The following is a 288358-nucleotide window of genomic DNA, read 5'->3' on the forward strand; positions in this document are numbered from 1 at the left end:
TGTGGATTAGCAGGGAAGCATATCTGACTGTACTCTACTTTATGGCGTTGCCAAAGCCTCCACTCGTGGGTCTCAGTCCTGGGGCGCTTTTTATAGAATTAGTTTAACCCCCTTTCCAGGTGTGAATCCACAGAGACTTGAAAGCAAATGCCATGACTTCCTGAGCCGTGTTCTCTGGAGGGAGGGTGAGCAGTACAAGGCTGTATCTTGGCTTTGGACAGGCCCTCCTCTGAGTCATTGTAGGCTGGAAGACAGAAGGAGCAGGGCTGTGCATCTGTCTGTTCCTGGGGAAATACGGAAACAATAGGAATACTGCTGCTTGTTTTGAGGACAGCCCACTGCCAACATCATTGCGTTCTAAGCTACCTTTTGAGTAACACTGATCTAATAATAGGAGAGGTTACAGTTGCCAACTGCTTCTTTGCCAGCTCTGTCTGTGAGGTCCCTTTCCCTTTAACTTGTTGAATATTAATACTCAGAATAGTGCAAACAGCCGCTTCTCCCTGACTGGACTTTCTGCTGTTAGGATTGAAGGCTGGGCTGAGAAACAAGCGTTTATTGGCAGTTCACTTGTTTGCTTTCTGGAGCAGCTCTAGTGGTTTGAATTGGAATTGGGGGAAATATCATGTCATGTGATTCCTTATATGTGTGATTAAGCCCAGGATACTTTTCCACATGCTCCCCTTTACAACAATGCCTGGGTTGGGCAAAAATCCCATTTTCGGGGCTGTGACAGCTACTTTATGAATAATTAAGCCTCCAGCCTATGGCTTCCCAATCTGGCTATCCAGGAGAATCACTTGGGACTTAAAAAGTACAAATACCCTGCATCATTCTCATTCTGCCTATTTTTAAAGCTCCCAGTGATTATACTATTCACCTAGGTTTAGGAACCAATGTTTAGTTTGTGAAGTGGGTAGGAATACCCCGCTGGCACAGTGGTTAAGTGCTCGGCTGCTAACCTAAAGGTCGGTGGTATGAACCCACCAGCTACTCCACGGGAGGGAGCTATGGCAGCCTGCCCCCATAAAGATTACAGCCTTCGTTGGTCCTTCAAGATCAGAACCCTCTGTGCCCGACAACTAATTTTTCAACTTTTTCCTATTCTGGCAGTTTATCAAATTGTGTTGTAATTACTTGTGTTCACTTAATAACTATGGCAGTACCTACCCTGGGCCAGGCTGTCTGCCTCAGAAGAAAGAACACACCCTGCAGACAGAGACCGTGTCCTTTTTGCATCTGCCCAGGCCCCATTCACTAGGCAATTGGAGCATGGGGTGAAGGACCAATGGGAAAGTCCAGGCTGAAAGCCATTTGTTTTCAGTAGTGAAGGAGCAAGAGCAGCTGGGGCAGGGGATTCGGGGGAAGGGGAGAACTGTGGCTGGCTGTACAGGATATGTGTAGGGAAAGAAGCTGGAAAGGTAGATTGAGACTTCATCTCAAAAAAGCTTTCATGTCATGGTTTGAACCTCACCTTTGGGCCATAGGGAACCACTGAAAGGTTTTCATATTCTGTAAAAGGTCATTGGCTATATCATGGGGAGAGAGGAGAGGCTGAAGGCAGGAGGACCGAATTTTTGGTTGGTTTCTGCAGTGCAGGTAGAAGGTAAGGGCAGATCTGAATCAAGGCAGTGAGATTGGAGAGGCGTCACAGGGAGAATTGCTGATACTTGATGAGGAAGAGGACGGCTTGTGCGCGGGAGCATCCGCTGGACATCAGGGAGCAATGTACGTGTCCCATAGAAATGGCTAGTTAAAATGCTATTCAAGGGTGGTGTTGGTGTAGCACATTGTAGATAATTGGGTGCTAGTGGACCAGCCTGGAGACCTAGCCACAATTTCTAACTGTTTCTGTGGAAAAATAAATCATGAGCTACAAACCCATCAACTTGGACTTTTAGAAGGTGATCTCTTCCTGAACTGGGGGCACTTTGCAGAAGGCACCAGTGAAGGAGAAGCAATTCTCTTGATTCCTGCTGCCCACCCTCACCACCCCTCAGGCCCCAGCTTAAACGTTTCATCAAGAAGGCCTATCCAGAGCGGTATGCTAGGTGAAATGTCTTCCCATATGGCCCAAGGGCGCCTGGTCTCTGCTGTGTGATACTCCTCACGTCTGCAATCATTTCCTTGATGTCTCTCCGATGCCTGTAAGCATCACGAGGGCAGGACTGCATCACACTAGCGCTTTGGTTCCCGTAGGTAGCATGGTGCCTGACACATATGGTACTTACGTGTTTGTTGCACTAAACTGAAATTTCGACTGGGTAATAGGTTGGGTAGGAATTTGGTCTGCTTAGGGAGAGGGTGGAAGGAGTCCTAATGTTTCAATGACTTGTTAAGTGCTCTGCCACTAACCGAAAGGTCAGCAGTGTGAACCCCCCAGCGGCTCTGGGAGAAAAGACCGGCAGTCTTCTCCTGTAAAGACTGTTGTTGTGTGCTGTCAAGTTGATTCCAACTCCTGGTGACCCCATAGGGCTTCCTAGGCTGTGATCTTTACAAGAGGAGTAGATCATCAGGTCTTTTCTCCCGTAGGGCCGCTGGTGGATTCAAAGTGCTGAGCTTTTGGTTAGCAGCTGAGCTCTTAACCATTATACCACCAGGGTTCCTTCCTGTAAAAATTACAGCTCTACTCTGTCATGTAGGGTGCTATGAGTTGGAACTGACTCCACGGCACACCACCACAACAAATGAAAGGGCTGAATCCCTGGGTGGTACAATACACACTCCACTACTAGCTGAAAGGTTGGCTGTTTGAATCCACCCAGAGGTGCCTCAGAAGAGAGGCTGGATGATCTATCTACTTCCAGAAAAATCAGCCATTGAAAACCATCTGGAGCACAGTTCTTTAACAGACACGGGGCCGCCTTGAGTTGGAACTGACTTGATGGCACCCTTGATGGCAACTTGTTTGGTTCATATAAGGGAATCATAGTTCCCTGAAACAGGATATTAGGAGAGATTAGGGGATATTGAGAAGAATGGACTCGAGATTAAAATATTTTTAAAAAGCAGCTAAGCAGCTTATGTCTACAAGGTGTAATTATCTGCTCATAGGTGTGAGTGCCTTGGGTGAGAAGGGCAAAACGAGACTATACGGCTGAAGGCAGGCAAGAACATTTGGAGAGATGAAGGGGTAAATTTAGTTTTCGCTCTCTGGGGGAATTCCTCTGTGGCCTATACAAATGCACACGTAATGTAGAAAGAAAAAGCCCTTGCCATGCCACGTAGGGAGAGAGACCCTGGGGGGTGTGGAATTGGATGTAGGTGCAAGGCTGAGGGCACACTTAGGAAACGTTCACTAAGCTCATGGCGTTCCTTGTCATTTGAAGTCTTAACCTGACTCAGATGGATGTGATCCCCTCCCTCTTCTCTGTCAGTGTGTTGGCCTTTTCCTGATGGCTGGTACCGATAACAGTGAGTGCACCTTGTTATTGAAGGGCAGTCACTATCAGAGACTGGATTTTGATTGCAACTGTCTTGATACAGAAGTAGTAAAACTGGCTCTTTGGATGTAAGATGCATCTATCCTGTGGCCAGACCCTCATCACCTCGAGACCAGAGAGTCCCCGGGGATGCCCAGACCCCTTATTGGAGAGGAGGGATTGGGACTTTTCATAATCACATTCATCAGTTAGGGTTCTTTGATAGCAGGTACCCAAAAAAGACTGGCTAACAACCAAAAAGGGAATTATTGGAAGGATCTAGAATAGCTCAGAGGTCCTGCTGAGAGACGTGACATGGGAAGGGTAGGAGCCTGACTAGCCTCAGAGATCTAGGTAGCAGGAACTGATCTCCTCAGATCTCTGACTGGGTTAAACGAGCTCATCTTTTTTTATTCTGGAGCCCTGGTGGCACAGTGGTTAAGAGCTACAGTGAGCTATGGCTGCGAACCAAAAGGCCAGCAGTACCAGTCCACCACTTGCTCTTTGGAAACCCTATGGGGCAGTTCTGCTGTGTACTGTAGGGTCACTATGAGTCAGAATCGACTCGACGGCAATGGTTTTGGTTTTTTTTTTTTTTTTTTTTTAATCCTACTCTTGTATCTGTCCCTTTTGGATTCCACTTCTGAGTTACATTGGTTTAGCTTGGATCTTGTGTCTTTCCTGTGGCTAGAGAGTTAGGAAAAAAAAGCCAAAACCTTTAACTGACAGTTCCATTAAGACTGCCCACAATAGGGGAGAGAGAATTTTCCAAAAGCAAATCAGGGTGCTCTTGCCAAAAGAAGGGGGAAGTGAACGTTGGAAGCCTAAAACATCTCAACTGCCATATTAGAACGAGTAACCCACCCCTGCCTGGCCTGTGAGAAGCCTCTGGCTTGGCCTTATTCCAGCCTAGGAAGAAAACCATATTTTCTCCCATCTCTGTCCTCAGGTTCACCTACAGAGTATTAGCAATCAATGTAGATTTTGCGGAAGATTTTGGGGGGAAATGGAGAGGGTTGACATTGTACATCCAGAAAAGATGAGTCCCCCTCACTTCTTGAAAGCAGGGGCCATGTTTGTTTTCCTCGCCATCACATCTCCAATGCCTAGCCCAAAGCTGGGCATGAGTAGGCCTTTTGAGACAAATATTTGTTGAAGGAACAAGTACATTTCACAACCTAAATTCTCTTTAGCTTTCAAATGGCTCCTCCCCTTTCTCCCCACTCTTCTCCCACGTGGCCTTTCTAATAATATCTTGGTCAATTTAACTCTGGCCTCAAATGTGTATGCTCAGCAGAACAAAAGCCTTGAAGTTAATGAGACCTACCCAACTTGTTAGATGCCATCAACCCCATGTGATAGAGTAGAACTGCCCCATAGGGTTTTCTTCTCTGTAATCTTTACGGGAGCAAATTGCCAGGTCTTTCTCCTGCAGAGCGGCTTAGTGGGTTTGAATTTTCAACCTTTCTATTGGCAGCTGAGTGCTTAACTATTTGCAGCACCAGGGCTCCTTAGAAAGGCTCATCAAAGTTATTCACCGGATACAAAACAAGACTGTAGGTCGGGAATTCTGCTGGTAAAAAAAATGTAAGGCTGTTTTATTATGCATACTCCCTAAGATTCTGATATGCCCTCTGTAGTGGGTTGATGGTGGCTCCCCAAAAGATATGTCCATGTCCTAATTCCTGGAACCTGTGAATGTGACCTTATTTGGAAAAGGGCTCTTTGCAGATAGAATTAAGTGTAGGATCTTGAGATGAAGAGAGGATCTTGGATTGTCAGGGTGTGCCCTACATCCAATACAATTTCCTTTTAAGAGACACCCAGGGGAGGCTTGACAGACAGAAGAGAGGAGGGGATTTGAAAATGGAGGCAGAGAGTGGGATGATGAGGTCACAAACCAAGCAAGCCAAGGAAGGCCTGGAGCCACCAGAAGCTGGAAGAGGCAAGAACAGAACCTTTCCGGGAGCTTTCAGAGGAAGTGCGGCCCTGCTGGCAGCTTGATTTCAGTTGGTTTTCTTTTATTTAACGTTATGTCTGCAAGAGTCATCTATGTTGTTGTGTATAATTGCAGTGCTTTCGTTCTTGTTGCTGTGTAGTGTTCACTGTGTGAATACATCATCATTTATCCATTCGGCTGTTGATGGGCATCTGGGTAGTTTTAGGAAATAATGGATAGTGCTGCTATGAACATTCTGGTACATATCTTCTGGTGAAAATATGCATGTATATCTGTTGGGTAGACAAACGGTTATACCAGTTTACCCTTTCCCTAGTAGCGTATGAAGGAGCCCTGGTGGTGCAGTGGTTAAGCCAGTCGAGTCCAACTCGTAGTAACCCTAGAGGACAGGGTAGAACTGCTCCACAGGGTTTCCAAGGCTGTAATCTTTACAGAAGCAGACCACCACATCTTCCTTCTGAGGGGTGGCTGGTGGGTTCGAATCTCCAGCCTTTCCGTTAGCAGTCGGGCAGTGGGCTTAGTGGTATATGAAAGTGTTAACACTTGGTTGTCTCCCGTCTCTCCCCTCCAGACCCCCATGGTGCGTCTTAAAATCTTCATCCTGCTTTGATCCAGTTGCCATTGAGTCAGTTCCGACCCACGGCAACCCCATGCGTGTCAGGGTTTTCAGTGGCAGATTTTTTGGGAATGGATCACCAAGCATTTCTTCTAAGGTGCCTCTGGGTGGATTCCAACTACCAACCTCTCAGTAGTTGAGTGCTTAACCATGTACAGCACCCACGGTCCTGTCTCCCCAGCGACTCTTAAAACTCTCATTCTGCCTTGATCCATTTTTCTCCCTCCCACCTGAGGCTTAGAACCTGTGACTTCCCACTTCCAAGAAAACTCCTCCCCAAACCCACATTTTTGAGTCTCTCAACATTTCTCCCCCTTCTTTTCCTTTCTCACCTCTGGCTTGGTCACTTTCAGCCCATCCTCCAGATTCTGTATCCCCCAAACTTATGAACTAGCCTGGCCAGAAGAGAACTCCCCTCAGAGGGAAGTGGAGGCCAGCGGTAGAGGGAGGTGGGGGAACTAAATATGCAAAGATAACATTTCCTTTAGCGATTGATAGCGGGAAAGCAAGCTGGGAACATTCTCTCATTGATAATTTTTGTATCTGTCACACAGAGAAAAGAGAATAGAGGAAAACCCTTAAAAATCATGAAGATGAAACGCCTGGAGGAGTGGGGGTCTTAATAACATTCCACTCCCCCTGGCACGTGATCAGAGGGGAGAGTGGAGCTGAAGTGAGGAACCAAGCTCCTGGGGCTCCCCACTCCCAGCCCCTCATGAAAGGGGAGGGTGGGGTAGGAGCAGGCCTGCTGAAGAGGGTGCTGAGTAAGGCAGCTTGGAACCTAGGAGCCCTGGAGTGCTCTGGTCCAAAGGTTACAACTTCAGCCACGGCGGCCCTGATTAATGTGCACCTCGGGAGGGTTCTGAGGCATGGGGCGAAGTTGAGCCTTTCCAGCTCTCTTGAGAAATGCATAATCATTAATCAACATTACTGTGCCCCTCTCAGACTAAGTGGCCTCTCGTGATTAGGGAATGGGCCCTCGAAAAAGGAAAACGCAATCTTTTAGCATTTTGAGTGTGTGCATTTGACAATGGCTTTCTTGGAAGCAGTGGGGGGTTGGGAGGGGAGCTCGCTGTGCTGGGCCCCTGATGTGTGTGGGGGGTGTGGGCCTGAGGAACAAAGACAACGCCAGAAGTTACGGGGTCCGGCCTTGCGGGCAGGCTGAGTGGACTTCTGTCCACTCTCCGGGTGAATTTGGACAGGGCGCCTTTCTCTGGGCGGGAACTGGAACCTCCAGGAGTGAGAGGGCAGCTGGGGGCTGGATTGCCTTTAAAGCTTCTGAGTTACACATTCGAGACACACTCCGAGTGCCAGCGCTAGAAGGAAATCACCTGATCCTCCTTTAAAATGGGAAGGCGGGCTCCCACCTCACCAGGTTATTGTGAGTGTTAAATCAGCTTACCGCTTACCGTTGAGTTGATCCGACTCATAGCGCTCTCTTATGTTGCAAAGTAGAACTGCTCTCCACAGGGTTTTCAACGGCTGTGACCTTTCTGAAGGAGATCACCAAGCTCTTTCTTCCTAGGTACCTCTGAACCTTTTGGTTAGTAGTCAAGCACTCGTTTTCAACACCCAGGATCTCCTCTTGTGAGAGTTAAATCAGCTAATATGTGTAAATCGTTTGACTCCTCAGTAAATGTTTGTTCCCTGCCTTCCTCCCCTCCCCCCCACAATCTTGAACTCATTTATTCCTTACAACTACCCTGTGAGGTTGGGTTGATAGCCCCCCTATTACAAATGAGGACACGGGCTCAGAGGCAGCCTAATGAGTTGGTTTGCAGAAGCCGAATCCATTCCTCTGTTTACGTTCATCACGGACTGGGGAGTTTGGCAGACCTAGGAGTAAATGGACTCTGCCCTGTACCAGCTGCATGACTTCAACGAGTTATTAAACCTCAGTGAGCCTCAGTTTCCTCATCTTTCTAAAGGGAAGGATGAGACCCGCTATGCGAGATGGTTGTGAAAACTCAGTGGGCTAATGTTTGTGAAGAGTTTGGTGCAAAGACTGTCCACAGCAAATGTTAGCTCCCCTGTCTCCCAGCCCTTTGTAACTAATTCTTTGTAATCACCACCCTCTTCCACCTGCTTTCCTGAAGGACACAGCCTGATACATAGGACAGCCTAAGAGCCATGGGTGGCAGATACTTGTGTGTGTTTGGGGTGGTGGGGGGGTGATGGTGGGGAGGGTGGGGGTGGGGTTGGGGGGGTGGGAGTGGTGGGGGTGCGGGTGGGGGTGGTGGGGGTGGTGGTGGGGTGGTGGTGGTGGTGGTGGTGGGGTGGTGGTGGTGGTGGTAGAGGAGGTACAGGATTGAGCCTCTCAACCCCCACTAAGGAGGTGGGCCAAGACACCTTCAAAGGGTCTCTTGTGGAGTGGTCCGAATAGCGACTGCTCACCTGGCTGTCAGGCTGGCTGGCTCAGCTGGCGATGCCAGAGGCCGGAGACATTGATGGAAGAGCGAAGGCCCTGGGGAAGCAGTGCTGGCCCCAGAGTCAGGGAGACCTGGGCTCCGGTCCTCTCTCTTTATCTCTTCATGTCCTCTTGGGGAACTCACCCAGCCACTCTGGGCCTCAGGTTCCCCACCTGTAAGAAGGACAGAATAATACCTACCTCAGAGGGCTGATGGGAAAACGAAATAGAAAGGTGCACATGAAAGCCCTTTGCAAATATAGTCCAATTGCTGTTGAGCTGAGTCCTACTCTGTTACCCCATGTGTGTCAGAGTAGAACAGTGCTCCAAAGGGTTTTCTTTTCTTCCTTCCTCCCTCTCTCTCTCAGTCGCAGTAAATACGTACACAACAAAACATTCTCCAATTCAAAAGTTTCTACATATATAATTCAATGACAACAGCTATGCTCTTTATGTTGTACAATCCTATCCTTATCTTTTTCCTAATTATCCCACCACCATTAAACTCAATGCTCCTCAAGCAAAAACTCCCCGTCTCTCCCCTGCTCCTACCCCTTGTAACCACTAATAAGCTTTGGTTTCTATATTCGTTTATTTCATATAAATGAGATCATACAGTATTTGTTCTTTTGTGGCTGACTTCAGCATAATGTATTCAAGGTTCATCGACATTATAGCGTGTATCAGGACTTCATTTCTCTTTATAGCTGAGTAATGTTTCATTGTATGTATGTTCCACATTTTGTTAATCCATTCATCTGTTGATGGACATGATAGGGTTTTCAATGGCTGATTTTTTGGAAGTAGATCACCAAGCCTTCTGAGATGCCTCTCAGTGGACTCGAACTTCCAACCTTTTGGTTAGCGGCCGAGTGTGTTAACTGTTTGTACTACTCATTGCAGATATAAGGAAGTGATTTTTTTTTTTTGCAAAGGGAACACTCTTGGCTCCCAAAGAAGGGCCCTTCTCTTGCGGAGCAACCTTGGCTTTCTCATCCTCCTGATCAGAATCAGCTCCTCATTGACTCCCACGAGAGGGCCAACGTTCTTTAATTCATTCGAGTGCCTTCCACAGGTCAGGCGCTGGCTGTGTGCTGGGGATGTTGTTGTTAGGTGCTGTCGAGTTGGCTCGGACTTATAGTGACCCTATGCATAACAGAATAAAACATTGCCTGGTCCAGCTCCATCTTCACAATAGTAGATATGTTTGAGCCCATTGCTGAAGCCACTGGGTCAGTCCATCTCTTCGAGGGTCTTCCTCTTTTTTGTTCACCCTTTACCTTACTAAGCATGATGTCCTTCTCCAGGGACTGGTCCCTCCTCATAATGTCCAAAGCAAGTGAGACTTCATCCTTGCTTCTAAGGAGCATTCTGACTGTACTTCTTCTAAGACAGATTTGTTTGCTCCTCTGGCAATTCATGGTATATTCTATATTCTATGCCAACACCACAATTCAAATGCATCAATTCTTCTTCGGTCTTCCAGCTTTTGCATGCATATGAGGTGATTGAAAATACCATGGCTTGGGTCAGGTGCACTTTAGTCCTCAAAGTGACATCTTTGCTTTCTAAGGTGTTGAGAATAGAGAGATGAAAAGACATGGTCTTTGCCCTCCAGGAGCTCTAGTGGGAGACGGGCAGAGAACCAGCAATTACAACCCAGCATGGTCTGTGCACTGACGGAGGAAGCATAGGATGCAATGGAAACTCAAAGGACAGTCAGCTCAGCTGGACATGGAGGTGGAATCGTGGAAACTTCTAGAAGCCCCTGCTTCTAAGCTGAGTCCTGAAAGAGGAGCAGGAGTTACCCAGGTAAAGGAGCAGGACTTGGAAGAATGTCTCAGGTAGTTGGAGAACATGTGCAACATCTGGAGGCAAGAGGAAAGGAGTGCTTGAGAACTGGAGGTGAGTGCAGAGAAAGGGGGAGGAGCTGGGAGAGGTGGGGTAGAGGGTAAGCAGAGGTTGGGCAAGTGGAGCAAAGGCTTTGTATTTATGCTGAACAGTAGGAAGGCACATTCCCTGCCCCAGGAGAGACTAGCTGGCCCCAGGCCCAGCTCCAGGATGATATACAAGCTCCAAGTGCCAAGAGTGGCCACGTCACCTATTCTGAAATTGGAGGCACGTTATGGTTCTGGGCAAACGCTCTCCATGCCTTTGTTAACCTGAGCCAGGTGGAGAGGCAGACTGTGAGGCCCTGGGCTCCAACACTGAGCTGCAGAAAATGCTCAGGAATGGAAGTTGCCCCTACCAGGACATTGTCTCCCCACTCTCTGGCCTCCTGGTCCCTGTTGCTGTCTGCATCTGATGTCTTCTCTCCTCGGCTTGTCAAGCCAGAGGGAATGCCCACTGTGATTTCCACCTGCCCTCCAGACAGGTGATTGTCACAAGGAGACCAGAACAGGCCTCACATTGAGGTGTCTGTGGGTTTGCTGAAGGTTGTTTTCCGTTGGAGAATAAAAACTCCATCAACCGTGCAGGGAGAAGCAGATGAAGTTAAGTAGAAGAGAAACTGAGGGGAGCGAAGAAGCTAAGCTTGTATCAGCTGGCTTCTGCTAAACCCTAGCTCCCTTCTTGTAGTTTCTTCTTCTTTGTCTCAGAACCCAGTTTAGATGCCACTTCCTCCAGGAAGCTGACCATGACACCCCATTTTACACTAGGTGTCCCTCCTCTGTCTCCCTCCATGTTCCCAGTATATGCCCAGATGCAGTTGATTGACTTGTGCGCCTCTCTCATTAGATTGAGCTCCTTCAGTGCAACAGAAGTGCACTGAGCACCTCCTGTGTGTGGTTCTGGGTGTGCAAGGATGAATTGGCCAAGGTTCTCGAGTGGCCTACAGACTACGAAGGGCTCAGACTAGTGGGGCCTATTGATGGCTTGCTGTCGTTAGTTGTGGTCAAGTCGATTCCAACTCACTGCGACCCCATGTGCACACAGTACAACTCCTCCATGGGTTTTCAAGGCTGTGATCTTTCAGAAGCAGATCACCAGCCCTTTCTTCCAAGGTGCCTCTGGGTAGGTTTGAACCACCAACCTTCTGGCTAGTAGTCGAGTTCTTAACCACTTGTGCTACCCAGGGACTGCTTCTATTGAGGGCAGGGTGAGCATTTACTCAGTTTTGTTTCCCCAGCAATTACAGTGTTTGACATAAAGGCGCTCAATAAGTGAATATTGAATGAATGACTTTGGCACTGTGGATGCATATCAATTTTCTAAGAAAGGAAATACAAGAGCAGTTGGGAAAGTAACTCAACAGTGAAGGCTTCACCAACCGCCTTTCTCCTATTCTCCTGTGTGCCTTTCCCAATAACCTCTCTGCCTTCCTTCACAACCATGAGCTGAGATCCCAGGCATATTGGCCATAGGCATGGGTGATCCTGAACTGAATCCTGGAATGAAGAAAGATGAGCAAGTACCTTGCCATAGTCTAGGGAACTGGGAATGTTGAGACCAGAGGGTCGGGGTCTAGGGTTGCAAAGCTTGATGGGATAAACTTTATGTTCCCACCTTATGGATACTGACCAGATGAGAGCTACCCATATCATACATCATCACCACCATCCTCATAATCATTGTTGCTTTTTGTGACAAAGCACTATCACGTAGATTAGTACATTATAGTGTTTGATCACCACAGTAACCACCAGATCTGTAGGGCAGTTTGGAACTGAACAGAGTGTGGGACACAGAGGTTAAGGATTTGTCCAAATGACATACAGGCACTAAGTGATAAAGTTGGAAGTACAACACAGGCCTTTTTATCCCAATTTTTTTTCACCGTACTGTATAGTTATTATTATAGTCTCTTATTTAGTATGGCACTATTTTCAGATGTAGGCAAGGTAGATATTATCCTAAGGTCATAAGTAAGATATTTTTAAAGTCATCTATCCATCTGCCAACCAGTCATCCATCTACCCATCCAGCCACCTGTCCATCCATCCGTCCATCCATCCATCCATCCATTTTATCGTTCCATTTTAACGATCCATCCATTCACCATTCAATTAATCAATAAACATATGTTAAGCACCTGCAATGTGGCAGGCATTGACTGAGCTATGACTCTTGCCCTTGAGAGCTATGCTGATGGAGACAGGGTGATACATGTTATAGCAGAGGTCTGTATCAAGGGCCATGGGAAGTCAGAGGAAGCAGTGATCGTTTCACTGCCATCGCAGGATTAAGAGGCACAGGCTCCTCTCTGCAGGTAACAACTCTAAAAATGCCTGAGTGTGATGTGAACACACACCAGTGATCATACTCTGAGACTGAGGAATGCTTGTCATCAAAAGAAAGATGTAAGCCCTTATTGGTGTGTATGTGTTGGGAGGGGGAGAATAGTGAAATAGGCAAATGCTTTGATTACAAGAATCTTAGTTATCTTGGTGTCCTCAGCATATAGTACAGTGATGGATATATAGTAGGTGCTTGATAAATGCTTATCCAGAAATCTTGCTGTGATCTCAAGTGAGAGAGAAATAAAATAGGTTATGAGTGACATCAACAAACAACCACCACCACCTTAAAGGATAATGTGCTTCATTTCTCCCCCACCAAGCTTAGGTTTGAACTTGGCTGTTAATTGGAATTTGGAGGATGTTTTGTCCTTCGTAATTCCTTGTGATGTGAAGATTGGTCATACCTCTTGCTTGATTGAGCCTATAAAGAGGAGGCTGCTCGTTTCTCATAGCGTATACTGGGCAAGGAAACCCTGGTGGTGTAGTGGTTAAGTGCTACGGCTGCTAACCAAGAGGTCAGCAGTTCAAATCCGCCAGGCGCTCCTTGGAAACTCTACGGGGCAGTTCTACTCTGTCCTATAGGGTAGCTATGAGTCGGGATCGACTCGACGGCAGTGGGGTTTGGTATACTGGGCAAAATTTACAAGGGACAGTCAACCTTTTATGGTTCAGCAACTTTAGGAATAAATGCGTTGATGGCTCTACCAAAGATACCTTGGATGCATGACTGCCATCATAATGTTTACAGCAAAACAAAACAAAAACGTGTTCTGCAGTCATGATATTTCAGTTCTGGTCCTGGATTTGCAACTAACTGGAAGATGATCTGGCCGTGAGTTGGAATCTACTTGAAGGCAATTGGTAACTGGTGGAAGATGCCTTCAGGCAAATGGGTTACTTGTGCTGGCCTCTCTTTTCTCATCTCTCAAGCAAGGAAGGCTTGGCTAGATGAATTCCAACACCTGTGCATTTTGGTGTCCTTGAATCGATGGCTTGTTTACCTGGCGTCCAGGCTAAAATCTTCTTGAGTTGGTCTGAGCTTTTGTCTTCCTCAGTGTCATGGATTGAATTGTGTCCCCCAAAATGTCTGTCAGCTGGGCCATGATTCCCAGTATTGTGTGATTGTCCACCATTTTGTCATCTGATGTGATTTTCCTGTGTGTTGTAAATCCTATCTCTATGATGTTGATGAGGTGGGATTAGCGGCAGTTATGTTAATGAGGCAGGACTCAATCTACAAGATTAGGTTGTGTCTTAGACCAATCTCTTTTGAGATATAAAAGAGAGAAGCAAGCAGACAGACAGGGGGACCTCATACCACCAAGAAAGTAGGGCCAGGAGCAGAGCGCTTCCTTTGGACCCAGGGTCTCTATGCTGAGACGCTCCTAGTACAGAGGAAGACTGATGATAAGGACCTTCCTCCAGAGCCAACAGAGAGAGAAAGACTTCCTCTGAAGATGGTGCCCTGAGTTTGGACTTCGAGCCTACTAGACTTTGAGAGAATAAACTTCTGTTTATTGAAGCCATCCACTTGTGGTATTTCTCTTATAGCAGAACTAGGTAATAAAGAAACTCAACCTGGACCTCCTCTGGTAACCTTGATACACCATGACCCTGCAGGACCATGCTCTCTGCTGGTTGTACTGCTAAAAGGTGTGTACTTGTTGCTGTGACAGTAGAGATAGGAACGTGAATGAGAGTGGGCGTGCATCACTCAGAGCCCCTTGTCAGTTGGCGGAGCCAGTTGGAGGCAGTGCCAAGAGACTGGAGGGCAGGAGGAGAGACAGAACTGGGCACTCCCTCTTCATTCCTCTCCACTTTGGTTATGTTTCATTGGCAGTAGGTACAACCACAGGTCCAGCTAGAACCCCTTCTCCCGGGTTCTAGCTCTCACTAAGTCTTCTGGGAACAGTATTTCCTCCACTTGTTCCTTCAGCCTTGTGGATGGTAATGGCTTCCCACTGATGCTAGTCTCTGGGTGCCTCGACACTCCTTGTTTGTTCCCTTAGCCCTGCCGATACCTAAGAAGTCCCTGCCGATTGAAGTCTCTTTGATGGAACCATCTGTGGCGAGAAATGTATCCTGTCGAGATGCTGAGTGTCCAGCACTACACCAGTGCTTCGCATTTGTTATCTAATTCACCCCTTACAAAGCTCCACGATGTAGGCTTTGTCTTCCCGTTTCACCCATGGGGAAGTCAAGGCTCAGGTTACGCGACTTACCCAAGGTGGCAAGATTTGACTCGTGTGGTTCATAGTCTGTGTTCGCCCTACCCACATGCTAATTGTCTGTGAGGTCTCTCTCTAGTTAGCTTCTAAGCTCTTGTCACGTTTTTCCTTTCAGGGACGGATTACCCACTAAATGAGGGCTTACTTGTGCTTACTTGCTAATCTGTAGTGCACAGTTTCACCTGTTTTTCACCACATCTTTGTGAAATCGTGCACTACAGATTAGTAAGTAAACACAATTAAGCCTGTGCATACCTTGCTTACTGGTTAATCCACCTCCATTCCTGGCATCTTGGGACAGGATATTAGTCAATCTAGGCTCTTTTACGTCTAGAAAATGTCATTGTGTCTACCTGGAGTCTTAAATCATCTGTGTTGGCAATAATGGGTGTGCGTCATTGGTTTAAACCTGGCTTGCACTCTCCATACACAGTCAGCTCAGGCCAGCGGGGAGGCAGCCTTTTTCCTGCTGCAGATTGAGGCTCGGGTAAGGAAAAGCAGCAGACATCCAGCCAGCCCTCTGCAGATGCTGTCTGTGACTCAGACAGGCCTTGAATCCCTCTGGTTTGGCTTTGAGCTTGGATCTTCCCCCCATGTATCCTAAGGAACTAATCAGATAAATGAGAGGAGACGTATAAACAAAGATTGTAGCAGCAAAAAAATTAGAAACAACTTGCCTGCCCATCAGTAAGGGATTGGTTAAATAAATCACGGCCTGTTCATGGGCATGACTCATTAAAAAACCCACTAAAATTCAGCTGCATTTGTTGAAATGGAAAAATGTCCAAAAAAACCAAACCAGTTGGTATCGAGTTGATTCTGACTCATGGTGACCCCACGTGGGTCAGAGTAGAACTGTGCTTAACAGGGTTTTCAGTGGTTGATTTTTTTTGCAAGTAGATTGGCAGGCCTTTCTTCTGAGGCATCTCTGGGTAGACTTAAACCTCCAACCTTTCAATTAGCAGCATGTCAACCATTTGAACCATGAATATATACAACAATTAATAAGAATTCCTTAATGTCATCTAATATCCTTCCATACTCAGATTTTCTCATTTGTCTCCAAGTGTCTCTTATAGTTGGTCTGATCAAAATGGGAGCGAATCACGACTATGCATTGCACTTGGTTGTTATGTAAGAAAAACTTTAAATTTATGTTCTACTCTCAGTGGCCTAATTTGTCCCGAGTTATACAGATTATTGTTTATTTCCTCCTAGTCAATTCATTCATTCATGCATTCAACAGTGTTTTCCCAGAGCCTATGCGTGTTAGGCATGGGGCAGGGGTTATAAAGATCAATAAGATAAGATGCTTGTTTCAGGCTCTTCCAGCTAAAAGAGGGAGGAACAACTACTTGAATAGATTATAAAGTCTGTGAGAGAGAGCCCGGCAGAGACGGATGGTATTCCACCATCTTTGCAACTTTCCACAGATGATGAGAAGATGAAAAAGAAAGAAAAATTGGCTTAGGGAAGCAGTAGGGATAGACAACCAAATAGAGCACAGTTTGATAGGTCATGATATGGATTTCACATTCCTTTAGTCTCCTGGCCCTTCCTTCTTCTGAGTAAACGGGAGTGGGTAGTCAAAGTCACTTGACACCCAAGTTGTTTAAAATCTGCATTTTTATTTCTCTTCACAGCTCCTTGAAAGGCTCTCCCCAAGCCCCACCCCCATCCCCAGTCAGCCTTCCGTGACCAGAAACATGAAAACCAGGCACCTATTGAGGAGGACTGTCCACCCCCCTGTGGCCTGGGAGTGGATGGAAAAACCCTCGGGGTTCTCAAAATTTCAGTCCATCTTGAATATGGTATGTGTCCATGTGCTGTGGCCAGTACTGCAATCAGTCCTGAGCCATGACAACCCCTTGATGGAGGGGCTGGAGCATTGTGGTTAAAGCGTGGGCTTTGACCTCAGGGAAACGTGGGTTCAAATCCTGGCCATGACAATTACTAGTTGTGTGGCCTTGGGCAGGTTCCTGAGCCCAGCCCTGAAAAAATACTGCTGAAGTCCAAACTTTACTCTTCTGATGTGGAAAATTATGCAGTTTCTCGATGCGGAAGATCAAAATTCTAATTTTCTATGAAAGCCCTTCCTTCTTGGAGCTCTGGCCGTTCTTTCATAACATGCTATATCATTGGCCACACTGGGGAGTCAGAAGCCCCATGTGAAATTTCTCTGGAACATTTTTTTGTTGATGTTTGTTAGCTGCCATCGATCTGGCCTCCAACTCTTAGCAACCCCATGCACAAGAGAACAAATGGTGCCGGTCCTGCGCCATCCCCATGATCACTTGGGGGTCAGACTGTTGTGACCCATAGGGTTTTCACTGGCTGATTTTTGGAAGTAGATTGCCAGGCCTTTCTTCCTAGTCTGTCTCAGTCTGGAAGCTCCACTGAGACATAACCAGCATCATAGCAATACGCAAGCCTGCACTCACAGATGGGTGATAGCCGCACACGAGATGCGTAGGCTGGGACTTGAACCCGGGTTTCCTGCATGGGAGGTGAGAATTCTACCACTGAACCACCAATGCACCCCTTCTCTGGAAGATACATGGATTTAAAATTCCATATAGAGAAATTCAAGGAGCTCTGGTGGCTCAGTGATTAAGTGCTCGGCTGCTCACCGAAAGGCTGGTAACTTGAACTCACTCAGCAGCTCTGCAGGAGAAAAGGCTGGAGATCCACCTCTGTAAAGATTACAGCCTAGAAAACCGTATGGGGAAGTTCTACTCTGTCACATGGGATCACTGTGAGTCTAAATCAACTCGATGGCACCTAACAACAAAAACAACATAGAGAAATTCATCATGCTAAGCCAGAAGAGTCCTCAGTCCTGTCCCAGGCTGGCTCCTGAAAGGTTTATGCACCTCTGCAGGGTGGATGGAGATGGGGGCTAGGAGACTGCATCCAAGCTCAGGGTAAGGGCAGCTGTCTTTGCAGAGCAGATGGTTAGATGACCTCGCACAAAGGTTCCCTGTTTCTTTAACAAACACTGTTGTGAATGTAGCTTGGCTGGGGCAAGATGTGAAGTGATATGTTCTGGGCTGGGAGTATTCCGGAACAGGCTCCTTTTCTGCTCTCCATCCTGCCGTTAGCTGCTCTTTAATTAGACACTGTTGATGGGCACGTAGGCTTCTTCAAGGTTCCTCAGGGGAGCTTGCTCATGATCTTTGCTAAAAAGCTTTAGAGCTATTGCTCAGAAGCTTGCTTTGCTCACCGCTGTTCTGAAAAATTCTCCCAAAGCCTGAGGTTGAGGGTGGGGACTGGGAGCTGGAGCCTGGAGCCTCCTAAAGAGGCATTGGTTCAGACTCCTATAATCACAGAATCTCAGAGTAGGAATGACAGTTAATGGTCACGTGGCCTAAACCCTCTCATTTTCAAATGAGAGAACTGAGGCTCAAAGGGGGAAGTGCCTTCCTCGTGGTCATACAACCGGTTAGTGGTAAAGCAGGGGCCAGAATCCAGGACTCCTGAACCCTGCTCACTCCATGAGGTCAGAGAAAGTCATTGTCCTTTCCTGTCTTAACTGTGTTTCTGTCCATTCCAGTGTTCAGCATGATTCCTTCTAGATAGGGAATAGTGTGAGCAAATGTGGACATGAGTGTGGTCCACGGAAACGGGTAATAAGGCTTGTCGTGTTAATAGCAGGAGTCCCTGGGTAGTGCAAATGGTTAACAGGTTCAACTGCTAACCAAAAGGTTGGAGGTTTGAGTCCACCGAGAGGCACCTCAGAACAAAGTCCTGGAGCTCTCTATCCGAAAAGTCAGCTGTTGAAAACCCTGTGGAGCGCAGTTCTACTCCGACACACATGGGGTCGCCATGAATCGGAATCCAACCCACAGCCACTGTTTTTTTTTTTTAAATCAATGGCAGGACATGTTTTCAGTTTCATCTCGCATTTGCTGAAACAACTTCCTCATGTAACCTTTTTTTTTTTTAATAATTTTTTGTTGTTGAGAATATACACAGCATAACATACACCAATTTAACAATTTCTACACGTACAGTTCAGTGACAGCTCATGTAACCTTACCGAAGCTGTAACCCACATGGTCCATTCCTAGAACCAGTTACAGAACGAAGCATAGTCCAGATAAACCAAAAAATGATTAAAAAGTATTTAAAAGAGATTTGATTGTTCCCTGATATTTCTGAAAGGACATTAAACATATATAACCCATGGCAGCATGTTTTATATGCTCTTAGGTCTCTTATCCAGTTTTCTCATATTCTACACTCTGTTGAAGCTGCTCACTGGCCAAAGCTTGGAAGAATTGGCTCCTCTTCCACCAGGTCTGGTGAGTTTTACTTCCTGAACATCCTCTTTTCTTGCTCCCTCCTTGGTCATGTAGATGGATTTGGCCTCTTTCCCCAGGTCATTCTACCTTTCCTTCCATCTCTGTACTATCCTTCTGTGCTCACCCTCAGATTCAGCATCAAAAAAGTCTAGGGATTGGCCTCTTGGGGACGTGGGAGAGAGCGGACGATTTGGCTGTCAATTAGAGGTTCTCTTGGGCTGGAGACTGATGTCAGGATCTGTGTTCCCTCCACTCCTTCCCTGCTGGGGCCACTGAAGTCCACGTAGTCTCCTGGCAGGGAGCACACTCTGCATTTGCCCTCTGCAGGTTCTAGGAACTGCCCATCCCGTGCTTCTTCAGACCAAGGGGTGGCTCACAGTGACCCTGTAGGACAGAGTAGAACTACCCCACAGGGTTTCCAAGGCTGTAATCTTTACGGAAGCAGACTGCCATGTCTTTTTCCTGCGGAGCAGCTGGTGGGTTTGAACCACGGACCTTTCGGTTAGCAGTTGAGCACTTAACCACTGTGCCACCAGGGCTCCTTCTAGAGCTGGCGAGCACATCCTATATCCTCCCTTGTTGGTTTCCCCAAGTCCTGCCCATAAAGACCAGTTGCCATCAAGGTGATTCTAACTCATAGAAACCTCATATGTGTCATAGTAGAACTGTGCTTCATAGGGTTTTCTATGGCTGATTTTTGGGAAGTAGATTGCCAGGTCTTTCTTCCAAGGCATCTCTGGGTGGACTCGGACCTCCAACCTTTAGGTTATATAGCTGAGCATGTTAATTGTTTGCATCACCCTGAACCAAAAAAACCAGTCACTATCGAGTTGCTTCTGACTCATGGAGACTCCACGTGTGTCATAGTAGAACTGTCCTCCATAGAGTTTTCGATGGCTGATTTTTTTGATTGCCAGGCCTTTCTTCCAAGGCACCTCTGGGTGGACTTGAACCCCCAAACTTTTGGTTAGCAGTTGAGCACGTTAACTATTAGTACCACCCAGGTACTCCAAAACCTTGTCCACACCTTTGTAAATGTCTTTATTAAACTTTGCCCAATGACTCAGTTTGAGCATTCCATCTCTTTCCTGTAAGGATCCAGACCGAGACAGCCCGGGACTCTTTGGGAACTTGTTCCAGATGAAGGCTTTAGAGTCACTGATGGACAAATCTTGTCTGCCCTTTAGATCTGAAGTTCTCAGAGTCAAGGGTAGCGTGCCTCCCACACTCTACAAGCTATCCCACTTGCAACATGTCATGGGATGTACTCAAAAAATATTTTAAATTCGTTTTTATTGATCATCCCCCCAGAGGCAATGATGGGGGCCCTGCTGCAGCTTATATGTAAGTCCAGCTGTGAGGCATTGCAGAGCCGGTGCTTTCAGGAGCCAGTAGGAGGGAGCTGACGCATCTCCAGCTTGTGTTGTGGCAGGAAATGAGAGCTGTCATTTCCGAGAGCTGGTGGTTGGAAGCGGCTGTGCACCTGCTGGCGGAGGTGCCTAGAAGGATGTCTCAGCTCCTACTGAATCACCTTCCTCCATCCTGTTCTCTCCTCAGCCTCCCTGCTCTGCAAGGCCTTGGGGGTCTCTACTCTGGAAGCAGGGTGGAGACCCCCGTGATTTATTATTAGATTTTGCCACTCACTCCCCTGGTGTTCTGGAGGAGGCAGGGGAGGAGTTGTTCAATGCGTTTAGAGCAGAGTTTAAGCTTTGGAGTCCCAGGCTGGTGCAGTTAATGCACTTGGCTGCTAACCTTAAAGGTTGGGGGTTTGAGTCCACCCGGAGGCACCTCTGAAGAAAGGCCTGGTGATCTACTTCTGAAATACCAGTCATTGAAAACCCTGTGAAGCACAGTTCTACCGGGGGTCACCATGAATTGGAGTTGACTCAATGGCTACTGTTTATTTCTTAAACTTTGAATGTGCAAATCACCTGGGGGATCTTGTCAAATTGCTGATTCTGATTCAGCGGGTCTGGGGTGGGGTGGAGAGTCTGCATTTCTGATGAGCTCCAGACGGTGCTGTGCTGCCTTTCCCAGGAAACACATTTGAGTAGCAAGGTCTTAGAGCTGTGCTATTCAGCACGGCAGCCATTAGCCACATGTGGCTATTTAAATTTGCCTTGATTTTTACCTCATAACCTCACCTACCCATCAGAAGTCTGAGTTCCTAGTGGCAGAAATCCAGCCTTAAAGTGTTTTAGTTTAAGCCAAAACGAGAAATATGTTGGTTTTTATGGAACTGGGGAAGACAGCTGGCTTTAGGAATGGCCAGGTCCAGGGACTCAAATCATGGCACCATCATTGTTGGTACCACAACCACCATCACCATCATCATCTCTTCCTCCTCTTGCTCCCCACCCCTTTTCTTGATCTTTTTTTCTTGCCTCGTTCTCTCTGCCCACAGACTCCTTCCTTTCCCTGGTGGGGGGTCTGACCACTGGATTCTTCAGGTTAATATCACACTCACCTGCCAAGTGGAGAAGGAAGCTCCTCTCCCAGCATCTGGTTGGTCCTGCCTGGGTGGTGCGCATCGCCCTGCACCCGTTCTCTGTGGAGGGGGGCTGGTGTGCCTCGTCTCACCCAGTGGGAAGGTGTGGGTCTCCATGCTGGGCAGCCCCCCATAATCACATGTGCGGAGGGAGAGAGGAAGGTACCTCAAGAAAGAGTAAACGGGCAGATGTCCACTCCACTGTGCTCTTCCACCTCACCGAGAAGCCTGTCCACTGAGTCCCCTGGTCCTCCTGGTGTGTTTTCTTTAATCAGCCCCAGTGGAGGAGAGAGAGCTCCACCAACACAAGCCTGTTTTGCTGAGTGGTTGAAGAAGCCCAGCCATCCTCCCTTTGTGTTTCCATCCCAACAAACTATCAGGGCTTTCTCTTTAATGCAGAAATTCAAATTAAACAACAAATGTCCTGGCTAGCTTTTCCCTTTGGTTTCATCAGATACCTGGTCTCACACTGCCTTCCGTGAGGAATTTATTTAAACTGCCTCAGAGTGGCCAGTGTGACTGTAAGGGGGGTGTCTTAGGTAGTGCTGGTACAACAGAAATAACACCAGTGGCTGGTGTCTTGGTTATCTAGTGGTGCTAGAGCAGAAGTGCCTCAAGAGGGTGGCTTTAACAAACAGAAATGTGTTTTCTCACAGTTGAGGAGGTTAAGTCTGAATTCTGAGTGCTGGGTCTAGGGGAACTCTTTCTGTCTGAGAGAGTAAGAGAGAGAGAAATCCTGGTGGTGCAGTGGTTAAGAGCATGGCTGCGAACCAAAAGGTTGGCAGTTTGAATCAGCCAGCTGCTCCTTGGAAACCCTATGGGACAGTTCTACTCTGTACCGTAGGGCCGCTGAGTCAGAATGAACTCGACGGCAACGGGTTTGGGTTTTTTTGGTTTTATAGAGACAGAGGCTTTCAAGGGAAAATAGCTGCAGTCAGTCCCAGGCCTACCTCTTCTTCTCTTTTCTTTATATTTTATTATGTTTTTGGTGAAAGTTTACACAACCAATTAGGTTCCCTTTTAACAATTTCTATTTTTTTATACATATTTCAGTGATATGAATTACGTTTTTATTACCTCTGTTCTGGTTGTCCCACTTCCATTAATCTAGTTTCTCTGGCCCCCCCTTTACTGTTTTGTCTTTGCTTTAGGGTAACTGTTGATTGTTGGTCTCACACTGATTTTTTTTTTTTAAAAGGAGCACAGTATTTACAGGTGATATTAATTATTTCATGAGCTAATCTGTGATGTAGCTGAAAGGTGACTTCTGGGAATGGTTTCAGTTAAAGTTTAATGAGTATCTCAGAGCTATAGTCATAGGGGTTCCTCCAGTCTTAGCTGGTCCAGTAAGTCTCCAGGCCTACATCTTAATTTAGCCACCCAAGCAGAAAGAGTGAGCTTGTTTCTCCCAGCATCCACCTCTCAAGAGGGGACTCAGTAGGCCCAGGTGGGCTCATGAGTCCATTCCTCAGGCCCATCACTGGGGCCAGGGGCTGGGAACTGTGATTGGTCAGGCTTGGGTTGCGTGCGGAGCAGGACCACTCAGTGGCATCCTCAGAACCTAATGGTATGTGGAGGGCAGTTCCCACAATAAAGTGGCTGCTTTTACCAGAAGTGGGGAAAGGATGCAAAATAGGCAAAATCAATAGACTACCACCATGTAGTGTCTGCATGACCTTGGGCACCTTATAAAACCTCACTAAGCCTCAGTTTCCACATCAGCAAAATGGGGACACCTGTCTCACGGGGTTGTGAAGGCAAAATAAGGAAATACATGGAAGGCACTCACCTCAAAGCCTGACTCGTGTAGTAAGCCCACAATTAAAAATGATAGCCATTATTTTTATTTTTGAAAAGGTAACTGTATCCAACTTTGCTTAATAGTAGAGAATTAGGGCAATCTTAGAGGTGACTGCATGGTAGAGGATTGATGGCCCCTGGCCTCAGTTTGAAGAAACTGACAAAGCTGACCAAATACATTCTTGAGCTGTGTGGTGACATGGTGCCATGGGAACCCAGAGAGGGAGTGAGGGCTTCTGAGAGGCAGACTCGGAATCTTCTAGAGAAAGCCAGCCTGGCCTGAATCCCTGATATTTCGAAGTGTTTCCTGTATTTTGGGAAGTGAGGGATGAGAGGAAGAGTCTTTTCTCTCACCTGAAGAATAAATACGTGTTGAGTTCAGTAAACTGGCAAAAAGTTTATAAAAAACAAAAAACCAAATCTGTTGCCATTGAGTTGATTCTGACTCATGGCAACCCCATGTGTTATAGAGCAGAACTGGGCTCCACAGGGTTTTTTTGGCTTTAATTTTTACGGAAGCAACTCACCAGGCCTTCTGCTGGGTAGGTTCAAACTTCCAACCTTTTGGTTAGTAGTCGAGCACAAACTGTTGCTTCTCAGAGCTTTACCTAGGAACTTGTGAGCAATGCACACGCCCAGGCTTTGCTCCAGCTCTCCAACTCCAAACCTTAACCAGCCCTCAGGTGACCCTAGAACCGTTGGTTTAGATGTATGTTGCTCATCAGCAAGGGAGTCTTCAAGCTCGCCTGGATGGGGACGTTTGAATGTCGGCCTTTTTGGAGAAATTGCAGTGTTCTAGTCACCGGGAGGCCAGGGAGGGGAAGTGACTCAACTGCAGGTCTTCTAATTCCCACCGTGACAATGCTCTTCTCTGCGGCAGTCTGTGAATCTATCTGTGAAGACCCTGGAGAAGGGGGCGCCTATGACCTACTTCTGTGTCAGAGAGAGAGGTACTCATACCTTGCTTCTGATCTTTTTTTTCATTGTTTTTATCTGTGGAATTAAAAAAAAAATTGTGGCACTCATTGGTTTTAAAGTCCTGCTTGCAAGACCTGACGTTACCAAGAAGGAAAACGAGACACGTGGCAGTAACAAATGGATTGGGAGGTGGCTAAATTGGAACCCCAGGGCTGTGCCCTGGGAGCAGACAGCAATGAAGACGGAGGAGCAGAGGGAAAAGTTATAAAAATGTTTAGTCTTTGCTTTATTGAGTTACAACAAATGAGTAACAAGTTAGAAAAACTGGTTTTATTCAAACTCCCTAGATTTTATTTTGTGCAGTGTACTCAAACAGGGTGGGGGGCAGGAAGGGACTGCAAACACAATTCATATTGCAACATTTACACCAGATATGTCTCTTGGCTTTTCTTTTTTAAAAGTTAGGACTAACTGGAAAAAAAAAAGTGCACTCAGGAATCTTAAATTGGCCCAAAAACAAACACACAAACAAAAAAATCAATTCATGGTGAGGCTTCAAGCTGAAATCTTGTCAACTACCACGCCAAGAAAAGGCAGTTAAGAATAGAAATAAAAGCCAATGCTGTTCATTGTTGTACCATCTAGATATGAAGATCTTTTTTTGTTTTAATTTCATAAAAGTAGTAATAATAACACTAACATAGAAGCCCTTTCTGCTGGTATTTAAGAAAGTGCTAAAAGAGGACAGCCGTTTGCTGCTACTCAGTTCTCTCAATGCTGGCTGGGCCCAAGGCCTAAGAGGCCAAAAAAATCCAAACCAGTTGCTGTTGACTCATGGTGACCCCATGTGTGCAGAGTAGAACTGTGCTCCATAAGGTTTTCAAGGCTGTGACTTCCTGGAAGCAGATCACCAGGCCTGTCTTCCGAGGCACATCTGGGTGGGTTAGAGCCGCCAACCTTGAGGTTATTAGTTGAGCGCTTAACCGTTTGCACCACCCAGGGCCTCCTCCTAAGAGGCCAAGTAGTTGAGAAATCAGACCTACCTCTTGGCAGTTCAGAAAACCTAGCGAGGGCCCCCAAAGGCGGCTGGGGGGAGAACTGAAAACGGATTTGATATGGAAGGTCAGCCATCCGTCAGCCCGCTCTCCAGGTGGAAACCGAGGCCCGAATCCCAGCCCTCCCACTGAGAAATCTCCAAATTTCAAGCTACCTCCTTTAAAAATGAATTCTCCTACCTAAAATCCAGAAGATATAATGGCACTAATGCTAACCTCCAAAAAAAAAAAAAAAATAAGAAAAACAAAAGGAGAAAAGAGAAAAGCACATGTGATCAGCCCTCCCTCCTGGAAGAAAACCTTACAATGGTAGTGCTGGAAAAGGAAGTTGCCCTCAGTTAAAAAGGTAACAAAATTCCCATTGTACAAATCGGTTCCAGTATAGCAAGAGGCAGGGGCCAGGACAGAGGAGCAAACTATTTACAGGGACCCATTGGAAACGCAGTAGTAGGACTTTGGCACTCTGAACAGTTCCCACCCACCCTCTGGGAGGCGCATGTGAAGCAGCCGGGCTCCTGCACCCTCCAGGCACACATGGGCTAAGTAGTTCCCCTGGGAGTCACTGGTAAGGGCTCCCCACAGCGGGCAGGAGAGGGAAGTTCTCTGCTTCCTTCCAAGACAGAGCGTCCTTCAACAGCACAGCAGTTCTGAGGGATGTCCCTGGAAGGAGAACACAGAAGCAGAGGTCAGGGCTCAGGGAGAGGACCTCATCATTCCTTAGGGGGAAAGGTGTCTGTGGTTGCTTCTTCCTGGCTCTCTTCTTTCCAAAGCCATCTGGCTTGGAGGAGAGACAAATGCCCTTCAAGTTTGGGGCTTGAGCACAGTCTGTCCTTAGGGGAAGTGCCTCCAGAACCTGGCCTTTAAAAACAGGATGACCTTCTGGGCAAGTTAAGGTGGTAGCCTGTGTTTTTCTTTCCCCATCATTACAAGACTTTTTCATTATTCCCAGAGAGGCAGCCAGCCACAGTGGGTCCAGACAGGCACTGGAGTCAGATAAACCTGGACTTGGGCCCTGGCTTTCTTACTTACTGGCTGTGGGGCCTTCTGTGCATGACTTACTCTCCGTAGGCCTCAGTTTTTGCTTCTGTAAAATGGGGAAGATAGCATGGCCTTGTTGTGAAAATTAAATGAATTGATCTATGTCAGCATTTGGGATGGTGCTGTAACACGCTTTGGTTATTTTTGTTAGATGGAGACTTTTCCAAGCATACTAGGACATACAATAGTAATAATAACAAGACATTTTAAGGAATTTTTTAGTTTAGTATTTATATCAACCCTCAGAGGTACAGAGATACTATTATCACCCCCATTTTACAGGTGAGGAAACTGAGGCACAGAGAGGCTAAATTACTTTCTCAAGAACACACAGCTAGTAAGAGGCAGAGGTAGGATTTGAACTCAGGCAGTCTAACTCCAGAGTCTGTGCTCTTAATGAACAAACAGTATTTATGAACAGCTAATGTGGAGAAATGCTTAACTCTGATCTACTTTAAAGTAATGAAAATAGTCCAAGGGCCTCCATTATTACCCGTGTGGGCTCCCAGGATCCAGAGATCCATGAAGTGCTAGAGGTTTATCAAATCTGTAGATTCCTGAGGCCACGGGCTTTCTCTCTGCCTCCCTCTGGCTGAGAAAGCCTGGAGCAGTGTTTTTTTTGCACAGGGGACCGAGAGCCAGAAGACTAGACTTCTCAGGCAAATGCATCGGCAGATCATCTACACTCTCATTGATTCCTAATGTCTGGATGTCAAACGTGCCCATATTCCCCAGAAACCCCTGGGAGTAACACCGAATACTGGAGTTAAGAAACCAACTTGTGAAAATATCTGGGGATGAAGCCAGACTTCAGGGGTTTCCTTGGGATCTGGTACCACCTGAAAACGAGCCGGCAAAAATCATAGAATCATAAGAGCTACAGGGATCCTAATAGGTGATGTTGCCAACATCACTCATTTCGTGAGGAAAAACATGGAAGCCCAGGGAGGAAAAGTGGTTTCCCCAGGTCAGCAGCACAGTCAAAAACAGCAATGGTCATGCTGGTAACAACGGTGATGATGGCTAATACTTGTTGTTGTTGGGTGCTGTCGATTTTTGAGTTGTAGTGACCCCATGTGACAGAGTAGAACTGCCCCATAGGGTTTCCTAGGCTGTAATCTTTATGGGAGCAGATCACCATGCCTTTTCTCCCATGGAGCCGCTGGTTGGGTTCAAACCACCAACCTTTCGGTTTGCATCCAAGTGCCTAACACTTGTGCCATCAGGAATCCTAGCTAACACTTATTTCACACCTAACATGAGCCAGGCCTGACGCTAAGGGATAACATGGATCATCTCATTTACTCCTTATAATAACCCGGGAGGTAGGTGACTGTTATGCCCATTTTACAGTAAAAAAACTGAGGCCGAGAGCAATCAAATAACATCAGGCAACTACTAAGTGTCAGAGCCTGGATTCCACCTTGGCCAATCCAGCTCTTAGTTGGGCTCTTACTTAACTACTCACCACACAACCTGACTCTGGGCCAGGCTCCTTGCCCTACATGCTAAGTCACTTGGTGACAGTAGGGAGCATGTCAGTTTCCAATGCCCCTGAGTTGGGCCGGGGGCTGGCGGTCCTGGGCACCCAGGGCAGACCACATGCCCTATTGCTGATCCCATGTAGAGCCACATTCACCCCCTCAGTGGGCACAGCAGATCACAACCAGCCTCCTCCTGACTCCCCAAGGACCAGGGCTTGCCCCGGCAAACTGGTCTTCACCACCTTTGGAAAGGAGACCGCCTCTGGTTGAATTTCCACCTGAATAGTTCTCAAGACCCCAGGAAAGAAGGCCTGAGGAAGCTAGCCAGCAACTGTTCCTCCTCCTCCCAACGACTCTGAGGAATGCCAGGTCATGGGGCAGGATGGGTGTGGTGGGGAGAGCTGTGTCTGTGGAGCTGGAGAAATCTGCAATCCCAGGTCTACTGCTTTCTCACTGTGTGCCAGGGCCAGTGACTTAGCCTCCCTGAGCGTCACCACGATCATCCTAGTGGACAGGGCTGCGGCTGCGGGGACGGCAACAGAGGAAGTACGCAAGGACGCAGGTCTGGGCCCATGCAGGCGCTTAATAAACAGCACTTCATTTTTCCTGGAGGGGCAGAAGTGACCCGGTGTAAAGAGAGGGCCTTGGGTGTAAGTGAGTGCACCTGCTTGTGTGTGAGCTTCCTTCTGTCTCTCTCTCTCATATTGTAAACCAAGCTAAAACCATTCTCTTCAGTGACTGGCAAAAACTCACTTTTTGGATAAACCTCCAAATGGATAAATGAAGGCGGTTCTCACTCTAGCAATGTGTTTTTTATGATTCTCTCTGTAATTTCTTAGGGACACAAACATGCATAAATCCTCCAGCCCTATGAGTTAATAAAGAAAAAATGTTGCATAGGGCCTTAAAAGGAAAAAAAAAGACAAAAGCCAATTATTATCATTATTTTCTGCCTTTGCAGAGATCAAAGCCCTGGTGGTACAACAGTTAAGCGCTCGGCTGTTAACTGAAAAGTTGGTGGGTCGAACCCCCCAGTGGCTCTGCAGGAGAAAAGGCCTGGTCATCTGCTCTTGTAAAGACTACAGCCTAGGAAACCCAGTGGAGCAGTTCTACTCTGTCGCATGGGGTTGCTATGGGTCAAAATCGACTTGAGGGCACCCAACAACAACAACAACAAACAGAGGTCTGTGGTGGCTCTGGGTCCTGGAAGCGCCCTTAGCACATGTGGACTTTAACTCACTGCCTTTTCCCAGGGTATGTAGGAGTGCGGGCAGGACTGGGTGGTGGGGGCAGAGTGAGGCCAGGAGGACGCTGGAAACAGGGCGCGCGCGGCCAAGGCCGGCTGGGGCCTCATGGGGAGAGAGCAGGGTAGATGGAAGAAAAGGGGATGCCTCTGGCAAGTCTGCTTCTTCCCCAATGAGAGTCACGTGGGGCACTGTGTGGGCCACAGCTGGGGTGATGAGCTGGGAGGGTGTCCCTAAGGACGCCACTCTGCTCACACTGGAGGAAGCAGCTGGCCCAGAGAAGACACGCCCCAAGCCCCAGGCTCTGATCGCCATCAGCGATGCATGTTCTTGCCTGAATGAGTAAGATGGCTCAGACCCAGGCAGGATATTAAACCCCAGCTGGGGCAGAGACCCTGGTACTCCTGGTCAGAGGCCCTCCTCAGTGTTGCCGAGCTCTATCTCATGTCACTCTGCTAAAAGCCTCTCACTGCCTTCTGCCTGCGGACATGGCCCCAGTCCTTCCTTTAGCCCTAGGCCCTGTGCGGTTCAGCTGTGGCCCTGTTTTGGCCACTCTCCCAGCAAGTCTACTTCATCATGGTGGACCCACTTGCTCACACATGAAAGACCCCTGGACATCCATCACGAGTGTGGTTTCCCTGTCACAGTGTGGCCAATCACCTTCCCCTTGGGCAGCAGGTCCCAGCTTCACACCACCTTCCCCAGAAGCCTTTGCTCCCAGACTCGGTCAGACCTCCTTGTACAAGTACCCACGCCTGCTTCCCCAACACAGATGTTATCCTGCTTTCTTGAAACTGCCTAGTTAATTGTCCTTTGAGTGTGATATGCGTGAGGACAGGAACTGTGTCCAAAGCCCCACATGGCGGCTGGCCCACACAGGAGACTCAGCAACGGTTTGTTAAAGAATGGTGGTGTCAGAGAGGTGACTGGTTACACGAGGTTGGTGGCAAAGTCCACATTTCAGTGAGGTTTTTTTTTTTAAAGATCAGAGTGACTCTGACGAATGGCCTCTCACAAATTTCCTAGGGCTTCTATCCAAAGTCCCATCACCTGGTCAGAAGCATTCACCATGGTAGAGAACCAACCACCTGAAGGGTTGTCTGATCATAGAGACCAAATCTCAGGTTCAGAAGGAAACTTCCAGATCATATGGCCCATTTCCTATGGCCAGTATTGGGACGCCTCTACCAAGTGGACGTCCAGCCTCTCCCTGAACACGTCCCAGGATGGGGACCCTTCTTTCCCACAGCAGTCTCTTTCCATCATGGGGACAACTTGGAATGTCACAAAGTACCATCTAATTCTGAATCAAAACCTGCTTCTCTATTACTCTACCCTTTGGGGATGCGTGAACAATTACAATTATTTTCCCACGTGAGAGCTTCTTAGCAGGCTTTCTCTTTCTCTTTAATCTTCCCCACAGAGCTTTCCCTAAGGCCCTAGGTACTTGGGAGAGAATAACACCGTGCTCCATGATAAAGAAAAAGAAACACCCTAATAGTGATTTATCATCTCAATAATATTTCTGAGTCAAATTTTCACTGTTTTCAGAGGAGACAGGGTCTGATTTTAATTAGAATTGAGAAAGGGAAAATGTGGCAGTATGGAGAAGGACAAAGCAATTTCCCAGTGGATGGGGAAACTCCCCTTTGAGTGAATCCAAGAATTTGCATCATCTAAAATCATCCCCATTCTGGACCTTGGTCAGCTCTGGTACATCTAGTCAAAGCTCTTGGTACTTGGGACTGGTCTAGGGAGCTTCTGGGTTGGGACATTTCTGAGACTTGTGTCGTCATTGTTGTTGTTAGCTGCCGCTGAGTTGCCCCTGACTCATGGTGACCCCATGCACAATGGAGCAAAATGCTGCCTGGTCTTGCTCCAGCCTCAGGATCAGCTGTGGTCATGATCCATCTTCATGCCTGTTGTGAAACACAGGGTGTTCACTGGCTGATTTTTGGAAGTAGAGTGAGACCTTTCATCCCAGTCCATTTTAGTCTAGAAACTCTGCAGAAATCTGTTCAGCATCATAGCAACACATTAGCGTCCACTCCCAGATGAGTGGTAGCTACACCGGAGGTGTGCTGGCTGGGAACGGAACCTGGGTCTCCCACACGGAAGGTGAGAATTCTAGCATGGAACCACCACTGCCCTCACTCGAGATTCACAGGCCAGCTAAATATCTCCAAGGCTGCTCACAGGAAAGCTTGCAGCAGCCATCTCCCAAAGAAAAAAACCCAGTCTCAGGGGGACATGAAGTCTCCCTGCCCTTTCTTGTCGATGCGTATTGTCCAGAGTAGCTCAAAAGAACTTGAGCAAATGGAATCGTATTTTAAACTCATAGTTACCCTCGTGAGTTCGACTTGGAACCCCAGCTCCACCACTTTCTAGCTGAATGACCTTGGACAAGTTACCTTTCTGTGTCTCATTCTCATCAGCCATAAAATGAGGGATGTTGTGAGGTTTAAGTGAGTTCTCACATGTGAAGTGCTGGAGCAGTGCCTGGTGCAGTAAAACCAACACTAAACCCAAACCAAACCCATTGCCGCCAAGTCAATTCCAACTCATAGTGACCCTATAGGACAGAACAGAACGGCCCCAGAGAGTTGCCAAGGAGCGCCTGGTGGATTTGAACTGCTGACCTTTTGGTTAGCAGCCACAGTACTTAATTACTACACCACCAGGGTCTCCGCTGGCACAGTAAGTGCTCAGCAAATGTTGCCCTTTGCTACCACCCAGGCCTACCTCCCACCCCTGAGATGCAATAAATACCCAAGGGCATAACACCCAATCAAAAAGGCCACCTTGGGAAGGCAGGAAGCACACCAAGTCCTTCCCCATAGCTGTTCAGAGAAGTGTGTGCAGCTTTAGATTCGGCACTTACTACACAGGGGCTGATGCGAATGGCAGGCCCCTGTTCTAGGGGCTTCCACGTATAGTATCTCATTTAATCCAGACAACAACAGACAACTCTATTAGCAAACATTAAGGTTATAGAAACTTAAGAAAAGAGAATAAAGTAAAATGTGTAGGCATGAGGGCTCTCTACAATTTTCCTCACTCATCCTCCATTTAAGGTTCCTGAGTGGTGCAAGGGGTTTGTGCTTGCAGTTTGAACCCACCTAGCAGCACTATGGGAGAAAGGCCCGGCGGTCTGCTTCTTTAAGATTGAAAAAAAGCCAAGAAAACCTTATGGAGCAGTTCTACTCTATAGCACGATTTACCATGAGTCGAAACTGACGACAACGGGTTTGGTTTTGTGGCACAGTGGTTAAGAGCTTAGCTACTAAACACCAGGTCAGCAGTTCAAATTCACCAGCCACTTCTTGCGAAGTCTATGGGGCAATTCTATCCTGCCCTATAAGGTCGCTATCAGTCAGAATCGACTCGACGGCAAGAGTATTTTTTTTTTTTTTGGTTTATCCTCCATTTACTACTAGGGCAGAGAGGTCTGGACACCCAGAATCTGCAAAATGACTTTCTCATTGCTCTTTCTTTGAAAACCTCAGCGGGTCTCAAACTTTCTCTACAGGGTTCAATATTCATAAAAACCACATAGAGACTTTATTGCTGATTGGGAGAACTTTCAGGGAAGGTTTTCATTATATGTGAGTCCACCTAATACTGTGACTTTTAACCCCTGCACTTCTGTGGAGGGTAAGTCTTGGCAGGTAAGCTCCACCATGGCCACCTTTCAGTTCTCCTAATGTGCCTTGTTCCCTCTGGCCGCAGCGCTTTTGCATATGTTGTTTCTTCTTCCTGAAACGGTCTTCCCCTCCTCTCTGCCCAACCATAAAACCAAAACCATTGCCGTGGAGTCAATTCTAACTCATAGTGACCCTATAGGACAGAATAGAACTGCCCTCTAGGGTTTCCAAGGAGCAGCTGGTGGATTCTAACTGCCAACTTTTTGGTTAGCAGCCTGACCTCTTAACTACTCTGCTACCAGGCCCCTCGCTTTGCCCAGCCAACATCTACTCACCCTGGATCTTAATTCATGCATCACCTCCTCCAGGAAGCCTCCCCCACCATAAATCAGGGCAAATCCCCTATTCTTTGCTTTCACAGCACCATGCAGCTTTCCTCCAAAGACTTGTCAGCATGGCCACTGATTAAAGACTGTTTGATGAAAGGTGCATTCCCCATTAGACAACGAGCTCCATGAGGGCAGGGACAAGCTCACCGCCACTGCCTTCCCTGAGTCAGACACAATATCTAGCACACTGCAGGTGTTCCACAAATACTTGACGGGTGAACGAAATGAGCCACTTATTATGAATGTCTCTTGGCTACTGACTTCACCTCCTTAGGGCCTGCATCCTTACTCTGAAAATGAAGGCCTTAGATTTCAGGGTTACTAAGCAGCTACTGAGGAGCCTTGGTGGTGCAGTGGTTAAACGTGCGGCTGATGACTGAAAGGTCAACTGTTTGAACCCACCAGCTGCTCTGTGGGAGAAGGATGTGGCAGTCTGCTTCTGTAAAGATTACAGCCTTGGAAACCCTATGGGGCAGTTCTCCTCAGTCCTATAGGGTCGCTATGAGTTGGAACCGACTTGATGGCAATGGGTTTTAAGCTGCTGTTACTGCCCATTTGCCAGTTTGTCATGCTGTGATGGTTTGTGTGTTGCCATGATGCTGGAAGCTATGTCACTAGTATTTCAAATACCAGAGTCCCTCAGGGTGGACAGGTTTCAGCAGAGCTTCCCGACGAATACAGACTAAGAAGGAAGGCCCGGTGATCTACTTCCCAAAATCAGCCAGTGAAAACTCTATGGATCACAACAGAATACTGTCTGATAAAAGTGCTGAAAGATGTACCTCCTAGGTTGGCAGGTACTCGAAATACACAGCGGCCACAACAGTGGAGTCCACCGTACCAACAATTGTGAAGACGGCGCAGGGCTGAGCAACGTTTCATTTCTTGTACATGGGTCGCCATGAGTTGGAGCCGAATGGATGGCAACTAACAGCAACAAAAAGCTGTCCAAAGGACAGTGAGAATTCCTAGGGCGGGAACTTCCAGAATTAGGTCAATGGAAGTGATAACAGGTAACTCTGCATTAAGTACCAGGGAAGCGAGGCTAACGGGCGCTCCCAGAGGAGCATCATCTGTTAAGTGACTGCTGATAGATTCTCCAACAGACCTTTCCCTCAAGCTGCTCACACATGTGAAAAGCAAACTGTACCCAAATCCTCTTCTCTGCCTGCCATCATCTAATGGGGCTAAGGAATGATAGAAAAAAATGGACTGAAATCCAGATGCCAGGTAACTGAAAACCAACTATCCTTGTTAATTCTCAGGTTGGTTCAATAAACAGCTATCGAGCATCTGCTCTAAGTTTGGCCCTTTGGATTCAGAGATTAATGGTGAGATAAAGTCCCTGCCTTCAAGGGGAGCCAGGGAAACAGATAATTACAATATAGGCACTCGCTCACTCACTCACTCACTCTCACACACTTACTCACAGAACTCACCTACCCACCCACCCACCTACCCACCCACGCACCTACCCATCCATCCACCCACCCACCCACACATGCACCCACCCATCCACTCACCCACCCATTTGTATATCAGCATCTGGACAGCTCATCTGAGCAGACTGTGGGAACATACATATTCTGGATCCTAAATTGTCGCCAGGATGCACCACTTAGCAGCCTTGAATATTTTAAGCAAGCTGAGCTATGGAGAGTATTTCTGAAATTTCACAAATTCTCCCTCTTCCCTGAAGCCATCCCTAATCGTTAGGAGTTGGAAATTGTTGTCAGAAATGGGGAGGCAGCGAGAGTAGTGGCTGGAGCTCTGGAGCCTAATTTAGATGCTGGTCAAGGAGCTCTGGCAAGTCACTGAGGGTTCCTGAGCTTCAGTTTTCTTTGTTTAAAATAACTGGGGTGATTTCTTGCACATGTGGGCTGGTGGGTGGGTTTTCAACAAGACAATGTACTGGAAAAGCCATGCCTCTTCCTCCAGCTCTTCCAGCATTCTTCTGGCACAGCTTTTATGGGGCAGTCCAGCTGGGCTTTCATGTGCCTTTGTGTACACGCCTCATCTTTACTAGACAGAGGTCCAGGCAGAGGCTGTGTCAGTCATTTGACAAATCTGCACAGACTAGCACAGTGCCTGGCACAGAGAGGGCATGCGAAAGTTCTCACTGACTGAACATGTCGTGTGTCGGTTTCCACTCCCAAGTAGAATTAAGAAATGACCACGTCCTGTTCATAGCTGGGGCCATAGTGGTGGTGCCACCATTGGGGATGCTGTGGGCTACAGTGGTTGGGGGCTGGCCTGGTAGATGAGAGGGGGCATCCAGGTTCCACCACCTGGTTGCTAAGGAAGCAAGTCACGTATTCTCTCTGAGCCTCAGTTTTGCCCTCTGTAAAATGGCAAAAATGACACCTCACTGGGGTGTCATGATGTTTCAGTGACTTAATAGACATGTTTAGAGCAATGTTGGGCACATGGCATGTGCCAATAAATGGAAACTCTTATTGTGGCAGTAAGGGGGTCTTCCATCTGGCCAAACATCAAGGCATATATCTGATAATGTCTTGCTCACGTACTCTGAGACATTCTTAGGAAAGGAGGAATTTATTTATCAGCTTCTTACTAGGACAGGTCTCTCAATGCATTGACTCCATAATCATTTGGACCCAGAGCCTGAATCAAGGCAACACAACCCAAAGGCCTGGAAAGATTCCTGGTCTTTGTATCTAACCTCAGGGCTGAGGTGAGCCTGGCCTCAGTCAAGGGCTGTCATGAGCCTTGCAAAGCTTGAAGCAGGGGGCCGGGCTGGGGGATGCGTCACTTCCACAGAAGAAGTCCAACCCTGGAGTCAGCTCTCAGCTGCCTACCCAAGTCTGTCTGTCTGTCTCTGTCTCTCTCATATATGCATCACATAGTACCTTTTATGAAGTCAAAACCATCAATTATTTTCAGGATTATTATATGTGCAACAATTGAACTCAACTGGCAGGTTTCTAAATAAATATATGTTTAAACAAGGACATCGTTGAATATCTATGAATTTCAAGGGATCCATGTGCTTGGCTCCTAAAAGCTGTGAAAACATCTGGAGAGAGTTTTTCCTTCTAAGCTGAACGGTTCAGTTAAGGGGTGCCCCTGTACAGGACTTGGGAGGTTTTGGCAGAAGGCAGACTTGCCCTTTCTCAGTATAGCGTGGTTGTGGTTGTTGTGTGCCAGTGAGTCAGGTCCAACTTGTAGAGACCCAGTGAGACAGAGCAGAACTGTCCCATAGGTTTTTGCAGGCTGTAATCTTTATGGGAGCAGATTGCCAGGTCTTTTCTCCTGTAGAGTTACTGGTAAGTTCTACTGCTGACCTTTTGGTTAGCAGCTGAGTGCTTAACCATTGCACCACCAGGGCTCCTTCTCAGTATAATGGCACCTCCAAAATGCCAGGGGTATATTAGGGATGATTTGAGAAGAACATCTGCTGGTCGTCAGGCATGGAGCAGATCTTAGAATCTTATTTATGGACCTTTCCGGCTCACACTTGTCATTTACCATAAATAAGCACAAAACAGGATTCCGGGGTGTTCCTAGTATTTTGGGGAAGAGCTAGCCGCTACATCTCTGCACTGCCTCATGGTAATTCAACACCCAACTCCAGAATTTCTGTCATCCCCACTGGGGAGGGGGTATCAACCAGAAACGGTAAATTTCTGTCAGAAGTAGAGGCAGAGGCAGCAGTAAGAACAATGAGACTCTGCAGACAAACCGAGGTGCTGGCCGGGGGAACGTGGCAAGCTCCTTGGTTTCTGAGCCTCAGTTATAGAAATATCAAGATGCTTACTTTTCAGGGTCGCTGGAAGAATTAGGTAAGACCATGTATGGCCAAAGCACCTGGCTCAGTGTCTGTTAGTCAGGAGGCCCCCGACCATCCTTCCATCCTTTCTCTCGAAAGGTTGTCTTTATGGTTTTAGCATTCACTTCCTTGTTTCTGTTTCTCTTGAGCCTTGGGAGGAGGCTGACTCAGATGGGCATTTCAACTCTTGATGGTAGTATAGTTTGGGAGAGGGGGTGGGGACAGGTGGCAACCAGGGCCTCTGGGGAATTGCCACCCCAGACAATCCCTCGCTCAGTGATGGGATCCAAAAGTGTCATCTGAGTTCACCCTGGGATACAGGGACACATAATATCCTCACACTCAAATTCAGCAAACACAACTGGCTCAGAATAGCTTTTGCTGCTGCAGAAAACTGTTAGGTTTTGTTTGAGTTTGCCTCTTATCATTTACTGAACCGCGAACACTTCTTTCTGGCTACACCAAACCTCTTTTGACGTCCTTCTTGTGTTTCTGGACTCTTGCCCATGCTGTTCCTTCCAACTGAACCACTCTTATCCTTAGCTCCCCACTTGGCAAATCCTTCCCATCAGCTAGGCCTTGAGGCAAATGTTCCTTCCTCCAGGAAGCCTCCCTGGATTCCCTGCCCTTCCTATGTGCTCCCATACTCAGCTGTGACATCTCCATCAGGGTGGTTAGTAAAGGAAAGTGCAGTTTCCTCTCTTTGGCCTGTGAGTGCCATGTGGACAGGGACTGTGTTATCTGTCTGGCTCATCACAAAATCTCGAGTGCCTACCACCTCAACTGGCACATACCAGTTGCTGTCAAGTTGAGTCTGACTCATGGCGACCCCATGTGTATCAGAGTAGACCCGTACTCCACAGGGTTTTCAACAGCTGATTTTTCAGAAGTGGATTGCCAGGCTTTTCTTCCGAGGTGCCTCTGAGTGGATTTGAACCACCAACCTTTAGGTTAGCTGCCAAGCACATTAAGTAGGTGCTCAATATATATTTATTGAACCAAACTCTATGTCTACACAGGCGCCCTGGTGGTGCAGTGGTTAAAGCACTTGGCTGCTAACTGAAAGGTTGGCAGTTCAAACCTACCAGCTGCTCGTGGAAGAAAGATGTGGCAGTCTGCTTTCTGTAAAGATTACAGCATTGGAAACCCTATGGGGAGTTCCACTCTGTCCTACGGGGTTGCTATGAGTTGGAATCGATGCCACGGCAGTAGCTATTTATTTATTTATTTATTTTGGTTTCTATGGTCTACTCTGGGGTGGGAGAAAAAGCAACCCTGTAGTTTTAGGCCATCAATCAGAAAAGCTCAAGGGTAGAAGAAAGGACAGTCTAGGAGCATTCTGATAACAGATTGGTTAAGAAAAATCACTCCAGGTTCAAAGAGAGAGATGTGGCTAGACTGTAGGGTCTTCTAAGAAAGCAGTTGGGAAAATGGCCAGAAAGAGGAAGAAATCGAGGTAGCCTGATGGAGGTGGGTAGTTGGCCCTATGGGTGACCTCTGTACACTCCAGCCCCCTCTGGTCTCCAGCTCGCCTCCAGGGCTGTATCCTCACTGGAGCCCATTAGCACGTCTCCCTGAGAAGTGAAAGGAGAAAGAAGACACAATGGCACTAAAACTTAGGTGTTTAGCTGCTCATTAAATTGTTCTTTTAACAGCTGACAGAACTGGCTAAAGCAAGGTTCCTAGAGAATTTTACTTCTTTTCCATGTGCCTCATTTTGTTACTGAATGAATGAGCAGCATAGCTAGCCAAAGTTGCCTGCGTTCATCAACAAAGGGGTACGATAATTTCCAGGGCTCCCTTTGGGCCCTTACATGTCATTCTGGAGGTTCTTACCTTTATTCTGTTATTTTTAAAGGGGACAGGGGAGACCTTTTAAGTGATGGCTAGAGAAGCCAGCCTGGGCAAACTGCACATCCCCCTCCTTGTTGCAAGCTGCCCTGGTAATAGTTTGGCTTTGGCAAAGATAGATCTCTCCCTCCCTCCTGCTCCCCTTCACTGCACCCCCTTCTAACATCACCCCCAAACAAGCTGTTGTGCTTTGGGCCCTTATTTGCGATCTGCACAGACCTCTCCTGAAGCACAAATGCCAGGGGCTTCAGTGGCAAGTCCCATTATGGGGATGACATGGCCATTAGTAACCATGGCAACCTCCCTTCCCCTGGCTCTCGTGGCTCCACAGGCTTCATAGGCACCAGTCTCTTCCAGATCGAAGGGGTCATGGGTAACCACCCCAGCGGCTTCTAGCATGGCTACTTAATGAGACACACCATGCACCCTCCACTGTGCAGATACTGGGTACTTTAAAAGCCTTTTGAGTTAGAAAAAACAATTCCAAATTATCTCTTTCCGTAAACTTGGATCTTACTCTTAAAAAAAAAAAGATTCCAAAAGAAAAGGAAAGGATGTACCTTTTCCACGTTTACGTCTTATGGCAGCCAACACAAAACACGTGGAGGATGTGTTGTTCTTGTAAGCAAACAGACTTTAGAATGAGCAGGCCCGAGAGGGTGGTGTCCAAACATGCCAGAGGCAGTAGCGGAATCATGCTTTATCGCAGCCTTGCAAATAGGGACAGAAAATCTACCAGCCTGTATGTTTCTTCCTTTTTACAATAACCTTTAAAAAGAAGCCATCATCAGTGTCAACATCCCTGTACCCTACAACCTATATTATTTACCCTGACAATAAAAAGAAACGAAACCAGGATTTCCTGGGTGGTGTACAAGGTTAAGCACTTGACTACTAGCTGAAAGGTTGGCAGTTGTAACCCACCCAGGGGTGTCTTAGAAGATGGACCTGGCAATCTGCTTCCAAAAGTTCACAGCCTTGAAAACCCTATGGAGCAGTTCTACTCTATGCACATAGGGTTGCTATGAGTTGGAATCGACTTGATGGCAACACCAAAGAATGAGATCATGGCACAAAAAGAAATGAACCAGCATTCTCCCCTTCTTGCCTGGAGTGAACATGCATTACCTGTCTAGGCCTGTCCAGCCTCGGCAGGGACACTGTCGGAGTCTGAGTCGGCTAGCTCTGCCGGGCCTTCGGGTGCAGTCTGACTCCAGCTATCCGACCGGTCTGAAATGGCATCCTCCTCTCCAACTGTGACCTCTACCCAGTCCACAACACCTGACTCCTCGTTCTCGTCGCTGCCCTGGCCGTCCCGGCTGTTGCCCTCTGACTTGTCCAAGGTGGCCTCCGAGGGTTTTGCTGGAAGACAGTCCTTCGCTTGCTCGCTGCCCACTTTCACCTTGGACCCCAACTTCTCCAAGTCCTCTTCGCAGAGCTTTTTGGGGTCCTTGTAATATTGCTGCACCCCCTTGCTCCCGTTCTTTGGGCTCTCAGTGGTGGGTTTTGTGGCTTTTCTTGAGACAGCATCGTAGCCGTGATCATCCACTATGTGCTGCTGCTGGTACTGCTCCATCCACTTCAGAGTTCCCGTTTTTAGCAGGCACCTGTTCTCCTTGAACCAACGCACAATTTCAGTTCGGACCAGGCCGGTCTTTGCCGCTAACTGGTCATACTCCTGGGGAGTGGGCCACTGGGTTCTTGCAAACGTGCTCCTCAGGAGATGAACCTGCTCCTGACTTTTTGTAATTGCTGGTGAAGGGCTGGGCAGAGAACTGGCTAGCTGGGTGCTGGAGAGCTGGTCAAGTCGAGAGAGAGCACCATTGGGGGTGACCACATCTGAGCCTTTTTTGCCAGACCCCATAGAATCCAGGACAGCTTGCTCCATGCTGTCCCGAAGTTTCCGCCTCTCCGAAAACCAAGAATCAATCTCTCTCCTGCTCAGCTTGGTCTCCACCCTGAGCCGGTCCAGTTCTGCTTGGGTTGGAAAAGAGCTTTTCAAAAAGCTGTCTTCCAGGACTTTAACCTGGCCCTGTGTCTTTTCTTTGAACTTCTGTGGGGCAAAGTCTGGGTATGCGTGGTACGTGCGACTGTGTCGGGTGGCTGCTAGGGCCATCTGGTCTTTGGCAATGGACTCGCTGGTGATGTGGACAATGCCTCTTTGACACCTATACCGGTGGTCGCTGAACCACTTCTTGATCTCACTGCGGGAGAGGCCGGTCACCTCGATGAGCCGGTAGACCTCGGCATTGTCGGGGAACTGGCTCTGGAGGAAGCTGGCCTTGAGATGTGCTATCTGCTCCTTTGTCTTCTTTCGGTCACTGGCTGGGGTCAGTGGTGGGTTGGCCACCTTGGGTGGGGGCTCTGGCACTTGAGCAACGTGTTGACGCTTGGGCTCAGGGGCAGCTTGGGGAGTCACCAAAGGTCTCTTCTGGCCGTGGTTGGTCACTCCGGCCACGGCAAGAGTAATGGGGGAACAAGAGACGGTAGTTGACCCACTGGTCACCTGAGTCAGCACCAAACTGGTCTGGCCAAGGATCTGGCACGGCAGAGCTGTCTGGAGGATGGGCTGGGACATCTTAGTGGGGGCCAGCTGGGCGGGCAGCACAGTGATGGTCGGAGGCACTGACTGGATGGTGCCGTTAAACATCTTCTTCCGGGCCTCCTCCACCTCTTCCGGGGACCAGCTGATGCCATGCTTTAAGCGCTGGGTGGCGAACCAGATCCGGATGTGTTCTTCTGGGTGTTTAGAGGCAGCTGTCAGCCAGGACAACTCAGCCTGAGTCGGGTAAGGGAACTTGTTGAAGGAGTTGATCATGGTGGCGTTGGTGTCCAGGGCAGAGTTGTATTTGGTAGTATTGAGTGGGACGGGGACCTTGGGGACAAGGTTGATATTTGGTGGGAGCTGTACAGAAGGCATGACATGCCCTAGCGAGTCCTGGAGAAGCTCCACGCCACCAAGTCTCGAGAGGATCTCAGCTGCGTCGGCCACCAGGCGGGCAGTCCCATCTACATGGTTCTCAGCAGGGGCCTCCTCAGGCTTCTTGGGCACCTTCTTGGCATCAGCTTTTGGTTTCCCGGACTTCATGATGGGGGTTTTGCTCACCGAGATCCCAGGATCACTGTCACCACATGTGGGGCCACCATGGGTGATGGAGATGACATGGTTGGTGGCTTCGATGGACTGCTCTAAGACAGTTTGATTATTGCGTTTGATTAGCTTAAGCTTGAAGTTCGTCTCACCGGGATGGAACTTGGAGTTGTGGTTGGATAAGGAGTCGTACTTTTTGGTCGTGAAGTTGCACTCGGCACACACGTAAAGGGGGTTGAGGATCACGTTGGGGTGCTGCATGTCAACGTGTTCCGTGAACTCAGTCAGGTGCTGCGTGGAGTAGGGGCAGTATTTGCATTCGTACCCACCTTGGAGCTTTTTGGACGGGGGTTCCCCCGTAGATTTCACCTCGATCACGTCATTTTCTTTGGAAGAGTTTTCAGGTTCTGCTGCCCAGCTGTCCTTGGCCACATCAGGCAGTGGCGTGGCCACTCCCTTTTCTTTGGCCCTGTCTCCCTCCTCGGGCATGTCTTGCTCCACTACTTGTGATGTCCGAACCATGCAGGGAGTTGTAGATTTCCGTTTGCTCGCCATGCCGCCTGCTTGGGTGCAATGGCTTATTTTTGGGGGTGGGGGTGGGGGTGGGGCAGTGAAATTCCTAGAACAAATAAGATGAAAGGTTTTTGGCTTTATTCACCCGCAAATGGCTTTGGCTTCCCTTGAATGCTGAAGTCTAGTGCTTTCAGTTTTCAGAATGGTTTCAGCACAGGAAATTGTAACTGCTCCAATCACTAAGCATGTCAGACAGCATCGTATCTGTGGAACATAAACAAAGACAGGTCAGCGTCTCTTCTTAAGGTCAAAGAAACAGCCTTTCTTTGGGAGTTGCTCCCACGACCCACCCCAATGAACACCCAAAGGGGCCGTGAGAGTGGGTGCAGGTAAAAATGAAAGATTTCCTTCTATGGGAAGACGGTGGAAACAGACCCAAAGCAAGCAGACAAGCATGTGGCCACCATTTCACATCCAGAGACAAAGGAATATGGGGAAGGGAACAAGGGAACTGAGATCTTCTCCTGTGGTGGGTGGGGTGCTGGTGGAGAAGGCTGCAGACAAAATGTTGCTGGTTTGCAAGCTGCTTTTGTTTAGGGTACGTCAGAAACAAGGAGCTTACCTGAGGCCAGCCAGTGCGATGGGTGTTAGAAAATGGATATGAAGGTTTTGTTTTTTAATCATAAAACAAAATTACCATAGAAAATTCAGAAAGTGCAGAAAAGTCTAAAGGATAAAAAATTCCAAATATTTTATATATTCCTTTTCAGACTTTTCTACGCGAGTATAGCTGGGTACATACACACACGCACAGAGGGCCATATTGTACTTTTGTAGTTCGTTCATTTCACTCGACCAGTTCCCCAGTTTTATCATTAATTTGCAGGAATTCTTTAACATATTAAGAATATTAATACTTTGCCAAATTCTTCCAGTGTATCATTTATCTATTAGTTTTGCATATGGTGTTTTTAAGCATATGCTGTTGTTAGCTGCTGTCCAGTTGGCCCCTGACTCCATGTTACAGAGTAGAACTAACTGCTCCACAGGACTTTCTGGGCTGTAATCTTTACAAAGCCGTTCGCTAGGCCTTTCTTCCACAGAGCTGCTGGGTGAGTTTGAACTGCCAACCTTTTAGCAGCTGACTGCACACAGCTTGCACCACCCAGGCTCCTATTTTTTAACATAGAAGTTTTAATTTTTAGGCAGCAACTTTATCACTTTTTTCTCTTGTGGCTTTATTCACTGCTTTTATAAAGTGATCCCCTGTCTTGACAGTTGAGACATATTAACCTAGGTTTTATTAGGGTATTTTATTTTTTACATTTAACCCACCTGGAGTTGAATTTATCTTGCGTGAAGCTGTAAGATACAATTCTAACCATTTTTCTTGACAGTTATCAACCATCTCAGTAGCAAGTATTGTGCTATCTTTTTTTTCATGAAATGTGTGAAACTACCTTTGACATACATACACCCACTTCTTAAATACACTAGGGTTGTTTCTGGGTTATCTAATCTGTGCCTCTGATCTATCTACTGAGACTTGCACTTAAAAAAAAAAAAAAAGTTGCCATTGAGTCGATTCCAACTCATGGCAACCCCATGTGTGTCAGAGTAGAACTGTGCTCCATACGGTTTTCAACAGCTGATATTTTGGAAGTAGATTGCTAGGCATTTCTTCCGAGGTGCCTCCAGAGATGGGATGGTGGCATTGGCAGGGTAGTGGCATTTCCCTACAAGTGACCTTTCCTGACCTTTCCCTACAAGTGGCTTGCAGCCCTTGGGGGAAGGAAAAATAGGTCAAACAGGCAGGTCAGCCTCTGGACATTCTCCTCATGGCACTGACGCGTGGACCAGCTGTCAGGATAAGGGAAATGTCTAGGCTCTTGACCTCCCTAGTGAGCCATAAGGGGCAGTGAGGAGTCAGATTTCAGGGGCCCTGTGCTCACAGAGACCAGAGGTCAGAGCTGCCCAGCCTGGTTCCCGCAGGTTCCGACCCTGGGAGCACATGTGTCTCTCTCCAGGAATCACACCTTTGGTCTTGGGCAGGACGCCACTTCTCATTTTGCTGGGGCTGTCAAGAGGAAATAACAGGGCTGTCTCTAGCTTTCAAAGGAAGCATCCTGTCGAGGGAGACATCAAAGCCAAAAAGGATGCTTTTAGCTTTGAGGGGTCTTCTGACAGAGCTGTTAACAGATTGCTCCGTAGTTCAACAGAGGTAGATTTTTGGGGCAGGGGGGTGGCGGAGGGGAGGGATATTTCCTTTGAGTTTTAAACATACGACATGACACCACAGAGAATAAGGAATTCTGATGGGGTGGGGTGGGGGAGGAGGCAGCGTCTTGGGTTTTGTTCTAAGCCCCCAGCTACCCAGCTCTTGTCTCGTCCTTGTGTCCGTTTCTTCCATCAGTTAACTGGGAAATGATTTAGAAATCCTCAGTGGTGACTAGGAATTAATCCCTGAGTTTTCTGATTTCTCCCCATCCCACCTTGAATCTGAACTTGAATTATGGAGGTGAGCATACAGTGTGGCTCCCAAGCCAGCAGACATCAGGAGAGGTGCTTTGTCAAATATTGATTCCTGAGTCCCAGTCGGAGCCCTGGTAATGCAGCGGTTAAGGGCTCAGCTGTTAACCAAAAGGCTGGCAGTTTGAATCCACCAGCAGTTCCCTGGAAACCCTGTGAAGAAGTTGTACTTTGTCCTATAGGGTCACTTTGAGTCAGAATCGACTCTACGGCTAATGACGCTGAGCACCTTTTCGTTGTGTTTGGTGGCCACCTGAACGTCCTCTTTGGTGAAACATCTATTCAAGTCCTTTGCCCATTTTATGATTGGGTCATCTTTTTGTTGTTTAAACTTTTTTTTAAAATTGTGGCTAAATATACGTGTAACAAATCGTTTGCCTTTTCAACATTCTTCACGTGTACAACTCAGTGACATTAAATGATGTTTATCATGTTATTCAACAATTACTATTATCCATTTCCAAAATTTCCCATCACTCGTAACAGAAGCTCAGTGTCCCCTAAGCAGTGAGCCCCCTTTTCCCTTCCTTCCCCGCCCACTCCTGCTAACCACTAATAAATTCTGATCTCTATATACTTGCCTAGCCTAGATATTTCACGTTAGTGGGGTCATACAGTATTCGTCCTCTTGCATAATATTTTCACTCAACGTAATGTTTTCAAGGTTCATCCATGTTGTAGCATGAAACAGGGCTTCATTTCTCTTTCTTTATGCCTGGGAATTACTCCATTGCATGTATATATCACATTTTATTTATCCATTCATCTGAGGAATCTGTATTTCTGGTGTGCAGCCAGGCTGGGGAGCCTTTGAAATAAGACAGCACGTGGCCTCTTGTCATTCACAACTGCCTGGGCCCAGGCCAGCTCTGTCCTATGCAGTCAGGGAGCTGTCCCTAGCTGCACACCCCCAGCGGGGTCACACAGTGAAATATTGCACTCTTAAGGACAATGACAGCTCAAAGGATGATGCAGAAATGGAAAGAACCACACAAAACAATGATCATGGAAAGGAATAGAACCCAGACGCTGGGTGCTCAACAAGCTCAGCATAAAACGTCTTCAGAAATGACAGGATCTACAGAAATTACAGCGGAATTCGTGGTTTGGGGGAGTTGAGCTTCAAGAAGCTATTTCCTGTTATCTGTATCTTTGTTTAACTTTTATTGCTTGCTTGCTCAAAAAGGCAATGTTTTAAAAAGAAAGGAAAGAGTTTGGTAATCTAGTTAAGCATAGGCAGGATAATGTAGTAGTAGGATGTCATTTACAATGCCTAATCTTTACTAGTCCTACAATATCAACAGAAAGCTGGGATCACCATTTTATGGATGAGGAAACTGAGGCTCAGGGAAGCCCAGCGGCTTGCTCAAGGTCAAACAGCTGAGGAGGGTGGAGCCTGGATGATCTTGTCTTCAGGACCCTGCTCAGTCCCTGAAACCACACAGTTGTTAATTGTTGACAATTCCACTTCCTGACAGAGAGGCCAAAGTTAGATTTCTCTCAAATTCTGAGTGGCCTTCTTCCTCTGGGTAGGTTCAAAGGACTAAGATTTTAACTGAATTGTGATTTTTTTTTCAACTTGCTGCTCTGAAGTGCTCTCTAGTTATGGCGAGGGAACCCTGCATGGTCCCTTCCAGCTGAAAAAGCTTCCTGAGTCACCAATGGGTAAAATGAAGAGTTTGTGGCAGCTCCCAAGAGGTCCACCACATTAGTGTTACTCTTGCATTTTGGTGACACATGCCTCTGAGAGGAGGATGAATATCCCGCTAGCGGTGGGGTCGGGGTGGTGACCTCAGACAGGGATGTCTGTACGCAGGGGCAGAGGAAGCCAGCTACCTCATAAGGTGGACCTGTGAACCTGGAACCCAAGTATTTACTCAGTAACAGTGAATTCCAAAGCTGGGACTCTTTCAGCCTTCGATAGGTGAGGACCTGGCCTCTGCCCCACTGGGCTCATCATTTGTGCTCACTGTCGGTGGAAGGGGCTGGAACTAGGCTGCCCTGGGTTGAACTCTGATTCTGCCACGTATTAGCAAAGGAATCCACCTGGCTCTGGCCACTGCCCACCCCACAGGTCCCGAACCCACACCCAATCTGCAGAAAACCAAATGCAGCACCATAATTCACTACTGTCAGCCTCAGTGCCTGCAGCTTTAAAAGGGGGGGGGGGTGAGTCTCCACCTGCAAGATGGGACTTTAATGCGGGCATATTCTGGTTCCCTGAAGGGGTGACTTTAATTAGTAAGCTGTGGTAGTGTTCAGATGAATGGTTCTACCCCTCCTCCTCCTTAGTCCATCTGCGAGCGTCCGAGGGTCCGACCTTTTCCTGCACAGCCCCAACCAGAGGCCAACCATGTGCTGTGTGACTACGCTCGCTCATCTCACCTGAGTCATGTTGCTTCGAGATCTCTTTACTCATCTGTTGTTTATCCCCAAAGAATTTTCTATGGCAACAGTGCCAATATTTTTAATTCTCCCAACTCTGCCATTCTGTTTTAGTAGAAGATTTTGCCTTGTATCTTTTTTTTTTAATTTTGTTATTGTTGAGCATATACACAGTAAAACAGACTAATTCAACCCTTTCTACATGTACAATTCAGTGACATTGATTACATTGTTCAGGTTGTGTAACCATTCTCACCCTTGTTTTCTAGGTGTGCCTCCCCCATTAACGTAAACTCACTGCCCCCTAAGAATCCTATTTAATCTTTTGAGTTGCTGTTGTCACTTTGATTCCATATAGACAGTTCTTCAAAGAGCATAATGCTCAAGGCAGACTAGTTAAGCTGAACTACTATTCGGTTTTAAGACTTCAGGGGATATTTTTGGTTTAAGGCTTAAAAATTATCTCAGGGCAATAGATTCAGGGGTTTATCTAATCTCCATGGCTCCAGAAAGTCTGGAGTCCATGAGCATTTGAACTTCTGTTCTACATTCCCCCCCTTTTGATCAGGAGTCTTCTATAGAATCTTTGATCAAAATATTCAGTAGTGAAGCTGGGCACCAACCAGTTCTTCTGGTCTCCTGGCAAAGGAGGCAGTTGTTCATGGAGGCAATTAGCCACACATTCCATATCCTCCTCCTGTTCCTGACTCTCCTTCTTCTTCTGTTGCTCCAGGCAAATGGAGACCAATTGTCATGCCTTGGGTAACCGCCTGCAAGCTTGTAAAATTTGCCTTCTATCTTGCTGAGAAGATCAAGGTCACCTCTTCCTCCTCTTATGCTCATTTCTCCTCTTTTACTTTGGAGGAGGAAGTGGCCCTCCTGTTAGACGACTCATCCTTGTACTTGCCTACCTGCTGCTCAGGGCTCTAGCCCTGTCCTCATATACTGTCTCAAATCACCCCCTTTTCCACCAGGGCCCCTTCCCTTTGGGTTACAAACATCTCAGGTTGCCTTTTTCCTAAAAAAGTAAACAAAGCAAAACAAAAATGAGAAGCAAAACCAAATCCCCCCAAACTACTTGACTTGGCCATCTTCTATTACTATTATGCCAGTATTTACATTATTGTACCAATTCTTGCTCTCTATGGCAGAGGTTAAGAGCTCTGGAGGGAACAGATTTGCCTTCTAGCCCAACTCCACCACTTCTTAGCATGTGATCTTGGACAAGTTACATCAATCTTTCTCAGCCTCAGCCTTCCCATTTATAAAATGGGGATGACAGTGGTACCCGTGTTACAGGGTTGCTGAGAGTAACGAGTGAGCTAATTTGAATACAATGTTTGACCCCACACCTGATACACAGCGAGCTTCCAACTCAGGGTGGGGTTGTTAAGTGCCGTTGATTCCGACTCATAGCGACCCCACGTGACAGAGTAGAACTGCCCCATAGGATTTTCTAGGCTGTAATCTTTAGGGAGGAGCCCTGTGAGTCCAACACACGCATGGACTTTTCCATGATGTCAGTTTGTTTAAGCCAGTTCGATGGGGTTTTCTGTTACTTGTAACTGGAACACCCTGACTGACACATTGCTCCAGGCCATCCTCCTCGCTGCCACTATTCTTCTCTGAAACAGCAATTCTCAGCCTTTTCCCGACACGACAGACAAGCTAGGTGGCACGCCCAATGGCAACACTCAGGGTTACCAGCCTGTCTTGGTGTGTTGGCTATAATTCCACACCGATCCCTTTCCCCTGAGGAAAGCATCTCAGAAAGCGAGTGGGAATGACGTTCTTTTAGGGATAACAGACTCCTCTCTACTCAAGAAAAACAAGTAATTCATAAACTTCAATCCTTTATTTTTAGCAACAGATTTTTGCCACATACCTCACAACTGACGCCATGATTGAGCAGCATGTCTCTAAACATGAATCTGACCAAGTCGTCCCCGTCTTCAAAACCTCTCCAGGAGCACCGGCGGCTCACTGTGAGAGGCCACCCAATTCTACCGTAATGCCCCATCACCCTGCTCAAACATCCTGGTGATTTAGAAAGGCATACGCAACAAAAGACCTATTTTTTTAGAAACTGAAACACAGACCTCAGAAAAGAGAACACAGCTGAGACTTCCATTCACTTGTTTGTTCATGACCGAGTGCCTGTGGCTGCTAAACGAGAAGGTGGCATTTTGAGTCCATCCAGACGTGCCCCAGAAGAAAGGTCTGGTGATCTACTTTGGAAAAATCAGCCACTGGAAACCCTACACGGCACAGTTGTATTCTGAGACGCGAGGAGTCGCGAGGAGTCGCAGCTGACTCAGTGCCAATTGGCAGTGGTGGTGGTGCTATGTGACAGACACTGCTTCAGGTATTCAGGGAATAAGACCTGATTCCAGCTCTCAAAGGAGCCTACTATCTAGTAAGGGGAGACAGAAAGCACATAAGAACAAAGAACTAGAAACAGTGGTAAGTGCTACGCAGAGAGTTTTTAAAAATGATGGGATGGAGGCTGGAGAGCTGCTTTCAGGGATGCAATCAGAGAAAGCCTCCTGGAGGAGGGGCTATCTAAGTTGAGATCTAGGCATGAAGAAAGAGGGTTCTCGACAAGATCACGAATATCAATGAAGGCCGAGGAGGAAACTCGCTGCATGGTCACTGCAAAATAATTTAGCTACTATTAAAAAACGCTATTGTCCCCAAGGACACTTTTTTGAAAGGTCTTAGAAAGCTTCATTGAAAAAAGTACAATCTTTCACTCATCAATATGAAAATAAAACTCTTCATTTATAATGGAAAACAGTTCTTTTCCCTACTTAGGACAATTCAGGGAGAGTTGAATTCAGTGATAGGATTGAGAGCTCTAAGCAGGTCCAAAATGGAGGGGGAAAAAGGCGTCTGTGAGTCCAGATGACACATTGGTAATTTTAATCCCAAAGTATAATATTTAATGTGGATAAACACCAAGACTACAGCATACAGTGGTTCGAAGAAGTCAAAATGAAGCACTGCCTTGACAAAGCTTATGAATACTGACTTTGCACACAAATGCCTCGCTCTATCTTTGATGGGAAAAACCAGTGGAGCAAAACCAGAACCAACAAGGTCCATGGACATGGGAGTGGAAGGCTCTCAGAGGCGACCCCTGTCTATCCAGGAGGCAAGGCCCGCCATGAGATTTGGGAAGGAACAGAACGCAACCATCATGGTAAGACTTCAGTGGCCCATCTGTGTGGGGCTAGTGGGTGGGATTACTCCCAGAGGCGATGTGTGTGGGTGATGAGTTCTGCTGGGTGGCTGTCTGAATTCAGTGTCACAGTGGAGTCCGGGTGTTTTAAGCTGAACCGGTCTTTTAGAAGCCAGTTAAGGAGAGTGGGTAAGTCCACAAGCTTTGGACTTAAAGACCTAGGTTTGAAGTGGGGCTTCATCCAACACTTACCAGTTGTGTGATCTTGACAAGATACTTTACCTCTCCTAGATATGGTGTCTTTAGCTATAAAACCGGGGCTAATGCCCACCTCACAGGATTATCAGGATTAAATGATATGATGAATGTAAAAACCCCATCATAACACCAGGCACCTGTACTAGTTGACACTGAGGACCCTACTGATGCAATGGTTCAGAGTTTGGCTGATAATCAAAAGGTTAGCAGTTTAAATCCACCAGCCACTCCTTGAAAACCCTATGGGGCAGTTCTACACTGTCCTACAGGGTCACTATGAGTCAGAATCGACTCGATGGCAAAGGGTTTTGGTTTTAGTTGCCATTGAGAGTCCTGACTAGGGTGGTTCGAACCCACCTAGAGGATTCTCAGAAGATAGGCCCAGTGATCTGCTTCTGAAAGGTCACAGGCTTGAAAACCCTATGGAACAGTTCTGCTCTGTGCACGTGGGGTCGCCATGAGTCAGAATCAACTTGATGGCAACTAACAACAACGACAACAAATTGCCATTGAGCTGATTCTGCCTCTTAGCAATCCTGTGTGTATCAGACAACTATGCTTCATAAACCATGGCTGATTTTTCAGAAGTAGATTACCAGGCTTTTCTTCCGAGGTGCCTCTGGGTAGACTTGAACCGCCAAGCTTTTGGTTAGTGGCTGAGTGCATTAACGGTTTGCACTACCCTGGGACTCAGATGCTCAATAAATGGTAGCAATGTTGAGGACGAGGTGTCAGCAGCGCCCTAAGATGTACTATAAAGCAGAAGTGAGCGTGTCAAAAGATTATGATAAAAGTTCAGTGAACTTGATCCCATGGAGAGGAGCGAGGTAGATCATGAATGCTAGCTTCAAGCCATGAGGATCAGGAAATTGTGTTTGTCGGCCTGGCTTTCAAACCACAAATCTATCACATTGTGCCATCTTTATTTACTCTCTGTCTTTTTCTGAGCAATAATCTTGTGGGGGAAAAAAAAAAAAGGCAAGGAGATTAAGACATATTTTGAAGAAAAGTGGCTTCATGATTTTGCATAATTCCTGATGCTATCATTTTCTCCAGGATGGTACAGTCTTTCTCTGTGTAGAAAGAATCACAACGGCCACTACCACATACAAGCACACACACCCACACATTCACAAACACGAGAAACCAGGGCCGGGAGAAGACTGATGTGTCTGCAAGAGGCAGGGTTGGGGAGAAGATCTTGCTGAGACAGAAAGAAAAAGGAATCAATTCTGGTTTTATATGTCACATACATAAATAAATAAGGCACTATCAAATGTTTAAGATGGGCCTACTCTGATTTACAACCCATCAAATTCTGCTATCAAAACATTTAGAGAGGCTGGGAGACTAAAGGAATTTATTGTATTGACAATTCCCCGTGTAACCTTTTCATTTCCCTCCTTGTGGGTGATTCTGTCACACTCCATCTTCCTGGAGCTGGGAGAGGCTCGAGATTTCTCTGTTCCCCAGGCACCGGCCAGGGCGAGATAGGGCTTTTCAGCAATCGCTTAGAATCTGTCTGTAAAGTCCGTTTCTCCAGCCCTGCCTCCACATCTCTCCAGCCTATCCTCTGTAACCCGAAACCCACAGCTTTCTCTTGAACCCCTTTCATTTCCACCTTGAAGGGACTGCCCTTCATCTCAAAACCTTGGATTAAGCCTGAAGGTTTATCCCTCCTCTGATAGAATGCCCTCCACAAAGCCATTCACCTAAGCCAGGTAAATCCCAGACAAAAATCACGTGGATTTAAACTGCATTCAGGGCTGTGTCCTGCATCTCCTCACACAGGACTCGGGGTGTGGTTGGCTAATCATGATCCCCAAAGATACCGGATCCTAACCCCTGAAACCTGTGAATCTTACCTATATGGCAAAAGGGACTTTGGAGATGTGATTAAATTAAGGATTTTCGGAGGGGAGATTATCCCAGATTATGAGGGTGCACCCAATATAATCACAGGAGTTCTTATAAGAGGGAGGCAGGAGAGTCAGAATGAGTAGTAGGAGATGTGATGATGGAAACAAGAGGCTAGAGTGATGTGAGGAAGTGGCCATGAGCCAAGGAATGTGGGCGGCCTCTAGTGCTGGAAAAGGCAAGGAAACAGACTCTCCTGTTGAGCCTCCAGAAGGAACCAGCCCTGCTGACACCTTGGTTTTGGCCCAGTTCCAGTTGCCGTCGAGTCAGCTCTGAGTCACGGCAATCCCATGTGTGTCAGGGTAGAACTGTGCTCCATATGGCTGTAGATCACCAGGCCTTTCTCCCCAGGTGCCTCTGGGTGGATGACTGAGTACTCTGTGCCACCCAGGGACTCCTGACCTCAGCCCGGTGAGACCCATTTCAGACTTCTCAACTCCAGGACTATAAGATAATACCTTTGCATTGTTTTCAGCCACTGAATGTGTGGTAATTTGTTACAGCAGAAACTAACACAGTGGTTAAGCTGAACTTGAAGCCTGTGAGGTTCCACTCACCGCAGGCCACCCCTTGGAGCGAGCCCTCCCACCTCCAGGCAGCAGCTGAAGGCCTGGCTTCCACCCACCCAGAAGCAGCTGAGCTACTGATGTTTCTCAGGAACGGGCCAGGAGCTGGAGCCCCAGCTCTGCTGCGTTTTGATCCAAAAGGCAAGGATCTGCTGCTTTCAGTTTCCACAAATTGCCACAGTTAGGAGGCTGATTACCTCTGCTCCACATTTTAAAATTATAGTCTTTAGAGTGACTCACACCTGTGCGCACACAAAACACCAGCAGGTCCTCTTAACTCAACCTCCAAAACTGATTCGCAATTCCTCTCCCTCATTTCCCACTGCTTCCACCCCATCTGAGTTGAGTTGTCATCTGGGCCGCTGCAGTTGCTTCCTGCCTCCTGTAAGGTCGCCCTGTTTCCCCTTTGCCTCCTCCCCTCCTCCAGTAATCCCCCAGAGAGATCTTTTAAAACGATAAATCACATCTTGATGCTCAGGGTACCCCCCAGTTCAGATAAATCAGAATCGCGGGCGGGGACCCAGGCATGCATAGGTTTTAAAGTTCCCCATGTGATGCCAGCAGGCAGCTGGGGATGGGAACCCTACGTGAAGGCCCCTATATAACAGCAAATAATGACAGGGTGCATATTGCCTTACGTCTGCAGCCATAGCCCCGTGCTCAGAGCACCTGCTCTGTGGGGGTGAAGGACTTACCTTGACCTTGCTAGAGTTAAACCTGTCTTTAAGCTGACCTCATAAATATTTTCCTTTTCATCTCCCAGGGTTGTGGTAAGGTGGTAGGTGCAAGGGCCCTTTCTTCTTTCCATCCTCCCTTCCTCCCTCCCCTCCTCCTCCCCACCCCCCTACTTCTTTGGAAGGCTATGTAAGGGATAGATGTCCTGTGGCAGGTCACTATACCTCAGCAGGTTCCTCTCTGGACCCAAAGCTAATACAGAGAAACACTGGGTCAAATGCACAAAATTCCACCCTTCCCACGCAGCCAGCAGCGCATATTTCTTGCATAAATAACCTTGGCTCCCCAAGGGTGCAGGCACAGAGCCTCCTTCACAGCCGCATCCCAATACAATTAAACAGCTTTAGCCCGGCAGGGAAAGAAGTTTCTGGAGAATTATGGGCCACAGACTGCAAACCCTCATCTGGTCTTGTCCAGCTCCACCCATTTCACAAGCGAGGATACTGAGGCCTGGAGAGGTGGCAAGGCCCACGCGAAGGCACACAGGCCCAGCAGGTTTTGGGTCTCTGGGAACCACTGGCAAGGTTTGCCCTACTCAGACTGAGAGCTGCCCTCAGGCCAGTGAGGGCTCCCAGATAACACCCCAAACCAGCTCTGGATTCTTCAAGACCCCCTGTAAGAGTGAAGGCTCTAGCTGACCTTGCTGGCATGATGTCTTGGTTAATGGGCCAGGACTGGGTATGCTGGTGAGCCAGCCACCCACACCTAGCATATGGGCCTGGCAATATTCCCAGACCCCATCTCTTAATCTAGTACTTTTTAATTCCTACAGGACATGATTATTATCATTATTTTTTAATCTTCAACTGTCTTTGTTACTGCTGGGGGCCGTGAAGTCAGTTCTGACTCATGGCGACCCCATGTGATGGAGTAGAACTGCCCCATGGGGTTTTCTTGGCTGTAATCTTTACAGAAGAAGATCACTGGGTGTTTCTCCCATGGAGTTGCCTGGAGGGCTCCAACCACCAACATTTCATTTAGTAGCCGGGCACTTAACCGTATGCCACCAGAGCTCTTTCCCAGCCCCCCATCTTTTAGGAGGGCTCTCGGCAATATATTTGGATGCTGATGGAAAGTGGGAAAGGAAGGTCCTTTTTGCGATCACTTGTATCAGGGGAAAGGAGCCTTGGTGGTGTAATAGTTAAGCACTTGACTGCTAACTGAAAGGTCAGTGGTTCGAACCCACCCAGTGCCTCTGTGGAAGAAAGACCTGGCAATCTGCTTTTGTAAAGATTTACAGCCTTGGAAACCCTGTGGGGCAGTTCTACTCTGTCCTGTAAGTTCACTACGATAGGTTTAATAGGCACCATGGGGTCAAATTTCTTATCAAGTCCATCTAATGTGGAAAGTTCTAGAAAAGTATGATTTTTTAATTTAAGCTTGGGAAAGAACCTGTAGGGGCTGCCCACTCTTCTAGTATTCCTCTTCCACATTTTCTAAGCAATTTTGTAAACTGCTGGTCTGTTGTAGAAAATTACCAGTCTGTTTGTGCCTTTCTGCCGACAGTCCTTCCTGCCTCCTCCACGTTAATAATAATAACTGTAATGATGGTGACAGTAATAAGCCTCTCTCAGTCCTGACTGTGCATTACAGTCTACAAGCCAATTTTATGTGCATCGTGTTGAAGGGGCTGCCTAACTCTGAGGAGGGAGGAAAGGAAGTACTATAACCTCTATTTTCCCATGAGGCCACTGAGGCTGAGAAGAGGTGTCTTCAGTGATCTGCCTCAGAGCCTTCCTCACACTGGCTGGCTGCTGCTATCTTCCTGTTGATACAAACAGGAGGTACAGAACCGAGCCACCTGCTGAAACGAAGCAGGAACTGAAGCCAGATCCTTCCGGCTTGGACCTGGTTTATAGATGGTTCTGCATGATATGTAGAAACCAAAACCAAACCAGTTGCCATCGAGCTGATTCCGATTCATGGGGTTGCCATGATGATATGTAGGGTTGGCCCTAAATGCACTTTGTCATTGTTGTTAGCTGCTGTTTGGTCACCCCGACTCCTGGCCGCCCCATGCACAACAAACAAAACGCTGCCTGGTCCTGCACCATCCCTGCGATTAGCTGTGAATCAGACTATTGTTTATCCACAGGGTTTTCAGTGGCTGATTTTTGGAAGCAGATGACCAGGACTTTCTTCCCAGTCCATCTCAGTCTGGAAGCCATCACTGAAACCTGTTCAGCACCATAGCAACTTGGAAGCCTCCACTGACAGACGGGTGGTGGCTGCGTATGAAGGACACTGGCAGGGAATTGAACCTGAGTCTCCTGCATAAAACCAAGCCAAACCTGTTGCCGTCAAGTCGATTCCAACTCATAGCGTCCCTGTAGGACAGAGCAGAACTGCCCCATCGAGTTTCCAGGGAGCGCCTGGTGGATGTGAGTCTCCTGCACAGAAGGCAAGAATTCTACCACTGAACCACCACTACCCTACAAATGCACCTACAGTGCCCTCATAAGAAGGAGGCAGAGGGAGATTCGAGATAGAAGAGAAGAAGGCCCCGTGTGGAAGCAGAGTCACAGAGAGAAGATGCTACGCTGCTGGCTTTGAAGGTGAGGAAGGGGCCATGAGCCAAGGAATGCAGCTCTAGATGTTGGAAAAGGCAAGGAAATGGATTCCCCCCTACAGTGTCCGGAGGGAACATGGCCTTGACCACACCCATGGCCTCATGTTCCCTCACCCACGTTCCCTATGACCAATTGACTGAGGATGAGACAACGTGGGCCTGGTTCACAGATGGTTCAGCACGACATGCAGGCGTCAAGTGAAAGTGCAGCGATGGGCCCATTTTTCTGGAATTCAGTGTTCTTACCATGCTACCCATCATCCTGAAGCAGCTGGCCTGGTGGGGCGATGGAATAGCCTTTTGAAGAGTGTTATGGCAGCCATCAGAAATGAACACAACTCCAGTTCTTATGGAGTTTACTATCTAGTGCAGGCCCCACGCTGTTAATCAAGAAACCACACAAATTAGTATCTAATGTCATACTGGCAGCAGCTGGCCAGGCTGACACTGGGAGGACAGAGGCATGTGTGCCTGGCCTCCCCATAAAGGAAAACATTTCTCCAGGCAGGGGCTCTCACCCTTGGCTCCACACTACAATCAACTGGGGAGTTTTAAAATTTTCATTGTAGCAAAAAATATGTAACAAAACATACACTGACTCAACAATTTCTACGTGTACAGTTTAGCAACATTGATTACATTCTTCAAGTTGTGCATTCATTCTTGCTATCCTTTTTCAAATCATTCCACCACTATTAACGTAAATTCAATGGTCTCTAAGCAAATGCTGAGGAACTTTTAAATACCCCAGTGCTCAGGTATTTAAATACCCCAAGCCATGGTGTTTTCCATCGTCTCATATGCATGTGAAAGATGGACAATGAATAAGAAAGACTGAAGAAAAATCCACCCCTTTGAATTGTGGTGTTGGTGAAGAACACTGAACACACCACAGACTGCCAGAAGAACAAACAAATCTGTCTTGGAAGAAGTACAGCCAGAACGCTCCTTAGGAGCAAGGATGGCGAGAATATGTGTCTCACATACTTTGGACAAGTAGAGGGTCAGTGAAAAAGAGGAAGACCCTCAATGAGATGGACTGACACAGTGGCTGCAACAATGGCTCAAACATAGCAACGATTGTGAGGATGGCGCAGGACCGGGCAGTGATTTGTTCTGTTGTACACAGGGTCACTATGAGTTGGAAATGACTCGACAGCACCTAACGACAACAACAGTGCTTAGGCTGCACCCCATACTAATCAAGTCAGACTCTCTAGGGTGGGGTCCAAGCATTCATATCTTTTTAAAGCCCCCAGATGGTTCCAGTGCGCCACCACGGTTGAGCGGCACTAGTCTCGGACCAGCTACCCCAAAATCTGAATGGGGGAGCAGGTGCTGTTGCTATGGAGGACGCACTCAAATAGGGGGCTATTCCATTCTTTCCCTCTGTTGGGTGGCTTCATGAATCTGGGCTGCCATTGCACTTGAGCAGTTGCTACAAAGTGCTGCCCATTCTGTTTGTCCTCCCCTCCACCCCACGCCCATTGCTCCAGGTCAGGCTGTCCTGTCACCTACACTGTCACGATGGCCTCCCAATGGACCTCCCCTCTCTGCCACTGGACATTTTCCAAATTGCTGCCCCATGATCTTCCTAAAATATGATAGCAGCGCACCACTCCCTCCTCTAAACCCTTTCCTGGCTCCCTAGTGTTCCCCAAATATTGTCCAAATTCCTCAGTATAATCTTCAAAGCCCAGTAGATGCTGACATAGCCTGGGCTTCTGACCCACCCTCAAACGTACTCGTTGTTTCTGAACTTGCTCTGCCTTCACCCACCTCCAGGCCTTGCTCGAGCTCCTCTCTTTGCCTGGTATGGCCCTCCTTCCAAAATTTTCCTATCAAAGGCCAACCTATCCTGTCTCTGAAAATGAGCTCAAATTCCTTCTCCCACAAGAATCTGCTCCAGATTCCCTCTGTCAGGTTGTTTATTTCCTCCTCTCTGCTCAAAGAACACAGTTTGAACCTTCCACAGAGATCTGTTGTTATATGCCATCAAGTCAATTCTGACTCATAGCAACCCTATAGGACACAGTAGAACTGCCCCATAGGGTTTTCTAGGCTGTAATCTTTAGGGAAAGAGATTGTCAGGTCTTTCTCCCTTGGAGCTTCTGGGTTAGCAGCTCAATATCATCAGTCAGAACAAGGCCAGGGGCTGACTGCAGAACAGGCCATCTTGCTCATATGCAAGTTCAAGTTGAAACTGAAGAAAATTACAACAAGTCCACAAGAGCCAAAGTATGACCTTGAGTATATCCCACCTAAATTTAGAGACCATCTCAAGAATAGATTTGACGAGTTAAACACTAATGACGGAAGACTAGATGAGTTGTGGAATGACATCAAAGACATCATACGTGCGGAAAGCAAGAGGTCACTAAAAAGACAGAAAAGAAAGAAAAGGCCGAAACGGATGTCAGAAGAGACTCTGAAACTTGCTCTTGAACGTGGAGTAGCTAAAGCAAAAGGAAGAAATGATGAAGTAAAAGAGCTGAACAGAAGATTTCGAAGGGCAGCTCGAGATGACAAAGTATTATAATGACATGTGCAAAGACCTGGAGATAGAAAACCAAAAGGGAAAAACAGACTCAGCACTTCTCTGAAAGAACTGAAGAAAAAATTCAAGCCTCGATTTGCAATATTGAAGGATTCTACGAGAAAAATATTAAATGATGCAGGAAGCAATAAAAGAAGATGGAAGGAATATACACAGTCGCTATAACTAAAAGAATTGGTCAACGTTCAGCCCTTTCAGGAGGTAGCATGATCAGGAGCTGACAGTGCTGAAGGAAGAGCTCCAAGCTGCACTGAATGCACTGGTGACAAACAAGGCTCCAGTAAATGATGGAACACCAGCTGAGGTGTTTCAACAAATGGATGCAGTGCTGGAGGTGCTCACTTATCTATGCCGAGAAAGTTGGAAGACAGCTCCCTGGCCAAGTGACTGTAAGAAATCCATATTTATGCCTACTCCCAAGAAAGGTGATCCAACCAAATGCAGAAATTATCGAACATTATCATTAATATCACACACATGTAAAATATTGCTGAAGATGACTGAAAAGCTGCTGCAGCAGTATATCGACAGAGAACTGCCAGAAATTCAAGCCAGATTCAGAAGAGGACGTGGAACCGGCGATATCATAGCTGATGTCAGATGGATCCTGGATGAAAGCAGAGGATATCAGAAAGACGTTTACCTGTGTTTTATTGACTATGCAAAGGCATTTGACTGTGTGGATCATAACAAATTATGGATAACATTGCAAAGAATGGGAATTACAGAACACTTAATTGTGCTCATGAGGAACGTGTACATAGACTGAACAGAACGAGGACATACTGCATGGTTTAAAATCAGGAAAGGTGTGCGTCAGGGTTGTATCTTTTCACCATGCCTATTCAATCTGTATGCTGAGCAAATAATCCAACAAGCTGGACTACATGAAGAAGAACAGGGCATCAGGACTGGTGGAAGACTCATTAACAACCTGCGATATGCAGATGACAAAACCTTGCTTGCTGAAAGTGAAGAGGACCTCTAGCACTTACTGATGAAGATCAAAGACCACAGCCTTCAGTATGGATTACACCTCAACATAAAACAAAAATCCTCACAACTGGACCAATAAGTAACATCATGACAAACGGAGAAAAGATTGAAGTTGTCAAGGATTTCATTTTACTTGGATCCACAATCAATAGCCACGGAAGCAGCAGTCAAGAAATCAAAAGCCTCATTGCATTGGGTAGACCTGCTGCAAAAGACCACTTTAAAGTGTTGAAGAGCAAAGATGTCACCTTGAAGACTAAGGTGTGCCTGCCCCAAGCCGTGGTGTTTTCAATTGCCTCATATGCTTGGGAAAGCTGGAAAATGAATAAGAAAGACTGAAGAAGAATTGATGCCTTTGAATTGTGGTGTTGACGAAGAATATTGAATATACCATGGGCTGCCAAAAGAACGAACAAATCTGTCTTAGAAGAAGTACAATCAGAATGCTCCTTAGAAGTAAGGATGGCAAGACTACATCTCACATACTTTGAACATGTTATTAGGAAGAATCAGTTCTTAGAGAAGGGCAACACGCTTGGTAGAGGGTCTGTGAAAAAGGGGAAGACCCTCAATGAGATGGACTGACACAGTGGCTGCAACAATGGGCTCAAGCATGACAACGATTGTGAGGATGGCGCAGGACTAGGCAGTGTTTTGTTCTGTTGTACAAAGGGTCGCTATGAGCTGGAACTGACTCCATGGCACCTAACAACAACAAGAAGCCGCTCCTTGGAAACCCTATGGGGCAGTTCTACTCTGTCGTATAGGATTGTTATGAGTTGGAATTGACTTGATGGCAGTGGGTTTGGTTTTCTGGTTTAATCTCTTTGGCAACGGGTCACCAGGTCCTCCTCCTGCAGAGCTGCTGAGTGGGTCTGAACCACCGACCTTCTGATTAGCAGCTGAGCATTTATCTATTGCACCATGAGGACCCCCTAGTGGCAGAAGTAAGGACAGCAGTAACAACTTAGCCTTAAGTACCCCAGCTGCTTAGGATCAGGGCCACTGGATACGGGGTATGCCCTCTCTGCCTGGCAATTGGCTGTTCGTTGACTGGTTAACTGATTGGTTCATTCATTCATTCAACTAAATATGTATTGAGGGACAGCACAGTTCTGGGCACTGGGAACACTTATCTTCTGGAGCTTACATTTTAGAGGGCCCCCTTGTTTTCACCCAGGCCTAGGGTATGACACCCACAGACAGAGATAGAGACTGGAAGTGAGATGGCGCGAGGCCAGTCCATCTCTGCTCACCACCCAAAGCAGGGTGTATTTCTCTCCAGGCAAACATGGCTTGGAGAACAAGCTGGAGAAGGCCAGTCTGGCTGATTCTGCCAGTTTTGAAAGGGAACAGCACAACGAAGTGATGTATGAACATTTCCATTTATACTCAGAGCAATGGAGAGGTGGTTGTGTTATCGATACGAACCTGTCACAGACAGCGTACCCATGGAGCACTTATAATTAGGGGCATTCCAAAATTCTAGATCAGGTACAGCTCTCCATCAAGCTGGTGACCCTGAAAGGTGCACTATCTGAACTCCATCGTCACCTGTGGTGAGTGTTTGAGAGACCTTGTCTAGACACCTTTGTTTCCTCAGGCACTTAGCATAATGCCTAGTACCGGGGAAGGGCTCAGAGAATGTTCACTGGCTGCATGTTGACTGACTAATCAAACAGATGGCTGACCTATGACTTAGGTCGGCTTGGAGCTGCAATACTTGCTAAGAAGGTCACAGAGTCCTGGACCAGAGGGAACCAGGAGAGAGGACAGCCAGTGAAGGAGGAGGGGAAAGGTAAAATGAACCAAAGGGCTGAGATGTAGGTCCTGCTTTTTGGTTGTGATCTCAGGTTCCACCATTAGCTTCTCAGACTTTCCTTTTGGGAAGAGTGGGCAGGGCAGTATGGTGAGTTTATGGCAGATACTGTGGTAGATTAAAGGAAGATGGCCAGAAAATTTTAAATACTTTTCCCATTGAATGGTAGGGTCCATGTTCTCCCCCTACCCTCTTGAAACTAAGCTGACCTGTAACTGCTCTGACCAGTAGGGTATGGTGGAAGTGATGCTATAACACTTCTGGACTCAGGCCTTTAAAAGGACACGAAGTTTCTGTTTCCTTCCAGATGGAGCCCTGGGCTGCCATGTAAGAAATCCAACTATCCTGAGGCCACCGTGCTGTAAGGAAGCCCAAGGTATCCACGTGGAGAGAAAGATGCCCAGCCAGCCCTCATCCTATGGAGTCATCTGAGCTGAGGCCCCATACAGCACAGGGTAGAGATGAGCCATAACTGCTATGCCCTGTCTGAATTTCTCACTCACAGAATTGTGAGGTATGATAATAATATATTGATGTTTTAAGCCCCTAGGGTTTGGTGTGGTTTGTTATGCAGCAATAATTAATCAGGGCAGAAGCAGACCCAAGATTATCAACCAAGACTATGAGAAGATGTCGTACATGTGGACTTCAAGACCAACAGGTAATTTTAAGAAGGCATGAATGATGCCGAGGTTGAAGTGGGGTCTACACCTGAAGGGCCACCTGGCTAGCTGTGTCAGCAGGATGACAGACAGGCTGAACGGGCCCCTTGTGGCCCTTGACAACCCACAGGCAGCTAGCAAAAGTGACCAATATACAATACTAATAATAGCAGAGACAATTTAAGTACCTACTCTGTGTTGGCCACTATGCTAGGTGTACCACGTGTTAGTTACTGCTAAATTTCACGAACCCTTGAAGGTAGGTGTTGAAGTTCACAGATGTTGAGTAACAGGCCCAAGGTCCGGAACTAGTAGCAGGCAGAGCTGGTTTTCAAACCCAGACTCCAAGGCTGGGCTTTCTGAAGGAATCCTAAGGGGGTCAAAATTGGGGTGACCAGACACAGGAAGGGAAACCCTGGTGGTGTAGTGGTTAAGAGCTATAGCTGCTAACCAAAAGGTCGGCAGTTCAAATCCACCATGCCCTCCTTGGAAACCCTATGGGGAAGTTCTACTCTGTCCTTTAGGGTCTCTATGAGTTGGAATCAACAGGTTAGATGCAGGAAATGAGGCAGAGAGAGTAGGAGGAAATCCTTTAAACAAAGTACACAAAATGCAGCCCAGTTATTCAAGGGTACCCCTCAAAACAGCCACCACTTGGCAAACATGGAAGGTTCTAGTCACCAATCCAGAGATCTCAAACAGCTTGTCTGAGGTCTGTGGTAGCAATGGTCACAAAAATGTCTGCACAGAGTGTTCTGCAGGACTGAAAGACTGACGCTGTGCAAGCCCTAACATCTGCTGATTTTGTAAGTGGATATATTTAGTGGTAGAACGCAGTTTTTTTTTTCTTCCCCCAGTTTCGTAACACTTAAAAAAAAAAATCCTGCTTGTCCTATTTTTTTTTTCCCCCTTTTTTTCATGAACTTATAAGTGATGTTGCCATTCTTCCCATAGCAACACACTAGGATACTGACTCTGCTTTGCCGGGAGGCCCCAAGCCTCAGAAGGACCTGAGGAAGGGAGAAGAAAATGTCTGGGGGTGGTGTGTGGAAGGCACTTCCAAAATCTCAGCGCTCAAAATGAATGCAGACAAGGCCTTGCGCCATTTTAATGCTCAGAGCTACCAGTGTTATCCCAGCTGCCGGCTCCCATCCTAAAGCAGGGGGATGCCTTCTGCATCAGCAGGGCAGGCTCTAGAAGCCTTGTGTATTTGTTCCCCAAGGATCATGATTCCGACAGCCGTACTCATTGTCTCCAAAACACCCCTTTCTTCAATTCTCTTTCAAGTCTTCTAATGACAGCAGGGAGGCAGCCTCAACTAAGTTATAATCTTGGCTTCGGCACATTAAAAGACTTCCACTTCTTCTCCCCACAGCACCTGGTAATCACTAATCAACTTTTATCTCTGTGCATTTGCCTCTTCCAGATATTTCAGAGAAGTGGGGTCATCTAATATCTGTCCTTTCGCATCTGACTTATTTCACTCAGCACCAGACTTCCGAAGTTCACCTGTGTCACAGCACGTATCAGAACTTCATTTCTCTTTACGGCCAAGTAATATTCCACCGCACGGATACACCCCATTTTGTTTATCCATTCATCTGTGGGTGGATGCAATTTCAGCGATTTCTATAATGACCGGTATTATTACTGGTCCCACCTTTTGGCCACTGGGAATAGCGCTGCAATGCTGTAACATTTTCTTTAACATCAACTCTTCTTTCATTTCTTAAGGAGGGTGGATCCAGCCATTCGGGGGAAAATGGCAAAGAAGGAAAACCAGCCCAAGTCCCCGGCCTGTGTTTGGCACTTTCACATACAACGTCTCCTTTAACCCTCACAATGGCCCTATGGGGTAAGCGTTCCTATATCCATTTCCTTGAGGAAATCTGAATCTGAAGCCAAGAATCCAGAGGTACTATGTATAAGCAAGGGCTTATAAATGTATAAGGTCCCTTGGGTGCTGCAGTTAACATGCTTAACTGTTAACTGAAAGGGTGGCGGGTCGAGTCCACCCCAGTGGTGTCTCAGAAGAAAGGCCTGATGATCTTCCCAAAAATCAGCCATTGAAAAACCCTATGGAGCACAGTTCTACTGTGACACACATGTGGTTGCCATGAGTTGGAGCTGACAACTGGTTTGGAGTCCCTGGGTGGTGGAAATGGCTTGGCTGCTAACCAAAAGGTTGATGGTAGTTCAAGTCCACTCAGAGGCACCTTGGAAGAAAAGCCTGGTGACCTACTGAAACATCAGCCATTGAAAACCCAATGGAGCACACTTCTACTCTGACACACATGGAGTTGCCATGAGTTAGAAGCAACTCGATGGCAGTTGGTTTGGTTTTCTTGGTTTACACATGTATAAGCAGCCTGAAACTGGATGTGAATGTCAGGTGTCCTTATATTGTGGCTTGGGCTTGTCCAGTTGCCTACATTAACCTCAGCCACCTTGGCCTGAAGGCAGAAAAGCTCGCACCTCCTATCAAGGATGACAAGCATTAATCATATCCATTCTGTTCTCGTTCTTTCCAACACGACCTTTTACCTCTCATTGCTATTATCTGAAAAGATGCTGCAGTGAACTGGAGAGCACATGGCATGGAGAGAGTCAGGTAGTCCGTAAAAAATAATACTTCTGAAAAATAAATAATAACATGTGGATATTCTCCTATAATCTTAAGTCACGAAAGAAGCTATGACATACTCTATGATTCCATTTATATGAAATTCTGGAAAAGGCAAATAAATCATAGAGACAAAAATCAGTGGTTGCCAGGGGCTGGGGCTGGGGGCTGACTACGAGGGAAAACAGGGAATATTCTGGGTGATAGAACTGTTCTATATCTTGATTTTGGTGGCAATTCCTCAACTACATGTGTTTGTCAAAACTCATAGGAATGTAAACTAAAAAGGGTGAATTTTATTGTATGTAAATTATGCCTTTTAAGTTAAACGAGACAAAAATAAATGCAGCTGCACACAGTGTATACCACATAATTCCAATTTTTGGAAAAACACATACAAACACTGGTGAATAACATGCAGATGATGTTAACATTGGCTATCAACGGGTGTACTCATGAATTAATTTTCTGCTTTATCTATTTTCAGCAATTTCTATAATGACCTGTAGTACTACCTTTAGAATCAGAAAAGCAGCTTTGTATTACTTTTAGAGAGAAAACATGGTTGCATGATTTACGAGTCAACCTCCATTTCTTAGAAGCTTTGTGATCTTGGTCAGGCCACCAACTTCTGGGCCCAGCTGACTCACTCATCTGTGAAATGAGATCTCATTCACCTCTTGGGCTGTCACCAGGAGTAAATGAGCGAATGGAGGCAAAAGTGTTTTAAAAATTTGAAGATGCAGCTCAACTAATAATTACTAACATCCTCCCATCTTTGGGAATTTCTTTCATTTCTTAATCCAGCAATTTATAAGCATGGTGCCATCACACATTTATGTTTGTAACAGTATGAAGCTAGCAAATGGTTTATTAAAAAAAGGGAGTACCTACAAGAATATTCACAGCCACTTTGTTCCTAATAGCCAAAAACTGGATAAGCAAAGTATGGTATATTCACAGAATAGAATACTACTCAGCAATAACAAGGAGCAAACTGCTGACACAACAACATAGATGAAGTTTACAAGCATTATGCTAAGTGAAAGATGCCTTACATAGGCTCACACAGTACAAAAAAATACACTGTATGGTTCCACTTATATAAAACTATTAATCTATAATGATCACAAAAGGACAAATACTGTATGAGACCACTATTATAAAAACTCAAAAAAAGCTTTATACACAGAAAGAAACAATCTTTGATGATGACGAGGAAGGGAAAGTAGGGGAGGCTAAGGAGGGGAAATTGTGAACTAGAGAGTAGGTAAGTGTTAACTTTGGTGAAAGGAAAGATAACCAACCCCCAAAGGAAAGACAGTACATAATATTGGGGAAGTCAGCACAACTTGACCAAGGCAAAGTCACAGAACTTTCACAGACACATCCAAACACTCTGAGGGACTGAGTTAGTGGGGCTGAGAGCTGGGGACCATGGTCACCGGGGCCATCTAGGTCAACTGGCATAACATAGTTCATGAAAAAAAGTTTCACATCCCATTTTGGTTCATAGCATCTGGGGTCTTAAAAGCTTGTGAGTGACCATCCAAGATACATCTACTGGTCCCATCCTGTCCAGAGCAAAGAAGAATGAAGAAAACCAAAGACACGAGGGAAATATTAGTCCAAAGGACTAATGGACCACAAGTACGACAACCTCCCCCCAGTCTGAGCACAAAACAACTAGATGGTACCCGGCTACTACCACTGGCCATTCTAACAGGGATCATAATAGAGGGTCCTGGACAGAGTGGGAGAAAAATGTAGAACAAAGTTCAAGTACACACACACACACACACACACACACACACACACACACACACACACACACACACACACACACACACACACACACACACACACACACACCAGACTTGCTGGTCTGACAGAAGCTGGAGGAACCCCCGAGACTATAGCCCCCTGACACTCTTTTAACTCAGATCTGAAGGTACTCCTGAAGTTCACTTTTCAGTCAAAGATTAGACAAGTCTATAAAACAAACAACAACACACTTGAGGAATGTGCTTCTTAGTTCAGTCACGTATAGGAGCTTGGGCAACATCTGCCCAAAAGCAAACATGAGAAAGCAGGAAGGGAGAGAAAAAATAGATGGATGGAAGGGACAGGAAAAATAGATGGATGGAAATGGAGAACCTAGAGTGGGGAAGGGGAGAGTGTTGACACATCATGGGGATTGCAACCAATGTCACAAAACAACTTGTGTATGAATTATTGAATGAGAAACTAATTTGTTCTGTAAGCTTCACCTAAAGCACAATAAAAAAAATTACACGAATATTCAGAAAACCAGTCTTTTATCCCTAGAGTCTGATGGCTTCAGCAAAACGTAACATAAATGTTTAAATAACTTACACTTAGTCCATTAAATAATGCCCACCCCCCAAAAAAAAATCTGTGGTGGAAAAAATCAAAATGTTGGCTGCCTGGGTGTGATAAGGCGACAGGAATTGACTGAAAAGATACACAAAGGAACACTCTGGACTGATGGTAATGGTCCATGTCTGCTTAGGGTTTTGGGACACAGGTGTAGGTATTTTTCAACAATTGATGAAAATACGCTTAAGGTTTGTGCATTTCACTACGTGTTAATTTTTCCTCAAAAGAAAAAAAAACTTCAAACAAATATTGAACTCTAGCTTATGATATGCATGCTGAAGTATTTAGAGAGAAGAGTGCTGGTATCTTAAATTTAATTTGATTTGTAACCAAGAAATAAGAAAGGTTGATGGATGAACTGAGAAATGGATAGACGGGTAAGTACGTAATAAAGTAAGAACTGTTGTTAGGTGCCGTCGAGTTGATTTCGACCCCATGTGACAAAGTAGAACTGCCCCATAGAATTTTCTAGGCCATAATCTTTACAGGAGAAGATTGCCAGGAGCTGCTGGGTGGGTTTGAACCACCAACCTCTTGGTTAGCAGTTGAGTGCTTAAGTGTTGCACCACCAGACTAGTAATAGTAAAATATTAATAGTGGCATATAACCGAGGAGTGTATAGGAAGTTCACTGTAAAATTCTTTCAACTCTTCTAAGTATTTGAAAAATTTTATAATACAATGTTGGGAAAAGAAATGAGTGCCTAGTATGCAGTGAGTACTCAATAAATGCATGTGTAATGAATAAATGGATGCTATCCTCAGGTGTTAAAGCAGAAAAAATCAACTGAGAGCCACTGCCTTATTCAGACATTGCAATCAAGTAAATCTTCAAAACTGTGATCAGATACTGTGAGCTGAGTATGAACTCAATCTGCTGCTACACCTAACATCATGTTTGAGGAATTTTAAGGTGCACACATCTAAGTGGGGAGAGATGAGTAACAGACGTGACATGGTAAGTGACAACCTCCACCAGTCTGAACCCAGAACAACTAGATAGTGCCCAGCTACTGCCACTGGCCGCAATGACAGGGATCATAATAAAGGGTCCTGGACAGAGCGGGAGAAAAATGTAGAACAAAATCCAAATTCACACCCACACAAAAAAGACCAGACTGACTGGTCTGACAGAGGCTGGAGGAACCCCTGAGACTAAGTGGGGAGAGATAAGTAATAGGTGTGAAACGAGAAGCGGAAGGAGAACGCAGAGGAGAGATTAGCAGTGTTGGTGGTGACTGAGGGTGGGAAGGCAGCAATTTCCTGACCAGGTGGGACTACAGCCAAGCCTCGAAGGATAGGGAGGAATAGATGTTACAAAATGAGGTGGCAGGATGTTCCAGGTGGCAGAACAGTTTAGGCTGGGGATTGGTGAACTCTGGCCTGCAGACTGTTTCTGTAAATAAAGTTTTATTGGAACACAACCATGCCCATGAATGCTTTTATGCTACAACAGCAGAGTTAAGTCATTGGGTCAAAGGCCTTCTGGTCCACACAGCCTAGAATATTTACTAACTGGCTCTTCACAGGAAAGGTATGCTGAGCCCTGGTCTGGGCCAACACGGAAAAGTCTAAACCAACTATGACTTCTGTGGAGAACCAGGAGAGAACTGGCTTAGGGGTATCAGAAGAAGCGGGAATGGGGGCAAGGAAAAGAAGAAGAGACAGGGAAGGTGCTGAGGGTGGTGGTGACAGTGATGAGGAGGTGGATGCTTAGGGCCCTGGAAGCCAGGATTGAAGCTCTTGCTTCCAGGCAGGTGAAGAAGCCCTTGCTGAATTTGCCCGAGAGGCAGAGGCTCTGTGACAGTCAATTCTGGCTGCTGGTGGCTGCAAGAGGGAGTCTCCTGTGGTGCTGTGACATCCGGCACAGGGCTGGGAGCAGTGAAGCCCAAGGGATGCGAAGGTATGGCCCTTCTTCCCCTCGCACCCACCCACGCCCCAGGTAGCTTTGTTCTCTCACCAATCCTGATGCTATCAGCTGACAGGGGAGTGCTGGGGAGGAGCGGTGAGACTCTACAAGAACAGTGAGGGCTGCCAGGCAATAAGGAACTTTAGTCAGACTCCAGCTTCAGTTTTCCTTCTCTCATTCATTTGAAACTTTGGAATGAGCTTCTTACCCCCTCAGCCTCCAATTCATCTTGGTACAAACAGCTAAAGTGCTAGCTGCAAACTGAAAGCTTGGAGGTTCGAGTCTACCCAGAGGCGCCTCAGAAGAAAGGTCTGGGGATCTACTTCTGAAAAATAAGCCACTGAAAACCCTGTGGAGCAGAGTTCTACTCTGACACACATGGGGGTGTCGTAAGTCAGAGCCGACTCGCAGCAACTTCAACCAAAGGGTCGGCAGTTTGAATCCGCCAGGCGCTCCTTGGAAACTCTATGGGGCAGTTCTACTCTGTACTATAGGGTCGCTGTGAGTCGGAATCGATTCGATGGCACTGGGCTTTTTTTCGGGTCTCCCATCTCTCCATGAAAACTGCCCTCAAAATAAATGATTTCTTAAGGGCTACACCCAAATTTACACCCAAATACTGAGCTAGGTTCTGCTTTTGTCCTCAAGGCTTACTGCAGCCCCTGGCACACACGGATGCCTAATAAAAAGGTCTGCTGAATGACTAAAATGACAAAGGTGAGTAGGACACAGTCTCTGACTTGAGAGCTCAGTTTTTGCATCTGTAAAATGGGGATGATAATGGCATGCACTTCCTATGGTTGTGAGGACTCCATGCATTTAATAAGTGTGGGTCAAGTTTGCTGTTGTTAGTACCGTCGAGTTGGTTCCGATTCATAGCAACCCTGTGTACCACAGAAGGAAACACTGCCCGATCCTGTGCCATCCTTACAATCGTTGTTATGCTTGAGCTCATTGTTGCAGCCACTGTGTCCATCCACCTCGTTGAGGGTCTTCCTCTTTTCTGCTGACCCTGTACTCTGCCAAGCATGATGTCCTTCTCCAGGGACTGAGCCCTCCTGACAACATGTCCAAAGTATGTAAGATGCAGTCTTGCCATCCTTGCCTCTAAGCAGCATTCTGGTTGTACTTCTTCTAAGACAGATTTGTTCGTTCTTTTGGCAGTCCACTGTATATCCAATATTCTTCGCCAACACCACAATTCAAAGACGTCAATTCTTCTTCGGTCTTCTTTATTCATTGTCCAGCTTTCACATGCATATCACGCAGTTGAAAATACCATGGCTTGGGTCATGTGCACCTTAGTCTTCAAGGTGACATCTTTGCTTTTCAACACTTTAAAGAGGTCCTTTGCAGCAGATTTGTCCAATGCAGTGCGTCTTTTGATTTCTTGACTGCTGCTTCCATGGGTGTTGATTGTGAATCCAAGTAAAATGAAATCCTTGACAACTTCAATTTTTTCTCCGTTTATCATGATGTGGCTTATTGGTCTAGTTGTGAGGAGATTTTTCTTTACGTTGAGGTGTAATCCATACTGAAGGCTGTGGTCTTTGATTTTCATCAGTAAGTGCTCCAAGTCCTCATCACTTTCAGGAAGCAAGACTGTGTCATCTGCATAATGCAGGTGGTTAATGAGTCTTCCTCCAATCCTGAACCCCCGTTTTTCTACATATAGTCCAGCTTCTTGGATTATTTGCTCAGCATACAGATTGAATAGGTATGGTGAAAGGATATAACCCTGACGTACACCTTTCCTGACTTTAAGCCACTCAGTATCCCCTTGTTCTGTCTGAACAGTTGGCATAGTGGTTAAGTGATTAAGTGCTATGGCTCTAACCAAAAGGTCAGGAGTTCAAATCCACCAGCTGCTCCTTGGAAACCTTTTGAGGCAGTTCTACTCTGTCCTTTAGGGTCACTATGAGTCGGAATGAACTCCATGGCAATGGGTGAGTCAAGGTAAGAGCTGAATAAACTTTAACTTGTAGTTTTATTACTACAGTCTGGAAAAGCCCAGTCAAGAGCAGCAGAGCCTAAGGGCTATGAAAGGTAAAAGGAAGGTGAGATCATTTCCAACCAAGGGAATTCAGAAAGCCTTTAGAGAAGAGGTGTGGCCTAAGGTGCCTTAAGGCGTGGTGTGTTGAGAAGGATCCTAATGCCTTTGCTAAGCAGAAACTGCTGTGATTGATTATAGATGTCTGTTCTGGGAAAGGAACCTGAACTGGTGGTGTATGTGCTATCTTTGCCTATGTTATGTTTGTTTTAGGATTCGGACATGTCAGGGCACATTTGGAATTCAGGCAGGATAGGCCTGCCAGTATTTTTTTAACTCTAAGGCCCAAGGGGAACCCTGGTGGCACAGTGGTTAAAGTGCTTGGCTGCTAACCAAAAGGTTGGCGGTTTGAACCCACCAGCTGCTCTGCAGGAGAAATATGTGGTAGTCTGCTTCCGTAAAGATTTACAGCCTTGGAAACTCTATGGGGCGGTTCTACTCTATCATGTGGGGTCGCTGTGAGTCAGAGTTAACTCAATGGCAGTAGGTTTGGCTTTTTTTGGTTTAAGGCCCAAAGAGTTGTTTGGGAATAATGTATCCTAGGAAGGCATATACCCTGACTCCAGAACACTGCCTTAGTCATCAGAAGGAAATGCAGTTCTGACTGAAGTCTGGTGCTTGATCTTCATCAGATCACCCTTTGGATCAGGTCCCAAGGATCTATGTCTGGTTCCAAGGTGGGGGCGGGGGGGCAAGTGGAGACTGACCGAGTTCTCTAAAAAAGAATCTCTGTGTGAAGGCAGCACAGCTGAGGGTCCCTGTGGGAGAATGTGGCACATGGTGGGGGAAGAGGTTCTCCCTAGGGAGGAGGATTCTCCTCACTGTAGCAGAGTCTCCTGTGGGCTTGAGGGTAGTGGGGGACACAGTGGCGGCTTGGGTGTTCTGGCAGTGTGGCTTAGACACTGTGTGACCTCAGAGAGGCAGGGGTAGGAAGCCAGCTGCGGCAGGGGCAGGAGGTAACACACAGTGGCTCCTTAGAGTGAAGAACACACACTACATTCCCTGAGGGCTCCCAGAGATAGTTAGGGTGTTGAGATAATCAGTGCCTGGAGGCCCCACAACAGGGGGCTATGCATAATGACCCAAATGTGTAGGCACATTTCTCAGGCTGGGAGCTCTGAGAAAAATAGGTTATAATTAAAATACCATGTGTTATGGATCAAGGAGCACTGGTCGTGCAGCGGTTAAGAGCTACAGCTGCTAACGAAAAGGTGGGGAGTTCAAATCCACCGGCTGCTCCTTGCCAACCCTATGGGGCAGTTCTATTCTGTCCCATAGGGTCACTATGAGTTGGAATCGACGGCAATGGGTTTGGTTATTTTTTGGTTATGGACTGAATTGTGTCCCCTAAAATATGTGCTGGAATCCTAACCCCTTTACCTGTGGATGTAATCCCATTTGGGAATAGGGTTTTCTTTGTTATGTCAATACGGCTGTATCAATGTAGGGTGTGTCTTAAACCTAAAAAGTTTTGAGATATAACAAGAACTGATTAGGCACAGGGACAAGCAGGCACAAACGGAGGAAAGATAGATGCCAGGTGGAGATCTCCAAGAAACTGAGGAATGCTGGGCTAGAGAAGCTGCAACAAGGATTTTCCCCCAGAGTGGATGGAGAGAGAGCCTTCCCCTAGAACCGGTGCCCTGAATTTGGACTTCTAGCCTCCTAAACTGTGAGAAAATAAATTTCTGTTCCTTAAAGCCACTGGCCTCTGGTGTTTCTGTTACAGCAGCACTAGGCTACTGAGGCACCGTGAGATGAATGTTCTAAGGGCACAGAGGAGGGAGCTTCTAGTCGCCTGGGGTTGAGCCAGGTGATACTGTGGACGTGCATCTGGAAAAGGAAGGTCATCCTGGACTTGGAGGACACATGAGCAGACGTACCCAGGCATCAGTGGGAATACTGGGTAGGGGAACGGCGCAGATTTGAGAGTAGACGGAGTTTAGGAGACAAATGGTGGGAGATAACGCTGGCTGAGGAGGGGCTGGGGAGGGCAGACAGGGCAGGAGCACGGATGCTGGGGCAAGGACTTTGTTTTGTTGTTACCACCTCCCCCCTCTGCCCACTTCCCTCCTCAGTTCCTAAGATGGTACTTGGACAGAGAGAATGCTCTAGAGGAAATGGTTCCCAGATAGGATGGAGACATGGAAGGAAGGAGTTAGCACGTAGGCAAGGGTCGAAGCTCCCTTGTCTTTCACTGAACGTGATCAGGGAAGGAAACCCTGCTTGGGTTTTTAAAGGAAAGGAAACCTGAAAAGCAAGATTACGAGCAAATACAGCCGACAAAGAATGAAGGGTGTGCGTGTCCATACACACAGAAAGCAAGAATGCAAGAGGTGCGTTATGTTCTCAGCCCCAGACTCAAAAAAGTACTTCTCTGTTAAAAATAAGAAAAAAGAAAGAAAAGAAAGGCCACTGAAGCGCCTCTCGGCCGGATTGAAGGCACAAAGCAAAGCCATGATCAGAGCGTTCCCAGGATGCACCGCGACTTCCTCGGCGGGCCCCTTCCAACCTGGGCCTCTGTGCTCGCTTCCACCTCTACGGCTCAAAGGCCCGCGGAGGGAAGGTGCGCTGCCGGGTCGCCCTGCTCAGTGGGGACCGGCCACCAGGGCGCCTCCTCTCCTTGTTCTCGCCTCCTCACCGTCTTTGGAGCCTTGCTGAGAAGGTGGAAAATGGGGCTAAAGCTGAGATGAAAAGACCTGTAATCTCATAAAAGAGCCAGGCGGATGCTCTGAAAGGCGCAGAGGAGCCAACACCTGCCATTTGCACTTCAAGGCAGGTGTTTGAAACTCACCGAGGCAAGAGGCCTGTCTGCCCTTCCCACTGCAGCGTGGACTGGGGCCAGCCATGGTCCGGGGCCAACTCTGTTGGGATTATGTCCCACGCGCTGAAGGAGGACCCAAGACGAGTGGAAGACCGACCCTAAAACTTCCGTCTGAAACCCTCATTTAGGAAGAGCTGGCGACATGAAAATCCATCGTCCCCTTTTCCTGCCTGGCACAGTATTGATCCTTTTGTTGGTCTGCAGACCACTTTGCCATGGGGGAAAAATACCCACCACTACAAGCCAACCCTTTTCCATCTGCCATCACGAGCTAAGACTCCATCGGAATTAAGAACCAGTTGGGTGAGACACTAATGGAGGTTTTTCTGCTTTTATTTGCTCTCCTGAGAAATTTTGCAACCCTGCTAGAACCCAAGGCCTGGACTGGTCCTATTAATCCCCCATAACTGGGAGAGGAAACATTTGCTCAAAGCATGATGCCAAGGAGGGAGAAGAAGAAAGGGATGGATGGCTTTTCAGCTGACATCGCCAAACGATCAGTACACGACTGCTAACGATTTCATGTAATTTACTTACTCTTTTCTACAAATGATCTAGGAGGAGTACTCAGGGAAATTTCTAGGTTTGAAGAGAACACACTGTCCTTTTGGGTTGTGAAGCACCAAGATGGCCAAGAGACACTGGACAGCAGGGTTAGTGGGCTGTTGAAACAGGCTAAATTAAGTGGGGCTCCCCCTCCTGGCATTACTCAGCCATGTTTCTAGGGTTCTTTATCTGCTGTAACTCTGGAAAGGCATCCCCATGGAAAGAGCCCTTGGCGGGAAGTGGGGAGACCTGCTGCTCCTGGCTGTTACTAACAGTTGCGTGGCCCGCAGGCCCTGTCCTGCTCTGGTCCAATCTGTACCGCACACGGATGGGATGAGATGGTCTCTCAGGTCTTTCCATCCCACCACTCGAGGAGTCTTGAGATGCGCACAGCTCTGCTGAGAAAGGTGGAGAGTCAGTAGGAAGGGTGGAGGACCACAAGAAGGAGGGCCAGAAGATGCTGCGTTATGGCTGTGTGGAACCATCTGGGACAGACCCAGCCCAGAGTTAGATTCTGGGAAGAGAAGGAAGGCAAGCAAGATGCTCCCCTTTGGGAGTGATATTAAAATATTAACACAGCAGGACTGGTCTTAAAGAGAGACCTGCCACCCCAAAGCAGTCTCTCGGTGAATGACTGAATCACAGATACTGACTTCAGAAAAACCCAAGACAGAGATGAAAAAGCTCAGATAACAAAGCAGCAGACAGAAAACCACCTCTCCGGGAGCTGACTGAAGTCTCTGAATTAACTGTAAGATTTATCAGTGGGTAGAGGTCCACTATTCTAAGGAAGGAAATCGTCTGCGAGTTTTAATTAGCTAGGGTTTTGATAAGTGGTCCACCTTGGAAGTGGTCACGTCAAGTGATGGGCCTGAAAGGACAGGGCTCGGGACCTGGGAACGGGGTGCGCGTTCTACCCCAGCAGCAGTGTGTAACAGGGCTGAAAGTAGGCCAGGGCCGAACCGGGGACTGGAGGCGTGGTTGACAAATAACTGAGGAGGCCCTTGTGCCTGCCAGCCCAAGGTAAATGCTATCTGCTCCAGCTACTGTCCACTTTGCCCCGCCCCTGCCTGCTTCACCATTGGTGACCCTGGCTTGTGGGACTCAAGTGCCTTTAGTGTTCTTCTCTTCCTTCTGCCTTAGTGTTTTTGTTGTGCCATTGAGTCGCTTCTGACTCATAGCACCCCATCTGATAGAGCAGAAGTGCCCCATAGGGTTTCCTAGGCTGTAATCTTTATGGGAGCAGATTGCCAGGTCTTTTTTCCTGCAGAGCAGCTGGTGGGTTGGAATTGCCCATCTCTCAGTTAGCAGCCAGCACTTAACCATTCTGCCACTAGGGCTCGTTTCTGGCTTTGTACACGCCACTGTCCCAGCCCAGGCAATCTGGCAGAGGACAGGCTGCCAGAACCGGGCAGCAGGATGACAGCAGCAGCTCCTAAGTGCTGCTTGCTGGTTTGCCGGCTTCCTTCCACAAGCCTTCTCTGAGCAACTCCAAGGTGCCATGGACTGTGCTAAGAGGACGCATTTTCAGAACCAGTCAGCTGCACGAGGGCCGAGGTTATGACCCCTGGGAGCCAGCCTCTATCCCTATGAGCCCATCGAGCAAGTATGTGAAAGAGAACTTTTTGGGCCACCAGAAACCTAGAGGCCCTGGCCTGCCTCTTTGTCCTTTTCATTCCGGGGTCCCTGAACCTTGGCCATGGGTCCCAGGGGGTGGTTCCTCAAGTGTATCCAATCCTTCCCATGTCTCAAGTCTTCAGTGGAGTTGTTCCATTCTAGAAGGCGGCTCACTGCCACCCTCCACACCACTGCAAAGCTTCACCTGTAGCTCGTCCCGTCTTTCAGAAATCAGCTGAACTGTAACTTCTTTAGGGCAGCCCTCCTCCACCTCTTTCAATGAGGTTACGTCCCCACCATATGGGCTCAGAGCTCCCTTCTTTTTCCTTCAGTCTGGATTGGCTTATTTATGATGGTTTGTCAAAGGTCTGTCTCCCCCACCATCCTGTGGGCTCCATGAGGGCAGGGCCTGTGTCCGTCTTGTTTATTGCTGTATGCCCAGGGCTTAGTATGGGGCCTGGCACACAGGCCAGTAACCAGTTGCTGTTGAATGGACTCAGACTTATGGCGACTGCATGGGTTTCAGAGTAGAACTGTAAGCCATTGAATTTTTAATGTCTGGTTTTTGGGAAGTAGATTGCCAGGCCTTTCTTCTGGGGCACCTCTGGGTGAACTCGAACCACCAACCTTTGGATTAGCAATAGAGTGTATTCACTCTTTGCACCACCCAGGGACTCCTGGCTCATGGTAGACCTCAATCAATATTTGTTCTGTGAAACAGTCCTGCCTATATTCTCTTTTCTCTCCCCCTCTCCACTGCTTCCCTCTCTGTCTCGGTAGTGTCCTTTTCCCTTCCTGGTCTCTGTATCCCATGAAACCAGAGGGAATGGGCTGGAGAAAACACATTGGTCTCTTATACTGCTGCCCCCTGGGCCTCATGTGGGAAGAGCAGGGGAAGAAAGAAGAGGGAGGGAGCAGGTATGCCACGCATGCCAGAGGAGATGAAGGACCACCTGGGGCAGGGCGGGGTCTAGGAGGTGGCAAGTCTGGCCTGCTGGTCCGCCCAGCTCCTTCCATTCACACCTTCATCCCCTTCCGCACACCCCACTTGGCAGAGCCCCCTTCCTCCTCTGGGAACCCCTGGGGAAGGTGAACACTCCCAAAGGTGGCAGAAATCCTACCAAGCAACCCAACAGTCAAATGGTAGGTGTTGATCCACTAGGTGAGTGGTGTTCAAACGTTTTTGACTGAGACCCTTAGTAAGAAATACATTTTATGTGGCAATCATGTGTATGTGTGTTGTCGGGTGTCATCAAGGCGATTCTGACTCAGTTATCCCATGTGACAGAGTAAAACTGCCCCATAGGGCTTCCTAGGCTGTAACCTTTATGGGAGTAGATAGTTAGGTCTGTCTCCTTCGGAGCCACTGGGTGGGTTCAAACCACAAACCTCTCAGTTAGCAGCCAAGTGCCTAACGGTTGCACGTATCTAATATCTTCTGTACTGACAACTTCTCGTCATGGCGTATTCACAGGTGAGGTTCCTGGGTCAGGGACGTATGTGGTTTACAAAGTCCTGATCTCACAACGGGCCCCAAGATTGAGGTTTAATGCTCTGTACTCATCATTGTGAAATTCTTAACTCAAAATTCTGTTGGTAGAGTCTCTGGGACAATACAGCATGCACAGGGGCCTGCAGCCTTGGCCCACTCGTGGTCCTGCCCCCCCCACATGGGTCCTCGGGCACCCATTCCTCTGCCCACCCAGTGACCACTGCTGCCCACAGTCCTCAGGAGAAGTGGCTTGGGGGACCCGGGTGCCTGTGAGGGTGTGCATTCACCCTCCAGTATCCCTGTGCCCTAGGGAGCATAACCTTAAATGACCACTAAAAACCACCATGATGGGCTGACAGAGACTTTGGAAGAAAGGAAAAGCTTTTCATTTTTCTTTTTTTCTGGCTTTTTGACCAAGAGGCCTTGTATTTTCGTTTTGGAATGGGACCTGCAAATTATGTAGCTAGCGTTGCCTACTGAACTGATTTCACAGCTCACTCACGAATTGTGACTGATGTTAGAAGAACACTGCCTAGACAGCAGTGTTGTAGCTGACAAAGAGGCAAGCTTCCAGCCTGAAGCTTAAATCTCAATTCTACAATGAACTGGCTGCAAGTCACTTAACCCTCAAGGTCTGTGTCCTCATCTGCAAAACCAGGATAAGGACAGAACCTATCTCTAGGTGTCTGTCAATTTGTCGTACTGTGGTGTCTTGTGTGCTGCTGAACAGTTTTCGGCGGAGCTTCCAGACCAGGATGGAGTAGAAGGAAAGGCCTGCTGTTGTACTTCTGAAAACCAACCAGTGAAAGCCCTATGGATCACAATGGCCTGACCTACAGCTGATATGGGGATGGCGAAGGACCGGGCAGCATTTTGTTCTGTTGTGCATGGGGTTGCCTTGAGTCAGAGCCTACTCCATAACAACTGACAACAACGACCTCTAGGGTGCTATGGGGACTGAATAAGATAAGGCAGTGTGCTAAGGACAATGCTCTGAATTTTAATGAGAAAATAGTAGTAGTTATTATTATTTTTTTTTATTATTAGATCTTTTCCTTGGTCCTGATTTTTCTCACTTTGATTTACTTCTCTGAGGAGGGGATTCCTGAGCTGGGTTTTGAGGTGCGTACAGAAGGTAGATAGGTAGACAAGAGAGCAAAAGAGGACATGTGGGCAGACGGACCTAAGGCAGAGGCACTGAGGTGCGGTGAGTTTAGGAAGCCGGACCAGTTTGGGGAGTGAGCAGTTCCTGGGGTGGGAGGGGAGCCTGGGAGGGCCAATCACCAGGGAGGGAGGCCCAGGGCAACCTGGACTCACACTTAGCCAGTGAAGGCAGGGAAAGGGCTTGAAGCAGGTGAGACACAAGGATCAGACCTGCATTTTCAAAGATCACCTTGGCCTTAGGGTAGAAGATGTTTTGGAGGCAGGGGGAAACCAAAGGCTTTTGGAAGGGACCAGGTGTGGGGTGAGAGGCCCCAAATCAGAGAGAGACAGTGAGGCTGGGGAGCAGGGTGGCGTCTCACTCATATCCAGCACCCCCCAGGTTTCTGCCTTGGGAACCAGGAGGAAGAATAGGTTTGGGGCGCAGGAGGAGGAGGATAACCATCCTGCCTGGCCCCTGAGGTGAGGGAGTAAGAATGGTGAGCGCTTCATCTTATTTTAGAAATCTCCAGGGATGCAAAGTCTATAAATTAAAGAGAAATGTGTATTCACAAAGCTGTCCCAGTTTTACCAAATCTAACTCCCTTTGGCTATTAAGCCCAAATCAGATTAACTTGATTCAAGCCACAACACCGGTGAGTTCTAACCACCAGCTCCACAGATTTCTGGAACCACGCAGAAGAAGTTTTAAATTATAGAACAAGTTAGAACTAAGTTGCCTTATGGGAGGGAGGAAATCACAAAGGAAACTTGAAAAGGGGATTAATCCACTAACCCCTGGGGCCAGGCAAGTTTCCAACTGCCGTGGAGTTCAGGTGGGCCCAGAAAACCTGCAGAGCAGGAGCCAGACAGCTGAAAACAACGCCAAAAACCACCTTCCTTTGTCCAAGGCACAACTTTTCCCTCTGCTTTCACACTTCTAGTTGTTACTCCATCCACAGTTGTTCACCAGCAAATGGTTTATAAATCCTCTGAAGAATTAATTTGGGAGCCAGAGTCTCTAATGCCTGAATGCTGGGAGGGTGTGGGGTGGGAAACAGAGACCTCCTACAGTTTTATGTTGGTGTTGTTGCCTGCTACTGAAAAATGAGTCGCCCCCAATTCATGGTGACACCCTGCACAACCGAATGAAACCCTGCCCGGTCTTGTACTTAGTCATCTAGTGCTGCTACAACAGAAATATCACAAGTGGATGGGTTTAACAAACAAATTTATTCTCTCACAGTTTAGTAGGCTCCAAAGAACGCGTTGCTGTCGAATCGATTCCGACTCATAGCGACCCTATAGGACAGAGTAGAACTGCCCCCACAGGGTTTCCAAGGAGCGCCTTGTGGATTTGAACGGCGGACCTTTTGGTTAGCAGCCATAGAGTCCGAACTCGTGTTGCCAGTTCCCTGATCCCCATGATCGGTTGAAGACTGCACTGCTGTGATCCGTAGGATTTTCATTGGCTGATTTTCGGAAGTAGATGCCCAGGCCTTTCTTCCTAGTCCATCTTAGTCTGGAAGCGCCACCGAAACCTGTTCAGTATCGTAGCAACATACAAGCCTCCATTGACAGATGGGTGGTGGGATGGGGCAGGACTGGGCAGTGTTTCTTTCCCTTGTATATGGGGTCACCATGAGTCGGGTCGACTTGATGGTGGCTAACAACAACAAATAATCTAGATGTATTATACATGTTTAATCTCATTTAATCCTCACAGCTCTCCTACAAAGGAGGTGTGATTAACTGTTTTATAGGCTGGAAAACATCCTCAGATGCTCACCTGACTCGGAGACTCTGTGTATCCAAGCAAAGGGACTGGGCAGACCGACTTCATGCTGACTGGGTACCTTCTACGTACCTTTACACGTTTCATTTTTCCAGCACTCCTGAGACAGCTCCCGTTTTGAGAAAACTAAGGTTCATGGGGGTGTAGGCAAATTGACAATCGACCACTGGGATGACACTGTTTTTCGTTGTCCTCTTTATTTTGAAACTACTTTTAATTTTTAATGACGGAATCAATTTAGGATTTTTATGAAAATCTAAATGATTCAGAAGAGTTTAAAGTAAAAGTATCTCCCCCCGCCTGGCTCTGCTGCTCTATTTTTACTCCCCAGCGGTAACTGCTTTTAACAGTTTGATGTACATCCTTCTCCCATGCGCAAACACACCCACCCACGGAGTTTAATTTTTACAAAAGGGATTGCACTAGATGTATCATTCAGCGACTTGCTTTCTTCACTCAACTATGTAACACAGTTACCATTTCCCATCAGCACACATAGAGTTCTTTATCCTCTTTATCAGATTTCATTGCCTGAATACCCCATAAACCCTTTTGATGGACTTAGGTTATCTCCAATTTGTTCATTAATTCTTCACCAAACATCCTTGCAAATGTAACAGATCCTTCAGACGTAAGCTCTCAATAAACTCTGGTTTTGTTTTTAATTTTAGCTTTATCATAAAAAAATAAAACAAAACAAAAAACCAGTGCCGTCGAGTCAATTCCGACTCATAGCGACCCTATATCATATAGCTTTTATTTAATTGCTGGCCTCAATTCAATTCCTATAGCAAGTACTCACAAGAGGAGTTGTTGCCGTTCACTGTATGCCACTCTCTTGACTATTCGGAAAATTGGTTAGTATTTTCATGGCCCCAGGTGTTGTATTTCGCTAAATTGGTACTGAAATGGGACCTCGATAGATACGTTTTGAACTGATACTATTTTCCAAAATTTCTGACTCATTTTCTAACTGCATCTTAGTTCTTGCAGGAAGCTGCATGGTATAAAATAATTAAAAGTTGTGTTTTAGGTTCCTAAGAGAAGCTGTGGGGGAAGTAGAACGGCCTAAAAATTTCTGTTCTGCTTCAAATCATCCTGCTGTTGACATGACAAGGAGCTGAGTGTATGGACTGCAGACTGTGTTCCTTTATTAAGTCCCCAAGGAGCCCTGGTAGCGCAGTGGTTAAAGCACTTGACTGCCAACTGAAAGGTTCAGTTCGAACAGTCTGCTTTCATAAAGATTACAGCCTTGAAAACCCTGTGGGGCAGTTACACTCTGTCCTATAGGGTCGCTATGAGTCAGAATTGACTCAATGGCAATGGGATTAGGTCCCCAGACCACTCCCTGCCCTGATGTTCCAAGATTCCTTCTTTGATTCTTCCCTTTGTGTTTAGATAATTTCCTTTGGCCATTTTTTTAGTGTACGTAGGTCTGTTGGCAACAAATTCTCTTCATTTTCCTTTTTCCATGGAGCAGTGGTTAAGCGTTTGTTAACCAAAAGGTCGGCACTTCGAATGCACCAGCTGCTCTTTGGGAACACCATGGGCAGTTCTACTCTGTCCTATAGGGTCACTATGAGTTGAAATTGATGGCAGTGGGTTTGGTTTGGTTTTAATTTCCTTCATCCAAGAATGTCTTGATTTCCCCTTCATTCCTGAAGGATATATTTTATTATGGGAAACCCTGGTGGGGTAGTGGTTAAGTGCTATGGCTGCTAACCAAAGGGTTGGCAGTTCAAATCCGCCCGGTGCTCCCTGGAAACTGTATGGGGCAGTTCTACTCTGTCCTATAGGGTTGCTATGAGTCGGAATTGACTTGACAGCACTGGGTTTGGTTTTTTTGGTATAGAATTATGGGTTGACAGTTCTTTAAAAAATTTTATACCACTTCCTTCTGGCCTCCAAGGTTTCTGATGAGAAATTCGCTGTCATTGGAATGTTTTTTCCTGTATAGCTAAGGTGTCATATTTTTCTTGGAGCTTTCAAGGTATTTTCTTTGTCTTTAGTTTACAGATATTTGAGAATGATGTGTCTCAGTGTGAATTTCTTTGAGTTTATCCTGCTTAGGGTTTATTCAGCTTCTTGAATCTGTAGGTTTATGTCTTTTGCCAAATTTGGGAAGTTTTCAGTCATTATTTCTTCAAGTACTTTTTCAGTCCTGCTGTCTTTCTCCTAGTGCTTCGAACCCATGATAACTGGAACGGGAAAAATAACAAGTGGAAGCCCTGATGGAAACTTAATCTCCCTCTTAGAACAGGGCCAGCATATGCATTGTATAGCAACAATTGTCTTGCTTTTTTTTTTTTGGATTTTGAGCAGAGTCAGAAACAACAGTGCCCCACTCAAAGATGGTGGCCGACCACGATACTTAGAATGTTTCTTACTCTCCCCAGTCCTGTGAGTACTCCAGTCTCACGCATCAGGCTCCTGAAAGGGCTCGCTACACCTCTTCCGAGGCTCCCAATCCAGGGCTTCAACCTGTAATTTTTCCCATTCTGGATCACCCGGTTGTAACAATTCGGGTCTGTTCTGGTTTCACTTCATTGGCCATGAATGAACCAGTTTGAAGCCCTGCTTTCTCTTCTCCATTCAGGATTCTAATGACACAAATGCTAGATCTTTTCTTATAATCCCATAGGTCCCTGAGGCTCTGTTCATTTTTTCCCCAGTCCATTCTTTGTTGTTCAGATTGGGTAATTTCTTTCCTTTTTTTTTTTTAATTGTCCTTTAGATGAACGTTTACAGAGCAAATTAGTTTCTCATTAAACAGTTAACAGACATATTGTTTTGCGACATTGGCTGCCAACCCCACAACATGTCAACACCCTCCCTTCTAGACCTTGGGTTCCCTGTTACTAGCTTCCTGTCCCCTCCTGCTTTCTCGTCCTTGCCCCTGGGCTCTTGTGCCCATTTAGTCTCGTTTTTGTTTTATGGGCCTGTCTAATCTTTGGCTGAAGGGTGACCCTCAGGAGTGACTTCAGTACTGAGTTAAAAGGGTGTCTGGAGCCATACTCTCGGGGTTTCTCCAGTCTTTGTCAGACCAGTAAGTCTGGTTTTTTTTTTTTCTTGAATTGTGGTTTAAATGAAAGTTTACAAATCAAGTCAGTCTCTCATACAAAAATTTATATTCACTTGCTATGTACTCCTACTTGCTCTCTCCCTAATGAGACAGCACACTCCTCCTCTCTACCCTGTATTCCCCGTGTCCATTCAGCCAGCTCCTGTCCCCCTCTTCCTTCTGATCTCCCCTCCAGACAGGAGCTGCCCACATAGTCTCATGTGTCTCCTTCAGCCAAGAAGCTCGCTCCTCAAGTCTGGTCTTTTTTTGCAGGTTAGAATTTTGTTCTACATTTTTCTCCAGCTCTGTCCAGGACCCTCTATTGTGATCCCTGTCAGAGCAGTTGGTCGTGGTAGCTGGGCACCATCTAGTTGTGTTGGACTCAGTCTGGTGGAGGCTGTCGTACTTGTGGTCCCTTAGTCCTCTGGACCAATCTTTCCCTTGTGTCTTTGGTTTTCTTCATTGTTTTTTGCTCCAGACAGGGTGGGACCAGTGGAGTGTCTTAGATGGCCACTCGCAAGCTTTTAAGACCCAGACACTACTTGCCAAAGTAGGATGTAGAACATTTTCTTTATAAACTATGTTATGCCAATTGAGCTAGATGTTCCCTGAGACTATGGTCCCCAGCCGTCAGCCCAGTAATTTGGTCCCTCGGGAGTCTGGATGTGTCTATGAAGCTTCCAGGACCTTACCGTGGTCAAGTTGTGCTGACTTCCCCAGTATTGTGTACTGTCTTACCCTTCACCAAAGTTACCACTTACCTATTGTCTAGTGTTTATCCCTCCCCACCCCTCCCCTCCCTAGTAACCATCAAAGATTGTTTCTTTCTGTGTGTAAACCTTTACATGAATTTTTTTAATAGTGGTCTCATACAGTATTTGTCCTTTTGTGATTGATTTATTTCACTCAGCATAATGCCCTCCAGATTAATCCATGTTGTGAGACGTTTGGCAGATTCATCATTGTTCTTCATTGTTGCATAGTACTCCATTGTGTGTATGTACCGTAGTTTATCCATTCATCTCTTGATGGGCACTTAGGTTGTTTCAAATTGGGTAATTTCTATTCTGTTTTCAAGTTCACTGATTCTTTCCTCTGCCCTTTCTATTCTGCTGTTGAGCTCATCCAGTGAGTTTTAAAATTTTGGTTATTGTATTTTTCAGTTCTAAAATTTCCATGAGGTTCTTTATATCTTCTCTCTGCTGCAACTTTGTTTTCTCATTTGTTTCAAGCATGTTCGTAGTTGCCTGCTGAAGCAATTAAACTGTTAAAAAAAATCTTTGTCAGATAATTCTAACATCTCTGTCATCTTCGTGTTGGCATCTATTGATTATCTTCCTTCATTCAGTTTGAGATCTTCCTGGTTCTTGGAATGACAAGTAATTTTAAAAATAGAAACCTGAACATTTGGGTATTATGTTAAAAGACTCTGGATCTTCTTTAAACCTTCTGTTTTGGCTAGCTTCTTCAGACACTGCTCTGATAAGGGGTAGTGCTATCTTTTGTTACTGCCAAGTGGGGGTCCATATTCCCTTCTTGGCCTCCACTGACACTCGTGGCGGGGGGGTCCTCATTACTGCAGGGGAGGGGTGGGAGTTCCAGCTTCGCACTAGGCATCAACTGATACCTTTCTGGCTGGGAATCCTGGTTACTGCTCCCATGTGGCCTCCACCAACTCCACGGGAGTGGGGGTGGCCACATCACTGCGGGGCAGTGGTAAGGGTCCTGACTCCCTACTTGGCCATCTTTTTTTTTCAGAAATGCCAATTTTAATCAAAACTTCTATTTCCAAAATAGAAAAACTTACATGAACTATACACAGCCTCTTCATTTTATTCACTTGACTGTTTTGAGAAAGCAATCTAAATAATTCAGAGAAATGATGAAGATGTCCCAGAAATGTTAATAAAATAGTGCAAACTCTTCCAAATTATGGTCATTTTTACTCTTAAGATGGGCACAATGGCTTCACTGGCATTGCTGTTTGTTGTTGTTGTTGTGTGCCATTGAGTCTGTTCCCACTTATAGCAACCCCAGTGCTGCAGTGGTTAAGCACCCGGCTGCTCACCGAAAGGTCAGCAATTGAAATACACCTGGTTGCTCCACAGAAGAAAGACCTGGGGAAACCTCGGGAGAAAGACCTCTTGATCTGCTCCCCTAAACATTAAAAAAAAAAAAAAGAAAGAAAAACCTTTTGCCAGTCAAGTCAAATTTCAACTCTTAGTAGAGTTGCCCTGTAGGTTTCCAAGGCTGTAATCTTCACAAAAGCAGACTGCCACATCTTTCTCCCACAGAGTGGCTGGTGGGTTTAAACCACCAGCCTTTCAGTTAGCAAGCAAATGTGCCCACTGTTCCTCCAGGGTTCCTGCCTGTAAAGGCCTAGAAAACTCTACAGGGCAGCTCTGCTGTGTTGCACGGGGTCACTCTGAGTCAGAAATTGACCCGATGCCTACTCGGCCATCTTTGACACCACCCTAGCAGAGTAAGTAGGGGAGGCTGGGGCTCTTTGCTACAGCTCGGAGAAGGTGGAAATCTAGGCTCTTTATTCAGCCTTTGCTGGCAGGGATGGGGGTAGGGCTGCAGTTTTTCTGTGTATGTCTAAAAGTTTTCTTAGCTGCCTCTTTCCTGGTCTTTTGGATAGAGAGAATAGGTTTTTGTTGGGGTTTTTTTTGGTCTATGCCCGTTGGTATTAATGGGCTGCCAGCTTCTTTAGCTCCAAATCTGGGATGTATGAGGCAAAAAGAAAACCCAGGGAACTCACCACAATGTTGTTCCTTGGGGCACAAGTCAATGTTTGTTTTATATCTACTGTCTAGCACTTTTAGTTGTACTTAGTGGGAGGAATAGAGAAAAGTGCATCTACTCCATCTTCCTGGAACTAGAGGTCCACCAGTGTTAGCCATTTTTATTCCCTTTGCTTCCCAGGCCTATTGAAACCTGTACCCATTCCTGTTTGGCACTCTAGCTTTCCATACACCCATCCACCCAATGTGGCAACATCAGCTTCATCTTTCTAGTGCTCTGTCTTCATGAAGATGAGGAGGAGAAGAGAGGGAAGAAAAATAACACCAGGAGACACCAGAACAACATGCCATTCTCCATTCCAAAGTCTTATCGGTCTCTGTAGGGTCACTGGAAACCTTGGTGGCGTAGTGATTAACAGGTACGGCTGCTAATCAAAAGTTTGGCTGCTAATCAAATCCACCAGGTGCTCCTTGGAAACCCTGTGGGGCAGTTCTACTCTGTCCTCACAGGGTAACTATGAGTTGGAGTTGACTCGATGGCAATGGGCTTGGTTTGGTTTTGGTTATTGTCTATGGAGGGGCACTGGCAGCTCAGCGGTAGGATTCTCACCTTCTGTGAGGGAGACCCGCGTTCAATCCCTAGCCAATGCACCTCATGCGCAGGCACCACCCATCTATCGGTGGAGGCTTGTGTGTTACTATGATGCTGAACAGGTTTCAGTGGAGCTTCCAGACTAAGGTGGACTAGCAAGAAAGGCCTGGCAATCGGTTAATGAAAACCCTATGGATCTAAGTCTGACTGGCATTCATGGGGATAGTGCAGGAACAGGCAGCATTTGTTCCATTATGCAGAGGCTGACTCGATGGCAGCTAACAACAACAACAATATTGTCTACACACCAAAGCCCAAACTCCTTAGCCTGGCAATGGACGCTTACTTTTCAAGTCTTGTAGGCCCCTCTGTGTACAGAAGGTCATCTTCTGCCCCTCTCACTCCGTCCCTGTACAGGACCCATTTCTCATTGCCATTTTCCCCCATAATACCTTCCAGCTGACACCAATGTCCTTCTTAGGATTACTGACAATTACTGAAGGTTGAGTGTTTTACTTCATCAACTGGATTTTAAATTCGTTAAAGAGCTGGTCACACTTTGTAGTTCTCCGTCTCATGTCACAAAATAAGCATATGGTAAATACTTTTTTGGAAAGGGTGATTCAAGGCCTTTGTCTGTCAATGTGAATCTGTTGCTGGAACTCAGAGTTGCCAGCAAGGCACTCTTCAAACTGAGAATTAAATAGAAATCCAGTGTCAAGTAGATCAGATTAGGTATAAAGTCACCTTAGAGGCAGATAAGAAAGAAGACAGTAAGGAGAGCCTGGAGAGAGTCTAACCAAAGTTAACACAGGCAATAAAGAATAAGTTTAGAAGACGGCTAGGAAGGTAGCCAAAATAGCTCAGTTGGGAGAGCTTGGAGAGAAGAACAGAGCTAGGAGAAGCACCAGAGTGTGTTGGTGTGGGAGAGGCCTTGGGGCCTGGAGGCTGGGACAGGCCATGGGGTGATGGATGCCTATGTGAATCCCAGAACCATCTCCCCTTGGTGGATTCTGTGGGTTCTTAGCAGGCCTTGGGAATCCAGCTTCCCGTTTTCACTTCTGTCAGAATATGGACTGAAACATGCAATTGTGTGGCCCTCAAACTGGCCTTTGGTCTCTTATGAGCTTGGCTGATAAAAATCCATTTATAATAGCAATTGTTGTTGTTAGGTGCCACTGAGTCAGTTCCAACTTGTAGTGATCCTATGTACAACAAAACGAAATACTGCCTGATCCTGCGCCATCCTCACAATTGTTGTTAGGCTCGATAGCTTGATAGCATAACAGCAATAGTTATTATAATATTAAAAGTAAAAACTAATGCACAATATGAAGAATGTAATCAATGCCACTGAATTGGTGAATGTTTTTGTGTGTATATTTTCACCACATATATACACACAAAACTATTAAACAGAACAAAAAAAGAACAAAATGTATTCAGTGCTTACTATGTGCCAAACTGGGCTGGGCACTTTCATGGATCACCTCATTTCATCTTTACCACCGTCCTGTTGGGTAAGTTCTATGATCGTCCCCATCTTTTGGATGAGGGATTTGAGGCCGAAAGAGATTACATTGCTTGCCCAAGCTCGGAAGAGTCAGAGCTCGGATTCAAACCTAAGTCTTCCTGAGTTCAAGGCCTATTCTTAATCCCCGGGCTTTCTTATATCGGTCTTTCTATGTGTTGGGCACTGTTCTAAGCTCCTTAATATATGAATTTGTTTAATCCTCCACACAACTCTTTGAGGTAAGGTACTATTCCTATCCCCAGTTTATAGCTGAGGAAGTAGAGGCTCAGAGAGGTTAGGAAACTTCCCCAAAGTCACACAGCTGGCATGGATGGAGCAGGATTTGAACCCAGGCAATGTGCCTAAAGTTAATTATGTCATGGTGCCTCTTTTGGGGCACTTACTTGGTTCCTTCTAATAGACCCAAGTTCCTTGAGGGAAAGAACTTGTTCTTACTCATTTTGGGCTCCTCATCAGCCTCTACAGTGCCCAGCACAGAGTAAGCACGTAACACAGGGTGGTTGAGTTGAATTCCCTTTGAAGGGCAACCCACTAGCCACTGACCTTTCCCAACTACACTCTGGTTCCTTGAATTTGCAACTGGTCTCTTAAGTAGGTTTACCCCAGGCTGCGGGCCATTGCTTCTGCTTTACTGACTCCATAAAATACTTTTTCCACCTAGCATGGGCCTGGGGGGCTCCTGAAAAATGGCAGAATAAAAATCCAAGGGCTGTGGAGCTATGAATAATTTCTACCAGAGCATGTATATCACACGTGAGACCTGAGGCTTCAAGTAACTCAGTCCCAGCAGTGGGAGTAAATCCCTCTTCCCACCGTCTTCTGAGTCCAGGTGAGACTCGAAAAGGTTTATCAAAATGGAAGAAAGTTATAACTTAGTTCCAGTAGTTCTCCACTATGGGTGATTTTGCTCCCTCTGGGGGACATTTGGCAATATTTGGAGACACTGGTTGTCACAACATGGGAGTGGGTTGTGCTACCTACCGGCACAGGCCAGGGACACTGCTAAACATCCTACAATGCACAGGACAGCTCCTTACAACAATGAATTATCCAGCCCAAAATGCCGACAGGGCCAGGGTTGAGAAATTCTGATTAGCCAAGCAGCCCCCAAATCTGCATGGACAAAGTGGTTTTAAAGAGGGGAAGCACTGCTCAACAACTAGATTAGGTTTTATGAGATTTTATTCCCAGAGAGCAGACTTAGGTCACTGGGGGAAAATGAACATGTTTGGAAGGCAGGGTCTTAGGACCTCCTACCACCAACCTGGGGGTCCCTAGGTGGTGCAAATGGTCAGCGCATTCAGTAGCTAACTGAAAGGCTAGACGTTCAAGTCCACCCAGAGGTGCCTTGGAAGAAAGGCCTGGTGATCTAGTTCTGAAAAACCAGACATTGAAAGCCCTGTGGAGTACAGTTCTACTCTGACACACAAAGAACTGACTCCACAGCAACTCTCCTTTTTTTTTAACCACGCTCCCAACTGAAAAGCTTCTTAAAATGCAGATTCCCAGGTCTCAGCGCAGGCCTGCTGAAGCAGATCCTCTTGGGGAGGGCATCAGGCATCTACATTTGTCCGCTGCCCCAAGGTGTTCTGGGTGCATGCTAACTTCTTCTTCCATTCTTCCTGACATAGGAGAGGTAATCTGGGGGAGGGGTATTGGACAGAGAGGGACAGATTACCTGACAAGCAAGGTGAGCATGTGCTTAGGATCAACAAAACAGGGGCACCAAGTGTCCAAAGCAAAGATCCACAGATGCCAAGCAGACAGGACACAAGAAAAAGTGAGTACCACAGTAGAAGGGAACAGGCAGGGCACTAAACGAAACTGATAGCAGCTCCAGTGTGTGAGAATGTGCCAGTCGAAATAAAGTTCATGCAGAGTCACAAGGGGCCCCACACGCAAGGTTGTTTAAGCTATGAGGCCCCTACCACTTCAACACCTTCATTGGCATCTGTCTCCTCTGGTCCCCTCCTGTGTAATTGAAACTCCTTATCTCGGTGGGTCTCTTGGGAGTATACTATTTCTTTCTAATAAACAAGAGGTAGGGGTGGGCTGTCAAGTCTAACTCTTGTTACATTCACCCACTATGCAACTGGATCCAACATGAGCTGTTACTGGGCAAGGATGGATTATATTAATAGATAACAGGTCTCTGCTCCATTTTGAGAGAGCAGTCTTGTACATCCAGCAACTCCTGCCAGAAGGGCCAGCAATGCTCTCTGCCGTGATACAAACACAAGGGTATGCTCCTGTGCACATCTTGGTAAACAACCAATGGGAATGCCAGTCCCAGGTGACAGGCAAGAGCGAGGGAACTCAAATACATTGACAATTGCAATGAATCCAATCAAGTTACCTTTTAACTGTATAGCATTTACTTACAGAGTTACATCCTATGTTTTATAAACGATAATATTTATAACTTTAAAATATGTTTGGCATGCTTGCAGATGCAATCTAGCATATATTTAATATAATACCAACATGGGTAAGAATTTAATACTAACATAGCAAACATCCAAAAATACCGGAAATATTAATATTTATCTAACTCAGAAAGTTTTCATTGCCCTTTCTAATGTGTAAGGAAGCAGAGGAGGGGACACCACAGATGATCAATGCTTAGGGCCCTCACATGCCTTAATCCGGCCCTGTGGACAGACCATATGCATGGGGGTTTTAAAGCAGTTAACTAAAAATTCTCACATTCTAACATGGTTTCTCCACCGTCAGTCATTTGTACCACGCTATCGTGAGCTGGGCCCTAGACAAACACCACTTGCACTACTCTTAATAATCTGTACAAAATCAAATTATTTTGTAATATCTAGTGTGGTACATGGTTAAGCACTCGGCTACTGAGAGGTTGGTGGTTCAAACCCACCCTGCAGCTCTGAGGGAGAAAAGACCTGGCGATTTCCTCCCATAAAGATGAAAGCCTAGGAAACCCTATGGGACAGTTCTACTATCTCACATAGGGTCGCTATGAGTCGGAGTCAACTCGACGGTACACAACAACGGCGTTATTCTCAGCAATAACCTATGAAATCACAGGTTGGATCAGCTAGTTTTATTTTTTCCTAATACTCCTGAGAATAAATACATAACTATTAACATTAAGAGTATTTGCCCATGCCCCTTAAACTCCACATGCAGCACATATAGGAAGCAGTGTGTATGGCAAAGCAATCATTGTTGGCCAGGCGAATGCTGATAATAGTAACTGCATGCTTTATAGGGTGGAGATAGTATGGCTTTCCTTTCAGAATCTCAGCGCTTCGTTTTCAGGGATGTAATCCCTGCTGCTTCCTGGAGGAGGAAGACTAATCAGCAAATGCTCACACATCTGCCCATGCTCAGTGGTACCTCCTGGCCTCATTGACAGCCGCCAAGTCTCATCATGAGCTTTTTTAAACAACCATGTAAACCGAGGAGTCCCTGGGTGGCACAAATAGTTAGCATGACACCTTGAAGAGAGGCCTGGCGATCTGCTTTTGAAAGATCGCAGCCACAAAAACCCTATGTACTCTGACATGCATAGGGCCACCATGAGTCAGAATCAATTCAATGGCAACTGGTAAACCCAGTACTGGGACAAAATGAAGGACCAAAGCATTTTGAATGTAACCGAGCTTCGGAAATCAGAACCCACATGTGTGAAGGACAGAAGCCATCCCGACTAAACTTGCTACCAGTATGAGCCTCCTATCTCCAGAACCAAAAAACCCATTGCCATCAAGTAGATTCTCACTCATAGTGACTCCACAGGACAGGTGTGAACTGCTGCGTAGGGTTTCCAAGGCTGTAAAACGTTGTGGAAGCAGACTGCCAGATCTTTCTCCAGTGGAGTGGCTGCTGGGTTCGAACCGCAGACATTTTGGTTGGTGGCCTAGTACTTTAACCACTGCACCACCAGGACTCCTTCCCCTGCCTCCCAGAGCCCCCTTTTTACATGGCAGGGGGTGGGCAGAGGGAGAAGCATGATACACTCAAGGTACAAAATATTCAACGTCTCTAACGAAAATCAGAAAAGCGAGCAGTTTGTTCTTCATTTATCTCCCTTTCAAAAAGGCTAAAGTCGTTTGTTTTAACCAGCCCACCTTGCAGCAAACTTGTGAATAAAGAAACCGCATGCGATTATGAGTTTGCATGTATTAGCTCACACCATTTTATTTTTGTCTTTTCCTCCAATTTGCATGAAGCTGCCTGCATAATTTCCACCTCAGGTGAAACCTCTCTGTCTTAGCCGCTTCCTACTTGAAATACACTGATTTTCCATGTAAGTCAGGGGACTGGGAAGTGGGGTGGGAGGTGAGACTGTGGAATTAGGTTGAGAGGAGGTTCAGACACAACACTCTCAGACTTAGGTAGACAAACAGCAGTGGCGGCCTTTCTCTTTGGGGTAAAGACCTGGGACTCCCAAGCGGTATTTCTGAACGAGCCCGTAAATGGACAGACCTCTTTCTATAGCTTCGAAGCCTTCTTATTTAGAAGTTTTCCTCTTTGTGCAACTGTGAACCATCCCTACTGAGCCCTAATTGAAAAGACAATCCAGAGTATGAGCTTCAACCATGAATAAGCATTTATTGAGCACCTACTGTGAGCTGAGCAGGTTCTATGTATTGAGGACAAAGTCTCTGCTCTCCTCAGCCAGGGTGGCCAAGAAAGGCAGTTAATCTACGTCAGGGAGTGGTAATACTCCCAGTGCTATGAGGAAAAATTCGGCGGGGAGAGGGTGGTGAGGGAATGCTAGTTCTCGGGAGGGAGATAAAGAAAAATGCAAGATGTGCTCTTGCCCTCAGGAAACAGAATTCCATGAATACACAGCTGAATACATGGAATCACAGTGTCCGACTCAACAGTCTGGACCCAGCAGGGAGTTTATATGAGGCATTGGTGAGTCAGTGGTAGAATTCTCACCTTCCACGTGGGAGACCCAGGTTCAGCTCCTGGCCAAGGCACCTCATGCGTGACCACCACCCATCTGTCAGGGGAGGCCTGTCTGTGGCTGTGATGCTGAGCAGCTGTTAGCAGAGCCTCCCGACCAGACAGAGTAGGAAGAAAGGCCTGGTGCTCTTCTACTGAAAATCAGCCAATGAAAACCCTACGGATCACAACAGTCGGATACACACTGATCATGGGGATGGTGCAGGACGGAACAGTGTTCCATTCTGTTGTGCGTGGGGTCACCATGAGTCGGGGGGGTAGACTCGACAGCAGCTGACAACAACGACATGGATTTAATGCTTGTTTGCTGAAAGGTTATTCTGGGAATGTTGAACTGAGCCCCTAGCCCTGAGTACTCATGATTGTTGTAAAGCTGTGGGAAGATCCAGTGAGAGAGGATTGGACAAGTTGGTGCAAAACGACTGCAGCAACTGGAAGAACAAGGCTGGGAGTGAGCTCTGCTGAGCTGGGGCAGGAGCCCAGGGGGTGAAGTCGGAAAGAGCGGGGCGGGGGGCCAGCTGCCTGGGCGCACGCCGTGCCACTGCTGCCACTTGCCAGCTGAGCGACCTAGCCTCTCTGGGCCTCAGTTTCCCTAGCTGTAAAACGACGATAATGGTATTTTTATCTCACAGGATAATTACGACGCTTTAAGGAGATAATACAGGTAAATGCTTAGGATCATGCCTGGCATGCAGAGAGCACTAAATAAGTACTAGCTCTGATTCTTTTTTGGTGGGCAGGGTCTATGCGGGCTAGAAGCAAATTCCACCTTGAGAAGCTTGTGACTGACTGGCGGGGAGAGGGAAAAAATCAGAAGCAGGAAGACTGGGCTTAGTTCTGCCTCTGACATGAGGCAGGAATTCATGCTCGCAAGCTTCTTTTGGCTTTTTCTTTTAAATACAGAATTGAATACGTATCTGTAGTTTTTCGACCCTTTCCTGAACGTGAATCCTACATAACATCATCACTATCGTGTTGAATGGCCGCAATTTGAACTGATGCTTCATATCACCACCACCGCCATCACAATCACCAACTTCTCCTGAGGCTTTTTCTACTGTGCCCCCCGCCCTGGCCCTGGGATTTATCAGAACAGTAAGAGCTTTGGAATAAAAAGTCCCTGCTTACTAGCTGTACTGTTGTTAATGGCTGTCAAGGTGACCCGGACTCATGGCGACCGCATGTGTGCAGAGTAGAAGTGCTTCCACAGGGTTTTCAAGGCTGTGATCTTTCCGAAGCAGGTCGCCAAGTCTGTCTTCCAAGGTGCCTCTGGATGGGGTCAAACTGCCAACTTTTTGGCTAGTAGCCGTCTGCTTACCCGTTTACACCAACCTGGGATTCTATCAACAGCTGTGTAACTTTGGGCAAGTCACTTCACCTCTATGAGTTTTTGTTTTCTCATCTGTAAGACGAGTTTCCTGGTAAAAACTAGCAATGACATTTATGAAGCAACTAAGAAAAGTCTGTCTCACACGTGGAAATGCTGAATCAATGCTAGTTTATTTTCACAGTGTGGACAATCAGCCAGTACCACCTTGCTGGCTTCCCTTTTCGGGTCTGGAAATGTTTCATTCGCTTGAGGAGGACGGACAGCCAGGATTTCGCCTCATGAATTTGGGTTTCCAGATTGGGCAATACTGCTTGAGGCCTCGACTAAGCCAAAATGTGACCTTCCAGTGATCCTGGCCATCACATCTGACAAGAAGAACAAAGCCGTCCTCGACACACTGGACAGGAATTTGTCCCTTCATTTCGACTGCTCACTATCTTGGCCTTCACCTCAGGCCGTTTAGTTCCACAGAGAGTCGACCCGGGTGTGAGGGCAGAGGCCTCACCACTGACCAGCTTAAAGGAAATACAAACCTTCAGTTTTTTGCTAGGGAAAAAAAAGAAAATGACTTCATGTGTGAGGCAATATCCTGGGACGCTAACCTAGAATTGAGTTTTCCTGTTCCTTTAACAATGTATTTCAGTAAATGGAAACTAAATTGGTCCGTTAAATTTCTAAACAACACATTAAAAAAAAAAACCAGACAAAACAAGAAACTTCCCGTCCAAAGGGGATAAATCCAAAACCAAATAGTGGGACACAATGTTTTTTGGAAACAATTAGACTTGATTTTCAGGCCAAGAAATGTAATCAGCTGCGACGTCTGAGAATCTCAGGGTCTTGTTGAGCTCTTTAAGGAAAGCACAAAGCTGTGGTGCTTGAAAGCGTTGGGTAATGGTGCTTACAGAACAAGAGTGTCTCAGATACCCGGGTAAGAGCTAACGACGCAAGAGAAGCAACCCAACAAAACAATACTTCCTACTAACATCCTTACTCCCAATCAAAGGAGGGGATTTGCCTGCAAACTGTAGGCACAATGACATGAATGTCACATTTGTGATACTACCCAGATGCTGTGAGGATACCCATTAACCAGTGGGAATGCAGCCCTTCAGGAGTGAGGCTGGGACTTTTCAGAAAGGTCAGTTACCACTGTCTTATCACTGCCATTCAAGGACCATCTCCTATACGTTCCTAATCTATAAGATACTTAACAACAACGAGAACGATGGCGATATCTATAATGTATTGAGGATAACTATGGACCAGGCATTGTTGTAGACTCTTTACATGGATTCTTTCATGCTCAATCTATGAAATAGGTTTCATTATTCCCATTTTATAGATGTAGTCATTGAAGAACAGAGAGGTTAGATAAACTACTTAAGGTCACACAGCTAATATGCAGAGAAAAAAGTATTCAAATCTGGGCAGCCAGACTCCAAGGGCTGTACTCCTGACATGGTGATCCCATGCCTAATTCATCATTGAGTCCACCAGTGCCTGGCTCACCAAAGAGGCTAAACGAATGTGTGTTGAATGAAGAAAAGAAGAGACCATGCTCGTTAACTTTAAAATTCTCAGCAGAGTGGAAATTTCAGCTTCTGGCTTTCCAATCTCGGCTGAGACGAGGTCTACCTGATAGCATTCATTTTCAAAGAGTCTTTATTTTTCCTTCTTAGCTCTCAACTGCCTACAACCTGCTACATAAAATTGGCAGGTAGTAGATGCTCACTGGACTACAACATGGAAGAATCTTGAAACGGCCTTTAAACAGCCTCTTTAAAGTATTAAGAAGCAAAGATGTCACTTTGAGGACTAAGGCATGCCTGACCCAAGCTGTGGTATTTTCAATTGCCTTCTATGCATGGGAGAGCTGGACAGTAAATAAGGAAGACTGAAGAAGAATTGATGCCTTTGAATTACGGTGTTGGTGAAGAATACTGAATATACTATGAACTGCCAGAAGTAACAAATCTGTTTTCGAAGAAGTACAGCCAGAGTGCTCCTTGGAGGTGAGGATGGCAAGACTTTGTCTCACGTACTTTGGACATGTTATCAGGAGGGACCAGTCCCTGGAGAAGGAGATCGTGCTTAGTAAGGTAGAGAGTCAGTGAAAAAGAGGACGACCACCCTTAACAAGATGAATTGACATAGTGGCTGCAACAGTGGGCTCAAACATAGCAACGACTGTGAGGATGGCACAGGACCAGGCAGTGCTTCATTCTGTTGTACACAGGGTCGTTACGAGTTGGAACCAACTCGACAGCACCTAACAACAACAGATGCTGAATAAATATTTTTTTAGAATAAATAAGTGATTGATTTATTTATCCTATCGTGTTTCTATGGGATGAAATGAGATACTGTATGCCTAGTGCATAACAGAACTGGTGTTCAAAAAATGGCAATTGCCTCCATCATTGTGTCGGAAGGCTTTATATTCATGATCTTGTTGCATCTTCACAAGAATCTCATGAAGCAGGTTTTGCTATGCCCATTTCATGCAAGAGGAAACTGGAGAAGAGGGCAGGAAGTAAAGTAACTATTAGAGGAGAACGTATCCCTTTTAATAGAAAACTATGCTGATACGTGCTACAGCATGGATGAATCTACAAAACATTACGTTGAGTGAATAAGTCAGTTACACGGGGACAAATATTGTATGATCCCACTTAGATGAAATAAGCAAATACATAGAGACCAAAGTTTATTAGTGGTTACCAGGGGCGGGGGGTGGGGGGAGGAGGAAAGGGGAGCCACTGCTTAGTGGGCACTGAGTTTCGGTTAATTGTGGTGGCATAATTTAAAACAGGATAGTGGTAAGGCTGTACAACATATGGAACATACCAATGTCACTGAATTGTACATGTAAAAACTTAAATTAGCAAAAGTTTTCTCATATATATACATATGCGTATGCGTATATATAAACACCACAATTAAGAAACCACAACAACAACTCTTTATAAAAGTTAAGTCACAGCAAGGAGCTGTGGGAAGTTCTAGAATCAGTCCAGGGAGAAGAGTAGGGCTGTGGGGCTTTGCTGGGCACTTCTTCCTCCCTCCTAAGTCTTCTACCCCCCAAGCGGCATCATGGGACGTGGCAGGATTGACTCTGCTGTTGTTGTGTGCCATTGAGTTGATGCCGACTCATAGAGACCCCACGTGATAGGGTAGAACTGCCCCATAGGGTTTCCTAGGCTGTAATCTTTACAGGAGCAGATCTCCAGGTTTTTCTCCTGTGGAGCTGCTGGTGGGTTCAAACTGCCAACCTTTTGGTTAGTAGCCGAGTGCTTAGCTATTGCGCCACCAGGGCTCCCTGGATTGACCACGAGCCTCTGCATTTGCCACTGGCAACTCCTGACTGAGGAGAGCACCCGGCCGAGACACTGAGTGCCCAGCTGTGCTGTTACCAACACTCACGGTAATCCTAATGAACTGCAGGCCGGTGAGCCGCTGATTGTAGGACAGGAAAAAAATAAAAAATGAGCTGCTTGAAGCTCTTAATAAAGCTTATTCTTTGGGAAGGGTATGGCTTAGTTGGTGAGAGGATGGGGGATCTTCCCAGGATCCAAATTGAAGTCCCTGGGTAGTGCAAACAGTTAAAGCGCTCAGCTGCTAACCAAAAGGTTGGAAGTTCAAGTCTACACAGAGGCACCTCAAAACAAAGTCCTAGTGATCTACTTCTGAAAAACCAGCCACTGAAAACCTTACGGAGCCCAGCTGTACTCTGACAGACGGGGGTCGCTACGAGTCGGAACTGTAACCATCCAATTGGTCGGATGATCAAATTCCAAATACTTCTCTTTTGGAGCCCTGGTGGCACAGTGGTTAAGAGCTCAGCTGCTAACCAAAAGGTCAGCAGTTCAAATCCACCAGCTCCTCCTTGGAAACCCTGTGGGGCAGCTCTACTCTGTCCTATAGGGTTGCTATGAGTCGGAATTGATTAGACGGCATTGGGCGTGGTTTTTTTTTTCCTTGGCCAGAGTGTTTTTTTCACCCAATATCAAAATTGCCTGGATCCTAGTCTATGGCTGCCTGAACGGCAGGTACAAGATCCGCCTCATTCCCTTGCTTTTAAAGACAACACCCAGAACATAGCAGGTGTGAAAATACCTGGTCCATGTCAATGACATTAAAAACGGAGAAAATATTGAAGTTGTCAAGAACATCATTTTACTTGGATCCACAATCAACACCCATGGAAGCAGCAGTCAAGAAACCAAACGACGTATTGCACTGGGCAAATCTGCCGCAAAGGACCTCTTTACAGTGTTAAAAAGCAAAGATATCACTTTGAAGATTAAAGTGCACCTGACTCAAGCCCTGGTATTTTCAATAGCCTCATATGCACGGGAGAGCTGAACAATGAATCAGGAAGACCAAAGAAGGACTGATGCCTTTGAATTACGGTGCTGGCAAAAAATACTGAATATACTACGGACTGCCAGAAGGACAAACAAATCTGTTTTGGAAGAAGTACAACCAGAATGCTCCTTAGAAGGGAGACTTTGTCTTAACTACTTTGGACGTTATCAGAACGGACCAGTCCCTGGCAAAGGACATCATGCTTGGTAAAGCACAGACGGTCAGAGAACAAGAGGAAAACCCTCAATGAGATGGATTGACACAGTGGCTGCAACAACGAACTGAAACATAGCAACGATTGTGAGGATGAGGCAGGACTGGGCAGTGTTTTCCTTCTGTTCTCTGTGGGGTTGCTATGAGGAGGAACCGACTTTACAGCACCTAACAACAATAACATCAACATCAATGACATAAGGATCCTAGATTCTAGCAAGAACAACAAAAAGAGCAGAATGAAAGCTGCAGGGTGAGAGTGCACTGGTTTGTTTGTGAATTTCAATTGTAAAAGGGCTTACAGACGTTGCTGCTAAAACTTGAGCTATGCAAATCCAATTATGCTGGAGAGAATGCCAGCGGTCACACCCTCTTCCTGTGTTCTGCAGCAGCTTCTCCGGAAGCTTGTTTGAAGTGAAGCCAGCTCTCCTCAAGCAGGCATCACCCCCTTGGTGTCCCCTTAGAAAGTGCAATTCTCCAGGCAAAAGCGTCACCTAATTTAATTGCAAAGGTTCTTGCCAACGCTCACAACGCCCTGTGATGTGATTACTATCTGCTCCTCAATTTGCTACCACCAGTGTGCCTCCTTCAAAGAAAGGCAGAGAGCAGGAGGGAAACAAACGTCAATATTAATTGCAACTTAATGTAGTTCACCCAAGCCTTACCCAAGCCATGGTATTTTCAATCGCATCATATGCATGGGAAAGCTGGACAATGAATAAGGACGACTGAAGAAGAATTCACCCCTTTGAATTGTGATGTTGGAGAAGAATATTGAATACACCATGGACTGCCAAAAGAACAAACAAATCTGTCTCAGAAGAAGTACAACCAGAATGCTCCTTAGAAGCAAGGATGGCGAGACTGCATCCTACATGCTTTGGACGTGTTGTCAGGAGGGATCAGTCCTGGACATCATGCTTAGCAAAGTACAGGGTCAGGGGAAAAGAGCAAGACCCTCAATGAGGTGGACTGACACAGTGGCTGCAACAATGGGCTCAAGCATAACAACGATTGTAAGGATGGCGCTGGACCGGACAGTGTTTCGTTCTGTTGTGCATAGGGTTGCTGTTAGTTGGAATCGACTTGAGGGCACCTAACAACAACAACAACAATACAGTTCACTGGGGCTGACCCTGGGAAAGGGGCAGGGGAAATCAATTCTGGTGATTGAAAAGTAATATGAGAAGGAAAAGGCCATTCCGAAGCCTGGAATGGGACAGAACAAGGCCTCTCTGATTTTTCTTTCTGTGGCTCAAGGCTGTCACCGATTCAACACAGTCCGGCTCAAACATTCCTTGAGAAGATATTCTGTGTCAGGCACTGTACTAGGCACAAAGGGGGAAAAAGGTGACCAAGACAAAATCCATGTCCTCACGTGGGTTTCTCTGTGAGTATGTGGAGGATGGGGGCTCAGACAGTAAGATGGATAAAAAATGACAAGATGGAATCAGGACAGTGACTAAAAAGAGATGAATAACTTCACCTGATACCCCAAAAATGGTTGCCTTCGAGTCGATTCTGACTCACGGTGATTCTATGGAAAAGAGTAGGACTGCCCCATAGGGTTTCCAAGGAGCAGCTGGTGATTTTGAAGGGCTGACCTTTTGGTTAGCAGCTGAGCTCTTAACCACTGTGCCACCAGGGCTCCCTTCACATGACAGAGGGTGTGAAAATGCCAGGCAAGGCAGCTGGATCTTCATTTCTTGGGCAGGCAAGAGGACCCATCAGAGGGTTTAGTTCAAATGATCTGATCAGAAGTTCTCAGGGAAACAAGTGGTGCAGGGCAATTTGTTCTAGAGCTTTCAGAGGGAGAAAAATGGCTGTTTGTGTGTCTCTGGACTCTGAATGAGGCAGGCTGTCTGTGAGACTAGAGGCAACCCTGGGATTATGGGTGGGTTGTCCTCATTTAAAGAGCCCTGGTAGCGCAGTGGTTAAGTTCTTGGCTACTAGCCGAAAGGTCAGTGGTCTGAACCCACCAGCTGCTGCGCAGGAGAAAGATGTGGCAGTTTGCTTCCGTACAGATTACAGCCTTGGAAATCCTATGGGGCAGTCCTACTCTGTCCTATAGGGTGGCTATGAGTCAGACTCAACTTGACGGCAATAGATTTTGGTCCTCATTTAAGAGGATCCTGCGTAATGCAAATGGTTAAGCACTCAGCTGCTAACTGAAAAGGTTGGTGGTTCGAACCTACCCAGAGGTATATTGAAAGAAAGGCCTGGCAATCTGCTTCTGAAAGGTCATAGCCATGAAAACCCTATGGAGCACAGTTCTACTGGGACACACATAGGATTGCCATGAGTTGGAATGGACTCCACGGCCACTTGTTTGATTTTTTTGAACCCCATTTAAGGATGGGATGACTGCTGCCTGGTCCTCATGTTCCCTTTTTAAAAGAGAACGCTCCTGGAGAAGTGTTTGTGGGGGGTCCTGCTGTGCTGGCTTGGAACCCTCCATACAACCTTGACTTTGTCCAAGACCACCCAGGGTTGTGGGCCGGCTTCAAACGCAGCTCTCAGGCTGGCTAGGGTCCAAGGGAAACACTGGTCAGCCGGGGTCACCACCCCACACTCTCCCGAGATGATCCCTGGCAGACAAGCAGGGCAGAGGATGGCAACGTCCACAGGAAGAGGCCCAGCCAGACACAGGGCAGGGAAGCGGGGAGAGGGTGTGCCTGGAGAAACCCCCTCAGACCAAGGCCCAGGCCACCAGTTCCAGGCAGCTCTAGGGGACATGGCTCCTTGCCTTTGGTCCCCTCCCACCATGTCCTTTTTTTCCCCCCATTTTCTTCTTTTCTCTCTCTTTCCTCCTTTATTTGCATTTTTTCCTGGCTTTCTTTCTCCTTCTACCCACTTACCAGTCTCTCTCTCTCTCTCTCTCACACACACACACACACACACACATACCCACATGCTCGCGGCAGCAGAACAGTGTTCCAGCGCAGGGGCCCGATAGCTGAGTAGGTTTAGTTCAAACTCTGCCCCTGACGCTCACTGTATCTAGTAGCTCTGTGGCTTTGGACACACGTCTTGAACTCTCTTCGTCTCTCCATTTCTCTAACCTACAAAATGAAAATAATAATAGGACCTACTTTCTAGGGTGGGGGTGAGAATTAAATATATAAAGTGCAAAAACTTACTTGCTTAGACCTGAGTAACACTCTTTAAACGAGAGCTACTCCCTCCTCTCAGCTCCCCCGTTAGTTCCTCTTCCAGCAATGAAAGCAGTAATGACTTCTTTTGTGTGTGTTTGCCTCTTTGGAAACACTCAATAAATGTTAACTATTATGATGACTATAATAATTTTGCTAATACTGTTGTATCATATTGCTTAACTTTTTACGGCATTTTCATGCATTTTTTCTTGAATTGGCAGCCTTTGGGAAACTCTGATCCAAATGTAAGTGTAATCAACTCTTTCTCGATGCCTCCCAAACAAACAGAGCAAGAAACTCCTGTATCAAGTGTAGACTTAACGCTTTTGCAATAGGGCTGAAGAGGATTAAGTGTTCCCCCAGTGTTGGATATTTTTGTTATTTTAAGCAGGACTTGAAACTGGTTTGAAATGGTTCAGTCATGGCCGTTGGAAACAAGGGCAGCGTATGCATTGCATAGCAACCTAATCTGTTGCCCATCGGATTTTGACCTGAGTAGGAAAAAAGCAGCAGTGCCCCGCTCAAAGATGGTGGCCGACTGCACCACTCTGAACACTTCAGGAGCCTAAGGTGGGAGGCTGGATTATTGGCAGGGCTGTGAAGAGTAACCATCTTCGAGCGAGGCAGTACTGTTTGTTTCCAGCACAGGTCCAAATCCAATGGGCAACAGATCTGGTTGCTATGCAACACATACACTGCCCTTGTTTACAACAGCCATGACTAAACCATTTTGAATCAGTCTGAAGTCCTGAATTTAAGTCAGGGGTTCTCAACCTCGATACAATTGACATTGGGGGATGAAAAGCTCTTTGTTGTAGGGGGCTGTCTCCTGTGCATTATAGGATGTTTAATACCATCCTTGGCCTCTACCCACCAGATGCCAGTAATGTTGTTGCTGTTGTTGGCTGAGTCAATTCCCCACATGTGTGCTGAGTTGAACTGCTCCATAGGGTTTTCAAGGGCGTGGCCTTTTGGAAGCAGAATGCCAGAACTATCTTCTGAGGTGCCTTTGGGTGGATTTGAATCACCAACCTTTCGGCTAGTAGTTGAGCGTTTAACCGTTTTCCAGTAGTACCCTCTCCCCCAAGTTGTGACAACCAAAAATGTTCCAGGTATTGCCAAGTGTCCTGGCGGTGGGGGGGGTGGGAATCATCCTTCTTCCCATTGAGAACCAGTATTTTAAATGCTTTGTTATTGTTGGTACTGTTACGATGAGAACTTTCAATGCCACCCTAAACCTCCAACAAAAAACACCCAGACTAGGACTAGGAGAGGGCTTTTTTCCATATAGGCAGTAAGGGGGTGCCCGCAGTCTCCCTGCGTCTCCCGCGTTACAGTCTCATTGGGTGTGTGTGCTTAGATCACAGCCAAATGCCATTACTATGCAGACTGGCCTCTGGAGGGTTCCTCTAGAGGTGACAAATTCAACATTTCGATAATTTTAAGCTTTCACTGACTTGCTAACTCACGTCAGGCCTATCTTCAGATCGCCAATCCTTCAGTTTTTCCATGAGCCACACACGTCTCATGAGTGGAGTCATCAGAGGCAATAAATCTGCTTTCCCCTCACTGCCCCGCCCAGTTTATCCATTAGCAACTCCTGTTGGGTTTTCTTCCTAAATACAGGCCAAATCTGACTGCTTTCTACCAGCTTCATTTTTCTAACCCTGGTCCAAACCACCATCGTCTGGGCGATGGAAACCCAAAAAACCAAACTCATTGCTGTTGAGTCGATTCCAACTCATGGTGACTCCATGTGTTACAGAGTAGAAGTGCGTTCCATAGGGTTTTACTGGCTGTAATTCTCACAGAAGCAGCTTGCCAGGTCTTTCTTCTGTGGCACCAACCTTTTGGTTAGCAGCTGAGAGCAACCCTTTGCACCACCCAGGGAACCTGCTGGATGATGGAATGGAACAGCCTCCTTACTGGTCTCCTGCTTTGACATTTGTTCTCCAACAACTTCCATTTTCTACACAGCCTTGGGGCAATATTTTAAAAAATCAAAATCAAGCCATGTCACTCTCCTGTTCTAATAACTTCCCCTTTTTATTTAATTCCAGAGCCAGCAGCTAAGCTTTGTGATGTTGTTACTGCTTTGGCTACGGTCCTTGCCTCCATCCTTGGAAGATGTGGCTTTGAGCTGAAATCTGAAGAACTAGAGGCTGACCTTTAAGGGTCAGGGCAAGAGCAGGTGCTGGGCCCAGTATGTGCGCCTTCCTCCGTTAGCTGGATTCACCTGGTCCCACCTGCCCCCTGGGCTTCTGTCCCTTGCTCCGGATCTGTCAGTTTTCCCAGTCCTCCCCCCCACCCCAATCCCATGAAGACCATGGTTCAGCAAGGCCAGCCTCACACCTGCCATATGAGAGTTGCAACACATCCTGGGCTCAGGGCCCACCTGACCAGACTCAAGGGCTCCAGCTTCTCCAGTGGCTTCCCAGAAAGGCCAGGTCACCCAGTGTGTAAACAGAGGAGAGTTAATACCTGCAGTAGGCTAAATCATGACCCCCAAAGAGATGTCCAAGTCCTAACCCTTGACACCTGTGAAAGTGACTGGATGTGAAAATAGGGTCTTTGCAGATGTCATTAATTGAAGGATCTTGAGACGGCTCCTAAATCCAGTGAGACATAGAACCATCAATTCTGCTGTAACACTTGTTTTGGAAATGCAAATTAGTTGCAACGTGATTAATATAAAAGGAACAAGTTGGGTGGACTGTGAATTTTGCATTTGCTTATATCCGATTTCATCCCCAGGAAACGCTACCTAACAGAAACCTGTATCCAGATGAACGGAGTCCCAGAGGTACCCACGAAACACACACGCAGACACCTTCAGCATCCGCTGGGTATTCCAGTCTACCTTGTGTTAGGAGCCACACACATCCACATCTGGTGCGACAACTTTCTCTCTGACTTTACCCTCCTTCTACTACTTTGAATATTGTCTGGCTGAACTCACAACATGCCCAAAATCGTGAAGATGGTGCCAAGGCTGGCAACATCTCCTTGCATTATATACGCGGTTGTCACGAGTCTGAGCTGACTTGATGGCAAGTGACTCTAAGTACCACCCCCACAACCACTTTCCAATAATTCACAAGCTGCAACCCTCCTGACACCTGCTTCCACTAGCAAACTCAGGTCTTTTTGCAAGGTGAAAGTGCCACGTTTATTGTAGTATTTCTGTATTTCTAAACCATTTAAGGTGTGTAAAACTGTGCTACTGTTTTGATTAGGTTCTTATCTTTTTTTTAACGTGTCACTGACGATGTTTTTGAGTCTTGTGTCTCAACCCCATTCTTCCATAAGCCCTGTGGCTTTTACTGGGCAATTTTGCACAGGGTGATGGTTTTTAGGAAAGCATACATTGTGTTATATTGCATACGTGTGGTCATATATTTCACTGTATTCCACATGGCCTCTCCAAAGAGATCCCATGTGTCTGAGCAACTAGTTAGAGTCTCGCGTGGGGTGACTGTCAGCTGAAAAATGCATTATGTAGCATTGGTTTTCCCTCCTCACTTCCCTTCCCTCTGCCTTGTTGCCGCCTGGGCTTGCACACCTCCCCCCACCCCACCCCATAAAGGCTTATCAGCTTTGCCTCAGCCTCTGTTTTTTAGGGAACCCAGACTAAGAGAGTAGATTCTACATGGAGGGAATGGCTAACGAAAAGCTGTAAGGTGGAACCAAGCTTGGTGTATTCGAGGAGGACAACTAGGGTGGCTGAAGCATGGTAACGAGACGGAGAGTGGTAAGAACTGAGGTCGACAGTGAGGCTGGAGAGGCGGGCAAGGGTGAGATCAGTCAGGGTTTGGACAGCCAGGGAGAGGCAAGGGAGGTCAGTCCAAGTGCAATGAGAAGCTATCAGATGGCTTTAATCCCTGGCAATGATGCAATCTGGCTTATATTCCACAAAGATAACTCTAGTGAACGGGCAAAGAATGGCCTGCAGGAAAGACTGTAACTGGGAGATGACTCACGTCTAGGTGGAAGCTGGTGGGATCTGTATCTGGTGGCAGAAGTGGTGATCAGGAAGTGGCGGACCTCACAGCTGACCTCGTGTGCCTGGGAGGAAAGGGAGAAGTCCCGGGGGACCCAAGGTCCAATTTTGTGTATTTCATTATTGTGCAATTTTGAGTTGAGTCTTTAGAGGAAGAAAGAACTTTAAAAAATTAATGAAGATTCTTTAGGGTGGAGGCAAAGGACCATAGTCACAGCAGCTGCAAAAAGTGCAAACCTCATCAGCTGGCTTTAGAATTTTAAATAAAAAGGATGTGTGTGTGTGTGTGTGTGTGTAGAGAATTATGCAAGTAAAGGCTATTGTTTCCATTCACTCCTTCCAGGAAACAAGAACCACAACAAGATAACTGCAGTGCAATGCTTGTCTGTGTCTGAAAAGTGGCCAGAGAAAGGAGAGATTAATCACAGAGGGAAGGCGCATATCTCAGGGGCAGATTATGACAACGAGCTAGCAATTTTGAGGCTGATGAGGGCCTGCTCAAATCAGAACTTCCAGTTAGGGGCTACTCTTTAAACAGCCCTCTTGCTCTAGGGGGACAGGCATGGGATCAAGGAGGAAGACTGATTTATTAGACCCAGTGCTTAATTAAGTGTCCTTGGATAAAAACTGGATCTTTGCATCAGGTTCATACCAAAACCAAAAACCAAACCCACTGCCGTCGAGTCGATTCCGACTCATAGCGACTCTATAGGACAGAGTAGAACTGCCCCGTAGAGTTTCCAAGGAGTGCCTGGCGGATTCGAACTGCTGGCCTTTTGGTTAGCAGCCATAGCACCTAACCACTATGCCACCAGGGTTTCCATCAGGTTCATAGCTTCGTTAAATTTGCTGACGGCTGGCAGTTTTAAAGGGATGGGGGGCTTCTGTTAGGTATGGGGATGCAGGCCCTTTTCTAATAGTGAGAGATGTGGAGTGGTAGAAGGGGCCTTTGGCGTGTAACAGAGCCCCTTCGCAGGAGACCCAGGCAGCCTGCAAAGGCAGAAAGGGATCTTGGGGTCAGGGAATCTGGCTTCTAGTTCCATGTGGCCTCACCCCAGCAGTGTGACCTTGGGCAAGTCCCCATGCCAGTGACTCCTATGTTTTCATCACACAAGGTCCCTTTTGTGATTCCATGCCCGTGGCACAGTAACAGAATCCAGGTTTTAAAGGATTTTGTCCACAAACTACATTTGTCAAGCTTTCCTTTGTTTTGATTTATGATTAATCAAAATGCACCCAATAATACCAATGCTGTTGCTGGGAGCCGTCAAGGTGATTCCGACTCACAGCGTTCCCATGTGACAGAGCAGAACTGCCCCATACAGTTTCCTAGGTGCAGTCTTTATCGGAGCAGGTCACCAGCTCTTTCTCCTGTGGAGCCACTGGGTGGGTTCGAACCACCAACCTTTCAGTTAGCGGTGGAGGGCTTAACTGTTGCGCCACCAGGGTTTCTTTAATAATACCGGTAGGTAATATTTAGCAAGTGTTTCCTGTGTTTGTTCCAGGCATTGTTCTGAGTATATGCCATGAATCTGCTCATTTAATTCTCATAACAATTCTAAGAGTAAACACTATTATCCCCATTTTATAGAGGAGAAAAATGGAAACACAGAGAAGTAAAGTAATTTGTCCAAAGTCACACGGTGGAACAGAAATTTGGACTCAGGATTCCGATCAAATGCAAAGAAACAGAGTTTTAGGTAGTGTCCACCTTTTCCTCCTTTGCAGACCCTAGGGGCTGGCAGACGTAATTGAACTGCTTCAGGCGTCAGTTTTCTTATCTGTAAAATACAGACACTCGTTGCTGCCATAACCTTCCAGCAGTAGTGAGAAGGCTCTGCTGTCAAGGTGCTTTGGAAAAGCTTTGTAGAGACAGGATGCATCAAGGGGGGCGGGGGCCTGAGCACTCAGGCTTGGATCCTTCCAGCAACGCTAGTGTGCCCAGCAAATGAACCGCTGGCGATATCGCCGCCAAGTCTGAGAAATTTGGTCGCATAGGTCATTTGGTATTAATCAAGTGTTAGGACTTTGAGAGATGATGCAACCACCTTCTGAGTCATTTGGGTTTGGTGCACTCAGGCTTTGGATGTGGGAGATTACTCCTGTTTCTCAGGGAATGAAGTGCAGGGTTTTCAAACGTGATTGTCCTATTGTCTGAGGGGTCAGATAATTGGGCAACATCTGTTTTAGATGCTTTCCAAGGTGGCGGTAGGGTTTTATCTTTGCTTCTGCTATGGTATGTTCTCCCCTTGCAGCTTCTGAATCTCAGGGTTCCAAAGGGTCAACAGTAGCTCATATTTACAGGATCCCGGCTGACCCGTTCCATGGGCGGCAGGAGTGGGGCTAAGTGCATAGACTCTGGAGTCAGACAGCCTGTGTCTGAGTCCCAGCCCACCACGGAGGGACCTTGGCTGAGTCAGTGTCACTAAGCCTCGGTTTCCTATCTGCAAAAAGGGAACTAATAATACCTCTCCCACAGTGGTGTTGTGAGGATGAAATGAGAGGGCTAGGTAGGTATGCTTCTACCCACAGCACAGCACTCAAGAAATCTCAGTCAACCCTATGAGGGAGGTAAAATTCTCTTCACTGTATGGGTATGGAAACAGCGGCTCAGAGAGGGCAAGAGCCATGTCCAAGACCACATGTCTGGGAGAGGCTGAATCGGGATTTGAAGGCAGCTGAGGGCAAAAAGAAAAAAAAAAAAATTTTTTTTTTTTTTTTTTTTTTTTTTTTAACGGCTGCGGTGGGAATTGGTGATGGTGCAGAGAGAGAGATAAGGCTGCCTGACATACCTGGCTTTGTACTCTGAGGAAGTCATGTAAGCTGTCTGGGCCTCAGTTTCATCACCTATGAAATGGGAATATTATCAGTCCTTACTATTACTGTTACGGACCAGGAGCCCTGGTGGCACAATGGTTAAGCGCTCAGCTGCTAACCATAACATCAGTGGTTTGAACCCACCAGTTGCTCTGCAGGAGAAAGGACCTGGCAATCTGTTCCCATAAAGATCTCAGCCTAGGAAACCCTACTCTGTCCTATAGAGTTGCTATGAGTCAAAATGAACTAGACAGTACACCGCGACAACACTGTTATGGTCACCCAGAGGTGCCTCAGAAGAAGGGCCTGGTGATCTGCTTCTGCAAATCAGGCCACTGAAAAGCCTACGAAGCACAGTTCTACTCTGTACACGTCAGGCTTCCAAGAGCCAGAACTGACTTGATGGCCACTGGGTTTTTTATTGTTATAAAAAGTATCAGGTACAAAATAAACTCAAGGTATTGGGATACTACGGAAAAAAATTAAAAAAAATGCAGAATTAAAAAAAATCCTTAAACAGGCCTTTCTTTCATTTGACCTACATTTCCAGGCAGACTGCCCTGAAGGCAAGCCTTGAGTTCCCAGGGCCGCGCTGTCCCTGCTCTGCAGGAAGCTGCTTAGGACGAGCAGTGCACTCCTAGAGCTACTGAGGTCCTCGGCTGTCTAGCCATGTGTTTGACTTGTCACTGCACGCCTTGTGTGATGTGGAAGACGCAGATGCTGACTTCTAATGCCACACATATTGAGGATCCGCTCTGAGACTGACTCCACTGTATGGCTCCTGAAGCAGAAGACGTCATATGAATATGCCAAGTTGTCTTTGAGGACTCCTTCTCCCCCACGGCTGGATGCTTTCATCAGGTGGATGCTGGGAAGCACATTACTGACTATAATTACAGTCCCAGTTCTTTCTCACTCTCTGTACTCATGCTCTTTGACATGGCACCCGGTGGAGCCTTCCCACTGTGACTTGCACCGCGTGTTTGTCTTGACCAGTGGATGTTAGCAGATGTGATAAGTTGAGGCTTGAAAAAGCACGTGCACCTTTCTGTGTGCACCCTCACTCCTGTACCACGGCAGGCGGAACACGTCCAGGTTAGATGCTGGAGGATGGAAGACGTCTGCTACTTAGTTTAGTCACCCTTGTCATCCCAGGTTAGGGCATTCCGGATCAGCCAGCATCCAGCCAGTCCTATATGTGTGAGCCCAGCAGAGCTGCTTAACTGACCCTTAGCTGATCTCAGGTGCCTGAGCAATCCCAACCCAGAGCAGCTGAAGCCTGTAGATTTGTGAGCTAAATAAATGATTATCATTGTCCACCACTGGGTTTGTTTGTTAGAAGCTCTACTGTGGCAATAAATAATGGATACACACATATATATTAAAAAAATGTTGTACACTATGGCTCTGACTCTATTTTGTTACACGATTCAAACCTTTTTCTCTGCTTTTGGAGGCAGTGGCAAGAAATGTTTTTATTTTTCATACAAATACACAGTCAATACAGACATTCTTATATTGTTTGTTGTTGTTGTTAGTTGTTCAGTCCATTCTGACTCACAGTGACTCTATGTGACAGAGTAGAACTGCCCCCATAGAGTTTTCCAGGCTGTAATCTTTATAGGGGAGCCCTGGTGGCACAGTGGTTAAGAGCCTGGCTGCTGACCAAAAAGGTCGACAGTTCCTATCCACCAGCTGCTCCTTGGAAACCCTATTGGGGCAGTTCTACTGTGTCCTACAGGGTCACTGTAAATCAGAATCGACTCAATGGCAACGGGTTTGGCTTTTTTTTTTTTTTTTTTAATCTTCACAGGAGCAGATTGTCAGGTCTTTTCTCGGGCAGAGCCACTCGGTAGGTTCGAACTGCCAGTCTTTCAGTTAGCAGCCGAGCGCTTAACAGCTGTATCACCAGGGCTCCATTCTCTTATTACTGCACCCAATTAAATCCTGACATGAATAAATGTAAAACTAAACTTTGATCTCCCTTAGGTCTCACTCTTCCTCTTCTAATCCACTTATTTTAAATAAAAATCCAATGTATATTTTATATAGAAATGTCATATTTGCTTAAGGTAAGCTTCCACCACTGCCGATGGCCTGCCTTTTGAATACAGGTAGTCCCCGATTTAGGAAGTATTCGACTTCCAACAGATGGTCTGTTTTTTGTTGTTGTTGTTGTTTGTACATCTTATCATAATTAGTATGTACTACATACAATGTTGCAGTGAGTAATTTGCTAATGTTATCATTCTCATACCAGCCCTCAAAGACAAGGATTGGATTTATAAAGATACTGATAGTAAAAGACAATAATAATTAAAACTAAAGAAAAAAAAATGAGGTGTTCGGCTTCCATCAGAAGTGATTTAAGACAAAGTTGTCAGAACGGAACCCCAACGTAAATCGGGGCTACTTGTAATCACACCAAACTGGGCTTCCTTCTCCAAAGGCAGCTGACGCTTTCCTCGCTCTAGGCTTAGCTTCTAGCGGAGTCCCCCTCCTCAGAATTGCTCCTCTCTTTTCAAATGCCGTTCTCTGTCCAGGAAAACCACGGCCTTCAAGGTATCTACAGCCACTTTCCCCAGGCAGCCCTCCCCAGAGCCGGCCAACACTGCAAGCCTGTGCTCCCATAGCAACGCATGCGTGCCCCCGGAGGGGCCGTACCACGTGTTCGCATAGCCTCAGGTGTGCGCCCAGAGGGGCCTTACCACGTGTTTGCATAGCATCACACGTGTGCGCCCGGAGGGGCCTTACCACGTGTTTGCACGGCCTCATGTGTGCGCCCAAAGGGGCCGTACCACGTGTTCCCATAGCATCACATGTGTGCGCCCGAAGAGGCCTTACCACGTGGAACGCATAGCATCACGTGTGCGCCTCAAGGGGCAGTACCGCGCGCTCGCATAGCACCACACATACGTGCCCCTAAGGGCCATGCCACGTGCTCATACAGTACCACACGTGTGCCATGAGGGGACGTACCAAGTGCTCACATAGTACCACACGTATGTGCCCCGAGGGGCCATGCCGCCTGCTCGCATAGCAGCACACGTGTGTGTCCTCAGGGGCCGGGCCGCGTGCTCGCATTGCACCGCACATGTGTGCCCCGAGGGCCTGTACCACGTGCTTGCAGAGCACCACATGTGTGTGCCGGGAAGGGCCTTGCAGAGTGCTTACATAGTGCACGTGTGCGCCCCGCGGAGCCCCACCAAATGCTCACATAGCACCCCAAGTGTCCACCCCGCGGGGCTGTACTGCGTGTTCCCATAGCACCACGTGTGCCCCCGAGGGGCCCTGCCACGTGCTCGTATAGGACACATGTGCGTCCTGCCAGGCTTACCGCCTGCTCCCATACTACCATACGTGTACCCCACTCAGGGCCATACTCCATTCTCACATAGCACACGTGTGTGCCCTGTGTACTGTGTCTTGTGATGACACAGAAGACTCAAAATGCTCCTCCTGGCCTCCTGACCTTGGGCAAGTTTTCCAACCTTTCTGAGCTTCCATTTCCTCCCCTGCAAGGTGAGAATAACATCTACTTCAAAAACAGCCCTAGTGGTGCAATGTTTAAGTGCTTAGCTGCTAACCAAAGGTTAACGGTTGGAACCCACCAGCGGTTCCTCGGAAGAAAGACCTGGCAATCTGCTTCTGTAAAGATTACTGTCAAGAAAACCCTATGGGGCAGTTCTGCTTTGTCACATGGGGTTGGCTAGGAGTTCAAATCGACTCGAGGGCACCCAAGAACATCATCTATCTCACAGGGTTGCTGTGAAGATAAATGAGATCATCTGATTCCAACACAGAGCACAGTGCCTGGAGTACAGTAAGCACTTACCAGATGTTAGCTATTATTTTAATTGTATGCACAGTACCTTGGGAATATGATAGCCTGGCTAGCATTTATTTATAATAAATAAATTATAAATTATTTATACTTACTATGGTGTCCCACAGTGCTTAAGAGCTCAGTTGCTAACCAAAAGGTCGGCAGTTTGAAGCCACTCGTCAAGCCTTGGAAACCCTATGGGGCAGTTCTACTCGTCCTAGGGTTGCTATGGGACAAAATCGACTCAATGGCAACAGATGTGTGTGGTGTGTGTAATGGGGTCCCTAGGTGATGCAAATGAGTTAATGTAATTGGGTGCTAACTCAAAGGTTGGAGGTTTGAGTTCACCCAGAGGCACACTGGAAGAAAGGCCTGGCAATCCACTTCAAAAAAATCAGCCATTGAAAGCCCTATGCCCCTGAAGTCTTCTTAAAACCAAACTTAACTAGTAAAGAATGTCTGCCTTGAGCATTATGCTCTTTTAACATCTATCCATATGGAATCAAACTGACAATAGCAACTTCGGGGACACTGAGTTTATGTTAATGCAGGAGGAATAACTCAGAAAAGGACGGTGAGAATGGTCACACAACTTGAATGTAATCAATGTCACTGAATTGAAAATGGAGAAACTTGAGTTGGTGTGTATTTTTGTTGTGCATATTCTCCCTAACAACAAAATAAAATAATTAAAAAAAAGAAAATCCTATGGAACACAGTTCTACTCTGACACACCTGGGGTTGCCATGGGTCTGAACTGACTCAACAGCAACTTTCTTTCTTTTTTTTTTTTTTTTAATATGCCCATTGTTTTAAGCATTTTAAGCACTGTTTTAGTATGGGTTTATCTCACTTTGAATGTCAGGATAACTGATAATGTAGTGCTATTATCCCCAGTTTATGGATGAGGAATCTGAGGCACACAGAGAGGTTAAGTAACTTAACCCATGTCACACAGTTAATAGGCTACCATTATAACACTCTCCCTGCTTTATTATATTTGCTCATCTTTCTCATTCAGGATCTAGAACGAATAACTGATCTTTGCACAGGCCTGGTACACATTTGATCATCACAGTGGTGGAGGCTGCCACAGAGTGGTCTGTGTGCCTGGGGTCTTTTCCCTCTTGGCATTCACCCCCTGGAAGGCAGAGGACTGGGTCCCCCAAACCCTGCACCTGCTTGTTAGTGAATAAGCTGGGCAGGACCAGATGGTGCCTTAAAGGATATGTGGCTCCTTCCCACGCTAGCACACACATGCTCTGGGCTCTCCACTCGCTGTCTTACAATCCTGCTTGATTCAAGACACAGGAAGCAAATAAGGCTTTCAGCAGTCTCAAGCAAGTAGGGGTGAAATTAGTGGATCACTGTACAAAGGAGTGTTTAATAATGCTATCACGCTACCCTGTCCTCACAGAGCCGTTGTGACATTCTGCATTAAAAAAGTGACAACCCTCAATTGCTGTGTGTAACTGAGGCCTCACGTAGGCTCCCAGCTTCAGAACACTGGCATTTTCTGGCCACTAATGGCACATGGGGCTAAGGGGAAACTGCTGGCTCCATGCACACATGTCCTCATAGGCTCCTCCAAGCCCTTTGTAGGGCTGCTGCTCTTCTACTCGCCTGTCAGGAACATAATTTTCATTAAATATTAAGGAGCTGTTTGTTAAAGTAATGTCGTCATGGTAACCGGGTGTAGGGGGGCAATGAAATAGTCTGGTGCTGTTGAATGGCAGCATATTAATCAAGTGCTCGCTACTATTTAATGAGCTTCCCTGTGAACCTCCTGGTAACAATGCATTTGGAGGATCCAGGGGCGTGGGGGCTGCCCTAGGTGTCAGTGTCAAAGATGTGGGCTCGTCCACGCTCCCGGTGCTGTGCTGTGCTTGCCGGACAGATGGCTATGGATGAAGGCCGGAACCAAATTGCAGATGTTTGCCTCAGAGCTGTTCCTGACAGCTATTCTTTTTTTTTTTTTTTGCCAGAACTGAGAAAAAGAGAGGCCAGGGAAGTTAAAGAGGGAAGGCCTGGCCAAAGATCTCTTGCCTGGAGAGAGCTAATGGCAACTGTAGGGAGGAAGTGTAGAAGAGTTTAGTCAGATTGCCTGGGTTCAAATCCCGGCTCCATCCCATCTCACTGTACCACTGTGGACGAGTGACCCTCAAGCAGTCTCTATTTCTCCACATGTAAAAGGGGGTTCATAACTGGGCTCACCTCAGAGGGTTGTTGAGAGGATTGAAGGGGATGAAGCTCTTACCACCGTGCTTGCCCAGAGTAAATACTCAGTCGATGGTGACACCACTACTACCGGCACCTGTTACTACTACCGGCCCTGCTGCTGCTACAACTGTCAGTAAAGCCACTGCTGAGGGAACGCCCCACGGTGCTTTCACAGTCTCACAGGCTAACTGGTCCCCACCACCCAACGCAGGACCCAAACCCACGTCTGGGTGACTCTACCTCTGTGTTCTTTCTGGGGTCCGCAGACTTTTTTTTGTAAACGGCCAGATGGTAAATATTTTTGGCTTTGTGAGCCACATGTGGTCTCTGTCATATATTCTTCTTTGTTTTTCTCTTTACAATCCTTTAAAAATTTAAAACCATTCTGAGTCATGGGCTGCACAGAAACAGACAGAGTTGGCTGGCTCCTGCCTTGCTGCCTCAGAGGGAAAGGAGGGAAAACAAAGTAAAAGGAGAGACAGCTAATGGGTTTTTCTCTCACTAAAAGAAGGGCAGGGGTTGAACACATACATTAAAAAACCAGGGTCTTGGGATTTGTGTTACTTTAAATATCAAAAAAGCTAGCCATGGTAGCGTAGTGGTTAAGAGCTTGGCTGCTAACCAAAAGGTCCAACAGACACTCCTTGGAAACCCTATGGGGCAGCTCTACTCTGTCCTATACGGTTGCTATGAGTCGAAATTGACTCGACGGCAACAGGTTTTTTTTATGGTGATCAATTAGAGCCTTGTGCCCTTTTTACAGTTGAGGAAAGAGACACAGAGAGGTGGGGTGGCCTGCAAAGGTCACACAACTAGTAAGGGACAGAGCCGGGACATATACACAGGCAGTCTGGCACTTGAGAACTCTCCTCTTACGCCATTCAACTTTACCACTGCAGAAAAGACTTTCCATCATTCTGAAGCCCTAGACACCCTCCAGCAGCTGACTCTGAGCATGGACTTCGGATGGGGTCTTAGAGATCTGTGATCCAGCCCTAACTTCACCGTTTCCTGGGTCTGTGACCTTGGAAATGTTTAACTTTTTGGTGTTCCAGGTTCCTCAACGGTAAAATGGTGATATTCACTGTCCCCCCACCCCCTTGGGTGGTTCTGATGATTAAGTGAGTTAATGCATGTAGAGGACTTAGCAGACTGCTCTCCACATGGCAAGTGCTGGATACACGTTAGAATGGATGATTATTACAACAGTGATTGGCAAAAGAATGGTCTCCCAAAGATGCCCAGGTCCGAATCTCCAGAACCTGTGAATATTACCGTTCATGGCAAAGGGATTAAAGACTGCAGATGAACTAAGGTTGTTAATCAGTTGACCTTTAAATAAGGAGAGGACCATGGATTATCCAGGTGGACCCAATGTAATCACCAGGCAAGAATCAGGGTCAGAAAGACTCCACAGGCCATTGCTGGCTTTGAAGTGGGAAGGGGGCCGTGAGCCAGGGAATTCGGATGGCCTCTAAAAGTTGGAAAAGGCAAGGAAACAGATTCTCCCCTAAAGACCCTAGAAAGGAACATAGCCCTGCTGACACTTTGGTTTTAGCCCGGTAAGACCCATGACTTCCAGAAGGTAAGATAATAAATTCGTGTTAACCAGAGCTGGGAGTGCCGCCTGAATTAAAAGTAGCATCCTTTCTCTGCACATCCATGCTGCTGCTGCTCGGTCATCAACTGTTTATGGAGTACTGGGCAGGTGCCAGGTAGGGGCAAGGGTGGATTAGCCAACAGGCAAGGTAAGCACAGTGCTTACCCTGCTTACCAGATCATCTGTAGTGAACAGTTTCACGATTTTCCACCACATCAAAGATTTTGCCTCTAGGTATGGCTGGCATCTGTCTCTCTCCCAAACCCACAGCACCTTTCTACAGAATCAAAGCCTCTTTTTCAAATTTACCTCCTGACAGGGACAGATTACCCAGTGAGCAAGTAAGCACCGGCTTACTTGTGCTTACTTCCTAATCTGCAGTGACAAATTTCACACAGGCTTCACGTGGTAATCCAACCCTGGGTAGGGGCTGCACTGGCTATCTGCAGGGGTGGGAGGAAGAGAAAGCACTCAAGGGGACATCGTCCAGTTCCCCTGGCAGAGATGACACACCTGCAGGTAATTACAAAAGGTGTGCTAAGTAAGCTAGAAAGGTGGGCCCACGTGTGGAATATCACTTCTGTGAAAATATTCACTACCTAGACGTCACTTTCACATTGTCCTTGAACGTAAGGGCCTGCCTCAGGTTCCATGCTCCTTGCTGGGTATCTTCTGAGAATTACAGTCACTCCTTTATCTTAACTACTAAGTACTTAAGGGTGGTTAGTGGTAGAATTCTTGCCTCCCATGCAGGAGACGCGGGTTCGATTTCTGGCCAATGCACTTCATGCACACCTACCACCCCTCGGGGGCCTGCATATTGCTATGATGGTTGAGCAGGTTTCATTACGGCTTCCAGACTAATTGACTAGGAAGAAAGGCGTGGCGATCTACTTCCGGAAATCAGCCAGTGAAAACCCTATGGATCACAACAGTCTGATCTGCAACTGATCATGGGGATGGTGCAGGACTGGGGAGCATTTTGCTCTGTTGTGCGTGGGGTCGCCATGAGTCGGGCAACTCGACAGCAGCAAACAACAACTAAGCAGTTACTGCTCTGCAAGACTCACATGTGGCACTTTGCTCTTGGTCGCTTTCCTTTGATCAGTTTTCCTTCATCTATCCTCAGCCCGTGTGGCCCCCCTGTCCCAGGCTTGGCCAACAGCACGGTCCACCCACTGGGCACAGCAGTTGGCTTAGGGATGGACATGTGACCCTAGTCTCTCAATTCCAGGGCATTTACTGGAACTGACGCTCATGGAAGCAAAGCCTGGTTTCTGCCGGGGTGCTGAGAGGAGAATGTACTGGCTATCGTGGCCACCCTGCCCCCACGCAGGGGCCGGGGGAGAGGATCTGTCTGGATGGAGCGCACACAGAAGCAAGCTGAGCTGAGAGATGACGCCTGCTGACATTGTTGAGATCCCGCTGGGCTCAGAGCCAACCCTGCTCAGACTTTTCAATTACAAGAACTGCCTTTTTGTTTTACACTTCTGTCAATTTGAATTGGATATCAATCTTGTAACCAAGAGTCTGACTAGTATAATCACATATTGACTTAAGTGTTGCTATCTAATAGTTGCAGGTGTTATAATTTCCTTGGCCAATAAACTCTGGGCTTGCAAATAACATGGGATGGGCGTAGGGTCAAGTTCTAGATGGCCAGCAGGGAAATAGTGGGATACACTTCTTGCTTCTCTCTTCATTTCTGTTTTAACTTAGCTACATGGAGTCCGTTCCTGCTACTGGAGGAAGGAGCAAAGAACCCCTCCCATACTACTGAATGGTGGGCCTGGCTTAAACTTGCACCCGAATCTGTGGAAGATCCAAATCCCTTATCATGGAATTATAACCATTAGGGTTGAGTGAATTTCATACTAGCAGCATTGGGTAGCATCTGGGGCGGCTGTAGCTGGTGTCCAGACTGAACTTCTTCTGCTCTTGCCTCTTCCATGTTGATGCTGTCCCAAGGTTCTGTCTTCAGCCTAGCTGGCTGGCTGGAAGCTGTCCCTGACAGAGCCCAGTCATCCCCCTGGCCTCACCTGCCTTCTCCAACAGCTGTCTATCTTCATTCTTTCCCAACAGGCCTGAGGGATGTGGCACGTGCCCTTTGGAAATGGTATTGCCCACCCACACTGATTTTCCATAGCACGAGGGTGTGTGGGGGGCTGTATCACAGGCAGGGAGGAAGATGCAATTAAAAAGAACCCAGGTGATGCTCATGTCTTCCTCCCCCAGGAACATGCCCACCAGGCTGATAATCACTGGCCGATATAATGATGACTCCCAACTCATCTAGCCTGTCCTGAGCTTGCTTCTGTGTTCCAGGCTCATGTTGGACATCTCCACCGGGATGATGATGATGCAAATAATAATATTAAAATCAATACTAATACAATGTAATCAGTGTAATAAACTCATATCTTTGAGAATGCACTCTGTGCCAGACATCATTCTTAACACATTTCATGTATTGATGCTAACAGTCCTATCGGTGAGGAAATAATAACAACTGCACAATCCCCATCATGCAGATGAAGAAACAGAGGCTCAGAGAGTTAAACAACACCTCCAAGGCCACACAGCTAGAAGGTGGCTGAGTCAGGATTTGAATTCAGGCCATTTGGACTCCCAAGCTACCTGCTTAATCCTGGTCTACACTGCCTCCCATGCCCCAGGTATTCTACAGGTGTGTCAAACTCAACATTTCTGGAGTGGAATGGACCATCTTCTGTATCATCCATGGCTTTTTCTGTATCTGTTCACTTCGGTGCTTAGCAGGATCCCTCTCTTTTCCGATTCCCAAGGCAGGAGCCTGGGACACACGCTTGACTTTTCTTTCCTCACTTCCCATGGTCAAGTATAGCCAATTCTTTCTCTATTGGTGATTCCTCCCACGCTGCTGTGACTGTCTCGGTTCAGATGGTCACTCCCTTTCTCCAGGCCATCCTAATGGCAGCCTCCTGATGGCTGTCCTGTCTTTAATCTCTCCTACCTGCAGCCCACCCTCTGCAGCATCGCCATCTTGCCTTTCTAAACCCAACATCGCCCCACATCACTCCCATAGTTTTGAACCTCTGAAAGCCGCTTACTGTGTCCTGCAAATAGTGCTTCCTGAGCAGGGTATTCAAGGACCTCTGCAGCTTCACTCACTAAACCTGCCCATCTCCACCGTCTCACTGGAGTGTTAATGTACTGATTCACGTAACAAAAGCATCTGCCCATGGGCATGTCAGGACCCTCGGAGCATCTGCTGCTGCCCGCACACGACAGAGAACAGAGAAACTCAAGCTGAAGAGTTAAATGGGCATTGGAGAAAGTGTCACTGACACTGTCAGGTATAAAATGGAAGAACTCTGAAAAACTTAACAGGGGTCATTTGCAAGGTATCCTATTTTAAAAAATCTATCTGTAGCATCATTTTCTAGAACATATTGCAAGAAGAAAGCTAGGCTTTCAGTGCTAATATGGATGGGAGGTGACACAAGGTGACAAGAAATAGCATTTATTGACCATCTTTTGTGAACAAGATGGCAGGCTGGGATGAAACTTCCGCATTTCATCCCTCAAATAACTCTGTGAGGTGTATTTTCTTCTCCATTTTACAGCTCGGGCAACTCAGGAGAAACCCAGTTCTGAACTATTTGTCTCATCTTCTGCACAGATCTCTGGGAAACAGCTCATTCGCAGCTAGTTCAGTGACGTCCCTCTAATTCAAATTCCCTGGAAATGTGAAATATAAAAAAACTACCCATTAAATCACTTTTTACTTTAAACAACACCCTGCTTTCATTACAGCATTGGCAGTGTCCATTTCTAAGTAAGTGCTCTAAAAGTACAGGCCAGGCGTGCTGCGTCATGCGATCAAGCCTTTTAAACCAGGGCTTCGAACCGGTTCAAACGGTTCAGTCATGCCCAGAAAGTGAAACCAGAAGAGACCCGAATTTTTAAAATTTGGGTGATCTGGAACCATAACCGGAACAGGGAAAGTTACTGGCTAAAGCCCTGGAATGCGAGACTCAGAAGAGGCATAGTGAGCATTTCAGGAGCCTGGTGTGTGAGACCGGAGTATCGGCAGGACTGTGGAAAGCGACATGCATTCAAAGTGGCACAGTCGGCCGCCATCTTTGAGCAGGGCACCGCTGTTTCCGACTCTGCGCAAAATCTGATAGGCGTGAGAGGATGCCCCTTGTTTTCTGACAGGGAGATTAAGTTTCCAGAAAGGATTCGACAGCAACTTTCCCTATTTCGGCTATGGTTCCTGTTCACCCAAATTTTAAAAATTTGGGTCTGTTCCGGTATCGCTTCCTTGGCCATGACTGCACCAGGAAGAGCTGGTTCGGAGAAAAAAAAAGAAGCCCTGTCTTAAACACACAACCCTGCGGCTCCTACATCAGCACCAGTCAACTAGTTGGGCTCGGCTCACTCTGGGTACTAAATGCTAAGAAAGCTTCCTGTGTGTACAGCAAACACCTAAAATTAAGATTTTTTTTACTCACTCAGGTTGGTCCTAAAGGAAGTCTAGATTAATGAGGCCTTCCTGTGCTTTGCTTCTCTGCTGTAAAACAAGGCTGCTGATAGAAAACCACGAAGTGTGAGAACAGGCAGGGGCCTCAGATAGTGCTTCGTCTAGGGACGGCAGAAAAAATTGCCCCATTTACTATAGTCTTCCTTCTTGCTCCCTTGGCAGATGTCACTAATTGTATGTAGCGTACCTTTTCCTGGATATGCCTCAGAATCCTTCTCAACACAATGTCCCCGGCAGCTAGGACCAATTGATCGGAGTAGGCAGATGAAATCTATTTGATACTCCCGATTTAGCCCAATCATCTCATTTTAACAGAGGTGGAACAGAGCTGAGTAGGCCCACATGACTGGTCCATTTAGCAGCAGAGCCAGGAATTTGAACCTCTTTCCTCTGACTGCTTTGCCTTTCAAGCTGCCCCACGACATACCCCTCATCCCAGCCTCCTTCCCACCAAAGGTGAAAGTGAGGTTGTAGGCACTTGGTGGGTATATGTATAACTTAGATATCATGGGGGTGTACAGGGAAAAGAGGGTGGGTATGAAGGGCACTTGTCAGACCCCCAGACCCGGGGGCCATGCTTGTGTCATACATGATTTACAACACGTTTAAATGGCTTACGCTATAACCCTGCTACCCAGCTAAGGTCAAGGTGGTGGGGCAGGGAGCCAAAAAGTGGGCCCCTGAGCAAGCTCATTCAATAGTCCCAGGTATAGTACTAATGTGAGGAATATGACCCTGACAAATATTTCAGCCAAATACAATTTTTATTTGACATATGCTACAAATCCTGGGATAGTGGGTGGTGGTGCCTTTTGCAAAGTGCAGTATCGTTCTAAGAATCCAGTGCCAAGTTTTTCATGTTTCAGCCGAGGAGACTGCTAGAACCCACTGGGGAAAGGATGGGGAACTGACATTGACTGTAAGGATGCCAGACTCAAGATCAGGCTACCCAAGCTCGAGTCTTAAATTATTTTCCATCTATATTAACAGAATCTTTTCCTTGGGCCAGAGATCCTGGGTGGTGTAAATGGTTAATGCGCTTGGGTACTAACTAAAAGGTTGGAGGTTTGAGTCTACCCAGAGGCACCTAGGAAGAAAGGCCTGGTGACCTACTTCTGAAAATCAGCCATTGTAAACCCTATGGAGCACAGTTTTACTCTGACACACATGGGGTCATCATGAGCTGGAATCAACTTGACAGCAACTGTTCTTTTTGTTGGGGCAGTGCTTCTCAGGTCACCAGACCACCTCCAGGAGGAAAGGTGGCAAACTTGGGTGTTCCCATTCACTGGGTGAAAAGGAGGTTATGAGAAATCAAACCATTCTCCATGACCCCCTACCCCCAACTAGTAATGAATGGTGGAGCTGGCTTAGAGGTCCTGTCTTCAGACCATAAACCAGGATCAACCATCAGAGGGAGAAAACAAACCAAAAAAAAAATGGTGCTACCCTTGACCGCTTTGTCAAGTATCTCAGTTGTAGAGAATGTGCTCAGGAGAGAGATTGCTTCCTTGGTTGCCTCCTTGTGGGTAGGCCTCAGCTTGTCTCCCAGCCCAGGGTTCTATGCTCTGACCCATGCTATTTCCTGTCCCAGCCCTGACCCTTAGCCCAGAGTCATGTCCCACAACTAAAATCAGAATAAGGGCTAATCTTTACTGAGCACTTACTGTGTACTGGCACAAGGGCGAAACTGCTTTAGCTGAATTAATTCACTGAATCCACACAGCCATCCTATGAGGCAGTTACTACCGCTATGCCCATTTTACGGATGAGACTGAAGCAAAGAGAGGTTGACAATTTCCCCAAGACCCCACAGCTACTGAAAGAGCCAGGCTTTGAGGCCAGGCAATGGGATTCTGGAATCCCTGAGTGGTGCAAATGGTTAACACACTCAGCTGCTGACTGAAAGGATAGAGATTTGAGTGTGCCCAGAGGTGCCTTGGAAGAAAGGCCTGGCAATCTACATCCCCAAAATCAGCCATTGAAAGCCCTATGGAGCACAATTCTACTCTAACACACATGGGGCCGCTCTGCTCTTAGCCAGAGACATCTCCTCGTACGGCCTCCCCATTGCTTTCCCTTTCGGTCATTCAACAGTCATCTGCTCTGCACCTACTATGTGCCGGGATTTATGGGTGTAAAGTCACAGCCTCTGTCCTCAGAGCCCAACTCCTGCTTGAGGACTTGGAAAGAAAGCGCCAAGTAATGGCTCAAATTCCCTGTGCAGCTCCCCCCCCGTCCCCTCCCCCTCGCCGCTGCACACCCTCCCCCACTGTGCCCCGCCCCAGTGTTCAGGGCTCCTGAACAGATGCCTATATGCGCTTTGGCTGTCAAACCTGATGCTCACCCAGCTGTCAGTTTCCCAGAGAGCACTGCCCTCAGGGGCCGTTAGTCAACATTTACTGACCCAGACCCAGGAAGAAGGCCCCTTATAAAGCACAAAGAAAACTGCTCATTAGCCAGACCCTCCCAAGTGAAATGAGTGTCCCTCCTGGGTAATTTTCCCATTTGTGTCGGGTCGGGTGGGGTCGGGGTGCAATTCTCATGGTCAGTGGGCCAGGTTTTGGTCACTCGTGTGTGGTACCACCAGCCCCGCTCCTGCCAAAGGGCCCCAGTTTCTTTGGGGAAGCCATGATTCTCCTGCAGACTGTCTGCCCAGGTCACACCCACTTCTGTCTTCTGCAGGTCCTGGGGGGTCTCCTGCCATAGCATCTGTGCCTCTTCTTCTGGATCTTGGGCCAAATCCTTTGATGGGCTGACTAGCTGATGGACTAGCTGGTGGCTCTTTAGGTGGTCCCGGTATGGAAGAGAGCTCCTAGACCCCCTGATCAAAACTCCGGGCATGCTTTGTGAACCTATCACATGCATTCAGGTATTTGGGGTCACACCTATGATGTGTGCTTCTGTCTGGGGTTAGCTCTGCTACAGCTGGCCAATGGGTGACATGTCATGGGAGAGACTGAGGGTCATCTCATCCACTGGCTTCCCAATGGCTTTATAGAGGAAGAAAAAGTATTAGAGTGTATAGCTGTGAGAGTGTGTCAGTGCATGGGCCAGAAAGTTCCATTTACTCACGCTGTCCCTGGCCTTGTCCCTCCTCCTATGGCCCCTTGGGGGTTCTAGATCACCACTGCAGTCTTCAAAACACTGCTTTAGTCAAAACTGCTCCCTTTTCAACCTTATTCACAAATGCTTAAATTCTACCAGCGATGAGCAACTCACTACTCAGTGACACCTATCTCACCTTTGCATAGATCTTTGGCTAGAATTTTTCCTCAGGTTGTGTCATGGATTGAATTATGTCCCCCTCAAAATATGTGTATCAACTTGGTTAGGCCATGCTTCCCAGTATTTGGCTGTCCTCCATTTTGTGATTGTAATTTTATGTTGAAAGGATTAGGGTGGGATAATAATACCACCCTTACTCAGGTCTCCTCCCTGATCCAAGGTAAAGGGAGTTTCCCTGGGGTGTGGCCTGCACCACCTTTATCTCTCAGGAGATAAAAGGAAAGGGAAGCAAGCTGAGAGTTGGGGACCTCACGCCACCAAGAAAGCAGCACCAGGAGCAGAGCGCGTCCTTTGGACACAAGGTCTCTGCGCCTGAGAAGCTCCTCGACCAGGGGAAGATTGAGGACAAGGACCTTCCTCCAGAGCCGACAGAAAGAGAAAGCCTTCCCCTGGCGCCGATGCCCTGAATTTGGACTTGTAACCTACTAGACTGTGAGAAAATAAATTTCTCTTTGTTAAAGCCATCCATCCACTTGTGGTATTTCTGTTATGGCAGCACTAGATGACTAAGACAGGCTGAGACAATAGCTGCCTACCTTCCTCTTGCCAGTGACAGTTTATCACATGTCCACAGAAAGCTTTCTCACTTTCTTTCAGTCATCTCTCCTCCTCAGGGCTATGGCTGACAGATTGGTGTGAGCCCCGTCCCCCTCCCCCACTCTGTTCCAAGAGTGAGTCCTCAGTGCTAGCCAGAAAAAAAAAAAAAAAAAAAAATAGAAGTTCCCTGAAAATCACTCCATGCATGCCCTGTGGTTGGTGAGGCTGAGCAAAGGAAGGACAGCCCAGCCGCCTGCAGGCTCCTTGGCTCCTAGGGAGGGACAGGCAGGAATCTAGCTCATCCTGTGGAATTCACACCTGGATTCTCTGCATCGTGCTGTTCCAGGTGGGTCTGGCTGGAGACAATCTCAGAGTCGCAAAGGCCCAGCGGCCCTCCTGGACAGGACTCGGGCCCAGCTGCCCCTGCCCCTCCCATTCACCTCCTTTCCCTCTTGAAATCCAACCCAGGCCCCCAACCGCCAAACAACATCACTCACCGGTCCCGTATTGCTTACATCCTGGGAATCTTTTTACTATCTGGCTCCGAGAGCAGTCACTGCATCAAGACCTACAAAGAAGAGAAACTCGATATTAAAAGCCGGGCCGAGCCACTGGGTGTCCAACTCCATTTTCTAGCAGGACCGAGCCACTGGGAGACTGGGATGCAGGTGGGAAGGAGAAAGGAAGCGGAAATAGTGGGACCTGAGCTGCTCATTACACTGACCTCGGAATCTGTGGGCCTTGTGGAGATTCTGAGGGACAGAAAAAAAAAAAAAAAAAAAAGACCCTAACCCTGGATGATTCAGCAGCGTGGTGAGAAGTAGGCTTTCAGAAGAGCGAAACTAAAGGCCACATCTGAGGAGGAGGTGGAGGGGCTTCTTCTTTTTTTTTTTAACCTCACTCTCATTCTCCTTGAGCCTTTGGTGTCTATTCGAGCAGTGTGCCCCTCATGATTCCATCTTGGTAAGGGCAAAGGGAGGAAGCTCGGTGTACAGGCTTCATGCAGGGAAGATACTGCAATCCTTAAAACAAAAGCCCCAAACTGTATTTATATCCTGGGAGACTCCTGCCAAGTGAACCCGGTGTCTTTGAAAATTCCTTGGGCGAGCTGTAGCCAGAAGGACCCTGCATGTGCCCGGCTCAGAGGATGCGTTTGCGGCGTGGCAAGTCGAGACCTGAGCCCCAAGGTTTGCAGCCCACCTGCGCACACGTGCATGCGTGGAGCTGCGAGCCCAGGAGCTGCTCAGAGGACACTTGGCTCCCTCCCCACACCCGGCCTGTCACTGCAAACTCGAAACCTGTTTTTTCTTGTTTCCCTAAGAATTCTGAAGTAAGCTGAGGTCTCCCTATTCATCCCTCCTGTTCTCAAAGGAGAACCCACTGGCTGGGGAAAAAAATAATCTTAATGGGAATAGCTTCCTTTTACCGAGTACTTACCTTGCGCCAAGTACTTTACACACCTGATCTATAATCTTGCTATTCAAAGGCGATATTGCATCACCGGGGAGCTTGCTGAAAAGGCAGATTCCCAGGCCCCAGCCAGACCTACGGAATCAGAATCTGCATTTTAACAAGACCCTCAGGTGATTCCTGTGTTAAAGTTTGCAAAGCCCTGATTTATAATCCTCTTAATTACGGGAAGAATCCTGGGTGGTGCCAATGGTCAATGCACTCAGCTGCTATGCTAAGTGAAAGGCTGGAGGTGCGAATCCACCCAGAGACGCCTCAGAAGAAAGGCCTGGGAATCTTCTGAAAAATTCCGCCATTAAAAATGCTATGGAGCGCAGACCTACTCTGATACACATGGCATCCCCATGAGTTGGGATGGGATGGACAGCAGCTGGCTTTTTTTTTTTTTAATCATGGAAGGTAGGACATAGTAGCCCACCCTCCAGGTGAGGAAGTGGGCTTCCAAAGTGAGCAGTTACAGAGCTGGTAGTGGCAGAGCTGATTCTAACCCATGTTCTTGTGATTGATTCGAAAAGCCTGTGCTCCTTCCCACGACACTCTTTTGGGGAAGCAAAATGAAAGGGAAAGGGGGCGGAGAGGCGGCTGTATGGAAAGGGCAAGCACGGGGTGGCCTCAGGCTCTGTAGAGGGGGCTCGCCTTGTACTGGACAGCCTCAGAGAGGGAGGTGTTGAATACTGGAGGTAGGTTTCCCGCCTCCTCGGGTTTGTCAAGAGCCAGCAAAATTCCCCAGTCAAAAGTTCTTGGCCTCCTTCCTACAGGGGAATTCAAGCTTCTGCATTTAATCCCAGTGACTAATTTATTTTGATTCCAGAGAGTTTACCTCTCTTGCCCACTGCCCTTAGAACTAACCATGCAGTGGGCCAGGAGGCCAGCTACCCTGAGTATCAGGCACTGACTTGTAGGAAGAACAATGATCTATAATGATAAGCCCCTTATAATTTAGAGAGAGCTTTTCACTCATGAGCTAATCTGCTCCTTAAAAGAACTTGGACAGTGTTACTAGCCCTATTTTACAGCTGAGACTGAGGTACAGAGAGGTTAAGTGATTTTCCTAGAGTCACACAGCTCTTGGACAGGCTGGGATTGAGGTCCTCTGACTCCAAACCCAGGCGTATGACCAGGGGAGAGCAGCTGCCCCCATGGGGAGGGGATGACATCACAGGTTTACGATGCTCTCGCTTAGTGTCACCCAACTCCATAAGGTTTTGCTCCACACTCATTAAGTACCCTCTGCTCCTAAGGTGAAGGAAACCTGGTGGCTCCAATAGTTAAACTCCTGGCTGCTAACGAAAGGTTGGCAGTTCAAACCCACCCAGCAACTCTGAGGGAGAAAAGACCTGCAGTTTTGCACTGTCATGGGGTCACTATGAATCTAAATCAACTTGACGGCGTCCAACAACAATAACAGCTGGTAAGGTGGGTTTATTGAATAGACTCATGGACCAAGAGGAAAATAGTCTACAACCCACATAAAATGCACAACGGATGTCTTTCTCAATATAAACTAGCCAGCTGGCTTTCTTGGTTTATTTATCAAGTAGTCTTATATTAAAGCTGGTTCTACTGAACTTGCTTCCATAGGCAGATTAGCTCACAGGAAGTATACAGGGGAATAATGTCAATAAACTGTGGACGTTGCACTGGTTCATAGGCACATGTTCCCAGCACATTGATGTTTTACACCATGAGGTAACGGCGGCTGAACACACAGTACCCTAGCATGGCTGAGTGTAGTAAGCCGGGGAGGACGCCACACTGTCCATGGTACCTTCTTCCTCTTAGCTCAGTGCGGCCACGGGTTCTGTCTTGAAGTGCTTGTTGCTCAGTTCTCCCTGATCTTTGTGCAAGGGCCATAAGCTAGACCATCCATCTCTGACAATGCTACATTTTGGCAAAGCCTGCAACTGCCTTTCCACCTGTAACTTCTGATAAAGGTAACTATCTGCTCCTGCCTCTATAACTCAGCAGTCTCAACCCTTCTTTATGCCTCCTTCTAAGGAGTTCCCCTTTTGTGTTTTAACATACAGCTCTGCAGTGACTGAGATCCTAAAGGTGCCTTTTTTTGTTTTTAAATTTAGCACGCCATTGTAATGTGCCAGTGTTATCACTAGGGTTGTGCTTTGTCACAGAGTTGACTGGGTTCTAAGTGGTCTGCTGCAACCCTACTGGTCCCCCAAACCCTATTATTTTTTAATTTTGCAGAAAGTGGGGTTTTATAGAAATGCATATATCATTTTATGGGGAAATGCCTATATAACGGAAGTTACAGCTACTAATCCGTACATAACTTAAATATATGTTTGTGAAATATATAATAAAAACCCATTGCTGTCAAGTCAATTCTGCCTCATAGCGACCGTATAGGACAGAGTAGAACTGCCCCATAGGGTTTCCAAGGAGCAGCTTGTGGATTCGAACTGCTGACCTACTGAATGGCAGCTGAGTTCATTACCACTGCACCACCAGGCTCCTAATATATATATATATATATATATATATATATATATATATATATATATATATATATATATAAAATATCTATCATTAAACATTAGATATATTATTAAATATATATTCGACGGCACTTGGGTGGTATATTATTAAATATTGAATATACTGAACACTCAATTTAACGATCATTGAAATCATTTGGAAACCCTGGTGGCTTAGTGGTTGAGAGCTAAGGCTGCTAACCAAAAGGTTGGCAGTTCAAATCCACCAGGTGCTCCTTGGAAACCCTATGTGGCAGTTCTACTCTGTCCTATAGGGTCGTTATGAGTCAGGATCGACTCAATGGCAGTGGGTTTTCTTTTTTTGGTTTTAAATGATGTATTGAGCCCTTGCACATAACTGAAAGGAGTCCTGATGATGCAGTGGTTAAAGCGCTCAGCTGATAATTGAAAGATCAGCAGTTTGAACCCACCAGCCACTCCATGGGAGAAAGATATGGCAGTCAGCTTCCATGAAGACTACAGCCTTGGAAACCCTATGGGGCAGTTATACTCCGTCCCACAGGGCCGCTATGAGTCGGAACTCAACTCGACGGTAACGGGGTTTTTTTTTGTATATACCTGGTTCTATGATAAGCATCAGAAATACATACGTATATAAATAAGACCTAGTCCCTACCTTCTAGGAGTTTGGAGACCTGAGTCTGGTCCTGGTTCTCTCAGAGACTCTCCTAGAGTCACTCCCTCTAAAGTAGCTACATATGAATAATCACTTCTGGGTCCGCTGGGTGTGTGTAGTGTGTGTGGGTCTAGTAAACCAGAGTTTATGTCCTGAGGTGAGAATACTATATTGAGGTGAAAGAGCGCCCCTGTGGTGTATGGGAGAGGGAGCAACAAGGTCTGGCTGGGGCCGGTCCAGACTGGAAACAAGAGAGGACGGTCGAGCTCAAACAAGTCGGAAGATTCCTTGCTATTTCTGTGGAGCCCAAGCTTGGCCATCATTCTGTAAGCTGGAAATGCAGCCTTAAGTTGCCTATCTTTACCCCAGAAAATATTTCACCTTGGTCACTAATAACAACCTTTCATTCAAAAGAGCAGGAAGAAGCATCACTAGCTAATAACTAACACAATAGCCACTTCCTGAGGGCTCACTCTGCTTCAGGCACTGGGCCGGACTCTCCCTCCACTGGCTTACCTCTCTTTCCCAAAGCAACTCTGAAGAGCATGTATTCATATACCATTCTGCATTTGAAAACCCGAATCTGAGAGAGATTGAGTAAACTGCCTGCAGCCACAGAAGTACAAAGTCCAGAGCTGGGGTCTGAACTCAGGCCTGACTGAAAATAATCTTTTCCCTTTTTCCCCCATAGTGCCTCTTAAACTTTGATTCCATGACTAGAGTTGCTGGCAAACTGAGCCATCTCTTCACCTCTTCAAGGAAGATCCCCAAGAGCACAGAGGTCTGTGGGCATAGCTCAATGTTTTGAATGTTCACAAAAATATTGAATTCTACTTTAGAATTGCTCTGTATTTGTTTCAAAATACTTTCCCATCAAAACTATCAAGTACCATCCATACTCCAGGAAGATGCCGGAAGGTGGTGTCTGCAGGGCCTGTGGAGGGAGGCGCATGGTGGGCAGCAGAGACTGGAAGCTGCTCACAGTGGCTGGAGCCGAGAAGGCCAGAGAGAGAGAGCAAGGGCCAGATCTTACAGGGACTTGAAGGCCTTGCAAGAAGTTGGGTCTTCAACATCATTTGTCATTAAAACCAAAACCAAACCACTGCCACTGAGTCGATTCCCTAGAGAGCAGAGTAGAACTGCCCCATAGGGTTTCCAAAGAGTGGCTGGTGGGTTTGAACTGCTGACATTTTGGTTAGCAGCCTTAGCTCCCATTAGTCATTAGAGAAGTGCAAATCAAAACCACAATGAGATACCACTTTTCACTAGAATGACTATTATAAAAGAACAACAACTAAAAAAGGGAAAATTAACCAGTGTTGGCGAGGGTGTGGAGAAATTAGAACCCTCGTGCATTGCTGGTGGGAATATAAAATGGTGCAGCTGCTGTGGAAAAGAGTTTTGCAGTTCCTCAAAAAGTTAAACAAAGAATTACCATATGATCCCCCAATTCTACTTCTAGATATATCTGTACCCCAAACACTTGAAAATAGCAGCTCCAACATCCTTGTACACCAACGTTCACTGCAGTATTACTCACAGTAGCCAAAAGGTGGAAACAACCTCAGTGTCCACCAACTGACGGATGGATGAACAAAGTGTGGTATATCCATACAATGGAGTATTATCCACCCATAAAGGGAAATGAAATTCTGATAAATGCTACAACATGGACAAGCCTTCAAAGCAGTATGCTATGTGAACTAAATCAGACACAAAAGGATAAATATTGTATGATCCTACTTATAAGAAATATCTAGAATAGGCAAATGCATTGAGACAAAAGTAAATTAGTGGTTATCAGGGGCTGTAGGAGAGGGAAATGTAGAGTTAAAAAAAAAAGGAAGTTGGGTCTTCACCTGTGAGTGATGGAAAATCACTGAGGAGTTGGATTCTCAGTGTTGGCAGTTGCAGGTACACAGTGGCTATTACGGGTTAAACTAAACGAAAATCAAACCTGTTGTCACAGGGTCAATCCTGACTCACAGCCACCCTGTAGGACAGAGCAGAACTGCCTCACAGAGTTTCCAAGGAACGCCTGGTAGATTCAGACTGCCGACCTTCTGGTTAGCAGCTGTAGTTCTTAACCACTACATCACCAGCGTTTCCCATGGGTTAAACTGCAGACCCTAAAAAGATATGTTGAAGTCCTAACACCCTCAGAACCTCAGCATGTGATCTTCTTTGCAAATGTAATTACTGTATTTTTATACAAATAACATGGCCTCTACTTTTTTTTGCCAACTGCACCCTTCCCTTCTAGGTATTTTGGTAACAGCATTATGACAATTTTTTTTTTTTTTTTTTACAGCAACATGTTTAAAAAAAAAAACAGCACAGTGAGCTTACAAAAATACCTGGGGGGAAGAGGGCTCAGCTGGAAAAAATGGTGGGTGTGCACGTTATTTGCGTAAAAACACAGTGTTAAGATACCGCAGTAGAGTGGAGTAGGGTGGACCCTAATCCGATATGCCCTGGTGCCCTTATAAGAAGAGACACAGACACAGAGAGGCACAGAGGGAGAATGGCTATGTGAAAATGGAGGCAGAGACTGCAGTGGTGTATCTCAAGCCAAGGAACACCAAGGATTGTTGGGAATCACCAGAAGCTAGAAGAGGGAAGGAAAGATCTTCCGCTAGAGCCTTCAGAGAGAGCATGGCCCTGCCAACACACTGACTGTGGACTTCTAGCCTCCAGAACTGTGAAACGGTAAATTTTTGCTATTTCAAGCCACTCAGTTTTGTGTGACTTTGTTATGGCAGTCACAGGGTATGAACACAGTGGCCTCGAAAGTGATTATTGGATGGACGGATGTACCTGACCTACCCTTGTCCCTTCCAAGTCCTGAGAAAGTCTGAGAAGCACTTCCTGGGATGCTGCCATCTTTATAAAGGGCAATCGCAGGGCAATCTGATTTGTGTAGGGAAAAATTCTGCCCGGGCACCTGGCCTAGGCCTGAGCTTTATTCTGTCAGGCCTCAGGGAAGCCTGGCTCCAGTGTGGCTCCTGGCAGATGTGAGGGGATGAATGCACCTTTGATTATAGCTCATGTTTCTGAGGAAAAGACACAGCTCCCTGGAGACTGGGAACCTATGAAAATGAACCTTTGCAAAAGAGATGTAAGTGAGCTGGAAACACAAGCCTTCTGTAGGCGGTGGTTTCTTTCTTTAAAATAAATAACAACAGCAAAGAGAGGATCAACCTGGGCAAAAGCTGGGCTCTTCATAATCCCTAACGGGCAGGAATCAAAGGGAAGTGGCAAAAGGTGACTGAGGAGACTCATCTGTGAGAAAGTTATACCTGGTTATGATATGCAGATGGAGGCAGGAGGATGAGAGCTGACGTTTATCACCGAGAGCAGGTATGTCTGCTCCCGCACCAGTGTGGAAACGCAGCTCCTAAGGACAATAACTTAACCCCCACCATCTGTCAGTCTGTCATACTGCGGTGGCTTGTGTGTTGCTGTGATGCTGGAAGCTATGCCAAAGGTATTTCAAATACCAGCAGGGTCACCCATGGAGCACAGGTTTCAGTGGAGCTTCCAGACCAGGACAGATAAGGAAGAAAGGCCCGGTGAGCTATTTCCAAAAATTAGCCAATGAAAGCCTTATACATCACAACAGAATATCGTTCGATATAGACATGTCATCAGGAAAGACCAATCGCTAGAAAAGGATATCATTTTTGGTAAAATAGAGGGCCAGTGAAAATGAGGGAAACCCTCACCGAGATGGATTGACACAATAGCCACATACTAACAATCATGAAGACGGTGCGGAACCGGGCAACGTTTCCTTCTGTTACACATAAAGTCGCCAGGAGTTGGAGCCGGCTGGATGGCAGCTAACAACAACAGGTCTTTGGCACAGGGAGACAACATGTTGGTTGGAGACTGAAAGATCCAGTTTCGAATTCGATTTCTGCCATATAAGAGCTTTGTGATCACAGACAGACTGTTTCATCTTCTCTGAGCCTTAGCTCTATCATCTGTAAAACGGGATTAGATAATATTATGACAGTAAGGTGCTGGGGTTTGAACCCCCACCTGTCTGAGTAGTTCCATTTTCCCCGTACTGCCTCCTAAACTTGGGACATTTCCCCCTCATGACCACCGGGCACATAAACCAAAACCAAAGCCACTGCCGTCGAGTTGATTCCTACTCATAGTGACCCTACAGGACAGAGCAGAGCTGCCCCGTTGGGTTTCCAAGGAGTGGCTGGTGGAGTCGAACTGCAGACCTCTTGGTTAGCAGCCACAGTCTTAACCACTGCTCCACCCGGGGGCTTAATAAATGCTGGGTCTGACTCCCTTCCTTTACACATCTCTTATCTCCCCAGCGTGCTTTGCAAAATTCTGGGTGTGCAGGAGGGGCTAAGGAAACACCTGTGCATTGGATCCTCCTACGTACAGCGACCGAGAATACAGAAGGAGAATGCAACTAGCTGAGTTATCTCACAACTGCATCCTGTTTCAAGCACATGATTAAATGTCTTAAGTATTGCTTGCCTTCAGGTCAAAACAAAATTTCTAGAGGTTTCCACTTTGCTCTAATAAATGATTCTTGCTAAACTCTTTTTTTTTTTTTTAATTTTTTTTTTCTGTGTGTGAGAGCATAAATGTACTGACTCATAGCTGGAAAAACTCTCTAACACATTCCAAATTTGTCGAGTCACATGAATTGAGCAAGAGCACACAATGTGGCTGCTAGCCCCAAGCTGGCAAGCAGTTAAGCCAGCAACTGGGGCTCCATCTCTCCCTTCTCCTGCCCGCTCTGAGCAAAAGTGTAGCTGGGGAGGGATCTGCACTCGGCAGGGTATATGCAATGCAGAGCCAGGGAAAGCAAAGATGGGAATGGATTTGGCAACGAGGTAAAGGCAATCTGGAATCGTGCAAGGTGGTATAATATATTTTTGAAAAATCAAATGAGAATCTGCATATGGGATCACTGAAATTTAATAACAACCTCACTTACTGAGTCAAGTTTATGCCAGGCACTCTATCAAGCACCTTACACGCACTGACTCATCTACTCCTCACAGTCACTCTGTTAGGTGGGCACTGTGATTATCCTCAACCACCCGTCTGTCAGTCTGCAGTACTGTGGTAGCTTTCATGTTGCTGTGATACTGGAAGCTACGCCACTTGTATTTCAAATACCAGTAGGGTCACCCATGGAGCACAGGTTTCAGCAGAGCTTCCAGACTAAGATAGACTAGTTAGAAAGGCCGGGTGATCTACTTCTGAAAATTAGCTAATGAAAATCCTATGGATCACAAGAGAACGTTATCCAAGTTGCTTGCTTTGGACACGTCATCAGGAGTGATCAATTGCTAGAGAAGGACATCATGTTTAGTGAAGTAGAGGGCTGGTGAGGGTGAGGGAGACCCTAGGTGAGAAGGATTGCTGCAATAGCTACGATGACAGACCGGAACACACTGGTGATCGTCAGGATGATGCAGGACCCGGCAATGTTTCATTCTATTGTACATAAAGTCACCTTGAGTTGGAGTCAACTTGACATCTATCTGTCTGTCCATCCACCTACCTACGTATGATTATCCTCATTGTACAGAAAAGGAAACTGAGGCATCAATGCGTTAAGTAACTTGTCCATGGTCCCACAGTATGCAGATAGTGAAGCTGAGATTCAGCTCAGTCTACAGCAGGTGCTCTTACACTCCTGGCTATAGTCATTCTGAAATGAAAGAATTCTTTTGCATAGAAGAAAAAAAGCTGCATCTACTTCACAAATATCTACTCAATATTTAGACTACAAACATTGTACCAGATGTTGCAAGGGAGGCGGATGGTGGGCATGAGAAAAGTGGGGGCAATTTGGTTATGGCTTTCCCTGAGTTAGAAATCGGGAGAGGAGCTATGGCATATACTCAAATATATATACACAAATAATTATACCAAATGTAAGTGAAAACGCCCAGGACAGGATTGTAAAGTGTCATAGACGGGTAATGGGGATGGCTCTGGCTCGGGTGATCTGTAAGGGCTTCCTGGTGGAGGTTTCATTTAAGCTGGATTGAAGGACGTATAGGGTCAGGCAAGTGGCAGCTAGAGGAGGTCTTGCCTGCTGAAAACACGTGAGTACACTCAGGTGGTTGATGCCCCTGGGAGCTCCTCTCTTAGTTGATTTGGGACAGCCTACTCTCAGGGGTGAAGGTCATCCTTGGGGTGCCCGAGCCTCAATGTCTGGCAGGTGGAAGGAGAAAAGGAGGCATCTGGGGACTAGAAGAAGATGGGAGTAGGGAGGCAGGACCTAGGAGCAGGAGTGGTAGACCTGCCTGGGGCCTGTTTTTCCTATATATAAACAAACAAACCAAACTGCTGCTGTCCAGTTGATTCCAACTCATAGTGACCCTATAAAGAGTAGAACTGCCCCATTAGGTTTCCTAGGCTGAAATCTTTACTGGAGCAGATCATAAGGACTTCTCTCCCATGGACCAGCTGGTGGGTTTGAACTGCCGACCTTTCGGTTAGCAGCCGAGCACTTAACCACTGTGCCACCAGGGCTCCTTCTCCTATCTACAGGGAGGGAAATACAGGAAGTGGTCCAGCTAGAAGGAACCTTGGAGAGCTCCCAATTTACTCCATCACTTTATAGATGAGGATACCAAAGGCCAGAGAAGCTGTGTTAATGGAAGTCCTTGGATTTGAATCCAAGTTTCTGGGACCGGAAGTCAGATGTCCCATCTCCTGACTCAGCTGCTTTCCTGCATACCCACACATCAAGGAGCATGCGGATCTTGGCTGGACATCCAGTAAGTGCTAGGCGCGTCGAGAAAGGAGGGGAGGCAGAGGCCCATCAACCAGGCCTCAGCTCCCACTCGCTGGGGGTCCCAGGAGGCTGGGCCTTGGACCCTGAAAGGTACGGGCCTTGGACCCTGAAAGGTACAGCCCGAAGACCCTGAGAGGCACAGCCCGGGGACCCTAACCTAGGCACACCCCTCCAGCCACTCTCCTCTCTCGCCCCGGCGGGCACCTGCCCTCCGACAGCCCCTCACCTTAATGCTCAGGATGTGTCTGGGAAACCGTGCCAGGTTTCCCGCGGCTGTAACTGTGAGTCAGGCAGTTGCATTTCCTCCCAGGGCCTTCCACCGTGAGTGGGGAGCACATACCCTGACCGACAACCAGACCCCCCCGCCCCCCGGTGTGACAGTGAGGCTGCTGTTGTGCTTGCTAGCCAGCGCTGAGCTCATCCATATGGCGCCTCGGCCTCCCCTTCCCCACTGGCCCCGAAACTGGCTCTGGCCGGGGCAGTCATTGAGGGTCTCTTAGATACCAGGCTCTCCCGGAATGCTCAGTCCCTCCACACGTCCTCCTCGTCCTCTCTCCACGACTCCTACCTGCTCCAGCAGGTGGTAAGACCACTCTAGCCTCACTGATTTCTCGGTTGAACTCCTGCTCCAATTATAGTTGGCATCCCAGTTCAGCTGAGCATTATACCTGGAGAGCAGCGGTTCTGTCCCCCCTGCCAGAGCGGCAGACTCATAGTACAAGGCCACGTGTCACAACAACCATAATGAATATTCTTAGCCAACAAGGGCCTTGGGAGCCCTGGTGGTGCAGTGGTTAAGAGTTTGGCTGCTAACCAAAAGGTCAGCAGTTCGAATCCAGCTGCTCCTTGGAAATCCTATAGGGCAGTTCTACTCTGTCCTACAGGGTCACTATGAGTCGGAATCAACTCAGTGGCAACGGGTTTGGTTCAGTCTTGATTTAGGGGCTTTGTGTGTGCCTGCCTCTGGTTCTTTGCACTGGCTGTTCCTCCTGCCTGGAATACTCTGCCCCCAAGTTTTCATCTGGCTGTCTACTTCTTGTCAAAGGCACCTTCCCAGAGGGGCCTTTACCCACCTCTCAACCTAACTTCCTCCCCTGCTGTCCTCTATTTCATTACCTGTTTTTTTCCTTAGGTCCCTGGGTATTGCAACCAGTTAAGCACTCAACTACTAACTTAAAGGCTGGCTGTTTGAACCCAACCAGAGGCGCCTTTGAAAAGAGGACGACCAGGATCTGCATCCTGCATCCAGCGACCGTGATCTGTATCTGAAAGATCACAGCCTTGAAAACCCTATAAAGCAGTTCTACTCTGCACACATGGAGTCACTATGAGTCAGAATCAACTTGCTGCAACTGGTGGTTTTGTTTACTTTTTCTTTCAGCACATGGCCCGTTCTCAAATTATTTACTTGTTTATTCCTTGTCTCCCCCAAGAATGAGATCAAGGGGTCCACTCTGTTCACCACCAGTACCCCAAAGAGCACCCAGCATACACTATGTGCTCAATCAGTGCCTGCTGAATGAAGTGATGATGCGTGTGTGCCTTATGGCAGGCTTCATGGTTGTGCATGATCTCATTAATCCTCACACAGACCCTGCGGCGCTGGTATCATCACCCCCAATTTATAGATGAGGAACCTGAGGCTCAGAGAACTCAATAGCTTATCTAAGGTCACTTGGCAAGTAAGTGGCAGCGCTGGAGCTCAAGGTTGAATTTGTGTGCTGTGAAAGTCCACGCTTTTAACCATCGAACTCTGCTGTTTCCCTTCAAGTGTTTTTGGAATTCCCATAGTACAGACACAGGAAATATTTGAGGATCAAATGGTCTGGAATGCCATGTTTTCCAGAAGCCAAACTGCCAAGTCTGAAAAGGTAAGTTCTGCCCCCCTCTTCCATCTAAGCACTGACAATGTAAAGAAGCACAAGGTTCTTTCGAGGAGCATCCAGGGGTTTCAAACTGGTGGCCCGTGGGTTGAATAAGTACCATAAAGTTGTTTTGTTTGACTGGCCCACTGTTTTAAAAAACCACTGGAATACGGTTAGGTGGGGCTCACATGTCCTGGTCCTTCCACACCACACGGCTCCCTGCTGTCTTATGTTCCTCGTACTGTGTCATGATGTGCCCTGCTGGTGATAAAATGTGATCTGGGTGACAAACAAGAGTGGTTCAGAGTGCCCTGGACAGAGAGACAGCGGGCATGGAGATACGTGGGAGGCGGTGGGTCAGAGCAGGCTGCAGGGAGAAGGTGGTGTTTGGTCTGGGCCTTGAAAGATGGGTGGGAAGTTCCCAGTCAGAAGAGGGGTTGGGGGTGTGCCTTGGAGGAGGGGAATGAGGAGGGGAATAGAGGGGCCTGAGCAGGGAGCAGCGAGTGGTTGAGCGTAGCTGAGAGTGAAGGGGGTGGAAGCAGTATGTGGGGTGGAGGGGCGGGGGCCTGCCCACCACGCCGAGGAGTTGGGACATTGTCCTGTATGACCAGGAGCCCAGGACGGACATGAGACAATCCACATTAACCCACGTGAATGCCGTGTGACTCTGTGCAAGTATGGATTTGGCCTGTGTGGCCTCAGGCACCCCATCTGTAAAATGAGCATCATAACGCTATATACCTCCAAGGAATATTGTGGGGATTAGTAGGAAATTAGGCTGGAAAAGCCCCTAGCACAGTTCCTAGCACAGAGAAGGCACGCAGTACATGGCAGCTATCATTATGACGAGTGTTTATCATTCATCTAGTGTGGTAACGAGTGTGGGTGGTGGATGGGTGCAATCAGAGGCTATGTTTGCTAAGGTTATGACTGTAAAGTGAGAAAACCCCCGGGAAAGGACCCAGGAGATACTCCTAGGAGGCAAGAGAAGGGACCTTAAGATGAGCTTTCTTAACTTCTCTCTGCCTCAGTTTCCTCATCTATAAAATGGGGATACCTTTGCCTGTCCACACAGGGTCTTTGTGTGAATTAAATGAGAAAAGAGGTGTGAGCTGCTTTGAAGTTAAACACCAGGCGACTGTAAGGGTTTCATTTTCTTTTTGTCACGTGCACATGCTGTCTGGAGGAAAGTATGCACCAGCCGGCTCTTATTTCTGCAAACCATTGAGGCAAGAAAAATAGCAAATGACAAGGCAGCAAGACGCAAGCAAGAACTTGATAAAAAAAGAAAAGAACCCCGTATCTTATACTCTTCAAACCTTAAACCAAAACTATTCCCTGAAGTCACCTTTAGAGGGGAAAAACAGTTTAGCTCCAAAAGTAAAGAACGTCACCCTTAAGTATTGTGCTCTTTCAAAAAATTATCTGTACGAGACCAAGTGGACAATGGTTAACTCTAAAGCATAGATGAGAAGTTTAGGGGGCAGTGAGCCTAAATTAACGGGGGTGAAACAACTAGAGCAGAAATAAGGAGAATGTTGACACAATGTGAAGAACGGAACCAATATCACTGAAGAGTATGTGCAGAAATTGTTAAATGGGAGTGTGCTTTGATGTGCATATTTTCACCAAATATGAAACTAAAAAAAAAAAAAAAAATTCTTATTACTCAGAAAAAAAAAAAAAAAAAAAAGACAAAAAAACCTTCTACCTTAGGCCTTTCCTTGTAACATCCTTGTAAAAGCCATCTAGGTCTCCTGTATCTTTTGCACTGACACCAATGTCTCAGAAAGACTGTCTGATTCTCAGCCTCCAGAGCATAGATTTTTCATAGAAAATACAATCGAGTGCCTTCCCCATACTTTACAGGCTAAAAGCTAGGTAGTCAGAATGGAGAATGGGCTAAAACTTGTCCTCAGGAGACAGACTGCTTGAGTTCACATGCTGGCTCTGATGATTATTGGCTGTGTGACTTAGACCAAGTCACTTAATGTCTCTGTGCCTCTGTGATAGTATTAAATGGGGTTAATAATAGTACTTACTCCCCAGAGTGGTTTGGGGAACTACATGAGTTAAAGGGCATAAAGTACTTGCAGTATGCCTGCAGGTGGTAACCTGTTGCCATTAAGTCAATTGCAACTCAGCGAACCTATAGGACAAAGTAGAACTCCCCCTTAAGATTTCTTAAGCTGGAATCTTTATGGGGAGCTCTGGTGGTGCAGTGGTTAGGAGCTCAGCTGCTAACCAAAAGGTCAGCAGTTCTAATCCACCAGCTGCTCCTTGGAAACCCTATAGGCAGTTCTACTCTGTCCTATAGGGTTGCTATGAGTCAGAATCCACTCGATGGCAATGGGTTTGGTTTTTTAGTTTAATCCTTACGGCACCAGACCACTACGTCTTTCTTCTGCGCAGTGGCTGGTCGGTTTGAACGGACAACCTTTCAGTCAGCAGTTGAGTGCTTAACCGCTGCGTGGCGTCACTAGGGCTCCTGGCACATGGTAAGATTCAGTAAATAAGAGTTATACTATTATTTAAGGTCACAGAGTATTTTAGTGGTAGAGTAGGTACCGAGTCTTTTGACTCAGTCTAAGGCTCTTTGCTCAGCTCTTTGCACACTGAAATATTTGATTCTAATCAACACGCCGTGTTTACTAAAAGCAGAGAAATGGACTGACCTGCTTTTAGAATAAAGGACATATTCATACAGCCTACGTGCCCCATTCTGGAGCATTCTGGGCCACCAAAGTCTGACAGCAACTGAATAGTGCCACAGAGCTTCACAGACACCTTTCTTACCACCTCGAGTTGCACCAACCAGGGAGGCAGCAAAAAGTTCTCAGAACTTAAAAACAACAGGAAAGAGACCCAAATCAACTCCGAGTGATTTGCTTGGATGTCATGTGCAGGCTTACTGCTGTTTGGGTACTTCCGTCCAGCGCATTTCCATTTCCAAAGGTCTTTCACCTACTGTCTTTCATTCCAGCCTCATCACAGATGGTGATTGAGAAAGTGGATTCTACAATCCAGTCAACTGGCATAGTACCCTTTTTTTTTTTTTTTTTGGTAATTTTTATTGTGCTTTAAGTGAAAGTTTACAAATCAAGTCAGTCTGTCACATATAAGCTTATATACACCTTACTCCATACTCCCACTTACTCTCCCCTTAATGAGTCAGCCTGCTCCCTCCTTTCAGTCTCTCCTTTCATGACAGTTTTGCCAGTTTCTAACCCTCTCTACCCTCCCATCTCCCCTCCAGACAGGAGATGCCAATACAGTCTCAAGTGTCCACCTGATACAAGTAGCTCACTCTTCATCAGCATCTCTCTCCAACCCATTGTCCAGTCCCTTCCATGTCTGATGAGTTGTCTTCGGGAATGGTTCCTGTGCTGGGCCAACAGAAGGTTTGGGGACCATGACCACTGGGATTCTTCTAGTCTCAGTCAGACCATTAAGTCTGGTCTTTTTATGAGAATTTGGGGTGTGCAGCCCACTGTTCTCCTGCTCCCTCAGGGGTTCTGTTGTGCTCCCTGTCAGGGCAGTCATCGGTTGTGGCAGGGCACCATCTAGTTCTTCTGGTCTCAGGATGATATAAGTCTCTAGTTCATGTGGCCCTTTCTGTCTCTTGGGCTCATAGTTATCGTGTGACCTTGGTGTTCTTCATTCTCCTTTGATCCAGGTGGGTTGAGACCAATTGATGCATCTTAGATGGCCGCTTGTTAGCATTTAAGACCCCAGACGCCACACTTCAAAGTGGGATGCAGAATGTTTTCATAATAGAATTATTTTGCCAATTGACTAAGAAGTCCCCTTAAGCCATAGTCCCCAAACCCCCGCCCTTGCTCCGCTGACCTTCGAAGCATTCATTTTATCCCGGAAACGTCTTTGCTTTTGGTCCAGTTCAGTTGAGCTGACCTTCGTGTATTGAGTATTGTCCTTCCCTTCACCTAAAGTAGTTCTTATCTACTAACTAATCAGTAAATAACCTTCTCCCACCCTCCCTCCTTCCCCGCCTCGTAACCACCAAAGTATGTGTTCTTCTCAGTTTATACTGTTTCTCAAGATCTTATAATAGTGGTCTTATACAATATTTGTCCTTTTGCCTTGACTAATTTCACTCAGCATAATGCCTTCCAGGTTCCTCCATCATAGTACCATTTTTAAAGGTTCTGCTCTACCTCCCAGTTCGGTGAGTAGTGTCTGGGGTCTTAAAAGCTTGTGAGTGGCCATCCAAAATACAACAACTGGTCTCTATTCGCCTGAGCTAGAAGGAAACCCAAGAATCAGAGAAGCAACTGAACCACAGGACTACTGGCTTCCATGAACTACTGCTTCTAACATGAGCCTAGAAGAATTGGATGGTGCCCGCTACGTTATTGAGTTTCGATCAGGGACACAATAGATAGATCCTGACAGAATGGGAAAAAATGTGGAACAGAATTTCAAATTCCAAAAGAATCCAGACTGACTGGATCCTCTGAGGCTGGAGGAATCCCCAAGACTATTGCCCTGGGGTACTCTTCAAACCTTAAACCAAAACTATCCCCTGAAGGCATCTTTAAAGGAAAAAACAGTTTAGCTCAAAAAGTGAAAAATGTTACCCTTAAGTATTGCGGTCTCTTAAAAAATTATAGGAGATGAAAATGACCATAGTAACTCTAAATCACAGATGAGAAGTTTAGGGGGCAGTGAGCCTAAATTAATGGACGTGAAATAACTAGAGCAGAAATAACGAGGATGTTGACACAATGTGAAGAATGGAACCAATGTCACTGAAGAGTATGTGCAGAAATTGTTAAATGGGCGTGTGTTTTACATGTATTGATATGTATATTTTCATATGAAAAAAAGAAAGTGGGGTTCTGGATTAAGACTAGTTGGTTCAGATCTTGCTGCCTCCACTCAGTAGCTGGGTAATTGGGGGACATTTATTCTCTCTGAGTCCCTAAGCCTCTGACAAATGAGGATATAAAAGTACTGACCTTGGAAGGTTATTGGATGAGATAATGCCTACAAAGCCAGACCCTGCCCATAGTAAGAGTTTAGTACGTTCTGTCACCCAGGTACTAGTTATTACGTCCTAATATGTGCCAGGTGCTGAGGGTCTGGCAGTGATTAAAACAAAGCCTTTCCCTTCATGGAGCCTGAGTCTCACAGGGGAAAGCAGACAATTAAGTAACACCAATAAACACAAAATACATAGCAATAGTGTTTTGAAGAAAAAACTACAGTAAGGCGATTGCTATGTGTCAAGGTAAGCAGCCCTGGTGCCACAGCGGTTAAGCATTGGGCTCTAACCAAAAGGTTGGCAGTTTGAATCCGCCAGCCACTCCTTGGAAAGCAGCTCTACTCTGTCCTATAGGGTCGCTATGAGTCAGAATTGACTTGATGGCAATGCGTTTGGTTTTTTGGTTTTTATCTTACCTATGGAATCCCTGAGTGATGCAAATAGTTAATGCACTCTGCTGCTAACTGAAAGGTTGGAGGTTTGAGTCTACCAAGAGGTACCTTGGAAGAAGGTCCTGGCAATTTGCTTCTGAAAAATCAGCCATTGAAAACCCTGTGGAGCACAGTTCTACTCTGACATACATGGGGTCACCGTGAATCTGAATCGATTCCATGGAAACTGGTTTTTTTATTTTAGCTATGACCCTACAGGAGCCCTGGTGGCACAACGGTTAAGTGCTCTGCTGCTAACCGAAAGCTGGCGGTTCAAACCCACCCAGTGGCTCCATGGGAGAAAGGTCTGGTGATCTGCTCCTGTAAAGATCACAGCACAGAAAACCCTACGGGGCAGTTCTACTGTCACACGGGGGCACTAGGAATCGGAAGCAACCTGACAGCACCCAAAAGCAACAACATGACCCTACGGTGTCAGCGAAGGTCTCGGACTTTTCAGCAGAGCCTGCACGAAGCGAGGGAGAAAACCACAAAGAGAGCTGGGGAAAGAGTGTTCTAGGTTGAGAAATCAGCAAGTGCAAGTGCACGCGTGTTGTTGTGCTCAAGGTCGAGCAAAAAGGCCAGGTGGCTGCAGCGGAGAGGGACAGGGAAGGTGACCACGAGGGGCCATGTGGGGTATCACAAGGACATTGCCTTTTGCTTGCAGTGAGATGGGGGAACCAGGGGAGGATCTGCAGGGGAGTGACAGAATCTGATCTAGGTTTTTAAAAACCAGCTCTGAGGACAGCAGACTGTCCTGGTGAGAGGGGTGTGGAAAGGGGAAGACATGAAGCTGAGGGGACAGTTATTGGCTACTGCAATGATCCATGTGAGTGGCGGTGGCTTGAATTGGGGGACAGCAGTAGAACTGGCAAGAAGCAGAGCCCCTGAATTTGGTCACTCAAGCTACATACTGCACAACTCCAGGGGGCGCCACTTTCACCCCCCAATCTGAAGGGCGCCCCCCTGGTGGGATGCAACATGGTGGTCCTGGAAGGCAGGGGTCAGCTCAGGGATATATATTTTGAAGGCAGAACGGCCAGAATTTATAGACGGAACGAAGTGCGGGAGCAAAAGAGGAAATAATATTATTTGAAGGATATTGGCCTCACACTGGAACAAATGGGGTAGTATTTACTGAGATGTTGGAGACTGAGAGAGAGTCAAATTAATGAATTTTAGACGTTAAGTTTGGGATGTCTCTGAATAAAAGTCAGCTACGATAAGCGTGATGACAGTCCTAACATCATGGCTCAGTGAGGCAGGCAATTGGGGTTATGATGGGAGAAAACACCAAGTCTTTGCTGCGTGCGGGGACTGGCCAAAGCACTTTAGACACATTTAGCCTCATTTAACCTCCATAAACAAGCACCGTTATCATCCTTATTTGAAGGTGAGGGGTTAGCGGGTTGAATTGTGGCTCCCCCAAAAGATATGCCTACGTCCTAACCCCCGGAACTGGAAAACGTGACCTTATTTGGAAAAAGTGTCTTTGTAGACGTAACGATGCCAGGGATTTAAAAAAAAAAAAAAAAAACCTCAAAACCAAACCCATTGCAATTGAGTCAATTCCGACCCTATAACACAGAGTAGAATTGCCCCATAGGGTTTCCAAGGAGCGGCTGGCAGATTCTGACTTGTAGGTTAGGAGCCGAGTTCTTAATCATTACCCCACCAGGACCTCAAGACAAAATCATTCTGGATTATCCAAACCAAAAACCAAACCCGCTGCTGTTGAGTTGATTCCAACTCTTAGTGACCCTATAGGACAGTGTAGAACTGTCCCACAGAGTTTCCAAGGAGCGCAGGGTGGATTTGAACTGTTACGCCACCAGGGTAGTGATCAGAGTCCTTGTGAGAGACAGAGAGGAGACCATGTGAAGATGGAGGCAGACATTGGGGTGATGCAGCCACAAGAAATGCCAACAGCCACCAGACGCTGGAAGAGGCAAGGAAAGTTTCTCCCCTCAAGCCTCCAGAGGGAGTGCCTCCTGCCAACGCCTCGATTTCAGAATCTGGCTTCCAGAACTGTGAGAGAACACATTTCTGTTTTAAGCCACCCAGTTTGTGGTAATTTGTCACGGCAGACCTAGGAGAATAATACGAGAAAAACTAGGCACAGAGAGGTGAAGCAACTTGCCCAAAGTCACACAGCAACCCTGTCACAGAGCCTGGACTATCTGGCTTCAGAGATGCTCACCCCTTAAGGGGGTATCATTAACCCCGTGTCTCCAGTAAGGAAACGGAGACTCAGAGCCTCACAGCTGCACCAAGAAACAGGACTGGTGAATCTGGCCTCTAGCAGGAAAGCTGAGCACCCTTCCCACGGTCCAGCCCCACCTCTCCACCTTGAAAAAGCCCCTGTCCAGCCATTTGAAAGCTCGTTGGCAGCCACTGCACTGATCCAGGGCTTTGCTGGGAATTCCATCCAATCTGGTGATTTTAGTTACAGCTGTCGAGTCCACCCACAAGTAGCCATGAAGAGGCCCTGGTGAGGCAGCAGCTTCAGTAAATGGATTTTAGCGGCGCCTCAAGACTCGTAACAATCACTCAGGAACTGTGTATGATCTGGATTTCCACACCACCTCCTCCGTCCATGATACCCACACTGAAGCTCTCTTGGCTCCCACCCCCCTGGCCTTGGGGGCTGGGGGCCGGGCGTGCTGGCCACCTACTGAACCTCTGCCACTGCCTAGAAATCAGTCTCTGAAGAAACAATTGTCCATTTCCTCTTCCTCTGATGCCCAGGAAAATATTTTACCAAACAAAAAACAAATATTGGGAATCCAGGGGAAACATCTCCCCCGCCAACCCTCCCCCTGTCAAATCTTCATCATTTTAACAGGAATCAACAGTGGGACCTGAGAACAAACAGGGCCTGTAAATGTGAACCCAAACCTCTTCCCACAGAAAACCACGTCCTTAGAACCCTTAGTGAGGAGGAGCCAGTTGACCCTGAGGGCGGGGGTAGGGCTGGGATGTGGGGACAGAAGCGGGGGGGCGTTTATTGATAGACAATATAATAATTAAATTCAGGTCATTAAAGGAATCCACTGGGCTGAAACAAATTTGGAGGCCAGTGGGGGAAGAGGAGGGAGCCCTGGTGGCACGGTGATTAAAGCATTTGGCTGCTAACCAAAAGGTCAGTGGTTTGAAGCCACCAGCCACTCTGTGAGAGAAAGATGTGGCAGTCTGCTTCCTCAACGATTTATAGCCTTGGAAACCCTACGCAGCAGCTCTACTCTGTCCTACAGAATCGATTTGACGGCAGTGGGTTTGGTTTTGGTCTTTGGGGGAAGGGGAAAAAGGCAGGAGTGACATGGCCTATCCCTGTGTCCCGCCCCTCTCCAATGACAATCTAAAAAGGCCCTACTTGCGTCAAATGGCTGCGTTTGGGGCCAGCAGTCCTCTCTCACTTTACCAGTTGCCGTGGCGTTGACTCCAACTCCTGGCGACCCCACGCGTGTCAGAGAGCTGTGCTCCACAGGGTTTGCAAAGACTAATTTTTCAGAAGTAGATCACCAGGCCTGTCTTCCGATTTGCGTCTGGGTGGACTCTAACTGCCAGCCTTTTGGTTAGCAGCCGAGTGCATTAACCATTTATACCACCCAGGGCTCCCTCTCTCTCACAGGCACATACATTCACAAATACACACAACTATACTTTTTTTTTTTTATACACACTTAGTCTCTCAAATACACACTTTGGCTAAGAGGTAATGCCGTTCACTTACAGGCACTCATTCGTTCCTCAAAATATATTTTGAGGGAAAATTTTGAATACACTTACCAGAACTGGTCCAGCCAAGAAGAACTAGCCTTTCAAAGAGGTCCCTGTAACAGAGCCTTTACATTTATTTCAGTGATGGGGCCCTTGCCCAAGACATATTTGAAGCTGTCTTTATCTGTAGCTGTCTTTCTATAATTACTCTATATTCTAACTGCCCAAGTCCAACTATATTTCTCAAGGGAAGTCACACTCCTGACTCCACAGATTTGATTGCTGAATCGCCTTCAAAGGGTGAGATCTGCCAAGACCTGGGATGATGCATAGAATGTGGCATGGCTGGGGTGGCCATGGCTCCACCTTTGGGATTAGGGAAGAGCTTCTGAGGACACTTGGAAGTGCACACCACCTGTTTGCCAAGATAGTTCTGGTGATTATTAAGTTTATTATTTTTTAATAAGTCAGTTGTATAACATCATGCCACGGCCCCTGCTCTGGGCCAGACACATGGATGACGGAGAGTGACAATGACCTCTGACTCCAGCTACCCAACGGGGGCGCCAAGACCCACACATGAGGAGTAAACTGGGATTGATGAATCCACGTGCTGGACTCTGGGGCTTGGAGTTGGCTCCACCCTACAGAAATACACTGAAGAAGGGGTTAGGAAAGGAGGTGGTGGAGGCAGTGGGCCTGATTCCTGCCCCAAAGAATGGAGGCTGATGGGCAGAGAGGGGGGCACCTGGAACAGGAAAGCAACAGAGGCAGAGAGGACAGGCTCAGAGCCTTCCTGGATGATGCGCTCAACCCACCCCAGGTGGAAGATAGATTTGCAAGGGAGAAGGTAGGGATGACTGGCTGGAGGAGGGTGGGGAAGCTCCCACAGGGTAAAGGAGCAGCCTTCCTGTCCAACTGAGTATCACGTTGTAACACAGATTCCTCCTGAGAGTGGCATGAGGGCGTACACAACTTGTAGCTGATTCCACGGCTGACCAGCTGGGTGAGTGTGTGTACATCACAGCCTCACTGCTCCTCAGTTTTTCTATCTGTAAACTAATCCTAATCACAACAGCAGCTGACATTCATGTGCCAGGCCCTGTTCCAAGTACCTCACCTAGCTCAACTCTTTTAATCCTCCCAACAACCCTGTGAACTTGTTGTTGTTGTTAGGTGCCGTCGAGTCAGTTCCAACTCATGGTGACCCTATGCACAACAGAACGAAACACTGCCCGGTCCTGAGCCATCCTTACAATCGTTGTTATGCTTGAGCTCATTGTTGCAGCCACCGCGTCAATCCACCTCGTTGAGGGTCTTCCTCTTTTCCACTGACCCTGTACTTTGCCAAGAATGATGTCCTTCTCCAGGGAATGATCCCTCCTGACAACATGTCCAAAGTATGTAAGACGCAGTCTCGCCATCCTTGCTTCTAAGGAGCATTCTGGCTGTACTTCTTCTAAGACAGATTTTTTCGTTCTTTTGGCAGTCCACGGTATATTCAATATTCTTTACCAACACCACAATTCAAAGGCGTCAACTCTTCTTCAGTTTTCCTTTTTCATTGTCCAGCTTTCACATGCATATGATGCAATTGAAAATACCATGGCTTGGCTCAGACGCACCTTAGTCTTCAAGGTGACATCTTCGCTCTTCAACACTTTCAAGAGGTCCTTTGCAGCAGATTTACCCAATGCAATGCGTCTTTTGATTTCTTGACTGCTGCTTCCATGGCTTCCATGGCTGTTGATTGTGGATCCAAGTAAAATGAAATCCTTGTGAGGTAGGTGGGGTTATTATCATAGTGTTACATGGTCTTGGCCACTACCTTCCTCTCAAAAAAGTAGAGCTAAATACTTACCTCAGAAATTTTTGTGAGGCTAAAATAAAATAAACATACGTAAAAGAGGCCTTTTAATGGAACAGCACTCTACAAGTGTTTATAACTGTCATTGCAGTTATTATTATTTTACGAGGTTTTATCTATTCAAAACCTACCACAGGGCAAAGGTCATTTAAGGCCTAATTACAATATTAAAAGAAAAAAATGAACCACTTTCAACATCAGCAGAGGAAAGATCCCATGGAGACTGGCAGAAGAAAAAGTTGCCTGAAACGTTAGAAGGCAGGGCATTGGGGTTTTTTGTTCGCTTCTTGTACCAGGCCCAGTATTCTGAGAAGGGGTCACTGATTGCTCCCCGGTTCCCTGGCGGCAGAAAGACTACAGCGTGTCGTGAAGCCAACAGCAGCATTCTTTACAGATGGGCTGACTGGAGATGGGGCCCAACCTCACCAGCTCACAGAAAGCGTTTATTAAATGCCCAGAAAGAAGTGCATATGACCTGTTCTCTGCTATCAGAAGGCTGAGTGTTTGGGGGACATATACCCTCTTACTAAAAAAAAATGTAAGTGCTAAAAACCCACCCACTGCTATTGAGTCAATTCTGACTCGTAGTGACTCTACAGGGCCGCGCAGAGCTGCCTCATAAGGTTTCCAAGGCTGTAATCTTTACGGAAGCAGACTGCCACATCTTCCTCCTGAAGACTGGCTGGTGGGTTTGAACCGCCGACCTTTCGGTTAGTAGCCAAGTGTTTAACCACTGCGCCACCAGGGCTCCTCATAAAGTAAGTGCTAGGTCGCTGTCACCTAACACGTTCAGATGGATCTCTAGATTCCATCCCACCTCACACCCCATCTTGGAATCCTGTCTCTCCTACAGATCTCCCCACCATCAACCACCCACAGACCCACTTGGAAGCTGAGTCATCCTTGGTTCTCCCCTGTCTGTCAACATCCATATCCAATCCACCAGGAAGGCTATCTTTTGACCTCCATATTTCTGAATCTAGCTAATTCTCTTTATCCCCACTGTCACTCCCTTGGCTCAAGCCACCGTCATCTCCTGCCGGAACTTCCTTAACAGCCTCCCTGGTTCCGCTTTTGCTCTTCTCACTCCAACCTGCGATCTCCTTGAAAGGCACATAGGATCTCAACACCCTTCTGCTTAAACGTTCTAGGAGCTTCCCACTGAGCTAAGAACAACATCCAAAGTTCTTTACCAAGTCCTACAAGGCCCTGTGTGATGTGGCTCCTGCCTGTCTTTCCAGCTTAGCATCGACCACTCTCCTTACACTGAGCAATGGAAGACCTGGGTTGGACTCCTGGCTATGGCACTTAGTTGAGCCTCTATTTCCTCACCTGTGGAATGGGCAGAATAATATCTACCTTCCAGGCTTGTTCTGAGGATAACAGAAGTCAGGTGTATGAAAGCACTTTGTAAACTGGAAGTGCAACACAAGTGCATCCTTGACCCCATTTATAATTGGGTTTTTGTGGTTTTACTCATTTTAATGGTTTCCAGTTTTACTGTACCTGTACTTTTCATTGTTTGCAATTTTATGTCCTTTTCAGATGTCCCAGTTGCCATCAAGTTGACTCTGACTCATGGCGACCCCAAGTATGTCACAGTAGAACTGTGTTCTATAGGGTTTTCGATGGCTGATTTTTTTTGAAGTAGATTGCTAAGACTTTCTTCCAAGGTGCCTCTGGGTTGACTTCAACCTCCAATCTTTTGGCTAGCAGTCAAGCACACTGACTGTTTGCACCCCCCAGGGACTCCTTTCAGATATTTATAAACACAAGGAGAAGCACTGGTGGCACAGTGGTTAAAAGGCTTGGCTGTTAACCAGAAGAAGGTTGGCAGTTTGAGCCCACCAGCTGTTCCATGGGAGAGAGATGTGGCAGTCTGTTTCTGTAAAGACTACGGCCTTGGAAACCCTATGCGGCAGTTCTTCTCTGTCCTAAAGGGTTGCTATGAGTCAAAATCAACCCAATGACAGTGGCTTTAGGTTTGGATAAACACAAGGTATGACTGAAAATCACTATGATGGTATCTCAGTATTCCAAAGGCAACAGTTCAGTTACGGTGTGCTTAAAACTTGGACAGTATTTTTTCTTCTCTGGGTAGAAAACCAGCTTTAATTATGCAATGAAGTTGCTGGAGGCCTAGTGAGATCTCATTTAAATTACAGACCTGTTAGTTCCCTTATGAAAATGATGACAAGGTGATCTTCAACGTCATCTCCAGTGTTTTCAGTAGTGGCAGATAAGATTTATAGAGCACCTACTATGTGCCACACTGTACTAAGCACGTTTTATGATTTACCTTGGTTAATCCTCACAACATTAAGAGGTATTTTTATTGCCCAGATGAGGAAGCTAAAGCTCAGAGGGGCTAAGCAACCTGCCTGAGGTCACACTGCTAGTGAGAAATAAGAGTTTCAATCTTACGTCCATCTGTCTTTACAACCTATGTTATTTGTTTCCACCCTATACGTATTTTGAGGCAGGGGAGTCAGGATTGTGTGTAGCTGTAGGAAGGAGACGGGGTAATGGGGAGCGATGCCTTAGGCAAGTGCAAAGCCAAACTCGATACATGCAAGGTAGTGTGAGCAGTAGCGTCTCAACTGTAAGCGTCACTCCTTCATGTGTTCCATTCCGACACTTATAGTTGGATAAAAGGTCCAGTAGGTTTCCCCACGATCAGGAGGAGAAGTGTGATTCTCTTCTGCAAAGAAGAGACATTTCTTTTCAGCTATTTCAACCAAGAGGGCTATTATAGAAATGTGCGTGTGTGTGCACGCACACGAAAGAGAGAGACAGACTATTCAGCAATAAAAAGTTCTGTTTTAGAAGCTGATGAAGGACCTCTGGCCAGAGAGATTCCTGGAGAAGCTTTCCTCCCACCGTGACCTTCCCCCACGTCCCCAGTCACCTCACTCACCATCTGCAAAACGACCACATGGAAGGAAACAGCAAGGATGTCAGCCATGACGATACACCAGTTACAGTTCTTTTCTTCTGCCCTCAACTTGCTGTGTGACCTCATGCAAGTTACCACATCTCTCAGGGCCCCAGTTTTCCCCTTAGCGAAACAAAACATCTGGATTCCTAGAGTCCCTTCCAGTTCTCATCCATGATCTCTTTTTCCTTCACGACACCCTTAGGAGGTAGGCAGGTCAGGTTCGCCACGTGAAGCTCAGAGAAGGTAGTATGGACAAGTGGCAGATCCTGGACTAGAACTGTTGACTTTCAATGCCAACCGATGCCACCAAGCTGTCTTCAAGTGTGTGCACAAAGTCTGATCTAAGCATGTGTGTCCTCTTAAAACAGAAAGATAACACTCTGAAGGTATTAGTAAGGATTCATGTCTGACTACAGTTCTTTCTTTCCCTCCTCCCTTTCCTTCCTTCCTTTTTTTTGCAGAGCGAAGAACACAGGTAGGAGAGCAGGAGACACACTAGCAAAGGTAGAGGTGGCTTGGATGGCTTCTGAGGTCCCTGCCAGATATAAAATTAAATGAAGGAAAATGCTAGCATCAATCATGATCTGAGTGTGTGTGTGTGTGTGTATTGGTGAATGGTGAGAATATAAAAAGCTAAGCGCAGAAAAAGCCCTCACTGCCCCTACGCTTTATACTTCTTTACCAATCAATGAGCATCCTATTAAACAAGGGGCAGATCTTCCCAGGTTGGGGGAGGAAAGTTCCAGATGAAGCCACCGGCTAGAAGAGTTAACACAAGCTCCTCCACTTCCACATGGTTAACGTCCCTTGGAATCCAGTACCAAGAGTTCTTTCCCAGGGCCCTGACAGGCAACCAGAACACCAGCCAGGCCAGAATGGGCTCCTCCACGCTGCTTCGGCAGCAGCCCATTGTTTTCATTCAAGTTGCTGAGTGTTATAAACGCAACAACCCTCCGTTCACAAGCAAAAAACCAAACCCGTTGCTGTCGAGTCGATTGTGACTCATAGCGACCCTACAGGACAGAGTAGAACCGTCCCATACCGTTTCCAAGGAGCGCCTGGTGTATTCGAACTGCTGACCTTTTGGTTTGCAGCCGTAGCTCTTAACTGCTATGCTACCAGGGTTTCCCCATTTACAAGAAGGGTCCCTTAAAAGCAGGCAAAACAGCAGCTCTGTCCCGAGGGTGTGGGCCAAAGGCCGCTACCAGCAGGGTACAATTTGTGGGGAAGTAATGAAAGGCTCCAGCAACCCTAAATACCACCCCCAACCCGCGCAGTGACCCCTCTCTGAACCTGATTTGAAATTTCCATAATTAAGAGTCACTCATGGTACATAGGTAAAGCATTCGCCTCCTAACCTAAAGGTCGATGGTTCGAACCCACCATCGGCCCTGTGGGAGGAAGACCTGGCCATCTGCTCCCTTAAAGATCACAGCCTAGGAAACCCTATGGGGCCGTTCTACTTCATCACAGGGGGCTGCTATGAGTCGGAATCAACTTGAGGGCACCTAACAACAACAACAACAACAACACAACAACGTGGCAGATAGCAAAGGGAGGCCTACTGGGATAAGGGAAATAGCCCACACTTTGTTCTAAGAAAGTCCTGCTCTCGCTTGGAATAAGTGTATTTGAGGCAGTTACTTAACCTCACTGATCCTCAGCTTTTAAATCTGCAAACCCTGGGTAACTGCTAGAAATATGGGTTCTAAGACATACGGCACAGGGCCTGGCATGTGGTATGTGTTGGAGTACGCAGTAACCGTTACTGTAATGATCTCAATAATATCGATGGCAGTAGCACTGCCTTCAGATGGTTCCTGTGAAAATATTCATGTACCTACCGATGGGCTGCTCCACCCAGCCACCCCCTCTCAACAAAGACTCCCTAGCTGGGTTGCTTTTTGGGCTCTCAGGGAATGAGCTGGGCTGCGGTTCTGAACATGTGGTCCCTACATCATCTGGGAACTTGTTAGAAATGCGAATTCGGGGACTTCACCCCTGACCAACTGAATCAGAAATTCTTGGGGTAGGGTCCAGCCATCTTACAAGCCCCCCAAGTGATTCTGATGCCTGTTAAAGTTTGGGAACCACTCAGCTTAGGCAGTGAATGCCAGAAGTAGGCTGATCGTCAGAATTTCCTGAGAGTGTTCAGGGGAGAAATGCAGGTTCCCAGGACCCCATCTCCCAGGGACTGGGATTCCTTAGGTTCCGGGAGGGGGCCTAGGATTCAGCATTTTAACAAGCTCCCAGGTGATTCCACTTAGCTGGAGACTGGGTCAGCTGGGGAGAGGTAAGTAAAGGGGCTAGAAGAGACCTGCATGATGGAGGTGGTGGGGAGGGGTCTGGGGAACACCGGCCTGCTGGGGCTGGGGGTGCTGAGAGAGAAGAAAGTGCTGAAGGGTAATGTTCTCAATTCCAGTTCTGCAGATTTACGACATGGAACCTCCCACCACCTCCTCAATTTCCAACCAGGGAAACTGAGTCCCAAAGACAAGTGACCATCCTAAGGCCATGCAGCTCATGCCTGGCAGAGCTGGAACTTGAGCCGGGGTCTTACTTCCAAAGCCAGCCCCCTTTGCACTGTGCCCACGAGCTCATGCTCCCGTGTCCCCTTCCTCTCAGTGTCTTTAAGAAGAGGGCTCTGCAGTTTAGCACCGAATCCACACACACGTCCCCGGTGTCGACCACAGGGTGAGAGCCAGGGTGGTGTTGGAGCCAGACCTCAGATCTGAGCGCATGTTTTAGCTCAGAAAAAAAAAAAAAAAACCTGAGGGCCAAAGTTTTCTCATCTATAAAATGGGGATAAAGACCAACCTCACAAAGCCACTGAGTGGGCCAAATAAAACCATGCATGTGAAGGTGCTTTCTACGGAGCTTCCAGACTAAGACAGACTAGGAAGAAAGGCCCGGTGATCTACTTCTGAAAATCAGCCAGTAAAAACCCATCGTGGGGATGACGCAAGACAAGGCAGCATTCCTTTCCGTTGTGCATGGGGTCACTGTGCCTGGGGGGCTGCACTGATGGCAGCTACCAACAACAAGAGGGGAAGAAAGAGGACTCATGATTCCTTGTCTGGAAGCCACTTAGAGTCTAGCTGGGGAGAAGAAACACACCCAGAGAAATCAGAGAACAATGAAGCTAAGTATGAGTTCACACCTCTGAGCCTTTGCTTGGGTCCCCCCTTTGTCAGGAATACCACCCCCCAACACTCTGCACATGTGAGCATCCCCCCGTTTTGGCTCACAGTGTGTGCCTGACTCTCCCGGGCTGAGCTCCTCGAAGGCAGGAGTGGGGTCTTGTTCAGCACTGTAGCCCCAGAAAGCCTGACACCTCATAGGTGTGCTCAGCAAGTGGTGGCTTCACGAAGGGAGAGTTCTGGGCAGAGGAGGCCTTTGAGACCTGGAAGGGACTTTTCAGGTGCCACATGCTTCAGGGAATTCCTGTGCCACCGGATGTATAAGGAGTATAGGGAGGACAAGGCTTCAAACCAGGAGATGTCACCAATTGGCTCCCCATTATTCTGCAGTCCCATGGTGTCTCCCGTCATCCCCCACCACTGGGAGTTGTGACAGCACAGTCAGGGGAAGTGGGGGTGGGGGAGATGGAACAGGGACCATCAGTACTACACCAAGCAGTAGCACCCAAAGCTACTAAGGAAAGGAAGAGCCTAGCTAAGCGGCAGGCCCAAGGTCAATGCTCAGTGATCAATACAGGGGTTACCACGAATCTGGCTATTTCTGTCCCTCGGTTCTCCTTATTTTCGTGGGTGGAGAATCAAAGGAGGCATCCAGAGGGAACTACAGAGAGAACAGCTCTGGAATAAAGGACAGTGGACTCAGGCTCTTCCTCCTACACTGCCCCTGCTAAGTTGTGGGACCGAGCAAGACCTGTGGGTTCTCAGGGCCTTGCTTTCCTCCCCTTTAAAGTGGGCACGGGCTGAGCGTGACGGCTAATTTATGTGTCTGCTTGGCTAGGCTGTCACTCTCAGTAGTCTGGCAGATACTGAACTGGTTGCTGTCCCATAGTGTAATATAATGTAATCACTTTCCATGATGTGACCTGGCTGTCAGTTGAAAGCGGAATGTCCTTGGGAGTGTGGAGTCTGCCTCCAGTATATAAATGAATCTTCTGGTAAAGCTTGTTCTCTCTGTGGACTCTGCACTCTTCTCGTCACCTGACCTCTGGTTCTAGCTGCTGCCTGACTCAAAGATTTGGGAGTTGCCAGCTCCCACAATTACATGAGCCATTTCTCTGAAGTAAATCTCTCAGTCTCTCTCTATTGTGTGTGTGCGTTTATTTATATATATACTTTTTATTATATGTACATGTGTGTATACACACACACGCACACATGTTTCACTGGTTTTGCTCCTCTAGATAACCCAGACTAAGACAGTGAGTGAAGAGCTCTTTGATGGTTTTCCCCTAAAGGATAAAGCAAACAACACAGCCAATGAGGAAATGAGGTTCAAAGCTGACACTGTCCTGGCCATGGTCCTTCCATGGAAAACCACCAGGAACAACAGTGACGACGACTCATATTTATTGTCCTGGGCACAAAACACTGGACCAGCACTTTTCCTTCATTATGTTGTTTAATTCCCTCAATAGCCCTTTAAGGCAGCTATTATTAGTATTACGCCCATTTTACAGCAGGGAAAACTGATGCTCAGAGAAGTTAAACCACTCATTCAGGATCATGGATTGGTGACTGGGGAATCAGCATTTAGACCCAGGCTGTCAGATTCCAGAGCCCACCCTGCTGCCTACCACATCCTGCTGAACCTGGAGGTCTGCGTGTCCACAGGTGTGGGAAGATTAAAGGATCTAGAAAGGCAACTAAAACAATCAAGGGCCATTAAAGGAATTGTTTCCTAAACCAAAGACTCAGTCTGGAAACAAAGACCTCAGTTGGAGGATGTACAAATCCTAAGTCTACTAAATAATTCCAAGGTCAGGAAATATATTTCAGGCTTTGGTTTAAACAGGGAGGCAGGTTAGGTGCCCTGGAAAGAGCCCAGGCCTTAGAGTTGGGCAGCCTGGATCCTCTCCAATGCCCCCATGCTCTCAGAGTCCATTTTCTCATCTGTCAGGTGGGGTGGACTATTCCTTCCCTCTCCCCTCACAGGCCTGGCCCGGATTAGCAAACTCCCATCAGTGCCGCCTTCTACAGACCCCAAAGTTTAAAAGATTCTGCCTCTCATACATTAATTTCTCCACTGACCAAATAACCAAACGTATGTATCACTGCTAGAATTTCTGATGGAAACAAGGTGTAACCAGTGTTACCCAATTCCAGCAAAAGAAAACCTCCCAGAACCCCAGTGCCTCCCTATCCTGGGTACTGTATGATTTCTGGAAAACTGACTCCCATTGTGTGGAATGCCGTATTGTGGACTCTTTTTTTTTTTTTAGGAAAACACTAGCATCCTCCAACACAGACGTTCTACAAGTCTACACAATCCACGATGTCGCTCTGCTAAGGGGAATGTGCAACTGGTGTTGTTTGGTGCCCCCGATGCTAGAAGGGCACAAACTGGGAGGACCCTGGGAGTCGGCAGGCAGTCATCTGAGGACAGGAGTCAGGCAGGCCTCTGCCACTTCCCACAGAGGGTGGAAAACACACAGAACTCGAAAGCCTGAGAGGCTGTACCAGCTAAACACATGAACAAGTGCAAGAAGGGTTTAGATGAACTCATGGATCCGTGAAGGGACGAGTTAGAGGAACTGGAAACGTTTAAGTTTAGTCGTATCCTTCCGTGGTGTGCTATCACCTCTGAGCAATCGAATGCTCTGCCTGGTGGAACGTGGATGGTTCCGGAAAGAGCAGCGTTCATGTTCCCAGACAGAGAGAGAAAAACGAGGAGAGAAGGAGTGGGGGGAAGAAAAGAAATGAGAGTATATGATCTTTTCCCACTTTGATATATAATCCTTTTTGACTCAGAAAAAAATATGTATCTATTGTAGGAAATTTAAAGATAAAAGAAGGAAAATTATCATCTGATTTGATGTCTAGGGATTAACTGTGTTAACATTTTAGTCTGTTTCCACCTGTGCACGCGTATTGTGTGTGCATTTTTCTTTTTAACTAAAACCTCTATGTATAGTATATAGTCTTCCTTATTCATTTAACACTTTCTTTTTTCCTTATCATGTTCCTAAACAGACCTACTGCATGACTTAAGGTTTCTACCACTTATTTACCTAACCATTCATTTATTTAATCATTGATTTATTTAACCATTTGCCTCTGGTTGGACATTGTTTTTCTTTCCCCAATTTTCCGCTGTATAAACAATGCCGGGAAGGACACGCCTGGATAATCTCTTCTCAGAGAAACAGCAATAAATCTCAAAATATCAGACTGTAACACTGAGTAAGTTTTTCTCACAGAGACAAAGGCGTCTCTGGGTGGTACAACTGGTTACTAACCACAAGGTTGGAGGTTTGAGTCCACTCAGAGGCGCCTCGACAGAAAGGCCTGGGGAAGCCACTTCTGAAAAAGCGGCCACTTAAAACCCTATGCAGTGCAGTGCTACTCTGCCGCGCACGGGACGGGGTTGCCGTGAGTCGGAAGTGACCGGACAGCAACTGGTTTTACAGAGACAAAGGGCAAGTGAGGGCTGAGGAGGGTTAGCGGAGCGCTCACAACCGGCTACACCACCACTCTAAAGGCTCCCACCAGGAAGCACCCCTAAACCCCGCTATCCTGTGCCTTTCCTTCTCTTCCCACAGCTATTTGTTTATGCTGAAGACATCCCGTTGTTCCCTGAAACTGAGCCGTTGGAGAATTGAGAGACGCGCGGCCACTGGGCTGAAGCACACCCTGCGTGGCCTTCATTAGAAATGCAAATCTCCTCTCTGCTGAAAAATCCCAAACACAAAGCTTGACATTAGTCTCTTCCACCGGGCCCTGAGTCCGGTGGCCTCTGTCTTGCACTTTACCTGAACAGGCTGAAAGGGAGTTGGCTGGGCTGCCGGTAATCTGAGAGGGAAGAGGTCTGTCTGGAATGGAATTGTCTCCACTGTGTTTCAATTTCACCAGTATAAGGAGGTCAGTTCCCTTCTTCCCAGCCTTAATTCCACTAAAAGCCATTAAGCACCGGCAGAGACAGGAGACATTTATCTGTTGGCAAGTGTGGAAGCTGCATTCAGTGCCTCCAGCAGGGATGGAAACGAAGCTGTTTACTTGGTGGCCAACCCAAGGGACTGAAATGAAGCCCTAATGTGGTATCATTTCTGAAATGCGTTTTTAAATCCCAAATTCTCAACCTCATTCCCCACATGTATAAAAAACAAAACAAACTAAACCATTGCCATGGAGTCAGTTCCTACTCACAGCGATCCTATAGGACGAGTAGAACTGCCCCATAGGGTTTCCAAGGCTGTCAGTCTTTATGGAAGCAGATTATGACATCTCTTCCCCAAGGAGCAGTTGGCGGGTTCCAACCGCAGACCCTAGGGTTGGCAGCTGAGCGCTTTAACCACTGCGCCACCAGAGCTCCTCCCACATGTACACCTGCTAGAAATTTGCAAAATTAATTTAGCTGAATTGTACCCTGGTCAGCTCTGACCACCAAAGGCAAACTGGGCGACCAGCAGGTGACCGTACTAAACTGGTTCTTGTTTTGGAAAATAGGGTAGGTGTTTGGAAGCTGTTGGGGTTGCAGCGGGATTAGCTTATTAAAGAACTGTCCACGCCTCAGATGACTTCCAGGATGGGGCTAAAGATCAGAGCAGAGTCTGGTACCAGCTGCTCAGGTGGGCCTTCCTTTGGACGTTCAGTCATCCCCAAAGCTCAACACGCTAAAGTCCCCCATGTGCAGATCCTCCCTGTCTAGAGTGACACATTCGCTGTCTTAGCATCAAAATTGCAAAGATCACCTTTCCTAATTTGCTCCTGCCATTCCTTTGGCCAGCCTAGGGCCATTAACCAAAACCGTGATCATGAAGATGGCACAGGACCCAGCACATGGGGTCGCCACCAGCTGGAACCAACTTGATATCAATTAACAACCTGTAACATAGTCTAAAAAAAGGAACGTAAGTATATTTTTTTAAGTACATTAGAGAAATTTTGAAATGTAAAGAAAAAAAAAACTATCCATAGTTCCACCACTCAACTCTAAGCACTGTTGTAATTTTTAAAGCTCTTTAATAGAGTAAAAGGCCTTGTTTAAATGCAAGTGGGTAAAAACTTCGCAGATTTGGAGACGGCACTGGGTTTGGTTTTTTTTATGTATCATAAAATGCCCTCGGCAGAAGAGCGTGGCTGTGGTTAAGAGGACACACTCTGGAATCAATCTGCCTGGTTTCAGTCCTGGCTCACCCACTTACCAGTTGTATGACTTTGGGCCACTTACTTAACCTCTCTGTCTTGTAGCACATCTGGATTCCTTAAAAAACTGTTACTCTACTCAGCATCTGCTTGTTTTACGCAATGTCCCATAGAAAACACCTCTCTTTATGACACAGTCCTCATAACCACTATTTAGATAGAGAAAAAAAAAAACCCAAACGCGTTGCCGTCGACTCAGACTCATAGCAACTCTATAGGACAGAGTAGAACTGTTCCAGAGGGTTTCCAAGGAGCGCGTGATGGAGTCAAACTGCCGACCTTTTGGTTAGCAGCCATAGCTCTTAACTACTGTGCCACCAGGGTTTCCAATTATTTAGGTAGTTGTATAATATTCTGTTCAGTGTCTGACTCAGTTAAGTAAATATTTTCTAACTTTTTGTTGAAATGCAGTGTTTTGATGACTGTTAAAAAAAAAAGATAACTCTCAATTTGTCGTGGGTAAATAATTTCCTGTCATCTCCTGTGTACTCTGTGTAAAATAAAAAACCAGCCCATAAGACCCTGTTAGAGCCAAACCCATCGCCCTCTGTTTATCTTCCCAAAGAGAACACCCTGGAATTAGCCTTCCAGGGGCCCAAAAATTCCCATACACTATTCAGCAAACTTATCAAGGGCCGGGGAAAATATCGGAGATCAAATGGATCCCCCCTGCCACGTCCAGGGCAGCCTACTCTGTCATCCTGTGGAACCTCACTTAACCCCATGTCCACGAGGGCTGTCTCTACATGGCCTACAGTCCATGTCCCCACGCAGTATGTCACCATGGCATGAGGGACTCTCCAGCTAAATATGGTGTGGTATAGGGACAGCATCTCCAGCTATTCGTTTAGCTGGGACCCTGGTGGAAATGCCCATGGGTCTCTTGGTTTTCCGTTCTTCACAGGTTTTGGTTTCTCTTCTAATCAGACCTCTCAACCTTATTCCACATAATGACTCAGGCCAAGCTGGCTTGAGGATATTCTCTTTCCCAGTCTCTCCTGGTGTCTCTCTCTCACATACACACAAACACACACACAACCCTCCCTTCTCTTCTCTCTCACACAGACACACACCTCTCTTTCTCACACACACCTTCTCTCTCTCTCTCTCTCACACACACACACACACACTCTCCAGTTCCTGAAGAAACAGAAAATTTTTGTTTTATTCTCTCCCAGCCCTGGGTCTGTGCTTTTGACCCTGAGGTCAAAGCTGCTCTCCCCACGGACACCAGAACCCAGTTAAGAGAGGCCCCTTTGTTCCTGCACTTAGCACCTCACTCTACTCTATTGAGTGGAATCTTCTGGCTCCAGCAGCCACACTGCCAGGAGCCCCAGCTCTTCCCTCTTTCATCTTGTCTCTGTTCTTAACACTTTCCAGGGGGCTGGGGCCTTCATGCTTCCATCTCTTGACCATCACGCTCTCATTTGTTCCCTAAAGATTCTGATTGTGAATTCGACAGATCGGGGTGACGTCAGGTCAATTAACTAACCTCTTCAGCCTCAGTTTTCTCACCTGTAAAACAGGGATATATCAGTGTTAACTTGCTTCACAGAGTTGTTGTGAGGATTAAATGAGGTAATTCATGTACATCACTTGCTCTGAGAAAGCCCGCAAGTGTTAGTAATTATTACCATTATTTTTATTATCAATAACGTTAATGACCTTCTGCTATTCTAAAAAATCTTAGATTTTCTCACAGCTTTGCATTTTCTAAGCTACTAGATCTCAGACTTCCTAATCTCCCGTTAGGAACCCTGTCTAGCCCCAAACCCTTAGCTCCTGATCGATTTTTGTTTTTCATGACCAGTTGCTGTCAAGTTGACTCTGATCCCATGTGTTTCAGAGTAGAACTGTGCTCCATAAGATTTTCAGTGGTTGATTTTCTGGAAGTAGATTGCCAGACCTTTCTTCCGAGGTGCCTCTGGGTGGACTTGAACCTCCAACCTTTTGGTTAGCAGCTAATCATGTTAACCATTTGCACCACCTAGGGATGCCTTGTTTTCTGTAGACTTGTAAAAATAACCAATATGGATTAAGAGTTAGGTGATTTGACTTCTACTCAACGGAAAAGTTAAAATGGTTTGTAACCCTGGGTAAAACTCTTTCTGGGCTCCATCTTACTTGCCTGTGAAATGAAGAGGTTGGACCAGATAGGTATTTCCTAAATCACGTTTTGCGAGATTCTACCTTTCCCCTAGCACAGGCCTTTTGGCAGAGCAGTGCCATGTGCTGTGGACAAGTGACAAACCTGGCACCGTCCTCAAGATTCACCTCTGTTAGCTGTGTCCAGTCAGGATCCAGATCCTGCCTGGACTGCCTGGTGCCTCCACCAACCGTTTGAGGGCTGACCCAGGCCCTCTCATAAAAAGAGGTTTGAATTGGTGTAAATCTCAGCTCCGCCAGGAAAGAAAATGAACTGCAAGCTCTGCTGAAAAACTAGGACAAGGTTCTCTTTAGCAAGTCTCCAGGTACCGCTAAGGCAATCACTGGGTATCATGAGCCTTAAAATATGCCCCCGCCTGGTACAAAGTCTCCTGATTAAGCAGGCTGCCAGGACGCAGGCACCACAGGCAATAAGGGTGCATTTAAAGCCACATAATTACCAGCAGTTTGGAAAAAACCTTTTGAAACACCCTGCCAATCATTTAATTCATTTTCCAAGCCCTTTTTTAATGCAAAATATGCTAATATGTTGTTGGAGGGTCAAGCAGAGAAACCTGCTAGAAACTGGGGCCTCTCTCGGTTGGAGGTTAAACCAAGGGCTGGTGGGAATCTGGCCTGGCAAGAATAATGGCCCATTTTCCCTCCAGTGAAGAAAACGGGACCATGCCACTGGGCTTAAGTGTCTCTTTGTACTGCCTTCAGCTGTAGAAGGTGCGATCGCCCTTACAGTCACAGATTTGGGGAATAACGGCCTTCTTTTCTGCCCAGAGCCCAAGTCCTGCCCCTGGTACGCAAGATGTGTCCTTGAGTTGTCTGTTAACTCCTCCATTAGGGGACAAGCAAGGAGGGAATGTAAGGACGGGGGAGAAATTTGTAGCTGGAAGGAATAAATGAATTAAAGCTCAAGGGGGCTGGTGCAGCTTGGCCTTAACAAAGGGCACAGTCTTGTTCTTTGCAGGACTCCACTTCTCTTGGGAGGATAAATTATGGGCCAGGAGTTTCTCTAAGCTGTTTAGGTGACTCAGCCTCTTTACCAAATATTACACCCATTTTGCCAAAAACCATGGGCTCCTTGTACCCACTTCATACCTGATTTCATCATATCATTAAAATTTGCCATTCCCATTGACTTAACAAGCACGCGCTATTGCCTCTTACTTTGTATACCCAGCACTGTGCGAGTCCTGGGGGTATGCACAGGAGTATAAGACGTGGACCTAGCCCTTGGAAAAAAAAAAAAAGTAGCTACCAGCAGTGGTTAAGAACTTGGCTGCTAACCTGAAGGTCGGTGATCTAACCCACCAGCTGCTCCGCTGGAGAAAGATGTGGCAGTTGGCTTCCATAAAAACTGCAGCCTTGGAAACCCTAAGGGGCAGTTCTACTCTGTCCTGCAGGGTTGCTATGAGTTGGAATCAACTCGATGGCAATGAGTTGTTGTTGTTTTTTGATACTATCTTCCAGGGACAACTAAATGCTTAATATAAATACACGCCTTGACTTCAGTGATAAAGACTCAACGCCCATGCACAAAGTGAGACACGTGCAGGCACACTCAACTGGCAGAGTAGAAAGCTGGGATGCAATCTCACAGTCTCTGGCCCAGGGTTTGCAAGCTGGCGGCTGGGGGCTGGATTTGGCCTGAGGACTTATTTTCTTTGACTTATACAATGTTTTTAAACATTTGAGAAACTTCTCATAAAAATCAAGATTTCCAACTTTTCTTGAACAACAATAAAAAAGAGGGCTATCTGGCAACACTCAGTCCACATGCCCTCAGTCGGAGCTGAGTGGCAGTTGTCCCTTTTAGAATGGCCATGGACTCTAATTTGCCACACTCACCACCACTTCCTATTATTCAGCTCTAGCCAGCCTCCCTCATTCCTGTTATTTGACTGGCCCCTGTAGTCATCTGAGTTTGCCAGCCTGGCCTAGGACAGGCCTTTCACTTCACAAATGAGGAATCTGAGACCCAGAGAAGACAGTGAGTGACCAAGTACAGACTTGAACCCAGGTCTCTGCTGTACACCTGAGTCTGTGCCCTTTTTACTGTGTTACAGTGCATGTCACCAAGGGCAACCTGGGAGTACACAGTGCATGAATACCGGAGGGGTGTCATGACTACCTGCTGAACACAGGAGTGCATGTATGAATGGATGGACCAGTTCAGGATGCAGAAGAGGTGTGGTGGGCAAGTTGATTCCAACTCATAGCAACCCCATTTGACAAAGTACAACTGCCCCATAGGGTTTTCTTGGCTGTAATCTTTATGGGAGCAGATCATCAGGTCTTTCTCCTCCAGAGCTGCTGGCTGGGTTTGAACCAACCGCCAACCTTTCGGTTAGCAGCTGAGCGCTTAACCATTGTACTACCAGGACTCCTTATATAAGAATATGAGGCTAAGAATATAAGGACAGCAAAGGAGATCTGTTAGGACATCCATGAAAGGAAAGTCTGTGATGCAATCACTTACTAGCTCCGGCCAGAAGCAAAACCGCCGTCAAGGCTATGTTAGGGTTAATCTGCCAGGAACCCGGTGGTAGAATCTACCACAGACCCCTCCAGGTAACAGAATGTTTGTGAAAAGGGAACTCAGAGGTTACATACTCTGAGCCCCTCGGTGACAGGTGAGTACGTGGGCGTTTGGATAAGGGAGGTGACTTGCCCATGGTCTAGAGTGTTAAACCACATCCTAGAAGCTTCTCCTGCAGCCTTTATTCCCACCAAGGCATCTCACAGGGGCTGGAGGTGTGGGGGGTGTATACAGGAAGGCTTCTTAGACCAGGCCTCTCAGTCATGAAAGGGCATTAAATTTAAACTTGTGATATCATCTGTGCAAAACACAACTGTTGGTGGCAGTCCCGAGTTTGGAGCAATAACACCTTATAACATATTTTAAATGAAAATCATATAATAAACTAGTGCAAGCATGCTTCGACTGTCTAGTATTTTGGGTGTCAAAAGAGTTAACTTGTTGATTTAATAATTTTCTAAATCTACCATTTTTGTAATCCAGTTTTGTTATTTTCACATTTGCGTATTTAATGTTTTTCATATTTTAATACGTCAGTAGACTAAAAGTATGGAAGTGGCTGGGGCCCCTCCTGACCTCTGGAGGGCTGATGCCACAGCATAGCTCGAGCACCATGACTTGGTGGGAGGACCCCTTCAGGTCACTGAACGGGGTGGGGTACAGTAAAATGAAGATAGAGCATTGGAATCTCAGCCAAGCCCACCCCCATTTGCTGTGTTCTTCCTAAGAGCCGGGGTGTCCTAACGGGGCTGGGCACCAAGATGACCGCCCCTGCCATGAGGATGTCACAGCCTCGCCAGGCAGCCAACCACTGAAGGAGCTATACAGCAATGTGACAAGTACTGTGACAGAGTCGGGGCAGAAAGTGCTGGGGGACATGGAGCATAGAATGTGCCTTTGCCTCAGGATGTACCAAGGGGCAGATGGTGTGATGGGAGGTGTGGTCAGCAGAATAATGTGGTCCCCCGGGCCCCTGCACCAAAATGCCTATGCCCTAATCCCTGGAACCTGTAGATATGTTATTTTACACGGCAAAAGGGACTTTGCAAATGTCATGAAGTTAAGGATCTTGTGATGGGGAGATTATCCTGGATTATCTGATGGGCCCAGTGTAATCACCAGGGACTTTATAAGTGAAAGAAGGAAGTAGAAGAATCAGTATCAGAGTGAAGCTATATGAGAACGGCTCAATCGGCCACTGCTGGCTTTTAAGATGGAAAGGAGTTATAAAGCCAGGAACACAGGCAGCTCTAGAAGCTGGAAAACACAAGAAAACGGATTGTTTCCTAAAGCCTCCAGAAAGAACAGCCTTGCTGCCTTTGTTATCTAGTGCCACTATAACAAAAATACCCCAAGTGGACGGCTTTAACAAACAGAAATTTATTCGCTCACTGTCTAGAAGGCTAGAAGCCTGAATTCAGGGTGTCAGCTCCAGGGGAAGGCTTTTTCTCTTTGTCAGCCCGGGGGGAAGGTCCTTGTCATCAATTTTCCCCCGGGTCTATGAGGTTCTCAGCGCAGGGACCCCAGGTTCAAAAGATACGCTCTGCTTCCAGCTCTTCTATCTCGGTGGTAGGAGGGCCCTCTCCTCTGTGCTTGATTCTCTCTTCTATACCTCATAAGAGACTAACACATGATACAGCCTAATCCTGTAGATTGTGTCCTGCCTCATTAACAAAACTGGCTCTAATTCTGCCTCGTTAACATCATAGAGGTTAGGATTTACAACACATAGGAAAATTACATCAGATCACAAAATGGAGAACAACCACATAACACTGGGACTCACAGCCTAGCCAAGTTGACACACATTTTTGGGGGATACAATTCAATTCATAACACCTACCAAAACCTTGATTTAAGCCCAGTGAGATCCATTTCAGACTTCTGTTGTTCAGAACTGTGAGATGATAAATTTGTGTTGCTGTAAGCCAAGTTGGCAGTAACTTGTTACAGCAGCAACAGGAAGCTAATACAGGAAGAGAACCAGAGTAACAGACAGGAGACCTGAGAGACCGGTACTGAACTGATATGAACTGCTCACTCTGAGCCTGTATTTCTTCCTCCGAAAAACAAGGACATTGGCCTAGATGGTCTCTAATGTCCTTCCAGCTCCGACACTGTATGTTTTTACGGAAGAGGGAAGCAGCCACTGTGCTATAATTGCTAGTAACCTGTTGCAAGGCTTGACAGAAGCCAGCTTTTTCCAGACCATGTTCTGTGGAATTTAAGCTCTATGGGCAATTAATGAGGGTTAGCCAGAAAAGACGGTTATTCATTCAGCAAATTAATGAGCACTAACCAGGCACTGTTGCAGGCGCCGGAAGTCAGTGGTGAACGGGACAGACAAGGTCCCTGCCTTCACGTCACGGATCGCTGGTCAGGGCAGTGAGCCAACACACAAGTAAACTAATACAGGCGCTCATTTCCATTGGTGATTAGTGCTATGGAGGAAATGAAACACAGTGATGAACTAGAGGAGGACAGGGTAGGCAAGGAGCAGGCTACTCCATAGGGTGGTCAGGGCCAACCTTCCAGGGTCAAATTTGACCTGAGACTGAGTGATGAGATGAACCAGACATGTAGAGTAAAGGAGAGAGAATTTTCACAAAGTACTGAGCCAAACAACGTTAAACAGAGTTATTTACAGAGGAGTCCTGTGGTTTTGAATATACTCATTGGTTCACTTGACACGCATTTGATTGAACCAGGCAGGTTAGTGGGCACTAGGGATACAGTACTGAACAGACAGACAAAGGACCTGCTGTGTGGAGCATTGCTATCGTGGGTGAGACACACCATACAAAAAATAAACAGGTAAACATAAAATCAGGATGAGACAGGACTCTGAAGAAGAACAGAGCAGAGTGCAGGGATAGAAGCTGCCGATGGTGGCAGTTATGGTGGCTGCTTTAGACAGAGTGGTCTGGGAATTGTTGATACCTGACCAGAAACCTAACAGGCAGGATGAACCTGTGCGCAGCATTTCTCAAACTGGTCTGACAATGGAACCCCTTTGACACAGAGCATCTCACAGGACTTGTGTTCTTCCGAGTACACTTTGAGAAACGCTGACATATAGAAGGTTGAAGCGTGAAAATGACATCTCCACATTTCTAACAGGATGAAGCTATGGAATCTCATGAATGCAAAGAAGACATTTCATGTAGGACCATCTCTTCCCCACAGAAGCATATGTTTTGAGTTGAACTGTGTCCCCCCAAAAGATACAGGGATGTCCTAACTCTTCTACCTGTGAATTGTGTCCTTATTTGAAAACAGGTTCTTTGTTTTTTTTTCATTTTATTATTTATTTTTACTGTGCTTTAGATGAAGGTTTACAGAGCAAAGTAATTTCTCATTAAAAAATTAATACACATATTGTTTTGTGGCACTGGTTGCCAACCCCATGGCCTGTCAACACTCTCCCCTTCTCCACCTTGGGTTCCCCGTTTCCATTCATCCAGCTTTTCTGCCCCCTCCTGCCTTCTCGTCCTTGCCCCTGGGCTGGTGTACCCATTCAGTCTCATCTACATGGTTGTATCATTGTTTGTTTTATGGGCCTGTCTAATCTGTGGCTGAAGGGTGAACCTTAGGAGTGACTTCAGTACTGAATTAAAAGGGTGTCCAGGGGCCATACTCTCGGGGTTTCTCCAGTCTCTGTCAGACCAGTAAGTCTGGTCTTTTTTTGTGAGTTTGGATTTTGTTCTACATTTTTCTCCAGCTCTGCCAGGACCCTCTACTGTGATTCCCGCTGGAGCAGTTGGAGATGGTAGCCAGGCGCCATCTAGTTGTGTTGGACTCAGTCTAGGGCAGGCTGTGGTAGTTGTGACCCATTAGTCCTTTGGACTAATCTTTCCCTTGTGTCTTCGGTTTTCTTCATTTTCCCCTGCTCCAGATGGGGTGGGACCAGTATAGAATCTTAGATGGCCGCTCACAAACTTTTAAGACCCCAGAATAGGTTCTTTCTTTGAAGATGTTATCAGTCAACAAGGTCATATCAGAGTAGGGTGGATTCTGGCCCCTTCTGAGTGGTATCTCATAAAACAGAGAGCAGACATGAAGACAGAGTCACACAAGTGGAAGACAGACGCCATGTGAAGATATATCAGCCAAAGAGTCCCTGGGTGGTACAAATGGTTAACGTGCTCGGCTGCTGACTGAAATGTTGGAAGCTTGAGTCCACCCAGAGGTGCCTCAGCAGAAAGGCCGGTAGATCTACTTCCAAAAAATCAGCCACTGAAAACCCTATGGAGCACAGTTCTCCCCTGACACACACGGGGTCGCCGTGAACTGCACCTGACTGCACAGCAACTGGGTAAAAGCCAAGCAGCACAGGAGACGCCTGGAGCCACCAGAAGCTGGAAGAGACAAGGAAGGATCTTCCCCTAGAGCGGAGGGAGAGCACACGGCCCTGCTGACGCACTGAGTTTGGACTTTTGGCCTCCAGAACTGCGAGACAAGAAAGTGCTGTTTTTTAAAGCCACTCGCTGTGTGGCATTTTGTTATGGCAGTCCTAGGAGACCAAGACAGACTATCGGGAAAGGGAGATGACCGAAATGTTGGAAGTTTGAGTCCACCCGAAGTCCATCTTTCACTGGCCCGCTTCAGGTCTGATGTAGACTGCACGCTCTCCTCCACTGCCCTGGGCCCACCCTCAACCCTGCCGGCCTCATGAATGAAGCTGGGGAACTTGTGTCGCCCATGATAAGATGAGATGGCATCTGCAGGCGTGAGCAGACGCTAGTGTTTCACTTGTTCAAGAAAACTGAGTGTAATAACAGGAATCCTCCTAGGATGTCATACCGTTGTTGGGTATCGTTGAGTTGATTCCGACTCATAGTGACCCTATATGACAAGCAGAACTGCCCGATGGGGTTTCCTAGCCTGTAATCTTTAGGGAGCAGGCTGCCAGGTCTTTTCTCCTGCAGAGCAGCTAGAGGGCTCGAACTGCCGACCTTTCAGTTAGTAGCCGAGTCCTTAACCATTGTGCCACTAGGGCTCCTTGTTATGTTGTTAAGAGCATTTATTTAATTTTTTAAAGTGTATCCGAGTGACAATTATCCATGTCCACATTTCCACAGATTTTCACCTAAGTCCTCCTTCAGTCGCGATAAGGAATAAACTCTACATTCAAGGACCAGAAACAAGACCTGGGGCCAAACCAGAATATTCACAGGAAGCACATGCCCTGGGAGGGTTGCTAATGTTTGCCCCCAGAAGCCTACAGGGAGCTTTACAGAAAATGAACCACATCACCCTGCAGATGTCCTTTCTGTCTAGAGGAGGCGGCCTGGACTTTCTCCCGGCTCACGTCAGCTGAGGCACATTATGTATTCAGGTCCTGCTGCTGCGTACTTTCCAGTTTGCTGCCTGGGCCGCTGCTGCCCAGGCTCCAGCACCGAGGTCTCTCTCGGGAGCAGCTCTGCACGTGACAATCAGGGTTTCACGTCTGCCCGGGGCTTCTCTGAGCCTGTGGAGTGGGACCTTCCCCTGACAGGTGGGAACATCGTCACACACTTGCCCCTGGTCAGAAGTCAGTGCAGATCCAGAACCGTCTACCCACCAGAGCTGTCGTCTGTCCTAGCTGCTGCTTCCTGGGTGCATGCCATGAGCACTGGATGGAGATGCAGAGTCCTCCACTGGGAATGCTCTCCCTGCCCCTTGTCACTTTGCTGTCACCAGTCATCTATCTCAGCTCGGTGTCACTTCGTCTGGGAAGCTCTCTCGATCGAGTCAAATCCTGCCATTTCTTAGGGTACACTGTGCCTCTTTTTATGAGCACTGACTGGCCCTTGAGCAAATCTCATCACCTCCCTGGGCCTCAGTTACTGAAGGAAGAGGGCTGATAAGATGTTCTCTAAGGTCCCTCTCAGTTCTAACACTATGAAATTTCCCTTCCCAAAACAAGAGCCGCGATCACAGCAGCAACACAGAGGTCCCAAGTTTGGGGCATGGCCTGGGGAAAATCACCTCCCTTTTACATTACCCTTAAAATAACTGATGACTGCCTGGGGGTGCAAATGTTTAATGCACTTAGCTGCTAACTACAAGGGTGGTGGTTCAAGTCCACCCAGAGGTGCCTTGGAAGAAAGGCCTGGTGATCTGCTTCTGAAAAATCAGCCATTGAAAACCTTATGGAGCACAGCTCTACTCTGACACACATGGGGTTGTCATGAGTCAGAATCTACTCAACGGCAACTGGTTTTTAAAATAACTGGGCTGGCTACCATGCTGGCTTCTATACTTCTTAAAGGCACGAAATCTATTTGTTAAGAAATACTATCTAATACCTGATACAGGTAAGAGAAGAGCTGCCTTGTTTGCAATAGGGGTGAGGGTCTGACAGGTCCCTGTCTGTTCTGGTCTCAGGGGCACCAATGAGACATGTGCTCAGCACACCCCTCCCACAATAGGGTTCCTGGAAACAGTTTTTAAAACCACTCCCTTAAATGGCCATTTGAAATTGGGCACTCTGAGTCAAGTTCCAACGTCTACCCACTCACACCTCACCTCTATCCCTTGCCTGCATTCTGTGGGGTCTTGAGATCTTTTGAAGAGTGTCCAAAAGACACAAATGTTTGTCTGCTCCCCCTTAATTTTTTTTAACAGGCTTGATTTCAGTGTTGCTCCAAAGGAAAATAAGAAATGGGAATTATAAAGGTGGGAGAGGAGAAGCCAATAAATTAACCTATTTCTAAGTCACTGCCGTGGAAGCAAAAGCCACAGCTGCCCCAACAAAGGACAAACGCAGCCACCACCAACTCTGCCTGCTCACAGAGGACGCACAGACGCCCATGGACGGTGTCCCAGGCCTCCACACGCTCCCGGGCACCCCTGTCTACCTCAGTGCCAGGCAGAGTTCCTCCACTTCCTTCACATGGAAGGTTGGGCAGCAAATTAGGAGCCCTGGCACTGCTACCCAGGAGCGCCCAGCAGAGCTGAGGATACAAGCAAGGGCTTCTGGTCCTGAAGAACCAGCCAGCCCCTCTTCCAGACTTCAGAATTCACTGGAACATTTCCCAGCCATTACTGTTACCCAGGTGTGGATGGCTGGGTGGCTTTCTACAAGCAGAGCTTCACATTCCTTTAATTTCTAATGCCCTCTAAATCCTTCACCCTCCATGTGGCGAGCAGAAGGCACAGTGGTTTGCAGAGGAGAGCATATCTCTGCTTCATCCGCATCAAGGAGACACAAAACTGCACCGAGAAACCCTCTGGGAAGGAGTTCTAGCCATGGTCCTGTGGGCACCTGGCCGCAAGTTCTGATTTGGAAGCTGGAGCCTCTGAGAGCAGAGAGAAAGCCTTTTATAATGAATAAGGGAGGTGATTTTTCTTTTCCCCAAGGCTCTACAGCTCCTTTAAAACCACGTCGTGGAGTTAGAGCTTCCTTTAGTTTTCCATCAATGATTATTCGGCTTATTAAAATGCCTTCAATCAGTAGTAATTCTGCTCTCCCAAACGCGTCCCGCTCTCAGCCCTATCGTCTGGTGACAATTCTCATTAATCCTGAGACAGCAGCTGAACCCACTGCACAATCCCCACACCCCCTCCCTGCTACGTCCTGTTCAGTCCTCTTGAATCTAAACTGCCAACCCTCCAGTGACAGACACAGCAAGTCGGGAGGGGAGGGAGGGGGTGCTATTTATATGTCGGCGGCGTTGGCCCTCAGCACACGGCCATTTTTTCCAGGCCGCCTGCCAGAGGCCCACATTCCCCAGGCGCTAAATATGGGCCTCTCCACAGGGCCGCGTGGCCACGTCCTCGCAGGCCTCCGAGGGGCCCCAGGAAGCCTGGCAGATCGGGAAGTTAAGGCCCAATCTGCTCCTGCAGGGCCTCGAGGAGGCCAGAGCCAGCTCCACAGCCTCGGCTCCCTCGGGGGGCTCTGAGCCTGCGGGAGAAAGAGCAAGAAGGAGCCGGGGTACTGGCCTGACAGAGCTCCAGAACAGCCGGCTTGCTCCCCAGGATTTGAATAAAAATGGCGAGGAAAAATGCATTCTTGCTATAAAACATTAGATCACCCTTCTTTTTGCCAAGTGGTTTTCAATTGTTTCCATTGTCATGTGCCTGAGGTCCATGGCCGCCTCGCCAGTCCCCAAGGGCTCTGAAAGCTGGATTTATGGCTGCCCTCCGACTGGCAGATGGAAGGAGAAGCTGGGGCTGGTGGGCAAGCCAAGGCTGGGAACCAGGCTTTTGCCAGCAGATACATCCTGCCGGCTCTCAGCTTTGATTAGCATATATTAAGGACATGGACAGAGAAAGTTGTCTGGGCCTTTTGTGGGGATGTAACCACCCCACTGCTCTCTGAAAACCATGCCTGGAGGTGAGAGAAAGGGCCTACTGTGGAGTCCCCACTCTAGGTCCTTCTCATCTCTGTACTTCCCTAGGGCCAGGCCGGGGCCACAGAAAGGTGGGATTTCATCCTTCCCTTTCTTCAATGATGTCTTAAAAGACCCCTTCAGAATCGTCTGCACTGGAGACAGGCGTGTTGGGGTCTGGAAGCTGGCACACTAACACTCTCTGTAACAGGTCTCTTTCTTACTACTTTTCAAGTCAAGTCTAAGCCCGTCCTTCACCAAAAAAGAAGCTTGGGGTCATCCGGATATCTCTTCCTTAGGATAGAGAGCATATAATACTATTAAGAATTATGATTAATAATAACCATTTGGATTTATTGAGTGCTTACTCTATGCCAAGGTCCCTGGATGGTGCAAAGAGTTTGTGCTCACCTACTAACTGAAAGGTTGGCAGTTTGTGATTCAAACCCACCCAGCAGTGCTGAGGAGGAAAGGCCTGGTGATCTCCTTAGTTAAGATTATTAAAAAAAAAAATATATATAGCCTCTGAAAACCCAATGGAGTGCCGTTCTACTCTGAAACACATGGGGCTGCCATGAGTCAGAATCATCTTGATGGCAAAGGGGTTTTTTTTTTTTTTTCCATCTGTGCTAACCATTTAACACACAGCATCTCATTTAATCCTCATAGCAACCCTGTGAAATGGGTGTTATTTTGCAGGTGATGAAACTGAGGTACAGAGACGTTAAGTTACGTGCCCAAGGTTATCCAGCTGGTAAGTAGCAGACCCCAAGTCCCAATAATTCCTCATTCCAGACTCTTCTGCCAGAGGGGCCTGTTCCTATCTGTCTGGGGTCTTTTCTGTTACTTTTTATCTGGTCATTGTACTCTCTCTTATGCTGGTGCTGGGTCTGACCAGATAGCCTGTAAGTTCCCTGCAGGTGGAGGTCACCTCTTAGACGTCTTGCGTCTTCCTTCTCTTCTCCCCCAAGCACCTAAAACAAAACTAGACCCATAGGAAAGCCTCACTCAACACACCCTGTGCTCATTCAACGTCCACCTGTGAGCTCCCTTTGACCGGAGACTGATTCGACCTTTGTGGCCCTTCCTGAGCGGCCACGATTCTGTATCTGTGGAGGTCCCTGTCATCTCTGCCATTACTCCTTTGTCTGTGACAAATACGGGACTGGCACTTGAGCGGGAGAAAAGCACCAGCAGGAGTTGATCAATTCCTAAGCAACGAAGATCCTGTTTTCATGCAAAAGTCCTCAGCATTAAAACAAAAACAAATTCCTCACAGGGCGTGTCCTGGATGCCAAGTCTCCTCAAAGACACACTTTTTTTAAGCAAGGTTTTGCGCTTGCATGAGACACTAACAGGGCAGGGGAGTAGAACTGTGCCAAGTGCTGTCTCAATACGTTCTCACTTAAATTTCACTGCCACCCTGCTAACTAGTCATGATCGGATCCTGATTGAACAGATAAGGAAACTGACAAACGGCAGCGCTGAAACTTGGGTTAGGTCTGATTGAAGCTGCTTTGTTCCTGATACAAACACAAGTATTGAATGTGACGGCATTCAGAGACTGGAGAAAGGACTGAGAACACTGCAGGTGCTTGTAGGTAAAACTTTTTTTTTTCATCCTTAGGCAGTTCTACTCTGTCCTATAGGGTCGCTATGAGTCGGAATCAGCTCAACGGCAGTGGGTTTGGTTTTTGGTTTAGTGTGCTCTATCCATCTCCACATAGAAAGAAGGATGGTGCCTGGGTACCAATTCTCTCCTTACTGTAAACCCAGTCTTGGGCCTCAATCTGAATGAAATGTTAGAATTGATCACCTGCTGTTGAGCACAGGAGGTCTACAGAGTACTCAGGTGTGTCCATGACTCACCTGGCTCTAGACATAGTCCCTACTTCCTTGCCTCCTAGGCCAACAACAGAAAAGAGAGGCTGATGAAGAGAGCTGTTATGAGGTGGTACAGGACCTTTGATCAAATGCATGGAAATGGCAGCAACTGTTCTAAGTTCTGAGGAGGTAGGGACCTGTGAATCACAAGTGATCTAGGAAGGTTTCTGGAGGAGAGAGGCATTCTGATTCAACTCAGAGGTCTTATAACAGGCTGCCTTGGCCTGATCCTATAGGAGTTGAGTGTCCACCAACATAAGCACCACCAGGACATTGCCAGGGTCACTGGATAGGAAACCCTAATACTCAGTACCTTATGCATGGTGCCTTATGCCAGGTGTAGTGCTGGACGCTTGTCTGACTCTTATCACTTTTAATTTTCACAACCCTATGATGAGGTCCCTCACCCATTCGTAAGTTTGTCATTCTGTGGTGGCTTGTGTGTTGCTGTTATGTTGGACACTATGGTACCAGTATTTCATATACCAGCAGGGTCACCCATGGTGGAAAGGCTTCAGCAGAGTTTCCAGACTAACACAGAGGAGGAAGAAAGGCCTGGTGAGTTACTTTTGGAAAATTAACCAATGAAAACCCTATGGATCACAACAGAATATTGTCCATGATAGTGCTGGAAGATGGCACTATACAATGGACTCAAGCATACCAACAATCGTGAACATGGTGTAGGACCAGGCAACATTTTGTACTGTTGTACATGGGGTCACCATGAGTTGGAGCTGACTCAATGGCAACTAACAATAATGAGGAGGTAGGCATTCTTTTTGATCTCCTTTTTGTTGTTGTTGTGTGCTGCTGAGTCAATTCCAACTTATAGCGACCAGTAGAGCTGCCCCACAGGGTTTCCTAGGCTGTAATCTTTACAGGAGCAGATCACCAGGTCTTTTCTCCCATGGAGCTACTGGGTGGGTTCAAATCACCAACCTTTTGTTAGCAGCCAAGTACTTAATCATTGCACCACCAGGGCTCCTTATCCCCACTTCAGGATTAAAAAGATAACTTGATGCTGAGGACAAGTGGTTGAGCTGAGAACTGAAACCAGTTCTCCTGGTGCCAAATCCAATTGGCCCCTCTACTGCCTCGCCTTTCCATCTATCAATAGCCATGTCAGGAGAAGTGATAAAAGGCAGTGTCTATGGAGGGTGTCAGACACCCCAACACTTCCTTTCACAGAGCAGAGAAGAACCTGCTCAGGCTGAAATACAAATACATCATGCCAGATTAAACTTGGGCTTTCTCATTCTCCACCCAAATGTACTCCTTAGAAGGTCTAATTATAGTGACTTCTGTTTTCTTGTAAATAATCACATCTGTCATAACTGATTTAACTGATCCAAGGCTCCAAGATGGCAATTTTGGTGGCCTGAGCCAATGTGTCAATTATGCCAAGCAGGCTGTGAGCAAAAGTTGCATGAAATGGAAGAGCAGGGGAAAAAAAAAAAAAAAATCACAGTCTTATAGATGGTGGGGACCAATATGTGATTTCTCGCAACAGTAATATCAATATAAACTCCTAAATGTGGCCCATGGGTGTCAATGCCTCTGCAATCCAACTTAGTCAAACAGACACATCGACCCAGTTCCCAGAGAATAAAAACAATCTTTTCAGTGGAAAGCCAGTCTCAGAAACTGGCTTCTTTAACATCTTCCAAGTCTAAGTAGATATCGTCAGGAATTTACCATGGTTCTTGATACTGGTTTTTGGAAAGAAACATGGGATGAAGGACTCCCATGATTCATGGGCTATATTCTGAAGGTGGTTGTTCAGCTAGCATCAAGTAGTAGCTAGCATCAACTTTGGATTTGGATTTGGACTTGGGTTCAAATCTTTTCTCCCCACCAAACCATAACTAAGCAAATCATTTAACCTTCCTGGCTCTCAGCTTCCTCGTCTACAAAATAGTGACAAAAATGCCTACCTACTAGAATCCTTGTGAGCACTGAATGATATAGTTACTGTATGTGGCAGCCTGTTGCGAAGTGTAAGACTACGTGTTACATACATGCCAATCATCATCATCACTGTGAAGATATTAGATGTACTGAGTCCTGTTTTCAATTCATGGGAAAGGCTTCTCTCCCTATTCAAATAATTCCTCACAGAAATGGTCAGTCTTTAAGTCACAGAGGGGATGAGATGGGATCTACTTGGAGACTTCTTTTCTGTGGGAGGTTTGAATGTCTTCTTGCCAATCAAGCACTGAATGTCCTTGTGTCTGATGAGAAGCTGCCACAGAGGAGTGTCTTACAGGTAAGAACATGAGAAAATGAAAGGTGGCTCGTCCATTCCCCAGCCATCCCCAGGAAGTGGACACATGTTCTTGGTGACCAAAATCCTGCAACTAGTGTAACCTTCTTTGGGTCTGGCCAAACTGTGTGAACAGAGGGGTTAAGAGCACAGACTCAGGCTGCTTGTGTGCAACCAAACACCTCGTGGGATTTGGTTTCTTGGTTTGGAGGTTTAGGGTCATGGTTTCATGGGGCATCCAGGTAACTGACCTATTATCATTTTTTAGTGCTTCTGCTCTACCTCCTGGTTTGTTGCATGGTACCTGTAGTCTCAAAAACTTAGAAGCAGCTATCCAAGGTACAATTGGTCTCTATTCACCTTAAGCAGCAGGGGAAGAAAGAGAGTCAGGAATGGGAGGAAGAAATGGAACATGGGTCTAATTGTTTCCATGAATAAATGCCTCCTTTGCCATGAGACCAGAAGAACTGGATGGTGCCTGGCCACCATTACTTGACATTTTGATCAAAGATTCAGTAGAAGAATCCTGATCAAAAGGGGAAAGATGGAGAACAGAATTCTAAATTCTCATGTAATCCAGACTTTCTGGAGCCATTGAGGCTGGCTGGATGAGCCCCTGAAGCTGTTGCCCTGAGACCATCCTTAAACCTAAAACCTTAAGCCAAAAATATCCTCTAAAGTCTTCTTTAAATCAAACAATAGGTTGGCTTACTTAGTAAAGAACGTTTAGACTGCTCTCTTTTGAAGAACTATATGGGATCAAACTGACAACAGCAACTCGAAAGGTTAGATAGGAAGCCTAGGGGGCAGCGAGTTCACGCTAATGGGGGAGGAACAATTTGGAAAAAGGCAGTGCGAATGGTTGCACACCTTGAAGAATGCAATCACCGTCACTGCATTGTACAGGTAGAAATTGTTGAACTGGTGTATGTTTTGCTATGTATACTTCCAACAACAACAAGATATAGATATAATAACTCAGTAAACACCATAAAAAGCAAACAAAAAAAGAGTACAGACTCAGAAGGCACACTGCTTGCTCTTTAAAACCAGCTCAGCTATTTACTCACTATGTGGCCTTGGGCAAGTTACCTCACTTTCTGTGCTTCAGGTTTTTCATCTATAAAATGAGGGTAATAGCAGTAAGGCCAGGAGATCTATTTCTGAAAAAACTAGTCCTTGAAAACCCTATGGAGCACAGTTCTATTCTGACACATGTGGGGTTGCCAAAAGTCAGAGTCAGCTTGATGGAGATGGGTTTTCCAGTCTGGTTCTATCAGTAATCAAGTGGATATTTTGATCTCCACTTGTCTGACTCCTGTGTCTGTCTCAATGGGGTTTCAAACTTGATCAGGTATCAGGGCTGTGTCGACTCCAACTCAAGTGGCCCCATGTGTTACAGAGTAGAAATGCTCCATAGGGTTTTCTTGGCTGTAATCTTCACTGAAGTAGATCTCCAGGCCTTTCTTCCACGGCACTGATGAATGGGTTTGAACTGTCAACCTTTAGGTTAGTAGTCAAGTGCAAGTTGTTTGTGCCACCCAGGGATCTTAATGGACCCTGATATTCTAACACCAACTATTTCCAATGTTAAAAAGTGAAAATTTCAGGTCCTTGGTTCCTAATTGTCTATAATTCTGGCCATTCTCCTTTGATAGAACAGTGTGAGGATGCTTCATTTCACATGCAACACTTACAATTGAATCCAATTCTGCAACAAGGATGGATATCCTAGAGGAAAGGGGGTCACTCACTTTGGACACCACTGTGCTCCTGATGCTGTTAAAAGATATCCATACACTCCTTCCTCCCACTCTCCCACTGCTGGTCCCTCCTGGGCTGCATTCACACAGCCTTTCTGGCCCATGATTTGTGATGCCCTAGGCCCACATCTCCTGGTTGCATGGAACGGAACACTGCCCTCCAAGTCGTTCAGCTTGGTCCATTCTTCTCATCTGCTGAGACCTTTTAGGAGGCTGTCTCTGCTGTCCAACATGTTTTCTATCTCTCCCAGCTTGATGTTATCACTGATCACTGTGAAATGATAACAACCGATTCTCGAATGCCCGTAAGGTCTCTGGCACGGGGCCTGGGATTTTCCATACATTGTCACACTTAATCTGCAAAACAAGCCAATGAGGTGTTACCATCCCCCCATGTTACAGAAAAGGAAACTGAGGCTTTTAGAGGTGAAGGGTCTTCACACGTCATTATAGCTCATAAGTGGCAGTATGAATTCCAAAGCCTATGCACTGTGTGGTCTCTAGGGCTGGCATTTAGGTCTTCGTTTAAGCCACAAATAAAAATGCAGACAGAAGGGAGGTGAGCCCAGGTACCCTAAGGTTGCGACCAAGAACCTCAGACTAGACAATTTTACTTAGATCCATCTGTACCCTTTGATGTGTCCATTTAACCTGCGAATTTTATCCAACATTTCTTCATCACACTCCCAAGAAGCTCATGAGTGGCTTTCTCAAACACCTTGATAAAGACCAAGATGCTTGATTTATGGCTTTCTCCTCCTGTGCCAGCTCAAGAGCCATTTTTAAGAAACGAAGGTAGTCTGACTTGACCTGATTTTGGTGGGCCTGTGCCAGATTCTAATGACCACCTTCTTCTCTCTATACCTGACACACAGCCTTAGAAACAGCCCAGGAACCAAGAGACCAAAGGCAGCTAAGGCAGGCACTAGCTGAGTCCAGGTACCTTCTCCAGTGAGTCTGCAGGGACGTGAGAATGGTGTGGGCTGAAACGGAAGCAAAATGACCATTTGGCAAAAGGAGCTCTGTTTCAGGCCTACCCATTTCCCTCTGCCCCTTTGTAATTCTGGAGAATCAGACTGCACTCAGCTGGAAGAGCAATCCTTGACTCCTTCCTGAAGCATTAAGGAAATAGTGACAGCAAGTTATCGGGGCTCACGCAAATGAACAGCCTTCACTTATTAAGCTCCTAATGTCTGCCAAATGTTGCACACGTGCTGGATTTACATGACGCAAATGGTTAAGGGCTCGACCACTAGCTGAAAGGTTGGTGGTTCGAACCCACCCAGAGGCTCAGTGCAAGATAGGCCTGGTGATCTACTTCTGAAAGGTCACAGCCTTGAAAATCCTATGCAGCAAGCAGCTCTGCTCTGTACACAAGGCGTGGCCATGAATCTAAATTGACTCGACAACGACTAACAACAACATGGTCAAGAAATCAAATCCTACAGAGGCCTATAATAAATTGGTCCTCTGCTCGACCCCTCCCCTCAAACTCATTCCCCAAAGGCAAGCCTTACTCACCCCTTCTGTTTCTAGGTCTTTTGGTGGTGACCACCAGTATTTCCTTTAACCTTCACAAAGATTGGGTGAGGTGGGTACAATTACTACCCCTCTTTACAGATGATGAAATGACAGCACAGAGTAGTCAGGCAATGAGCCCAAGGTCACACACCTGGCAAGAGGTGGAGCCAGGATCCAAGCCCAGGTCAACCTCGATCCAGGTCCTGCTCTTAAGCTTTGGGCTGCACATCTAGCATGTCTACATAGACTAACCAGGTTCAAATCTTGCCAAGGCCACTCACTCACTAGTTTTAGCAGCCTGGCAAATTGCTTCCCCTTTCTGTAACTGTCTCCTTAGACATAAGCGTGGAAGGGTTGTGACGAGGATTATGTGGTTAGTGCTTAGTGCTCTCCTGGCCCACAGCAGTGCTTAATACATGCTAGCCATTATTATTATTAGTACTGTTGTTGTTGTCTAGCATCCTGTAGTTTATCAGAGGCGTCCACATATATTGTATGTGCTCCTCATGTCTAACAAGAGTCAGGGCAGAAATGAGCATTAGTCTCTTAAAATATTTAAAGGTATAATTACTAGCCCCATTTTACAGATGAGTAAGTAAACTGGAAAAAAAAAAAAAAAAGGTAGGTGACCTGCCTGGAGCAACAGGATAGTTCAGAGTCAGAAGCAGGCACAAAGACTCATTTCAACACTCCTGCTGGGTGACCTTGGGCAGGTCACTGTACCTCTCTGAACCTCATCTGTAAAATAACAGGGCTGAGCCGAGGTCTCAGCTCTGTTGTTTAAGTCACTCACAGTGGACACAGGTTAGTAACATCATGGGAGAGGCAACAGGCGCAGCAGTTAAGTAAACAGTGTCTGGAGCCAGACTACCAGGACTTGAATTAGGGGGCTTCCACTTACTGCCAGAGTGACCTTGGACAACTTATTTAATCTCCCTGTGCCTCAGTTTCCTCAGCTGCAAAACGGGGCTGATAACAGCACCCAGCATAAAAGGTGGTTATGGGGATGGAATAAATTAACACATATCATCTCAGGACAAGGCCTGCACATGAAAAACACAATTATTATGACCCTTTGTTGCCAGCCTGGCTTCCCACACTCTTGTGGAGCCTTAAGTCTTAGGCATTAGCACCATGATCTCTCTCCTCATTGCCTGGTACCCACCTGACATGGATTGAATTATGTCCCCCCAAAAATGGGTATATCAATTTGGCTGGGCCATGATTCCCAGTATTGTGTGGTTGTCCTCCATTCTGTGACTGTACTTTTATGATAAAGAGGGTAAGAGTGGGATTCTAACACCCTTACTAAGGTCACATTCCTGATCCAATGTAAAGGGAGTTTCCCTGGGGTGTGACCTGCACCACCTTTTATCCTACAAGAGATAAAAGGAAAGGGAAGCAAGCAGAGAATTGGGGACCTCAATCAAGAAAGAAGCAGTGCCAGTAGCAGAGCACATCCTTTGGACCGGAGAAGCTACTAGTCCAGGGGGACATTGATGAGAAGGCTGACAGAGGGAGAAAGCCTTCCCCTGGAGCTGATGCCCTGAATTTGGACTTTTAGTCTATTTTACTGTGAGGAAATAAAATTCTCTTTGTTAAAGCCATCCACTTGTGGTATTTCTGTTACAGCAGCACTAGATGACTAAGACACCATCGATCAGGGCATCACGCTTGGTTTCCAGAAATCCCTGGTGGATTGGACTTGGGTCAGAGCATTAAAATGTCCACCTAAAGGAAAAGGCTACTTCCAAGTGCCTAACATTTCAATTTGAAGGAACAATTCTGTTTTTCTATTTCCACCCATAACACAGACTATTGTGTTTTTGCTTTTCTTCCCATGCAGGCTGGTAATCCTGAATAATCATCAAAAAGAATTCACTGAGTCAACAAATAGGTAAGATTATTAAAACCCTTAGGAGTAAGCCATTGCCTACATTACCAGATGCTTAAAGGGATAATACTTTCAATTACATTATTCGATAACTATGCTATTTAGGGCCCAAGTGACTTAGCTATCATTTGTGGTGAATAGGTCAGTGGTTCTTCATTCAACTGAAAATGATCTGAGCTCGTCTGCTAGGTGTTAGGCATTGTCCCAGGCTCTGAAGATCCCATCACAACAGCAACAGCCGCAGTTAATATTGCTGAGTAAATTCCAACTCATAGGAACCCTATATGACAGAGTAATACTGCCTTAAGGGTTTTCTTGCCTGTAATCTTTACAGGAGCAGATCACCAGGTCTTTTCTCCTGCGGAGCCGATGGGTGGGTTTGAACCACTGACTTTTCCATTAGCAGCCAAACACTTAACCAATATGCCACCAGGGCCCCTAGCAGCAGCAATAAACCCAAAACCCACTGCTGTCGAGTTGATTCTGACTCATAACAACCCTATAGGACAGAGTAGAACTGCCCCATAGAGTTTCTACGGAGTGCCTGGTGGATTTGAACTGCCAACCTCTTGGTTAGCAGCTGTAGCTCTTAACCACTACGCCACCAGGGTTTCCAGCAGCAGCAATAGCAGCTCCCATATTTCGATCGCCTATTGTGTTGGGTATCTTCCCTTTGCTTTCGGGTCACCCTCTCCACCTTTCCCACCCTGCTCTGCGACCCCAGTGGACTGCATCAATGGGCACCCTCACCCCCTGGCCTCCAGGTGAGCTCTACCAGTGGGAAAAACTGGCCTGAGGTCAGAAGGTCAAAGGAGAATAAGGTCAAGGTATTATCCCCCACTCCCTCCTTGCCCATGAGACCCAGAGAAAATTACTTAAATCTTTTCTGTGCTCAGCTTTTCCATCTGCCAAATGGGGTAGGCTGCAACACTTACCCTGTAAATGTAGCTTAAATGAGGCACCGTGTTTACAACAATGCCTGGCCTGAGCAGGCCCACACTAAATGTTAACACTTATTCCTTAGCATAAGCAGCCCTGGTGGCACAATGGTTAAGTGCTCGGCTGCTAACCAAAAGGATGGCTGTTCAAATGCGCCCAGCAGCTCTGCGGAGAAAGGCCTGGAGATTTGCTCCCATAAAGATTACAGCCTAGAAAACACCATGGGGCAATTCTGCTGTGTTACATGGGGTCACTATGAGTTGAAATCAGCTCCATGGCATCGAACAACAAAAGCGTTCCTTATTGTCACGTGGGGCAGCCACCCTCCTAGAGCTACGCCTCCCTTGAGTTCTAGTGACCACTCCTCTTCTTGCCCCTCTGGGACTAGGGAGGTAGAACTTCCAGCTGTTGTGAGCCCAGGCGCGTCCCCACCCCTGCCCACACCTCTCTCAATAGTCCCTTCATTAACTGTCCTCATTATCCATTTGCACCTGCCATGTATTTCCTGCTGGGGTCCTAACTCAGGCACCTGCACATACTGTGTCCTCGGCAGTTTTCCCAAATGCTTATAACACCCCTGTGCGCAGTGGTTAAGAGCTTGGCCGTTAACCAAAAGCTTGGCAGTTTGAACCCACCGGCTGCTCCTTGGAAACCCTATGGGGTTTGTTTTCTTGTTTTTAAGGTAAGCATTACTATACTCATTTTCACAGACAGGAAAACTGGGGCTTCAAAATCCAGCTCCAGCCTCACAATTAGGAAGTAGTTAAGGTGAGTTTCCAACTCAGGTCTAGCTTTTACACCCAGGCCTGGCTTTAATGTCCAATGAAAAAGACACAAAAGCCTGCCTTCCCCAAAGCTTACAGGTGGGTAAAGAAGTGATTACAAACTTGTGTGATGATGACTCTGATAAGAATAAGAACGGGGCGGGGGGGGCTTCACAGAGGCCAAGAGCACCAAGGGAGTAGGGGTGGGGATGGTGGCCAGGGATGGCTTCCTGGAGGAGGTGATTACTGACTCATGAATAAACCAAAATCAAACCTGTTGCCCTAGAGTTGATTTCAACTCACAGCGACCCTATAAGGCAGAGTAGAACTGCCCCCTAGGGTTTCCAAGGACAGCCTGGTGGATTTGAACTGCCGACCGACCTTTTGGTTAGCAGCCCAGCACTTAACCACTATGGCACCAAGTAGGGAGTTATCCTGGCAACAAGGAAGAGGGACTAGAATGTGCTAAGGTCCAGAATGGGGAGAGAAAGAGAAAAGGAGTTATTTTAGGAGCTAGAAGCCATTCAGAAATCTCGGAGCAGAGATCTGACGGGGGTGGTGTACGACAAGCCATGAGGCTGTGTCATAGATTGAAACGTGTACCCTCAAAATATGTGTCAACTTGGTTAGGCCAGGATTCCCAGTATTATGTGTTGTCCTTCATTTTGTGATTGTAATTTTATGTTACAGAGGACTAAGGTGGGACATAACACCCTTGCTCAGGTCACATCCCTGATCCAATGTAAAGAGAGTTTCCCTGGGGATTGGCCTGTACCACCTTTTATCTTACAAGAGATAAAAGGAAAGGGAAGTGAGCAGAGAGGGGGGACCTCATGCCGCCAAGAAAGCAGCGCTGGGAGCAGAGCGTGTCCTTTGGACCTGGGTTTCCTGTGCAGAGAAACTCCTAGTCTAGGGGAAGACTGATAACAAGGACCTTCCTCCAGAGCTGACAGAGAGAGAAAGCCTTCCCCTGGAGCTGACACTCTGAATTTAGACTTCTAGCCTACTAGACTGTGAGAGAATAAACTTCTGTTTGTTAAAGCCATCTACCTGTCGTATTTCTGTTACAGCAGCAGTAGATGACTAAGACAGGCTGGGTCCCGATCTTGGAGAGCCGTGAATCCTGTACCAAGGAGTTGGGACTTAGACGTTCTGATGCGGATGTCTGACGAGGGATGATGCTTATACAGGGTGATCCATTCATGACTTCAGCTCCTTAAAGACAGAGAGTCTTACTTTCTATTTCAAACCTTCAAACTAGCATACAGCATTATATACAATAGGTGCTCAATAAATGGGACTGAAAATTAAAGAATTATAGTTGAGAGGGGTTCCTTTGTGTTGGGCATAGATGCTGTTGGCACCCGCTCATGCCTCCCTGCCCTTCCCGCTACACAGCACGTCACTGCTAACCACAGGCACCTGTGTGTCCTTGCCTGGGGGCTCTCTCTGGTTTCCGATGCCCACTGTACTCCCTGGTGGTAGGCCTGAAGTGCAGGGGAATTATGCCTCCTCTGGCAGCAGCCCACAGCCAGTGATTGATGGGAGCTGGTGAGTAAGTACCACGTCTCTCTCAACACGCAAACGGGATAACTCTGAGAGGCATGCACTCTGCACTGCTGCCCAGAGCCCCCAGTGCGATTATACTTCTGCTGCCCACAGTGGGAACTTGCTTGATACGGGTAATGCACCATTTACTGGTGCCTTCTCTTCCTTGAGGAACCCTGGTGGCACAATGGTTAAGAGTTTGGCTGCTAATCAAAACAGTCAGCAGTTTGAATCCACCAGCCGCTCCTTGGAAACCCTATGGGGGCGGTTCTACTCCATCCTACAGGGTTGCTATGAGTCGGAATTGCTCAACAGCTGCTAACCGAAAGGTTGACTGTTTGAACCCACCAGCTGTTACACAGGAGAAAGATGTGGCAGTCTGCTTTTGTAAGGTTTACAGCCTCGGAAACTCTATGGGGCAGCTCTGCTCTGTCCTGTAGGGTAGCTATTAGTTGGAATTGACTCGACGGCAAGAGGTTTGGTCAGGCTGGGTCTGTTCCCTGAAGAAGCCTTGGTGGCACAGTGGTTAAGAGCTCGGTTGCTAACTGAAAGGTCAGCTGTTTGAACACACCAGCCTTGGAGACCCTATGGGGCAGCTCTATTCTGTCCTATAGGGTCGCTATGAGCTAGAATCTACTTGATGGCAACAGATTTGGTTTTGGTTTCTCCTCCCTGTTGCATTCCCTGGCTCCCCTACCAGTGCTTCTTTCATGCCCCAAATATCCTATTCACGTTGGAATCTTTGTCTTGGGTCTGCTTCTGGGAAACCCAAACTAAGACAATCCGATTTCTGGTTTTATAGGATGAAAGAGAGAGAAGGGCCTTCATCGGAAACCTTCAAGGGGCAGGAAACCCATGGAGGGTAATCGTCTACATTTGGTTAATGGCAGCAGGGGTATTCAGGACCCACTTCTCTGGACCTCGGTCCTGCGTGTGCGTAAGGCGGGCCGGGCTGCGTGTGCACAAGGAAATCCGGAGCCCTCTGTTCTAGGACAGAGCGTCATGAGGTAGAAAGATACCGGGCTTTCCAGAGAGACCTGGGTTTGAATCCAGCCTGTGCTACATATTGGTGGGTGACTTCAGGGGAGTTCTTTAACCTCCCAGAGCCTCAGTTTCCTTAGTGGAAAACCCAAGCCTCACCTACTCCACAGGGTAGTGAGGAGAGTCAAGTATGAAAATGTAAATAAAATGCTTTACACAGAGAAGCTGGAGGGTCTTTTTAGGAACTACTTAATCTATCTTCCAGCTGCTTTCTAGACACCAGCCAGTCTAGCAATTATCGCATTATAAGGACAGCCCTGTGTATTTGCATATTTGCCTCCCAGGAGACAGAGGCTGCTAGAAAACAAGGGTCAAGTTTTACTCATCTACATCTCCAGAATTTCTCACCCCATCTGACATGTCTGAAAAATAAACTGTTGCCCTCGAGTTGATTCCGATTCATAGTGACCCCACAGGATGGGGTAGAACTGCTCCATAGGGTTTCCAAGGCTGTAATGTTTATGGAAGCAGATTGCCACATCTTCCTCCTGCAGAGCAGCTGGTGGGTTCGAACCAGCAGCAAAGGGCTCCTTATCTTGACACAAGGCAAGCACTTAATGAATGGTTTGTTGAATTAAAGAATCCCTACCAAAAACATCTACCTGTGATGATGGGTTTCCTGGGGCATTTGTTCACTCAGTAAATCTTCACTGTGTTCCTACTATACGCCGGGCACTATTCTGTTTACTGACGAACACAACTGTGTACAAGGCCTCAGTTGGCTTACCCTTCAGGGGGTAGAGAGCAGGAGTCCTCAACCCAGGCTGTCCAGAACAACCTGGGAAGCTTTTAAAAAGTTCAGGTACTCAGACCCCATCTCAGAAATGCTGATTTAATTACTGAGGTGGGGCCAGGCATTGGGACTTCTTAAAATAATTTTTATCGTGCTTTAAATGAAAGTTTACAAATCAAGTCAGTCTCTCACACAAAAACTTATATACACCTTACTACATACTCCCAGTTACACTCCCCCCAGTGAGACAGCCCGCTCCCTCCTTCCACTCTCTCTTTTTGTGTCCATTTTGCCAGCTTCTAACCCCCTCTACCCTCCCATCTCCCCTCCAGGCAGGAGATGCCAACATAGTCTCAAGTGTCCACCAGATCCAAGAAGCTCACTCCTCACCAGTATCCCTCACCAACCCATTGTCCAGTCCAATCCCTGTCTGAAGAGTTGGCTTCGGAAATGGTTCCTGTCCTGGGCCAACAGAAGGTTTGGGGGCCAGGACCACTGGGGTCCTTCTAGTCTCTGTCAGACCATTAAGTCTGGTCTTTTTATGAGAATTTGGGGTCTGCAGCCCACTGCTCTCCTGCTCCCTCAGGGGTTCTCTGTTGTGTTCTAGGCACTGGGACTTTAAAAGCTTCTCAAGTGAATGTGCTGCCAGGGCTGAGAAGCACTGACCAAGGGAAAAAACAAGATCATTTTGAGAGTGAAGAGAGCTGTGAAGAAAACAAAATAGGGGAAGTGATTTAGCCCAGAGGTTCTCAACGGGACGGGGAGAGGGGAGGATAAGATGATTTTCCGCCCTACAGGACACCTGGCAATGTCTGGAGACATTGGGGAGTCCCTGAGTGGTGCCAACAGTTAATGCACTTGGCTGCTAACCGAAAGGTTGGTGGTTTGAGTCCACCCAGAGGCACCTCAGAAGAAGGGTCTGGTGATCTACTTCTGAAAAATCAGCCACTGAAAATCCTGTGGGGCACAGTTCTACTCTGATACACATGGGGCTGCTATAAGTTGTTTTTTCTTTTGACAAGGGGTTCGGGGGAGCACTGGACACAACAAAGACTGCTCTGGCTGCTGCTGAGAAACCCTGGTCTCGAGGTGAGCAAGAGCCCTGAACCTGAGGAGGGACTGGGGCCGCCATCACTGCCTCTAACAAAAAGACGCCAGATGCTTAAACCGAAAAGTCGGGTTCAGACCACCTACCGACCTAAGTGACGCTTGCATCGCATCTTTGCTCCTGGTGTCATTTTCGGGTTGTTTGTTAGGGGTAGGATGGGGGCCGGGAGGGGAAATCTGGTTCACTTTGCTTGGCGGCTTTCACTTTCCAGTCCCCACGTCCCAGAGTCTCCGCCCCCTTCCCAGGCTCAGAACAGGGAAGGCGGAAGGACAGGGTGTTCCAGTCCTGACTGAGCTCTCTGAAGTTCCCAGCACCACTTCCAGGCTCACTTCCATCTCTTTTCCAAAAGCATCTCCTGCTGCCACCTCTGGTCCCAAGATCTCTAACTGGGGTAGGGGAGAAGGAGGGAACAACCTGCCAGCCTCCTCCAGCCCTGGAAAAAGTGATTTCCCAAGAGAAACAGCGATCCACAGAGCAGTGAATAAACACTGCATTCCAGAGGAGAAGGGGTGGAGGGCAACCCTAGAGTTCTGCCCCCTCGCCGAGGTGACCCATTAGCTTCTCCAGCCAGGCCCATGGAGCAGAACCTGCCAGCTCTCCCTGGCCTGCCATCCTTTCTCTTTCCCCTTCTCGCTTCCTTGTAAATGAGCCGCAGGCCCACTGTGCTGGGATCCGCTCCCTTGGACAGGCGGCCCTTTGACCCTGCTGGAGCGGTGCACAGCGACCTGTTTGCTCAACAAGGTCACAACTGTTCTGTGCGGCGATTTCGGTGGAAAGTCAAGTCCTTTTGCACAAGACTTCCAGAATGTTCTGAATCAACAGGGCGCTCCGAGGGAGCCAGGGTGCTGGCAGGCCTCTGGCAGATAGTCCTTACCTGCAGAAGTCCTGCCATCCTGGGGTGAGCACAGCGAACCCCATGACAGACAGAGAGGAACTAAGTGGCCGGGGGACACAGACCACCTCCACTTTTTAAGCAAGGAAACAGAGGCCCAGAGAGAGCACCAATATCCCACTCAAAGTCAGCAGGAAGTGGTGGCTGAACTGGGTGACCCCAGGCCTTCTGACCCCTGCCTGTGTATGAAATATCTTTCAGGCCACATACTTATACCAGAAGAGCAGAAAGTTCTACATTGGCTTATCCAAACAGAAAGAGAGAGACGGCGTAGAACGTAGCCCTCTTCTCCCAATGCGCATTCGGGGTAGGTGGCGGGGAGAACTACTAAACATCTCTGCTTCCTTCCTGTCTCCACTTCTCTTCTAAAACAAAAACATTCCTTTTGTGTTCCCAGCAACCCTGTGTCAAATTCTGTTCATATGGAATGTTTTCAAGTCCTGACGTATGAAACCCCATTTGGCAAAAAAGGTCATTACGGGGAATTGGCAAGAAAATGTTTACTTTAGTAATCACCTTATTAAAAACGACAATCTGCCCAAAATGCCCCAAGAATTTTACTACAGGTACTCAATAATTAATAAAGTCGGTAAAACCAGTTGCCAATGAGTTGATTCCAACTCATGGGGACCCCATGTATGTCAGAATGGAACTGTGGTCCATAGGGTTTTCAATGGCTGCTTTTCCAGAAGTGGGTTTCCAGGCTTTTCTTTTGAGGCGACTCTGGGTAGACTGGAACCTCCAACCTTTCAGATGGTGGCAGAGGCGTTAACCATTTGCACCACGCAGGGACGCCAATAAAGTAGGTAATTAGCAATAAATAGCCTCTTTCTGCAAACCTAGAATTAAGACTTCTTTCATGGGTTGTTATTTTAAACTAACCACCAAACACTGTAAAAACATGTAGCCTTTTCATTCACTAAAAGCCTTGACTTCAGAGTTTAATATCTGTAACTTGGAACTTAACAAAACAAAGCATCAGCTTCAGTGTGCTATGGTTAAAGTTGTATACAAACACCTAATCACCATCAAACAAAAGACTCAGAAATACTAAACTTTTCAGCTGGGCCGTGTGTGTGCGCACCTGTGTTCACATACCGTAACTTCCAGTTGTAGGTGTTTGTTTTGTTTTTATAACTCTTTCAAGCAAGTCCCCCACGTTTTTGAAAGATGAAAAAAAAAGTTCTTTATTTTTTAGCTCCTGCAATTTAATAAATTCTCATCCTTCCCCCATCCCTCCATCCCTCCCTGTCTTTCTCTCTCCCTCCCCTTCCCCTCTTGGGAAAAGATTTGGTTCTCAGGTAACCACTAGCTAGTCTCATGATTAACTCAAGCACTCACTGTTAACCTGCACTTAGGGTTACAGATAGCACACGGTGTCAAATTACCAAGGTGTCAAGTCTCCGACAGCTTTCATCCCGAATAAGGGTCACTGTGGATCCATTGGTGCTGCCTGCCTCAGAAATTCCATGGGCAGGTATTGCGCACCTACTATGCACACGGGTAGTCTCTACAGCATGCGGTCTCTGCTATGTTGTTCAGCACAGACACAGAGCTTTGAGGGAAGCCAGAGTCCCTGACAGCTTTTTACAGATGCCAACGGTTTTAGGCACCAACTTCCTTGGGGGCCTAGCAGAGCAGAAAGACCGGGGGCTGCCAAGATGCTGGCGACACCTACCCTGGGAACCAGGGCAGGGGAAGAGGGCGAGATGGGATGGGAGGCTGGGATAAAAGGGTCATGATGGTGAGTAGTGTCTGCTGTCCTTGAGGCCACCTGAATTGCAGGTGTATCAGATGAGCTGGGAGGAACCAACAGCATTTTTTTTTTTTCTCAAAAGTACATGCAAGTACCTGTTACTCCTGCAAATTAAAGGTGGAGGGTTGGGGACAAATGGGTAACAGGCTCGGCTGTGAACTGAAAGGTTGGAGAGGTTGGAGTCCACCTGGAAATGCCTCAGAAGAAAGGCCTAGTGACCTACCTCTGAAAAATCAGCCACTGAGAACCCGAAGGATCACGGTTCTACCATGACCCACATGAGGTTACCATGAGTTGGAGTCAACTCACTGGCATCTGGTTGAAGGACTACAACCAAGTCCTCTACTCCACTGAGACAATCAAGTCACAATATTATTTTCTAGGGACCAAATGCCGAAATTTAAATCATGAGCTATAAAGGGTGAAGTTCACCAAAACAGTAGTTAATAGACTTACTTCCTCAGATTTATATCCCCCCAAAATGCCTGAAATGATTAGCTCTGTCAAAATTCCAATACTAAGAAACAAGCAAAATAACGACAAAGCCACCAGAGTCAAATGAAAAGACATACTGTCAAAGGTGTAAAGGATTATGAGTGGTAAAATATTATATCCTCGATTCTTTAATGCAGCTCTGGTGGCTCAGTGGTTAAGAGCCTGGGTGCTAACCGAAAGGTCAGCAGTTCAAATTCACCAGCCACTCCCTGGAAACCCTATGGGGTAGTTCTACTCTATCCTATAGGGTGGCTATGAGTTGGAACGACTTGATGGCAATGAGTTTGTTTTGTTTTTTTGTCTCTTTATTGTAAGTCTAGGGGAGGGAATAGTACTGTTTCTATCATTGATATCACTTATTCTGGATTTAGCATTAAAACGGGAACATCTTAAAGTAGCAGAGGGAACCTCAGTTTCCTCTCCTGTAAAGCCCAAGGGGTTGGACTAGATGATCTCAGACATTGGCTTTAACATTCATTGACTGACCATTCACCACAGGAAAGAGCAAAGTTGGTAACCAACAAACGCTCGGCTGGGGAATCACAGGATCTGTCGGTTAAGGAGGGTCTTTACTTTCTGAGCAGAGTCCATCTGCCACACGCAGTGTTTCCAGAGCCAAACTCAAACACATGACATCCCTGGGCTAGGTGTTGGGATTGAGGTTCTTCTTAAGTTACCTTTCAAGGATATTTTAAAAATATCTAGAAACGTCCATGAAGAAATAAACAAGTCCAGACTGAGGGTAGTATCTCACTCACCACTGTAGTATCCCTGGTTTTTAACACAGTGTCTGACACACAGTAGGTACTCGAGTATTTCTTGTACGAATAAATAAAATGTCCAGCATCCGTAACACTTCTAACGCACACGGAATGTACAGGCCGAGTTGAATACACAAAAAGCTTTCAACTACTGACTGAATAGAACTGGCAGGTAACCCCTGACCATTTCTGCATCCCTCCACATACTGCCAACCTCGCAGAGAGCACTGGTTTAAGAATCAGCTGGACCTGATGGAGTCCTTGGGTAGTGCAAATGGTTAATGCGCTTGGCTGCTAACTGAAATGTTGGGGGTTCGAATTCACCCAGAGGTGCCACAGAAGAAAGGCCTCGCAATCAACTTCCAAACATCAGCCATTGAAAACCCTATGGAGCACAGTTCTACTCTAACACACATACGGTTCCCATGAGTCAGAATCTACTTGACGGTAACTGTTTTTTTTTTTTTTTTTTTTCTAGAAAGTAATGGTAACAACCTGGTAGGCAGCAGGCAAAGGAAGTTAATGCCTGTGTGGTGCTGAGAATCGGCTGCTCGCTCTGTTAGCCATTAGCGTTACTATTGTTGTGCTCACATCATTAGCGCTTGGCAATAACTAGGGGCTTGTTAAATGCTAATTTTCTTTATGCCAGACTGGATGCTCAATGCAAAACCAAACTGTAATGGTATTCTACAAGATGTAAGAAAGGTAAATACGCTGTGGATTGTTTTTAAGTGTTGGGTGGACTTTCAGATCATCAGGACCGCCCCTCTGCATAACATTAGGAGGGACAATTGAGGGCTGTACTTAGAGCCAAAAAATTTAACTACAGACCTGTGTGCTAAGATGCCTTTTTCCTGCCAAGCGTTCAAAGCCCCCTTTCCCTCCTATTCATTTCATCTCTGCAAATGAGGTAAAGGCTCGTATGGGTGGTCCCACCATGTGCAGAGGGGAGAAGCCACAGCCTTGGGTCTCCCGACTCAATCCAGATAGAAGATTCCGCCCATTGCATTGACCGTTGCTGGTCAATGCACTCAGCCTTTCTTCTTGAATGTTCAGCATTTGTTTCTAAATTTCCTACAGCTCTTACATGTTTCTAGCCCACTTCATAATTGGGGGAACAATGAGGCCATCAAAGATCACTGGTCATTTCAGAGCCAAAGGGAGTGTTCTGGGTTCCCTGAAACCCAGATTAAAGACCCCAGCTTCCAGGGTTGAGTTGCTGATCAACTTTTCCAGGATGTTCCCGAGTGCGTGGGTTAAGGAAAGCGAACATGGTTGGTTGGCTAATTTCCACCCAAAAGCAGCTTATAGGTCTCTAGAGAAAATAATTGTCAGCTCTTTTTCAAAATCTTCCGAATCTTGACTGAGGACATTTCAGAGGGTAAGACAGTGTATGTTTGCTGGTGGGAGGTCTGGATACAGCTGAATTACTCTGAATCTGAAGGGGAGGTCCTTCCCAGGCCAGCTGGGTGGCATTTCTGTTGGGTCTGCTCTCTTAATTGTTGTCTGTTATTAGCTGACATTGAGTTGACTCTGACTCATAGAGACACCATGTACAACACAACGAAATGCTGTCGGGTCCCGCACCACCCCCATAGTCTCTGGCATGTTTGAGTCCATTGTTGTAGCTGTTGTGTATTTTGGGTATCTGCCAACCTAGGGGGCTGGCCTTCCAGCACTTTCTCGGACAGTGTTCTGTTTTGATCCATAAGGTCTCCACTGGCTGATTTTGGGAAGTATATCACCAGGCCTTTCTTCCTAGTCTCTGTCTGGAAAGCTCCACTGAAACCAATCCACCATGGATGACCCTGCTGGTATTTGAATTACCCATGACATAGCTTCCAGCATCACAGCAACATGCAAGCAGCCACAGTACAACAAACTGATGGACAGGTGGTGGCCTCTCTCCAATACCATCTTCTTTTTACTTTAAAAATAAACATTTTACCATAAACTCAATTAAAACCTTAAATGTGGAGCCCAGTTTGGCTCTTGTTATTTCTTTTACATTTGTAAAGGGCTTTGTGTTTTAAAAGCTGTTTTTATGTGCCATTCTACTTAATCTTCAAAATGTTCCTTTCATATGAGTAAAAGGGGTCCCATTTTACAAGCGAGGGCACTGAGGTTCAGGGCAGATGCATAACTTTGTGAGATCACATGGCAGGTAGGAAATGATACCAAATTGTAGGATCTGGGAACTTGAAGGGATGTAACAGTCAAACAGTCCAGAATTAAAAACCCAAATACCAATAGAGTCAGGGCAGGCAGTAGAAGGAGGGAATGGGGCAGACTGAGGAAGCACAGAAAGTGGCTGGGACTGTGGGAACAGGGACTTGCAGACCTGTGGCTGCTGCCAACCCAGCTAACAGCTGCCACACACAAACGCGTTAAAAAGCCTGCCGGATCTTAAATTTTCTAGACGCTCTTGAGATCCATATTTTATATGAAATCTTCCGATTTTTAAGTGTAGTCTTGATTAAAAACAGCAACAATACTGTGTAAGCCTAGACCAAAAAAAAAAAAAAAAAAAATCCACATCCTTGGATCTCCTTCTTGTCCTAGGCCACACGTTTTCCACCTCTGATTTGATAGAAAGCTTTTAAAACTGAGTCAATCACTTCCCTCCCCACCCCACCCCTGCTTCCTCTGTCTATTCTTGGTGTTTCCCCACCAGATATGGAGATTTTGTTGTTTTATTTTCTGTAGTTAGTTTTCTAGGAAAACATATTCAACATCCTTTCTTACATTACACATGTCGACGGCTTCCCCTCTCCCTGGGATAAGATGGTTTAGTCCAGAGTTTGGCAAATGATGGCCTATGGGCTAAATCTGATCTGCTACCTGCTTTTGTAAATAAAGTTTTATTGGAACACAGCCATGCACATTCACTTACATATTGTCTACAGCTGCTCTTGTGCTACAATGGCAGAGTAATTCTTAGTTGTGACAGAGGCTGTATGGCCTGCAGAGCCTAAAATATCTACTATCTAGCCCTCTACAACAGTTAACCACTCAGCTACTAACCAAAAGGTTCAAACCCAGTGGCTCCACAGAGGAAAAGATCAAGCAATCTGCTCGCGTAAAGATTACAGCCTAGAAAACCCTGCCGGACATTCTATTATGTCCCATGAGGTCACTATGAGTTGAAAGTCAACTTGACGGCACCTAACAACAACAACCCTTTACAGAGAAAGTCTGTTAATCCCTAGTCTAGTCTAACGTTCTTCAAACTTTTTAAAAAATATAACTTCTGGTGAGAAATACATTGTATATCACAATCTAATATGCACACATACACAAACACAACTGAAAGTTTCCTGAAGAACAGTCTTATCCTGACTGCTTCATCTGCGCTCTGATATGTTCTGTTATGTTCCATTCTATTCTGTACATTAAACAACACTGGTTTGACACACTAAAATGATTTTACAACCTACAATGGTTCGAGATCTGCAGTTTTGTGGGGGTGGGGGAGGGAACTGGCTTAGTCAGTCCAACCATCTCATTGTATAGATAAAGAAACTAAAGCTCACAGAGGTTAAGTGACTTCCCCAAGGTCGTGCAGCTGATGGAACACATGGTTGGAATTAGAATTCAAGCCTCTACCCTTTCTGCCTCTCAGGTCCCACAAGAACTGAGTAAGAGGCTTGGTGGCCCACAAACCAGGAGCAGAAGATCTGACCAGAGTAACACGTGATTAAGATCTGGTCTCAAACCCTGCTGCCTTCTCCTGTGCCTCAGAAAGGAGCACAGGGTGGAGGTGAGTTGGGGCACCAGCACAGGGAAAGAGTTGTAGCTCAGGGGAAGGGTGAACAGCTTGGTGACATTGGATCTGGTTTGCTCAGCTGACAAGGCCATGGCAGTAATGGGACCAAAGGCCTGGAGTCCCTCTCTTAGCAGATCAGCAGGGCGGCTCCCTAACCCAGCAAGTTATCTTGCAAAAACCTCCTCCGTCCACAAAAAGACCAATGCGGGAAGCTGAATAGATGCACACCAACCCCACCGCTCCAAACCAACTCAAAGCACAGGGACACCCCTGAGGACAGGTAGGGTTTGTATGAGCCATCACCACAGGTACCACGGCCAGTCAGTGGTCAGCCCAACAGATATGAGTGGTGAACTCTGGAATGACATATTTAATTCGTCCTCATATCTCTCATGGGGTCTAGGGTGGGACATCCAGACAAGGAGCTCAGTAAGTGTGTACTGACCAGCTCTAGGTTAAGTGTCAAGAAGCTTCCATTCAGGTCTGGCCACTGACACTTTTTCTGGCTCTTATTCCTGCTTCAAGGGCCATGTCCTCATTCTGGAAGAGCAAGAGCATGTTGGAGCTGGTTACTTCACTGAACAGAGAAGAAAAGCAAAGCCAAGAGAAGTAGGGATGAGTCCAGGGCTCAGCTGGGCAGAAACATGTACTATCCACCAAACTCTCATGTGCTCCCCCATGTTTCCCAGGCCCCTTGCAGTGAGGCAGAGCCATATGGCTGGTTCTGACCAACGGGCTGGGAGATGAAGCGACACATTTAAAGTGTGTGTATGTGTCCCTTTAATTTCCTTTCCTCTGCCCCAGCAACCTGAAAGCCAATGGTTTCAGATCATATAGCTACAAAATTCAGGCAGCCTGGATCCCTTAGTCACAGGTTGGAGGAAAGCTATCTTGGAGAGCTGTTGCCCTTCAGTGGACTCTTATGAGGGTAAGAAATAAACCTTGCTTTGTTTATGTTAGGATATTGGGGTTTACTTGTCACTGCATCATATCCTAGCCTAACCTGAGGTTAAGGTTGTGTGTCAATTTGGCAGGACCATGATTCTCAGTGGTTTGGCAGTTATGTACTGATGTAGTTTGGCAGTTATGTAATAATGTAGTTATCCTCCATTTTGTGATATAATGTAATCATCTCCATGATGTGATCTGATGTGATCAGCCAATCAGTTGTAAGGGAAGTTTTCTTGGAGGTGTAGCCTTCATCCATTATATACGGACATTGTGGCAAACTCACTGGTTTTTGCTCGCTCTGGATCCTGCATCTCTCTCATCATCACCTGACCTTTGGCTCTTGGGACTTGAGCAGCTGCCTGCCAAGTTACCTGCTGACTGTGGATTTGTCAGCCTCTGCAGCCCATGAGCCAGTAGCCTGCTGTCTTATCTGTCGATCTTGGGTTTATCAGCCCTTGGAGCTCCGTGAGTCAGAAGAAACCTCCAGCCTGACGCCTGACCCATGGACCCGGGAGTTCCAACCTCTACAATCGCATAAGCCATTTCCTTGATAAAAATCTCTCTCTCCCTGTATATATATGTACACTTCACTGGTTTTGCTTCTCTAAAGAACCCATCCTGAGACACCTGACTACTCATATATCTCATCCAGTACCTGTCCTAGAGATTTCACGCACCTTTGTCATAGAATGGTCATTTATTCTCTATTACTTAAACACACACGCACTCTACTATATTGAAATCCCAATAAGGCCATTTTTCCTGTTACACAAAAGAGCCCAGTAAAGTTATTTAAATTTAGTGAACCTGGCCGCCTCCCTGTTGACAGGTTGGTTTTTATTTTTTTCCTTCCCCAGAGAAAAAAATTGGTGATAAAACTGCAAGAAGACAAGTATCTTGAGGATGAGAAGTGCATTTGTGCCAAGAAGCACCTTCTAATGGAATGGAAAAAGATGCCCCTGTTACTAATTCTACTCGTGTGGTCTTTCACAAACAAAATCTGAAACTCTGGAAGGGTAGACAGGGCCAGTGTATCTGTATCTAAGTTGCTAAGCCACTTAACACAAAATCTTCATTAAAAAAAAAAAAAGCCACTTAACACAAAATCTTCATACTCTTTACCTAATGGTCTAGCAACATGGTATGGTAAACACATGGGCTGAGACCAGGCTTTAAATCCCAGTTTTGCAATATACCGTGTAACTCGGGCAAATTAACTTCCTGGGACCTCGATTTGCTCATGTGTCAAATGGGCATAAAAGTTTCTATTAAGTGGGGTTGTTGGGAGAAATAAAGAAGACAAGGTACCATATATAACATACTTGGTTCAATGGATGGCATATACAAGGCATTCAATAAGTTTGTTTCTTCCTCCATGCCACCTTAAAGTAGAATTTGTTCTTATGTTCAAACTCTGACAAAGAAAGCTTAATACTGGAAGCAGTAGAAAGATTCCCTGGGATATTGCTCTACGGGCCACAAGGCCACTGGCACAGGAAGATGGAGAAGGTTTTCCAGAGAAGACACAAGAAGTAAAACCAAGACAATAGCATGAAGTGGATCCAGGTTGCACACAGAGGCCTGATCTCCAGACCAGGCATTGGGGCTGAGCCAGGGAGGCGGACAGGTTGTCAGAAGTTGGCCAAGAGGCCCTGAACCTGTGACACTGCCTGCCTGGGACAGAAGCTGACTTAACTGCTTCCTGTTATGAAATTGTCCAGAGACCAGTTCTTTCCAGCGGTGGCAAGGACCTGCCACCAGGGGCAGTAGTGAGCAGCAACTCATTCCATTTTGGAAGTACTAACCTGGGAGAGAAGCCCTAGTGGTGTAGTGGTTAAGAGCTCCCGCTGCTAACCAAAGGGTTGGCAGTTCGAATTTACCAGGCGCTCCTAGGAACCCTGTGGGGCAATTCCACTCTGTCCTGCCCATATTGCCCCATTGCCATTGAGTCAATTCTGACTCATTGCGACTCTATAGGACAGACTGGAACTGCCCCATAGGGTTTCCAAGAAGTGCCTGGTGGATTCAAACTGCACATGAATGAGAGAGAAGAGAGGATGGATGGTACATGTGGGGTTCAGGGGACAGTCCTGTTCAACTGGTGTGGCGTACATGGCAGAGGCGGAAGTGATTCCAGCAAAATATGCCTGGTAGGTAGAGGCCAGCCCTCAAGGAACTGCCACACCAGGCTAGGAATTTGGACTTAATCCTGTAGGTCAGAAGTCTGCAGAGTGGACTGGAAGTCCGCAGAGTGGACTAGAAGTCCAACCAAAATAGTTTGTTTTTTGTTTGAATGCCTTTAGACTGGACCTATGCCTTTTACTCTGACCCAGTGCCCGCCTTTTTGTGCTGACCTCTACCTGGCCCACTTCACTCTTCTGTGCTACCTGCAAGGTCCCTGAAAGCATTTGGGTTCATGACCCTGGGCCACCCGTGATCACAAAAGGTCTTCAGGAGGTGAGTGAAACACGATTAGGTTTGGTGTTCTAGAACCACATGTCAGTGGATTCCAGGCAGGGAGAGAACGGCGACCGACCACACAACATGGCTTCCTTCCACTCAGACTTCCTCCTTCCCTCTTATTGAAAAAGTAGATGGAAGAGATCAGATCCACTCCGGAAGAGTTCTGTTCACTTTTGGGCAGTTAGGCCCTGCATGACTTTCCCCTCCTATTTCAACACACACGGCACATGCACAGCTTCTCTTTGATTCAGTTCTGTTTGTCACCTCAACAACTATGTATTGAGCAACCCTTAGCCAAGGCTGGTGCTCAGGTGGCAGGGGGTGGGGAAGTGAGAATCAAAGTGTAAAGCCCCAGCGCTCAACAAGCTCAGGGTCCAGTCACGGCTCCAGCACATACACATGAAGCTATGGGTAGACAGTCCAAGACAGCAGGCTTCTGAGACCCATGGTGGCCTTGCAGCAGAGACAGCTGCTGCTCCCGGCATGCCAGCAGGTGAGTGCCAGGCACTCTGTGTACAGGGGGCGGGGGGGAGGGGATTGGCAGCAGCTAGGGGGGGTATGAGCACCTTTGGTCCTATGATGCTGCCAGCAAGCTGCCTTCCGCCGAGGCAGGGCCCCCTGGGCTAGGCTTATTAAGAGAAGTGGGTAAGTTCAACCCACGCGCAGAATCCACGTGGCCTTTGACCAAACCAGGCTAGAAGGCTCCTGTCATTTCTGTAAGTGATACATCTGTTCTTCATCCAGAAATCTCAGAGCTGATTCCCTAATTCTCCTACCAGGAATCAGGTAGTGCCCCACACCCCTGAGCCCTGCATAACCAGCAAGCTGGTTATGCCCAAGGTCACTGACAGTGTCCTTTCTCCTGGCTGGGGAAAACCAGGAGATTGTCCACTCAGCAGAAAGGACCCCAGGCCACCCTTCCCTGGCTGGCCTTTGACCCCAAGCATATCACGCATCAGGGATTTTCTCACAGCTGGGAGCACAGAAACTCACGCTGGCTTTGGAGATAACAGAGCAGCCATGGACTGTCCACAGCCTGGCAGTGGAAATCTGTGAGCTACAGCGGGTTTGGAAGTCTTTGGAAGAAGTATAGCCAGGGTGCTTCTTGGAAGCAAGGATAGGCAAGATCTTGTCTCACTTACTCAGGACATGTCATCAGGAGGGACCAGTCCCTGGAGAGGGACATCATGCTTGGTATAGGGTCAGTGAAAAAGAGGAAGACCCCCGATGAGATGGACTGACACGGTGGCTGCAACAGTAGGCTCAAACAGAGCAATGATTGTGAGGATGGTGCAGGATCACGTGGCATTTCACTCTGTTGTACACAGGGTTGCTGTGGGTCAGAACTGACTCTACGGCACCTGACGACAACAGCAGAGCCCGTACTGGGCTCTGCGGATGGGATCCATGACTCCCGGGACATGGTCAGCAGGCCTGAGGGGGCCTGCATGTCCAGCTTCCCTTCATCCCAGACCTTTTCCTTCTGCGCAGTGGGAGTGGGAGTTCCCAGCCACACAGCCAAGGCATAAGGATGTCCCCCAAACTGCTGTGAGGCCCTCTGCAGCCTCACAGCATGTGAGGTCAGAGGTATGTTAGTGACAGCAACTACCACACCAGCTAGCATTCTAGGGCACTGACCAGACGCCAAGCACTTGCTAAGTACTTTACAGGCATTACCCCTGTGATGCTGTAATTTTTCCCATCAACCTTTGGAGCAGCGATTCAGCCTCTGCAGGCCCATCAAGGTGGCTGTGTGGGGTGTCAATGCACGGTTCTGCAGTGGGACCAAGAGCTCCGGGAGGGACGGGGCAGTGGCATGGTCATCTTTGTGTCCCTCCCAACACTGAGCGCAGTACTTTCAACACAGGAGCTGGGTGGTGCCAAGACGAGGAAAAGGCAAGTGGGGCACCCAGGGCAAACATTTAAGAAGGCTTTCCTGCTCAGGCGGCGGCCCTGAAGCTTGAGGGTGAGCGCCTCCTTAACTTTTACTTACTGGGTGCCTCCCTAACCTCACCCCAGTCCTGGTTCTGGGTAGTGAATTGGTCAGACAGATCTGGGTGTGAATTCTGCTCCTCTGTTCTCCTGGGGTCTAATCATGGTGCCAGCACACATACTTTGGGGATCATCTGGTCCAGCTTGGGGAAACAGGCCCAGGGAGGTAAGGGGGTTTGCCTGAGGTTACACAGCTAATCAGTAGCATGTTATTTTTCCTCTTGTCTATGAAGTGCCTGGTATCATGCCCTTCCTGTGCCTCAATTTCCTTATCTGTAAAATAGGGCTAATGACAATAGCAAGCAGGGGTAGATTACCCAATAAACGAGGTAAGAAAGGTTTACTTGTGCTTACTTACTAATCTGTAGTGCACAATTTCACTTGTTTTTCACCAAAGATGTGATGAAACCCATGTGAAATTGTGCACTATAGATTGGTTAGTAAATACGATTAAGTCCACGCATACCTGGCTTCCTGGTCGATCCACCATGATACCAAGTGTTAACGAGGCTGTGAAGAAACTACAAACCTGATACCTTGCCGGTGGGAATGTAAAATGGTGTAGCCACTTAGGAAACCAGTTTGGCAGTTTCTTAAAAAGTTAAACACAGAGTTACCATAAAGACAAAACCCACTGTTGTCGAGTCAATTCTTACTCATAGCAACCCTATAGGGCAGAGTAGAACTGCCCCAGAGGGTTTCCAAGGAGCGCCTGGTGGATTCAAACTGCCGACCTTTTGGTTAGCAGCCGAACTCTTAACCACTGTGCCACCAGGACTCCATACCATAAGACCCAGCAATTTTACTCCTAGGTATCTACCCGAGAGAATGAAAACCCACGGTTACAGAAAGACTTGTACACAGATGTTCACGGCATCATTATTCATAACATCCAAAAAAGTGGGAACAACCCAAGGGCATCAGTTGGTGAGTGGATAAACAAAATGTGGCATTAGCCATACAGTGGAATACTACTTGGCAACAAACAGGAATGAAGCACTGATGCACGCTACAATGCGGATGACATGAAAAACATTATGCTAAGTGAAGAAGCCAGACACAAAAAGACCACATATTGTATGATTCCATCTATTTGAAATGTTCAGAAAAGGCAAATCCATAGAGACAGAAAGTAGATTAGTGGTTGACTACGGCTGGAGGAGGGGGCAGAGGCTGAAAGGATGGACACTGACTGCTAATGGGTACAGGGTTTCTTTTGGGGTGATGGAAATGTTCTAAAATTAGATTGTGGTGATGGTTGCCCAACTCTGTAAACATACTAAAATCAAAGAATTATACACTACAAATGGGTGAGTTTCAGGGTATGTAAATTATATCTGAATAAAGCTATTTCAAACAATGGGCAGCGACAGTATGTATGTCACAGAGTTGCACGGTGCCTGACACAAAGTAAGTGACCTATACATCATAAACGAAAACCCATTGCCATTGAGTCGATTCCGACTCACAGTGACCCTATTGGGTGGGGGAGAACTGCCCCATAGGGTTTCCAAGGAGCAGCTGGGGGATTTGAACTGCCGACCTTTTGGTTAGCAGCCGTAGCTCCTAACCACTGTGTCTCCTCTATACGTCACAGTTGATAATTATTATTACGCCCAAGTATGTATCTGTTGCTCAATTAAAAACTGCCTGAACTGCCTCAAAGGTCTTTTACTTTTAGGAGAACTTTGGGGAATCTAAACTGGGCAGTCACCTGTAATTCTGCATCCCTAAGTAACCTGCCCATCCTACACAAGACACCCAATCAGCTACTTCTGGCTGCAGCGGCCACGGCAGACACCATAACTGATGTGGGTAAAAGTGTTCGAGTCTTGGATTCCAAATACCTGTGTTCAAGGTGTGGCTCTGCCCTTCACCCTATCTACTCAGTGGGGCTCTATGTCTTCCTTTGCTGTGATTCTCAGTGCTGGCAGGAGGCTCAGCCACCAGCTTGGAGTATCAGTGGAAGGAGCCACAGTCCTCCTCCTGGAGCCTCAGGTACATGCAGGGTAGGTATCCAAGCCTTACGTGTACCAGGTGTGGCATAAGACTGCCTGGCTTCCAGAAACCTTGACCACGGGACCTCCCTGCTGTATGCTCCCTTGTCCATTAAATGGGGATAACATAGTCCCTACACCTCTCAGGACTGTCCTAACACTATAAAGCACTGAGAATGGTGCCCATGTCAGCTAGGGCTACCTATGCCAATGGTTGCAGTTGTTAAGTGGCAAATACATACGAACTCCCTGAGAGCAGGGACCATGTTTTCTTCCTCTGGCAGGCAGGGGCTCAGTGAGGGTTAGGGAGGGTAATGGGGGCCGGCTGGTCAGGGAAGGCCTACAGAAAAAGAAGGGCTTTCACCTAGACTATAGCCAAACCAGCTGCTGCTGAGTGGATTCCTACTCATGGTGAACCCACGTGTTTCAGAGTAGAACTGTGCTCCACAGGGTTTTCAATGGCTGTGACCTTTTGGAAGATCGCCAGGCCTTTCTTCTGAGGTGCCTCTGGGTAGATCTGAACCACCAACCTTTCAGGTAGCAGCCACCCAGGGACCCCATATACAATAGGAAAAATAACACACTTCTGAATGGCCACATAACCTTAGGCAAATCCTCTTAGCTTCCTAGGCCTCAGATGCCCCAAGGTGGACCAGATAACGTTTCTCTCAGCTTAAACGTTTCTTTTTTTCCAGAGTTACATTTTTTTAAATTATAGTTTAGGTGAAGGTTTACTGAACAAACTAGCTTCTCATTAAACAGTTAGTACACATATTGTTTTATGACATTGGTTAACAACCCCACGACATGTCAACACTCTCCCTTTTCAACCTTGGGTTCCCTATTACCAGCTTTCCTGTCCCTTCCCACTTTGCAGTCCTTGCCGTTGCGCTGGTGTGCCCATTTAGTCTTGTTTTGTTTTATGGGCCCGTCTAATCTTTGGTTGAAGGGTGAACATCAGGAGTGACTTCATTACTGAGCTAAAAGGGCGTCCGGGGGACCATTCTCTCAGGGTTTCTCCAGTCTCTGTCAGGCCAGTAAGTCCGGCCCTTTTTTGTGGGTTAGAATTTTGTTCTACATTTTTCTCCAGCTCTGTCCAGGACCCTCCATTGTGATTCCTGTCAGAGCAGTCAGTGGTGGTAGCCGTGCACAGTCTGGACTCAGACTGGTAGAGGCCATGGTAGTTGTGGTTCATTAGTCCTTTGGCCTAATCTTTCCCTTGTATCTTTAGTTTTCCTCATTCTCCCTTGCTCCTGAAGGTATGAGACCAGTGGAGTATCTTAGATGGTCGCTCACAGGCTTTTAAGATCCCAGATGCTACTCACCAAAGTAGAATGTAGAACATTTTCTTTAAAAGCTATGTATATTATGCCAGTTGAGCTAGATGTTCCTCCAGACCATGGTCCCCAAAGCCCTCAGCCCAGCAATTTCGTCCCTCAGGGGGTTTGGATGTGTCTGTGGAGCTTCCATGACCTTGCCTTGGACAAATTGTGCTGGCTTCCCCGGTATTGTGTACTGTCTTACCCTTCACCAAAGTTACCACTTAACTATTGTCTATTTAGTGTTTTTCCATCCCCGCCCTCCCCCTCCCTCATAACTATCAAACATTGTTTCTTTTTGTGTGTACACCTTTTCACGAGTTTTTATAGTAGGGGTCTCAAATAATATTTGTCCTTTTATGATTGACTTGTTTCACTCACCATAATGCCCTCCAGATTCATCCATGTTGTGAGATGCTTTGCAGATTCATCACCGTTCTTTATCATTGCGTAGTACTCCATTGTGTGTATGTACCATAGTTTGTTTATCCATTCATCAGTTGATGGGCATCTAGGTTGTTTCCATCTGTTTGCTACTATGAACGATGCTGCAATGAACATGGGTATGCACACGTCTATTCACGTGAGGACTCTTATTTCTCTAGGATATATTCCTAGGAGCGGGATTGCTGGATCATATGGTATTTCTATTTCTAGCTTTCTAAGGAAGCACCATATCATTTTCCAGAATGGGTGTATCATTTTGCATTCCCACCAGCAGTGCATAAGAGTTCCAATCTCCCAGCAGCCTCTCCAACATTTGCTATTTCCTGTTTTTTTATTCTTGCCAGTAATGCTGGGGTGGGATGGTAGCTCATTGTGGTTTTGATTTGCATTTCTCTAATGGCTATTGATCATGAACATTTTCTCATGTATCTGTTAGCCACTTGAATGTCTTTTTTGGTGAAGTGTCTGTTCATTTCCTTTGCCCATTTTTTAACTGGATTATTTGTCTTTTTGTTGTAGAGGTGTTGAATTTTCCTGTGGATTTCAGAGATTAGACTTTTGTCTGATTTGTAATAGCCAAAAACTTTTTCCCAGTCTGTACGTTCTCTTTTTACTCTTCTGGTGAAGCCTTTTGATGAGCATAAGTGCTTAATTTTTAGAAGATCCCAGTTATCAAGTTTATGTTCTTAAGTTTGTGTGTTGTTAGTTACGGTTTGTATCCTGTTAACGTCATGTATTAGGGCCTATAGTGTTGATCCTATTTTTTCTTTTATGATCTTTATAGTTTTTTGCTTTATATTTAGGTCTCTGACACATTTTGAATTAGTTTTTGTGTATAGTGTGAAGTATAGGTCCTGTTTCATTTTTTTGCAGATGGACATTCAGTTTTGCCAACATCATTTGTTAAAAAGGCTGTCTTTTCCTCATTTGATGGACTTTGGGGCCTTGTTGAAGATCAGATGACCGTAGGTGGATGGATTTACATCTGGGTTCTCAATTCTTTTTTTTTTTTTTTTTTTTAGGTCAGCAGAGTACTTTTTGATTGAGTTGAAATTCACATAACATACAGTCAGGGATGGATTAACCAGTAAGCACAGCGCACGCTGGTTTATATTAATAAGCAAGGTAGGCATAGGCTTACTTGTGTTTACACACCAATCTGTAGTGAACAGTTTCACATGGGTTTTTACCACATATTTATGTGGTGAAAAACGGCTGAAATTGTTCACTACAGACCAGCAAATATGCACAAGCAAGCTCGTGCATGGAGCTCTAGTGGCGTAGATGTCAAGAGCACGACTGCATGGGTTCTCAATTCTGTTCCATTGGTCAATGTATCTGTCGTTGCACCAGTAACAGGTTGTTTTGACTATTGTAGCTGTATAGTGGGTTCTGAGGTCAGGTAGTGTGAGTCCTCCTACTTTACTCTTCTTCATTAGTGCTTTACTTATCCGGGGCCTCTTCCCTTTCCATATAAAGTTAATGATGAGTTTTTCCCTCTCTTTAAAGAATTCGAACATTTCTTGATCCTACCAAAGTACCATGTCGCTATTAGATGCACCCCCGTCACACACACCAGTTCCTTCTCCAGCGTTTCCAGATGACCTTATACTTTCTACTAGGAAATGCATGAACCCCGTTTCTAAAAGTGCTGTACCAGGCAATGTCCAATCGTGTGGCTGCCGTGACAGACGCAGCCCTCGGTCCTTCAAATGTCTTCCATTAGCCCACAGAGTGATCCATTCTGTGCCTCCATGCACCTCAGAGCCCTTGCTCTTGGAAACAATGTGACGCCTTCGGCCTCTCCTGAGCTCCTGTCTCTGGCAGAAGTTCACTGCATGGTCAGAACCAATTCTGTAGCACAAAGTTCCCGGAACAAAGTTAACAGGCAATTCTGCAGGATAACGAAACCTCAGAGCTCTCTGTGAGGAGAGGTTACGTGTGGGCCTGTGCTTCTCTCCACCCCTGCCTGGAGCCACCATTCTTCCCCTCCATGTCTTGGCCAGAAGACAATCTGTTTCTCCAGCTTCTAGCTGTCAGTCTGTATCCCTCCATTACCCCCTGGCCCCCCAAGAAAGCAAAGACGCACCCGTCCCTACTAGCACAGGCATTCTGGCCTCTCCTACCCTCTCCGGGTCAGCACTCACCCAGGGGTGGATTATTCAATTGTCAAGGTAAGCACAGCACTTACTGTGCTTACCACATCATCTGTAGTGAACAATTTCACATTTTTTCCCCACACCAAAAATTCTGCTCCTAGGTAAGGCTGGCATCTGTCTCTCTCCCAGCCCCACAGCACAGAATCAAAGTCTCTTTTTAAATTTACAGTCCTTGACAGGGGCGGGTGACCCAGTAAGCAAGGTAAGCACAGGCTTACTTAATCTGTAGTAAACAATTTCACATGGGTTTCACCACATCAGAGATGTGGAACTGCTCATTACAGATGATCCGGTAAGCAAGGTAAGCACTGTGCTTACCTTTCTTATTGGACAATCTGCCCCTGCACCCACCATAATCAACTCGGCCATGACATCCAGCTCTGGCCAGGCTGTATGCAAATATCTTAAAGAAGCTGTTTCCTCTACAGAAGAATCCCCATCAAAAGGGGGAAAATGCAGAACAGAATCTAAAATTCTCATAGACTCCAGGCTTGCTGGAGCCACCGAGGCTAGGTGAACCGGAAACTACTGCCCCGAGATAAACTTTAAACCAAAAAATATCCCTGGAAGTCTTCTTAAAACCAAACAATAGTTTAGCTTAACTAGTACAGAACGTTTGCCTGGAGTATTGCGCTCTTTTAAGATCTATTTCTATGGGATCAAACTGACAACAGCAAGTCTAAAGATGAGACAGGAAACTGAAGGGGTAGTGACTTTTATGTTAATGGGGGAGGAACAATTCAGAAAAGGAGGGTGGAAATGGTTGCACAACTTGAAGACTGTAATCAGTGTCTCTGAACTGTACATGTAGAAATCGTTGGACTGGTTATGTTCTGCTGTGTATATGCTCAACAACAATGAAAAATAAAATAAACTAAAAGTGAAAAAAATAAAAAGACATTGTTTTCGCACAGACAGGGGTGTGGTGCAGACGAAAACAATCTCTGAACGTCTTTCTCTGTAGGCCAAGGAGATCCCACAGGGATTCTGGTACACCCAGGGCTTGGGGGAGCCTGAGGTGGCTTTGTTGTTAGAGCAATCCAGCCTTGTCTCATATTTTAAGAACAGCGGGAAGGTAATATCAGCTGAAAGGAGTTTTCTGTGCGCTATTTAACTAAATGGCTCTGCAGCTGGGGAGCGCCATGGGCAGGGTGTTATGATTCACGGGCCCACAATTACAATGATCCTCTTTTATTGTATAAAAACAGCAACACGGCCATTCTCCACCCTCCCAGCGCCTGCTCTCTCCACTGCCTCCCCCATTGGCTGGCCAGGTTGTGCAGCATCCAGAAAATAGCACCCAGATTCTCTGTGGTCCCTGATTTTGCAGCTTCCAGCCCACTGGGATTTTTTCTCTCCAGGCCCAAGGAAGTGAGCAGGAGAGGGCAAGGTGGACAGGGGGCATTTCCTCCTGGAGAATATTCCGTTACAGACACTGATAGAGGCTTAGAATTGTCTTTTTATTTTTGCAGGTTTTTTTTTTTTTTTTTTTTTTTTTAGGGGTGTGCTGTGGAAAACAGGCACAGATTTGGAATTCTCTCCTGTTTTGATGAATCTCATTCACACACACACACACACACAAACACACAACTGCACCATGCCTGACTGTGCCCCGAAGCACCTTCTAAAACAGTCCCTTCCCCCTGCACCTTCTTCTAGGCTGGTGTGGAGCTGGCCTCCAGGAGACTCTCAGAACTTCAGAAAGACCCAGCGATGGCCGAGGGCATAAGCTTTGGAATCAGATTGACCTGCATTTGAATCCTACCTCTGTGACTTTCTCTGTGTGATCTTGAGCAAGTACCTAACCTCTGTGAGCTTTGGTTCCTCCATCTTTGAAATGGGCCCAGACCACCACTATTTAGTCCTTATGGTCAGAATAAACGGTATCACGTAGAGGGCGTGTTTCACTGAGTGCCTGCCACGGTTGCTGTTAGCTGCCGCCGACTCATGGCAACTCCACGCACAACGGAACAAAACACAACCCCGTACTGCGCCATCCCCACGACAGGGTGCAGATCGGACACTTGTAACTCACTCAGTTTTCACTGGCGATTTTCGGGAGTAATCGCCAGACCTTTCTTCCTAGTCTCTTAGTCTGGAAGCTCTACTGAAAACTGCTTAGCGTTGTAGCAACACTCAAGCCTCCACTGATAGATCGGTGGTGGCTGCGCATGAGGTGCACAGGCCCCGAACTGACGCTAGGTCTCCTGCGTGGAAGGCAAGAATTCTAGCCCTGAACACCAACGTCTCATGTCTGGCACACAGTGCATAGCAGGTGCTCAATTTTCAAGAGCTGCCACTCTTCTTAAGGCCGGGAACATCGTGTGTTTGTGGTGAGTCTGCATGTAAGGGAGCTTTTATATGTTCGTTCTCATGGGTCAGAGTGGCCAAGGCTGGTGTCAGAGGAGACAAGAACGCAGTGCGGGGCTTGAACGTCAGCCCCCTGTGGAATGTTTAAGTCTTTCTGCAACGCTGGTTTAAATCGCCACTGTTTCACAGCCCGTGCATGTATGCTGCCTCCTCCTTAATTCAGACTTCTGGTCCCTCCTCACTTTCTGTGGATGTTTTGGAGCCTCGCAGCTGCAGGCACCCAAGCAAGCCCAGAAATCCTGTAGCCTAGGAACTCTGCTCAGCCATCCCCTGCCCTTCTCAACAGTCGGAGCCCTCCCCATTCCCATCAAGTCCGCCCGAGTCTCCAACAGGGAGAACGCCCTTGCAAAGAATGAGCTACCTCAGTCTGGCTGCCCTCTGAGGCCTCAGGGAGACCGGATTCTACTCCTCGCCCTGAACTTGGCAGCAAAGGGTTCCCAGGGCTCTGCTGGTTTCCCCTGAAAGATAAGTCCAGCGTGGGCGTCCCACTCTTCCACCCCCAAACAAGCCTGTGCACCTGTGCAAAAGGGACCACAAACCCCTCACCCCAAGTGTATACCTGGGTCACACTCCTTAATATCGATCCCTCATGCATGAAGGAACCCTGGTGGTGCAGTGGTTAAAAGCTCAGGCTGCTAACCAAAGGTCGGCAGTTCGAATCCACCAGCCGCTCCTTGGAAGCCCCATGGAGCAGTTCTACTCTGTCCTACAGGGCCGCTACGAGTTGAATCGACTCAACGGCAATGAGTTTCAACAGGTAACAGGTACCCAACATCCATCTGTTGGTTTGTCCTACTGCGGTGGTTTGAGTATTACTACGATGCTGGAAGCTATGCCACCAGTATCTCAAATACCAGCAGGGTCATTCATGGTGGATAGGTTTCAGAAGAGCTTCCAGACTAGGGCAGACTGGGAAGAAAGACCTGATGATCTACTTCTGAAAATCAGCCAATGAAAAAAAAAAAATTTTTTTTTTCAGGGATCAATATTGAAACCATTTTATTCACTCCAGATTCTGTTACGTGTTAAATATGATTGCAGTGGAACAACGTATAATGAGATTTAATCTTCTAGGTGTTTCCAATACTGGGGGGGAAGAGGAAGAAGGTGTGTGAACCATGACTTTCAACGGGTAAACACTGTCCACAGTGGGGAAAGGCAGGAGTCAGCAAGAGAGCTGTTCTGGCTCTGGTCTTATTTCATTTTGAAGTTTGAGTGGAGACTTGGGGTCTGTTAGACACATACTTGGGGTCTGTTAGACACATACACAGACACACACGCACAGACACAGATACACACACACAGATACATACACACACACAGGCAGACACACACCACTGCCAGTCAACATCTCTTAAATGCATGACTACAGGCACAAGAACAGGAAGCAGATTGTGGGTGGATGTTCTTAAAATCACAACCTGTTCAGTCTAGGGTGGGGCCTTAGAGGGGAGTGGAGGAGGGGAATGAGGAGCGATTTTTTTTTTTCAGTTAAAAATGAAACTGCCTTGTCAATACTAAAAACAGCATCCACGTTATTGCCTACCCAAGTGGCACACACGCAGCCCAGCATCCTTTCTGCAGGGCACTGCCTGGACTTGACCATGACGCAGCACATTTCAGCACCTGAAAACACTGCACCGGGGTCTCCTGTGATCTAGGCCGGCACAGCTTTCCATTTCAATAGGTGCTCAGACTTGGCATGAGGGTGAGGAGCACGTGTGCCTATGCGAGATGTGGAGGAGAATGGCAATGAGGTGGGGGCAGTCAGGGTCCCAGCATCAACGATAAAAATCCCCTCATGGTAATTACTTGGTACCTCAAGGATACAATAAAGTCACATCCTAAAGGTGGTGGCAGTGGTGAGGACAATGGTGGTGGCAGTGATGGTGATTAACAGGTAATGTTTACTGAGCACAAATCATGCGTTAGGCACTGTGCTAGGCCCTATTATAAATTTCTTTCTTAAGCCTCACCACAATGCATAAGACTGCTAGTATATCTCCTGGGAGCCCGTGGGTGGTGCAAACAGTTAACATAACATGTTCAGCTGCTAACCAAAAGGTTGGCGGTTCCAATTCACCCAGAGGTGCCTCAGAAGAAAGGCTTGGCCATCTACTGTGGAAAAATTAGACACTGAAAACCCTATGGAGCCACAGCTCTACTTTGATACACGAATCAGAATCTCCTTGAGAGCAACTGATTAGAATGATCTCTGTTTTAGAGATGAGGAAACTGAGGCTCAGTGAGGTAATAGCCCAAACTCACCAAGCTAATAGATGAAGCAAAGAGAATCAGGGATGGTGGTCTTTGCTGGAGGAATCCAGTGTGAGGGATTCGACAGAAGGACCTCCAAGGTCCTCTGATGTCATCCCATCGATTTAAAGCAAAGGTGAGAGGCCCTGTCTCAAGTTAGTCTGCTAGTGAACGGCAACACTGCAGCTGGGACCTGAGGGTCAAAAGAAAGGCAAGTGGAAAGTCAGGAAGTCAGCAGCACCCCTTTCCAGGTTTTTCAATTCCACTAACTCAGTTATGGCAAAAGGAAAGGCAGCTACCTCCTAGGAACAGCTGACAAAAGCCTAGATAATGTTGGATTCTTGCTGGCAAAACCTAAGAGAAAATCTCCCCAGCATCCCTCACTTCCTCACTGGCCGCATCTTCTTTTTGCCCTGAGGCAAACCTGGTCCCCTGGTCTGAAATGTTCCAGAACTCATTTTATTTCAAATTATAACCAAGCTGGTTTGTCTCCCCAAGGCACCCTGCTGTCAGTCTTCATCCTCCTAAAACACAGGACATTCCCCTCTCAACAACCTGCTGTGGTGGCTCCCCAATACCTATGGATTAAAAGCCAACCTCTGCCACATTGCATCATCTCTTTGTTCTGTCTCCCATGCATCCCCTCTCCACCTTCCCAGGATACTTATGGCTCCTGGGACACGGTTTTAGTTTCATCAGGGATACCTTTGCATCTTAGGTGGCAAACACTCTACCTGCCAACTTAACAACCATACCTCCATTCATTCCTTCTACCTTATAAACTGAGCCCCAACTTGTTTATGGTGCCTAGCTAAAATATTTGATTGCCCCTCCCTGGCACGTCTGAGTGGTCACGTGACACCGTTCTGGTGGGTAAGTTAAGGACTGAAGTCCCTGGGAGGAGTATCCTTTCCCAAACACAACTGCAAAGCCATACTAAGTAAAAGCATTTTGTCCCTGACTTGTCCTACTTTCTTCTTCCTGGAATGCAGATGTGAGGCCTGGGGACACAGCAGCCGCCTTCCTACCACGAGGTGATAAACCCTGGGCTAAAGGTGGAAGAACTGAAAGATAAAACTTGGGTTCCTAATGATAGGGCTAAGACAACATCCCACCTACCCTTCTTGTTTTCTGATGCAAATGAGCCCGCATCTGGTGAAGTCACTGGTGGTCAGGATTTCTGTTGCCAGCAGCTGAATGCAATGATATGCGACACCTCTCCAGATATTGTTCGTAGTCATTCATAGGTCAGTTCAGATGGTACCCCCTCCAGGGAATTCTCCATGTTCGCTCAGAGCAGAATAATCACACCCTTCACCGTGCTTCACAGCAGCACTTGTCTCAATTATAGCACTTACTTAACCCTGCTTGATTTGGCCCATGAGTGTTTCCCTGCCAGTCAGCTCAAGTTCTTGAGGGGGGGCACCTCTATCTCATCACATCTCTGTAATGCCTTGCTTTGAATTGGAGCAGCAGTGGGCACTGGCTGACAGCACACATTCTGGGGTGTGGCACTGTGGTTTACTAGTGTTTAGCTAACCTCTCTATGCCTCTGTTTCTTCATCTCTAAAAGGAGAAGCTAGGAGTACTTCTCATACTGTGGTGGTTTGTGCGTTGTTATGACGCTGGAAGGCATGCCACCAATATTTCAAATACCAGCAGGGTCACCTATGGTATACAGCTTTCAGCAGAGCTTCCAGTCTAAGATGGGCTAGAAGGAAAGGCCTGGTGATCTCCTTCTGAAAATGAGCCAATGAAAACCCCATGGATCACAACAGAACACTGTCTGACATAGTACCGTCTAGGCTGAAGACACTCATAATGCACGGTGGGTACAACATGGATCTGAGTATACCAACAATCACGAAGATGACGAAGGACCGGGGCTGCCATGAGTCGGAGCCAACTCTACGGCAATTAACAAGACTACTTACCTCACAGGGTCGTTGTGAAGGCAAAATAGTTTAATCACAAACGCTTAGAACAGTCCCTGGAATACAAAAGTGCTTAATGACTGTGGGCTCTTACTATGATGATGAACATTACAGTCGCTGAATGACTAAATAAATCAAAGCATGGCTGCTAAATGAATGAATAAAAGAGTGAAAAGCAGGAATATTCCTATGAGTTCAGACCACCAGGCAGCACTGTGGTTACGGCTCCCTCTTCACCCGCCTGCACCCAGCCTCTTAATTTTTCATTCTAACAACAGCTGACCATGTCTTGGAAGCTTCTGTAACAGAGCAGTTAAGGCTCTGAAGTCAGACCTGGCTTCCAACACTGACTTTGATTTTTACTGTGTGGCTTTGGGCAAGTTTCTTCACCTCTCTGAGTCTCCATTTCCTCAACCGGGAACTGGAGATAAGAACAGTACTTGTAAGTTTACGATGAGAATTAAACGATAAAGCACATAAATCATACCGTAAGATGCCTGGCCTACTGTTATAGTTAGTAACCATTATCAACCCTGACCGTTATTCTTTTTGTCAACTGACAGTATCCCACCCAATCACACGGCCCTGACAGGAATGAGACACTTGGGGTGGGGTTACCTTTCAGCTAGGTCAAGACACCCTGTGTTTACATCATGGGAATACCTTTCTTTCTTGCTAACAAACAGGTGCATCATTTTGATTTTTTCCTTTAACCGGGGGTTAGTTAATGTATCTGATCTATCCTGAAATTGGTCTCCTGAATTTTCCCATTAAAAGCCAGGTAGCTCCTTAGCTGGCATCAAACCTGGTCAGAAGGAAAGGTACAGGTGCACACCAGAGCGTCTAGACAACAACAATACTTTCACAGACCACAGGTCCAATTATTGTCAGGGACACATTTCAATCTCACTTTCAGATTTTTCCCCTCTGGCTTAAAAGGCACGTACATGGGTTTATATAACTTGGCTTTCAAACTTAAATCAAACCTTTATGTTAGTCCCATTCAACCACTTGAAGGCTCCATTAATCTATTTTTACTATTAAACATCCCCTTTTACAAGATATTTATCCCACTTGGTTGTTATCCAAATGCTTTTTGACATTACTGCCCTGGGACTGAACTGCTCCAACTCGCTGCCCTGAGAGATAGAAAATCACCTCCTGACTGAAATCTTGAAGGGCTCACAGAACCCCAGCCCTTCACTTCTAAGGGCATTAATTTCTACTGTACACAGAAGAGTGAGGGTGTGTGTGTGTGTGTGTGTGTGTGACTGAATGAGAGTGTGTGTGAGCATGTGTGTGAATGAATGTGTGTGTGAGGAGGAGGAAATTTTCCTTACCAGATCTGTAGTGAACAATTTCACATTTTTTCACCACTTCAAAGATTCTGCTTCTAGATATGGCTGGCACCTGTCTCCCTCTCAACCCCACAGCATCCTTCTACAGAATCAAAGCATCTCTTCAAAGTTACAATCCCTGACGGGCAGAAGTTCCCAGTGAGCAAGGTAAATACGGGTTTAGTTGTGCTTATTTACTAATCCGTAGTGAACAACTTCACACGTTTTGTTCACTACAGATTAGTAAGTAAGCACAAGTAAGCCCATGCTTACATTGCTTATTGGGTAATTCGTCCCTGTGAGTGAGTGTGTTTGTGTGTGCGTGTATGTGTGCACGCGCGCGCACACCCGCTAAGAGGGCAATTCTGGGAGGTCGGGCGACCCAAAAAGTGAAGGGGACAGATCCCTACCCCCCAAATCCTGCTCGACAAGACCTGCCTCAGACCTCGATGCTGCTAACTTGGGAAGAGAAAGTGCTCACCAGCGATCAGGTGGGGTAAGAAGTCTAGGGCCTGAAAGACTTAGCGATCCCCGGGGCTGGTGCCCAAGTTGGGCGGCGGCTCTTTACAAGGAGAAGGGTCCGTGAAAGTCATTATTCCTCACTCTCCCGCCCCCAAACAAAAGACCATCGGAAATAGCTGAAGGCAGAGACCCCAAAGGCTTTGAAGCCCATCAATCAGGTGGAAGCCTGAGCAAATCATAACTTGACTTCCTCGTCAAGTTTTCGCCCCAGCCTGACAAACCCCCCTCCTCCGCCCGAGCCCCGCACGGCACCGAGGCCAAGGGGACCGTCCTGTGATGCTCGCCGCCTTCCAACTTTCCGCTCATCTTCGTCTCCGCAGTCTCCGGCAAAGCGGCTGGGAAAAGGGCAAGTTTGCAAAGCCAAGGATACCAAGTCCTGGGGAAGCCACAAAGAAGCTGCAACACCAACAAGGATTAACCTCTTGTGGGGCAGACGAGGAGCGCCAGCTGCCGTGCAGGGGGCGAGCGTGGGCTTGGGTGGCAGAGGCAGGCTGGGGCGTGGACCAGCCGGCCGCGGGCAGCAGGGCCCGGGGACCCCCGGACCCTCGTCGCCCCCTCCCCACGCGGTCCCCCGGCACCTGAGCAGGGCGTGGGGACTGTGCCGCGCGCCGGCCCTCCCCCCGCCAGGTAGCTCCGGCGTCGCCCGCGCTGCGCGCCCGCCGCCTGCAGCCACCAGGAGCGACGAGAGGCGAGGCAGCCTCAACCCACGGCGTCATGCTTCCTGCCACCACATTACGGCGAATCGTCACCGGGAGCGGGGAGACGAGGGGGGGAGGGAGGAGAGCTGCCACACGCAGCCCCCTGACCGCCGAACCTCGCCGAGACGGAGCCCGGTCCCGGTGGAGTCCCCGCGGGACCTGCTCCGCTGGCACAAAGCGCCGCAGTTTGGCTGAGAAGGGAGGGAACCCGCCACGAAATAAATAAATAAAAACCGAGTCGGGTCTACGTAACGCCCTGTCGAAAGCGGACGCCATATTTTTTTGTGGCTTATGTCGACATAGGGAAACGTAGACATGTTTTTCCTCCTCCTCCTCCTCGGTCTGGCTTCCATGGACCCAAACTTGTCATAGAAACTCTTTTAAAAAATCTCGCCCCCTCCCCTTGGGAGCCTCGGATGGCCTCCCACCCGCGAAAAGAGCCGGCGCCCCCCCAGCCACCCTGCCCCCTCCAATCCCAAAGCCGGCCAAGTCCCAGGAACAACACAATTTCGGGGCCGCGGCGGCGGCGGTGGGAAAGTTGGGCTGAGCGGCCGGCGCGGCGCGCGGGGCCAGGGCCGGCGGCGGCGCGCGGGGGCGCGGGGCGCGGGGCGCGGGGCGAAGTTTCTTACCTGCGCCGGGGCTGGGAGCGCGGGGACCGGCCGGGAGCGCAGAGACGCGGCGCGGGCGTTCCAAAATGGAACTCTGCTGGCTCCCCCCACCCACTCCCCACTCCCCACCGGGCGCCCGGCTCGGGCTCCGTGGGAACACCCGGCAGAGCCAGCCTGCCGGACAGACAGACAGGAAAAGCCCCGCACGGAGGACGGTGGTCCAAATTTTTAAAAAGAAAAAAAAAGAAGGGGAAAAAATGCCTCGATCAGTGGGGAATCTACGCCAAAACCCACATGACCTGTAACGTCAGCATGCGTATTTGCATACGATACCACCACCGAGCTGCCACCCGGGCTCGGGCTCCGCAGAAAGTTACAAAGTGAAATTCGGCCCCCTCCGGAGTCGCCAGCGAAATGTCATTTTCAGGCAGGAGCGGGGGGAGGACAGCCGTAAAAAACGCTGGGGACTAGCCAAGGTGGGGGGCGGTCAATGAACTTAAAAGTCCGAAGAGCCCAGTAACGGACTCGGTGGCATTTCTGCGGGAAGAGGAGGGGAGGCGCAGCGAGATCATTGAATATTAAGCACGACCCGGAGCGGCGACCGCGGCCCAGCCTGCCCGGTGCAATACCCATTTTCTTTATGAAAAGTTCAAGGTGTCACTGATGAGCTCAACAAACTGTTGCTCCCGACCACGTGGAGTGGCGGGCGGAGGGACCGCGGGGCGCCGCTGCTCAGACCTAGCGAAGCTACGGCGGAGCCGGGGTCTGCGCGCAGGTTGGGGTGCCACGCGCTCCGAGCGCGGCGTGCGCCCTCTCACGCTTTCGGGCTCAGGAAAATAATAATCTTTTTTTTTGTTTTAAGTGTCACATTTTATTCCTGGAACGGTAATGAGAGAGCTGGAGTGGGGAGGATAAGAAGCCCCTGCTTATATAACGACTGGAAAGCAATCGCTTTCGCGGGAGAGAGTTTGGGATTTCTGCTTGCGCCAGGTCTGAGCTGGTTGAAGATCGTCAAACTTTTTCTATTAAGAGCCAATAAACAAACAGAGATCCCGCGAGCCGACTCCAACTCTCCCCGGGCAGCGATCGCTGGGATTCGCAGACTCCGTGCAAAGCACACCCCTGCGGCGCTTGCAGGGAAGTCCCTCGGAAGTGAGGCGAAGTACTTTCGGGATTGGGTTTGGCGTTCTGTACGGGAGGGACTCTACCCGCTGCCGCCCCCGAGATCCCCTCGGGTGCCTTAGAGCAAAGGCGGGCGGAGATTTTGCTGCCCTTTGCCTGGGGCCTTCGGGAGCCATGAATTTGCGTCCTGGGCGCGGCGCTCCCGCAACAGTGTTTGGCCGACAGCTCCATGGATTCGGGATTCTGGGGAGGCTTCGGGACCCCACACGACCACCTGTCTGCGCAGCGCAGTCCTGACCGGTGGATGGAGCCCGACTCCCCTCCGTGAGCATCTCAACGCCCCAGCATCTCCGGGTTGTGAGCTGGGTGCGAGCTCACTGGAGCCAAGTAGGGACTAGGGGATGCTGTCTGGGTCTAATTTGACACTGAGAGCCGAGAGAAAACAAAGGGAGCCTGGGGCTGGGAGGCTTTGCGGAGTCCCGGCCGTCACCGCAGATCGCAGGAGCGGCGCATCGGGGGCGTCCCCCCCAGGCTTGGCTCCGGGGAATTAGACGAACTCTAGCGGCGGTTTCCGACTCGGCTCTGGGCGCGATGGTAACAACAGGTGGCTCTGTGCAGCTCAGTGGCCAGCAGCGAGGAGTGGGGTGAGGACCGCCGGCCTTGGGGGCCTGCTGCGTGGCCAAAGCACTGGTGACCCACTGGCGTTTTCGTTTCCTAAACTAGGAAGAAGATCGCTAAACGGATTTTCTAAGGTTCCTACCTGTTGTGTGCCACTGAGTGGATTCAACTTATGTTGTTGTTTGGTACCTTCCAGTCTATTCAGACTCATAGGGATCCTATAGGGCAGAATAAAAGTGCCCCATAGGGTTTCTAGGCTGTACTCTTTATGTGTTTCTTCTCATTTTGAGTCGTGCTGCATCAGCAATTGGAGGTCCTCAAAGCTTTACTCCATTCCCGGTCATATTCTGAGTGACTTCCCACCTGAGTGGCTCCCCTTCAAGCACTGCATTCGGCATGTTTAGCACTATATCAGGCTGTTTCTTCTCAGGGAAAGCCATGAGGTGTTCCCTGAGAAGAAACAGCGGCAAGCATCCATGAATAATCGGAACATGGAATGTAGGAAGTATGAATCAAGAAAAATTGGAAGTTGTCAAAAATGAGATGGAAAGCTTGAAGATTGATATCCTAGACATTAGTGAGCTGAAATGGACTGGTATTGGCCACTTTGATTCAGACAATCATATGGTCTACTATGCTGGGAATGACAAATTGTAAGAGGAACAGAGTCACATTCATCATCAAAAAGAACTTTTCAAGATCTATCCTGAAATACAGGGCTGTCAGGGATATAGGAATGCCCGTATGCCTACAAGGAAGACCAGTTAATACGACTACTGTTCAAATATATGCACCAATCACTAATGCCAAAGATAAGGAAATTGGAGATTCTTACCAACTTCTGCAGCCTGAATTGATCAAACATGTAATCAGGATGCACTGATAATTACTGGTGATCGGAACACAAAGTTGAAAACAAAAAGGATCGGTAGTTGGAAAACATGGCCTTGGTGATAGAAATGATGCCACGGATCATATGATAAAATTTTGCAATACCAATGACTTATTCCTTGGAAATACATTTTTTTCAACAACACAGACGGCCACTATACATGTAGTTCTCGCTGGATGGAATACACAGGAATCAAACTGACTGCATCTATGGAAAGAGGTGATGAAAAAACTCAATATCATCAGTCAGAACAAGGCAAGGGGCGGACAGCAGAACAGATCATTAATTGCTTATATGCAAGTTCCAGTTGAAGCTGAAGAAAATTAGAACAAGTCCACAAGACCAGATTACGACCTTGAGTATATCCCACCTGAATTTAGAGACCATCTCAAGAATAGATTTGACACATTGAACACTAATGACCCCAAAGACCAGACAAGTTGTGGGATGACATCAAAGATAGCATACATGAAGAAAGAAAAAGGTAATTAAGAAGACAGGAATTAAAAAAGAAGATCAAAATGGATGTCAGAAGGGACTCTGAAACTTGCTCTTGAATATAAGAGCATAATAATAATAGTAATAATGATAAAATCTAACCTTTTGCCATGGAGTCAATCCCTACTCATAGGACAAAGTAAAACTGCCCCCTAGGATTTCCAAGGAGCTGCTGGTGGATTTGAACACACGGCCTTTTGGTCTTAACAACTATACCACCAGTGCTCCTCATAAGACCATAAGAGTAGGTAAAGTGTATGAAAGAAATGATGAAGTAAAAGAGCTGAACAGAAGATTTCAAAGGGCAGCCGGAGAAGACAAAGTAAAGTGTTATAATGAAATGTGCAAAGACCTGGAGTTGAGAACTAAAAGGGAAGAACACACTCAGCATTTCTCAAACTGAAAGAATTGAAGAAAAAATTCCAGCCTCAAGTTGCAATACTGAAGGATTCCATGGGCAAAAAATTGAATGATGAAGGAAGCTTCAAAAGAAGATGGAAGGAATACACAAAGCCACTGTACCAAAAAGAATTGGTTAACCTTCAACCATTTCAGGAGGTAGCATATGATCATGAACCAATGGTACTGAAGGAAGAAGTCCAAGCTGCACTGAAAGCATTGGCAAAAAAAAAAAGACTCCAAGGATTGACAGAACACCAATTGAGATATTTCAACAAACAGACCCAACACTGGAAACATTCACTCATCTATGCCAAGAAATTTGGAATACAGCTACCTGGTCAACCGACTGAAAGAGATCCACATTTGTGCCCATTCCAAAGGTGATTCCACAGAATGTGGAAATTATCAAACAATATCATTAATATCTCACACTACTGAAGACAATCCAAAAACAGCTGCAGCAGTACATCGAAACTGCCAGAAATTCAAGCCAGATTCAGAAGACATTGAACAGGGATATCATTACTGATGTCAGATGGATCTTGGCCGAAAGCAGAGAATACCAGGAGGATGTTTACCTGTATTTTATTGACTATGCAGAAGCATTCAGCTGTGTGGATCATAACAAGTTATAGATAACATTGTAAAGAACGGGCATTCCAGAACACTTAATTGTGTTCATGAAGAACCTGTACATAGACTAAGAGGCAGTTGTTCATACAGAACAAAGGGATACTGCGTGGTTTAAAATCAAGAAAGGTGTGCAAGCACCGTACCTATTCAATGTCTATGCTGAGCAAATAATCCTAGATGCTGGACTATATGAAGAAGAATGCAGCATCAAGATTGGGAGCAGACTTAATAACAACCTGCAATATGCAGATGATCCAACTTTGCTTGCTGAAAGCCAAGAGGACTTGAATCACCTGCTGATGAAGATCAAAGACCACAGCCTTCAGTATGGACTACACCTTAACCTGAAGAAAACAAAAGTCCTCACAGCTGGACCAATAAGAAGCATCATGATAAGTAGAGAAAAGATTAAAGCTGTTAAAAATTTCATTACCATGGAAGTAGCAGTCCAGAAATCAAATGAAGTATTGCATTGGCAAATCTGCTGCAAAAGACTTCTTTAAAGTGTTGTAAAGCAAAGACATCACTTTGAGGAGTAAGGTGCATCTGACCCAAGCCATGTTTTCAATCGCCTCATGTGCATGTGAAAGCTGGACAATGAATAAGGAAGACCAAAGAAGAATTGATGCCTTTAAAATAGGGCGTTGGTGAAGAATATTGACTGTACCATGGACTGCTAGAAGAACGAAGAAATCTGTCTTGGAAGAAGTACAGCCAGAATGCTCCTTAGAAGCTAGGATGGTGAGACTTCATCTCAAGTACTTTGGACATGTTATCAGGAGGGACCAGTCAGTCCCTGAGAAGGACATCATGCTTGGTAAAGTAGGGGGTCAGCAAAAAAAGAGGAAGATCCTCAACGAGATGGATTGACATAGTGGCTGCAACAGCGGCTCAAACAGCAATGATTTTGAGGATGGTGCAGGCCCGGGCAGCGTTTCATTCTGTTGCACACGGAGTTGCTATGAGGCCACCTGACAACAACGATCTTTGCGGGAACAAATTGCCAGTTCTTTTCTCTAGAGGCCTGTGGGTGAGTTGGAACTGCCAACCTTTTAGTTAGCAGTGAGTGCTTAACCATTGCACCACCAGGGCTCCTTCAAGGTCTCCCCTAGGACTCTCATTTCTCTGTCATAATCCCTTGGCTCCCCAGATATTTTTAAAATAAAAATAGCACTATGCAAAACTTCCTTACCGGCCTGCACCTGTTTGTTCCGTTATCGCTGATGTGGGGTCTGTTTGTTTGCTTGTTGTTTTAACAAGGCATTAAACATGGCCCTGGCCCAGGAGGGGATCTCTTGAGTGATGCTCGCATCCTGGGAGGCGGACTGTCCTGGATCTTCCAGGATTCTGTTAGGAACATTCTTGGTGACTATAAGCTGGGTGGTGCTGCATCTTTCTCCAACTCGTTTGATACCTACTGTCTAAGATCCTAATCTATTTTCCATCAATATCAGAATTTAGGGATGCTTTTTATTTTTTTCCTCATGGGTGTGCCAGAATAGTAAAAGAAAAAAAGAAAGGAAAATTCGAAAACTCACAGCTTTATCCTTTTTATGTTGCTTACTCTGTTAAAAAAAAAACTAGCCCTTTCAGATCATCTCCCTCCTCCCACCCCGCCTTTTTTATAAGTATAATCCTCAGTCTGTTTCCATGGAAATTACCTAGACCTTAAGGAAGCTATTCCCCTTGGTGGTTGATGACTTCGGAGGATTTTCTGTAAGGAAGGAAGGCCCACTTCCACTTCATCACCACCTGCTTCTGGCTGGGCGAGAGATGAGTAGAACGGAAAGGATGAGGAGCCAGGCCCCTGATCAGTCTCTGGAATTTCTCCTGAGTTCCCATGTCTTCAGGGCACTTGGATCTCCCTGATATAGTGGAGTTTCTGATGGGCTGTTCTGTCTTCAAATTGTTCAAAGTTAACCATGGACTGAACTTTCATGGTATAAATAAACTGCAGGGAATCAAACAAGTGACTTTTGCATAAATTACTATGATCCCATCTTGCTGTATGTGTGGGTGAAGGGGGCAGGCCCTCATCTGATGATTTCAGGAGCTCTGGAATCAGTGTTTATAAGGGTGGTTCTTACTGCTTGCTTTTTATGTACATACCAGTTGCTATTTAATCTTTTCAACACTATAAAGCAATGGTTCTCAATTTTCTTTTGTCTCAGGTTCCTTTTAAACTCTAAAAATCATTGCATATCCCAAATAGCTTTTGTTTATGTGGGTTATATGTATTAGTATTTATCATATTAGGAAATAAAACGGAAAAGAAGTTACGGCACTAGCACAGCTTTGATGAACCATCAGAGCAATAACATCACTGCATGTCTTGTGTTGCTCTTAGGTGATGTTGAGTTGATTCCTACTCGTCGTAGCCCAATATGTGCAGAGTAGAACCGCCCCATGAGATTTTCAAGGCTGTGACTGTTCAGAAGTAGATTGCCAGGCCTGTTTTCCAAGGAGACTTTGGGTGGGTTTGAGCCACCAATCTGTTGGCTGGTGGTTGAATGCTTCACCGTTTGTGCCACTTAAGAACTATATATATATATATATAATTAGTGGTTAAGAGCTTGGCTGCTAACTGAAAAATCAATGGTTCAAACCCACCAGCTGCCCCGAAGGAGGACTTACTTCCAAAGTGCCGCTAGGTGGGTTGGAATCTCCCATCTTTCAATTAGTAGTTCAGCGCTTAACCATTTGCACCACCCAGGGGCTCCACTACATGTCATGAGACTCTACACTTGTGAGAGAATGAGGGTGAAAAGGGAGAGTACCATCTCAGTATTGTTATGAAAAGAGTTTTGACCTCAAGGACTCCCTGAAAGGATCTTACAGACAGACCTCCCAGGGTCTCTGGACCACATTTTGAGAACCACTGCCAAGGTAAGTTTTATTAGTATGTCCATTTTACAGTTGGGGAAGTCAAGTCTCAGAGAGACTTAATAACTTGCTTGAGGCAAATGGAGGAAACTAGGTGTCATGGACTGAATTATGTCCCCGCAAAAATGTGTGTATCAATTGGGCTAGGCCATGGTTCCGGGTGTTGTGTCATTTTCTTACATGTTGTAAATCCTGCCTCTATGATGTTAACGAGGTAGGATGGGCAGCAGTTGTGTTACGGAGGCAGGACTGGATTGTGTCTTGAGGCAATCTCTTGAGATATGAAAGAGAGAAGCAAGCAGAGAGACAGGGGGACCTCATACCACCAAGAAAGCAGTGGCAGGAGAAGAGCAGATGCTTTGAACCCTGGTTTCCTGTGCAAAGAAGCTCCTAGTCTGGGGGAAGATTGAAGAAAAGGCCAACAGAGAGAGAAAGCCTTCCCCTGGAGCCAATGCCCTGAATTTGGACTTTTAGCCTACTTTACTGTGAAGAAATAAATTTCTCTTTGTTAAAGCCATCCATTTGTGGTATTTCTGTTATAGCAGCACTAGATGACTAAGACACCAGGATTCAAACCAGGTTCATTACAGGCCAGAGCCAGAGTTCCTTTTTTTTTTTTCTTCAAATTTTGGTGTAAATATACGCAGCAGAACATACACCCATTCTCAACTTCTACATGTACAATTCAATAACATTGGTTACAATTCTTCACACTGTGTCACCATTCTCGCTATCTCTACCTGTATTGTTTCACCACCACCGACCTAGGCTCACTACTTGCTAAACTTCTCATCTATACTTTAGAGTTACTGTTGACATTTTGATCTCATAGATAATGCTTTAAAAGAGCACAATGCTCATGGTGAACAGTTTTTACTAGTTTAGCTAAACAGCTGTTAATTTAAAGATGGCTTCAGGGGATAATTTTGGTTCATGGTTTGAAGATTTTCTCAGAAAGATAGATTTGGGGGTTCCTCTTTTTCTAGTCACAATAGATCCATTAAGTCTGGATTCTATAAGAACTTCAAATTCTGTTCCAAAATTATACCCCTTTTGATCAGGATTCAGCCATTGATTCCTTGATCGAAATGCTCAGTGACGGTAGCTGGGCACCATCCAATACTCCTGATCTCATGGCTAAGGAGGCAGTAGTTCATGGAGGCAGTTAGACCTGTAGTCCAGTTCCTCTTCCGATTTCTGGGTCTCCTTCTTCCTCTGTTGCTCCAGGGAGATGGAGACCAATTATCGTATCTTGGATGGCTGCTCAAAAGTAGAGCCAGAGTTCTTAACCATTGTACTGCTCCAATTTTCTGTTAACAACCTGAGCTCCATCCAGCCTAGAGCAGGCTCAGTACTTCTCAAGATGACTTTTTTTAAAGCAGCAATCACGTTTTGAGCCCCTACTAGGTGCCTAGCACTGTGCCAGCAGTTCATATGCATTGGCTTGTCAAATCCTTACAAGCATCCTACCCTGTGGGTATTGTTTCCCCCATTTTACAGACAACAAAATTATAGTTCAGAAAGGTCAAAGATTCTGTTAAGGGTGATGGAAAAGTTTGGGAACAGGTAGTGGCAATGGCTGAACAACGTGATGAATGTAATTTAATGTCACTGAGTTGTACACATAAAGTGAAACAAAAATTAAATGAGGAAAAAAAAATAGCTTCTCCAAAGTAACGGAACCAGGAAGTAGTAGAACCTGGATTCCAAGTTTTGTCTGGTGACTTCAAAACCAAGGAAGGCCAAGAGTTCATTATGGTGTTTTCTAGTGGTCTGGAGGTGTTGGTGGGGATAGCTTCTGCTTCGTGATTTGGTGAGAACGAGGTTAGTGGCTTGAGCCCACCCAGTGGCTCCTTGGAACAAAGTTCTGGTGAACTGCTTCCATAAAAAATTACAGCCGAGAAAACCCTATGGAGCAGCTCTGCCCTGTAACTCATGGGGTTGCCAGGAGTCAGAGGCCAACTCAATGGCAGCTAATGACCGTAACAGGCCTGACTGGGAAGACTTAAAAATTTAGAAATGGCAGGAGGAGAAATGAAAAAACACAGTATTATCCTTGAGGAGCCCCAAATCTAAAGGCGTGACAAGACAACAAATCCACACTGGCTTATGAACCCAAAGGAGACGTGGTGAGGGCAGTAAGGATTTGGAATTGAGATGTGAACTGCAGAGTCACTCCTGCCAGCTATCTGGTCTGTGTGTGTGCACACTAGATAAATATTCTGTTAATGAGCAAGAAAAGAAAATAGAAAATACAGAGAAGCAAGCAAAAAACAAACAAACAAAAAACAATTACTAGTTCCACCAGGCATTGGTGATAATTTTGGGATATATCCTTATGTACGATAAACTTATTTAATTTTTCTGTTATAAAATGCTTAAAAGAAATGAAAAACTATTAAATATCAATTTACTGACTGTGACATGGAACAGTTGCTAACGACATAACCTCCCATGATCCAATGGGACAGAGGTGACCTTTTTGAACATTCGTAATGCTTTATGGAATAGCTGGACGTGTCAGGTTAAAAAGGAAATGTGCTAGATGGGTGCTGTTTCCTTCCATGTCTGCATCTCCTTGCCCCATGGTTTGATATAAAATGGCCTATGCCTTGAGATGAAAACCCACAAGACTGGTAGGTCAGATCTGGGACTTGATGTTTTTAAATTCCTAGCAGGAGCTTGAAGTTTACAAAATGGGGAAAACTCAGGGTTTATTACGTATTTGATTCCACTGTCTGATTTGATACTTACATATCCCTGAAAGGTAGGCAGAGCTGGTACTATTAGCCCCATTTTCCAATTGCAAATGATGAAGAAGGGACATAGAATTAGCCCTGGTCTTGCGGTTACAAGACTTGGATTTAAATCATGGTTTTGAATGTAGTCTGTGAACTTGAACTAACTACTGTAAACTTCATAAGCTTCAGTGACTTCATTTCACAGGTGGCACATAGCGACTCAATGGGACCTAACAACAATAAAGCCTGCTAGTTTCCTTCACAGGATTTTTATGAGCCCCAAATGAGACAACATGTGCAAATGTGCTGGTTTATTCTTTATAATGAATGTATGTATTTATTGTGATATATACATTTACCTATTAGTTGGTGGCTATAGCACAGAGGTTCTGGGGCCCTCGCTTCTCTGAACTTTGGACTCCTTATCCATGGATGCTAAAGGGGATTAATGATAATACCTACTTCCCAGGGATGTTGGCATAGTTCATGTGAAGTATGGAGTGGTGGTGCTTGACCCAAAGTGAGTGCTGAGTACTCGTTACCTATTATCATGTCTTATCTAAAATCATACGTATTTATTGCTGAAAATTTAGCAAATCCACATAAATGAAGTATATCTGTTGAAGGAATGTATAAGCATAACTAAAAAAAAAAATTACATAGATATCACCCAATTTTAGCTCCCAAAAGAAAGCACAGTGAACATTTTTGTACATATGTATGGCTACATTATATACACATACATACATACAGTTACAGATATATATACACATACACATACGTGTACATGTTGTTAAGTGACATCAAGTTGATTCTGAATCATGGTGACCCCATGTGTTGCAGAGTAGAACTGTTCTGCAAGATTTTCAAGGGTGCGACCTTTCAGACGCAGGTTGCCAGGCCTGTCTTCTGAGAAGCCTCTGGGTGGGTTTGGACCACCAACCTATTGGCTAGTAGGTGAGTGCTTAATATATATTTCTTAAGTGGCACAAATGATTAAGCACTCAATATATATATGGAGCCCTGGTGGCGCAGTGGTTAAGAGCTTGGCTGGTAGCCAAAAGGTCAGCAGTTCAAACCCACCAGCAGCTCCTCCGAGGGAGAAAAGACTTGGCCATCTGCTCCAGTCAAGATTACATCCCTGGAAACCTTATGGGTCAGTTCTGCTCTGTTCAATAGGGTTGCCATAGGTTGAAATCGACTTGAAGGCATACAACAACAACAACATTCTCCAGTCAACTTTGGGGTTCCCTTCTCAACAACTATCAAGTTTTCCCGACTGGGGCTAGGTGTGGCGCTCAGATATGGACACAGCACTTGCCTGGGGCCCACCATGAAGGGAGGATGACCTCAGCCCCAGGAATGCTTCCTGATGACTGCTGACTTCTATTTATACCCCAGCACTGGGCTTGCTCGGAGGACACCAGCATGACACATCTGTAACGCCCTCAGCTCGCCAGTCACTGGAGTCTGAAATCACTCCCTACTGTTATCATCAAGGATCCCAGAATTGCAGAATGTTAGAGCTTTCGGCAGAACCACAAAAGCCTCTAAAGTCTTGCAGAGAGAAATTGTCACGACCATGTCCAATATAGGAAACATTGGCAAGGCCCAGCATTTGGAAGCTCTTCCTCATTTTCAAAACACTCCCAGGATCTCTCTACTTCTTTCCCTTTTCACTGTTCTCTCTTGCTCAGACTATACAAGAACCTCCCAATGGATCTCCCTACTTGTATATCTTTGGGCCCCTTTAATCCTTTCACTAAGGAGCCTAGGAGGACCAATGGTTAAACGTTCGTTTGGGTGCTAAATGAAAGGTCGGCGGTTCAAACCCACCCAGCAGCTCCACTGGGGAAATACCTGGCGATTTGCTTCCATAAAGATTACAGCCAAGAAAGCCCAACGGGGGCAGTTCTACTCTGTTACATGGGGTCATTAGGAGTTGGAATCGACTGGACGGCCCCCAACAACCACAATCCTTTTACTAGAGCAGAGGTTTGCAAACTTTTTCTGTAAGGGGCCAGATGGTAAACATTTTAGGCTTTCTGGGCCATAAGGTCTCTGTTTCAACTACTGAACTCCACAAACCAAAACCAAAACCAAACCCAGTGCCGTCGAGTCGATTCCGACTCATAACGAGCCTCTAGGACAGAGTAGAACTGCCCCACAGAGTTTCCAAGGAGCGCCTGGTGATTCAAACTGCCGACCTTTTGGTTAGCAGCTGTAGCACTTAACCACTACGCCACCAGGGTTTCCGCTCAACTCCACAGTTACGGTAAAATAGCAACCATAGACAATGTATCGATGAATGGCAGTGGCAGTGTCTTAATAAAACTTTATTTATGGGCACCAAAATTTGAATTTTTAAAAATGTTCATGTGTCATGAAATATTCTCTCTCTTCAGATTTTTTTCCAACCATTTCAAAGTGAAAGCTATGCTTAGCTTGTGGGTAGTACAAAACAGGTGGTGGGCTAAACCCAGGGGTCATAGTTTGCAGACTCCTGCTCTACAGTGTTGTTTTTTTTTTTTTTTTTTCCAGAAATGCACCACTATTAGGGCTGCTGCTGCCATTGCTAAGTCATCTGCAGCGCATGTGAGGCGCCAGGCACCATTTGCATTGTGGGATTGCACTTAAACCCCATACCAAACTTACTGCAGGTACCTTCTCACCAAGGCCTTCCCGGACTCTGATAAAAATTAGGTCCCTGCAGTACTCTCTCTCCCAGAGCCGGGTCTCTCCTGCTGCAGTGTTTATCGCAACACAGGACTGTATGCTTGTGTATTGTTTGTTAAATGCCCTCCCCACTAGTCCGTAAGCCTGTGATGCATGATGGGGGCATATCTACTGGGCCCACTTTGTTAACACACAATGCCGAGCCTAGTGCCTGGCCCAGAGTGCCAAAAACCAAACCAAACCAGTCGTCAAGTTGATTCCGTCTCATAGAGACTCTGTAGCAGAGAGTAGAACTGTCCCATAGGGTTTCCAAGGAGCGGCTGGTGGATTTGAGCTGCCGACCTTTTGGTTAGCAACCATAGCTCACCGTCGGTCTTAACCACAGTGCCACCAGTGTTCCTGCCCAGAGTAAGTGCTCAACAAATATCTGACAATGAAGAAACAAACATATTTTGTCTTTTCATCTTCGCAACATCCCTGAGGAGTAGTTATCACTATCTCTACTGGGTCAAATAGTGTCCCCCAGAAATTCATGTCTACCTGGAACCTCAGGATGTGACCTTATTTAGAAATAGAGTTTTTGTAGATGTAATTAGTTAAGATGAGGTCATACTAGATTAGGGTTGGCCCTAGAGCCAATGGCTGGTGTCTCTTATAAGACGGCCCTGTGAACACAGACAGACCCATAGAGGGAATGTGGCCTTGAGAAGACAAAGGCAGGAATCACAGTGATGCAGCTACGAGCCAAAGAATGCCAAGGATTGTTGGCTACCTCCAGAAGCTAGAAACCCTGGTGGCGTAGTGATTAAGAGCTATAGCTGCTAACCAAAATATCGGCAGTTCGAATCCACCTAGGTGCTCCTTGGAAACTCTGCGGGGCAGTTCTACTCTGTCCTACAGGGTTGCTATGGGTTGGAATCGACTTGATGGCAACAGGGTGACCAGAAGATGGAAGAGGCAAGGAAGGATTATCTCCTAGAGCCTTCGGACGGAGCGTGACCCTGCTGACACCTCGATTTCAGACTTCTTGCCTCCAGAACTGTGAGAAAATAATTTTCTGTTGCATTAGGTCCCCCATTTTGTGATAAATTGTTACAGCAGCTCTAGGAAACTAATACACCCCCTCCCCCTCAACCCCGTTAATTGAGCAAACCTGATTCAGAAACATCAAGTAGCTTTTCCAAGGTGTCGGAAACAGTAATCAAGTTTAAAGCTTCTGAGGCCATGTCCAGCGTCTTCATTAATATATAATTAAAATTCCTTTATTGTTATTCATATGTACATATATGTATATATGTATATGTGTGTTCTTTTTGTTAGGTGCTGTTGATTCAGTTCCCACTCATAGAGATCCTATGTACAAGAGAATGAAACACTGCCTGGTCCTGCGCCATTCTGACAATCATTGCCATGCTTGAGCCCATCATTGCAGCCACAGTGTCAACCCATCTCATTGTGGATCTTCCTCGTTTTCACTGACCCTCTACTTTAAGAAGAATTATGTCCTTATCCAGGGACGGGTCCTTCCTGATAATATGTCCAAAGTATATGAGATGAAGTCTCACCATCTTCCTTTCTAAGGAGCATTCTGGTTGTACTTCTTCCAAGACAGATTTCTTCGTTCTTCTGGCAGTCCATGGTATATTCAATATTCTTCACCAACACCATAATTCAAATGCATCAATTCTTTGGTCTTTCTTATTCATTGTCTAGATTTGTGTGCATATGAGGGTGTTGAAAATATCATGGCTTGGATCAGGCACACTTTAGTCCCCAATGTGACATCTTTGCTTTTTAAAGAGGTCTTCTGCAGCAGATTTGCCCAATGCAATGAGCCATTTGATTTCTTGACTGCTGCTTCCATGAGCATTGATCGTGGAGCCAAGTAGAATGAAATCCTTGATAACTTTGAGCTCTTTTCCATTTATCATGATGTTGTTTATCGGTCCAGTTGTGAGGATTTTTGTTTTCTTTATGTTGAGGTGTAATCTGTACTGAAGGCTGTGATCTTTGATCTTCATCAGCAAGTGTTTTAAGTCCTCTTAACTTTGAGCAAGCGAGGTTGTGTCATCTGCATAACGCAGGTTGTTAATGAGTCTTCCTCCAATCCTGATGCCACATTCTTCTTCATATAGTCCAGTTTATCAGATTATTTGCTCAGCATACAGATCGAATTGGTATGGTGAAAGAATACAACTCTAATGCACATCTTTCTTGATTTAAACCACAGAGTACCCCCTCATTCTGTTCAAACATCTGCCTTGTGGACTATGAACAGATTCCACACGATCACAATTAAGTGTTCTAGAATTCCCATTCTTCACAATGTTATCCGTAATTTGTTATGATCCACCCAGTTGAATGCCTTTGTATAGTCAATAAAACAGAGGTAAACAGCTTTCTCATATTCTCTGCTGTCAGCCAAGATCCACCTGACATCAGCAATGATACCCCTGGCTCCGCATCATCCTCTGAATTCAGCTTGAATTTCTGGCAGTTCCCTGTTGGTGTACTGCACAACTGTTTTTTAAAGACCTCTAACACAATTTTTTTTTTTTTTTTTTTACTTGTGTGTGATATTAATGATATTGTTTGATAATTTCTGCGTTCTGTTGGATCACCTTTCTTTAGATTGGGCACAAATATGGATCTTTTTAAATGGATTTTACATGTGTATATATAATTTTTTTTTGTTTTTATATATATGTACTTAGGGACCCTGGTGGCACAGTGAAGAGCTTGGCTGCTAACCAGCAGTATGAATCCACCAGCTACTCCTTGGAAACCCTATGGGGCAGTTCTACTCTGTCCTATAGGGTCACTATGAGTTGGAATCGACTTGATGGCAATGCGTTCAATGTGTACGTATGTATGTGTATATATATACATATATGTGTATACACACACACATAATATGTTTTGGGATAAATGCCCAAATTTATGAGGGACATAATGGAATGGAGCAAAAAGTTCCTGTCGCACTCTGGTCTCCCAGCCACCTAGATCCCTTGGCACCAGTTTCTTGCGTATCCTTCCAGAGGCAGTCTACGCATACAGAGGAAAACACACGTATTTATTCTCCTCGCTCCCCATATGTAACACAAGTGGAGGCAGAGCATACATGCTGGTCTTGTTTCGTTCACTTAGTAATATGTTGTAGAAATCATTCCATATCCCTACCAGTGGAGATTCCTTATCCTTTTTTATTTTTTTAAAATGGCTGCAGAGTACTTCATCACATGTATAGTCCACAATTTATTTAACCAGTCCTCTAATGATAGACATTTGGATTGTTTAAAAAAAAAAAAATTTTTTTTTTTTTTGCCATTACAAACAGTGAGTAGCTTTGTACATATGTCAGTTCACACATGTGCAAATATATCTGAAGGATAAGATTCCAGAAGTGGAGCTGCTGAGATAAAACCATGACATTTCCTTTTTTAAAACTTGTCTTTTCAGAAAGCATTTTTTTGAACCTGGAGTTGACACACTATTTCTAAGATCTATGACAGTCAGTCCATGGTAATGCCAGGCTAGTATCTCGAGAGAACCTGGTGGTAGAGAGCTCCTTTACTAGGGAGATCTGATAAGCAGCCAGACGCATTCTTCACCTAACAGCTCTATCCTGTTTCTTCAATCCCCTTACTCTCGTGGATTAAGTCTTTGACAGGCAGGCAGCATCATATGGTGGGATGAGCCTAGAATCCAGAATCAAACATACCTGCAATCAGGTACCAGTTTGCAATTTACAAGCTGCATGACCTAGGAAAAATTACTTCACCCTCCTGAGCTTCGCTATCTTCACTTGTAAAATGGGGCTAATAATTCCATCCAACTCACAGGGTGGTTATGAGGATTAAATAAACTGATCCATAGAACATAGTAAGCACTTACTACGTGTTCGCTGTTGTTGTTGCTGTTATAACTATTATCAGCTTTGAGGCTGTAGAAGACCAAGTGGTAAATTGGGCACAGAACAGTGAAAGAAACGGTCTGGGAGGCGGAAGGAGGTAGCACAAATTGGGGTCCCCGCTGACTAGGGGAGCTTGAGGACGCAGGGTGCAGGGATAGGGAGAAACGTGGTGCAATATCTCCAGAAGTAACCTTTGTCTGTTGCCCAGGTTAGCTCGGGCCAGGCTGGTTAATGGTTAAGTGAGTGGCGCCTGGAATGTGGTAAGCACGGAAGGTCTTCCTGAGCACTTGGGACTAAAATACGTTGTTTCTGCCGTTAGGTCTCCGAGAGGTGATTTTGACTCGGTGAACCCATGTGACAGAGTAGACCTGCCCTGTATGGTTTTCTAGGCTGTAATCTTTACAAAAGATCACCAGGTATTTCTTCGGCAGAGCAGCTGTTGGGTTCAAACCGCCAATCTTTCAGTTAGCAGCTGAGTTCTTAATTATTCAACCACCAGGGCTCCTTGGGACTAAATGTAGACAGTTGAAAATATTTCCTCAAAGAGAAGGCTCCTAAGGTTGTCTCTGCTTGAAGAGTTGTGTAGAGTGTGATCAGGAGCTGTCTCACCTTCTGCTGTGGAGCTCTTTTGGCATCTCCTGGGAACCCCATCTCTGCCATTATTGCTGCTGCTATTGCCACCCCACCACCCTCTTCCTCTATAGTAGCCACCATGTATCTAGTGCTAGGTACTGTGCTAAGAAATTGACTTGCATTTTCTCCTCCCAACAACATCACAAGGTAGGTATTATTATTCCCATTTTATAGATAAGGAAACCAAAGCTCAGAGAAGCTGATTGACTAAGGTCACACAATGAGTAAGTGGTGGAGTTGGGATTTGAACTCAGACCTGTGTGTAACTCCAAATCTATGTCTTTACCCACCGGACTAATGCATATTACCATCACCGCCATCATCATCATCATCTCCACCATTATCATTTCTGTTGCTATCATCACCTCCATTGCCACCGCCACTGCCATCACTGCCACCATCTTCACCACCATCACCTCTGTTACTGTCATCATCTCTGTTGGTACCATTACCACCCCCATCCCCACCATCACCATGAATACCATCACCACCACCCTCATCACTTCTACCACCATCTCCATCACCACCATTGTTATCACCATCATCATCATTATCATCATCAGTTTCACAAAAACCAATGTCACATATATCATCTCATTTAATATTCACATCTGTGTGATATATGTCATAATCACATTATCTCTATTTTGTAGATGGATTAAGAGAGTTACTTCATGCAAATGCAAATTCCTCCACTAACGGACTGTGATCCTGTGACCCCTGCATATCTCACTGACTGTCCTGTAATGTGATCCATCTCTGCCTCCCAGGCTTCAGAAGAGGTGCTCAGGAGTTGGCCCCAATGACATTGTACCTTGGAACTGATGCTTGAAGTGAGCAACCTCCATATCTGCTTAAGAAGATTTTGCACAGGGCCCTGTGGTAAGGCTATGAGGATGGCACTCCGTGAAGTCCAGCTCCTAGCTGCCATCTCGGGCTGGTTTCATGTTAAGAGCTAGTTCCCTTTTGTGTTGCTGTTTATTGCCCTTGGGGGGCCCCAGTCTTCCTTACTGAAGTGCATGGTTTCACCCACCTGGGACGGCTCTCCTCTCACCAGTTCCTTTCTCCAAGACCAACCCCCTCCCCTTTGGGTCATCTGTACTTTACCCATCCCTGCCCCCTCCCTCTTCTTGAAGTTCTGTTTTTCACAAATGAGACCTGAGGCTTGCATTTCAGTGAAGCTTTTGCCTCACTTGCTCAAAACCCAGGTCTTTCAGGACCTGCTAAGTACCTGACTGGAAAATCTGGCAAATTTTTGGTCTTAAGCATTATCATAATTACTCAGTGCTGCTGTAACACAAATACATATCACATGTGGGTGGCTTTAAAGAACAGAAATTTACTTTCTCACATTTCCGGAGGCTAACAGTCCAAATTGGGGTCTCAGCTGCCTCGATTCCTTCCTTGTAGCCCTGGGGGTTCCTTGGTTCCTTGGCTTGTAGGTGATCCTCACATGGTGACTCTTCCCTTCTGTGTGTCTCTGTGTCCAGGGGCGGATTATCCAATAGGCAAGGTAAGCTTGGTGTTTACCTTGCTTACCAGATCATCTGTCATGAATAATTTTACATTTTTTCACCACATCAAAGACTCTGCTTCAGGTATGGCTGGCATCTCCCTCTCTCCCAACCCCACAGCACCTCCCTACAGAATCAAAACCACTTTTCAAATCTACAATCCCTGACAGGGGCAGATGACCCAGTAAGTGAGGTAAGCACGGGCTTACTTGTGCTTACTTTCCAATCTGTAGTGAACAATTACACATGTTTTAATGTGGTGAAAACCATGTGAAATTGTTCACTGCAATTAGTAAATAAGTACGAGTAAGCCCATGCTTACCTTGCTTATTGGGTAATCTGCCCAGTGTCTAATCCGCTCTTTTTGTATTTCAAAGCTAATTAGGTTTAGGACATACCTTACATTGATATGGTTTCATTAACATAATGAAGAAAACCCTATTTCCAAACAGGATCACATCCACAGGTATAGGATTTTGGATTCCAGCACATATTTTGGGGGGACACAATTCAATCCATAACAAGTACTGTAGCTATAACTTTCCTGGTATTACACAGCTGCAGAGGAGGTGGGGATGGGGCCATCCAGAACGAGGCCAGGTCTGGCTGGGACTTAGATCTCTCTAAGAACATTGTACCTTTTTCCAGAAATTCATGGGTTGCTGCCTGGTTGCTCAGAGAGGCTGGGTGCCTCACCTGCCAAAGCCAGCATTCCACTGGGGCCAAGACTCTTCTGGTGTAGACCACATGGGGGCAGCACTGAGACCCCCAACTCTGGCTATCTCAGCCCCTTGGGCCTGCAGTCCCTAAAGAACGCTGTAAACACACCTGCACGAAAGGTAGGCATTGAAGCAAGGTGTATGTATGGCTGGGTGGGTGGAGGGGCACACGTCCATTGCCTGGCCATATGCTATTGCCAAGTGGCCACATGGATGGGCTCTTCTGAGTATACCAGAGCTTTAGAGCTAGGCAGGCCCAGGGTCTAGTTCTGCTCCCCAACCCCACTCCCCCTGCTACCACTAGCTCTGTGGGAGACACAATGCTAGTTGCCATCGAGTCCTTTCCAACTCATGGTTGTGTGTCAGAGTAGAACTGTGCTCCATGGAGTTTTCAGTGGCTGATTTTTCAGAAGTAGATATCCAAGCCTTTCTTGTGAGATACCAGTGGGTGGGCTTGAACCTCCGACCTTTTGGTTAGCAGTTAAGCCGGTTAACCATTGCACTACCCAGGCACTGCAGTAGACAGCAAAGAGCAGTTCAACATGTGGGCTCAGGGGTTAGTTTGCTTGGGTTCAAATTCTATCTGTACTGCTTGTTAGCAATGGAATCTTGGGCAAATTGTTTGTCATCTCTGAGCCTCAGTTTCTCATTTGTAAAATGAGAATAATTATATCAATTTACGCTGCTGTTGTGAGCCTCCAGTGAGATAAATGCATATCAAGTCCTTATCCCAGGGCCTGCACAGAGTAAACGTGAGTAAATCCTAGCTGCTGGTTTCTAAGCATGTCTTATTAGACCACTAACTGTTCTTAGTCCCCCTCTTTTTTCAGTACACGTGCCCAAGAAAGGGAGGCTGAGAAACCTATGACCCACTTACCTTCGCCTTGCCACTCTACTGGTGTGACCCTGAGATATCTCGATTTGCCTGTCACAGTCGAGTGAACAAACACAAAATTCTTGGTGCTGTTTGCTGAGCCCAGCAGTCAAGATGTCAGCCACGTTTCAGCTGCTATTCCCCCTTGCTTGGCTTCAGAATTTCATATCTAATGATTTGGCCCGGTGACCTCATATTTTGCTTGGAGAGTGGATTTCGCAGGGTTTCCCCAGTGCAGCCCTTGCTGGAGATGTTACCAGGCCAGGAAAATTCTTTCTTCTCTTCTCTGACGTGAGGCTGCTACCATTTACCTGAGGATGTGGCGAAGGAGCCATCATAGCTGGTTTTGCCAGGTTCTACTCTCTATTCAGTAGTTGCTGAGGACACGTGGCCATTTCAGGAGGGTCTCTGTTTATTGCATAGCACCTGATGTACCTGCAGCACTCAGGTGATGTTATGGGTTTAATTGTGTCCCCCCAAAATATACGTGAGATCAGATAAGATTGGGGACATTCCCTTAAACCAAAAATATCCCTTCGAGTTTTTTTTTTTTTTAAACCAAACAACAGTTTAGCTTAATTAGTAAAGAATGTCTGCCTTGAGCATTGTGCTCTTTTAAGAATTAGCTATATGGGATCAAACTGACAACAGCAACTCAAAAGATTAGATAGGAACCTTAGGGGGCAGTGCGTTTATGTTGATGGGGGAGGAATAACTCAGAAAAGGAGGGTGAGAATGGTTGTACAACTAGAAGAACGTAATCAATGTCACTGAATTATAGATGTAGAAATTTGTTGAATTGGTGTATATTCTGCTGTGTATATTCTCAACAACAAAAGTAAAATGAATTAAAAAATACATCTGATGAATTGAACACATTTTATGAAAGGGTAAAATTAAAGAAATAATAAAAAATGAATTAGTCCTAACCTCCGTACCTGTAAATATAACCCTGTTTGGATTTGCTTTTTGCATTTTTAGTGAACGCTATGGAGCCATGGAAACCCTGGTGGAAAAGTGGTTAAGAGCTATGGCTGCGGTTTGAATCCACCAGCTGCTCCTTGGAAACCCCACGGGGCAGTCTGACTCTGTCATACAGGGTTGTCGTGAGTCAGAATCGACTCGTTGGCAAAAGGTTTTTTTTTTTAATTATGATTTTTGCTCAAGCAGAACCGTTGTGTGTGTGTTTTTTTTTTTTGCTTATGTTTTTTTCTAGAGAAGATGTCCCTTATCACCCTCGAGGCGACTGCTTTCTACTTGTCCTTTCCCAGCCTGTGTATCTTCTCAGTTTCCCTTCTAATATATTTTTTAATTGGCTGGTATTTTGATGTGATTTCCCAAGAGGGTTGCCTGAGAGAGCGGGTGGTATAATAAATACACCAGTGTGGGCATGATGTGACCCAGATCCTTCTATTCTCTGATACCCATCTCTGATATCAACTTTCTGGTAAAATCCTTTCTACTTTCCAAACATAAACTCCTCTCGATTCTGTCAGCATTCTCCAGCACTTCTCTTTAGCCCTGATTTCACTTTGTCTTGTGTTATCAGACACTTATGTGCCTCTATTAGACTGTGAGATCATGCATGCTTTATTCATTTTGGAACCGCATCAAGCAATAGAATAGTGCCTTACATATAGTAGATGCTTAGGGAAGGTTTGTAAAATTAATAGCTGTGTGACCTTAGGCAAGTCACTTTCCCTCTCTGATCATCCTTGATTTTCTTATCTTTAAAATGAGGAAGAACCCAGGTTTGGAAAAACGATCTCTAAGATTCCTTCCAACTCAAGAGTAATTTAAAGAAAATTGATCTCTCTTGCTAGCTCTGTCACTTCTGGAATAGTTATCTGGAACCAGTCCATGTTTCCTCTACCCAACCTCCAGCGAGAGCTATGATGCAGCCTTCTGCAGGCCTCATAGACTTTAATATGATATACATGTACTACTTTATCAAAAATAGAATTAAATACTCCAACCCAAACAAACAGGCAAACAACCATAAACCCCAGAAAGACTGGAAGAATAAATGCTCTCACACACATACACATATACCTCTTGTGTTCAGCAAAAAGGAAAGGCTTAGTTCATAAGGAAGAGAACCATCGTGAATGAGAAAGTAAGAGGAGAAACAAAAACAGTAATTTTTTTTTGGTTATGATCTCCAACTCTTGTCAAATTCCAGTTTTAGTCGTGTCTTTTCCACTGTTATAGCAGTCCCTGGGTGTTACAAATGGTTAATACGCTTGGCTGCCGACCGAAAGACTGGGGGTTTGAGTCCACCCAGAGGTGCCTCAGAAGAAAGGCCTAGTGCTCTCCTTTTGAAAAATCAACCGTTGAAAACCCTGTGGAGCAGAGTTCTGCTCTGACACACATGGGGTTGTCGTGAGTCAGAAGTGACTCCACGGCAATTTGTTTGGTTTCCCTTGCTTACTCTCTTCAGCTATTTTCACCCTTTGGTTATTATTTATAATATAAATATTATCGTATTGTTCAGGTGCAAGAGATTTTCTGTTACAGCTTGCATGGAAGAGTCTCAGCAAAATAAAATCATTTATTTTACTTTTTTTTTTTCCAAGAAGGTCATACCATCCCCCTAACAACATCACATCGTCTTTCTAAAGTAAACTCTTCCTCTTAATTAATTATTCCTGAACGGACATCTCGATCTGTTTCCTACAACTGTATAAGTGTTGATATCAATCAAGGAAAAAGAAAAAAAAAAAAGGAATTAGGAAGAAAATGATAATTCCTTCTCATATTTGTATAAGGCTTACTAAAAAAAAAATGCCAGGTGTTATTTTATTTAATGATTAAAAACTACCTGATGGAGAAAGTGGGGGGAGTGTTATAACCCCCATTTTACAGATTAGAAGACTGAGGTTCAGAGAGGTTAAGTGTCTTGCTCTTAGAAAATGGCCGAGTTGACTTCTGGTTTTTTGGACTCTAAATCTGATGCTCTGTGTTGTAGGATTCCTAATATTTGATTACATCAACAGCAATTTATGTGCTCAAGGTTTATCCCAGTTTGCCATTTTGTGGCAGATTAAATAAGTTTCATTTTGCCCTGATGAAGAGCTTTTGTTATTATCTTCTCATGTGTCAGTATCAATTTTAAATGGGTAATTTCTGAAAACCAAGCATGTGTTAACATGACAGTTAAGCCCTTCTGTACCCTTAGGCAGGATGGTTGGTGAGAAGCCACATTTCTGATTTTAGTGACATCAGCCAGGCCATGGTTTTCTGTGTACATTGTCAGGCTTGTGGACAAGGGCAAGAAGTGTCACAGGTATGATGATGGAAGACTACCCTTGTTGATGAGGCCATGAGGATAGAAAGAAGAAAGGGGTCATTATATCCTTGGAAAGGAGAATTGGAAAAGGCTTCCATAGAGGAGGTGAGGCTTGAACTGAGATCTTCAACAGTAATCTTCCCCCAGCAGTCGGGGGCATGGAACAGTTATTCCAAGGGGAGGAGGTTGTGTGAGCAATAGGATGTAACATTCTGGAAAATGTAACCTGGACAAAGGGGCCTCTTCCAGGTGGGGAGACGGATGGTGTGGGGCAGAAGTGTGTGTCAGTCCAGCTAGGAAGAATTTATGGAACTCTTGAGTCAACCCAGCTCGTGGATTCTTCATCACAAAGATTTGTGCAGACCTTCTAGGCTGGTGGTTCTCAACCCCAGCTGCTCATTAGAACCAGCCCCTGAAGATTCTGGTTCCATCGGTCTTAGGTGGTGTCTTAGTCATCTAGTGCTGCTGCTGTAACAGAAATACCACAAGTAGATGGCTTTAACAAAGAGAAATTTATTCTCTCATAGTTTAGTGGGCTACAACTCCAAATTCAGAGTGCCAGCTCCAGGGGATGGCTTTCTCTGTTAGCTCTGGAGGTAGGTCCTTGTCATCAATCTTCTCCTGGTTTAGGAGTTTCTCTGCACAGGAATCTCAGGTCCAAAGGACACACTCTGCTCCCGGTGCTGCTTTCTTGGCAGTATGAGGTCCCGTCTCTCTGCTCACTTCTGTCTTTTATATCTCAAAAGAAATTGGCTTAAGATGCTATCTAATCTTGTACATCTCACCAATATAACTGCCACTAATCCATCTCATTATGTCATAGTGATAGGATTTACAACATATAGGGAAATCATATCAGATGACAAAATGGTAGACAATCATACAATACTGGGAATCATGACCTAGCCAAGTTGACAGATATTTTGGGGGGACACAATTTAATCCTTGACAGGTGGCGGTCTGGGCATGGTGACCCCATATGTCATAGACTAGAACTGCTCCATAGAGTTGGAATGACTAGACGACAACTAACAACAGCAGTCTTTACAGGAGCAGATTGTTAGGGCTTTCTTCTGTGGTGCCACTAGGTGGGTTCAAACTGCCGATCTTTAGGTTAATAGGCAAAAGCAAACTTTGCACCACCAAGAATCAACTTGATGGCAATGGGTTTGGTTTGTTTTTTGGGGCCTGAATGTCCTCAGAATGAAAAAAAAAAAAAAAAATGCCACAGGTGATATGCCCAATCTGGAGCTGAGACCTTCATCTCTAGGCTATGGTTGTAGCACAAACCAGCCTCAGTAAAAAGCATCAGGGCTCACTGTTCTGTCTCATTCTCGACCGGGGCCTGGAGCCTGTTATGCTTAATTGTGCATCAAATCACTGATAAATGAATGTAATATTTTTAGAATGAATGAGGGAATGAACCATCTTCAGAAGGGTGCTGAAAGTCCAGAGGCCTATTCAGAGGTGTGAGGAGAGCTGAGGGAGGAGGAGGCAGGTTGGGAAGAGAAGTAAGCGATAAAAAAACACTATTAACCTGACTACCAGCTAGTTTCCTAAGCTCACTGGCCTCAGTTTCCTCACAAACACAATGAGGGTAAACATAATGATTACCTCATGGGCTATTGCGAGGATGGAATGAGAATGAGATGGTGTCTACCAAGTGTCTTTCACCATGTTCAGGACATAATTGGTAACCATTAAGAAGTAAGTGACCTTAAAGGACTCTGAGAAAGAAAGGATGCTCAGAAAACATGATTTCTTACCCTATACTAATGCTCTAAGGAGGCTGGTGACACAATGGCTAAGTGCTTGGCTGCTAACCAAAAGGTCGGTGGTTTGAACACACTAGTGACTCCTCAAGAGAAAAGACCTGGCGATCTGCTCCCATAAAGACTACAGCCTAGGAAACCCTACAGGGCAGTTCTACTCTGTCATATAGGGTTGCTATGAGTTGGAATCGACTTGAGAGTACACAACAACAACTAATGCCATGTGCCCTTTCTAATAATAATAATGATCTGTTTATTTTTGTTTTGTCTTTTCCAGTTTCTAGAAGCTGCCCACTTCCTTGGCTCACGCTCATTGGTCCCAACAGGTCACCTGGCTCCACACAAGTACAATGGAACTAAGAACTGAATTCTTGTGTATCTACTAGTGTGTTTGTCTACCACACACTTGGTCATACCTTTTTATCTAGGTGCCAAAGTAGTGTTACATGTATCCCTGTGCCTCACAAAATCCTTCACAGAAAGCCATCTTTTCAATTCTTCTTGCAGCACCTCTTTCTTTTCCGATTAGATAAGACTCCAAGTGGTCAGATCCTGTCTTCTCTATTCTCCTTCCCTGTCATTGTGCAATGTGGAAAAACAAAAAACAGCTTCTGCTTCGGCCATGAAATCCTCCAAGTTCTAGGTCCATTGCAGTAGAGGAAAAGGCTTATTAAGCACGGGGTGAACCCAGGTGGGGCTAGGTAGCATAGATGCATTTTATGACTTTATGCTAACAAGATGGGTAGCTCAGAGGTAGAGTGGAATAACAAATCTCTGAGGTCCGTCACCTCATATGCATGAGAAAACTGGATGATGAAAAAGGAAGACAGAAGAAAAATTGATGCATTTGAGTTGTGGTGTTGGGAAAGAATATTGAATACACTGTGGACTCCCAGAAGACGTACAAATCAGTCTTAGAAGAAATACAACCAGAACTTTCCTTAGAAGCAAGGATGGCTTAATATGGATATGTCACGAAGAAAGACCAGAATCTAGAAAAGGACATTGTAATGGTTAATGTTATGTGCCAACTTAGCTAGGCTATGATTCTCAGTGGTTTGGCAGACATTGGACTGATGGTTCTTCCATAATGTAATATAATGTAATTACCTCCATAATGAGATCTGCTATGAGCGGTTCATCAGCTAGAAGCGGAGTTCCCTTGGGGTTGGTGGTTAGCCTCCGGTATATAAATGGATGGTCCAGTAAGGCTCACTCTCACTCTGAATCCTGCACCCAACTTGTCATCATCTGACTTTCAATTCTTGGGATGAGAGCCTGCCGATTTTGGGTTTGTCAGCCCCCACAAGCACGAGTCAGGAGAAACCTCCAGCCTGAGGCCTGACCCAAGGACTTGGGACTTGCCAGCCTCCACAACTGCGTGAGCCATTTCCTTGAATTAAATCTCTCTCTGTATATTTACATATACACATTTCACTGGTTTTGTTTCTCTAGAGAACCCAGCCTAAGACAGACATCATGTTTGGAAAAGTAGAGGGTCAGTGAAAACAAGGGAAACTGTCAATGAGATGGATTGACATAGTAGTCACAAGTATCACCTTCTGACTAGGGTTGGCAGAAAACGTACAGGACTACCAGTAAAATGTGAATTTCAGGAAAACAGCCAGTAATTTTTTAGTTAGACTCATACACAGCAATGTTCATGAAGATGGCACGACCAGGCAAAATTTTTTTCTGTTATACATAAGATCATCACGAGATGGAGCCGACTTGATGGCAACAACAGCAAGGCTGGTGATCAGCAGAAGAGGACAGTGAACAAGATGCACATTTTAGTGTGGCTGGGAGGACGTTATTTAAATGACTGACCTTTGGGACTCAGACAACGGCGGGAGAGTCAAGCAAAAACAGAGATCATTGTGGAGAGACTAGAAAAGTTAGAGGGATCGCGGTCCACTTACACTTAAATAAAGAGGATGTCACTGGCTCTTCCCAATGACCTTGTGAGATGAGTAATAATCTTACCCCCAATAAACAGATGAAGAAATTGAGGCTCAGAGAGGTTTCATAATTTGTTCACAATTATAAAGCTTGTTTGATTTATAGTAGTGAACCAGATCTAAGTTTAAACCTTGGTTGATCCTAAGAACAGTGTCCTTTTCATAGATCCAAGTCATATGAAGAGACTGACATATGCCAAAGAGCCCATGTACTCATCTGGGTAGCCACTGTGGCCACCCATCTTCCCAGCCCAGCTCCAAGGTAAACCAGAGCTCCCTGTCCAAAGGAGGTGGAGAGTGCCAGTAGGAAGTGTAACGATGTCCTCCTGCATGTGGTCCTTTGAGCCAGCATGACAGGTCAAGGTCACGGCTACAGCCAGGGATTTCCCATCTGTTGGTACTCAAAGTCTTCAGCCAATGATGCCAAAATTGAAATGTATATTTAATAAGCTGACTCTATGCAACAAAGCGATTTAAGTTGGTGATAACTATGCAGATCCATTGCTTGCTCTCAGGGTGCTGGTTCACCCAATGTGTCCTTGATTTGGCATATCGAAACTGTTACATCTGTCTCGGGCATTTAAATTCCAAAAGATGCAATCAGTATTTCGGAATTGTTGAGGATTGAGAGTCCTGCAAAAGAATCACCCTCCCACTAGTGTTGGCAGAAAAGATAGGACTATCAGTTCAATTTGAATTTCAGATAAATAACTAACAATTTTTTTTAGTTTAAGTATGTCGCAAATATTCCATGGGACATACATAGATTAAACTTTTTCCCCCCTAAATATTCAAATTTAACTGGATACCTTATATTCCTATGTGCTAAAGAAGCTGTACTTTCCACACCAAATTAAGGCTTTTAAGTGCTTGTATAGTCTTCCTGGGTGGTGCAAACGGTTGGCAGGCTTGGCTGCTAACTGAAAGGTTGGAGGCTCAGGTTTAGGCAGAAGTGACTAAGAAGAAAGACCTGGCAATCTGCCTCTGAAAAATCAGCCACCTAAAACCCTATAAAGCACAGTTCTACTCGGACACACATGGGGTGTTAGGAGTTGGAACTGACTCAGTGGCAACTGGTTTAGTAAGTGCTCATATATATGAGAGGAATCTTCATTTCTAGGATAGAAGGAACATAAATATTCCCTTTTCCCTTGACAGGACTATGAATGTGGGGGTCTAGTCCAGCTTAAATGATCTTTTTTGATACTTGCCCAAAGAAGCTATGTTTATACCATGTGACTAAGACTCTAAGCAGGAGTTGATTGGCTGGGAGGGACCATGTGAGTCAAGCTGGGCCAATCAGATGTGCCTCAGAATTTGCATTCAGAGAGAACCAGTTCATCTCTGTAAGTGGCTGCAGCTAAGGTGATGGCCCGTGAGACACCCCAATATCTCTCCTACAAATGCTCCCCTTTTCACTGAGCTAGACTGAGTTGATTTTTGTTACTTGAAACCAAGACCTACCTGAACAAATGTGCTAAGCCTACACTGTGGGGCCCTTGTAAAGCTTTAATAGAAGCATAAAGAAACCCTCTCCTGGAACTTCTGCACCACTCTCTTCCCCACCCACCCAAATCCTACTCACTCTCCAAGATCACACGAGGCTCCATCTCCTCCTCCATAAAGTCCTCATTAAAGGTCCAGCACATTTTAGAAAACTGACTCTGATCAACGTCTTTCTCAACTGAAATTTGAGAACATGGAATCCCACCGTAAGTAGAGCTTGAGCTGAAGCTGTAAAGAAGACAACACTTCTTTTCAAACTGTCCATATCTTTCATTTTAAAAACTCCATAGGCAGCCCATCCTTTCATGACCTGAGACCCCTTCCACGTGCCCCTCCATGAGGCAGGAGAAAGCACTGCATTAGGATGCAGTATATTAACCTTTGAATTGTGGTGTTGGCGAAGAGTACTGAATATACCATGGACTACCAGAAGAACAAACAAATCTACCTTGGAAGAAGTACAGCCAGAACGCTCCTTAGAAGTGAGGATGGTCAGACTTCGTCTCACCTCCTCTGGATATGTTCTCAGTAGGGTCCAGTCCCTGGAGAAGGACATTATTGCTTGGTAAAGTAGAGGGTCAGCAAAAAAAAGAGGAAGACACTCAACCGGATGGATGAGTACAGTAGCTGCAACATGGGCTCAAACATACCAACAATTGTGAAGATGGCACAGGGCCAGACAGTGTTTCATTATTGACTCCATGGCACCTAACAACATATTAGCCTTCTGGTTTGATTTTTGCTTTTTACTACACACTAAAGTGTGACTTTGGACAACTCGGGAGGTATTCTTGACAACTCGGAACGCATTCTTTTGTTTTTTTGTTTGTTTTTGTTTTTTCAACAAATATTTATTAAATGACTACTTTGTGCTAGGTACTCTTCCAAATGCTGGTGATACAGGAGTAAATAAATTCCTAATAATAGATTCGTATGGTTTATATTCTGTAAGGAGCTTTGGTGGTGCAGTGGTTAAGTACTCAGTTGCTAACTGAAAGGTCAGCAGTTTTAACCCACCAGCTGCTCTGAGGAAGAAAGATGTGGCAGTCTGCTTCCTCAAAGATTACAGCCGAATATCAGTAACCTGCTTTCACTGTTGAGGAAACTGGAAGACAGACGACCATGTGACATTCAGAAGGTCATCCAGGTAAGCAGGCCAAGGCGCCAGGAACAGAATCACGTAGCTTCCTGGGACCTTTTCCAACTAGACCCTAGTCTCTTCAGAATAGGTTTTTATTTCTTTGTATCGCTGTATCTTCCTCTCCATATGGCAGGTGTATGATTACATTTCTTAGTCCCTCTTTATTATTTTAATGTTGTCTGCTTTTATATAATAACATCGCTGTTACCCTGTGTTGGGCTTTTTTTTTTTTTTAAATCTTGCTTTGTTTTTTTTGGATTTCCCTGTCTGGGTTGACTCCTGGTTGCTCTGCCCAGTGCTCTAGTCTTGGATTGATACCTGACATTGATTTTCTAACCAAAGAAGTCCCTTTAGTATTTCTTGTAATTTTGGTTTGGTTTTTATGAATTCCCTAAACTTCTGTTTATCTGGAAATGTCTTAATTTCACCTTCATATTTAAGAGACAGTTTTGATGGATATATGATTCTTGGTAGGCAATTTTTTTCCTTCAATTTTTTAAATATGTCATCCCATTGCCTTCTTGCCTGCATGGTTTCTGCCAAGTAGTCCGAGCTTATTCTTATTTATTTATTTATTTTTCTCCTTTGTAGGTGACTTTTCTTTTACCCCTCGCTGCTCTTATAATTCTCTTTTTATCTTTGGTTTTGGCAAGCTTGATTATAATCTGTCTTGGTGACTTTCTTTTAAGATCTACTTTATGTGGGGTTCGATGAGCATCTTGAACAGATATCTTCTCATCTTTCACAATATCAGGGAAGTTTTCTGCCAACAAATCTTCAACAATTTCTCTGTATTTTCTGTTATCCCTCCCTGTTCTGGTACTCCAATCACTCGTAGGTTATTTCTCTTGATAGAGCCCCACATGATTCTTAAGGTTTCTTCATTTTTTTAAAATTCTTTTATCTGATTTTTCTTCAAATATATTAGTGTCAAGTGATTTATCCTCGAGTTCAGAAATTCTAGCTTCTAGTTGCTCAGTTCTGCTCCTCTGACTTTCTATTATCTAATTCTGAAATTTTATTGTTAATCTTCTGAATTTCTGATTGCTGTCTATGGATTTTTCCAGCTTATTAAACTTTTCATTATGTTTCTGAATAATCTTTCTAATTTCTTCAGTTGCTTTATCTGTGTGTTCCTTGGCTTGTTCTGCCTATTGCCTCATTTCCTTCCCGATGTCTTGATGTGTTCTGTATATTAAACTTTCGTATTCTGCATCTGGTAATTCCAGGAATGTACTTTCATCTAGAAGATCCCTGGATCCTTTGTTTTGAGAGCCCGTTGAGGTGATCATGGCCTGTTTCTTTATGTGACTTGATATTGACTGTTGTCTCTGAGCCATCTATAAGTTATTGTATTAGTTTATGCTTGCTTACTGTGTCATAGCTGCTTGCTTTGTTTTGTTTTGGTATACACCTATGGGTTGCTTGAGTGAGCTAGCTTGGTTATTTTCACCCTTGGAGCTCTGGTGTCCTGTCCCCAGCTGGCTAGAGCTGTTATCAGTTATATCAGTCCAGGAGTCCATTCAGTTTTCTTGTATGAATTCAGCTCAGGTTTCCAGGTAGCTGAAATCAAGTGTGTGGTACAGGCTCTGTCCTATAGTCATAGAGGGGGAGTGGTGATTGGTGTATATACCGGTATTTGATTGTAGCAGGGGGTCATGCTCTGAACAAGGCAGGAGGCTGAGAACCCACCCCAAAGTGTCTCTGAGGAAAATGCGTCTCTGTTCCCTAGAGCGTGCTCGTGGGTGGGTTCTGCAGTGGGACCATGGGCACCCAAACTTTTTGTTGTAAGGACTGAGAGGTACCAGTTATCTTTGGTCCCCTGTCACGGGTGATTGGGTGACCTGAGTAGAGGTACCAGTCCTTAGGTCCCTGATGTGGGTAAGTCAGAACCTTGTTTAATAGGCAAAGCAATGTCAAAGGTCAAACACCTGCCTCTCCACTGCACAGCTGAAATGGTTGGAGTTTGCCAACAAGGGCCTATTCTCCCAAAGTAGGCCCACGCAGGTCCATGCAGAAGGTAAAGATGCTCAAGGTCCACGCACGGTTTATGCCTGGAAAGGAGCTGCTTCTGTCCTGAGCTCCCCCGGTTAATGGAGCTAGCAAATTATCTTTTCCCCCCAGTTGCAAATTTTTTCCTTCCCCAAGGCCGGGAGGATGGCTCTAGGTGCTCACCGGGGTCTATCTCAGGCCCAGGGGTTCAGCTGCTGAAGCCGGCTTGGGGGTGGGGAGGGGGCGCGGTAAAATATACACAAGTACTTAGCTTTTGCTGAGAGCACCCTTCTCCTCGGGTTCCGGAGGTGTGAGTAGTAGGCTGTGTGGCTGCTGCTTCTCCCTGAGGAAACTGTGGCTGAACGCTAGGACCAGCCCGCAGCTGCTGCTGCCGCCGCCACCACCACCGCGGCTGCTCCGGGAATGGTGCCTGAGGGCTCCCAGCAATTCAGGTCTGATAACTCCTCTCCGCTTTTGAACAGTCGCTTCCTCCCCCTGCCCCTCAGTTCATTGTCTAAGCTTGCCTTTGATGCTCAGGGCTCCCAGCTTGTCACAGGTATACTCATTTCACTTGTTTTCTCAGGTCTTTGTTGTAAAGAGGGCTTGACAGAAGCGCCTGTCTATTCCGCCATCTTGGTTCTGCCTCGGACTGCATTCTTGATGCTACTGAACTGCTTTAGGTCTTCACTGTTTCACAGTGGATGAATAGCCTCCTAACTACCATATTTTAATGCAAATAACGTGTGTGTTCTAAGTTTTTTTTCCAACTGAGTCCTCCCTCCACGAGTATTTTTGTAAGTGCACTATGCCAACTTTTTCCGTGTTTTAAAAATATTAGCATAAGCCACTTACAAAAATACCTCATGCAGGAGGGCACAGTTAGTAAAAAATGTAGAATGCTTTCTTTATTTGTGTAAAAATGCAGTCACACTTTACCTTCAGGCTTTCCCCATTGTAAACTCACACACTACAACTTAAGCCTCTAATTTATAAGATTAGTAGACAAGGGTGTAATAGCCTTAATTTATACAGCTTATGCAAGTTCAAGCTGAAACTGAAGAAAATCAGAGCAAGTCCACGAGAGCCAAAATATGACCTTGAGTATATCCCACCTGAATTTAGAGACCATCTCAAGAATAGATTTGATGCTTTGAACACTAGTGACTGAAGACCAGATGAGCTGTGGAATGACATCAAGGACATCATCCATGAAGAAAGCAAGAGGTCACTGAAAAGACAGGAAAGAAAGAAAAGACCAAGATGGATGTCAGAGGAGACTCTGAAACTTGCTCTTGAGCGTCGAGCAGCTAAAGCAAAATGAAGAATTGATGAAGTAAAAGAACTGAACAGACGATTTCAAAGGGCCTCTTGAGAAGACAAAGTAAAGTATTATAATGACATGTGCAAAGAGCTGGAGATGGAAAACCAGATGGGAAGAACACACTCGGCATTTCTCAAGCTGAAAGAACTGAAGAAAAAATTCAAGCCTCGAGTTGCAATAGTGAAGGATTTCGTGGGGGAAAATACTAAACGACACAGGAAGCATTAAAAGATGATGGAAGGAATACACAGAGTCATTATACCGAAAAGAATTAGTCTATATTCAACCATTCAAGAGGTGGCATATGATCAGGAACCAATGGTACTGAAGGAAGAAGTCCAAGCTGCTCTGAAGGCATTGGCGAAAAACAAGGATCCAGGAATTGATGGCATATCAGTTGAGATGTTTCAACAAACAGATGCAGCACTGGAGGTGCTCACTTGTCTATGCCAAGAAATGTGGAAGACAGCTTCCTGGCCAGCTGACTGGAAGAGATCCATATTTATGCCTATTCCCAAGAAAGGTGATCCAACCGAATGCGGAAATTATAGAACAATATCATTAATATCACACGCAAGCAAAATTTTGCTGAAGATCATTCAAAAATGGCTGCAGCAGTATATTGACAGGGAACTGCCAGAAATTCAGGCCGGTTTCAGAAGAGGACGTGGAACCAGGGATATCATTGCTGATGTCAGATTGATCCTGGCTGAAAGCAGAGAATACCAGAAGAATGTTTACCTGTGATTTATTGACCATGCAAAGGCATTCGACTGTGTGGATCATAACAAACTATGGATAACACTGCAAAGAATGGGAATTCCAGAACACTTAATTGTGCTCATGAGGAACCTTTACATAGATCAAGAGGCAGTTGTTCGGACAGAACAAGGGGATCCTGATTGGTTTAAAGTCAGGAAAGGTGTGCGTCAGGGTTGTGTTCTCTCACCATACCTATTTAATCTGTATGCGGAACAAATAATCCGAGAAGCTGGACTATATGAAGAAGAACGGGGCATTAGGATTGGAGGAAGACTCATTAACAACCTGCATTATGCAGATGACACAACCTTGCTTGCTGAAAGTGAAGAGGACTTGAAGCACTTACTAACGAAGATCAAAGACCACAGCCTTCAGTATGGATTACACCTCAACATAAAGAAAACAAAAATCCTCACAACTGGACCAATGAGCAACATCATGATAAATGGAGAAAAGATTGAAGTTGTCAAGGATTTCATTTTACTTGGATCCACGATTAACAGCCGTGGAAGCAGCAGTCAAGAAATCAAAAGACACATTGCATTGGGCAACTCTGCTGCAAAGGACCTCTTCAAAGTGTTTAAGAACAAAGATGTCACCCTGAAGACTAAGGTGCTCCTGACCCAAGCCATGGTATTTTCAATCATATCATATGCATGTGAAAGCTGGACAATGAATAAGGAAGACTGAAGAAGAGTTGACGCCTTTGAATTGTGGTGTTGGCGAAGAATATTGAATATACCATGGACTGCCAAGAGAACGAACAAATCTGTCTTGGAAGAAGTGCGGACAGAATGCTTCTTAGAGGCGAGGATGGCGAGACTGTGTCTTACATACTTTGGACATGTTGTCAGGAGGGATCAGTCCCTGGAGAAGGAGGTCATGCTTGGCAGAGTACAGGGTCAGCAGAAAAGAGGAAAACCCTCAACGTGGTGGATTGACACAGTGGGTGCAACAATGAGCTTAAGCATAACAACGGTTGTAAGGATGGCGCAGGACCGGGCAGCATTTCGTTCTGTTGTGCATAGGGTCGCTATGAGTCGGAATCGACTTGATGGCACCTAACAACACCAACATGCAAATCATTAAGAAAAACACTATGTCAGCCCATAGTCTATGCTTTATTACTCTTGGAGCATGCTACACAGGGTCACGCTTCTTTTTCTTTGCACGCACTGTTCCTCTGCCCAGAATCCCCTTCCCTTGCTTCTCTCATAGTCACTCTTTAAGGTACAGCTTCAATATCACCTTTTCAGCGAAGCCTTCCCAGTCTCTTCCCAACCCTTTCCATCACAATTCTGTTTTTACTTTCTCTATTCTTTCCCTGAACTTTGTGTTTTGTTTTATCAGAGTATTTATCACACTGTATTATATTTATTATTATACTTTCTTACATGTCTGTCTTCCCACCACAGGCTTCAGGTCCCTCAAGGGCAAAGATGGTGGCTTCCTTGTGTACTCAGCACCTAGCACAATACCAAGCACATAGTAGGAACTTAGATTTAAAACTCAGAGTAGGAGTAAATCGTTTCACTCACCCCTGCTACCCTTTAGGTTCTTGACCAAGTCATACTTAAGCAACAGTAGTCAAAATGGGCACAAAATATCAGCTTACTTAATGACCTGCCAGTTCCCCAAACTTCCCTAATAAAAGCCTTCTTTGATAAAAGCTGGATAGGAGAGCAGGGCCTCAGGTTAGGAGGCCAAAGTGGGGCTTCCTTCTCCTTGTTCCCTCAGATCTATAATGGTTGGGTCTACAGAGCCATCTCTAAGTCATCCACTTACCCAACAAGCTGCATGGGCAAGGATGGCCTGCTTGTCTATAGACCCAGTGGTGGCTGGAGAACCAGGCATCGAGAATGAACTGGGTCTGGCAGGCCCTGCCCTGTGGCAGAGGACTTGGGAAGAGGGGTGCTGGACATGGAAGCAGGAAATGAAGGAGCCGTGACTCCACCCACTAGTAAAAAAATTATTATCCCAGGATCTGATCAATTATATGATCTTGTCTTTCTTTCTTGAGGAGAAGCTAGTAATGGAGTGGACAGTGGCCCTAGAAGGAAAAAAAAAAAAAAAAACCAAACCCGCTGCCATCGAGTTGATTCCAACTCATAGTGACTCTATAGGGCAGAGCAGAACTGTCCCCACAGAGTTTCCAAGGAGTGCCAGGTAGATTCGAACTGTTGACCTATTGATTAGCAGCCATAGCAGTTAACCACTATACCACCAGGGTAACAGGGTAACAAAGGGAGCGGACAGAGGCCCTAGAAGGGGATGAAAATTCCTCTAAACCTATCATGAAAGAGAAAAACCGGAGAAGGGAAGAGGCCCTCCTCTTCCTCTAAAAAGCAGAACACATTTTTTGAGTGAACATAAAGATTCTCTATTTGGTCTTCTCCTTTCCTTACCTATGTCTTGTATCTCATTTCAAAGGATGTTGTTGTTGTAGTGAGTTGCCACTGAGTGGAAATGAGTTGATTCTGACCCATGGTGACCCCATGTGTAAAGAGTAGGGCTTTTTTTTTGTATTGCAGGATTTTTCAAAAATTTATTTTATTTTTTGTTGTCGTTCAGAATATACACAGCAGAACAATTTCTACTTGTACAATTCCATGATATTGATACATTTTTCAAGTTGTGTGATCATTTTCACCCTCCTTTTCCAAATTCTTCCTCCCCCATTAACATAAACTCACTGCCCCCTAAACTCATCTAATCTTTCAAGTTGCTGTTGTCAATTTGATCCCATACAGTTCTTAAAAGGGCACAGTGCTCAAGGAAGATATTCTTTGCTAGTTAAGCTGAACTATTGTTTTGTTTTAAGAAGACTTCAGGGGATATTTTTGGTTTAAGTTTTAAGGATTTTTATCTTGATAATTTCAGGGGTTTATCTAGCCTCAATGGCTCCAGGAAGTCTGGATTACATGAGAATTTGAAATTCTGTTTTGCATTTCCCTTCTTTTGGATAGGATTCTTCCATAGAATCCTTGATCAAAATCTTCAGTAATGGTAGCTGGATGCCTTCCAGTTCTCCTGGTCTCATGGCAAAAAAGGGAGTTGTTCATGGAGGTAATTAGCCACATACCCATCATCTCCTTCTATTCCTGACTCTCCCTCTTCCTCTGTTGTTCCAGGTGAATACAGACCAATTGTGTCTTGGATGGCTGCTTGCATCCATAGGGTTTTCAAGAGAGCAATTCACCAGGGCTGTTTTCCGAGATGGATTTAAACCACCAAACATTCAGTTAGTAGTTGACTGCTTAACCATCTGTACCACCCAGCAGCCCCACTTCAAAGGATAGCTGAAGCACAGGAAATGGGACCTGGAAAAGGACCTAATAATCAGAGATTGGAAAGCCCAGTGTACAGGCTGACTTTTTTTTTCATATTAACATCTCTTGGTAACTTCATAGAACTAACTCATTTTAATCAGTATCCAAGCAACATAAACCAGCAGGTAGCCTTATTTCAATGATGAAAATTTGGAGGTCGAGAAATTTACTGAGGAAGCATTTCACTTACTTTTCTGGTCTTGGGCTGTATTTTCTTGTTGGAAAAGTGTGTTTTCTTCAGATATTTACATGTCCCAAATGGGCTCTGCAGGGCCTGGAGCCAAGCAGGAGTCCCAGGGGCACTGGATCTCAGGAACTTTCATATTAAATAGAGAACCTGTTTGGACAGGCAGCAAGCTGAATGACGCTCCACCTTCTACCAGGCCCTTCTCATTGGTAGCTGGAAAGTTGCTAGAGCAGCCCTGTAATCATCTTCCTGGTTCTCTCTCTCTCTGTTACGTGAAAAGTTATTAAACACACACACACACAAACAGAACCAGCCGTCATCCAGTCGACTCTGACTCATGGTGACCCCATGTGTATCAGAGTAGAATTGTGCTCCATAGGGTTTTCAAGGCTGTGGCCTTTTGGAAGCACATCACCAGGCCTTTCTTCCGAGGTGTCTCCGGGTGGATTCAAAATGCCAGCCTTTCAGTTAGTAGCCAAACACTTAACTGTTTGTGCCACCCAGGAAAGCACTCGAAACAGTTATTTGGTCATATTGAATCTATTGGTTTATATGTGCATGTGCCTGCTTTAAAAAATGAACTAACAATATATCCTAGTTAATTTTCCATGATGTTAAATATTCTTGTGCAAAATCATTTTTAGTGACTTTCGGGTGCTCCCTTGTGGGAATGAGCCAGGGTTTAATTGTTTACTCTCCAGTTGTTGGATACTTAGATTGTGTTCATTTTTTCACTTTTACATACAATTCTGGAAATGAAAATTCTTTTAGCCGTATTTTTGTGTGCATCTGTGATTATTCATCTAGGGTAAATTCTTCATGGTGGAATTGCTAGCTCAAAGAGTTTGTAAACTTATAAAGTTTTTCACAGATATTTTGCCATTAGGTTGTACCAGTTCACCTGAGCAGTGTTGCCATTTCTTTGCAAATATGCCATGACTGTACAGTATTGGGTCTCCATCATATCGTTGTCTAATTGACAGATGAAAACTGGCATTTCATTGCTTTACATTTTAGATTATGAGTGAAGTCAAATCTTTGCCCTACTGATTATTATTATTTAGATCTAAGAGCAAAATTCCTTTCCTTAGTTTTTTTTTCTCAGCACTGCCAGGTAGATCACTTTTATATTTATTTTTCTCCGGATGGAGATAACACACACACACACACACACACACACACACACACACACACATTTTATTGTGTTTTAAGTGAGAGTTTACAGTTCAAGTCAGTTTCTCATACAAAAATTTATATACACATTGTTCTGTGACCCTCATTGTTCTCTCTAGAATGTGACAACACACTCCACCTTTCCACCCTGCGTTTCTCATAGACTGCTTTTAAATTTAAGACTTTGGAGTACTTCACTGCCTCTCTCCTTCCTTCCTTTCTTTCTTTCCTACTTTTCATTTGTGCTTATTGAATACAGTACTATGGATATGGTTGGTAAACAAGACAAACATGGTTCCTGCTCTCATCTTGTTTACATTTTGTCCAGGAAGTCAGTAAGTAGTCCACAGCTCACTTCATGGGAGGAGAGGAAATAGTAGCTTCGCCTGAGCTCCGTCTCTCACTTCATGTTCCAGACATTCTCCTAGACACATAGGGGAGATGGGAAATGCTGGGTCTACCTGTCTTGCTTGCAGACTCATGTTTGAGACAACCTGTTTCCTGCCTCCTGTTGACCCTATCCCCTCCTTCCTCTCATCTCTTCATGTCCCAAACAGGAGAAAATGACGTTGCACCAGTCAACTTAACCTAAATTATGATGCAGTAACAAATAACACCCACATCTTAGATGCTTACAACAACAAAGGTTTGTTTCTTGCTCACATTTATGCTCAGTGCAGGTTGGCTGTGGCTCTGTTCCACTTCCCTTTCACTCTGGGACAAAGAAAAATGGCAAAAGCACATAAACACTCTTAAGTCTTCTGCTTGGAGGTGGCATATGTCACTTCCACTTATGCAGTAATACCTGCAAAAGCTGGAACTGTGTAAGGTGGAAACCTGACAGAGAAGGAAAACAAAATTATTTTCCACTAAAATGAGCCATAGACAGGGTGTGCCCTGTCAAAGGTGGAAAACTTGCAAGACCACGAAAAACAAGGTAGTCCCATTGAGTTCCAGCTCTCACAGGTTTCACTGTATTTCATTGGCCAAGATAAGATACGTGGTCAAGCCTGAGCTCAACGGAATATAATCCACTCTCAGCGGAGAACTCAGTAAGAAGGGACCCAGTAGAGAGAGGCAAGGAACATTTGGACAGTACATCAAGCTATCATAAAGTTAGATATGTCTCCTCTGCTTTGTTCTCTTTCTAGAAAGCTGGAAGAGTTTGAGAGCACCGTTTGTCCTAAAAGTCCCTATCAGTGTTTCATTATCGCAGAAATAGCTTTCAAGCCCCACAGTGGGACCTCTATAGTACTTTTCAAAGTTTGATTGGAATCATTTCAGTTTATGTCATTCTGGTACAGTTCTATTCACTATAGTGTTTTTGTGCTCCTACCACACGCCAGGTACTGTGCTACAGTGGATTATGCAGAGATGAATATGATATATCTCTGTTCTCACCTTCTAGTAAAGGAAACAGATATGAACACTAATCAATAGCAATAATCACATTGCAGGGGCTAAGGTATGTGTAAACTAGTGTATACATGTATAAAGTGAAATGTCGTAGCAGATGCTATTGATACCCTGCCCCACATCACCTTGGCTTACCTGAGCTCATCAGGTGGCCACTTCCCAGCACACTGACAGCCTCCACCCTCAAATGCCTGCATTTCTTTTCTTTTCAGAGGGACTTCTTGGGCCCTCCTTGGAAACTCTATGGGGCAGTTCTACTCTGTCCTATAGGGTCGCTATGAGTTGGAATCGACTCGATGGCAGTGGGTTTTTTTTGGTTTTCTTGGGCCCCACAGGCGGGAGCTCTGCAGCAAACAGGTGCAACCTGGAAGTGAAGGGGAGTTGATGCTTCTGTGGGTAACCCTCAAACTGACGCTGATGGGAACTGGGGTATAAATGCCCAGCTCCCCTGTCCTCTGGTGGGGTGATTCTGAGGTGTTCCCCCACACTTCCTTAGGCGCTCCCCAGGAAGACTGAGCTTCAGTTGCCCTCAAAGTTAGCCCTCTCATCAACACATCCTTAAATGGTTTCTTTTTGTTTCCCTTCTCATACTTCCTCATTGGTTTTCCTGGAATCATATCTCATATAAACTACTGGTGTACAAGTCCTTAAAGTCTGCTTTTGGGGCACCCAACACCATGTTTAGGGGAACCCAAACTAAGACATATGGGAACCCAATGGAGGGAGGATCCCTTTTGCCTGTGTGAGCAGAGGTACCAGCAGCAGTAGTTGTTGTTACAGTGATAACAATAATATTTTAAAAAATGGCATTAGTGCCCCAGCTTACTATATGCTTCTGTCCATAATAAGCTCTTCATGCCCATTGTTGTTGTTAGTTGTCAAGACAGCTCTGACTCATGGCAACCCCCTGTAGGACAGAATGAAATGTTGCCCTGTCCTGCACCATTTTCACCATTTTTGATATGCTTGAGTCCGCTGTTAGAGCCACTGTGCATATGGAGTAATTTCCGATCTGGGGGACTCATCTTTCAGCACTATATCAGACCATATTCTGTTCTGATTATGGGGTTTTCATTGGCTAATTTTTGGAAGTAGATTGCAAGGCCTTTCCTCCTAGTCTTAGTCTGGAAACTCTGCTGAAACCTGTCCACCTTGGGTGATCCTGCTAGTATTTGAAATACTGGTGACATAGCTTCCAACATCATAGCAACACACAAGCAATCACAGTATGACAAACTGACAGAGGGGTGGTGGTCATACGCATTAACCAAAAAAACCAAACCCAGTGCCGTCGAGTCAATTCCGACTCATAGCGACCCTACAGGACAGAGTAGAACTGCCCCATAGAGTTTCCAAGGAGCGCCTGGTGGATTCGAACTGCTGACCCTTTGGTTAGCAACCGTAGCACTTAACCACTACACCAGCAGGGTTTCCTTATATGCATTAAAAAAAAAAAAACCCTTTATTCTCACAACTCGATGAAGTATACACTATTACCATCCCCATTTGATATGTGAGGAAAGGAAAGTTTAGGATGGTTAAGGAACTTGTCCAAGGCACAAGGCAGTAAGTGGTAGAGACAGGGTTTGAAGTGCAACTCCAGAACCTGTGCCCCCCCTTAGAGAAGGCGATGTTTGAACTGACCCTTTAAGGGGAGTGTATGTGTGCTGGGGGGAGTCTTCCAGGAGGACAAGAGGAGAAAGACACTCTGGGCAGAGGGCAGAGAAACAAAGGTATTTTGGGGCACAGCTAGCCTTGTGAGGGACTTGGAGGGAATGATCTAGATGAAAAAGAGAGGCAAAGCTGGTCGGGCTTTTTTAAAAATAGTTTTTTTATTGTTGTAAATATATAGGTAACTAAACATTTGCTATTTCAACCTTCTTCACATATTATTAGTTCAGTGACATATATGCTCATCATGTTGTCCAACCATCACCATTCTGGAATTTTCCTGTCACCTTGAGAGCAGCTCAGCGTCCACTAAGCATTGTCTTCTTTTCTCCCTCCCTTCCGTCTGTGCCTGGTAACCACTAGCAAATACTGATCCCTTTTTTATATACTTGCTTATTCTAGATATTTCCTGTAAGTGGGATCATACAATATGAAGTCAGGTTTTGAACTTCGGGCTTCATTCCTGAGGCACAGATGTGACATGTCCAGACCCATGGGGCCGACTGAAGAAGAGGTAGGAGGGGGAGCACAACCCGAACTCAGTGCCCTTCCAGTCAGTTCTGACTCACAGTGACACTATAGGACAGAATAGTACGGCCCCATAGGGTTTCCAAGGAGCAGCTGGTGGATTCGAACTGCTGATCTTTTGGTTAGCAGCTGAACTCTTAACCACCGTGCCACCAGGAAAGGGAGAGGTGGCCGGGAAACCAGTTAGGAAGCACTCTCAATACAAATTTGCCACTATCCTGTCATTTTCTGGCTACCTCAGCGGAGTTGGATCTGCCGACTGGCAAACGAGCAGAGCACCTCCACTGGGAGTATCTTCTCGGAGACTGGCTGTTCTTCCAAAGATGAGCCAGGTTTGCAAAGCAGCCCACAGACTGTCCTGATCTATAAATAAACCCTGTCTCCAATCACCTCTCCCCCAGCGCTCCAAGCACAGCCTTTTCTAGAATTCAGACAACCTGAGAGATGGCCTGAAGCCTCCTTCACGGTGTGTGTGTTTGTGTGTGTGGTGGTGGTGGACGTGTGTGGTGTAACGGGTGTGTGTGTGTGGTGGACGTGTGTGTGTGTGTGGTGTGAGGATGTGTGTGTGGTGTGAGGATGTGTGTGTGGTATGAGGGTGTGTGTGTGGTGGTGGGCAGGGGTGTGTGTGTGGTGGTGGATGAGTGTGTGCATGTGTGGTGGTGGACATGTATGTGTGGTGGTGTGACGGGTGTGTGTGTTTGTGTGGTGGACGGGTGTGTGTGTGGTGAACATGTGTGTGTATGTGTGTGTGGTGTGACAGGTGTGTGTGTTTGTGTGGTGGACGGGTGTGTGTGTGGTGAACATGTGTGTGTATGTGTGTGTGGTGGATGGTGTGTGTCTGTGGTGGTGGACGGTGTGTGTGTGTGTGGTGGACAGGTGTGTGTGTGTGGTGGTGGATGGGTGTGTGCATGTGTGGTGGACGGGTGTGTGTGTGGTGGACGTGTGTGTGGTGGTGGTGGACAGGTGTGTGTGTGTGGTGGACGGGTGCGTGTGTGGTGGATGTGTGTGTGCGGTGGTGGTGGACAGGTGTGTGTGTGTGGTGGTGGACAGGTGTGTGTGTGTGGTGGACGTGTTTGTGTGGTGGTGGTGGACAGGTGTGTGCGTGTGTGTGTGGTGGATGTGTATGTGTGGTAGACGTGTGTGTGTGGTGGTGGTGGACGGGTGTGTGTGTGTGCGTGTGTGTGTGGTAGGCGGGAGGGGGCGTTAGACAGTCCTGAGGGACGTGGGTGGCAGCTCCAGTCTGAATGTTTGAGCTGGACAGGACCTAGAGCAAGGAGACCTAGAAGAGATGGGGAAACGGGTCTAGAGATGAGGGCCTGGGTCTGCAATTCCTCTTCACTTACAAGGCCCTACCTCAGTTCCCTTTGCTTTAGCTGTTTCCATTCTCTAAAAATGCTCTTCCCCCAGGGAACCACTTGGTAGACTTCCTACCTTCAAGTCTTTGCTTAAGATCTCACCTTCTCAATAAGAAAAAAAAAAAAATCCCCAAACCAAAGTCATTGCTGCCTAGTCTGACTCACAGTGACCGTATAGGACAGAGTAGAACTGCCCCATTGGGTTTCCTAGGCTGTAATCTTTATGGCAGCAGGCTGCCACATCTTTCTCCCACAGAGCAGCTGGTGAGTTTGAACTGGTTAGCAGCTGAGTACTTAACCACTATGCCACCAGGGCTCCTTTTCTCAATGAGACCTACCCTACTTAAGACTGCAAGCTGCCCCTCTCCCTTTTGCCAAACCACTTAACCACCTTCAACACAGAATGTCATTAACTTCAAGGGATGGATTAACCAGTGAGCATGGTAGGCACTGGATTAGTAAGTAAGCATACTTAAGCCCATGTGTACCTTGCTTATTGGGTAATCCGTGCCTTTCTACCCCTGCTTCCTCTCCTTCTCATGTTAGCCCCTTCAGGGCAGAATCTATGCCTACTTCTTTTTCACTAATTATCCCAAGTGTCTAGAACAGTGTCTGCCAACAGCAGATGCTCAATACATATTTGTTGTACTAATCATGTTGGCGGAGCCCTGGTGGTGCAGTGGTTAAAAGCTTGGCTGCTAACCAAAAGGTCAGTAGTTCGAATCCACCAGCCACTCCTTGGAAACCCTATGAGGCAGTTCTGTTCTATCCTGTAGGGTCGCTACGAGTTGGAATTGGCTTGATGTCATTGGATTTGTTTTTTTTTTTTAATCATATTGGATTAACCATAGTCTCGCTTCCTGGCTGCCTTGAATGACAATTATCAACTGATGACGATAATTTTTAACAAAGGGCCATAATCGAATTGTTAAGGAAGAACTCAACAGCCTGTGAGTCGATTCTCAAGCATTTAGTATTCAACTTCTCACCAAATACTGGTCTAAGCATCAGGATGCTAGGCAGCACTGTCCAACAGAAACCTAATGCAAGGGTACATAAAAAAAAAAAATTTTTTTTTATATGGATACATACATACTTTAGAATCTTCTAGTAGCTACATTAAAAACATAAATATAAACAAGTGAAATTAATTTTAATAGTTTATTTTTTTTAATCTGCTGTAACCAAAATATTATCCTTTCAACATGTAATAAACATAAAAATTATTAAGGAGATAATTTACATTGGTATTTTTCTCACTAAGTGATCTTTTGGAAGCAAATCACCAGACATGTCTCCTGAGTTGCCTCTGGGTGGGTTCGAACCATCAATCTTTCAGCTAGTGGTCAAGCTCTTAACCTTTTGCTCCGCCCAGGGACTCCTACATATCTCAATGTGGACTTACCACATTTGAGGTGCTCAGTAGCCACATGTAGCTAGAGGCCACCATGTCGGACAGAGCAAGTCTAGGGAGGAATACATGGTCCCTTCTTTTAAGAAGCTCACAGTTGAATGTGTGTCGGGAACAAATATGCAAGCCAGTAATTGCAATATGGTGGTGAGTCCAGCAGTAGAGATAGGAGCTAGGTACCAAAAGAAGACCAAGAAAGACGGGATTAGTTCTGCTTGAGGGGAGAGAAATTGGCAAATACATGAAAAATCATGTTTATAAAGATATATAATGAACAAATATGGGGAGACATTTAGCTTTCCTTATTATCAAAGAAGCAAATTAGTGTTGAAGTTTTAGTTTATACAATTAAATTAATATAAGTAAAAATTCATGAGATTGGTACACTCAGGAATGGCTAGTGGTGGTGACATTGGAGCAACAATTTTGGAAAGCATTTTGGGGACATGTTTCAAGAAATGTTATTATATCCTTTCCTCTGTAATCCTATTCCTGGGAATTTATCCTTGAGGATACTTCAAAATGAGGAGAAAAAAGATAATGCATGACATTGTTCATTTTAATGTTGCTTAAAAGGCAAAAACTGGAAATGGCATGAAGGAACAATAAAAGGGTTACATCTGTATATGTATTCTTCAAGGAATTGGCTCACACAACTGTGGAGGCTGGCAAGTCCAAAATACACAGGTCAGGTGACAAGAAGAGTGAAGAGTAAGGGTGTTATGGCAAAATATCTACAGGTAGTTCCCGACTTACAACAGGTTTCCATCCCGATGGCTCCATTTTAAGTTGTTTCTGATACTGAGGTGAATACCACTTTTTTTTTTTTTTTAAGAATTCATTATTGTTGCCTTTTATTATCAGTATCTATAAATCCAGTCTTTATTCATCTTTGGGGATTGGAATTATTACATATAAACTTACAGATATACAGTCATGCGTCACTTGACGTCCACGATACATTCATTAAAATAGGATGTTATGTGATTTGGGCGTTGTGCAAACACCATATTATATACAGGCAGTCCCTGGGTTACCAATGTCCGACTTACGTACAACCTGTAGTTATGAACCAACCCTCGTAAAGCCTATTATATTAAAAATTCGAGGTACAACAATGGTTCATAATAACAAACGAACGCTAATTTGTGATGTGCATGAAAACATTATTATTATTACCGTATTATTATGTTACAGACGTTTTAGCGTATCTGGAATTGTTTCTTTAATTTTTTTTATGAATAGAAAGGTACACTATATCCTGTATACTAAGACAAACATTTGACTAACTGGTGTTAGGTATGTCCACGATGTCCCATTCTCTGATCAGGATTTCTGAACTCTGCTATAACCTTATGGGACCACAGACGTATGTGTGGTTGGATGTTGCCTGAACGGACGTTATGTGGTGCATGGCTATATTTTAATATTGTATGTAGTACATATTACTAATGAAGAGATGTACAAAAAAATCCCCAGGTGGTCGTAAGTGCAGTTTGTCGTACATAACTCAAATACATCATAGGTTGGGGACTACCTGTATTTATAATCTGAAGGCAGCAGAACACACCCTAAGGAAATTCCCCTTTTAAAGCTTTTAACTGATTGATTGAGGCCTGCCCACATTATGGAAGGTAATCTACTTTACTTGAGGTCAACTGATCTAATCGGATGTAATTATTTTATAACAGCAACTAGACTAGTGTTTGACCAAACAACTGGGCACTATAGCCTAGTCAGGCCGACACATAAAATTAACCATCACATAGCTCAACATGTGCCTAAGGAAGATTGGCATTGAAAGGCTTTATAGAGAAACTCGTGGCTTCCTTGAAGTATGTAGTCTATCACCCTGAATCTCAGCAAAGCTTCCTACTTCTGTTGCTATAAAGCTCATGCGGAAGAGAAGAGAAGCCAAGGAAGGACAATAACATTGTGTTCCACGGTCTACAACAGTAAGGCTGTTCTCAGGGCAGAGGAAGGAGCTCTGTGGCCAAGACTACTCAGTAGACTACTGAGAAGGTGACTGTATAATTTACTGTCCAAAGGGGACCCTTCTGAGGTGATCAGGAGAGCCAATTGTACTTATGCTGGAACAACAGGCAGAAATGACATCTGGTCACTCTTCCTAGATGGGCTGTTTCTTTAGCCTGCAGGGGACACAGATGTGGTGCAGTGGTCAGAACGCTAGGTTGGAATCAGAAAGCCTGGCTTTGAGGCTCTGCCCCTTATTTGCTGGGGAGACCTGGGGCAAATCCCTTTACCCCCCTCTGGAGACTGTTTTCTCCTCTGTGAGGTGAAGGGTAATGATATCTACCTCCAGAGCTATTGTGGAGAGTGACTGGGGATACTGAGCTTTGTAAACTGCGATTGACCTGTACATGTCGGGTTTCAGGGACCAAGTGTGTAGGTACATAGAAAAGTGCTTGTATCGAACCACAATTTAAAAAAAAAAACCTAAATAAATGAAAAAAAAAAATGCTTGTATGTTAATGTTACATGGAAATAGAGAATATAAAATTGTATCTGCTCTTTGATTAAAACTTGTTGCCATTGAGTTGATTCTGACTCTTTGACTAAAAAACCGAAAAAAAAAAAAAAAAAAAAAACCCAAACCCATTGCTGTCAAGTCAGTTCCAACTCATAGTGACCCTAGAGGACAGAGCACAACAGTCCCACAGGGTTTCCAAGGAGCGGTTGGTGGATTTGAACTGCTGACCCTTTGGTTAGAGCCGGCATCGCTCTTAACCACTACACCACCAGGGCTCCTCTTAAAGCATATAAAAATCACCTATAAATATAAGGAGATACTAAAATGAAACATGAAAACATGAAGAGCCAGTGTGATAAAGTGGTGAGATTTTCAATCAATAAAAAATGAATTCTGCTCAGCAAGGGCACCTGCCATAAGGTACTCACCAAACTCCTGCTGGTTGAAGGAAGGAAACCTGCCAAGAGATTAGGACACATTCCTTCCTCTAACTTGAACCTGAGGGGGGTAACACCCCCAAAAACCTAAACCTACTTTTCCAGCTGGTCATTGTGATATTAGTAAATGAGTGTCTATTAACAATGACCTTTTATGGTCCCTGGGTGGCACAAATGGTTTGCACCTGAATACTAGTCTATAAATTGGTGGTTCGAATCCGCCCAGTGGTGCCTTGAAAGAAAGGCCTGGTGACCTTCTTCCATAAGGATTATAGCCAAGAAAACCCTATGGAACTCAGTTCTACTCTGTAACATATGGGGTTGCAATGAGTTGGAATCAGCTGTACAGCAACAGGTTTGGTGGGGCTTTTTTTGGTTTAGAAGTTCTTTTAGTGAAAGTTTTAAAAGCTCAACGTTGAAGGTGGAAATGCTTGCCAGTCGTTAATACGCACGAGGGAAAGTCAGTAGACTTTTGGTAAAAGGGCATGGGATACACACACTCACACGCACACGCACACACACACACACACACACATACCTTTATCAAATACAAGACTCTCTGCTTCCTCTACCCTCAGATAATACCCAATACCCATTGCTGTTGAGTCGATTCCGACTCACAGCGACCCTCAAATAATGACTGATTTTAATTCGCAGGAGCTTAAAATAAATAAATAAATAATATATATATATTTTTTTCCCCCTATTGCTGCCCTGGGTGGACGGAGAATGCTTCTGCAACAGGACTACCTTAAAATTAGGTCTTTTGTTCTGCTGCTTTCTCCAAAATCCTTCAAACAGGGTTTCCAGTGCCCTTTGTTGCAAGTTGTTAATTGCTGTGGAGTTGGTTCTGGAGCACAGTGACCCATTGTATACGTACTCCACAGGGTTTTCAAGGCTGTGGCCCTTCGGTAGCTAAGGCACCTCTAGTGGATTTGAACTGCCACACCTTTTGACGAGCAGTGTAGCACTTAACGTTTTGCGCCACAAAGGGCCAGAAGAGTTTAAGCACCAGTATAGCACAGAAGAAAATACACTGGCTTTGGAGCAAGAAGACCAGGGCTTCTCCAAGGTCAAGCGCCTAATACATCGCCCTGAGTATTCCTCCCTCTGCTTTCAGGAAACTTTCACTTACGGGTGTTCAAAATCTACTTAACTGACAAATTGATGTGTGTCCCTGGAATTGTTTGTGCAACCAACTGCATGCGAATCTGAGAGAGGCGAAGGCGTCGGAAGGGCGAGTGACTGGGATATTTTAATATTCAGTATTTCCAGACTCAGCAGGCAGCAGGCTAAATCTGTCCGCTGATGGGCAGGCATGAATTATGAAATCACTCACGTAGGTAGAGAGGTTGCCCGGAGCTGGGAAGCGTTGCCACCAGTGTCTGGTCTCACGCTGGTTGGGGGAGGGGACCACTCCCAGTCAGAAAGGAAGGTCGCATGGGAAGAGGTGAGTAGACAATAGAGTGATCGGGAGCTTCCCAAATCCTGGGCCCTCAGAGAAGGTGGACAGCAGCATCAGAAAATGGAAAGAGGACCTTTAGGACCGCCACAGCTCTCTGTGTGGCTGGAGGGTGAGGCTGCCCCCTGGTGGCTGAGGCTCACAGGGTGGTTGAAGTTCAAGGAGGCCAAGAGACAAAACGAACTTCCAGCCCTGGGTTCTGATGCCCTCCTTCGACAAGGTGAGCTGCGTGGGATGGTGGCACCCCAATGTGAGGCTGGGGGCTGGGAGCCAAGGTGAGAAAACTCTGAAGGCTTGCGCAGGAAGATGGTGGTGGCGGTGAACTGTGTGCAAGGGCCACTCCTCTCTAATAATATTTGATGAGGGCAATGACAATAACACACCAATAATAACCATTTATTGATGTTCTGAGTCTGACGTGATGCCAAGCACATGCATACATTCTCAGTCGCTCACAACAGCCCTGCTCATTAGATCTCATTATTCCAATTTCACAGATGAGAGGCAAAGAATCTGGTATTCTCATTACAATGCTTGTGACAGTTAACAGTTACATAATGCTTGATGCAAAACAGGCACCTTATAAGTATTATCTCCTTTAATCTTCAAAATCATTTTATGAGGTAGGCTTTATGATTAATATTTTCATTATTCCAATTTTATCACTGAGGAAAGGGAAGCTTAGAGAGGGTGCGTATTTATTAGCTTTTGCAATCTAGCAAACCAGCCCAAAACTTAGTGGTTTAAAATGACATTCATTTAGTTTATAATGCAGTGGGTTGGCAATTTGGCCAGAGTTCAGCTGGGTGGTTATTCTGATCTCAGCTGGTCCAGTGAACATCATGCATCTATGGCCAGATGATGGTCAGCTACGTGTCTTTGATTCTGGGGTTGCCTATTTGTGGGTTGGGGTAATGATGGAGACTGGTCCAGGTTTCTCTCATCATCCAGCAGGTTAGCCTGAGCTCATTCATATGGTGACTTGGCAGGGTTGAAAGAGAGAGAGAGAGAGACAAGGAAAAGGAAAGAAAAGAGAGGTAGATAGAAAGAACATGTAAGGCCTCTTGAAGCCCAGGCCCAATGCTGGTACGCTGTCACTTCTATCAATTTTATTGGCCAAAGAAGGCCATACAACTAGCCCAGATTTAAGGGGTGAAGAATATAGACTCCACCTCCTGATGGGAGGAGCTGTAAAATCACATAGCAAAGAGTGTGGATATGGGAGGGTTGAAGAATTTGGGCCATTTTTTTGCAATCTATCATGTGGGGGTAGGGAGCCTTCCAGGCACAAAGAGCAGAATGCGCAAAGGCACCCTAAGACTTTTAGGCAGGAAGGAGCATGTGTTTTTGAAAAGTAGGCTGGTGTGCCTGCAATACAAGAGGAGGAAATGGGAGAAGTGAGGGAAGGATGAGGTGCTGCTCTGAGAACTTTGTACGGGCTAGCTCACTTAATCCTCGCAACCACTCCATGAGGTAAGCACTGTGATTACCCCCTCTTTACAGATGGGAAACAGCGGCATGGAGAAGTAAAACAATACCCTAAATCACACAGCTAGAGGGCAGTAGTGTTAGGATTGCAACCCAGGGAGTCTAGCTCCAAAGCCCATATCCTAAACCTCTTGCTACACTTGCGGCGCTGCAACAGGAACAGGAACAGGAAAGGACATGGGGAAGAAGAATTCTTGGTGTAGAGTATGAGGGCTGGATTTTGAAACTTTTCCTTAGAGGCCTAAAGATAACACAACAGCGATTCCTTGTTATCTTAGTCATCTAGTGCTGTCATAACAGAAATACCACAAGTAGATGGCTTTAACAAAGAGAAATTTATTTCCTCAAAGTAGGCTAAAAGTCCACATTTAAGGTGTCAACTCCAGGGGAAGGCTTTCTCTCTCTGTTGCCTCTGGAAGAAGGTCCTTGTCCTCAATCTTCCCATGGTCGAGGAGCTTCTCAGGCGCAGGGACCCTGGGTCCAAAGGATGAGCTGTACTCCTGGTGCTGCTTTCTTGGTGGTATGAGGTCCCCAACTCTCTGCTTGCTTCCCTTTCCTTCTACCTCTTGAGAGATAAAAATCACAAAATGGAAGACTACCACATAATACTGGGAATCATGGCCTGACCGAGTTAGCACATACATTTTTGGGGGGACATAATTCAATCCATGACACTTGTCTTCCCCTACTTGCCCACAATGGGACCGCTCATTCCTGCTTGGAGGTGAGAAGGGCATTCCCTTCTGACACTGTGACCCTACAAATTGGTGTACAATGATATCAAGTGAATTCATTAAGGTACTTTTTATTTTATTTATTTATTTTCTTTCTTGTTGCAATCCCTATAACATGACAGTGCTGCCCCCCCTTTACATTCCAGGTTTCTTGTGTTCATTCAATCAGTTCCTGTCCCTTTCTGCCTTCTCATCCTGCCTCCAGACAGGAGCCACCCAATTAGTCTCATGTATCTGCTTGAAACTAAGAAGCGCACTTTTCACCAGTATTATTTTATGTTTTATAGTCCAGTCTAACATCTTTGTTTGAAGAATGGGCTTCAGGAGTGGTTTTAATTCTGGGTGTTCCTCCAGTCTTGGTCAGGCCATTACGTCTGGTCTTTTTATGTGGATTTGAATTCTGCTCAGCACTTTTGTCCTGCTCCATCAAGGACTGTCTATTGTGTTCCCTATCAGGGAGGTCACTGATGGTGGCTGGGCACCATCTAGTTCTTCTGGTCTCAGGTTGTTGGAGTCTCTGTTTTGTGTGGCTCTTTTGTCTCTTGTGCTAATATTTTCCTTGTGTCTTTGGTGTTCTTCATTCTCCTTTGCTCCGAGTGGTTTGGGACCAACTGATGCATCTTAAGACCCCACACACCACTCACCAAAGTGGAATGCAGAACATTTTCTTAATAAACTTTGTTATGTCAATTGACCTAGCTGTGCCCCGAAACCATGATCCCCAGACCCCAGCTCCAGCTACTCTGTCCTTCAAAGTGTTTGGTTATGTTCAGGAAACTCCTTAGCTTTTGCTTTACTCTAGTTCTGACTTCCCCAGTATTATACTTTTGGTTTTAAACAAGAGAGACTCATGCAGCCTAGCTTAAGTTTATGAAGAGGCGTTTCTTAGAAAAGTCCTACTGGGAGAGCTCAGAGGCCTCAGGAAGGGCAAGAAAAAGGCAAGCCCCTTGGACCTCAGTCAGCTTGTAGACTTACTTTCTAGTATGCTACCAGCCTCACTGAGGCCCTGGTGGTGCTGTGGTTAAGCGTTTGGCTGCTAACCAAAAGGTCGGCAGTTCAAATCTACCAGCTGTTCCTTGGAAACCCTATGGGGCAGTTCTACTCTGTCCTATAGGGTCACTATGAGTCAGAACTGACTGATGGCAACGGATTTTTTTTCTAACCAGCCCCAGGCCTTAATTCTAAAGACTTTCTATCCCTAGGTCTCTTTGTTCAAGTGTGAATTCCTAGGAGAGAGAATCTGATTGGCACAGCTTGGCTCATGTGTTTTTACATTGGGCCAATCAGGTCTGGCGAGGGGAAGAGAGGTGTGAGCTGAGTTGCAGCCCCTGAAGAATCACTGTGAAGTCGTCCCATTTAGGTTCTACTGTTCGGAGGCAGAATGGGTTCTAAGCACCACCACCTACACCCACCTCTACAGTTCAAGGATGCCCCGCTTACCGAGGCAAAGGAGGAAGATCCCTTTCTCTCCCAGGTCTTCTAAGTTTCCCAGAGATTTTGAGGATATTGACATCTGGCAGCTTTGCCGCAGATACAAATTCTGAACGGGAGAATGTCTGCTGTAGTTTTATTGATTGCATTTTTGAGTCCAGACAGTAGTTTTCATTAAATTATAACAACGCAAGGCAGATGATACATTTAAGTCCAAACAATTTACCATGCAAAATTATATTTATAAGATTTCGCCTCTTAATCCTGACTTCCTAAATGATTAGCCTTATCAAATATTTATTAGCAGTTCAAAGGCATCACTTTTTAGAATTCAGTATCTTCTGTATGATAGATGTCAGGGCAGGCCACATTTGGAGAGGGATGAAACTGGGTTCTGTAGGCTGTCAGTTATTAACAGGTCTTCTTCCAGGCTTCATTCATGAGCATGATTTGCTCCAAAACTGAAAAGACCACTTGCACAGATTAAATGAAATTCATGGTTTTCAAAAATCAAATTTAGCCACTTAAATTTCCAGGAAAACAGTAACCAGTTGCCGTTGAGTTGATTCCAACTCATGGCGACCCCGTGTGTGTCAGAGTTAGCTGAGCTCCATAGGGTTTTCAGTGGCTGATTTTTGGGACTTAGATCATCAGGTCTTTCTTTCGAGGCACCTCTGGGTGGACTCGAGCTTCCAACCTTTTGGTTGGCAGCTGAATGTGTTATCATTTCCACCAACTAGGGACTCCTACAGTTTTCCAATAGCCACTGAAAGATGCTCTTAGACTTTGAAAGCACAGTGTGGGACGCTTGGGAGATTTCAGTTTTAAAGTTGTCCTTCCGAGGTTTGCCTTAATTTACTGGGCATCTCATTGTCACTGAAAAATACAGTCAAGAGAGCAAAGACTGAAGCTTCTTTTCCTTCTCCAAATGTGATGCTTAAATAACATTCAGTTTGACTTTATGGGGCAAGCACTGAGGAGTAGAAATGGGTAGGGTTTCTCTGGTCTTTGAGCAGTCCCAGAGGAGGCTCTGAACAGCAGGAGATCACTTCAGCAGATGGGCTGCTGATCCTGCGGAGGAAACAGTCGGAGAAGAGTGGAATCGGCTGCAGGAATAAGGAAAGGCTGGTTGCTGTGATGCTAGTTTATTCTCATAGCTGAATATAGTCAGCCTGGAGGCCGGGGAAAAACCGGAGAAGATGAACCATGCTGAGAGTTCTCAAACACCAGCCGGCAGGCCATGAAGTTTCAAGTCATAGTGCAGAGTCTGAGAGGCCCATTGAACTAATTTTGGGTGGGAGACATTCTTGGGAGCAGAGCTAGCCTCCGGCAACACTGGGAAGGGGCAGGCAGGGTTAGATGGTCTCTCTCACCCTTCAGTGGGTTTGCCCCTTTTCTTTCTAATGGCCTGGACCTCTTCCTGCCTCCAGGCCTCCCCCTCAAAATGCTTTACTTAGGCCAGCCCTGTCTTATGCAGTGATACCCTGTTTTTAGGTTTTTCTGTCCCTTCCTCTCATCATCAATCTTATTAAAAACTTACTTGAGGGAAGGGGCCTTTGTGGGACAGTGGTTAAGCGTTTGATGCTAACCAAAAAGTCAACAGTTCGAATCCACCAGCTGCTCCTTGGGAACCCTATGGGACAGTTCTACTCTGTCTTACAGGGTTGCTAAGACTCTGAATCAGCTTGTGGGCAATGGGTTAATGGGTTGCTTGAGGGAAACATGATAAGGCATGAAGAATCATGGCCTTTGGCAGGGGCGGATTAACCAGTAAGCACCAGCTTGCATTGACAAAAGTACTAACAGTTTAATGGTATTTACTTGCTAATCTGTGGTAAGCAATTTTATACGGAATTTAGCACATCATGGTGGAGGACAGGTAAATTGTATACTGCAGATTGCTGGGAAGGTACAATTGGGCCCTTCCGTACCTTGCTCATTGGGTAATCTGGCCCTGGCCTTTGGCCTCAGACAGTCTTGGATGGTGATCTTGGCTTTTTTGCTAATGGCAATGGTAACTTGGGCAAGTTACTTGATTTCCCTGAGCCTCTGTTTCTTCAGCTCTGAGATGGGTATAGTAATACCTAACCTATGGCATTGCTGTAACAATGAAATAACAAAGGTCGTCTAAAAAAAAATCACAAATGTTATTTCTTCCTTTTGGTCCCATCTTATACTCCCCGCACATTAGGATCTGGGGAGTTGTAAAAATATACCAATACCTGGGATTCCTCCCCACCCCTCCTCTGGGAATCAGGCAGTTTTTAAAAGCTCCTCGTGGCTGTATGTACAGCCTGGGTTAAGACACGTTGCCCTAGGGTGTTGCTGATTAAGACTTTGCTACCCTGTGCTGGGAGCCCTGGTGGCATAGTGATTAAGAGCTTGGCTACGACCAAAGGGTCGGCAGTTCAAATCTACCAGTTGCTCCTTGGGAACCCCGTGGGGCAGTTCTACTCTGTCCTATAGGGTCACTATGAGTTGGAATTGACTCAATGGCAACACATTTGGTTTTTGGTTTTTACTCTATGCTGAATGCTGCTTCTGCTCACTCAGGCCTCGCTCCCATAGTTAATCTATCTTCTGTGTCTTAATCTGACACATCATAGATGATTAATCAAGATTTGGGCACTGAATCACTCTCCAGTGTCCTGGATATTTGTTTTCATTAGCCCCGTGACAGGCAGAGGGCCATTCTCTCTCCTGGAAGTAAGGGGAGGGCAAGGGTGGATAAAGACTTACTGAAATTCTTCGACAGAGAACATGAAACAATCTCTGGAACATTGGCTGAGAATGAGAGGGCCAGGGAGGAGCAGTGAGTCGGTGGCCAGATTTCCTGTCCTCCTTTGGTGATGCTGAGGCAGGGAAACCAGGCAGCCAGGCTGAGTAATCTTTGGTGAGTTTAGAAATGGGAGATTGGGCCATTTCAAAGTGCTATAGTGAGCCAAAGTAAAGTATTATAATGACATGTGCAAAGACCTGGAGTTAGAAAACCAAATGGGAAGAATATGTTCAGCATTTCTCAAGCTGAAAGAACCGAAGAAAATATTCAAGCCTCGAGTTGCAATATTAAAGGATTCTATGGTAAAAAAATTAAATGATGCAGGAAACATCAAAAGAAGATGGAAGGAATACACAGAGTCACTATACCAATAAAAATTGGTTGATGTTCAACTATTTCAGGAGGTAGCATATGATCAGGAACCAATGGTACTGAAGGAAGAGGTCCAAGTGGCACTGAAGGAATTAGGGAAAAACAAGGCTCTAGGATTTGACGGAATACCAACTGAGATGTTTCAACAAATGAGTGCAGCCCTGGAAGTGCTTACTTGTCTATGCCAAGAAATTTGGAAGACAGCTACCTGGCCAACTGACTGGAAGAGATCCATATTTATGTCTATTCCCAAGAAAGATGAATCAACTGAATGTGGAAATTAGCGAACAATGTCATTAATATCACATGCAAGCAAAATTTTGCTGAAGATCATTCAAAAGTGGCTGCAGCAGTTATCGACAGGGAACTGCCAGAAATTCAAGCCAAATTCAGAAGAGGACGTAGAGCCAGGGATATCATTGCTGATGTCAGATGGATCCTGGCTGAAAGCAGAGAATACCAGAAGGATATTTACCTGTGTTTTATTGACTATGCAAAGGCATTCAACTGTGTAGATCATAAATTATGGATAACAGTTCAAAGAATGGGAATTCCAGGACACTTAATTGTGCTCCTGTGGAACCTGTACATAGATCAAGAGGCAGTCGTTAGAACAGAACAAGGGGATACTGTGTGGTTTAAAGTCAGGAAAGGTGTATGTCAGGATTGTATCCTTTCATCATATTTATTCAATCTGTATGCTGAACAAATAATCTGAGAAGCTGGACTGTGAGAAGAACCAGGCAACAGGATTGGAGAAGAACTCATTAACAACCTGCATTACGCAGATGAAGCAAACTTGTTTGCTGAAAGTGAAGAGGACTTGAGGCACTTACTGATGAAGATCAAAGATCACAGCCTTCAGTATGGATTACACCTCAACAAAAAGAAAACAAAAATCCTCACAAATGAACCAATAAACAACATCATGATAAATGGAGAAAAGATTGAAGTTGTCAAGGATTTCATTTTACTTGGATCCACAATCAACACCCACCCAAGCAGCAGTCAAGAAATCAAACGATGCATTGCATTGGGCAAATCTGCTGGGAAAGACCTCTTTAAAGTGTGTGTTGGTGAAGAATATTCAATATATCATGGACTGCCAAAAGAACGAACAAATCTGTCTTTGAAGAAATATAGCCAGAATACTCCTTAGAAGCAAGGATGGCGAGACTATGTCTCACTTATTTTGGATATGTTATCAGGAAGGATCAGTCCTTGGAGAAGGACATCATGCTTGGTAAAGCAGAGGGTCAGCAAAAAAGACGAAGACCTTCAATGAGACAGATTGACACAGTGACAGCAACACTGGGCTTAAGCATAACAATGATTATGAAGATGGCGCAGAACCTGGCAGTGTTTGTACACAGGGTTGCTATGAGTCGGAACCAATTCTATGGTACCTAACAACAACAATATGGCAAGCCAAAAGGAAGTCCTGGTGGCACAGTGGTTAAAGCGCTCAACTGCTAACTGAAAAGTTATTGGTTCAAACCCATCAGTTGCTCTGCGGGAGAAAGATGTGGTATTCTGCTTCCATAAACATTGCAGTCTAGGAAACCCTATGAGGCAGCTGTACTCTGTCCTATAACGTAGCTTTGAGTAGGCATCAACTCCAAGGCAACCAATACTGCGAGCCAGGGTTTGCCCACCCCTGGGTGTGGTCTGCGAAGGGAGACAGGTGTTTACGACTGAAAATGGCTTCTTGGGCTACTCCTTCTCTCTTCCTAGTTACTTCTTGCAGGAGACCTTCATATTGCAAACCTTGGCCAATCTCAGAGGTCATCTGAAGACCAAAGCTTCCAATTTCTCTCTGCCTGAGGGGTCCTCATGTGAGGCGGTCTGGACGTGTTAGCAAGTCAATGGCTTTGGAGTGACCTTCAACATAGAGGATGGCAGTTGGTGGATAAATTCCTCAGCTTCCTCACCCCTGCTGGGCTGTCCTGAGACATGCTTTGTGCAGTCTCTCAGAGGGTCTCCAGTGTTGCTGAGCCCCAGCTGCCCACAGCGATAGCAAACTCATCAAATGCCCTTTTCTGGCCTTCTTGGTAACACTTCCCCATTCCCTTCGTGTGCTTCCTGGGACCACCTCCCAGATAAGCTACTTGTGTCCAAATCCTTGTCTCAGGGTCTGTTTCTGCTTCTATTCACACATCAGTCTTATGAGATGGGTTGGTCAGTATTTCCTGGGGATGCACCATGGAGCTTACCACTTTATATCTTCATTGTTTTACACATGTCTTTCCTTCTGGGGAGCCCTGGTGGCATAATGGTTAAGGGCTCGGCTGCTAACCAAAAGACTGACAGTTTGACTCCACCAGCCGCTGCTTGGAAACCCTGCGGAGTAGCTCCACTCTGTCCTATAGATTATGCTATGGGTTGGAATTGACTTGACAGCAATGGGTTTGGTTTGGTTTCTTCTGGGGTCTTTGAGGAGAGGAGAGGAAGGAGGGAGAGAGCAGTGCTCTTCAATCTGCAGGTTAAAAAAAAAAAATGGAATCCAGATTTTAAAAACAAAAAGAAGATGATATTACAGAATATACTAAATATAGTAAAGGTACACATTGTTACACGGGAATTTCATTTCATTCATGTATGTATGTGCCCACGTCTTGGTGAAATATCCTTCTCAGCATGGATTACGGTCTATAATTTTGGAAGCCATAGCGGGTCCCTGTTGATTTTGCCTTCTTAGGGTCCATTCTTTTCTTTTTCTCTGGTAATGAAACAAGTTGGTATTGAGTTGCTTCCAACTCATGGTGGCCGCATGTATGTCAGAGTAGAACTGTGCTCCCTAGAGTTTTCAATGGCTGGTTTCTTGAAAAGTCAATCACCAGGCCATTCTTCTGAGGTGCTTCTGAGTGTACTTGAACCTCCAACCTTTCAGTTAGCAACCAAGCCTGTAAACCATTTGCACTACGCAGGGAGTCCTCTCGGTAATAGCACTTGAATATTCTTTTCAACAGGGAAAGAGACGGTGTCTCTCATTGGAACTAGTCTTTGTGGGACCGTCAGCCAAGGTGTCCCACCCTTCCATGGTCAAAAGATGATCAGTCAGATGCTTGCTTCTGGGTGTTTAAATCTTGACTCTTGAGAGGACAAATGCAAGGCCTGAAAATAGTTGATGATGTTTTATTCAAAGGGGATGACTGAAATTAATACCTGTATTTTTCCTTCTTCCTGGATCTTGGAGCTTCCTTGATTTTTTTTTTCCCCTTCCAAGAGCTGTTTTGTCAGCCTTTCCTTTGGTTATGTTACACACCTATCAGAATGGCTAAAATAAAAAATACTGACAATACTCAGTGCTGGCGAAGATGCAACTGGAACTCTCATATATTGCTGTTGGGAATAAACAATAGTTCAAGTACCCTGGAAGGCAACTTGGTGGTTTCTTATAAAGGTAAACAGATGCTTACCATCTGACTCAGAAACCCTACTCTTGGGTATTTACCCTAAAAAAAGAAAGGGTGCTGTCGAGTCAATTCCTGCTCACAGTGACTCTATAGGACAGTGTAGAACTGCTTTGTAATGTGTCCAATGCTGTAAATCATTATGGAAGCAGACTGCCACATCTTTCTCCCTCGGAGCAGCTGGTAGGTTTGAATTGCCGATCTTTTGGTTAACAGCCAAGCAGTTTAACAACTATGCCACCAGGGCACCAGCTACTTACCCTGGAGAAATGAAATTCTTATGTTGACATAAATCCCAAATATGTGTTTATAGTAACTCTATTCACGATCATCCCAAGCTGGAAACAACTCATACGTCCTGCAAAGGTTGAATGGGTAAGCAAACTGTGGCACATCCAATGTAAAAAAAGGAATGACTCTTGATATACACAACAGATTTAGATGAATCTCAAAGGCATTTTATCTAGTGAAAGAGACCAGTGTGAAAATGTTACACTCTGTATGATTCCATTTGTATGGGACAGATCAGCAGTGACCAGGGGGTAGGGGAGGGGAGAGGATATGACTATAAAGGGATAGCACAAGGGAGTTTTTGAGTAATGGAACTGCTCTGTGTTCTGATTGTGGTGGTGTTTACGAGTTACTGTTGAGTCATAGTGACACCACATGTATTTCAGAGTAGAGCCAAGCTCTTAACCACTGTACCACCAGGGCTCCGCATGTGAAAAGAGAGTAATAAATAATAGTTCCTCCCAGGGTTCACTTACCTCACTGGGCTGTGGTGAGGACATACAGACAGAGCATATTGGAAGCACCTAATAGGCCTTCATGGAGTCCTGGTGGTGCAATGGTTAAGGGCTTGGCTGATAACCAAAGTTGGTGGTTTGAAAGCACCCAGTGGCTCTCTGGGAGAAAGACCTGACGATCTGCTTCTGTAAAGATTACAGCTTAGGAAACCCTGTGGGGTAGTTCTAGTCTGTCTCACGGGGTCCTTTTTAGTTGGAATTGACAGCACCCAACAACAACAGACCTTCAGGTAATGATACTTTAGCTTTTGCTATTATTGCCTGGGATCCCTGGTGGTGCAGTGGTCAAGAGCTCAGCTGCTAATTGAAAGGGGGGAAGTTCGAATTCACCAGCCACTCCTTGGAAACCCAAACCCTATGGAGCAGTTCTACTCTGTCCTGCAGGGTCCTTATGAGTCAGAATCGACTTGATGGCAATGGGTTTTTATTATCTCTTTGTGCTGTGCTCTTCTTCCACCTCAGGCTCTGTTCTCTCTCTCTCTCTCCCTTGGTTGAACCCTACAGGCACTCTGCCCAGCTTTTCTCCCTGATTCAGCACTGAGAAATGCCAAGGCAAGCATTCCCACGAAGCTGCTTGTCAGCAGAAACACCGACTCCTGTCTCGGCTCTCCCCCATGTGCCAGAAATGGGTCTGGAGTCCCTGAGAGGCCCCAGGTCAGGCCAGCTCCCAGGCTGACTCATATACACCTAGTGCATGGGGACTTCAGGGCTGTGCTCCCAACCTGTGAGATGATGGACCGAAGGCTCCCAAACAATGCAGTGACCCAGGGGAAAAAACCTTCAAACCACCTACAGGGGTTGCAGCAATTTTCCTGGATTCAGCCTCAAAGACATAAAAGCCTTGCTTTCAAACATTCAGCCGGTGTATGGTCTGCCTTTGTCACTTTCTCTCAGCTGCCTTTAGTTTCGGTTGTGCTTTTATTAAATTATTCTTGTTGCTCGCCTCCCACTGCTCCGTGTCCACATCAGATATTAGGTAGGTGCAGGGAAAATGAATACTTTTGCAGCCTTAACAGCTCCATGTATTTTCATCAAAGGAACTGATTAAGTGCCTGTCTGGGCTGGCACTGTGTGAGGCTCTGGGGAAGGGAAGTTAAGCAGACACAAGTGGCCTCTTGGGGTTTGCACACAATGGTGGCTCCAGTTGCCCCCTGGCAGGGTTATCTTGATCACTGCCAAGACTTTGAGAGCTGTAGGGTCTTGTCAGATCCCAGGTTCAAAGGGCTGTGATTCAAAGACCTCAGAAGCAGACCCTGGGGTGGGACTCTGGTCATCTAAAGAAGCCCTGTTCCCTTGGCGTGGCAGTGTGGGGTGGTGGTTAGGCACATGGGCTGTGGAACTCTAGGTTTGCCTTTGGACTCTTCCACTTAGGAGCCTCCTGGGGGCATAACCTGATCTCCTTGAGCCTCAGTTTCTCATTTGTGAGTTGGGATCACAATCCAACCTAACAGCTTGTAGTGAGAAACGTAATAAAAAACCCAAACGCATTGCTGTTGAGTCGATTCCGACTCGTAACGACCCTATAGGGTGGAGTAGAACTTCCCATAGGGTTTCCAAGGAACACCTGGTAGATTCAAACTGTTGGCTTTTTGGTTAACAGCTGTAGGTCTTAACCACTATGCACCAGGATTTCTGAGAAATCTAATACCTGCCATTTATTGTTGGCCATTTATTGAGCTGTTTCTATGTGCCAGGTGCCATACCAAGTGCTTTCCAAGGGTTGTTAAATTTAACCCTCCCAACAACTGCACGAAGCAGGTATCATTCTTACCCACATTTGACAGATGAGGAAATGGAGGCTTAAAAAGACTAAATACCATGTCTGATGTCATAAGTTAGTAAGTGTAGGAAACCAGTAAAACCGGCTGCCATTGAATCAACTCCAGCTCACAGTGACCCCATGTGTGTCAGAGTAGCACTGTGTCCATAGGGTTTTCAAAGGCTATTATTTGAAAGTAGATCTCCAAGCCATTCTCCCAAGGCATCTCTGGATGGATTGCACCTCTAAGCTTTCAGTTAACAGTGTGCTAACCGTTTACACCTCCTAGGGACTCCAAGTGTAGGAAAGGAGTTTAAATCCTGGCATCTGCCCTACATGTCCCCTCACCCCACTGACGCTCCCCAAACCCATGCCCAGAAGCTTGCAGGGGGTGGAAGGTGGCAGTGGTCACTGGGCAGGGATAGGGAAGGGGCAGCTGGGCAGGGCTTGGGTCACTAGGAGGCTGGGGAGCGGACAGCTAAGAACCCTTTGCTGGGAAGCGGGGAGGTGGCTGGAGGCGAACCGTGCATGAACTGAGGCTCCAGGTCCCCAATATATGCTCCATCACCCCACCAGACTCCACTTACAAAACACAAAGATAAAATTAAAGAATTTCAAGAAGTGACTGCAGAGAATTAAACCGCAAGCGCAGGGCTTTCTGAACACCACGCATTGTGTGACTGCCCTGTCCACACCCAGGAAGCTGCCCCTGACCTCACTGTTGAAATGCGTTTCAGGGCACATACTTTTCTAAAGCGAAATGTAGATGCTTACTTTTGTGTGTGTGTGTTCTTTCTATATATTGAGTTTGCTTGAATTGGGAGTGAATTATCAGCCTGACTGTACCCTTTAAAACACCTGGTGCCAGCTCAGCCTATGTGGCTTGGGGAAGCGAGTTTTTCAACCAACTTTACGCACAGCTTCGCTGCCCTTTCAGTGACCACACCAAGGGCACCTGAATTCAAGGTGCTCCTCTGCCCAGTTTGAAAAGTGTCTAGTTTATCACCTTCACTGGGAGGTACAATAGTACTGTGGCTAATAGCTTTGATTCCACAGAGCCCAAATATGGGTTTATTGACCAAGCTCCTGACTCTGCTACATTCTAGCTCTTTGATGTTGGGCAAGTTACTTAGTGCTTCTGGGGTCAGTTTTGTCATCTGTAAAATGGGCATATAGTACCAATCTTACATGACTGTTCTGAAGATTGTACATGAGAATGGCAAGAAAAGGACATACATAGCACAGTGTGTGGTACATACTGAGAATTCAGCAGGTGTTGACCAATGTTATAATTCCCCAGGTTAAGAACAGCAAAATCATTCAAGAATTGTGGGGAGCCAGTTAGCCATCAAACTGGAATGGTGCCAGGTATCTGATGCATGAATAAATTCTGAGAGTTTGTTATGTACTAGGCACTATGCCTGCCTTACTGAGGAAGGCAAATGCCTGATGCCTTTTTTTTAGTAGTTTATCATTTAATAGTAATGATTGGAATGTGCCCATCTTATAGTTCACACACACACGCAAAGAAAAGAAAAGAAAAATGGAAAAAAAGAGAAAAAGCACTTTCTTACACACTGTTTCATCTGAGTCCTAAAACGGTCTTGCAAAGTAGAGGGAGCAAGAAATGTATCCTATTTACGGAAGGGACACCAGAGAGGATCAGATAGCCGTGACTCCTCACTTATCCAACTCCTATTTAATGAGCTCGTACTATGTGCCAGGCATTTTGTTAGGTTTCGAGACAAAAATGGATAAGAGATTGTTTCTGTTCTTATAAAAAATTACTGTGGGTTAGGTTAGCCAGACAGGGCTTCAAGGAGGATGCTAAGCTATCAGTCAGGACAGACTAGGTCACAGTGCAGAAACAACAAAAACACAAAGGTTTACTTTAGAAATAAGTCAATCACAAAAGGACAAATATTGTATGATCTCACTTACATGAATCATCTAGAAAAGGCTAATGTGTAGAGACCAGAGGGGCAGGAGGGAGAGGGGGGAGCAATGGTTTAGGAAGCTGTGACTTTCTGTTCATGGTGATGGATAATTTGGCAGCGATTATTGGTGATGCTTGTACAACATGCTTAATGTAATCGAGAGCACTAAATTGTATGCGTGAAAAACGTTGAACTGGCAAGTGTTGTGTTATATATAAATTTACAACAATAAAAAAAAAAAAAGCTGGTTTCTTATTTATGCTATTGGTCCATCTGCCATGGGCCAGTTGGAGGCTCTCCTCATTTTCACTCCAACCCCTCACTGACGTAGCAACTGCAAGCTGGAATGTCGCCTGTTGTAGCAGGAGGAAGGAGAGACCCAAGGGCTGGAGGGCCTCACACCAGCCAGCGAATTCTCTGTCCACAGTCCAGGAGTTGTCTCACGGCCTTGCCCCCCAAAGGGACAGAGCAGGAAGTAAAATTCCACGGTGTTCCCAGAAGGCAGAGAGCTGGGAATATTTGGTGAACAGGCTAATGTCCACTTCAGCTGGGGAGGACTGGAAGGATGGGTAGGATTCAAGTGAGCATTGGTGGTGGTGGGGGGGGGGGTGGTGGTTTGGGGCTGGGAGAGCGAAGGTGGGGAGAAGATAAAGTGGCGTGTTGTTGTTGTTGCTGGAAACGGCCATCCAGCTGGTCCCTGACTCATGGCAACCCCCCACACAACAGAATTGGACCATTTAGCTCCACAGGGTTTTCACTGGCTGATTTTCGAAAGTAGATTGCCCGGCCTTTCTTCCTAGTCCATCTTAGTCTGGAAGCTCTGCTGAAACCTGTCCAGCATCATTGCATCACACAATGCACTGACAGATGGGTAGTGGCTGCACTTCAAGTGCATTGGCTGGGAATTGAACTCGGGTCTCCTGCATGGAATTCAAAAATATGACCACTGAACCACCACTTAAAGTGGAGGGTGGTGGATGGGAAACCATGGGAGATGCGGGAGGCAGAAATGTGCAAGGCATGTGAGTGGGTGGGTGTGGGCATACGAGTGTACCCATATGTGCTCTGTCTGTCTGTCTGCATTGCACATGCAGACAGCTGGTGCCTCAAACTCCCAGGCAGCTGTAAGACTGCTAGGAATGAAGCATGTACACCCACTGGCATCAACCATTCCATGGGTGCTACGTTCATCTGTGATCAAGCCGTACACACAAGACACACTGCTGGCAAAGTGAAAGCCATTATTATTATTTACAGAAAGCCAACAGTAAACGATAACAAATTCTCAAAGGGGCACCATTTACCCTTCTCCAAATTACCCACATCCATTCTTATGTCGCTGGGCTGACATGTCATGGTTCAGGCCAGATGTTGTCTTCACATCATTGCTGCCTCTGCCTGCAACCAAGCTACCCAGACCTGTGCTGCCTGCCTGAGAGGCACGTGGCTTCTGCCATACTGCCCCAGGAGGGAGGCATGCAACCCCTGCATGGGGCACACTCAGACCTCTGCCCTGCTCAGGCACGTGTTACAGCTGTTTTAGCTTTGCCAGGCTTGCCTGGAGGCCCCCAGCTCCACAGCAAGTCCCCTGCCCGAAGGTGCTCAATACTCTCTCCATAGGTTGGCAAGCCTACTGTCTCTCTACCAGTCTTCAGTGTGATACCTCTCTGTTCTGGGTTTAGGAGCTCTCAGTGCAGGATCCTAGGTCCAAAGGATGCACTCCACTCCAGGCTTTTCTTAATGGTAGTGAGGGCCCCCCAAACCTCTGTAGGATTGGCCCTTACATAAGCCTAACAGGATGGCAAATTGACTAGTCCCCTACCTGGACTGTAAGGGTCTCAATCCTATTGAGTGAATTCTCAAGCCAAGATTTGTTTAATAAATTGGCCAATCCCTTTCAAGATTGTGGTCCAGCCAATCATTTTGTGGGAGTTACAAGACCATGGCTAGAAAACCCATATAAAAGCAGTTTATTGCACTGCAGCCAGGATGGCTGGAAGAGTTTGATTCAACAGTTTAACTAATCCTGATTCAGCTTCTATTGTGTATTAAGTGCTGGGGGATGCAAAGAAGGATGAAGCATGATCCCTACCATCAAACATCTTACAGTCTGGTAGGAGAGCTAGATTTTGCACAAGAAACCAGAGTATCGGACTGTAAGGAGAAAGAGCAGCCAATGCTTATGTTTTCCAGGCACACTTCCAAGGTCTGCATCTATCTTAACTCATTGAATCATCATTGTAGCTCTATGAGGTAGGTACTATTATTATCCCCATTTTACAGATGACAAAATGGAGCTATGAAATAGCTAGTGAATAGCAGAGGTGAGCTTCAAACCCAGGCGCTCTGAGTCCGGTATGCATGCTCTTAATTGTAAAAGCTTTGCTCTACTGCTTTTTGCTTTATTACTTGTGAGTTGGGGCCGTGTCTATAGCCTTGGATGGCAAGTTGTTTTGCCTTGAGATCCAACACTAATAGATTGATATTGGCTGCCTGAAGCTACGTGTAGAGAAGTTTTCCAAGACCAAACTGGGGAAGAGGGAGAAAAGAATGATGTGATTAATTGGTAATGCCAGCCACAGGCAGAAAAGGTGGTGATGTCAGCACAATATATATGGCAACTCTGGTCTGTGCAATGCCTAGAGCAAAATGGACTTAATCAATATGTTAGAAAAAAAAGAAGGGAAGTCAAAAACCAAACAACTAACTCATTGATTGTTTTCCTCACTCTTCAATATGTTTTCTTAAAGGTTCTATCACTTTTATGGCAGTATACATACTCCCGGTTCAAACAGTTTTCTTTTTGGATATTAATGTTTAAAATACCGTAACTGCAGCCTCTTAGGCAAACATGCACCTTAATCGTCACAACAATCAGAATATCCACCAGAGCAAATGTTTAGTCCATCGCACTCCTGGTGCAGTCATCAGCCAGGTGTTTAGAGAAGTCAGGGGATGGCACGGTCAGGATCCTAAAAAACAGGTTCTAATTGCTGTATATCCAATTACTGCGGAAGGAAGAATCCATCAGCTGACTTGGGGGCATTCAGCCACAAGAAATCCAGCCTTAGAACATGAGTGGAATTTCCTGCCTGCAAATGTTGGGAGGCTTTTCTCTGCAAGGCAAGTTCTGGGGATAGTTGCTTTCTTTTTCCCCATACCCTTAACCTCTTTTATCTGGCATTTCTTCTTTTGGGTACCAGTTCTCCCTATTCTCAGCCATTTCTTTCCTAGGAAAACTAAAACCAAATCAAACCCATTGCCGTCTCATAGAGACCCTATAGGGCAGAATAGAACTGGCCCATAGGGTTTTTAAGAAGCAGCTGGTGCATTCTAACTGCCAACCTTTTGGTTAGCAGCCGAGCTCTTAGCCACTATACCACCAGGGCTCCATTCCTAGGAAGGAGCTTGAATGACAAATAGGTGTCCTTGCCTGGGCCAGCTCTGATCAGTTGCTCATGGCTACTGAAATGCTGAGCTGAGAAGGCTTGTAATGGGCTCAGCCTGAAAGTGTATTGGGATTGATCAGTGATGTTTGCCATGGGTGTGGGCAAGGAACAATAACTTATGTAGGCTCTACCAGAATGAAGGACTACCCTATTCTTGTGGTTTAGTGAATGAGCTTGCAATTTGGTTCCAGGAGATGCTAGTCTAAGTTCTATTACTTCTCTTTCTATGTAAATCTTGGATGTGTCACTTATCTTTCCTGAGCCTTAGTGAAGCTGGAAACAAAACAATCCTCCTTAGAGAGTGGTTGTAAATATTGCAGGGGCGATAAGCATTCATTTATTCAACAAATATTTCTTGAGCATCTACTATGTTCCAGGTACTGTGTCAGGTGCGAGGGATGAAATGGGAAGTAACATGGACGTGGTCCCTGCCTTCACAGAACTTTTAGCCCAGTTGGCCTCTATTTGTTTCTATTGCTGCGTAACAAATTAGCACACACTGAGAGATATCAAACAACACACATTTACTGTCTCATAGTTTCTGTGGTCAGGAGTCTGGACATGGTGTAGCTGGGTCCTTTGCTCAGGGTATTATAAAGCTACAGTCAAGGTGTCTGCTGAGCTGTGTTCTCATCTGGAAGAGTGACTGGGGAAACATCCGTGTCCAAGCTCATCATGCTTGTTGGTAGAATTCATTTCCTTGCCACAGTATGACTATGGGCCCTGACTTTTGGTGGGTTGTCAACTGGATCCTGCCCTCAGGTACTAGAGGCCACCTGCAGCAAGCAGAGGTCTCCCACAGATCCTTGCCACATGGGCTTCTCTAACATGACCACTTACTTCATCAAGTCCACGAGGAGAATCTCTAGCTCCAGTCTGCTAAGATGGAGACTTGTGTAACAACATAATCGTGGGGTGATGTCCATATTCCATGGGTTAGAAGAAAGTCACGGGTCCCATCTACACTCAAGAGCAGGGGATTATGTGAAGGCATGAACACCCAGATCTGGGAATAATTGGAGGTCATCTTAGAGCCTTTGCTATAGGGGAGACATACAAATAAGGACAAGCATGGTGTCATAATTGCTATTGTGGGGCAGAGTCAGAGTGTAAGGAAATGCATATTGGGACACTTGAAAGTAATCTCAGGGTTGTCACAGAGGACTTCCCAGAGGAAGTGACATTTAAGCTTAGATGCAAAGAATGTATAGGATTAGCAATATCCTAATGTACTACAGAGATATTAGTTCTTTTCATTACCACATGCCACCCAGAATTAGAACAACTCTTTAGATAAGGCCTGTACAGCACAAAATACAGTAGGACCCTTTCCACACATGCTCTAGAAGATCTTCTGTTAATGTAAACCCAAATAAAATCAACTCCTGGTCTCAGATTTGGGGAGTGGTGGCAAGGAGAAAAATATTAGGTCTGAGTGGGTGCTGGTGGGTCAGGAATGGGATTCTAGGGATGTGTCTCTCCAGCCAGTGTTGTTTCCCAATGGTGTTCCTATGTAAGGAAGGCAAGCTGGTGATGGTTCTAGAACAGAATGCCAAGGTCACTATCTTTTCCAGATTGAGCTGATGCTTGAAGAACTTATGGCCTAGCCAAAGCCTCTCGTGCCCCACATGGATCTATTTAAAAACAACAGGAACAATAATATTTGTCACCCAAAGTCATGTTCCTATTTATTAATTGTTCAGTAGGAAGAATAATAATATTGGGAATACTGCACCATATTTTTGAGCACTCACTGTGTGACAGGCACTGGGCTGAGCCCTAAGTGCTTGAGTTGGATTATTTCTGGAAGAAGCTTTTTCCATGTCTTCTAACCGTGTCATGTGAAATGCCTGTGAAAAGGTTGCCTTCCTCTTCTCCTCTGCCTGTCTAAATTCTTTTCATCCTGCATGATCCAGCTCAAGTCCCGCCTCTTCCAAGAATCCTACCCTGACCTGCAGTGTGTATAGTCAGTACTGCCAAGTTCACTACCAAATTAATTTCTCTCTTCCATCATTTGCTATTGAGAGTTGTAATATTTTGGTTCTCTCTCCCACCCACTCCTGTCTATCAGTATCTCCACCAAAATTCAGGTACTCTGTCCCCCAGACCACTGTGACAACCTTCTGCTTGGTCTCTTTGCTTGCAGTCACTCCTTCCCTCTGTCCCATCCTGAGCAGTGGAGACAGATTGAATTTCCTAAAGTTCAGCCTTGAGTGACTCACTTTACTGCTCAAAAACATTTAGTTTATAATCTTTAACCCACCAATTTCACTTCCATCAATTTATCCTCCAGACATACTTGGCTAT

The 288358-nt window shown here is 46.2% G+C and overlaps 1 protein-coding gene across 5 annotated transcripts; it reads right to left on the minus strand.

The window, feature by feature from the left end:
* Positions 1–24659: 24659 nt before the first annotated feature.
* ZHX2 (zinc fingers and homeoboxes 2) lies at positions 24660–219156 on the minus strand. Of its 5 annotated transcripts, none has more exons than XR_007513290.1 (5): positions 218583–219156; positions 126307–126377; positions 40005–42744; positions 39437–39644; positions 24660–26096 (listed from the first exon to the last, which is right to left on the minus strand). XR_007513290.1 is itself a non-coding variant. In XM_049854060.1 (5 exons), the coding sequence occupies exon 4, from the start codon at positions 42520–42522 to the stop codon at positions 40009–40011; it is 2514 nt and encodes an 837-aa protein (XP_049710017.1). In that variant the 5' UTR covers positions 42523–42744; positions 126307–126377; positions 186459–186623; positions 218583–219155; the 3' UTR covers positions 24660–26096; positions 40005–40008. The 5 variants fall into 5 exon arrangements, 4 of the variants coding, with proteins under 4 accessions (XP_049710017.1, XP_049710016.1, XP_049710015.1 ...); XM_049854060.1 differs by lacking the exon at positions 39437–39644 and adding an exon at positions 186459–186623 and having other exon boundaries at positions 218583–219155; XM_049854059.1 differs by lacking the exon at positions 39437–39644 and adding an exon at positions 215397–215452 and having other exon boundaries at positions 218583–219155.
* Positions 219157–288358: the final 69202 nt, after the last annotated feature.

Source organism: Elephas maximus, chromosome 15, assembly GCF_024166365.1.
Source record: "Elephas maximus indicus isolate mEleMax1 chromosome 15, mEleMax1 primary haplotype, whole genome shotgun sequence".
Lineage (NCBI taxonomy): Eukaryota > Metazoa > Chordata > Mammalia > Proboscidea > Elephantidae > Elephas > Elephas maximus.

What these genes read in the sequence shown, in the direction of transcription:
- ZHX2 (XM_049854058.1), bottom strand. Translation starts at nt 42,522, where the DNA reads ATGGCGAGCAAACGGAAATCTACAACTCCCTGCATGGTTCGGACATCA.